Below are 260,978 nucleotides of genomic sequence, written 5' to 3'. Positions count from 1 at the left end.
TCCAGGAAACTTAACTAACACATTAACAATTACTAGTTCATTTTTATCCTTAAATTGCTTTATCCTTAACTTGCTTTATCCTAAAAAAGCCTTTGATATATACTTGCAGCCCTGAAAGATAATGAAAATCTGTCTCCAAGTCTGAAAGTTGTGGAGAAAGGGGAGTCTAAATTATGTACAGGCAGTCCTCTATTTATGACTACAACGGAGTCCAAAATGTCTGTTGTTAAGTAAGACTATTGTTAAGTGAATTTTGTCCCATTTTGCGACCTTTCTTGTACAGTTGTTAATTACTGCAGGTGTTAATTTAGTCACATGGTTGTTAAGTAAATCTGGCTTCCTCATTGTCTTTGCTTGTCAGTCTCAAAAAGTGACCACGTGACCCCAGAACACAGCAAATGTCATAAATATGAGTCCGTTGCCAAGCAGCTGAATTTTGATCACATGACCATTGGGATATTGCAATGGTTGGAAGTGTGGAAAACAGTCATCAGTCACTCTTTTCATTGCCATTGTAACTTTGAACAGTCACTAAATGAACTGTTGTAAGTCAAGGACTACCTGTATTTACACAACATGTAATTACTTAATGAATATTCCATCAACTCTAAGTGGTGTGCATAATGTTTCCACTTCTTAGGTTGGTGAGAGAAAAGTTGGCCCAAAGCTATCCAGTTGATGTCATACAATTATGTGAAAAAGTACAGCCCATTGAAATTTTTGCCTTTTTCAATATATTTCAACATAGATATTTGGTCATTTCATCAATACTGATAAATGGGAAATAGTATAGCAAATATAATACATTTTGTAGTTTATTATTTAATTTAAATAAACATAAATCTAAATGTCACATGTGGAAAAAGTAAGCACTGTCTACATTTTTACTTGCTTCAAATACCTAAAATTAGAATCAGGTGCACCAGATCAGTTGCAAATTATTAGAATATTATTAGAGAGGATCTGGGAGGAACCTATCTTATGGAAATCCTAGAAGTTTAGTTTGATGTGTTCATTGTTATTGAAGTATATAGTGTCACCATGCTTAGTTTCCTGAGGCTTTCTGAAAAAAGATTATAGATGTTATAAGTTTGAGAAGGATTAAAAAAGATACCAACCAGACAGCAATTATTCTACTTTCTGGAAGATTATCTAGGAGTGAAGATGTCAATCAATTTCCAACTTGCTGAGGCTGAGCCATCACAGCAAGTTCCGCTTCAGAAGAGAACTCAAGATGCTGAAAGAAATCTCTAAAAACCCAGAATTTCATCACATGACATACGAATAGCTCTCACCACTATTGATATTAAAGTGCACAAGTTTAACATCAGAAAAAAAAGTTACACAAATTAAATTTACATAGGTGTGCCTTTGCTATCCAGGAAGATCAGGGCAAGTCTAAAATTTGCTCATAAATCCTAGGGCCTCGGCAAAGACCAAGACTTCTGGAACAATGTACTCTTAACAGATGAGGCAAAGATAGAGTTGTAGCATTTGTCTACATAATACCAGAAAACATGTTTGGTAAAAAACCAAATACAGCATTTCACCTGATTCCATGGTGGTGGAAATGTTATGGTTCGGGGGGCTACTTTGCTGCATCAGGGCCTGGACCATCATATTATGCACTATTAATTCTTCACAGTGTCAGAGAGTGCTTGAGGATAATTTGAGTCCATCTGTCTGAAGACTGAAACTCAATCAAAAGTGGACCTTGCAACATGGCAATGACCCTCAACGTTCCAGTAGATTCACCAACGAATGGCTGAAAGAGAAAAAGATCCTTCCAGTCAATGTGAGACTGGTAGACAGTTATAATACCTACTTGACGGTGCTTCTGTCCAAGCAGGCAATACCAGGTGTTAGAGTCAAGGCTTACTTTTTCTACAGAAAGAAGTGGTGGCTGCTAATTTGTTGATCAAAGGATTGAAAAGAAATGCTCACTTTCTTTGTTCAATTGTATCATTCGTATATAATGTTTGAATTAAGATATAATACTGAAGTGTACACATGCTAGAAAAGAAACAACTTGACATGGGGCATACTTACTTTTTCACAAGACTGCACTTAACCGAAGACTACAACTTGGCATGACATCAATTTGATGCGAGAGCTTTCAGAAATACCCAGGGTCCATTTTATAACAGAGGTGAGTAAACCCAAAGGCAGAAATGTTGCATCACCGGGACACCCACCCAAGAGATCCAAGAGCACAAGAAGCCAACGCCTTCTTTACCAAAAATAGATGAAAAGCACGAAGCCTCCAGTCTATTGGATTGGGCGGGAGCAGGCGTGCGGCTCGGCTGACTGAATTTGCTTGTCAAGTCTGGAAGAAGAAGGCAGCGCATCGAAAGGGACAGCAAAGAAAATCCCTTCCGAAGTTTACTCGCCCGAATGCGATTTTGGAGGGAAAGAGTCATCTCAGCGGGGAATAAACATTAAGCGCTGGAGGCAGAAGAATTCCTCAGGGAATAAAAGAAGCACCTGAAAGACACCGGAGTTTCTCCCTAAAATATCTCCTATTCCTCTTCTACCTCCTACTGGCAAATTCCTAAATCAAAAGGAGCGCAGTACATCCCCTTATTGGAAAAGGGTGCCGAAAACTCTTTATTTAAATTGGCTGGGGCTGCCCATTCTCCCTCAAAGCATGATGGGAAATGAGTAAAAAGTCTGGAGTAAAAAGTCTGGAGAGCGGGCTGGAGTGAAATTTAGTCGATTCTTTACAGTTAAAGTATTATGATGGTCGAATTAGGACCTCTAAAAGCAGACAGTCCTCTCCAAAATGCCATCTAGAAGATGGCTAGAGTTGAACAACATGTTGAGTTAAAATTTCAATTTACGGAATACAAATTAAAGAACCCTTTTCCAACAGTGACCATAACATGATTGACTTTTGTCTCAACATACGTCCACACAAAAATCATCACAGTGACAAAATCCCCAATTATAACTTCAAAAAAGGCAACTATGATCGTATAATCAATGATCTCTCTTCCCTTGATTGGCAATTTCTATTCTCTGGATGCAATACTGTTGAAGACCATTACAACATATTTTTACTTGAAGTCAAAAGAGTCATCAAACTATATGTACCAATAACAACTCCCAAAACCAGGAAAAACAGATTACCCATAACAATAAGGAAGCTCCAATCCAAAAAGAAATCACTTTGGCGAAAAAACAAATCTGGTCACGTTGCCAACTTCAAAAGCCGATACAAAAATCTATGCCTCCAGATAAAAACTGAATGCACCAATTATCACATTAAACAAGAGGAAAACCTTCTACACACAAATTCCACCCGCGCTTTCTACAATTTTGTAAACAACAAACTAAAAGACTCAAGGTCCATCCCACCCCTGAAAGGACCTAATGATAAAGACTGCAACGACAACACCGTCAAAACAAAACTCTTTAACACATTCTTTGGCTCAGTATTTGTAAACAGCAATGGATCATGCCCAGTATTTCCTAGTCGAACTACAGACAACTACAATGATCTAATACATATCGATTTTACAGAAGACATTGTTGAAAAAGCACTGCGCAATCTAAAACCATCTTTATCTATTGGACCGGACAGAATATGTGCCTACTTCTTAAAAAAGCTACCCACTGCCATAGCTGAACCTCTAAGCATAATCTTTGAAAAATCTTTCAGGACCAGCTCCTTGCCAAAATTATGGTCACAAGCCACGGTCATTCCCATCTTCAAAAAGGGAGACCCCAGCCTAGTTGAAAATTACAGACCAATCTCCTTATGCTGCGTCACCTGTAAAGTCATGGAATCAATTATTATCCAATCCATTATCCTCCACTTAGAGACAAACAACCTACTCTCTAATAAACAATTTGGTTTCAGAAAAAAAAGCTATCCTGTAATTTGCAACTCTTACACTGCAAAAACATATGGACTACACAACTCGATCCGGGCAAAACAATAGACGCAATCTACATAGACTGCTGTAAAGCCTTTTGTTATATTCTGAGCATGGGAGCAAGGAACGGAGACGAGGCAGAGAACTAGTGAACTTCAACTCTTTATTAACGATTAGGAACAGAGCAAAAACCCTGGGCAGCAGCAGCTCTTTTATAGAGCTGGCTGCTGACCTGTTAACCAATGATTTGTGTTCAAACGTTTAATTGTACCCAATGAGAGATGTTCAACTAATAGCCAATCAGGCTGCTCCGTAAGGACCAATCCCTGCTCGCTATCCATGGGCCAATCAAAGGTGCAGGATTACGAGCCTGCTTTTCTCGTAAGGTTGACAAGTTTTTATTAAATAGTTTTTATTAGTTCATAACACCCCTCCCCCCTAGGTTCCGTTTGAGGGGTGCGGTAACATACTCGTGTCGGTCGTTTTACCTGCCTTTGATTTTCGCTGCTCCACCGGTTTTTGTCTGCAGTCTGATTCCGATGGAGCGCTTTCAAGGTTTTCTGGTACGGCTAGTTCCGTTTCTGTGCGGGAGGACTCAGCGCAGCTATCGTTGTTGTTATCCCAGTCTCCTAGGCTTACTTCCGGGTCCCGTGGGCTTGCCTCCCTCGTGCTATTTCCCCGCGGTGATGCCACCCCGCTTCCTGATTCTTCTTCAGGTTGCACGTTTCTTTGGTTGGGTTGCTGGGTCCCCTTGATTACGTCGTCATCTAGTTCGATTTCGGCCTCCTCGATATCCCCTCCCCCCTTAGTTTGCGAATTAGGGGAGTCACGGGAGGTGGGTGGCAATCTGGATCGAAGCCGATCTATATGGCGTTTCCATGCTCTGCCATCATTAGTCTGTAGGCGGTAGGATCTGGGGCCGGTGGGTTGGGTAATGGTTGCAGGGACCCATAATTGGTCGCCAGAAAAGTTTTTAGCAAACACCAAGTCACCTACCTTGAATTCGCGGCACTTCCCGCTAGATCCGAAAGGTTTTTCTGGTGAATAAGAAGGATGGAGACGGTCGAGGTGGGAGCGAAGTCTCTGCCCCATTAGCAGTTTGGCAGGCGTCTTATTCGTGATGCTGTGTGGGGTGATGTGTTGAAGCAGGAGTATTCGGTTGAGCTTGTCGTCGATGTCCCCATAGTCCATTTTATGTAGGTTTTTTTTTGATGAATTGTACCATTCGTTCCGCCCTTCCGTTGGCCGCAGGGTGCGCTGGTGAGGTTAGCGCATGGCGGATGCCCCGGTCTGCTAGGTACTGTTCAAATGCCCAGGCAGTGAACTGGGGCCCATTATCAGAAACTAAAACGTCTGGTAACCCATGCGTTGCAAATAATTTATTCAGTTTATTAATGACTGACTCCGTTTTGGTTGTCTTCATCTTCTGGATTTCTAGCCAGTTTGAATAGGCGTCAACTGTTAATAAAAACGTGTGTCCTTTGGTGGGTCCTGCAAAATCAACGTGGATGCGGGACCACGGACCCCGAGGGGTTTCCCACTCGGTTGGCGTCGCTTTCGGTGGGCCGTTGCTAACGTCTTGGCACTTCTGGCACGTGGTTACCCAGGCTGCGATCTGCTTATCGATGCCCGGCCACCACGCGTAGCTTTGTGCGAGCGCCTTCATGCGCACGATGCCCGGATGTCCATCGTGTAATACTTTTAGAACAGTCTGTTGTAGCCTCTCTGGGACGACGACTCTATCCCCCAGAGAACGCAGCCTCTCTGGGAGAAAAGTTCTATTTGCCTATTCTTGAATGGCGCGAAATCATTGTGGAGTTGGTCGGCTGGCCATCCTCGTTCGACCCAGCTGAGAACTCGTGCCAGGACAGGATCCCGTTTTGTCTCGATGGCGATGTCTCTCGCTGTTAGTGGCGGCGAGTGCAGCGTTTCGATTTGGAGCATCATGAGGGTTGGAGCTGGGTCGTTGACGGTTTCCGGAAGTGGGGAACGGCTCAAAGCGTCAGCGTGGGGAATGGCTTTCCCCGGGCGATGTTGCAACAGGTAATTGTAGGCAGCTAGGAACTCAGACCAGCGAGTCATTCTTGGCGATAATATATAGGGGGTTGGCTTGTCTCCCGCTATAATACCAAGCAATGGTTTGTGATCCGTGATTATCGTAAATGCTCATCCATACACGTATTCTGTGGTAACATATTTTATTGATCATTTTCTGTAAGTCCTTTGTACAACTATTAGCATAGATCTAGGGATATGCAGGCATTCTTGGTGGGGGTAGGAGTACCTTTGCAATGAGTGTCTCATCCTGTTATGATCTGCAAGTTTAGAAGGAACAGGAAAATAGGTAAAAGTTCAAGGTACACAGTTGTGTTTTCTCATGGGACTTTCCAGACTTTCCCATGGGACTTTTCGTATCTGTATGTTCTCATGCTGTTGAGGTAATATCCTGTTGAGGTCATTGTTTTCTGAATGCATACTGTGCTTTTGCTTGTTTTACTTTTTTCTCAATAAATACTGCTACCTGAGTTCACTCAGGGCTGGCATTTGCTCAGACATTTTCCCTGTGTCTCATTTCGAATGTCAGACCACCACAAATGGTGACCCCGACGTGATAGCTTGGAAGGCTATACGTTTCCCGCATCCTATACTCATCGTCGTGGACGTCGACTGGGCCCTCATCTTCTTCGCTGGACGAAGATAGATTCTTTTCGTGAGTATGGGGGAGATCTCTCGAAGGCTCAGAAAGAGCACATCAGGGAATTGAGAGGGATCATTGGGAATAGTTTTGGGTTTGGAGTTGGCAGTAGGGGTTGTGCTGTAGGAAAGAAAGAAATTGAGGACTTATTACAGTATGTTTGGAAAAATATTAAGTCATATCCGGAGGGAGGTAGTATTAAAGTAGAGTCCTGGAAAAGATAGGGAAATTTTGCACGAGGAACCTCGTGCCCCTTCTTCAATTTTGTTAACCTGGAGGGTGATTATGGATGCGTTAGCTACTTATGAACAACCGCTCCTAGCACCCCCGAAGAAGGTTTGCCGCCTTACCATGCGGTACGTTTGTTGCCGCCGACGGCACCTCCAGATAAAGCTGGGGGACTGTCCGGCGCTAGAAATACTTTTGTCAGAGGATAAGAGTTTACCTTTAAGGGTTCAGGTGGATGCAGTTACTGCAGCTATTCAAGAAGCAAAGAATAGAGGGGAATTATCAGGAGATGATTTGGTGGAGTTTGGAGTAGAAGTTCAACTTAATCCAGTAGAAATTGTCATGGACGCTGCGTTGAATCTGCAGCGGCAGTGGAAGCCTTTACCTCTCAGGGTTTTGAAGGAAGTTAAGCAAGCAGCAAAAAGAATATGGTGTTACATCGCCATATACTCAGGCATTGTTAGAAGCAGTCGGTTGTGGAAATAAAATGATTCTGGCTGACTGGAAAGCTCTGTTGAATATGATTTTAACTCCAGCTCAATATTTGGTGTTAGATCAGAAATGGAGACAGCTGGCAGTTCAGAGGGGAACAGCAAATATTACCCCAGATCAGCTTTACGGAGCTGGTAATTATACAACAGTGGAACAACAGAGAGATGGTATGCCTGAGGAGGGGTTCGTTCTTCTCCCACAATTAATTTTTTCAAGCCGTAGGGGCTCTCCCTGACGGCGAAGGTGGTGAGAAGACCTTTACTAACATCAAACAAGGGAACAATGAACCCTATGAAAATTTCATTAGCAGACTGAAATTGGCTATTGAAAGACAAATTAATAATCAATTCGCCCAGAAAGAGTTGCTTTTGAAGTTAGCAGTAGAACAAGCTAACACAGATTGCAGAAAGATCTTAAATCCACTTGTAGCAAGTGGAGAGCGAGAAATCGCGGATTTGATTAATGCATGTAGGAAGGTTGGGTGTCAGTCTTTTAACATGGAAACTTTAGCTCTGGCTTTACAAACAGGACATGCTCAAAAGGGGAATTGTTTCAATTGTGGGAAGCCTGGACATTTTAAAGCGCAATGTCGGGCTCCTGGAGGAGGTCAAAGTCAGCAAAATAAGAGACCAATGGGACAGGGTGTTCGTCCTAAATCAGTGTGCCCAAAATGTAAGAAAGGATACCATTGGGCAAATCAGTGCAGACTTCATTCTGAGGGAAAAAACTAGGAAGCAGGGATCAGGGCATGTCCGAAGGGTTGGAGCCACCAGAGAGAGGTAGGGATAAGATATGGTTGCCAGCTACTAAAGGTTCAGCAGGAATTGATCTTCCATTAGCCGAGGATTTGGAATTGGGGTATCCGCATGTGGTTTTTTTAGGGTCAACGGATTTCTATGGACCGTTGCCTCCGGCTTCTGTGGGTCTTCTTCTTCCTAGATCATCGGCTCATAGGCGTCAATTGTTTGTGGTTCCTGGGGTTATTGATTCAGATTATGAGGGTCAGATCAAAATTCAGGTTCATTCACCTGTTCCTCAATCTTTGAAAAAAGGGGATTGTTTTGCACAGCTTATAGTTTTGCCATCTATGTCTTTGGGAGAGTCAGATAGAATTCGTCAGGGTGGATTTGGATCTACAGATATGTTTAATGAGTCTAGTGTGTTTTCCATCATGCAAAATGTCAAAGCTGATCAGAAACCAAAATTAACTCTTTTGGTTGAAGGTAGAAAGTTCATTGGGATGCTGGACACTGGAGCAGATGTCTCGGTGATTAGCGAAAGTGAGTGGCCTAGGGAGTGGCCGACGGATCCTACACCGTCCGTTCGAGGAGTCGGAGGACTTCAGGGACGCACGGGTTAGTAGGAGGATTCTTTCTGTTAAAACAGAGCAGGGAGGTGCTATTGCACATTTCCAACCGATTGTTCTGCGCCTTCACGTTAACTTGTGGGGCAGAGATTTGATGCAACAGTTTGATACAAAGGTTGTCATTCATGATGACTGAACACCCACCTGTGGAGTTATTAAAATTACAACTACTCCAACAGGAGCCAGTGTGGATAGACCAATGGCCTTTGACTAGTGAGAAATTAGTTCATTTACATGAATTGGTTCAACAACAATTAGAAAAAGGACATATAGTGCCTACCACTAGTCCTTATAATTCTCCAGTTTTTGTTATCAAAAAAAATCTGGAAAATACAGATTTTTACCTGATTTGAGAGGCATAAATTCTATATTAAAGCCAATGGGTCCACTACAGTGTGGAACGCCTAATCCTAATTTAATACCTGATGGATGGAATATAAGAGTGTTAGATTTGCAAGATGCTTTCTTCTCCATTCCTTTGCACCCTGAAGATGTAGATTTGTTTGCTTTTACTATTTTGAGTATAAATCAGGGGCAGCCCGCTAAGCGATACGCATGGACTGTCCTTCCGCAGGGAATGTTAAATAGTCCTACCATGTGTCAAATGTTTGTGGATTGGGCTTTACAACCTTTCCGGAGTAAATTCCCGGATTGGAAGGTTTATCATTATATGGATGATATTTTGATAGCTGCTAATATTTCTGATGCTGCCATGAATTCTGCTGTCATTCTTTTAACTGCTATACTAAAGGAGAAAGGCCTAATAGTTAGTCCTGAAAATTGCAAAAAGAATATCCTTTTGCCTATTTAGGTCATAAATTATTCCTGAGTCACATTACACCCCTGAAATTGGAATTTGTTCTTCCTAATCCTTTAACCTTAGTGGGTTTACAACAATTTTTGGGTCATATAAATTGGATCAGGCCGTATTTGGGTTTAACTACCCTTCAATTAAGTCCTTTGTTTCAAGCTTTGGCTAGTGTCAAGCAAGCATCTGACATAATAACTCTGAATGAAGAACAAAAGGGGATTTTGTCATTGATTGAACAAGTTTTAAGCCATAGATGGACAGATAGATGCTTGCTAGATTGTCCATTATCAGTGATTTTAATCTCAGAACGAAGGGCTACTGCATTGATAGTTCAGGTAAAAGAAAAAACTGCTTTAAGGATTCTGGAATGGATTCATTTGTCTCATACAGCATCGAAATCCATAAATTGTATCACAGAACAGCTCGCTGATATTTTTAATCGTGCTCGTCAGCGCTGCAAGGCTATTGCTGGTATGGAACCAGTAACATGTTATGTTCCTTTTGCTTTAGCTACCTGGGAACAGATGATTTGCAATAGTGAGTTTTTGCAGGTTTTGGTACATTCCTGGCCAGGGAAGTTTTCTTGTCATCCTCCAGCCGATCCTAGGCTATCTTTGTATAAATCAGTTAGAATAAATTTAGCAAATCTTTTTGTAACTCAGCCTATATCAGATGCTCCTACAGTTTTTACCGATGGAGGGAAAGTTTTTGGTGCTTGTGTTTGGAAAGATAAATCTGGAATTTGGCATACAAAAGTGACATCAGAGCAGAAGTCTGCCCAGCAGGCAGAACTTGCTGCTGTAGTTTTGGCTTTTCAAAATTTTCACAATCAGGATTTTAATTTAATAGTGGATTCATTGTATGTGTATAATTTGTTACCCTTTGTAGCAGGTTCTTATTTGTCTCCTGGAATATCACCTGATATTTTAAGATTGCTTTTGCTGTTACAAGGATGTTTGGAGCAGCGTGTGAATGTGTGTTTTGTTGCTCACATTCGTAGTCATAGTAATTTGCCTGGAATTTTATCACAAGGTAATGCCAAAGCTGACAGTGCTGTAACTTCAGTCCTCACTGTCCAGCCATGGGACAGTCATAGTTATTTTCATCAAAACGCTAAAGCATTGGCACAGCAATTCAAACTTACTACTGCAGAAGCTGCTGCCATAATTCAACAATGTCCAACTTGTTCAAAGCAGGGCACGACTATCCCTATGGGAGTTAACCCCAGAGGGTTGAAACCCTCAATGATTTGGCAAATGGATGTTACTCAATATCCGTCATTTGCACCCTGGAAGTATATACATGTAACTGTGGATACTTACTCAGGATTTTTAATGGCTACCCCTCAAAGAGGTGAGGCAGTTAAACATGTCATCAATCATTGCATTAAGACTTTTTCAGTTGCTGGTACGCCTAAAACTTTAAAAACTGATAATGGTGCGGCTTATCGGAGCACCGTTTTTGATCAGTTTTGCAAACAATGGTCCGTGGAACATAAATTTGGAATTCCATATAATTCTACAGGGCAAGCTATTGTAGAACGTCATAATGCCACGCTCAAGACCATGTTAACTAAATTAAATAAAAAAGGAGGGAAGCTCTTGGGGCTTCCGGCGATTCAAGATCAATTAAATCTAGCTTTATATACTTTAATTTTTTTAAATTTGTCTGGTAACCCCCTGCGAGTGCGGCCAGCAGGCATTTTCTTCTCCTTCTACAGATGTGATGAGACCTCGGGTGTTGGTGCGGTTCCTTCCGGATCCAGCATGGGTTCCTGCTGAGCTGATAACGTGGGGACGTGGTTATGCAGCAGTTGAACATCTTGGTCAAATTCGTTGGGTTCCTGGTCGGTGTGTTCGACCTGATCATTCGCAGAGCACCTGTGAAGGAAGTTTCGGAGGAGCAGGATGGTGTACCTGTGGTTCCTGATTCTCTTGATGCCGATGGCTCGGACGCGGCGATGTGAAGACTGGGAAAAGATGACTGCTTATCTGAGATTACCAACTTGTATGCAGCAGGTTTCTTTGGGGAACCGGACTAAATTAATCTGCAAACAGCGGTATCCTTTGGTTTTTCCAGCATATTGGTCCTGGCATAAGGATCAAGTCATTCTTTACTCGGGACCTGATAAGGATATTATATCTTCAGCCTGTGCAACAACTCTGATCCTGTTTAATGTTTCTGTTTCAGACTATGGACAATATCAGTGTCAATTGGAGTTGCCTAAGTTACATTATACAGACTCTCTTGCTATGAACTATAGGGATATTCATATTTTAAATAATTTTACTGTTGCTATGTTTAATGATACTATAAAGAATATTAAGATGATTAATGCAGAAATGTCTGAAATTCGTAAAGTTACTTTGCAAAATCAATATGCTTTAGATATTATGTTAGCTGCCAAAGGAGGAGTTTGTGCTTTAATTCATTCGCATTGCTGTGTTTTTATACATAATTATGAGCCAAACATTACAAAGACTGTTCAGGACATGGAAGCTCGTATTGCTCAGCATCAATCTGGAGCCGATGGGTTTAATGCATCATTCTGGGACAGTCTGTGGTCCTGGCTTCCTGATGGGTCATGGTTTCGCTCCTTATTGCAAGGGGTTGTTATTATTATTGCTATATGTATCTTATTATGTTGTTTTATTCAATGTATTCCTAATCTATTACAAATGTGTACCTCAGTCTTCCGGCATGCGGGACCAGGTCGTGAGGGAACTGTGTACTATGCCACTAAAACACCCCCTATCTTTGAATAAATAAAAAAGGAGGGAATGTGGTAACATATTTTATTGATCATTTTCTGTAAGTCCTTTGTACAACTATTAGCATAGATCTAGGGATATGCAGGCATTCTTGGTGGGGGTAGGAGTACCTCTGCAATGAGTGTCTCATCCTGTTATGATCTGCAAGTTTAGAAGGAACAGGAAAATAGGTAAAAGTTCAAGGTACACAGTTGTGTTTTCTCATGGGACTTTCCAGACTTTCCCATGGGACTTTTCGTATCTGTACGTTCTCATGCTGTTGAGGTAATATCCTGTTGAGGTCATTGTTTTCTGAATGCATACTGTGCTTTTGCTTGTTTTACTTTTTTCTCAATAAATACTGCTACCTGAGTTCACTCAGGGCTGGCATTTGCTCAGACATTTTCCCTGTGTCTCATTTCGAATGTCAGACCACCACAGTATTCGTGAAAGCGCTTCACAGCAGATACAACAGCAAGGGCCTCTTTATCGAGTTGGCTATAGTTCCTTTCAGTCCTTGATAATGTTCGTGAGAAAAACGCAATAGGTGCTTCATTTCCATTTGGTAGTACATGGCTTAATATTGCTCCCACTCCAAACGGTGAAGCGTCGCATGTAATAGTTAAGGGTAAAGTCTCGTTGTACTGCATCAAAACAGCGTCGGAGGTTAGTAAGTCTTTCACTTGTTGGAAGGCGCGTTCCTCTCGATGTCCCCAGACCCAGGTTGCTCTTTTATCGAGAAGTCTGTGTAGGGGCTCCGCTACGGTCGCCTTCTGGGGCAAGAAAATGTTCTAGAAGTTAATGAGCCCCAGGAAGGCTTGGAGGTCTGTTCTATTTTTAGGCGTTGGGGCGTTTTTAATTGCTTTTAGCTTATTATCAGTGGGATGGATTCCTTGACTATCGAGAAGGTATCCCAGGAACTCCACCCTCTCAGTACACAGTTGACATTTATTTTTTTTAACCTTCAGGCCGGCGTCTTTAAATTTCCGTAGAACCATTCTGAGACGCTTTTCTAAGATGTCTCTATTAGGGGCGGCGATTAAAACACCATCAAAATATGGCACGGCCCCTTTCATGCCTTGTAAAAGTCTCTCCATCAAACTTTGAAAAATTCCCGGAGCTACGCTCACTCCGAATTGGAGTCTTTTGCACTTAAAAGCGCCTCTATGCGTAACGATAGTTTGTGCTTCCGCAGTTTCCGCATCTACGGGCAACTGTTGGTACGCTTGTGCTAAATCCAATTTAGCGAATATCTTCCCACCACCCAGGGAGTGGAGAAGGTGTTGAACCACCGGTACCGGGTAAGCACTCTGCTGAAGTGCGTGGTTCAAGGTGGCCCGATAATCCCCACAAATTCTTAACGATCCATCTGGTTTAATGGGTGTTACAATTGGGGTTTCCCAACGGGTGTGGTCGGTTGGTTCTAAAACACCCTGGGCTATTAATTTATCGAGCTGCTCGTCAATCTTTGGTTTTAATGCAAAAGGCACCCGACGAGGCTTAAGGCGGATGGGAGCTATTTCAGGATTAAGGTTAAACGATATTGGGGTCCCCTTGTACTTGCCTAGCTCTTCTGAAAAAACGTCCTGGAATTCTTGGACGAGGGACTCCTCCCAGTCGTTGCTCTCGGCTTGGTGGACGCCGGCTACCTTGATCCCGAGCGGGGCGAACCATTGTAGGCCTAATAAGCTAAGCCGGTCACGGTCGACGACAGTCAGCGGTAGTGATGCAATACGATTTTTGAAGGAGACTTGGACTTGGCTGGAACCGACGACTGGGATTCTGTTGCCCTGGTAATCCTTGAGTATGATTCTTTGGGGGCTGAGGTCCTGACGACGGATGGCCGGGATTAGTTGTTTGAAGGTCTTCCAGGAAACCATCGAGAGAGACGACCCCGAGTCGACTTCCATCACGCAAGGTTGGTTCTCGATGGCGACCTTCACTCGGATCTTTCTTGCATCTAAGGATGTAGCGTGGCCGATGGTAATGGTTTGGTGTGCCTCTTCTCGTCTCGTTGAAGTGGCAGGTGCTTTGTTTCTGTAGGAGTGGTTGTCCCATTGGTGGTTCTGGCGATTTCGATTCGCAGGAGGATATCCTGAAGACTGGCTGCAGTTATTCTCCCTGCGCTTTGGGCTGGATCCTCGCTTGCTTCTACAGACCTTTGCAATGTGGCCTCTTTTTCCACAGGAACGGCAGAGCGCGTCGAGGAATTTGCAATCGGATCGTGAGTGGTTTGCCCCACAACCCACGCATTGTCGCGGGAATCGTTGGTTTTGTTGGTCTCGTTCGGACCGGAGTCGGTTGACCTCTTCCTCATCACTTTCTGATGGGGATTCCAGGTCCTCATGGTGCGCCGTTGTTGAGTGCCTCTCGGGGCGAGGCGAGGTGTCATTCGCGAGTTGATGGAGCGGTGCGTTGGTGCGGCACATTCGAGCGGCCGACTTCCTGGTTGCTTCTGCTGCGGTAGCGTCTGCGATGGCATCGGCAAGATCGATGTCCCCTTTGGCCATGATCTTGCTCTGCACCGCGTGGTCATCTAATCCCAGAACTATGCGGTCTCGCAAGGCTTCTTCGAGGTTGGAAAACCCACAGAGGCCACCCAAGTTCCGGAGGTCAGCGATGAAGTCTGCAAGACTTTCACTTTTCCGTTCGTCCCTCTGGTAAAATTCGTGCCTACGGACAAGTGTTGGCTCTGCGGGTGCATAGTGGGCCCGTAGAAGGGGCGCGAGGGTGTCCCAATCCATCGATTTCACCTCAGCCGGTTTTGCAAGTGATTTCGCCATCTTAAATACGGCAGGCCCGCAATGGGTCAGGAATATTGCTCGCTTCTTGCCGGTCGTAGCGTCCTTTAAGTTATTGGTCTCCAGAAACATCTGGAACCGATCCATATACGAGTCCCAGTCTTCGTTTGCCGGGTCAAATGGAGCGGGTGGTATAGCACCGCTGGCCATATTGCCATTGTTGGTGCGTGTTCAGCCACGTGCTCTGTTTGGCGCTCTGTAGTGTTCAGTCAGCTCTATCGTCTCCGCATCCCACCTTCGTCGCCAGTGTTATATTCTGAGCATGGGCGCAAGGAACGGAGACGAGGCAGAGAACTAGTGAACTTCAACTCTTTATTAACGATTAGGAACAGAGCAAAAACCCTGGGCAGCAGCAGCCCTTTTATAGAGCTGGCTGCTGACCTGTTAACCAATGATTTGTGTTCAAACTTTTAATTGTACCCAATGAGAGATGTTCAACTAATAGCCAATCAGGCTGCTCCGTAAGGACCAATCCCTGCTTGCTATCCATGGGCCAATCAAAGGTGCAGGATTACGAGCCTGCTTTTCTCGTAAGGTTGACAAGTTTTTTTTTTTTTTTAAACAAGTTTTATTAATTTTTAAAACACACAAATTATCATTATTCATTACATGTTTAAACCTTTTTTCATTGTAAATTTAACAAGTCAGATAAATTATGATTCTGTTTTAAACCATTTCCATATAACATACCAAAACCTCTTATTCAATTTCTCTTTACTTCTCTTTACTCTTATTCAATATCATTATTATTATTTCATCTGTTTCTTTCTGACTTAGTTACCATTATTCTCATTCTATATTTCTACAAGTTTTTACTAATTCTCCCCCCAAAAAGACATATACACACAACACACAAAACATAAAAAAAATCTTTTTGGAAAGTAACTTGGACCCAGGTGTCTCTCTCTTCATGGACTTCAATTATATTCATGCTCATCTTACATATCATTACTTATTTTATTTACCATTCTAAGCCTTCTATATTAACTTCTCCACATATTTCACACTTCTTAATTCTATCTTAATTAATCATCTTAGTTTGAATCATTATATTTATATCTTTTGTCCATTTTTTATCATCCCTTTGTCTCATTCCTTATAAAAAAAAAAGAAAATAAGTTTCTCCTGAAATCACTAATCAGAGTATGATGCCTTTCTATCTCCCCCCTAAGTTAATCAAATTAATCTTTAAAATAATATCTAATACCCAATCCGATTTTGCTTGGTACATTCTATCTAACTAATACATCCAACATAATTAAGTACATAATTAGACAATAAATCCAAATATTAAAAAAAGATACTATAATAAAAATTTTATAATAACATCAATACCATAATCTTATTAAACTCTTTAATTAAAACAATATTCTAAACCTCCCCTATTATTAAATTTTAAAGCCAATCATTTTTAAACATTTTAACATTTTAATCTCTTATCAACTCTTAAACCATTACAATACTACCATCTCATCTTATGTACCTTGCAAAATCTTTTTTTTAAAAAAATTATACTTTATCCATTATCCATAAAAAATTCCTTTTTTCATTTAATTTCAAAACATTGTAGCTTTTCTCCACCTTTTCCCTTTCTTTCTTCTCCCAACAAACCTTTCTACCCCCCCTTCTTCTAGCCTCTGCCTTACCGGCTTCCCTTCTCTGTCGTATTCCTTTTCCCTTTGTTTACTATCATCATATTGGTTTTGCACCTTATTTTTCCCTTTCTTAAATGTTTTTTTAGATCTTAAGTCCTTAAGTCCTTTAGTTTTCTTCTTTTCTCTTCTTTTCTTTTCTTTCTCTCTTCCTTCTTTCTGGATCAAATTCTGAGATTCATTAAAAATGGCTCCTTCCTTTCTTTCTTGTTCCTCTGCTGTCTTCATCTGTTGTAATGTTTGTTGATAATTAGTAAGCGCCATTTCTAAAAAAAGGAAAGCTTCTTCCACACCATCTTTACCATTTTTTTTGCTTGTTCATATTCTTTTCTTAGTTCCTCAACAGAAAGAGCCATTATAAATCTTTTCTTTTCTTTTCCCCTTCTTTCTACTTACAACAACCAGAATATTCAAAAGAAAATAAAAAAAACAAAACAGTCCCAAAGTTATCAGTCAGTCCAAACCAAGGCAGAGTTCTCACTTTCTCCTTCTGGGGTAATATCAATCAAAGAGAAAGAAAGTCCAAATCTGTTTAAAATCTTATTACAATATATTCTAGTCTTCAAATCCTTAAGGCATCTGCTCCAACAAAGTCTTAGCATACAAATATTTTCTTTTTAATCCTCTCTCTTCCCACTCATCGCTTAAAACCAATTTTCACCTAAAAGAAATAGGTTTCTTAATATCCAGTTATTTATTCCGTAGGAAAAGAGGGAAAGCTATCCTTTCAGCACCTTCAAACAGCCGCTTTTTTCCTCTTCTGGCAGGTATTATTCAGAAAGTCATACTTTTCAGGAATTTTATTAAATATGTCTTAGAGTCCTAGGAGCCAAGAAAAACTTTCTCCTCTCAAGCACTTTCTCCACTTCCTCCTGCGCATTCTTACCCGGCTGCCAGCTTCTTTGTGGCGGCCATTACAGACTGCCGCTGCACGTCCTGGGAAAAGGGGTTCTGCCGGCCAGGGAGGGGTCTGCAACACCCCCAAACCCTTCTCCGGATCCCCCCTACCTTCAGCTGCCCCTGCAGGGCAGCCTAGCTCCGTACCCGTCTGGGTCGGAGCCCCAAAAACGGCTAGCGCGGCAGGGATCGCGCAGCCGCAAATCCTGCCGCTCGCGAAGCCGACAAACCGGAACCCAAGGTTGACAAGTTTTTATTAAATAGTTTTTATTAGTTCATAACACCTTTGATTCATTGGTACACGATAAACTACTCCTAAAACTAAGGTCTTATGGTATCTCTGGACACCTGCATAACTGGATAGAAGCTTTCCTGTCAAACAGACAACAAATGGTCAAAATTGGGAGCATCCTATCAAATTCTGCACCTGTCAACAGTGGTGTCCCCCAAGGCAGTGTTTTAGGACCAGCTCTCCTCATACTCTACCTAAATGACCTCTGTGATCTTATTAAGAGCAACTGCGTTCTCTTCACTGATGACGTAAAGCTATTCAATACCACAGACAATACTACTACCCTCCAAAAAGACCTTGACTATGTATCAGAATGGTCAAACAAATGGCAACTCCAAATCTCAACAAATAAATGCTCTGTCTTACATATTGGCAAAAAAATCAGAAAATAAAACACAAGCTAAATAATCAAGACCTTGTTGAGGATCCAAACTTTGTCAAGGACCTTGGAGTACTCATCTCTAATGATCTAAGTGCTAGAGCCCACTGTAACTACATAGCCAAAAAGGCATTAAGAGTTGTTAACCTAATCCTACATAGCTTCTTCTCTGGTAATATCACACTACTAACTAGAGCATACAAAACATTTGCTAGACCTATACTTGAATACAGTTCATAAGTCTGGAACCCATATCATGTATCTGATATTAACACAATTGAAAAAGTCCAGAAATATTTCGCAAGAAGAGTTCTCCACTCCTCTACTCATTGCAGAATACCTTATGCCACCAGACTTGAAACTCTAGACCTAGAAAACCTAGAACTATGCCGCCTCCGGTCCGATCTAAATATAGTATATAAAATCATACATTACAATGTCTTACCTGCAAATGAATACTTCAGCTTCAATCATAACAATACAAGAGCACACAATAGATACAAACTCAAGATTAACCGCACCATATTTGACTGCAGAAAATACGACTTCAGCAACAGAGTGGTCAATGTTTGGAATACTCTACCTGACTCTGTGGTTTCTTCCCCAAACCCCAAAAACTTTAACCTTAGACTGTCTACTATTGACCTTACCCCCTTCCTAAGAGGCCTATAGGAGGCGTGCATAAGCGCACCAATCGTGCCTACCGTCCCTATCCTATTGTTTCTTTTTATTTTTCTTATAAGTATCTATCTCATGTATTCAAAACTATGTTTATTCTTATATCTGTATCTTGTAAGCGACTGACAAATCAAATAAACACTAAAATACTAAAAAAAAAATTAGGCTCAGAGATTTGTACTATATCTACTGATAGAGTGGATCCATGTTTACTGAATCGTTTGAATAATATAAAGCAACCCTTAAACTAGATTCAGAAAAGCATTTTGCCTATTGCACATCCCTTCCCTGTTGGATTAGTTAACACTTAATTGTACAATGAGAAGTTGGGCAACTGGGTTAAATCAATAAACAATGACAAAGCATATTGTGCAAAAACAGAGGCCAACCCAACAGTGGAGAAACTGGCAAGAAGCAACTGCTTGAGCTGTGGTGACGCAGTGGCTAGAATGCAGTACTACAGTACTGCCTGCAATTTGGCAGTTTGATTCTTATTTGAAATGTATATTTATATTTTTTATATTTTTATTTATTTTATTCTCCCCCCTTATGTGTGAATTCATTGAAAATTCTGTAATAGAGAAATGTAGTCTAATGAGATGCTTTTATTTCTCTTTTAATTTTTCATTTTATTTGTTGAAAAGTATGAGAAAGAATTTTTACAGAAGGTACAAAACTGAATAAAGCCTGATCCAGGTGGAATTCTTCCAATTCCTTTTTAAAAAATTAGTTGAACTAAATTAGATATGGTCCATGTATGAAAGATGGCATAAGCATTTAATTAAAAATTGTTAAAGCACGGTATTACCGAATAGAGTTGCCTATGCCATATGAAATTTAATGAGTTATCCTCCCAATCTGTGGTGAAAAATATTCTCACTTAGACACGCAAAAACACATACATACACACACATACACACACAGAGTCAAACATCAATATTTGTTAGCAATTAGCAGCACATCCAGTTTTTGAATGTAAATAAGAAAATCCAATCATGATCTTCTATGAATTTTCAAATAATGGATCAGAAAAATACAAATAATATAGGGGTATCCTTCAGAGGACAGGTATGAGAATGTAAGCCACTGTTCCAATATCTGAATACTAATAAAATAGATTGAATTAAAAAGTAACAAGTTTATATTCTTTTTTTAATGATATTGTGACATAAACTAAATTAGTCTCCTAGGAAGAATTGGTTGCCTGTAACATATTTCTGTGACATTTCTGGCGTTTAGCCTTAATAGCTTTTAGCATAATTTGATTGCTTAAAGCAAGGCAATTTGGCTGCTTTTTACATTTTTAGATTTATTTTAGTTTTTTTTTCTTTTTTAGACTTTAGATTTTTTAAAATCCTGCTTTCATTATTTATTTTATTATTAAATTTATATGTTGTTCATCTCTTTGTCCAGTGCAACTCTTAGAAATAATTCAAGGAAGTGAGCATAACATTCCTTCCTCCTATTTTCTCCACAACAACAACCCTGCGAGGTGAGTTGAGCTCAGAGAGTGTCTCACCCAAGTCAACCAGCTGGTTTAAATTTAAAATTAGCTGTTTTATAAAGAGACTATTCAGATGTTTTAATTAATAAACATTTAAAAATAATACAAATGGAGAGTTAATAAGAATGTGTAATTATAAATCTAAATAATATTCGGTAACATGTTTAAAGTAACAGCAATCATTCCATAATTTATCACTTAGGAAGAGTTCCCTAATTCCCTTTATATTATTTGACAACTAGTTGTTCTTGTTCTGCGCATAGGTATGCATCAAACCTACGAAAGGTAATAGGATAAAGATAATGGGGGGAGAGGGGTGGTTTTTATCGCAGAAGGGGAGGATAATATTAAACTTTACAGCGCATAGACAACCCAAATGTTAGTTCCGTCCTTCCAGCAAATTTCAGAGATTTGGGAACGCTGTTACAAGATCGCTCTACGCGTGTTTGCACGTTGTCTTTCTCTAAGAAGAAAGTAGTGCTATATAAAATGGGGTCCCATAAAATTTTACAACGGTGTCTCCCATCTCTCAAAGCCATTCGCTATAAATTTAATTCCTAGACACAGGTAGCGCTTCTTTTCCACATCTACAAGCCTCCGGCCAGGCTGACTCTTTTCCCCAGTCCAGCAGAGCAGAGCAATTGCGTCGCGCGATTGCCATGGGTACGAGCAACACTGAAGCGGACGGATACAGCCCAGTCTCCTTTGGAAGGAAAAATGCATAGGGACAATAAGCCTCCATTTTCATTATGTTTTTAATTTGGCAAAAGTGCTTCCTTCTGACGTTTTGGATCACCAAAGCTCTAGTGGGAGCCTTCAGACAAGAAATCTGGAAGGAACTATTTTTTTTTTTGCCCCTGGCGGAGGGAACTGAGTACGCGGCTTTGGCGTACCACTGTCTGTGAATTTGGGCCGTGGCCGGGCAACGAAGCAGACTCTGCCCCCGGGACGGGGATGGGTAGGGGGTATGGAAGTGGCGGGGAACGGCGAGGGTCCTTTCCATCTGGGACCGTTAACATCTACGCCTATAGAGTCAACTACCTCGAGCCTCCCCACACGGGTGAGTGGAGTTGTAAGCTGAGTAGTTGGAAACTGCAGGGCGAAGGGAATCGCCCAGCGCGCTAATGTTTTAGGAGTTGAACAGAGATCTTCGGAATGAACCTCGTGTGCCAAGGTTCCTGCCCCCTCCCCAGAAAGGCGGACTATAAATGGAGTGACCTCCCAAAATTAAGTAGCATCGGGCTTGGTGAGAGACTTCTAGGGCTTGGTGCATCCCTTTACTTCAGTGGTTAAGGGTATGGTCCCCGACAAAACTGCATGGATGTTGCCACAACCTTAATAAGAGTCGGCTTTAGCTTCAGAGAGACGTTACGTTTTAGTTGTAGTAACACACGGAATACCACACTAAGCTCCACTGGTTCTAGTTTGTCAGAAATGGTGTCCATTTGTCAGAGATGGTGTAGGGTCTCCCGCTTGGGGGGGGAGGGGTGTTGGACTAGATGACCTACAAGGTCCCTTCCAACTCTGATTATCTGTTATCCATTTGTCATTAGTTCATCCAAGACTGTTGCCAGCCACAAACTATCCAATTTTTTTTAATATAGTTTAGGATATAGTGCCAGTCTGTGGTGATGCCTGCTTAATTCAGCAGTTAGTCCATTATATAAAGACAGCTTGAGATTAAATTTAACATCTGGTCATCCCAGAATGTGTGTGCGATGACTATTAGAGTGTGATAGAATTTGACATACCTAAAACCACTAGCGTCAGTGAATTCAAGAACATAAGAGTTTGTTAGTTCACTGCATTTTTAGTGAAATCAATACAGTGTATTCTTGAGAAATTTGTAGTCAGTTGGGTGTTACACATGCTAATTCAGAAATAAACAAGCAGTTATGTACTAGTTCTGTTCTTAAAGTTTATGGATTATCCTGGCTATGGTTTATTCAGTAAAACATAATTTATACCTTTAATTTATACATAATATACATTATACATAATTTAATATTATGTATAAGACTGCTAACTTTTGCTAGGAAAATTAATGGAGAGAGGGACTTTTTCCCCATAAAGTTAGAATGCCAGATTAATTTCAAATAGCTCTTCATTTGCCTTAAGGTTCCAGGTACTTTGTGTCTAATCTCAAAACAAAACAAAACAACCTAATAAAAAACACATACTCCCCAACAAAGCCACCCACCAAGACGCTTCATTGTCCTTGAGCTCTTTCATTGGTAGCATATCTCCAAAAGCCATAAGAGCCATGGTGGCACAGTGGTTAGAATGCAATATTGCAGGCTGATTCTGCTGACTACTGGTTGCCATCAGTTCGGCAGTTCGATTCTCATCAGCTCAAGGTTCCTTTCATCCTTCCAAGGTTGGTAAAATGAGGACTCAGATTGTTGGGGCAATACTCTAACTGCTTAGAGAGGGCTGTGAAGCACTGTGAAGCGGTATGTAAGTCTAAATGCTATTGCTATTACAAACCACAATGACTAATCCAAACTCAGGCAAATCACATAACTACCTTCACTGGACATGCTTATCTAGCTAATTTGACTGATTTATGGCATTTATTCAGATTTTGGGGGTTCTTATGAAACATTGAAATATGAACTACGCATGATATCCTCAGGACATTAATTGGCAGATTTGTTGTTCATTGTGTTGTGAACAAAGCATAAACCTGAGAATGATACTATGTTAAATTAATGTTTCATTTTGACATAATTTGAACACAGATGTAGTGTGTTAATAAGTTATATTGTTTAGCATATAAATATTACTGAATGTATCCAGGCACATTCAACAAGTATATATAATCATATTAGGTGAATTTTAAATAAAATATTTTAATTCAAGGTCTCTGAACAACATCTCAAGATTATGTATTATTTTTCTTTTCGCTATTGTAATGTTTAGTTTTTCTGGAGTTTTTTGTGTTTTTCTACCAAGTCTTTAGTTTATTCAAGTAAATGTACAAATACAATACTTGTCTCTCTGTCTGTGTGTATCCTTTAATAATTTAAATAAAATTTGTAAGTTTTAATATATTGTTTTATAAACTCAACAAAATTATTTTTTAAAATGGCCTGTGCTTCAGCAATAATATTGCACTGAGAGGCAAGCAAAATCTGTTTACCAAACATACTGTATGTACAATTAAGAGGTGTTGATAGCCACATTTTAGCCTAGTGCAGAGGTTCTCAAACTTAACGACCTCAAAAATGATAAATGAAAATGTATATTTCCTACCACAAAGCTTTAGTAATGAAAATAAAGGCACACAGTGAAAAAAGGAACTTAAATATACAGAAAATTAAATTAATGACAAGTACAGTAACTAGTGTTCCAGTATTTGAGGAGCTGCCACAAAGAAGGGGGGGGGTCAAATTATTATCTTTTTAAATTATTATTATATAGAAAATTGTATTGAATAAACATTAAAACAGTTGAACACAATGCGACTTTCCTGGCAGTTATTTTGCCATACATGCTATAACATAAAACCACATATAACAATTGATCTCTTCCTTATTCTACTTTCTAAGTTGGTGCTATTTACATATATATTTTCCTATTTACCACATAATTTCCTTGCACGTTCTGTTACTCACCTGGAGGTTTTTAAGAAGAGACTAGACCGTTACTTATCTGAAATAGTATAGGTTCTCCTGCTTGAGCAGGGGTTTGGACTAGAAACCTCCAAGGTCCCTTCCAGATTCTGTTCTATTCTATTCTATTCTATTCTATTCTATTCTATTCTATTCTATTCTATTCTATTCAGGGGTGGGATTCTCCAGTTCACACCTATTCTCTAGAATCGGTTGTTAACATTCTAAGCAGTTTGGAGAACCGGTTGTTAGAAGAAATTACTGACCTAATCCTGTAAGGAAGGCAGGAAGGAAACATTCTGGTGTTGCTTACAGAAACTGCCTCTCCGTTGATTCTTATTACATTCTTGGCAGGACTAGATTTCCTGTCTCAGGAACTTCTCTGGAGTGTTTTTCCCCTCCTTTGCTGGTACTTTGCTTGTGTGGAGTGACCATTCAAAGTTACAATTCACTGAAAAAAGTGACTTATGACCATTTTTCATACTTACGACTACTGCAGAATCTCCACAGTCATGAGAGGCCAGGCGAGGAGATGTGTGCCTCATTGTGACTGATATTGAGTTGGCCACACCCAGCCAATAACATGACCATCAAGCCATGTCCACCCAGTCACATGACCACCAAGCCACGCCCACCAACTAAGCCATGCCCACAGAACCTGTTAAAAAATTTGAATCCCACCCCTGATTCTATTCTATTCTATTCTATTCTATTCTATTCTATTCTATTCTATTCTATTCTATTCTATTCTATTCTATTCTACTCTACTCTACTCTACTCTACTCTACTCTACTCTACTCTCTAGTGTTAGAACTGATACAATAATCAAGATATTGATGGACGCCTTCTTCTTTAGATTCTACTGTCAACAGTAAAAGAAACAGCAGTTATGTATAAAGACAAAAAAAGAATATTGTTGGTTTTAAACTTGTTGGAAAAGACTCCTGAAATACCCGGGATAGCCAAGCAAATAAGTGGATTATCAAATAAATCAGTCCAGAGTTCTCAGTTGAGGAATAAATTATCAATCTCAAATGATAATAATCGGGTTACATGTGAAGATATAGCTCACTTGAGAGATCTACGTATAATACTGAGAAAGGTTAAAAGAAAAAGGGGGGAAAGGACATCAACAAAGTGGATGGACTCAATTTTAGTGCAAATGGGTGCATCATTGGAAGAGTCATCTGGAAGGAGCACTGAATAGCTCATAATCATCATTGCATGTTCCCAGCATTTTTAGTTTACCAGAAGTGAAGTTATTGCAGATTGGCTTCAAACAGTTAAAGCTGAGATACACCTTTACAAAAATTTACTTGGTTGTTTTCCAGCCATAGCAGAGATCAGTTTATTCCATTTCTGCTTAGATCTTTTAGACGAGCAGGAACTAAGAAAATAGTTAAGTGCCTTTTTCTTTTCTTCTGATAAAGTCTTTTGTGTTTAGTTCTTTTATATGTACTTTGCATTCTTCACATTGCATAATTTAGAAAGTTGCTGAACAGTTTTGAAATTTTCATTGATATTTGGAGATGAGAAAAGTGGATGGAAGTAATTGCAGTGTAGAAGTATTTGCCGCAGGTTGGTTTGTAAAATGCCTCTTGTACCATTCACTTTTTAAAAACACTTTCGTTGTTTCATTGTTTTGTTTTTCAGGCTGATTCCTTGTCATCTGAAAATAGTGACAGCTCAGGAGAAGACTGGCTCATAAAAGTTCGTTGCCCAGGAGCAAGGCATCGATACAGTAAACAAGCTCATGAAAAAAAGGTTAATATTACAATATTATTAATTTAATTAATCAATTAAACATGGCTAAAGATTGTTAAGAGAATAGTGACCCTTTTGAATGCTGGGTGATACAGTAGTTTTAATGTGAAACCTATATATCCAGCTATTTAGTTGATCCAGGAAAGAATTTTGTGGCTCTATTTATTTTATTTCTGTTTTTCACTTCCCACTTCACGTAAATTAGTCATATGGCAAGAATACTCAACACGTAGAGAAGATTTCCAGCTATATTTTTGTATTTTGCTTGTGACACCAGTTCAGGATGAATATAATATGCAATGGTGCGTATTTATGCAAACCCAAAAAGTATTACACAGCATCTAAAAACTTTTAGGGACCTAGCTCTAAAATTTTGCTTAACAAAAATTTAAAAAATGAAAAAGACTTTTTCCCATTTAAATTGCAGGACTAAAACATGAGGGTATGGTTAGAATTTCTTAAACAAAAAATGACTTAATTTACTAAAATTATTTGACTGTTATGCATACATATGGTAATTATTCAATGAACTCTGGGCATAATAGAAGTAAAATTGGATAAAATTAGCTCCATTTTATTTTATATGGTGTATAAAAGCTTGGACAACTTTGTCTTGCTCATATCCTCCATATGTTAAATTAGCATATGGATTATGTTAGTTTTTAAATCAACATCACTTTTCAAAGTTGAATCTTTCCTTCTGTCAAGGGACTATAGTTACCCATTTTATGTGCAATCAGTTCCTAGAAACAGCCGTCCTTCTTTATATCATGATAAAATTACCTTCTTTGTAATTCAGCAAATTTTCTTTTTAAACAATTATTTATGGTCAGACCGACTTTTAATTAAGTCATGTAATATTTAAGCTCTCCCCCCAGTTATTGGAAAATATCAGAGGCAAATGATCACATTAGTGACAATGGCAAATGCCTCGATTCATACTGCATGGGACAAGGCAGTGGTAACCCACTTCTCTATTTTTATGAACAAAGTCATATGTACAGAAAATATGAAATGATTGAGAATATAGTACCAGATAAGGAGTCCCTCCGATTGGATGACACTTAATATTTTATTTATTTGTTCAACTTTTATAGTTGCCCATCTCTACCAACTGACTCGGGTGGTTTATAGTTCTAAAACTACAAATTGGTTAAAACAATGAAAGCAATAAACAATAAAAACATCCAAATAATAAGTACATCTACTGTAGCTGCCAAGATAGTTAAGCAACTAACAGTAAAGTCAAGAAATGGCACCTTTAACACATTCTGAGCCCAAAGCCCAAGTATGTAGCCAGGTGTTTAAGGCCTTATGAGGCCAATAGGGTTGGGGAAAATTCTAATCTCTGAGGGGAGAGTATTCCACAAAGCAGGAGCAGGAGCAGAGACAGCCCATCTTCTAGTTCCTGCCAGTCGACAATTTAGCTGATGGGTTGGTTGTACAACATGCATAATCTGATGGAATGAAAAAGATGGTCCCTCAGGTAGCCTTCTAATGGAAAAGAACAAGAAACTAAGGTGGTTATTATATGGCTAGATTAAAACTTTTGGGACATCTAGTAGATGATGTTGCCATACTGGAAAAGAAAATATGGAGCTGTAAATGCAGAATTATAGTAGGAACTTAAGAATCAGGAACAAAGAAAAGCTCAACATAATAAAAGATGAAAGGAAACAACTGCAAATTGACCTCTTAGGCGTCAGCAAACTGAGGTGGAATAGGATTGGGCATTTTTTTGTTGTTGGAAGATCACACTTTTTAGTACTGAGGACATGAAAAACGAAGAAGGAATGGAATTCCTTTTACAGTTAGGAAGAATGTAGCAAGAATAGTACTTGGCTGCAATGCAATCAGTGAGCAAATAATGCTGATTAGATTTTATGGACAATCCTTAATATGATGACCACTTAAGTTTATGCCACTACCATCAATGCAGAAGAAGAGGGAGTTGATGAGTTCTAAATCAAGTTCAAGTTCAATTTGAACTTTACAGAACATGCAAGCAAGATATGCTGCTTGTGATTTGAGACTGGAAAGAAGAAAATATAGTTGGTTTAGGAAACTGCAATAAAGCAGGAGATGGACTTACCCATTTCAGCCACTTTAATGATTTTTTTCATAGCTAACACTGTCGTCAGACAAACAAAACCATGCATGGACATCAGATGGAGTATATAGAAATCAATTTGACCACATTATTGCTAAAAGCAGGTGGAGGAGCTCAGTTGTAGCATTAGAGACATAGCAAGATGCTGACTGGAATAGATCATGTGCAAGTTCTGAATTAAGCAAAAGAAGAAAAATAAAGCCAATTAATTTCTACAACATGATTTGAACATTTGCCCGCCATTTTCAAGGAGAACATCAGGAACCATTCTGAAGTCCTCAACCTCACTGAAAGAGAATCAGAGGAATTATGGAATGAACTTAATGAAATTGTTAAAGATAAATGTGAAAAGAGACTGTCAAAAATGAAGAAAGAGAAGAAAGCCTGTTCTGAACAAATTGGTAATTACTAAAAAGGACAGAAGCCAAAACCAAGAAAGACAAAAATCTCAGGAATTTTATAAAGAGTTTCAGTTCCAAAAAGCAGGATAGAAAGAATATGCTTTTGGACTTCGATGTTGGACAGGACCCCTGGGATTACTGTTGATAGCCAAGAAAGCAAACTAATGGATCATCAAATAAATCAATCCCAATTCTCACATGAGTCACAAATGACCAAGCTCAAAGTATCCTATTTAGGACACAGTATGTGAACACCTAACTGTAATACTAGAAAAGATGAATATTAGAGTGTATTAATAAAAAGTGAGATTTTTATATAAAATTATTTGGCATATAGAAGAAGAGACACATTTTACTGAAGAAGAGTCAATATTGTTTATGCAAGCATAACTAATGGACTTGATTGCTTTTTCCTTAAAAAAGTTTTGCTTCTCATCCAAGAATCTTCGTCAATTCTGAACTACCATGACCTGATGATTGAGAATTTTCATAGACATAAAGTAATGTCAGAAAATACCTCATAAAACATTTTGAACTTTTATAAGCTGTCCATTTATTATTGGATTTTGCTATTTTTTTTCCAAAATAGGAGTCAAATAAAATTTTATTGGCTCTTATAGGTGTTCTTTTGGAGATAAACAATACAAACTTCAAGTGCATACCAATCTTATTTAATAAAAAAGTTTATATTTACATTCCCTTGTGAAAATAAATTATTTGTAAATAACATATTTGATGAAAATTGTTATTTACATTTAATATGAAAAAATAACTTGAGTATATAAATGATTTATGCAGTGTACATTTTTAAATACAGATAGTCCTCAACTTATGGCCACAACTGGGATTGGCAAATTCATCATTAAGCAGAGAGTTGTTAAGTGACATCATGTGATTGCATCCAATTTATGACTTTTTTTGCCATGGTTGTTAAATGAATCACCATGGTTTTAACAATTAGAATTTAGAATCAATATAGCTAATCTTGATCTAATCTTGATCTTGGGTTGTATTGTTTTAGTCAGATTGATGCTAACGAGATATATTTCCATAGACACTTGATCTTGTGACTTACCCTGCTATATTCCCCATTGACTTTGCTTGTCATAAACTAGCTGGAAAGGTTGCAAATAGAGACCATGTGACCCTAGGATGCTGCAACTATTGTACATGCAGGCCAGTTGGCAAGCACCTGGATCATGATCACACGACTGCAAGGAAGCTGTGGCCATTTTAAATATGAGGACTGGTCATAAATAACTTGTTTTAGTCCCATTGTAATTTTCAATGGTTGCTAAATGAATAGTTGTAAGCCAAGGATTATCTATCATCTTCCAAATAGAACCCTTGTACAAATATAAAAAGCAGGCTATGATTTTCAGACCATTGCTTTACAGGCAGAGGATAAGGATGAGTATTTTTTAAACTCTGTAGTACAGGTATTGATTTCGTCACAACTATGAAAACATTCAAATATGCATTATCTATCCGTTAATTTGTAAAATAAGAATATGTAATTAAAGAGGAATTAGGAAGCTGCCAATTTTGTATCTTTTTATCATCTATGTTTGGAATGCATTTCTTAGTATAACTGTAGTTCTTCCAACATACAAAACTCCACTATGAAAATCTTATACAGTAACATTTTACTGTCTTTAATGCTAATAATTATATAGTTATGATAAAGAAAGATAGAAAAAAGGCAGTCAGGTAAGTTATCTTAACTGGAAAAATTATTAAAATATGGTTTATATATAAGGATCCTTTAATTAAGAAAATAGAAAATTAGAATTTAGAATCAATATAGCTAATCTTGATCTAATCTTGATCTTGGGTTATATTGTTTTAGTCAGATTGATGCTAATGAGATATATCTCCATATAAGTGTAGAATTAATAGTTTTCCCTAATTTAATAGAGCATATCATCACGGTCCACAAAAACTGAAACCTCAAGCATTCTAGATAAAAAAGATGATGACTTCACAGAGAAAACAGAATCGACACCTACTACACCTTTCCAGGTATATGGATTAAACATTTTATTTCAGATCTCTAAGTAAGTATCTTGGCAGAAAAAAACCTAGTACAATGAAGTGAAACATTGCTTAACTCACATAAATCAAATGTTTCAGGCTATCTCAATGGATTTTTGACACATTACAATATAGGTAGACATTGGGTTACTGCCATTTGTTCAGCAGCTATTCAAAGTTACAATTGTGGTGACTGGATGTTATTTACTATGGGTCTCATAGTTCTGGCAACTGCATTGTCACCATGGCTATGTGACATCACAGTTCATAACAATGTCATTTGGTGATTGGCACTTCTGATCCCAATTGCCATTATAAGCCTATAGTTACGGTAATTGTTGAGGTTCTTACAATCTATCTCATGTAACTGCCTCTAACGTATAACCAACCATTTTTAAACACTCATTTGCAGGGATTAAAAAAAACATGATCTCTTTCAATAATATCTGCTGTTTTAATCATAGCATGCTGTTTAAATATCATCTGCCCCATCTAGGAAAAAAGATGGCCACCTCCAAATACACTTCAAAAATACCTATTTTATAGAAAAATGCCTTTTCCTGTTGAATAAATTTCATTTGTGTAGTTAACTTTTTCTGATTTCTTAGCTTGGTGTTAATAGCTGTTGTATTAGCTTTCAACATAGCCCCTCTGCCCCCCATTTGTTTTTAGTAGGCCACATCATTTAACAATATATCACAATACTAGTTATGACATAACACTGGAAAAGTTCTTTCTGTGCATATCAACATTCTGGTAACCCTCACCATTAATTTGCTTTAGAGCTTCATTTTAACAGTGAATTACTGAAAGTTGATAGTTTGATAAGTTGTGTGTGAAAATATAGAGAGCACAGATTCTTTTCTAAGAACACAAAGCAACAAACACAACCTATTTTAACATTCTAATATTAGGATTATACAAGAGTGCCAAGGCAGGAAAGTACAGACTTGGAGTGGCTGTTAAGACTTCGTTGCCCAAGAACTCAAATGGAACAGTTGATGCCAGATCTGAAGCAAGTAGGTTTAGTTGTGAATATATCAACATTTTCCACTACAACATCATCAGATAAATATTTTAATGGTAGAAATTTACAACAGTAAAAGCGGAGTTTCATCTTAGAGATATTTTTTAAAAATCTAGTTAATAATCATAAAAGTTCTAATCTAATACATACTTTTTAAATTTAAGTGAAATACATTTTCATTTTTAAATGTTCTTAATGGGGAAAAGTATGACTAAGGATACAAACTTAACTTTATCTTGCATTAAGGCCCATTGATATTACATCCAAATAGTTTTCTAGGTTACTAACTAATTTGACTCTGACTCCGACAAGCAGATCAGATGGCCTTAGAAAAGCCATTATGTGTCAGGTCTCAATCTGTAACATAAGGCTTGCCATACTGTCATACCTTTAAAGGTATGTGAAGTTTTGAAATCTTCAAATGTTCAGCTCCATCCGCTGCTAAATTTATTGATTTTTTTTTATGTGGATAACAATAGCTCATCAAGTCCAGAAGAAAAGCATTTTAAAATAAATATGCTGCATTTTCTTTATCTGCATTGTATGGTCAGTTTGGTCTTGTTTTGTGTTATTTTATGCGAAAGAAAGATCACATAGGTTACTATTAAAATGCGGATTGAAGCCAAATGTGGTGCCCAAATTTCAGGACAGTACATATATATAGCTATGATGTATTTCTTTTGAAGGTAATCATAATTATTCAATGTGCAGTAAAAGAACAAAATGTAGTGACCTAAAGGAAAGGAAGAGATGAGACAAAACAAAAGCTGAGTTTTTACACTAGCTTCATTTATTATATTTTATCCTTTTTTATCCATTGCAAATTACCTTTGCTTTCTCCACATTCCTTAGAGTTCTCTCTGTTTTTGAAGATCTCATGAACTCAGTGCAACCATGACTTTTTTTTGGTCTTCCGCTTCCTAATCCATTTATTCATATTTGTGTTTTGCAATTTGATCCTCATTCATTCTCTCTATGACCAAATTATGTCAACATATAGTAAATACTTCTTTCAGTCCTGTCCTTTGCTTTTTTATTCAGTCAACATTCATTCAGCATCCTTTTTCAAATTATTCCTATTATATTCTATTTACTTTTATCTCTCCTTGATATATTGACTCTCACTTCCTTAAAACAAAGTGGGCACAAGCTTCTTTGACAAACATTCATTCCTTATTGCAAAGCATGTATTATCTACTACAATCTTTCTATTTGTATTTAAACATCCATTTTCTCCTTTTCTTTCTGTTAAGATATACATATTCATTTACTTCCCATAATTTTTCACATTCTATTATAATTTGCAGTTGTTAATTCATTGTTCTTTGATATAATAATTTTCAGATCTGTGTTTTCAGTGTATATTACTGTTTATCTGACATTCGCTGCAAAACATTTGGTTCTTAACCAATAAAATAGCATTTTCTGCATAATAAAAATATGTGCATGTTCACATCCCCCCAACCAAAATAACCTTTAACACCACCACAAACATTTTTATACATTTGTCCATAAATATATTAAGCAACTAAGAAGACCCCACCTATCTGTCTTACTCCTTGCTCAATATTCAATTACATGCTGAGTATTTCATTTATTTTTATGCTTGCTTTCCTTCCATTATGAGCAGAGATTCTTTGATTATCCACATATGCTGCTTTTCATTTTAAGGACTTTTTAAAAAGACCTATGATAAAAATTAAATGGAACCCACAATATATTGTAGTTTCCTAATTTGAACTAATATTTGAAAGTAAAATACATACATACATAGTATGGTATTCTTTGTATGGGTATGCTTGATTTTTGATTGCTAAAAATTTCATTCATTCACTTGGATTTTTTTCATTTTTCAAATAAGTCTTTTCCAGGAACTACTACTAAATTTCTGAGTAAATCACAGAGCAAAGTTTGCGGAAGAAGTCAATCTGAAAAGACAAAAATTTCAGAGAGTTGGCTAACACAGAAGCATCTGTCCATTGCACAGGTACCAATGTATTGGGGGCACCGAATAGAGACAAAAATCAATAACTGGTGATGTTTTGTTACCTCATAGCAAAGTGCATATTTCAAAAGGCCTTAGAAGGCAAACAGTCCATTCTTTGAGTTCCATGCAGTTTATTGAATGTATTTGCTGGCGATTAGAAGAAATTGAATTCCTGTCTGCTCTTACTACAAAAGGGTTGTAACATAATCAAAATGCAAACCACAGTCTCTTTCTCATATTGTGGTTGCATTTTACAATACTTTTTAAATTACATAATTGATTTGAATATATATATATATGGAAGTAAGATTTAACAGATTAATTCTAGCATGCAGAGCCACAGATGGTAAGGGGGTGGACATGGCCTATGTCTCTACAGAAAAGAGCTTTGCTTGTGATGGGACATGTCTTTCGCAGAGATGCCAGTGGAATGCTTCATCATCTTTTCCTAATATGGGTTTTCCCCAGCAACAGATCCCCAACTGAAGATGTTCTTCTTCTTTTCATATATAATAATAAAAGACTCAGTAATGGGCTCCTCCCACTCCATAACCTTTCATAGCCACTTGGTTAACTTGGTTCCAATAATTATTTGCTCTGAATATGATTAACAATAGCCATCAAGCTCCTATTCACCCTTTCTAGTTTCTTCAATACTGCCCTCAATCTATCAATTACTCATGATCAACACTAAGATTGCTTCATTTGGCTTTTTGAAGAAAAGTGAAGATGATTTTTCTCAATTTGATCTTTAGAGTTGTAGACTTGTTTTCATGTTGTTTTCATATTTAAATATTGTTTTAAATATTTAATTTAAGCATTTTAATATACATATTATTTAATTTATCAAATCTAATATCTTATTGGTAATACATATAGAAAATGGTGTATTATTATGGTAATAAAGAGTAAGAAAAACAGCTATATTGAGGCAGATTTTTTAATTGTTACCTTCTTATCATTACATATATAAAGCATCATAGAGTATTTAATTGTACTCTGGAGAATTATACTGAATTTGCCCTAAGTGTAGGGCAACAGATTATTAAAATGTTTATTGCAAAATTTATAAATACTCTATTCCAAATTACTTCGGGGATTTTAAAGCATTTTAAATTGACATTTCTAATAATCAAAATCAAATCTTCTTTTAAACTTTGCTATAGTTCAGGTAATATTAATAATGGCTTCTGTCATGATTTTTATTATGCTGAAATTTAAAATCTATGTAGGGATCCGGTCCATCTGTGCTTCTTCAGATATTTATTTTTAGTTAGATTTCAATTCCACCTTTCCTTCAGGAGTTCAAGGCAGTATGTATCATTTTTTCCCCTGTAGCAACAACCATATGAGGTTGGTTGGGCTGAAAGACAATTCTAGCGAGCTGTTCTGGTTGAAGGTAGATTTGAATCTGGGACTCATGTTCCCAATCTAATATCTTAATCACTAAACCACACTGGATTTCTGAAAAATTAGCCTGGTCAGGGTGTTGGTTCTTGGGACTTTTGGTCGATCAACATCTGAAGAAACACAGTTTGCCATCCTAATGATATAGTAGCATCATTGATGCACCAACTCAAATTTCAAATAAGGCTTTTAATGTAATTTTATTTTGCATTTCTTCTCAGTGGCATGGAATTCATTGTATCGTATAAAGCTGATCTGTTTATAAAATTATTTTTAATAAGTATGTTTAATATAGTAGTTCACATTCACAGATTTTACTGATATTTTATTAGGCTTTAGTTAATGAAAGCCAAGATGTTATTGGTCCCATTCAGTTGCTGCTGGAAAGAGAAAGCTGCTTTATAAGGGTAAGAAATAAACATTGCTCGCAATATAACTTTCTGATGATTGAGGAAGACATAAAAATGCTTGGACCAGAAATCCATACTTGTAACCGTCATGTAAGAAGAGAAGACCTTGTTTTTTGATTGTTGAAAATTTTACTGTGAAATAGCAATTTTCTATAAAAATAAGGAATAAAAACATCAGTGTTAAGTCTTCTCCCTCCCCCAATATCCATACTTTCTTGACAAAAATGAAATTCTTGAAATTCTTCTTTCTTCACCCAAATGAAAAAGTTTGTAAAATATTTTGTTCCTGGTCATTTAGAAAAAAGTTGTTACAAGCTTAAATTGTCATTACTGAAGTGTCTTTTATATCTAATCCTTTAATTTTCAGCTGTAGGTCTAATAGCTTTTCCAAGGAGTAGTGGCCTGCTGTTGGTCATTATGGCTTGCAGTGCTGATAGCTGGAGGCAGGGGTGTCAAACAGGTGGGCCAGATACGTCACGCACAGGACACGCCCAGCTCCACAAAGGGGAAACGTTGCAAAATGTCACATGACGGCAACGTGACGCTGCAAGTTTGACACTCGTGCTGTAGGGCATCACATCTGGAGGGTTTTAAATAGGGGAAGGGTGATGTAGACTTTATAACTATTAGGTTAGTATTTAGCTTAATTGAAGCTTGTGAGCTTGTTTCGAAAGGAAAAAAGGAGGAGAAAATGGATAGATAAAAATTGGATTTAAAAAAAAAGAGATGGGTATTGGAGTTATCCATGTCTCCCTCCTTGCTCCAGTGCCAAGATACCCTCTTTATTGTTAGTCAAGAACATTTTTCTCCCAACAGAATCTCTTCCTCAGTTCTTATTTATTTCTGAGTCAGGGTAAAGGTGGATCAAGGTTATGTAGCGGGAAAGTGGGGTTTTCCATTGGAAAACAATATAGTGCAAACATCCTGATTCTTATGGAGGAAGAGCCAGAAGGAGGTCTGTGATCTTCAAGGTTTATGCAGGACTTCCCCCTCCCAGCTAGGCATGGGGCTTGGCGTTTCTCTGGTTGGTGTATTGATATTAGAGAAAACAAAATTTGCCTGAGCATCAAAGGGAATGTTTTGTCCATGAAATACCAATTTCATAGAAGATGTTGCATGAGGTTGATATTCCTATTTCTATCCAAAAGGGCCTCATTGTTCATCTTAATTCTGGGCCTCACATTTGTATCCTGTTATCAATGTGCAACAGTATTTTTGTCACTTCTCCAAACAGCTTCTCTAATCCATTAAGGAAAACACATCACTAGTGGTAAGGGGAAAAGCCCAATTTCATGTTTGAGATCTATCATAAAATTGATATATTCTTATGACACTTTTATCTAGGAAACTTTTATCTGTATTGTCCTCTCTGTATTATTTATTTGCATCCTGCCTTTATTAGTAATTTTGTCAAATATCTCAAGGCAGTGAACATACCTGATACCTTTCCTCCTCCTGTTTTCTATACAACAACAGCCCTGTGAGTTGAGTTAGGCTGTGAGAGAGTGATTGGTCTGTTTGCTTTCATAGCTGCTTTCTTAATTAGGTGCCTTAACACTAGTTTATGTTTTTATTTATTATTTTGATTCATTCCCTTTGTGACAGATTAGTCTTAGCTTTTCCAAATTTGCCTTGACATAGCTAATAGTGGTCATGTAAGTCTGTAGTATTAGAGATCATGAGAGCTAGTTTGGTGTAGAGATTAAAAGTTCCAGGCTACAAACCAGGAGATTGTGTGTTCTAGTCCTGCTTTAGGCATAAAGTCAACAGGGTGACCTTGGCCCAGTCACTTTTTCTCAGCCTTGAGAAGGAAGCAAAGTCAAATCATGTCTGAAACACCTTGCCAAGATAACTGCAGGGACCTATCCAGGCAGTCTTCAAAAGTTGGACATGATTGAACAAAGTAAAAAAGATACGATGTATTTCAAGTTTGATTTCATATTCAAACTATTGAAAAAACATGAAATGAGTTGTGGTTCTAGAGCTGTAGCCAGGGAATACAATGCATAATTTTGAGAAATCTATAGCCCTTCAGGTACTACTGAAATAGTAGTACCTGAACTCCCAGGAACAACAGCTTACATGCCAACCATACCTGTAGTGCTATAGATTACCCATCTCAAATAGCCCCAAGAATAATCTTATGTTTATTTGATCTTTTTTTCAATTATGATAAGGCAACCTTATCTAAAGGGAAAAAAAGGTTAGAAAAGTTAGATTCTCTTAGGTATATCAACAGCCATTAACACTAAATAGAATAGAGCTTTGACTGATAACCTGTATGTTTTATATCCCTTAAATAGTTTGATATTCTAGTCTTTCTTGTCAAGGCAAATATTACACAATTTTAGTTAAGAAGACTCAGGCCTGTATCTGGCTGCTATATATATTTGAAAAGTCCAACAGATAAATTATATATCTGTAGCAAATAAGATATATATATTCGAGTATCACATAATTGGTTTCCTGTAGCAATTGCATGTAATTGCAATGGTTTGTAGGCACCAGTGATACATATTTTATATATGCAAGTGTTGTCTTTGGAGGAATGTTATAATGTGTGAAATATATATTTATTACTAGTCTTTCTCAATTTCTATGGATTATTTATACTGTCAGATTTGTTTTAAATGTTCATTATTTATTCAAAAACTACATTTGTTAATAATAGTTTCTCTGTTAATTAGGAAGTAGACAGGTATTTGAAGCACAATGATTTCTTAGCTCTAAGGAGAAGGGAAATGCTGTACAAGAAATGGTTTGAAAGTGTTTCAAGACCTCTGCTTCAGAAAATTCAGGACAAAGTTGACAACCAGTCAAGCAAAGAAATAGAAGAGAGGAAGCGAAAACAGCTCTCCCTTTATCTAAACTATTGTAATGAGAAGGTATCAGAAAAGAAAAACTGTTATTACTACAAGACATTGGGAAGCTGTTTGCAAAACTATTGGATTTGTGATTTTGGATGAAAACTGAAATTATTACTAGCTCTATAGAAGTTATAATTATTTTAACAGTAATATCTGAGGAAAATGCGTTGTTTATTGTGCCAGTTTAGAATAACACGATTAGAATTTCATTTCATTATTTTTTAAAATTTCAATAGATAAAGCAGTGGTAGTAAACCTTTTTGGCCTTGGTATCAAAATTGGGAAAATACCTAACTTGACTCTTCTGGTGTGTCAATCAAAAAGAAACCATTTTCAATACAGCCCCCCCCCCATCTAGGCCACATTCAATAGTGGCACTCAGCATTGAGGCTGAGAAGCAGAAGCCTGGGCCTCACATTGAGCCCTTAATGAGAATCCAGATTGTTGGGGGCAATTGTTGGGGACTCTGTAAACCACTTAGAGAGGGCTATAAAGCACTATGAAGTGGCATATAAGTCTAAGTGCTATTGCTAATGCCACTACTGCCACTTCAAAAAAGCCACGTCGCGCCATTCCCAAAGGACATAAGCCTTGGCATAATTGCCCACACTATGCGGCACTCCCCAGGATCTGCTGCAGGGCGCTTATCTTCAAGTAGTGCTCTCTTTCTGTTGACAGGCCCCTGCCTGCAGTCTACCAGCTCCAGGTTGCACAAGGCCTTCATTCTTGAAGCAGTTTTGGAGAACGCTCTTCCATGGACTTTACAGCCTCTGGAAACTGGAGACCTCTCATTCTCATGCAATTTTCAGAGGCTCTGGGGACTCTATGAGGGCCCAGCCCTTTCGTATGACTTCTGGAGGGTTCAGAGAGCACACCACATTCTCATGCAGCCTCTGAAGCCTTAAATTCTTCAGGAATGGGGCATGCTTTCGAGAACATTTGTTGTTGATGAAGCCAAAAGGTCATGGTGTGTCACACATGTTGTAGATTAGCTATCACTGAAATGGGTCTAGGACAACTCAGCATGGCCAGCTCACCACTGCCAAGTTGCCTTTGCCAACTCACCATCACCAAGTCACCACAGGACAACTCCACATGGCCAACTTGCTGCAGGTGGACAGAGGGAGTGCTAGGTTGGCAGGTGAGCAACCGGGTGAGCAGAGCGGCTCCCACTGCCGCTTTCACCACACAGCTCCAGGCCGAAGAGGCTGGGGACAGCGGTGGCAGCAGGATGTGTGTGAAAATGGGATGCGCTGTGATGCCACCGCCTCTCTGCCACCCACCCTGCACATCACTGCCACCACCATCTCTGGTTTGTTTGGTCCAGAATGCAGTAGCAAAGCTGATGGTGTATGTGAAAATGGGAAACTCCTGCCCATTGCTCTGCTCTGCCTACCCACTCGCTCACCTGCCAACCTGGTTCTCCCTCCCTCCACCTGCAGTACTGTACTCTCCCTCTAGGTGACAACAGTGAGTTTGCCTGTGCAGCTGTCCTTTAGTGACTGTGGCGGTGAGTTGGAAGAGGTGACTTGGTGATGGTCAAATGGTCCTCCGAGCTGGCCGCACCAGGTTGTCCTATTCCACACTGAAACAGAGTAACTTGCTGCATGTTTAAAGTGAGGCAGAGATCATTGGAAATTGAGGAAATGAAGCCTGCTCAAACAGGTCATTATATATCATATATTGTGAGAATTCACTGAGCTCTGGTGATGCCTTCCTGTAAAAAACCTTCAGCATTACCTCGGTTGAATAGACAAGTGTGGGATTTCAACTAATCAAAAGCATGTTTTCTTGTGAACAGAAGATGATTTTATTTTATTTTGCACTTAGAGTGAAACAAGATGCCTGTGTGCAGGAATATAACAAGGCAGACACTAAAGTTTGGCAGCCTGTCCTCATATCTCACTTATAATAATGAAGATCCTGGCCCTTAGTAGTTGCTTATTTGCATGCACTGACATTTGCTGCACTTCAGGGTGAGCCTGGGACTCTCCGCTATGTTTGCTTTTTCTGTAGATGGGTGGAAAGTAAAATGGGGAAGGGAAAGTTATATTTTTAACTCTATAAGATCTGTTTTAGAGAAAAAAAATACTTTACATGATATATATAATGTATTTAGCAAGCTTATTAATTTCCTTTTGGGTTTATCAAGATGAATGGTTGAATTTTTTTCCTTGAAATAATTGAATCTGTGCCAAAGACTTTATATGGCAAGGAGCAAAAACGTAGTGGCATGATTAGTGTGGAGGCAGTCATCTATGGTATCTGTGAAAAGAAGACAAACTTCCTGCTTGTAAGAAAAGACAAGGGAGAATAACTTGCGGAGCAAACCAAGCGGAATTCTTCACTCTAATCTACAACATCAGTGAAGTGCATGGAACTCATAACTGAAGAATGGGGGGAAAAGACCAGTTATAAGACTTGAAAGAATATAGAAAGTTGGGTTTAAGTTGCCCTCATGGACTCATTGCACATGGACTCATTGCACAGCTTTGAACATATAGTATGGGTAGTCCTCAACTTACAACCCTTTGTTTAGTAATAGTTTGAAGTTATAATGGCATTGAAAAGAGTGACTTATGACTGTTATTCACACTTCCAACTTTGCATCATCCCCATGGTCATGGGATCAAAAGAATCCGGACGCTTGGCATGTGTTTATGGTGGTTGCCGTGTCTCGGGATCACCTGATCACCTTTGGCAACCTTCTGATGAGCGAAGTCAATGGGGAAGCCAGATTCTTTTAATAACTGAATGATACACTTGTGGCACTTGTGGCAAGAAAGGCTGTAAAATGGGGCAAAACTCACTTAACAACTGCTTTGCTTAGTAACAGAAATTTTGGGCTCATTGTGGTCATAATTTGGGGATTACCTATATAATCTCAGAAAGTCAAAACTAGTCAGGTTATTTTACTTATTACAGATTTTTCAGTTGGAGTACTGACATATTTTGAGCCTCCTAGTAAAATTCCCAGGGTCTGACTTGGGGGAGTAGAAACTCCTCGCTACCGTCAACATAAGTAACCATAGTTATTTCTATTCTTGGCTTATTTTGCTTCACTCAGAAAAATCCTCTTCCATTCCCCCAGACACGATAGTTACTGAAAAAATCACATATATACAAGTATGTGTGTACAATTGGCTAATCTCCATTTACGTATGCAGTGTATACAAATGCAGACCGCATATTAGACTTCTGTTTTATTTGGGTTCCTGATTTGCTATATTTATTGTCCCGAAATGTTTGAATAAATTTCTCTTTCTATCTATCACATATAGTCTCGGAGGCAATATCGATGAGTAATCCTCAAAAGGCAAAAATAGAGATTTGCAATTATGAAAAAATAAGATTTATAATAAATGATTAGAAAGGGTGTACCATTTCGATATATGTGCATCTTAATTAACACGAGATTGGATTTGTATATAAAACTGCATTCTGTCATTTCAAAGTTTATTATTTCAGTCTTACTTAATTGCCTTTGGCAGTAAGAAAGAATGAAACTTGTCCTTGACTTTCTACTATTATGTAGTATATTTTAACATTCTGTGCTTTTCTGCTCATATATTTGTTTTCTGCTTTCCTTGTATTTTTCCTTCTACCAGGCTTCTTCTGCTCCAGGATCCTCAGTCTCGTTATGTGTGCTCCTTCCTCCATTTCATCCACTTTTTGAGTCCCAGAGTCCTCCCTATAGTTCCTATTTCCCCTCTTTTCTTCCTCCGTTTCCCTTCTCTCTCCTTTCCATCTCCCCATCTGCCTCCCCTCCAATTATCGTTCTCCCCTCAGTCTTACTTCCTCCATCTGTTCCATCTCATTTCTTTCATTTGCTTCCTCCATTTCCCCCTTACCTCCATTCACCCTCTATTTTTTTCCCTTCACCTTTCCTACAGCTATCCCCCACAGAACTGGTCAGTTCTCCAAATGCTTTGTCATCTCTCCCACAATCAGTAGTCCCCCCTACCTCATCTCCTGTCCTTCAATCATCTGCTTCTTCAGCCATGGATCGTTCTTCAGCCTCACAAAATCCTCCAGATTCCGAACCAAAATACGGTTGTGACTTCAGTGCTTATCATTCCCATAACCCTTTCTTCCTCCCCGTACTTCCACCTATCCAGTCACAGAGGAGGTACCAAGCCCGGCAGAAGAATACTGACAGTGTTAAATATCCCTGAAGACAGAAGATGCTTTGGGTTTCCTTCAGTGCTCTGGCCCTTAAATAAAAGCCAGTTTTCTACGGTAGACCAGATTCAAGTGTTTATGGTTGCAATGCTTCCTAAATGTTCCTTGAAAATGACTGATGATTAGGGGACTCAGGATTCACTGCCAATTGTATTTTAAGCACCATGGAGTGAAAAAAAAAGAACCAAGAGATTGTGTAATTACGGATTTTATGTATTGTCTGCCCACATAATCTTGTTATTTTCCTTAATGTTTGTAAGGCTGTGGACTCTGAAGCAGGAATATATGCTATATTTTTTGTTTAGTGGGATATAGTTCTTGTAAATCTATATAAGGCATAACATAAAAATCTTACCTGGGATTATTTATTAAAGATATCCAGCTGTATGGGAAATTTCATCACTGCCAATGGATTTGGCTTCAAGGTCATTTATAATGTAAATATGCTGTATAACAGGCAAAAAAATTCATGAGGCTGCCTCATTTTTGTAATGGAGAATGCTAGAGCCCATCCCTAGAAGTGCAGTTTGCGAGGCTCCTTAGTTCAGATATTGAAATATGTCTTAACAAATGAGCTTAGAACAAATAAAAATTCGTTTGAAATGTGGCTTACATCTCATTCTAAAACTAAACCATCATTCTTCAACTTATGTGTTATATTTAAATTTATTTTAAAAGCTTGCTTAGTCATGGTAACTTTTTTCTTTTTCAGAAAAAGAAGTTAAGCTTTGCCTTATTAATATCAGAACTATGGCATATATAAAGGGAATGATTAAACATTTCCTTCACAATTTTTATCTGCTGAAAATATCCCTAAACATGCGTACATATATATTTTTCTATGAAATTATCATTTTCTGCAGTGTGGCAGGAAGAAAGAATGGAGAGGAAATAGTTAACCTCCCTCCCCGTTGGTCCCCATACATGTTAGAATAGAATTAGAATTAGAATATAGAATAGAATAGAATAGAATAGAATAGAATAGAATAGAATAGAATTCCTTATTGGCCGGATATGATTAGACCCAAGCTCCTTTTTCAGGAGGGGAAAGGTCTCTAGTGATTAAAATAAAGCCCTCCAAAAATATGCTTTGTGGAAAGTGTAATTTGGTCCTTTCTGTCTCAAATAACTAAAATTTCTTCTAAAAGGATCCATTGATTTATAGGTAAAGGGCAATTGCCCTCTGAAAACGTCAACCTCGGTAATGCTGAAAAGGTGTTGGGGCTTCATTTAATACAGTTTGTGTAGTAACTAAAATACTTGGTTTTTGTATTGCCTTGAATGAATCCTTTCCTATAAAATGGATAAAAGTATCATGATTCAGTGTTGTTGATTCACACTGCTGATAAAAATAAACTCGTATGTTATGAAAAGATGTTTCATAAGATGTGAAAATTGGGACTATAAGAGTAATTTGTGGAAGATATTTGTATTAGTTGTTATTTAAGCTATCAAACAGGAAACACTAATTCTCTACTCTGAAGTAATAATATGTGATGGCCACAGGTTCACCAAGTGCTCTTTCTACTCACTCAGGGAGGTGCATTTTTAGAAAGTTATAGTCCATCATCTTATGATCCTTTCTTCCTGAAGACTACTCCAGACTTGTGGAAGGTGAGAGAGGCTGTGCATTCCCATTTTCCTGGTGAGCTCTTGTTGACTTCTTTTTCTTAGCCTTTTGGACTGGACTTGTGAAGGACAGGCTTGGGTTAGATATTTTAAAAAAAGAGGTGGAAAATACCTCACAGGTAAATGGGTAGTTCTGGGATTATCCTCCTTGCTACCAGAATTTAAATAAGGACACATCATTGTAGAGCTGGTCTTGCCTTTCCTGCGAAGATTCTCACCTTTCCCCCTTCCCACATTTAGAGCATATGCAGTTCTTCCCAGTTTCTGGCTGCTTAAATAAAATTGACTTGTAATTTCTAAGAGCATAGGAGGGAAGAACCATAAAGACAAAGACAGTATTTTACATACTTGAAATGGATATAGCTTGTAACTGCTAAAGTATAATTTACATAGTTTACATGGTCTAACAGAGCAATTGGAGAATAACACATCACACTAGTTCACCTTGTTTGCCTCTCTTTGTGTAAGTCTTTTAAACAATGGTGAAAAGAGAATGATAAAGTATTCAAGTTTTCCTAGAGTAAGAATATGTGCACAAGTTCTTCATAGAATGATTATGACCCGTAATGCTCACATCTTACATAAAAGATGCATTGGTGTAGTTACTCTTATAGATTAGGGAATGAAATTTGAAAATGTTGGCTTACTGAATGTTTCTGGTTGAGCCGAAGATGGAGCAGGCAATCAGAAGGTTTATCCAGTACCTGACTCAGCTGCGTTGCCCAGAAACCAGATCTTTTTCAGGGACCCTATCATTTGGCAATGCACAAGAAAAAAAAGAAGGGGCCAACTTTACCTTCAACCTTAATCCTTGCTTGGCAGTTGGGTCCAGCTAAAAAGAATCTAAAGTTGAATTGTGGGATTAAAGAATTGGTTAGGCCCAAGAATAGTTAGGACAGAAGTTCAGTATCTATACTTTAACACCAGTTGTGAACAAAGTATGTTTGGTATCTTCTTGCAGGGTGACATCAGGGGGTGGGTTTCTACCAGTTCTGTCCACCTCTGTAGAACTGGTAGCTCTGAAGAGCAGCAGACATAGAACTGGTTCTATGTCTGCTGCTGTTTTTGCCCTCCCACCCACCTGGGCTCTTACCTGATCTTTATTTCCTGATTTTTCAACTTCAGCTGCCGAACGAGGCACAGCTGCAGTTAGAAAAGCAAGAAAAGAGGGCTGTTTCAAAGGCTGCTTCTCTGCAGGCAGCTGCTGCTGCTGATTTACAGGTGCGTGGCTCGCAGCCTGCAGGGAAGCTCGTAAATCCGGAACCAGTAGTTAACCCTGTCGTATCCCACCCCTGGGTGACATGATTGCCATTTTCTTTCAAGGTTCAGTGTTCAGGCTTCTAAATGCTCCTTGATGCATATAGCAACTGAACTACAGGTAGTCCTCAACTTACAAACAGTTCATTTAGTGACCATTCAAAGTTATAATGGCACTGAAAAAAGGGACTTATAATTGCTTTTTACACTTACAACCACTGCATTATTCCCATGGTCAATGTGATCAAAATTCAGACACTTGGCAACTGGTTCATATTTATGATGGTTGCAGTGTCCCAGAGTCATGTGTTCACCTTTTTGTGACTTTCTGACAAGCAAAGTTAGTGGGGAAGCCAGAGTACAACCATGTTACTAACTTAACAACTGCAGTGATTCACTTAACAACTGTGGCAAGAAAGGTTGTAAAGATTGTAAAATAGGGCAAAACTCACTTAAGTGCCTTGGCAACAGAAATTTGGGGCTTAACTGTGTTCATAAGTCAAGGACTATCTGTATAGGTCTGAATAATTTGATGTCATGAAGTATTGAAATATGAATAGAAGCTGTTTTCCCCCCCTCTAGGCATCAGTTCCTCCTTTACATGATCCCTTGTTAAAGGAAATAGAAGGAAGATACATTGAAGCCAGCATTATGCAGCAGTGTGAAACAGGTTCTTTTTCCTTTTTTTTTCTTTTTCCTTTTCTTTTTCCTGTTTGCTTCTGATCATCTTCAGGTTTAATGTCTGAGACTTTAAAGACCCTAGACCAGATTTTTGAATGGTTCTCTCTGTTTCTCTTTTGCATTAAATAGTATGGCCAATTTGAAAATATTGGAAATGGTTTGCACAATGTGATATATACACTGCTCAAAAAAATAAAGGGAAAACAAAAATAAGACATCCTAGATCTGAATGAATGAAATATTCTTAGTAAATACTTTGTTCATTACGTAGTTGAATGTGCTGACAATGAAATCACACAAAAATTATCAATGGAAATAAAATTTAGCAACCTATGGAGGTCTGGATTTCGAGTTACACTCAAAATTAAAGTGGAAAAAAACACTACAGGCTGATCCAGCTTTGATGTAATGTCCTTAAAACAAGTCAAAATGAGGCTCAGTAGTGTGTGTGGCCTCCACGTGCCTGTATGACCTCCCTACAACACCTGGACATGCTCCTGATGAGGTGACGGATGGTCTCCTGAGGGATCTCCTCCCACACCTGGACTAAAGCATCCCCCAACTCCTGGACAGTCTGTGGCGTTGGTGGATGGAGTGAGACATGATGTCCCAGATGTGCTCAATTGGATTCAGGTCTGGGGAATGGGCGGGCCAGTCCATAGCATCAGTGCCTTCGTCTTTCAGGAACTGCTGACACACTCCAGCCACATGAGGTCTAGCATTGTCTTGCATTAGGAGGAACCCATGGCCAACTGCACCAACATATGGTCTCACAAGGGGTCTGAGGATCTCATCTTGGTACCTAATGGCAGTCAGGCTACCTCTGGCAAGCACATGAAGGGCTGTGCAGCCCCCTAAAGAAAAGCCACCCCACACCATTACTGACCCACTGTCAAACCGGTCATGCTGGAGGATGTTGCAGGCAGAGAATGTTCTCCACGGCGTCTCCAGACCCTGTCACATGTGCTCAGTGTCACCTGCTTTCATCTGTGAAGAGCACAGGGTGCCAGTGGCGAATTTGCCAATCTTGGTGTTCTGACCATTTGAGCAGCCACATGCACATTTGTGGCCCTCTGGAGGTCATTTTGCAGGGCTCTGGCAGTGCACCTCCTGTCCCTCCTTGCACAAAGGCAGAGGTAGCGGTCCTGATGCTGGGTTGTTGCCCTCCTACGGCCTCCTCCATGTCTCCTGATGTATTGGCCTGTCTCCTGGTAGCGCCTCCATGTTCTGGACACTACGCTGACAGACACAGCAAACCTTCTTGCCACAGCTCGCATTGATGTGCCATCCTGGATGAGCTGCACTACCTGAGCCACTTGTGTGGGTTGTAGACTCCGTCTCATGCTGCCACTAGAGTGACAGCACCGCCAGCATTCAAAAGTGACCAAACCATCAGCCAGAAAGCATAGGAACTGAGGAGTGGTCTGTGGTCACCACCTGCAGAACCACTCCTTTATTGGGGATGTCATGCTAACTGCCTATGCTTTCCACCTGTTGTCTATTCCATTTGCACAACAGCATGTGAAATTGATTGTCAATCAGTGTTGCTACCTAAGTGGACAGTTTGATTTCACAGAAGTGTGGTTGACTTGGAGTTACATTGTGTTGTTTAAGTGTTCCCTTTATTTATTTTTTTGAGCAGTGTACATCAAATGGTATGTTTGTAATTTAGGGCTGGGATGTGGAGATTGGAGTCGTCTCAATATTGTACAGGGTTTTTTTTTAATCAGAAAGTTTGCTTAATGAGGAAGAAAAAGCCTTTCTTCTATATGCCTTGCAACTTTCCACAGGAAAAGTATATTCCTCTAAAGATATTCATGAACTACACAAGACTGAGTTACCACCACTTCCTTTGGGTCGGCAGCTTATAAATCCCACAGAGTGGCTGAAAATCCCATTCCAGTATATGGAAAGTGATGTCCGTAAAAAATGCAGGTAAAGTTTGAGAAACTTACATTTTTAAAATTTATTTTCTGTTGAATAACAATCATATATAAAAGTTGATTATGAAGCTAGCAAAGGCACTGCGGGCTGGTCCTTCACTGTTTCCAGGGCAACCCCGCAGGCCAGATCTAAGCACCCCACAGGCCAGATCTGGCCCATGGGCCTTGAGTTTGACATCCCTGAAATAATAGAATCTCTTCTTGTGATGAGGCTCAGTTCTTGTTCTTCTGAATGTTGCTTCGTTTCACTTTGTCAGAACCAAATGTAGTTCTTCGTGATAGCCTGTATATCCACCTGCAGCTAGCCACAAAGCTATCAAGATGACATTTGCTCTTTTATACTAGTACTTCACCATGCAAGGTCAAAAGGGTTTGTTGATTGTTGAGATGTATATTTTGCTGCTTCTCTGTATCCATGGATGGATGAGTATATATTTTAAGGGGAGGAGTCTTGGGAGTCAGATGCCTGCTTGGTTGCTTCTAGAAATATATATGTCCCATTTTGTTTTAAATTACATGTATCATTTAAAACAAAAACACTAACAAAAGAAGGCCCATTTAATCGGTCCCTTTAGTGTGGATGCTATTCCCTGTTTGGAAATGAGTAGTTATTTGAAAATACATATGATGGCTTATAAAATAGCTGAAGACTATTATAAAAATACTTCTAGTTATAATTGGCCTTTGGTGAATTTAACAGGATAACAAAGTTGGAAGGGAACTTGGAGGCATTCTAATCCAAGCCCCTGCTCAAGCAGGAGACCCTATACTAGTGATGGCGAGCCTACGGCACACATGCTGGAAGTGAGCCGTCGCCCCAGATCAGGTGCACTTGGCATGCGCCTCCCGCCAGCCGATTGTCAGGTATCTACTGCTCATGTGCGGGGGGCACACAGGAGATGCGCACACATGGGGGGGGTCGCGCGCACATGCGCAGGGGGTTAGGGCTGCATGCAGTGCATTGTGGGTGCAGGCATGCGTGCGCATGTGTGCACTTTCGGCACGCAAAGATGAAAAGGTTAGCCATCATTGCCCTGTACCAGTGGTGGCTAACCTTTTTGGGCTCCTGTGCCAAAATTGTGTGCGCTTGCATGCATGCACTCAAGTGCCAGCACCCAGAAGGCAATGCGCGCCCCTCCCCACGTCCCCTATGCATGCATGCACAATTCCCCACCTCCCCACTGCCCCCTTACCTGCACTGCGCCTCACAGCTGATTTTCAGCCGGTTTGAGGCCTTTTTTGGCCTCCCAAAGGCTTGAGGAAGGCTTCTGCAGGCTTCTACAAGCTTTGTAGGCCGAAACCTAGCCCAATTTCCTGTTTTTCCGAAAATACCAGAAGTGATGAAATGGGGCTAGATTTCGGCCTACAAAGCTTGTAGAAGCCTGCAGAAGCATTCCTCAAGCCTTTGGGAGGCCAAAAAAAGGCCTCAAACCGGCCGAAAATCAGCTGTGAGGCGCACACATGCGCAGTGAGGCAAGTTTGCCTGCAGCTTGCGTGCCAGCATAAATGGCTCTGCGTGCCACCTGTGGCATGCGTGCCATAGGTTCGCCATCACGGCCCTATACCATTCCAGACAAATGGCTGCCCATTCTCTTCTAAAAACCTCCAGTGATGGAGCACCCATAACTTCTGAAGACAAGCTGTTCCACTGGTTCATTGTTCTCACTGTCAAGAAATGTCTCCTTAATTCTAGGCTGGATCTCTCTTTGGTAAGCCTCCATCGATTTACTCCTTGTCTTACCCTCAGGTGCTTTGGAGAATAGGTCAACCCCCACTTCTGCATGACAGCCCCTCAGATATTGGAATGTTGCTATCATGTCACCTCTAGTTATTTCTCTTCATAAAGCTACACATATCCAGTTCCTGCAACTTCATTGAAGCTTGCAAATTTGCTTACAAAATGTGTTTGCAAATTTGTTGAAGTTTGTGTATTTAATAGATACATGGTAAACTGAAATTCTTATTGTTATCTACACACTAACAGCCTCACAATATGACACTTCTTTCTTTGTGTCCAGCACCGGCGTCTCAACCTTGGCGGCTTTGAGATCAATTGGGAGCCAAAGTTCTCATATCTCCAAGTTGCTAAGGTTGTGAATTACTGATTTAACACAATTGCCATTTTGGTGTATCTCCTCGATAGGCCATTTTGTGGTCTATGTACACATAAAGTGGGAGGCCTACTCAGCCTAAATTATGCTTTAAAGAAAGTCATGTTTTTGGGGACTTTTGCTATTAGTAATTTGAAAGAGAAATCCTGTCAGAAGTTTATTGAAAACTGTTTAGGAAAATTTAAAAATCGACCTGAAGTGTGAAATCACATCCTTAGATATAAGGCTAGTTTTTATTTGTTTAAAGAACTGTGACTTTTGAGGAACAGTTGTGAAATTTCCCCCCCAAATAAGATAAGTGAGGAGAAATTAAATTCAGATTTGCCAGAAAAAGAATTATATGAAACTGTAGAGGGAAGGAAACATTTTATCCAAGCTAAGATAAAGTGGTTTCTTGGAGGAGGAATTTAATGAACTATCAGTGAACATAGTAAAGATCTCTGTGTATTGCACAGAATAGAATTGAGAATATTGTGTGCAGGACAGCATGCCAGATAATGATATTGGTGTATTATAATAAAAACATTGATTAAAAATCCCAGGATGTTTTTTAGATATTAATATTAAACAGTAACCACATGTATGAAGTTCTTAAACCAGACAAGTGCTTTCTTTTCATTAGTCACAGAGTAATCCTTTTGTCCAATCTATTTTCATAAAAGAATATCAATGTTATTAATTTTACCTTGGAAGAAGTCTGTGGGATAGACATCTGTAGCTGCTTTTTAAGGCAATGTATTGTTTGGCATAAAGAACTCTTGATAGTGTTTCAGAAGGGATCAAAATATATTTTCTGAAAAGTTATATGATGCTGTATTTTGATGCAAAAATGGTAGATTGTGATGGGTAACCACTATGGGCAAATTGCTGTCTTTTATTATTTGAAGATTGTTAGGGGCAGTTCAGTATAAAATGTTATCTCTTTTATTTTATTTTTTTCTAGTTGTATATCTGCCACCTCTTATTTGTGACTTTGGCCAGTTCATGCTGTATTTTTAAAAAACCCAAATACAGTAACACAATCAATAAACAAACACAGGAAAACAGTAAAAACACAATAGCTAAATAAATACCTAATTGAAACCAACATTCAAAAAAAGCTGGAAAGTACAAGTCTTGGATCAATAAGTATTGTCCCGTCAGATGAGACTCCTTCATGGACAGGACTCTTACCATACCCTTTCTGTTGGACCTGAGAGGGAGTGGTCCCTCTTCTCTAATAGAGGAAAGCCATTCTTATACTCACTTGAGACTTCCCCCAATCTGTATTCAATTATACACAAAGAAGACTGTTCATGGTACATCAGGCTGAAATTCTGATCCCCAATTTAAAACCGAATTCAGTCATACTCTTCTTTAGTTCTTCTTCAATTTTCACTTTCATTGGTTCCGGCCTAGGCTGTGTGAGATAATTAAGTGATTTGTAGAAAGATAACCTCTTCTGTGAAGTGGAACTCAGGATCGCATTTCTAGGGATCCTTCAATAAGGCCCACCTTCGTAAGAATTACAAATGGAATGATGATGAATGCAACTGACAGTCTAACATATCACTAACCACCTCTTTTCCAAATGTACTGAAGTTATTTAGCAAAACAACTAAACTTTCTTTTTACTGTTTTTCACTTTAGTTACCCCGTTCCTTCCTTATTAAAGGTCAGTTTTAGAATAAAAGAAAACCAACCCCCTCATCTGATCCACTTAAAACACAATGGCTTGCTTAAACAGTAAACATTCACAATCTGACCTATATTTTGGAGGAACAGTGGAATTAGGTAGGCAACGTTACAGTAATTAAATCCAATAGTGACCTTGAAATTTCATTTCCAGAAAACAAGAGGAATTGGCAGGAACAAATCCTTGTAATTTACCTCTAGGGAAGTGTGTGGTTCCTGTTCTTATTCTTATTCTTTTTTGTAGGAAGGCACATATGAGAGCTAGGAAAGGTAAAGAGCAAGAGAAAGCAAGAAAGAAGGAAATAAACTTTCTCCCTAGGGGCTCACCAGCCAGAAAAGCCAGGAACCTGCTCTCCGGTTCAAAACAGGAAATGATCTGGGCCTAGCCCCAGGCCTTCTGCCAACATTTAACAGTCTGCCTTTTTAAAGCCAAGGGGAGGAGATTTCCACTGAAGATGATTTGTCCTCTCCCTCACAGAATGTAATTCCATGTTGCTCATTCACTGTGCATTTTATATTGTCCACAGCTCCACCACCATCAACAGTAACAAGGTTTGGTTTTATGTATCACTGAAATCAAAAGGTAATGTTTGAAAATTGGCCACCTTTTTGAGTGTCAAGCAGCATCAGTGTAGCACAGCATACAACTGGTTCAGCAGAGGTAAACACTGGTGCTTAGCAATAACAGGCAGCGTTAACCATCCTAATTTCATTCTGTTAAAAGGCAAAAAATGAGCACAACTAGAAACCAGAGTTCTATGGAATTCAACAGCTGGGGTGACTCGGCCTGGCCTCCACTGGAGAAGAGATTCCCCTCTATCAGGAAATCAGAGTTCACTCAAATGGCCAGTCTTTGGTCAAAACAAATATTTACTGGCACACCAGTTCGGAAACCCAAAATAAAATTTGCTTCCTATTGATCTTTCTTTGAAACTGATTCCTTGTAAAGGGATAATGCCAAAATTTGGTGTATAAAAGGGTGATCCAATTACTTAGAAGGAATGATTAGAAGCTTTTTCCGCATCAGGGACTACTGAGAAGAGTAAAACACAGGCTACAGGGATTTTATGCTTAAACGCTTAAAATTGTGACTGCATATGACTGCTTTCAAACGTATTGCTAAACAGCTACTTCATATTTTCTTATAGGGGGAAAATCACAGAACTTGCTACATAAGTACACTTTATTTCAGAAGCGTAAGTGGAATACGGGTAGACAGTGCTTCAGATACAGAGATAAAAAGATGTTTTGGGGCACACAGGAATATGCTCTTAAAAGCAGCTGTGGTTTTTTTTGTGCAAGTGTGTGTGCTTGCTTTAGCTGCTGGGAAAAATGCATTTGGCTTAAGAAGTTGCAATCAGATGCTAGGTGAGTGCCTTCCATGCTCCAAAGCATCTTTTGGTCTTTAGATCCAAGGCTCTGCTGACCTGAGTTGAATTGTTCCAAAAGACTGAACAACAGACTTTCATAAATTTAGCAGGAATATGGCTTTTCCTGTTTCCATAAGATATTTTCCTATTCAGTTACAAAGCAAATTTAACAGCCTGTCCATAAAACAGCTAAAAAATATTCAGTTACTTCATTTCTAAAGGCTCATTGAGAGATTAGTGATTCTGCTCCTGGTGCAATATAGACTTTTTACATATTTAAAATAAGGAATCTTCTTTGATAGAGTTAAGAGTTAATTCAAGAGTTTATCTTTTAAAGCTCAGAGCTGGCATTTTCTTTCATAAAATCCTGCTCTATCACATAAATGTTTTTTTTAATCCATTTAACTTACTGTCTTTTAACTTCATTTGATTCAGTTTTACGGTATTGTCTTTTTGGTATAAGTACTGAAGTTGTAAAACCTAAATAATGTGCAGGAACAAGGATAGAATTAGTGTTGCAGCTTACAGGAAAATACATATTTTTTCAAATAAAAGCATTACTTTTCCATGTTTCAATTTTGGAGACTAAAGTGGAAGTAATTTCAAGCCAGTTGCCTAATCCTACATTGCTTCATGGTTGTGAACTATTAAAATATACCTGATTATAAAAAGTATAGTCTTCTGCTAAACATAATCTTTTAAGGTAAAGTGAAAAGTCTCATTGCATAGTAGTATGATTGAGGCCCAATTATTCAATAACAAATAAAGTAATGTGCACTTTTGTTGTTCAGGATACACATACATCCACCGTGCACATTTGAAAAAAAGTAGAAAAGAACCAGAAATGTATTGATGAATAAGAGTGGTTGTATACTGTTAGCAGACAAATTATTTCTCCTGATGTGTTCTGGGAAGGAATGGATGTTAGGGACAATTGAATGGGAATTTCTGCTTGGAAGATCTTTTTAATATTGAAAATTTCTTTTTTTCTGTTGGCCTGAAACATATCAGTTGCAAATAAAAAAGGAACCAAAAATTCAAATGGTCTAAAATTGTGAGAAAATTAGCTTTGTAGCACTCTAAAGATCTGTTTTGCTTTCTCTGTACCCAAGAAATATGCTTGTGTGTATGAATACATGAATTTCAAGATAAATTGTTATCTCCTGACAGAACCACCAGAATTATTTCTTTTCAAATGTTTTTAATTGTTTTAAATGTAATTGTTTTCTTATGGCATAAACTTTGACTTTTTTCCTCTTCTTCAATATATGGGAGTTTCTAAACTGCAATTTGGCTTATGTAAACTTCAATAGTGCTTGTTTCTTTTCCACTTGCCCAGAAATGACTGTATCATACAGACAATGTGTTTAACTTCAGTTAATTGAATATATACTTTTGGGAACATAGGTTTTTATTTCATATTAATAAAAATGCATTTCAGAAAACTGTTTCTCAGGTTTGCAATTCACTTAGCTATATGGAAAGGCAGCACTTAAGGCATACAACTTCACTCATTGTTTTAAATTAAAAGTAATACATATATCCGAGATGCATATTCAAAATACACAGCTTTTGCTCAACCCTTACATTCTATAAAGAGGAATCCTTCCCAATAAAGAGCATGGTTCAATTGCAGCACATTTTTAAAAATGGCAAATAAATAAACACCAGCTGTGCTCAAGCTCTATTAATAAAGCCATATCAGAGGAGTTTGGACGAACACTCTTGACTTGAATATTGAATTCCACAAAATCCTATATCGTAATTCCAGTAGTAAATGTAACTGGTTTTAAAACGTTGATAATTTTGCACGGTTTCATTCCTAGAATCTTTCTTACTCATTTACATTCCAGAATACAATACAGTTGGCTTAAGAAAAGTAATATGCCACATATTAATATATAGAGAAATTACAATATATTCACCAGCTTATTTTATTTACCATAGAGCCCAAGGTAACATTAACCTCCTTGGAATCTTTGACTTGGACATGTTTTAGCTGCATGTTTTATTGAGATCTGCAAGACACTCCACTTTTCAAAACATTATTAGGCCACTTGAATCATTTGGAGGTGTTCTCTGAAGCCATGGCTTGAGCATCAGGGTGGCTTGGCATGGCTGCTTCAAAGACTGCTCCCTATTGTCTGCACACACTTACCTGGGATTGCTGCTGATGGGCCACCTTAAAGAGGATATGGTCTCCTGATGCCTTAAGCAGTGGCTTTAGAGAGTGCTTTGGTTGTTTGCATCCAAATCATTATGTCCCACATTATATAAAAGGGTTTATCTTATTTACTACCAAAAAACCTTGGTAAATTTGCAAAATTATTGAGAGAGAGATTTTATTTCCTTTTTATAAGAGAAGCAAGTTTTTAAAGGCTGCACTTTGTGTCAATATATAATTTTGAAAGGATCCTGAAGTGCTGAAACTTCTTCCACAAATATATCCTGAGATACCTGAGATAAGGGTCAATCAGACTCCATTTTCTGAACCTGAAGAAGGATTTTAGCTCAGAACTAAAATATCCTATGGTTCATTGAAACCTAAGTGGAGATATTTCAAACATTTTAAATTGCCAGATTCCTTGATAACACTTTAAAGGAATCTGAAATAAACACTGGCATTTGCTTTAAAAATATTTACTTTCAATAAAGAAAGGCACTGTCTTATATTATCTCACATACAGTATATTGCATAGATTGCCACCAACATAGGAGAGTGCAAAGCACAGAACTAAATAATATATACAAGGAGAAATAATGTCCATGTGACCAGGCAAAATGATTTTGCAGCAATATTTATACACCGCTTGTAAAACATGCCAGTAAGAGCAGTTCAATGATCTATGCTGGTCCTGGCTGTTATAAATAAAACATATTTTCTCTCTTTAAACAAGTGTTTTCTGGTCAAATAACTGTAAATCAAAGCGTACCCAAACTTCCCCTGTTGGTACTTCATGCAGTAGTAAACGTTTAGTTGTAGGTCCTTTGTTTTCTTGCTCTGTCCTGATTTTGGCTACAGGAACTTCAGTGCGACCCAAAAACTCTGCACAACAACAACAAAATCCTTAAGTCAGATCACCAATGTGAAACACAATCATGAACAGACAACGAAGAGAGATCTTAGAGAAATAAAGAAAATTAAGCATTATCACAGCGTATTCTGGACCAGGGGTCTACAACCTTAAACACTCAAAAGAGCCATTTAGACCGGTTTCCAACAGAAAACACCAGGAACCAATAATTTAACAACCGGTGTGACTGGGTGGATGTGGTCAATGTGACATCACTCACTCCCACCCAGTCACCTGACCCTCCAGCCATGCCTCTCCAGCTGGTCATTAAGGCAGAGAACCGGTTGTTAAATTATTTGCATCTCCGGCCTCACCCCACCCCTTGCCACATCCGGCTTTGGGTGTGTTGTTCACCTTCTCCTTCTCTCTCTGTCTCTGTCTCTCCCTCCCTCCCTCTCTCTCATTGTGGCTGTGCATTGTAATGGGTTCCAGGAGGAGGAGGGGACCCTGTCTCCCCCATTTGTAAAGTGCGCTAAATTTCACTGTGCTGCGCAAGGCGCTGCAAGAGCAAAGGCCAGGCCATGGAGGTGGCAACAGCAGCGGCGTTGGCCGCTTCTCTCCGCAGCAGAGGGATGAAAGGAGGGAGTTGCAACAGAGGGCTAAAAGAGCCCTGTTCTGGACAATTGCAATCAGTAGGGGTCTGGCAGCTTTTTGAACCTACGGTTTTGTTTTCTATTCACTACAATTGGGAGGAAATTTTTAAATATTTGAAACACAGAATTCCACACATACCATCAGGTGAAAACTGATCCCTGTCAAACATGGTGATACACAATACATCTTGATAAAGGTCTTTGATGAAGAATTGACAGTTAAAGTTCCATTTGGGATTCAAGGTATCTGGTAGTGTCCTGGTAGTGTAGCTTTGAGATCCCATGCTAACTTCGCAATATGGGTTGCTTTTTCCTTAATTCAAAACAGAAGTGTTACCTGTGTTTATATTATTAAATTCATATGCTACCCACCTCACTCTGCAAAGCAACTCTGCGGGTTACAATTAAAATAACAAATAATAAGAATCTTCAATAAGGAAATAAACCAAAGACAAGATTGATATACCAGTGGCATCACACAGGTAGTCCTCGACTTATAACAGTTCATTTAATGGCTGTTCAAAGCACTGAAAAAAAGTGACATGACCGTTTTTCATACTTAACGACCATTGTAGCATCTCCATGGTCAGGTTGATCAAAATTCAGCCATTTGGCAACTGACTCATGACGGTTGCAGTGTCTCGGGGTCATGTGATCACCTTTGGTGACCTTCTGACAAGCAAAGTCAATGGGGAAGCCAGATTCACTTTACAACCAGGTTACTAAGTTAACAACTACAATGATTCACTTAACAACTGTGGCAAGAAGGGGGGGGGAAACTTACTTAACAATTAATTCACTTAGCAACAGAAATTTTGGGCTCAACTGGGGTTGTAAGTTGAGGACTACTTGTTCGTATTAGTCCACCAGCCTCCTCCAACACAGACCACCAAGCCAACTGGCACAGCCAGGTTTTAACACCTTCCAGAAGGTCAAAAGGGTGCATTCACAACAGTTTCTCCAAAGAATATGGTTTTCATATTTGGTTATAAATGTCTGCGATGATCTTCAGCATGTTTGTTTATTTAATGTCTGCAATTATCTTTGGCATGTTTATTTAATTTATAGCCCACCTTTACTGTGGGCTTGAAAATAAGCACTTGGGTATTTTTGAGGAGTTTTTTTTTTTATAAACTGCAGGAGGCGGCGAATGCGGGGGCCAACGGGAGAGGGAACGCAGCTACTGCTGGTCCTGTTCTCTGTATCCCACTGTTTGCTTGCCTGCAACTGCAACGGACCAAGCTCTCGGGATGCCTTGGCCTCCACCACCCTGCCTGCTGGCCCAACTGCTGCTGGGACACTTCTCGGCTGTGGTGGGTGCCATGCTAGCCGCCCATGCTACTGCTGGCCTTGTGGGGGATCTTGGCCCTCCTGGCAGGGCAGGTAGAGGCCGCAGGCAAGCAGACAGTGGAACAGAGAAGGTGGGGCAAAGCGTCCTCCTTGCAAGCAGATGAAGCTTTGTCTCCCTCTGGGGGAAAAGTGTGCAGGAGAGCCAGGCAGAGGCAATTCCAATGTGCTACCCACTCTGTCCCACTGTGTCTTGGGCTTGCCTGCGGCCGCGCCGACCAAATACCCCCACAGGGTGTCAGGATCACTGCCTCCCCCAATCCCCATGCTTCTGCCTCCGCCCGCTGCTGCTGTGTGAGTCTCCCACAAGCCTCCCATGAGTCGGGCAGCTGCACAGTCCAGATCGCCTGTCTTCTCTATCCCCCGCCTCTGCGTCCATGCTCAGACTTAACGGTATTTGTGCTGTGCCAAGGGGCCGGCAGGCTGGATACCATCAGCCCCTGCACGCTCGCCACCTGTCATGCTGGCCACGTCCATCCCCCGCCCGGCCTTATTTTTGGGATACGGCTTATATTAGGTCCACCCCCCAAAAAGTCAGGCTAGGGCTTATTTTTGGGGTGGGTCTTATTTTCAGGGAAACACAGTATTTATTCATATCTTCACCATACTACGCAGGAAAAAAGATCTCCCCTGCAAGGCTGCATATTGTATTCTGGAAATACATGCTTGGCAACCTCTACTTCTAACAGCAAATCCCCCTTCAATTAGTTTAAACTATATGGTCAGATAGTTGACAATCCATCCCTAAATTATTACCATTAGGTTTACAGGCTTTTAATTCTGTTGCTTCAATCACATGCACCATCAAGCGTCCTATTCCTGAACTTTTCTGTGATCGAGCTGAAAAAGAAATAAAAATGAGATGAGAAAAAAAGATTTCAGAACATACTATCTATTGGCAGATTTGCACAAAAGCTATTTCTGCAGTTTGCAAGTGGATCAATTTGTTCTGGGATTGTTTCATGAATACTAGGTACTACAGCAACCAGGTTGTCTATTGGTATTTATACAGATCAGTCAGTGTTTTTCTGTTAACACATCTACACCTAAATAAAAAGGAATCTAGTATATCTTTAGAGATGGTACTATTCAACTTATTTTAAAACCCAAAGTATCTTTATGAATCCTGTTCTCTTAGAATTTTTGAAAATGTCATCTGGCTAACAAAATATATCACTTGACATACATGCCAAATCCTTCCAATCTCACAAAAACACAAAAATAGCTGCTACTAAAAGTTGCAGTCAGTCGCAGATCAGCACCTTGGTAAGCCTTTTCATGTTTCTTTTTTTCAGTTTCAATATATTGTTCTGAGGCGCCTTTAATTTTCTGGACCCAGGCAGTTCTACAAGAATAAATAATTTTGTTAAAGGATAATAATATAGACAAATTCCTTGTGAGTCTAATCACATGTGGCCAATAAAGCTATTCTATTCTATTCTATTCTATTCTATTCTATTCTATTCTATTCTATTCTATTCTGTTCTGTTCATAACAAAAATAACATAAGAGATTTGACTTCATCTGAACACAAATTTGTGAATGTTACATTCTAATTTCATTTCTAATTATTGACTCCTGAAAACATACAACATATAAGAAATTTTAAATATGAAATCTATAGTAGATGTATAGATGTACTGATCAATATGTTTGTAGCCATATAACAAAACAGAGCAAATTTCTCTATTCTCAGTATCATTTATTATAGAATGTTAAAGCTGCAACAGACTATTTAAGGGATTTTGTATGCCAGTTTCCCTTAAGGTAATTAGTATTCTCTTTACTTTCATTATATTTGGTTACAGAGAAAATGAATCCTGGAATTTCTGCAATTCGTGAAATTACCAATCTATTTTTTAAGTATTAAGATACAAAGTCAAAGTATGCAGCCAATTTGTGATACACCCTTGTGTTTGAACATTTTGTTTTCAATTGTTTTATCATGCCTTTTGGATACAAATAAAAGTTTTACTACAGTCAAAGAATCCAGGAACAAGCATAAAAACAAAAAAGACAACAGCATACATTTTGACATTTCATGGGAAAGAAATTCAGAAAATGTTTCATTCCTTTTTTTAGACATGAATTTGGAGGCTCACCTTTCATTTATATTGTCTGTTTTCAGTGTGTAGACTCGGTCAATATGGGAGATGTGGAAAATTGGCTCATCACTAGAAGGGTCAGTTGGCAATTTCACTAGGACTTCATTAAGAAAAATAGGCTGGAAGAAACAGATTTTGATTCAGTTAGTTCAAACATTTCAGCAAAAAGTGACAGGCTGATTAGCAAAAAGGGATTGAAAAACTTGCTAATCTGAAGAGGCTTGTTTTGAATAAAAGTTTGTATCTGAAATTAGGAATGATTTTGAAAGAAGCCAACTATTCATGCAAATAACATTTAATTCAGTGCATCAACCTTTTCTTAAAAAAAAAAACAAGTTGAAGGAATTTGATAACCATAATCACTTCACTTATTATTTTCTTTTTAAACCTGGCATTCTTTCTGAAGAACCTATTGTGCCCATAAATTACGTTTTATTTTGTTTAAAAATAAAAGTGTTGAATGTAGCTCTATACATCTTAAGCAAGGAGAATAAGTTTAATCTTCACATCAAGTATTCTCTTGGAACTCCTTCCCAAGTATATATTTGTTGTTTCATCTCTTGCAAGGAATGATGACTTTCATATTTAGATGAGCCAAAGGGATAGGCTTCTCCAGAAAGCTTGACACAGTTGAATAGCCACAGCACACAGCATCCATGTGCTCATAGCCAAGAAAAAACATGCCGTTAGAAACCCAAATTTGAATGCATAAAAATAAATTTAACAACATAAAAATAAAACTCAGCAAGACTTCCATAACTGGTATGGCTCTTTAGCTTTTCTTATGAAGGAAAGAAAAGTGTTAAGCGCACCAACGTGCCTACCATCCCTGTCCTATTGTTTCTTTTATATTTTTTTATTTTTCTTATATGTATCTATGTATTCATAACTATGTTTTTACTTATACCTATTATCTTGTAAGCAATTGACAAATAAAAAAAATAAAATAAATAAAATAAGTATGCTGCTGAAATTAGGCTAAATAATGATATTGAATAGAGCAACCTTGTTCTTAAAAAAAAGCCCACAAATAGGTTGCATTGTGCCTCTAACCAATGTTTAGGCAGTTTAGAAAAAATAAGTCCCATTGATACAGATAATGACTTTATCTACAATCTGACTTTTGGTTAGTAAATTCAAAACTATTATTGCTAATTAGAAGGTGTCATGATACAATTAACACAAGATGCATATTGGAAGAAGAAAATTACAGGTTAAAGAACAATGTATTTCTATTCCTAGAAATCCAATTTCCTCCCAGGTGAGATAACTTGAATTCACTCACCACTTTGTACATTTTAAACTGGGAATTTGATTTGGGACTGAACAGTTTCTCTGATCCTGTAGAGACGAACTGCTTCACCATGTAGGTGAGAAGGAGGAAGTCATTGAAGAGAAAACCATAGAGTTCTTTGTTGCTCTTTGTCTTATAAAGCTTGCCGCTGTGCAGAAGTTTCCGTGGTCCCAAACAGTTGGTCAGTGAGTTGAAAACCAGTTGCTGGGAGAGAAAAAAAATGATGCAAAGCACACTGATTTTCTTCACCATATAAATTATTCCACTTAAAAACCATTTTGCTTTGAAATTAGAGAACAAGAAGATAAACAATTTTATATGATATGGGACTTATTTTATCAACGGTTAGATAAAAAGACAAAGAAGTAGACTAGGAAATTTTGTAATAGAAGACTAATAGATTGATATAGAACATTATATAAAAATATATAACCATTGGACAAATGCATAATATAAATGTATAATAAAATCTAGAATATCTCATATAAAATGATGGAATAATAGTTTAGTCAAATGAATGATTAATAACTGATAAATATATAACCGTATATTAGATTGACAACGTGAGAATCTATACAACCTATGAGTAAGGACTATGAAAGGATAGCACAAAAGATTTGTACCCAACTGACACACTGTATGTATATAACTGGAAGATGGTTTTATGTTTTTTATGTTTTGTCTGTATGTTTGTCTTAAAAAAATTAAAAAAATATATTAAAAAACCCCATGTTGCTGATATCATGTCTTATTATAATTAGTCCTAGCAAATGGTTCAATTTTCTCAATTTGGAATATTACATTTTTACATATTTAGTATCTATGAAAGGCTTTTAATAGGCTTTGAATTTTGCTTTTGTGTTCTGACAGGCTTATAAAGGTATGATACAACATCCCTCTGAACATTTCTGGAACTTGAACTAATTATTTTAGAAGATGTAAAACATCTTTCTGTAGCCTTGGGGTTTTGTACTAAGAGAAGTCATTTCTTTTAATTTTCTTAAAAGGCATGCTTCTCATTCATCTAGAAACAAATCAATGTCTCAGAATGGATAACTATTTGCAGAAAGCATTATTATGGAGCTTGCGTATCCTGGGGCAGTGCATGGCTCCAGTATTTCTTTCATTGCCATTGTGACGTAGTTGTTCCAAGATTTCATTAAATCAGCGTCATTTCCTTTAAAAATAAAGAAAAATTCTTGTACATCTGGTAAATTCTTGTATATACATTGCCTATATAATGCATGGATGAATGTATTAGGTGTGTAATTCAGATACTATATCTAAGGATTTACGAGGTGTTGACTAGCATTTCTTCCATGCCATAGGAACTATGCAATAGCACATTTGAGTTGGATCTCTTGACACTGAGCCCCAATTACCTCAACAAGTCCTTCGCACTGGACATGGGACTGTATCCATTCAAGTCTGTCTGAATTCTCCTTCTCACGCACCCCCTCATTCACCTGGGAACACAATTCTTCAGCACGCTCAAGAGCCTGCTTCAGATTATTGTGATCGGGGTGAGTTTCGGGGGTATTCTCCAGAATCTGGTTGCAGAAAAAGACAAATTAAGTCATAGTTTAAGTAAAAGGCAATATTGAGAAGAAAAAAACCCCATTCTTATATTTCCATAAATATATTTGCCGTGCTGTACTCCCCCTTCTACAAGAGGCAACTTATTCAGAGATTCAGGAAAAGAGCAACCAGGTACTCACACTCTTGATGAGCAGAGGGTAGCGAGTAATTCTCTGCATTGGTTTCAAGAGAAAGCTGGAGAGGGGCATGCCTTTACAGCGGGAATCTGAGGCCAATTTCTACAAATTTAAACAAATTTGAAACAAAAACATACATTTTTATAGAAATATAGAACATCTCTAGCTTCTGAAAAGTTTATAACAGTTGATTTTAAGGGGCGTGCATAAGCGCACCAACGTGCCTACCGTCCCTGTCCTATTGTTTCTTATTCTTCTTTTATTTTTCTTATATGTACCCATTTCATGTATTCACAACTATGTATACACTTATACTTATTATCTTGTAAACAATTGGCAAATCAAATAAATAAAAATAAAAATAAATAAATAGATTTTCTATGTTTCATAGCCGCTTGTGCCTCTATTTTACAGAAGACAATATCTTAACTTTTGAAAACTACAATAAAGCTGCTTTTCATGAAATCTGAGAGTTGGGCAGAATACCAGCCTTATAGTTACCTAATATTGAGGTTTTTCATTTTAAATGTATCAAAGGGCTTTCATAATTCAGAAACTGCATGATTCCCCCCAGCAGACATATGCATACAAAAAGATAAAATAATAGGATAAGACTGGGAATCATGTCAATTGGTTCCTAGAATGACAAAAGCTGCAAATGCACAGAATAAAACTACATAACGAAATAATGTAACCTAACTGAAGGTGTCTCAGTTAATTTAATATTTCCTTCAATGTGCTAAGTACTTTTTTTATAAAGGAAATATTGAAAGAAGGCAGGCAGATAACTGTTTATTGATCTAAATCATGTCATCATCTTAGCACCATCCACAGGTTACTTGTATAGGTCAAACCTGTAACATGGCAGGTGTTTGTACATGCATCAACATGTACTTACAAATTTTGCCCTTTCAACCCTTCCACTAATCACTATGCACCATGCTTGTCAAACTGCTAACAGCTCTACATTTTTACAGTGAAAAAAAATGGCTTGAGTCAAATTAATGGATATCAGAGTAATTTAAAATATACCACTACAAGAAGTTTTACATGCTCTTGTAACTGTCAGAAGGGGCATCTTTGCTTTTTGGAGAGGGAGTCAAGGCTTGCTTCTATTCTTCAAGTAGAAAAAGTTACTGTTACACTTGCACAGGCAACCCAAGGGGAAAGGAAAGATAGTGAAGAGTTACTGAATAATAGCCTACTTTCAAAAATTCTTTGAACTCTGGCTCTTCATCTGTTTTTTGCTGTAACAAGGCAGCTCCATTAAGCTGGCAGCTGCAGAATCGAATATAGGCTTGCATATGGGATAACTGAGCAGCCAAGATGTCACCAATCATCTGTACTGGCATCTTTTCTCCCCCAGTCTTCTTACGTACCCGAAGGGCTCTGGGAAAAAAAAAAATCCATGGAAAAACAGATTGATTCCAGAAATTCCAGAAAGATGAAGCTATAAAAGGCCTTGCAAACAAGGCTTTCTGTTTCACAAGACACTGTGGGAAATAGGAGGGATGTGGATCTGGCAGGCACACCAAATAGATAAAAATGCGGTCTCTCAGAACTTGCCAACTTGGAATTTGAATACTTTGCAAAATGGCTGTCTTGGTGGGCTTGACAAGATACAAAGCTTTTATTTAGCAAGAGGAACACTGACAATCAATCCCATCACTCAGTCCATCTAATTTACAACCAAAAGGCCCAAAAGCAAATTACAAATATAAACTTAGCATTAGATGTCAATGACTCATCTTAATGTCCAAACAAAACATTGGATTATAGTCCTCTGTCATTTTTATCTTATAATAATGCCTCTGGAATCTGTGCGAGTCCCAGAAAAATTCTTAGAAAATTATGCTTGAGGCTCACACACTTATTTTATTTAAAAAAAAAAAAAATCTAAATCAGAAAGAGAAAATCAGGGCATGAAGCCTGGAATGTGCCAAAGGAGGTATCTATGAGCACCCTGGAATTCCCACTGTCTCATTAGGTGCACAGGTTGTAGTTTACCCTACATATAATAATCATCTCTTCCTAGTTTAGGACCTTTCAAATAATGGAAAAGAGTGAGCAGAGGCGATCAAAAGGAGGGTCCAGTAAGTGGAATCCTGGAACTGCAATGAAATAAGACTGTGAATGCCAAACTAAGAACCTTCTCCCTTCAAACTCGTATCAGATCAGGCAATAGATGGCAGAAAAAAAACAAAACAGAATAACATTAAGGAAGAAAGCAGAGATATATGCTCTTTATATTTTGGAGAAAATTTAAAAACTGAGGCAAGAGGTACGCATAGATAACTTGTGCCTCCATTCAACAATATAGGGGTGGATAGGGATTAACTTAATGATATGATTGCTGTTTTGGGTTGAGGCATTTAGCAGGACAAAAATTACCAAAACAGTAGTAGTACTTACTTCAATAACTTTGTATTACACAATATGAGCTCTTTCCAGTTGACGAAGATTAATCCCATTTCGGGTTCCGTGAGACAGCCTGCTTCAATCATTTGTTTCTGGAAAACCTACAGAGAGGAAGAACAATATTAATGATAGTTGTGACTCAAATCACAATTGGCTCAATAAGTAATAATTTATGAAATATTTTATTTATTCTTTCTAGTGCACTCAAGCTGTTTGTCTGATAATTTTTTTTTCCAAAATATTTGACATTGTTGAATTAGAGTAATCAGATGCAAAGAGGATTGTCGTCTTGCTCTTCAGTTTATCAATTTTTGAGGAAAAAAACACAACTGCAGATTCTTTCTCTCCTGTAACACTGTGATAATAGATACTAAACTCCTTTCTGGAAATTCTGGAACTCCATTTTCCATTTCACCTGATGAAAAAAAAAATGATTCTTTCAAATCTGTATATTTTTCCTGTGGAAGATGAACTGATTTTAGCCATTCTTCTACCAAGGGGATCAAATATTCTTCCTTGATCTGACGGAATTATTATAATTCCAACAGTATTCAGAAAATAAATTATACATTTTAGCAATCAGACTTATAGTAATATGCCAGCAAATAAAACACATTACATTAATTTTCTCCAAGTGTGGTATATAAATTTGATCCTCCTTCCACTGAAATTCCCTTTCTTGCATATCTATCATTATAGCTAATTTTGCATTCATATAATTGTAGTCTTTAACTTGTTCAATTTCTGAGTCATATTTCATCAATCATCTAAAGACACAGCATTGTTTCAAATTTCATATTGTAAGGCTTTCAAATTTAATCAAATCTCTAAGTATTCCTTTTGTTTCTGCAGTTCTTTTTAATACATTGCTCAAAAAAATAAAGGGAACACAAAAATAAGACATCCTAGATCTTAATGAATGAAATATTCTTATTAAATACTTTGTTCATTACATACTTGAATGTTCTGACAACAAACTCACACAAAAATTATCAATGGAAATCAAATTTAGCAACCCATGGAGGTCTGGATTTGGAGTTACACTCAAAATTAAAGTGGAAAAAAACACTACAGGCTGATCCAACTTTGATGTAATGTCCTTAAAACAAGTCAAAATGAGGCTCAGTAGTGTGTGTGGCCTCCACATGCCTGTATGACCTCCCGACAACGCCTGGGCATGCTCCTGATGAGGTGGTGGATGGTCTCCTGAGGGATCTCATTCCACACCTGGACTAAAGCATCCCTCAACTCTTGGACAGTCTGTGGTGCAACGTGGTGTTGGTGGATGGAGCGAGACATGATGTCCCAGATGTGCTCAATTGGATTCAGGTCTGGGGAACGGGAGGGCCAGTTGATAGCATCAATGCCTTCGTCTTTCAGGAACTGCTGACACACTCCAGCCACATGAGGTCTAGCATTGTCTTGCATTCGGAGGAATCCAGGGCCAACCGCACCAGCATATGGTCTCACAAGGGGTCTGAGGATTCTATCTCGGTACCTGATGGCAGTCAGGCTACCTCTGGTGAGCACATGGAGGGCTGTGCGGCCCCCTAAAGAAATGCCACCCCACACCATTACTGACCCACTGCCAAACCAGTCATGCTGGAGGATGTTGCAGGCAGTAGAACATTCTCCACAGCATCTCCAGACCCTGTCACGTCTGTCACATGTGCTCAGTGTGAACCTGCTTTCATGTGTGAAGATCACAGGGCGCCAGTGGTGAATGTGCCAATCTTGGTGTTCTCTGGCAAATGCCAAACGTCCTGCACGGTGTTGGGCTGTAAGCACAATCCCCACCTGTGGACGTCAGGCCTTCATACCACCCTCATAGAGTCTGTTTCTGGCGTTTTGAGCAGCCACATGCACATTTGTGGCCTGCTGGAGGTCATTTTGCAGGGCTCTGGCCCTGCACCTCCTGTCCCTCCTTGCACAAAGGCGGAGGTAGAAGTTCTGATGCTGGGTTGTTGCCTCCTACGGCCTCCTCCACATCTCCTGATGTACTGGCCTGTCTCCTGGTAGCGCCTCCATGCTCTGGACACAACGCTGACAGACACAGCAAACCTTCTTGCCACAGCTCGCATTGATGTGCCATCCTGGATGAGCTGCACTACCTGAGCCACTTGTGTGGGTTGTAGACTCCATCTCATGCTACCACTAGAGTGACAGCACCGCCAGCATTCAAAAGTGACCAAACCATCAGCCAAAAAGCATAGGAACTGAGAAGTGGTCTGTGGTCACCACCTGCAGAACCACTCCTTTATTGGGGATGTCTTGCTACCTGCCTATGCTTTCCACCTGTTGTCTATTCCATTTGCACAATAGCATGTGAAATTGATTGTCAATCAGTGTTGCTACCTAAGTGGACAGTTTGATTTCACAGAAGTGTGATTGACTTGGAGTTACATTGTGTTGTGTAAGTGTTCCCTTTATTTTTTTGAGCAGTGTACAATATAATTCATTTGCAATATTAAAATCAATGTGGAAGAAGAGGTCGTTATAAAAATAAAAGTATTAAGAAACTGTCTTATTAATAAAATCTTTAGTTATATAAATGATTTCTTTCCTCTGTGCTTTCTTTCTGCTTTCCTTTTCATAAAAATAAACAAAGTATAATAAAGATAATAAAAATCTGGAAGAATTCTTTTTTTTTTTTTTTTGTATTTATCTCAAACACTGTGTTGCTCTTTATTATTTCTTGTAAACTGCTTGTTTCTATTTCAATCAATTCAGATATATTTGTGCATGCCATCTAAAAGTCCAGCTTCCTCCACAGAGATGTCTAGCCCATAACAAGTTACAGTTCAGTCTGTAATCTTCCTTAGGCAACTATCTTGATAATAAAATTAAAGTTTGGAGTTGCCAGTTTTCCTTTCATTTCATATATAATGTTGAATTTAATCCTTGCCTTGTTTTTAAAATCCATATACCATTTGATAGTTTATTTATTTATTTAGTCAAACAATTATTAGATAACAGGTATAAGTATAAACATGGTTATAAATACATGAAATGGATACGAATAAGAAAAAAAAGAAACAATAAGACAGTGACGGTAGGCACATTTTGGTGCGCTTATGCACACCCCCTACAGACCTCTTAGGAAAGGGGTGAGGTCAATAGTAGACAGTCTAATGTTGAAGATTTTGGGGTTTGGGGAAGAAACTACAGAGTCAGGTAGAGTATTCCAAACATTGACCACTCTGTTGCTGAAGTCGTATTTTCTGCAATCAAGTATGGTGCGGTTTATCTTTACTTTGTATCTATTTTGTGCTCTTGTATTGTTATGGTTGAACCTCAAGTATTCATTGAGAGATAGGACATTGCAATATATAATTTTATATACTATACTTAGATCGAACCGAAGGCGGCATAGTTCTAGGTTGTCTAGGTCTAAAATTTCAAGTCTGGTGGCATAAGGTATTCTGCTACGAGTAGAGGAGTGGAGAACTCTTCTTGTGAAATATTTCTGGACTTTCTCAATTGTATTAATATCAGATATGTAATGCGGGTTCCAGACTGATGAGCTGTATTCAAGTATTGGTCTAGCAAATGTTTTATATGCTCTAGTTAGTAGAGTGATATTACCGGAGAAAAAGCTATGCAGGATTAGGTTAACAACTCTTAATGCCTTTTTGGCTATGTAGTTTTACAGTGGGCTCTAGCACTTAGATCTTTTGAGATGAGTACTCCAAGGTTCTTGACGAAGTTTTTGTCATCAACAAGATCTTGACTATTCAGGTTGTATTTTAGTTTTTGAATTTATTTTACCAATATGTAAGATTTATTTGTTGAGATTTGAAGTTGCCATTTGTTTGATCATTCTGATACATAGTCGAGGTCTTTTTGAAGGGTAGCAGCATTGTCAGTGATGTTGAATAGCTTTACATCGTCAGAGAAAAGAACACAGTTGTTCTTAATATAATCACAGAGGTCATTAATATAGAGTATGAAGAGAGTTGGCCCTAGAACACTGCCTTGGGGGACCCCACTGTTGACAGGTACAGGATTTGATAGGATGTTCCCAATTTTGACCATTTGTTGCCTGTTTGACAGAAATGCTTCAATCCAGTTATGCAGGTGTCCAGAGATACCATAAGACCTTAGTTTTAGGAGTAGTTTGTCGTGTACCGCTGAATCAAAGGCTTGTAAATTGCGTCAATTGCTTTGCCCTGATCAAGTTGTGTAGTCCATATGTTTTTACAGTGCAAGAGTTACAGGTTACAGGACAGTTTCCTTCTGAAACCAAACTGTTTGTTAGAAAGTAGGTTGTTTGTCTCTAAGTGGAGGATAATGGATTGGATAATAATTGATTCCATGACTTTACAGGTGACGCAGCATAAGGAGATTGGTCTGTAATTTTCAACTAGGCTGGGGTCTCCCTTTTTGAAGATGGGAATGACTGTGGCTAGTGACCATAGATTTGGCAAGGAGCTGGTCCTGAAAGATTTTTCAAAGATTATGCTTAGAGGTTCGGCTATGGCAGTGGATAGCTTTTTAAAGAAGTAGGCACAAACTCCGTCCGGTCCAATAGATAAAGATGGTTTTAGATTGCATAGTGCTTTTCCAACATTGACTTCTGTAAAATCGATATGTATTAGATTGTTTATGCCAGTCATTTAATGTCTTGTTTTCAATATTTATTTAAATCATTCCAATGATTTCAAAGGAGACATCATATGATAACTAAAACAATCACATTTTGAACAAGAGATAATTCTCTCTGGAGTCCTTGGTGCTCTTTGACTTGGTATTTGCAGATGTTTCATTACCAGACTAAGTAACATCATCAAGGCTAGTAAGTGTGGTTTTGCTCCCTGTTTATATATAGTAGTTTGTCCTGCCAGTGATGCAGGGAGTTTGGCTTTCTTCTTGACAGTTCTTTGTTTAGACTATTGTTTTCTGCTAGATTGATTGCCTGCTTATCTGAGTGTTGGCTGGAGGATGCATTATGGTCTTTTTTTCCTTCTTACCTTTTTATTGTCTCTTTTGAATGGTGTGTAAATGTGGTTTGTTATCTATGTATTCGTTGATGGTTGATTTGTCTGAAAGCCAAACAAAGTATTACACTGCATATTCAAAAGATTAATATGTGTTTTTACTGTATAAAGTATGGAAATCCTCAGGGCCAATGATTCTTACAGTACAGCACTGAATGAGGTATGCATGCTGTTTTATTTATACTGGGTGGTCAGTTCTCACCAGACCTTCCAATTTAATTAAAAGCAATGAAAACATTTTTATACAGTCACAACTTTTCTTTCCAAGCAGATCTTACCTCCAAGACAAGTTGAAGGTCATCCATGTATTTTTCTTCTGTCTGGATCAACTCATGTATATAACCCTGCTTCTTCCTTTCCGTGGGTTGCATTGTGTCAAGACTCTGGAGATCAGCACACCCTATAAAATTAAGCATTCTTAATCATTTTGAGCTTATTTGTTCAATACCACATAGGCAATGAAAATTCTCAGTGACTCTTTTAATGAATAAAAAAACCCAAAACTGACTCTGATACAGGTGTATAGAGCACGCAAAACACATACACACACACACTTTCTGATGTCTGCATGGTTCTCATCAAGGGTATAATTTCCAGTTTTCATAATTAGGAGTTTTGCTAAGTTTATTTTATGGTCTGCTTCTGAGCTGTCCATGTTACATCACAATTTTATGTTTGTAGTATATTCTGTTCTATCCAACATCACTGACTTAGAAACTTGGCACCAGCGGCTGACTCTTGCTTCCCTTGGCCTGCAAAAGGTTTCTCTCCCCTCCCCCTAATTTTTTTTTATTTAAATAATGTATCTGAAGCAATATAAATCGTATATTCAAAAAATCAATTTTTTTAAAAAAAATTATAATATTCTAGAATTTTATCTAAAAAAACCTCAAAAATTACAATTACAAATTCTTAGAAGTGATTAATGGCAGTTTTATGCCAATACGGAGGCTCATCAAATACAAAAATATCAGAAAAATATGCCAGAAAAAAACAATGATGGTCTGTACTGGATAAAGGATATACATCTATATATCTATAGATGAATAGATATACAGGATCTCTCTCTCTCTCTCTCTGTCTATTGTACACGCATACAAATCAATGGAAAAAAAAAAGACTTATGACCTTTTTTCACAGTTACACCCATTCCTATGATCCCCATGATCATGTGATCAAAATTCAGTTGCTTGGCAACTGGTTCAACTTTATGACAATTGCAGTGTCCCAGGTTCATGTGATCACCTTTTGCAACCTTCCGACAAGCAAAGTCAGTGGGGAAGCCAGATTCACTTAGCAACCAGGTTACTAACTTAGTAACTGCAGTGATTCACTGAACAAATGTGGCATGAAAAGTCTTAAAACGGGACAAAATTCAATTAACAAATTTCTCACTTGGCAACATAAATTCTGGGCTCAATTGTAGTCATAAGTTGAGGATTCTCTCTCTCTGTCTCTTTCTCTTTCTCTCTCTCTCTCTGTGTGTGTGTGTGAGAGAGAGATGAAAAATACCAGCTTACATGGTTCTCCCCCACTTTTATATTCACAACAAAGCTATGAGAAATTCAGGTGAATTAGGGTCAGACAGTGAGCTTCGTGGTAAAGCGTGAATTCAAACCTACCCATTCTAAATCCAGGATAAAATGTAATGTTAATTTTGCTGAGCAATTTAAAGGTTTAGATTATTTCCTAAGCTTTTTTTTTTTAAGTAACCATAAAGACCTTTAAAACAGGTATTTCTTTAACCATAGAATTCCACAACAGCATCATTAGCCACAACATTAGACTGTCTGGCTGAGAATTATGGAATACCACCATCAATCCAAGTGAGTAGAGAAATCTCTGTGAATTAACAAATGGGCAAAAGGATGTGGGCAGGTCCTTGTAACCTATGCCACTGGTCTCCCTAATAACATGATTACTTGAGAAAGTAGCACTTAGAAGTGAGAAATGAAACAATTTAAGAAGGAAGTTGACAATCTGTACCATCTGCTAGGAAAGCAAAAATCAGCAATGCATACTGTGTTAAAAGACTTGGCTTTGCAGAGATATATGTTTATATCTTAAATTTAAAACTAGTCTTGATTTTGTTTAGAGATCAATTTTTACAAGTTTGATCCCAGTTTAATAATAATAACTTCCTTCTTACATTCTGGGAATTCTCTTTTGATGAGAAATGAAATCCTGTGCTGAATGAACATGTTTAAATTGATGTTAGGAATGACTTCTCCTCTATCACACACCAACTAACTATTGATTAAAGTATAGTTTAGCTATGTGATCATCTTCCAGAAGATTTGAGTGATTGGTTGGTTATATAATGAAGGAACAACACAAATGAATAATTTATGGAAATGTATCATCAAACCTGAGAATGGTTAACTGTGCTGAAAAGAAATCACACATCATAAAGGTATTCTCTGTGTGTCTCTTTAATAAAATATTTTTGCATAGTTATTTCCAGTGTTCAAAAAACAATGCTCATGCACAGCATAGGGCATAGGCTGTGTTTGTATAGCAAAACACTGATCATTATTCCACTGCTTTAATACTAGAAAGCCTCAAAATACAAATATCAAAACAGCACACAGCATAGTGATATTTAGGAAACAAACAATAATGACAAGAAAGCAGCATTTTGTGGTAACAGCCTAAAACACCACTACAACTGGAAGTCTGTCAGCACTGATTGACTTTAATAGAAAAATAATACAAGTCATAGGACATATTTTAGCAAATACTGGTTTGTGCGTTTCTGGTAAATCACACATTGGGTAGTACAATTCATTTGTAAAAATAAAAATCAAGAATTCTAGAACTTTTACATTCTTTTTGCAAACAGAAAAAATAGCATTGTCCCAGCTATCCATTCAAAATGTCAAGAAATCACAAGCTTTTCTCTAAAAACTTTAAGAAAGGTGAATATTAATTTCTAAGTTAGGAAATCCCTCATTAGTTCCATTTCTGGAATGGGGACAAATAATATGTTGTAGCAAGTTGCCTCATATGCTTTAATACTGTTATCTATTTTTGATCATATTAAAAAACCTTAGCCATCCAAATGAAACAAAAGAAAGCTATTCATCTCCAAAGCTAAAAACCACAATTTATACAACAATCTCTGAATGCTTAAAGACGTGGACTCTATCATAATAGTCTCCTTTTTATTTTGAAAATCCATGTGGCAAAGAAAACTATTTTGCAACTTTTGTACATTGGGATGTTGGTGTTAGGAGAAGAAAATTTCCCCTATTTTATGTGACTTTTGTTTTGGGTTAGTTTCTCAGAATCCTAATTTGGAACCCTACTCAAATAATTCGTTGCATAATACATTTTAAAAACTATTCCTTTCTGAAATTTTAGTAGGTATAACTCACTATAACCATACACAAATGTTATGTATGTTTCTGAATTATTATTTAGTTATGCCATGATCTGCTTGGGCCTAGCTTTGTTAAGATATTAATATACTAAAAATAAAATTATAAATACAGAATGAATTCTCAACAAAACAGATGACTATTAATAAATAATAGCAAAATACTTAGTAGCAAAAGTCTAAGCATATCAAACATTTTTATTAATGTCAATTAATATTTTGTACCTCTTTTGAGCTATATTTTGTACCTCTTTTGAGCTATATTGTTACCACTTGCGTTAAAATATATTTTATCTCTGAAGATTCTTAACTGACAAAAACATCTTTTTTTAAACTCACCCTACTGGTACACTAACCATTTGTTCATTCTAACAGTAATAAACATTGATAAATTAAGTCCAAGTAACCAAAGCCAACACCCTTTACTCTTACTAGGAAATCAACCAGACATTATTTGAACTATAAAATATGGTTAAATTCATTTCTGCAACTGATAAGCCAAGGATGAAAAACCTGCAGTCCCCAGTACCCTTAGATTACAAGGTAGTCCTCACAACAGTTCACTTAGTGACTATTCAAAGTTACAACAGCAGTGAAACTTATGATCATTTTTCACACTTACAACCGTTGCAGTGTCCCAGGGTCATGTGATAATCTTTTGCGACTTTCTGACAAGCCAAGTCAATGGGGAAGCCAGATTTACTTAACAACTGCGTTACTAACTTAACAATTGCTGTGATTCACTTAACAACTTTGGCAAAAAAGGTCATAAAATGGGGCAAGCCTCACTTAACAACCATCGCACTTAGCAAAAGAAATTTTGGGTTCGATTGTGGTCGTAAGTCAAGGACTACCAGTGTATCCAACTAAAATTTAATGGCAAAATAGTTCAGCTGCACAATTTCTACTCCCACTCCCCTTCCCATAAGCACAGAAAGCACAATGCTTCCATTTTCTGCCATTTAAACTCCTCAGGCCTCAGAAACAGCCTGAAATTGTACCAAGTTTAGCTTAATGACTTTTTAAAAGTAGAAATGAGCAATAAGCCCCTTGGAGGCTTTCTGCTCACATTCTCATCCTTAAAAACTGATGTAACCAACCAACAACCAAAACTACAAAAACTCTCTGTTCCTGTATTTATTGGCAGAGAGGTCTTGCCTAGAAGCAAGGAGAAATTTTCTGACAGTGAGAACAATTAAACAATGGAATAACTTGCCTTCTGGGGTTGTGGATGTTCTATCACTTGAGGTTTTCAAAAATAGACTGGACAACCATTTGATCAGTATGGTATATAACCACTGAGCAAGGAGCTGGGCCTCTGAGATCTCTTCCAAGCATATGATTCCATGTTCTACAATTTTGGGAGTTCTTACACAGCAGAAACCTGAGGTCTACCAGGAGAAAGATATACTCCTTTTGTTGTTTTTGTTGCCATTTTGGTAAACCCAAAAAAGTGGGTAAGCACTCGTCTTGCTACTATAAATGGCTGGTGAACTATAGCTTGGCAAGAATTAATGAAGAGAATTTAATATTTGGTTTTTTTCTTAATTTGGAATTAAGAATTGTAAGAGTTCTTCTGGTTGGCAGCTGCTAAACTACAACTGTGCTTTTCAAGAAAAGACCATCATGTACCTTGACTAATGTATTAGGTCATATGATAAACATTAGTATGGGCAGAAAAAGAGAATCATCAACTTAATCTTGAGCTATTTGCAGATCTTCTATTGTTAATAATAATATAGAGATAAAATAAATATTTATTTTGTAACTTGATTCGGGTACCTAACTGTTCTATTTGGTATGAAAGACCCTCCTCCTACAATCCATTACTTCATACTAGTAATAAAGGCATCAGTGATTTGACAAGCCTGTTATATTCATTTAAATAGAAATTCTAAATACGTTTATCAGAGATTAAGCACCATTGAACACAATAGCTTATTTCGAACTAAGTATGCAGTGACTGCACTGTGAGGCAATGGCACTAAAATGTAGAAAATAAACCACTCATTAAAGGATTACGGGATTTTAGGAATATTGAAAAAAAATGGATATGGACTCCAAATTAAATATCTAATCTTGTACAGAAGAAATTGGGAACTTCTTTGAATCTAAGGACTGAACTAACTTTCATACTGGTGTCTGTAAACCAACAGGATGGGGGTTGGGTCACTCCACACAGTCCCAAATCCCACCTAACATATGCTCACATGCAAATACACCTCCTGGAAACAGGGCAACTAACTCTGACTGCAACACAGCATAACTATCCAAGACATCTAGAACTGTTTAACAGGCAAGACAAGGCTATCTTTACAAATGGATATGAACTACATCAGTGGGGAGAAAAAAAGCTTGATTGTCTGGCCAAAAAGGCACCATGAAGTGAGGTGATAATTGTGATTGTTAGCCAATGCTAATGAGAGTGAAAAAAAAAAAGAAATTAACCAAAACCTTTGGTTAAAAGTAAAAAATTCTTAACTAAGAAATTCCCAGAAAGCAATACAGTAGTAAAAAAAAAACATTTAGTAAAGTTGCTGGGAATTTAAAAAAACGCTTTAGGTTTTTTTTTTTTAAATGTATCTGTAAAAATGGGGCAATGGAGGGCAACTGTAGAATCTATTTAGCTACTTGGTCTTTTCAATACTATTTGTTGGTAGCAAATATCCAATTTTCAGTGGTGTTTTTTCTTCTTCTTCAAAATAAATCAAAAACATATATTTAATTTGCATTTAAAATCCATATAATGGGCAAGGGGAGCCAAAAATGTCAGCCTTGCCCACTACATTATTACCGGTATTATCCTATCATAATATAGTGTTCTTTCGAAGATTTTTAAAAGAAAATTCAGCCCTAGGCACAAACAACTAGAATGTGATAATATGCTGTTTCTAAAGGTCTTAAGGTATCTGGTCTCCAAAAGGCTTCTTTTAATGTTGAAAGACCCACAATGCCATGTCATGCTCCTCTCTTGCAACAAGCTCTTTCCCTTCACAACCAGGATCTGAAATGCTCTTAGAAGGCTGATAATGCCAGGAGCATTGAGATGCTTCCCTTAAGTCTCCCAGAGTTGAAAAGGTTCTTTTTTGCTGCTCCATCTATCCCACAACCACATGAACTATCAGGACCAATGAGAGGGAAGGGAGGGTGGGCAGAAGGAAGAAGCACCCTCAGGAGTGTTACAGTTTTGGGAATTCAAGAAAGAGAGGTTTCTCAGACTTTCAGCAAGGCTCCAAAAGAAATTTCTCTCAAAAAAACAAACACCTGTGTCTAGCTTTTTAAAAAATTGTTACTCTCTCCTTTAAGAAGTGTATAGTATTTAGGGAAGAATCTTTCCAACTTCTGTAGCAAAAGCCATTTTTTATATATGTGTTTTAGGTGAAACTAAAGAGCTCTAGTATATAACATATATAGACATAACAGTGGTATAAAGTGCCTTTAAAACAACACATTTTATTCTATCTCTGCTCTGTTTTCCCATAATAGCATTGTCATTGTGTACAGGATCATACATGAAGTGCATAGTGAGAGATCAACATAGGAAACATATGATGCTAATCATGAGAACACAATTTCCCACGTGACAGTACAAATAGTAGGTCTTTGTGTGCCTAAAGTTGCATTGTGCCAAGAGATAGCTTGGACTAGCATTCTAATAATTCATTATTGTTCCTAAATAAAGAGAGTAGAGAAAACCAGATTCGAGAGTGCAGAAAGCCACACAAAGACCCACTAATCAGTTTGCATAAATGAATTGTAATTGTACAGCATAGAACAAAACGTGAAGTCTTGAGTGGATTTAATACTGAAGCGAAGCAAAGAAATCGTTTCAGAGATCTGAGCAGGCTGTCCACCCTGCCGCCATGCTATAGTCAAACTTGTATAGTGGGTCTCTGAGGTGCTTTCATACTGGAAGACAACAGTGGGTCCTTGAAAAAGAAAAGAAAACAAAATTAGGGATAAATGACTATAGTAGAACATAAGAAGCAGTACTGTCTTAATAACCAATATTCTAAAGACAGAATTAATATGTTTTTTTAAATATTTCTGATAATTTAAAACTATTTGGAAACAGGACACTGTGTTTAAAACTGCCAGATGTTGTAACAGTTAATTTTAAAAATTAAACTAACATAAGGGAAAATAAAATCAAGCAGCAAGGTAATTTCTTAGAATATTCACTGAACTTGTGATAGGTAAATTTTAAAGTTTCAATATTTACACCTGATCTTAATCAAAAGCTCAGAAGCAATGCTTATTTGTCAAACCTTCTATCCCACCAGGACTGACGTATCTTCCCAGATTGCCTGATTCTGTGCTTCTATTTCTTTTATTCATCCCACCTACCACTGAACATTGATATTAATTTTGGTGATCTTCACTATGACCTGCATTATATTTATATTATTGTCATGTTATCATTGTATTTTATGCTTTTTTTCAGATATCTGTAATTTTATATGTATATGTTTCTATGTAGTGATTTCTGGCCTAAAAGCATGATAAAGGTTTGTTTTTGTGGATTTAAATGCTATTTACATTCAAAATCTGGGTTATATATGTTCAAATTACATAGTACCACTTATCAAGAGCATAATTAAACAATTATCAACAGACATTGCCTCATTCATCTATTTCTAAGGGCCAATGAGTTCAACACTAACTTCAAGGGATAAAATGGGCATCAAAATGACTTAATGAACATTGGTGAAGGTAAAAATGGTGTTTAACCCTTTATGACTACATGTCCATGTAATTTCCGGAGTAACAGTATGGAAGTGGTTGGCCATACTGCCGTTTCTTTAAAAATGTTTTTTTCAGTTTCCCCATCAGCTTGCAAGTACTAATCGTATCTGATTAGATGGTACCATTTGTTGTTGAGAAGCACATAATTAAGGTATGTGCTAATATTATATTAAGTTATCGATAAAATTTGGGAGAGAAGACAGATTCCAGGAAGATATTTTGGCACCTCAGTATTAAATTAAGGTTTTTTTTCACGGACACAAACTTTTATGGGTAGAATGAACAGACCTAGAAATATTGTTTCCATATGGTGCTATGTTCAGATTTTACTTAATGAGCTATAATGGATAAAATGAAATGTAATATTCATATAATATACGGAATGGAAGAAAAACTACACTTTTTAAAGATGTATATGGATATGTATATTTACATGTATGTATGTGTGTTTATAGGCATGTCAATACATGTCAGCACTCAGACCTTTGCTGCATTAAATATGCTACCAACTCTTTCCATGTTCATATCAGAATATGGAGAGAGGTGGAAAATACCAGCAGTCTAGGGTTAAAACCTTAGTCTACCTGGAGTGTGTGTGTGGGATAGTGCTGAAATCTTTTCTAGAGTAACTACATATTTCTAAAAAACAGGTTTTCATTTTGAAGTAATGTGACGTAAAGCCAACACTGAAGTTCATACAAGCCAAATTATTAGGGTAGAATATAAGTAATTTCTGACTGTGCATAATATATACAAACCAGAGACATTTTGTTTACAGCAACTTCCTTCTTGGTATATGCATAAAAGAACAAACCAAAAACCCAATATTATGATATGGTGATGACTTTATTTATCTAGAAAGTGTCCCTATGTAAACAAATGACAAATTTGCAATTGCTGTAAAACAGGGGTATCAAACTCGCGGCCCACAGGCCGGATGCATCACACATTGGCCACGCCCACCCCCATTTTAGCAAAGGGGAAAAAAATCACGATATGTCATATGATGACAATGTGACGCCGCGAGTTTGACACCCCTGCTCTAAAGGAAAACAATCTGGTCCACCCACAAATATGAGACTGGCCTTCTAGAAGAAGATTAAAAATGCCAGGAAACCTTATCTTGCCATTATCTCAACATAGAAACATTGGCTTATCCAATTACTATGGTGCAGCCCAATTTGTTAAATATGTTAAATCTAAAAGTATGAACTACATTGTTAACTGTGTTAAAAGCTAGAAACATCATTCTAACCATGTAGGAAATAATCCAAATTTCATATCAAGGAAATATTTCAATTAGGCCAAATCACAATCACAAAACAGAAAATGAGCATTCATGTTTTATTGATCAAATGGTAAACAAAGCAAAAATTAGAGGAAAGATACAAACAGTGAATGCTGAAGCCAACACTATTCCAGTTATTCATAAGCTGAGACATAAGAGTATATGTATACACATTAGATTCTACCAAGCATTTTAATTATATTAGGCTACATATGGAATTATATCTAGAACAATTCTTGATCTCCCATTTAAAAAACAAAAGATAAAATCCTGCTTCAAAACTATCTCCATCCCTTGACAAAACACAGATCTCTTAATAATTGGAAACCAGAGTAATAAAAAGTTGATAACCTCCATATTAATAAGACTGATGTCAAGAAATATTATGTAAATGAAGGCGCTGTATACTCTGAATGTCAGAGCTTTAACTTCAGTACGGAGATAACTCCAAATAACCTCACTTTGACTCTCTTTGGTACTAGGTGGGTAGAAAGAAACTTTGACAAGTTTTCAGGATTGTTATTTTGTTGTTCAGTCTGGTATATTGGTTAAGGCACCAGGCTAGAAACCAGGAGATTGAGAGTTTTATTTCCATCTTAGGCATGAAGTCAATCAGGTGACCTTACGCCAGACACACTCCCTCAGTCTTGGGAAGCAGATTAGTGCAAACATTGCCAAAAATGTTGTTAAGAAAACTGCAGTAAAGTTGCCAGGAAACAAAAAGCTAACTTGATGGCACAAAAAAACCCCCAAGCCTACAACAATAAGGTAGCATTCCTGGAAGCTTTGTAGGGTTTGTTTTCTGACTTGGTCTATCTCAAAGATCTGATGGATCAGATCTGTGAGGTTGGAAGTTATGAAGCCTATATTATAAAACTTCTTTGATGCTTTCTTTTTAAAAAAGGAAAGAAGGCAATAATCAGGGGTGGGATTCTACTGGTTCTGTCCACCTCTTGACAGAGCAGCAGACAGACAGCATACATAGAAGCAGTTCTATGTCTGCTGCTGTTTTGGCCCACCCACCCGCCTGGGCTCTTACCTGACCTTTATTTCCTGCTTTTTCAACTGCAGCTGCTTTGCGCGACACAGCTGCGGTTGAAAAAGCAGGAAAACAGGGCTTTCCCAACCGCTGCCCACTTGCACGCAGCGCTGCTCAGCTGTCCGGGCAGCTCACCAGGTCATAAATTGCACGCGCGCGACGCAGAGCAACAGAACCGGTAGTTATATCGGTCAGATCCCATTCCTGGCAAAAATCCATACTTAACTCTGAGGAAAATTGGACTAGGATATATTATGTTATCTGTGCAGTATGCCCATTTTATTATGTTACTTATGTTGTTATTTTGATTTTATTATATTGTTTGTAGAGGTATGAACCACTGAGAATTTTTTTGACTGCAGCAGACATAAATTAAACTGGTCTATTGCTTTCTTACTCAAATAGCTCACGCCTCACAGGAAGAGTTCAGCATAACATAATTGGAACCAGGTGGTAAAAAAATTGATGGATACTTAACTGAGCTTTCCAAACAATTTCCTTAAAAACTACTGCCATGTTTAAAAAGGCACAAGATCCACAGCAATATATCGCAATGACTAAACTATTTTAGTCATTATTTTTAACCCTGCATTCTAAATAACTCAGCATTTTCCTGTTGAAGAAATATATGTGACCGTGCAAATGTACACCTATATTGAATGAGGTATCTGAATTTATTTCATACAAAAGCATGAATACAGAGAAATTCAATAACTACTTAAGCAAGTTTTACTTACACTGTTGACTTGGATCAGAGTCTACAGTCATCTTCACATAGTTTGAAGGAAAGAGGCCATAAACTCCATTGATTTCCCCTTGCCACCAATCCATATCTTCTTTGTTCATTACATTTATAAGGTGCCCCTTAGAAAAAGTGAGCTCATCTTCATTGTTTGCTGTGTAGTCATACATTGCTATCACTTGACACACTAACAGAAACAAAAGAAATGACAAAGGTTCTTCAGGAGCACCAACAATAACTATTCCACTACTCGCAACAATCACCATCCTTTCTTAGAAATTTACAAAACAAACTATTTAAATTTGTGCATGTTAAATATTTACATTTTACAATTTAAAATTGTTCTAATTCATAAATAGCAATCTTATTTTCAATGGCTCAATTCTGTTTCTGAGTTGAAAAGTTTCGACTTCTGGATTGACTTATCTCAGCAATTGCGGATCTGACCATTCTACACTCAATTTTTAAAAGAAGCCATCAAGTATAGAACTGTAAAAAGAAACCAGTTGAAATAAAGGGTGTCTTCTTTTTTATAGTGAAGTATTGGTGAAAATCATTCATGAATACACTTCCAATTTTCAAATAACGGCGATTGCAGTCATAATTTGCGAAGGTAAGCTTTGCTAATTATAAATTGCTAAAATTTACAAATGTAGCTTTCTCTTGACCACTTATTTATTACTCATCTTAATAAATAGTACAAATGCTTAGAACATTTAATATGGAAAAATGCCAGATTTTTTTCCAATTAATTCTTAAAAGAAAATAAATTATTTTATTTAAATAAATTTGATTTAATTCAGAAATGTAATTTATTTTCCTAAATGTACTTGCTTACTTGTATACTGTTTCCTCCAAAGATTCTATTATATTAATTATAATAAATTCAGTAAATATACATTCCACATTCTAATGCAACTAAATTCAAACATGTACAAATAGAACACATACTTCCTAGTCTAATCCTCTCTTTATTTTGCTTTACTTTCATTCTCAAACTGCCCTCAGAATAAAATTTTGTTTTTTTCTTCTTCATAATGTACAAAGCCCAAAACTTTATAAAATTCAAATAATTTGGCTATAATGCTTAAGTATTTTATGATTTTATCATAACTCTACATATCGATGGTTTTATGTAAAATCTGAATATAGATAGATAGATAGATAGATAGATAGATAGACAGAGACACAGAGAGAGAGAGAGAGTCAAAGAAATCAAAGTAACACAATAAACAACTACATTGAAATGTTGTACCAAGAACAAAATATAACCACAAACAAAAGAATAAAACTGAAAATAATACCCAAGTTATATGGCTTGCACCTAAAACTATGAGAACCTATAGTTTATTGAATATATCACAATTGCATGGGTTCCCACATGAGTCTAAGTCATAAAGCATAAGTTACAAATTACAATGGATGAAGTCACACAGTATGCTAAGCTAAAAAGAAACACTTTGGTTTTACCATAAGGTAGGAACTCTTCCCTCAATCGGAAACAAGTTTTAATTGCTCACCTGGATGAACAGCTGGCATAGTCTTTTCATTGCTGGGACCCAACAGCTTCACATGAGTAGCAGGAAACCATCCTTTTTGTCTTTTTTTTCCTCTTGCCTGAAAAACACAATTGGAAATCCAAAATCTAATGTCCTTTTACTTGCATACTTTTAACTTTGCTGAGATTGGCAGTAAGAGTCAGTCTTTTATGTTTTCTTGCTCTGCCCTATGTACGAACCATGGTCTCAGATTTAATACCTTTATTATTCATACATTTTGGGACAGCTGGATTAACAAAATGTGTTCTTTTTCTACTAGTGGATTGATTTGCGCCAGTAAGGCAGAAGAGTGCTAAATTCCTCTCAACAGCAGATGATGCAAGAGGGATACAGATCTAGTTTTTGATAGATAAGTGCTTGACATGTCTATTTGCTTATCCCATCTTGTTTTCATTTATTTTTAACTACTATGTATTGCTTTTGGTTTCAATCAATCAACCAATGAGATCTCCTTTTTTCATAAATTTTTTCTTCTTGAAATAAATGCAGTTTTGCACGCTCTCTCTCTCTCCCTCTCCCCCCCTCTCTCTATATATGTTTTCTTAAGTTTTCGCGGGTACTTACATGTATGGTATTCAGCTTTGTTCGGGTATTTTCCCACATCATTGTAGTTGTGCTTTTAAAGTTGTAGCAATTGTAGATTCTGCCGAAACGTTGCTACAACTTTAAATGCACAACTACAATGACGTGGGAAAATACCCGAACAAAGCTGAATACCATACATACATACATACATACATATATAATTACAGACATAATTTGCTCATCTAGATAAGAAACATGATATCGGGTCGAGAAACTGGCTGCTCTATTACCTGTAGTTCTCCTTGCCACCATCCAGTAGAATTTTTCTGCAAAATCACAATCAACTGTCCAGGAGCGAGACTCAGCTGTTCCGTTCCTGATGCAGTGTAGGCTGTTGTAACTTGAGCAATTTCTAAAGAGAAATATGTATCAGTGTAAAATGTATGATTATAATAGATAAACACACAAAAAAAACAGTAATACTCACCAGGTTTTTTATTTAATGTTCCTGTTTTGCTAGCCGTAGGAGAAATCTACAAAAAAGAACAAACAATTGGGAGCCCAAGTTTAATTTCAGTTCTCCCCCTTTTTTATTGCAAGTACCCATTTTTGAAGCATAGCACAACCTTAGAAAATCTAAAATCAGTCCTTTCTGCAACAAATTCTGCCTCCCTCCTCCCTCTCTTTTATCCCCTGGCCAAAAGTGCCATAAGAATGGGCAATATTTATTCTCTGAGACAAAGCTGAATTCTTCCCTATTACATTTTTCTTGGGCTTGTACATGTATCCCTGAAACTGTCTTGGTTTTATTCTTGAAACCCTGCATCTCTAATTGGGAAAAAAGAAATTCTAAAAGCAGAACAGTTAGATGAAGTCTTACATCATGATCCTTTGGTTTGACATAGTTTGAAGGAAAGATTCCACTTCTATCACCAATTCTTCCAGTCCACCATTCCCCATCTTTCTGACTCACTACTATTTCTTCACCTTCAGTGAAAGTTAAATCACCAGGCTCGGAACTTGAATATGGATATAGTGCTACATATTCTGAAAAGGTAGAGAAAAATTCAGTCATGTAGTAAAGCTATGTATGACTAAAGATTGTAAAACACTGATTCATATAATCCTTTCTACCTCAAAATCTGTGACTAATGCTCAGGTAACATCAGGCAACAAAGGAAATTATAGATACCTTTTTTTAATGACAGAAAAATTCAAAGTCAAAATGTAATACTTCAATAGCCTAATCACACATGAACATATTCCTCTCGCATTCAACCATCTTACACCATTCTTTGGCAATATGTAATGTCCCTTCATGTATCCAGGTCTAGCATGGCAGACAATTACAAATATGGTGCTATCTTCTACTGTGTTTATAGTGTTGCTTACTAACAGAGGAAAAGATACCCTCATCACATACATATACACAGCACATTTTTGCAAGTATACCATCGCTTTTGCAAAGCAAATTTATTCTTCACTTAAGTTAATGACGATTAGTAGATGAGAGTTGGAATGCTGTGCTTAGGCTAACTTCTTTGAATCCAGCATGCTGATTTCTTATCATGTGTCACCAATTTATCCTGCATTTAACAATTTTAATGAAATTATTTTATTAAAGTATTCAGAGGAAAAGTATACTCCTCAGGTAAAATATATGGAGACCAGAATAAAAGGCTTTTCTATCTTTGTTATTACAAATATTTATCTCAGAACATTTATAGCGTTGGATAGATAAACATATGTTAGTGTTCTAGCATGGGTGTCTGAAACACTGTGCAGTACTATGCATGTTCTTTATTCCTTGAGACATATACACTCATTCAAAGACTTAAGAATCAGAGTGCTTACATGGAGTTCTTGCTCTCACCTGAAACACCAATTGATGTGGAAGGATTCTTATTTATAACTGCATAAACAGCTTCTGGTCTGCAGAAGAAATAATTAATTAAGTTATAGTTATTTTTTCATATTTAACTATTCAAACTTACGAGATATTTGGAAATAAGGGAAAGTATAGATTCCTCAAGTCATTCTGAATATGATGAGATGAAGTCTCATCTTTTTCTTTCTCACATAGCCCTCCCCATCCTACCCTTGGGGTGGACTTGAAGTGAAGCTTCTTCATCACACTAGCCATACTTAGGTGTGCTATGGTTAATATTAATTTTTTAAAATAAGCCACTATTGGAATCCATGGTTTAAAGTTAGGTGACTTCCTACAAACCCATCAGCAGAAGGCATTTAATAAGAACACAAAGGAAGGGAGATGAGAAGTTCTGTATGAAGATGGTACTTGTTAAGGTAAAATCACTGATCTGCTAAAAGGTTTCTTCCAAATATATTCCTCAATTTCAAACTTCATTTTAAAAATTCTGAATTTATCCAAAAATTTGGGAATGTAATGTATGAATTGTTAAAAAGAGAATAAAAATTATCTCTGCAATTGTTCTTAATTCTAAAACTAATATTCAAAGCCAGCAAAGTTTAAGGACAGACATGCTAAAATATCATCTGTGGGGAAACAGAGATTGTCCATATGAATCCCTCCAAATCTCAACCAGTCTTCTATTCATCTTCTACACAAACCACACTTATTTTGCCAACAGTTTCAGTTGAAGTATTCTGACAGCCTTACTTACTCCTCTCTTTGGGATTCATTTCCAGGTAAAATCTTCACATAGGATTTGGGAAACCATCCTCTTCCTTTACCAGCTTCTCCATACCACCAATTTTCTTGCTGCTCCAGCACAGTAATTATGTCGTTTTTTGAAAAGTTTAAGTGATTATCTTTTTTTGCAGTCCAAGAGCAAAGTGCCTGTGCTTTTATGTTTTCTACCACTTGTCCCTGTCGAAGATAGTATGTTAATGTCAGCCATGCAAGTTTCAAAGACACAAAATATATACTAAAAATATGTTCACTCCAAAAACATTTAAAACAAACTAGCAGCTCTACTTTGGAAGAAGCCAAACATATTTGGAATATACTGCAAATTGATTTGGGATAGTATAGAGAAAATGAATAACTCCACCATGTAAATGGGAATAGTTATATTTACAACTACCTTTTAAAGCGCCCAGTAAAATAGATTAAAAATGTGTTTTAAGGATAATGTAGTTTGTTAACTGCCCATAAATAAGTCAGAGTCAGAGCTGAAAAAGATTCTTGGATGAGAAGTAAAACATCTTCAAAAGAAAAACCGAGAAAGTCAGTTGCCTCTTGAAAAAGCACCTTTGGGACAACAATGACTTGGATGACTGAGAATCTCCATACACATTTGCCCATAAATAATTTTTTTAAAAAAAACTATTGTCTTGCCTACAAATTCCAACTGAATTATGGAAAAAATTCAATAAAATAGAATCAAGCAAGACAAGATCTGATGAACTACCTTGAAAATCTGTGATAGATAGGGTATCCTTTCATAAACCAACAATTAGCCAATTATGTAGATTACCACTATGTATTTTTTGTATATAATGTAGTATTATGAAAGAGAATACAGAGTACTTTTCATAGAATATACATTTTTCTAAATGAACGCTACAAATTAGACGGTTACAACAATTTCGTATTTTATTTATTTACATATTTATGTGTTTCATTTGTAGATTGTGCATTCCCAAAGACTCTGGGCTGTTAACAACAGCATCATAAAATAAAATGAGCTCCCCTCAAAAAGGCCAACCCCAAATATACATTTCATAACAAAATCAAAAATATAAAATACCTAAAGTACAAAACCTATGTGCTTCGGTGTCCTTGGCATATCGATGCTCCCAACCCTGTGCCAACAGTTTCATTCTGTACTAAGAACATACCTGTCCATGGATGGGAGAAACAGATCCTGGGGAAACAGTACGAGTAAAGGCAGACTTTTTCTGCCATGAGCTAGCATTTAAGTTTGTGAAAGATACATTTTGGTACTCTGCTTCGTCTGCTGGTTTACTGGGTGAATGTACTCTGCAAGATCAAAACATATACATAAGGGAATTACTTTCAATAAAACCCAATAGGTGAAACCATTGTAGCAAAGTAGCCAAAAAACTTTCAGTTTCCCAGAAAGGACATCTTAGGGATGTCTTTATAATTTATAGCTTCTGCAACTGCTAAGGCATCGTTACTGTGCAGAAAGAGAGAAATTATTGAAAGCAACTTGGAAACCTTTTGCATGCAGATGGATCCTCCAGTTACAGCTATCATTTTTAATTCAAGAAGCACACATTAAAAACACAGTACAGATACTTTTACATTTTTAAACTGGAACAGAGATCAGCTGCTCTCATATTATGTTAAATTAAAAATTTGTGATGTTGGTGCATTCACCGTGAATTAGTTTTATTGAAATATTTGTACTGTATTATTCTTTAACCTCAGCTGCTGATTACCTATTTGTGTGTGTATGTGTATGCGTGTGTTGGATTATTATTCTTAGCCAGCTGGTCACTAAATAAATTGAATACATAAATTTATATTTACTCTAGAGGAACTGCTGGTACGGTGACTGTAGGAGGAAGTAAGGCTTTCTTGGGAGGTGAAACAGCTTTTTCATTTTCAGATATTTTCTCTACATAATTGCATGGAAACCAGCCAAAATGTCCTTGAAAATTTCCATATAACCAGCCAGGTTCTCCTTCAGTTTTCTCAGCAACCTGGAAAGGAAAAGGAAAAGAAAAAAAATAATCAAATGTAATGTTAATTTTTTAAATTTGTTTACAAATATGTTTTAATTCTGCTACATGTCAGGAAGCATTCTGTAACGAAAAAAATAAAATAAAATAATTTGGGATTAAGTAAATTAAGTTTTTATTTATTATTCAGAAATGATAATTTACCTCAATAATATCTCCAGAATGGAAGCTTATCTCATCTTGATTCCTGGCTTCAAATGGGTATAAAGCTCTATAATTCACAAAGCCGACTGATGTCTTAGAATCAGCAGCACTAACTGTGTGGCCTAAAAAGTAAAGGAGAAACTATTAATTGATCGCTAGTTCCTGACAAATGCCTTTTCAAGTCTATTTCTAGGAAGGTCAGGATTTCAACAAGCGCCCCACCTTATCCTCCTATTTAAATCTTGGGAAGAGCCAACTATACAGGAATCATTACTACTGAAAAGTTGCCATCCCTTTAAGCTCCTACTTCCTCACAAATCAGGAACAGCAAAAGACACTGTAGACAGCTATCAGAGGTCATGGTAGATCTTATCTAAATGTCTGTGCATAACAAAAGCCTTTCAATTAATGCACAGGAATCTTCTTCTGTGGTAACCACCACCATTCCATAAAAGTCCCATCCTCGGTAGCAAAGCAAAGCAAAGCAAAGCAAAGAGAAGGAGAAATCAGTAAAACCTGCATCTGCTATCTGACTGGAGCTCCATGAGAGGAACTCTTCTGGAGACAGTCCTATCTCAAGGGTGGACGCCATCTCAGGATTCTAAATGTTGTTTCAAACTACAGACAAATCCAAACCAAACCACTCACATCTAAAAAAGAATAGTTACCTTCACTTTTCACGACAGACTTAAGATTTCCCTTTGTTTGTTTAAGAACATTTACGTTTTTCTCATTTAAGTGAGAAACAGATTTCTCAGAATCTTGCAAATTAAAAATATCTTTTCTTTTCTTCCCTTCTTCAAATCGTTTAAGTTTCTCCTCAGCTTCTTTTGCAATTTTCTCCTGTCTTTTTTTTTCTTCTGCCTTTTGTTTCTGCCTTTGCTGCTCAGGTTCTCTTAGAATTCCTACTTTTTTATTTTGTCTTTTCTCTTCAAATTTCTCCTCTGCCAGTTTTTGGTTCTGGATCTCCCTCTCTCGTGCAATGACCTCCTCAGCTCTTTGTTTTTCCTCATGGATCTTTTCCTGCATTCGATCTTCTTTCAGACGCTTTTTTCTTTCTTCTTCTTCCTTCCTGACGGTTTCTTGCCACAAGTTCTCCTTTTCCTGTTTTGCTTTTCTTTTGAAAGATAGAAAAGAAATAAACATAATTATTCTGATATTAGTATTTGAAAAGCAAGAATGACTGGCAAACACTTGATGTGAACCTTATACCAGCTTCCTTTTCATTGCCTTTTGAAGGTTTTAGGTTCACCTGTATGATGCAATGTCTTGGTTATAGCAATATTAATGTATACTATTCACTGAAATGCATGTATGTTGATGCAGAATGTTCGAAATAAACTTAAGCCTAATTTTAATTTTGTCACAGCAATGTAATCAGTAAAGAGTGGTAAATGCTAGCATGCATAAGGACTCTCAAAATGCAGTTTCTGCATTAATTGTTGCTTATTCATCAGAAACAAAGAATAAAATGAAGGGGCTAGAGGAAAAAATAGGAACACTTTAAACACATTACCGTGTAGTTTCATCTTCTATTCTTTTTTTCAAAGCAAGTTCGGTTCTTTTTCTTTCCAGTTCTTGAATTTTTTCATATTTGATTTTGTGGAGCTGTTCAAGTGCTTTCTGCTGTGTGCAGTAAGTTTCTCTTAGCTCCTATTAAGAAAGCACAAAATTAAGTAAGCAAAAAGGCAAGCAGATTTTAGAGAAGTGATTCCATTTAATATTCTGAATCCAAATGTTCCTGCAAGTTTCCAACCAATCATATAGATCAAGACAAAATTATTTTAGTTTATTTTTTGCTTTTGAGGCCAGTGGTGGGATTCAATTTTTTTTTTACTACTGGTTCTGTGGGCATGGCTTGGTGGGTGTCGCAGGGGAAGGATACTGTAAAACCTCCATTGAGAGGTGGTATTTGCCAGTTCTCCAAACTACTCAAAATTTCTGCTACCGGTTCTCCAGAACTGGTCAGAACCTGCTGAATACCACCTCTGCTCCATACCATTTGAATTGCCTTTAAAAAACATTTAAAGTCATTCTTTATGGTTTTGCAAATGTGCAGAAAAACTGCTGCCGTGAACATAGTTTTCTAATCACTTATTATGTGCATATCCAAATTTACGAGTTAGATCCATATTTTTTGTAATGACGATGGCAAAAAGTTACATTTCTTCACCCCTGCTACAGCCTTGTAGCGATGTCTACAGCATGGCAAGAGGCCATCTCAGTCTACCTGACATGATATCACAGATACCTGCCAACACTTTGGAGACTGTATGATTCTATTCTAATCCCTAAACTGTGAGACGATTTTCAATTGCTGAGGCATGAATATTTTGTTATTTCTCTACTAGATTACTTCAGAACTTCGTTTGAAAAGAATCACACAAAAATATTCAAAAATGTTAAATAACAAACAGCAATATGAAGAGGAGAAAAATTCAAGGTGTTAGTTATGACCTATACTGCCCTACATGGCATGGAGCAAGCTACCTACAGAACTGGCTTCATTCCATTACATCAGGGCATCCTGCCCGATCAGGCAGGGAAGGTATGTTGCAGCCTCCTTCCAGGTCTAGCAAGAGAACCTTCTCTGATATTGCCCTCACTCTATGGAATATTCTTTCCCAGAGGTGAGGCAGGCCCCCCTGGCCTTCCAAAAAGGAGTTAGAACATGGCTCTGCAGGCTTTCGTGGGGAGCCCAGAAGACCAGACAGTCATGGGATTTGTTAGTGCCCTCTCTATGCCTTTGTCAACCAATTTTCAAAATTTGAATTATTCTTGCCGCCTTAAAATTTGCATAATTTTTCATTTTTTTTTAAACTTAAAATTTTATTTCTAAAAATTTAACTTTTATATACTGTAATGTTTTACTGTACACTCCCGGAGACCATCTTTGGGAGAGATGGGTGGCTCAAAAATGTGAAATAAAAATAAATAATCTAAAATCTATGAACACCGCCTCAGCCTCCCAACTAAAACGAATAGAGCCTTGTATGAGCTTCAAGACCACATAAGGATCTACTTAATCTGGGAAGAAATGGTAATTAGAATATATGTAAACTGTTGCATGTTTATTTTATCATTTTACTACATGTTTATTGGTACAGGCATCGAGTAATTATTATTTTTATTCAATCATGTTCTGCAAAGACCTTATATTAACCTTAATTATTAAGGTCAACATGCCCATCTTGTGGATAACATATAGATTGTTGTGATTACTGTACTACTGAATCAACTGAGGGTGCTTAGCATCATCTTTACAGAGTTTTTACCCTGCAGTATACATGTAATTCGTGACATTTACACATTTAAGCTATCTAAAGATTGCACCCATTTCCAAAACCTCAAGACATAGATGTTTCATTTCCAATCTCATACAATGAAGGGGCTAAGGATGAATGTATGACAGAGTTATTGATATTCTGAGTTTTTTTTTATCATTTCCAATACGACAAACATAACTCACAAAGTCTCTGAACAGAAATCAGTAGCTGAACTGTTCATATCTATTTCCCACTACATTTCTAACCTGCCATCACGTTCTTCAATGAACTATTCAAATGCTTCTTTTCAGTCCCTCACTTTTCTCTAGTAATTAGTGAAGAAAAAATAAATGAATACTTTCATGCTTGGGTTACATGCTTTGCTGAAATCTGCTAATCTTCAAATCAGGCTTGCTTTAGTTATGTAATATGTTTCATACTCAGCCCCATTAAGTAGGCCAGACCAAGAAATCGCCTCTAGTTGTCTATTCATTGAACTTGCATATCTCAGTCCAGGTCATTTACTTTGCTCACTACATTCAATAACAATATGTATTTTGTTGGGTGTATTTCTCAACCCCATTTTTTTCTGATTCAATTAGACCACTATTAATTCTATTTATATTTAAGTAGTTTTCCATATGGTGATGGGAAATTTTCCAAACAAAGCTTCCCCATCAACAAAGAGTGAAAAAAAAACTTTAATAATTATTGTATCTGCATATTCTTCGTACGATAATACCCATAAATTGTAAACTATAGCACTATATGTAGTTGGGGATGGAATTACTGGAAGGAATCATAAAAACATTGATGCGTAGAAGGCTCCTCAAAGATTCTCAAGATCTTTTGGTATGTTACATCCTGTCTGAATAATGAGAGACTCTTTGCAAATAATCTTATTTAATTCAGTGTTAGAAGGTTGTGTGCCAATTACTTGAGTTGGGTTAAATGTTTCTGCCAGTTCTGGCTAAGTCTCTTTGTTGCAATCACCCTTTATACTGAATAACAATGCCATTGTTAAATTGAGTACAGAATATTGGACTGTTCTAGTACACTCTCAGCCATATGATTATCAAGTAACTGTATTATACTATTAGACATTGTCAGCAAATGTCAAACCAACCGTTAAATGATCAAGATGAATTACAAAATCTGAGAGTTACTCTGGTATAGTGGCTAAGATGCTGGACTAGAAACTAAGACATTGGAGGGACCTTCCTTAAGCACAGAAGTCCTTCCTTAAGCACAGAAACTGGCTGAATGACTTTGAGTCAGTGTCTGTCTCTCAGCCCAATCCACCTGACTGGGTTGTTGTGAGCAAAATGGGAAGAAAACACATTATGAATGTTATTTTGAATTGTACAAAATAAAACAACCTTGCTCTTACTTTCATTCCATTGCTTAATACTTTCAAATGGGAGTATTTGGTCCAAATCAAGTGCCAGGTCAAGTCTTCAAAAATTGTGCTTGCACATACACAGAAGAACATTCCTTGCATATCTAGCATGTACCTGCCAGTCTTTCTCCATCATGCATGTAGGAAAAGATAGATTGCTCCCCACCTTCCAAAACTGCTTTGCTGCAGAAACAGCGGAAACTGTAAGATCCCCCTTTTTTCAAAAATGCGTCTTTTCATATTACCAATGGCCCAAGAAAAAAAGGACCTGTGTGGCTTAATATAGCCTGGCAAAATTCCCATCCCATTCTAAATAAACGCACCTCAAGCAGGACACCCTTTCCACAGGGCTATAGGCTAGCACAATCCTATCTTATACTTGTTGTATGGAGTTATCATCCTGAGCCTTCTGGATGTGCTTTGATACTAAATAGAGGGATATAATATTTTTTTCACATGCCCAAAGACAGGTGATGCTTCTTAATGATCTTGTACCCAAACTAGGTAACATCATCAATGCTAGTGAAGCATTGAAACACTAGCACTGATGATGTTACCTAGTTTGGGTAATGAAATGCCAGGGAGTACCAAAAACATGCATTTTCTGAAAGCAGCCACAAAACTTTAAAACAAACTGGACAGGAAACAAATCCTGTGATGGAAGCAAATGCCAACTTTATTCACTCATTATATTGACAATATGAGGAATTCATATATTTGTTCATCTTCTTATATAATCTATTTATCAGAAATTCTATGCAACATTCCAAAAACAATAAGTTGATCAGTTACTCTGTGAATAGATATAGAGTATGAATATTGGTACGTCCCAGGATACTCTGTGACTGTTCTCAAAGGGGTTATTTATGAACAATGGTGACACAAAGACCAGTTTCATAATGAAAAATGAAAGTCAGAATTCACAATGATGTTCAACTGCATAATCTATGATTTTAAGCAGATACCGAAAGATGTTTTTAATAAAACAATTATTAACATAGAAAAGTTGCATAGCTAATACAATTATCACTGTTGTATGTCCTGCATTTCAATTCTCCTTGACTTCTCTGTTTTATAATTCCCTTTGTTCTTTTTCAGAGTAATATTCAGTGCATGTGTTGAAGCAATAATTTATAAAATCTCATATCACACTATTGTTTTGCTACAAAAGACCAATACTGTTACACTTCCATGTCAACAGCTCTGGAAATGCTTTCTTCTCTTTGATCTAAGGGGAAACTGGGAAAAGATGAAGGCAATATATGGCAGCCTATATGCAAATTATCAGAGCAATTGTCACATTGTTATAATGGAAAAGCCAAACAAAGATGATCCTATATATAGCATGTTCAGCAGCAGTTGTTGTGGTGGGATGGAACTTGGGTGCAAAGAGGTAATCAAATGGGTTTCTGAAAATAGTCTAAAGATATAATCCATGAGGGAACAAAGATCTTAAATTTTTTACTCTCAACATATAAAGCTTGCCTTAGTGATAGTCTACTTGGCAATTAGTTTATTATAAAAAGCAAAACCCATGGGAGAGCAAGTCAACATGTAATGGGCTTTGCAATTTCACAAGGTTTTTCTCCCAGGAATATGTAGTCTTGAGATTTTATGATCTTAATCCAACACCCTCTGATTCTGTAACTACCTAAAAAGAAAGTTTCTGTCAATGTTCTTGAGGCAAAATAAAGCATATCTCTATCTCTATCTATCTATCTATCAGTGGATTTTTGTTGGTCTGGGGAGAAGCAGAGACTGTTTTTCACAAAGTATTTTTTTTTTACTTATTCTGGGAATTCTGGCCTTATACTTTTCCTTTGTTATGCATATAATAGACAACCATTTTTCTATGGTTAAAATAGACAAAATAATAACAATCTTGATTACAGATAGGACTTCGCTTCAGATAAACTGGTAATGAGTAGTAATCCATCCATCACACACTATGAGAGTTTTAAGGATTTTGCTTAAAAGCAGTGACATGAGGATTATTCCTACCCTTTCCCACAATTGAAAATATTTAGTTAGTAGACAGAGTTTAAAAGCAAGCAGAAGGCAAATAAAATCTGTTCCTGCAATAGAGCACCAAATAGGAAAATATTTTAAGTGCTACAGAAATGCAAATTATTTTTTTAAAACACACACACGCACACACAGAAAACATGGAAATTATTAGAAGCAAAAAAAGGCCAAAGATTAGAAAATAACCTTAAGTAAGAGGAAGAGGTTGTTGAGACAGCTTAGCAGATACAAAAGGCACTGAAGAATAGAAGCATCCATAGTCTCACACTGTAAGATAAGGCAGATAAAAAGCAGTTAAACTTTTCACTGGGATTGGTGTGAAGGTGGAGAATGTAAGGGTTATGACAAGGTATTGGAATAATTAACCTAGCAATCAAAGTTCTGATTCTGAGACAGAGTCTTCTATAGCCAAAATTAGTAACATTAATGATTCACAAATAGGATCAGCAATAAACTCTTGTCCTCTGCAATGTTCCTATTCAGCCATCATTTCTTCTGCTGCATATGCCATTCCATTTCTATTCTCATTTTCTACAATAAGTCAAGCATGCCATAGAATGCATAAACGTAACTGGGTAGAGTTTGGGAAATGGGCATTCCTTCAACTGTTGATCCCTTTGATGCTTCCTGCTTGAGATGAAGTGGTGCTATTTTATAAGGATTGGGGTGGGCATCTTTCTACGGTAATATAAGGATTGGGGTGGGCATCTTTCTACAGTATTTGCATGTAAGCTCTACAGTGAAAACAGGCACTACAATGGAATTGGCCTCATGGAAGCAGTCTATCAAAAAAAAAAACTTTTATATTTGTTGCTCTACTCCTTGACATAGACAGAACAGACAGGTCAGGAACTGTGGTCCAATCCTCTTGATGATAGCATTTAATGAAACAGATCACATAGCTGCTCCTTTACAATCTCCTTTCACTTGCCCAGTTCTACAGCATATATGATTCACAGGTAGACCTTTCTTAATGATTGCCATGTTTAATAATCATTCGAAGCTAAAACTGAGCTGACAAAGTAGTTTTACAATCAGTGTTTCCACTTACAGCCCTCATAGCATCCCCGCAGTCACAAAATTGCCATTTTGTCACTTTTACATCAGACAAGTGTTTACGACTGCTGCAGCATCCCAAAGTTATGGGATCACCATTCCAAAAAGCAGAGTCAATGGAAAGCAGTAAAATCACAAGTCACATTCATGTGTTGTCTCATTTAACAACTGTGGCAGGAGTGAGGTTAGTCTACTTCAGTCACATGATTACTTGTTTAATGATTTGGTTGCTTACTGATAGAACTGGTCGTCCTAATTGTAATAATTAAGCAAGGACTGTATATGTAGTTGGCTAGGCTAATTTTCCAAACTTAATCAGTCACAAGAGTGCTCAGTTATGTAACTGAGAAGAGAAAGCTGCTTCTTCCATATCACCTGCCTATGCTGTCCACTTAGAGAAGGGAAAAAAACAAGAAAGTAAAGAATGGAAAGTGATGGCAGCACTGACTTTTCCCTTTATTGCATTTACAGGCATACTCTGTTATCTATCAGCTACATGGAAAGGTTTCAGACACATATTGTTAATAGGAAATTACTAATCACCGCGCTCCCAAGATTCTCTTAAACAAAAAACATAGCTTTACCAGCTCTCCATATTCCAATTAATATGCATGTATATGTATCTAATTATGTTTTATAATTTAAACACAAGTATGTTGTAATGTAGCAGGGAATACTGTCACTAAACAACTTATTCATCTCATCTGATGCCTAGGATTTGACAGCTGAAGGACAATTTCAAGTCCTCCATTCATAATCTTTGGCTCTGAAAGAGATTTGAATCATGCTCTCTGTCATGCTGCAATCACGGCTTTTGGGAGGAGATGACAGAAAGCAAGAAAGAAAAGAAGACATTACTACTAAGTATGCCAGGTAAGGAAGATTTCAGGTGTAGCTTAAGCCCTTGCTTCTCTATTTCGAAAGCACACTTTTATTTTAGGAAAGAGGTTGAGTAGAAAACCTAACCGCTAATAAAAAGAACATGGAGTAGAGTAAGCTTAGTAACTGCAGTTTGTACACATTTTTGGCTTTCTCACTCTTTTCAAGCTTTTTGTTTTCTCCATATTTCCCCTTATCTGCATATTCCCAATTCTCACTGTGGTGACATACATTCTGTAGCTGAATGGAAGGAGAATAGAACGTTGTAGTATTAACTTCATTTGCACCAAGAATTTGCTTAGGTGTATCTCAAACAATGAACATATTGAATGAAACAGCTGGCCTTTTGTTTTTATTACACTTTATATATAAGCTTTTATTAATTAAGGAAAACAGTATTTGCAAATCTTATTTTCATCTATGTCCCTATGCCAAGGTTCACATTCAATATTTTAGTGGATGTTACTTTGAGTATTAACCCTACAATATGAAAAATAGTACACGTGTGAATCTTGGTGTAAATGGGCCAAACTGCAAAACGCTGATAGTAATTCTTTTTAAAATCAAGTTGGAGATTTAATGGGCAAGCATTTGAGTATCATCAACGAAATGCATTTTTATGTGATCTCATGAACAGAAGATACCACACAAGGCTTGATTGGTTGATGGAATAAATTGGAAAGAACATTTTGCTAAATGAACAATCCTAGATACTTAAATAAAAGGCTACAACCAAAATGTACCTTGAGCTGCTTATTAAACATATCAATTTCTGACAGCTTGGAAGTGGTTTCTTTTTCTAATGTATCTAGTTGTTCCTGAAGTTTTTGGCATAATACTTCTTTTTCAGATGATTTCTTCTGCAGTGAATTTAGAGGTGTATCTGCAAAAAAAAGATCAAATATTTAATATTTACTTACAAATTTTTAATTTTTTGTCCCTATGTGTGTGTGTGTGTGTGCATGTGTGTGTGATATATATATATATATATATATATATATATATATATATATATATATATATATATATATATATATATATATATATATATATATATATATATATGTATATGTATATGTATGTGTATGTGTGTGTGTGTGTGGCTCGGAGGTTTGAGCCTGCTTTGTCATATATGTCGAGGACTTGGACAATGAGGAAGAGGAGGATTTGGCTCTGAGGTTTGAGCCTGCATTGTCAGAGGTCGAGGACTTGGACAATGAGGAAGAGGAGGATTTGGCTCTGAGGTTTGAGCCTGCTTTGTTAGAGGATTTGGAATTGCCTTCCTCCCCAGGACTTTCCTCCTCGGCAGGACCTTCCTCCCTGATTGTGCCTCAGGTGTCGGCAGATAATCAGGAGAGCGTATCAGAGCCTCTGACTGAGGATCAAGCTGAGGAATGCTGGCTTGATGCGAGGCAACGGCGCAAGCAAAAGTGTAAGTTGCAACGTAAAAAGAAAGGACGAATCAGAGACTGAGATGAGGGACTGACACACCCCACAGAGAATAAAAGTGGGTGTGTTCGCTCTGAGAACTTGTTCGGGACAATGTGTTAATTTGTGAGAGAAGCTTCGAAAGATTCTGTGTGTGGCGATAGCTTGTGATTTATGTTCTTGCTTTATTATCGGACTTGGCAGACAGCTTGTGTGAGACTGCCAAGAACTTTCCCGGCTCAAGGAATTTAACCCTGTCATTACTGGACTTGTTTGCTTGTTTATATTCATTTGGAAATTTGGACTTCTCACCTCGTTGGCACAGGTGAGACATAACATATATGTATAGTATTTATATAGTATTTACTTAATTTACTAATACTTTAGTCTTTGACTAACTATAGGGGAGAGCTGCCCTAAACAGTCAAATTGCTATGCAGTGATGTTACTCACAGTACAAAAAGGAATGGGAAGATTTTGTGTGTGTCTGAAAAGGGGATCTCAGAACTCCTTTTCAGACATATCTCATGTGAGGAAGGAAAAAACTCTTGAATGAATGCACTCTCACAAACATGTACACATAAGACCAATGATACTTACCAAAAGAGTTAGTAATCTTGTGATTTATTTTCTCACTTAACTGTTGTTTCTCAGGAACAAGAGCAATCAGCTTATTCTGATATTCCTGTAGAGTTGAGGGTGGTATATTTTAGAAAAGTATTACCAGCATAATGTGTTTGACATAATCTGATAACACAAATGAAAGCATATAGGTAAGGAAAAACACTCCTGCACCCATTTAGTGGCTTCTAAAGTACCCTCCAAGTGACTATGGCCCAAATTTTCAATGTTTCTTGAGAAATTAACAGGGTAAAATTATTTTAAGTATCAGACTCAGATATCAATTTTGCACCTTAAAATCCCCAGTCGGAGAAATGGCCAGTTCCTAAGTGTGAATTCTTTTTTTTTTTTTTGAAAATTTTATTTGGGTTTTCACAAAAAACAAAATACAAATAAAACATCTTTTTTTGAAAATAGCATGGTCCCAGTTTATCACTTCTTCATACAGACACAAAACTCAATTTCATGCTCATTTTTATATTCTATTCCATATCTTATTACCATTTTATATTTTCTACATAGTTTTTCCCCTCTTTTAATTTTCTCAACTTTATTTGAATTATCTCATCTCAATTCAAATCATTATATTTATACTTTTGTCTGTCCTGTTTCAATTTCATATTATCTTTTCTTATTAAACAAATTTTTCCCTGTAGTTACCAATTGGAGTATAACACCTTTATATCTTTTAATTTTATCCATTCAAACTCTTATTTAAGCTTCAATGTATACCTTTAAGATTATAGCATTCAATATAATACATAACTTCCAATCAAATTCTGCTTGGTGCATTCTTAAAATACACACTATATTCTTAAAAACAAAAAATTATATATATATGTAAATAAAACACACATTCCATTCCAATTCAATTCTATCATTAATATTCATTAAAATCTTAACATCTTTAACATTTCTTTTCAATTAAATATCATACTTCCTTGGGAACACTTTTTACCCCCTCGTCTCTCTACTTCTAACTCTCTCATCTGTAATCCCCTCTTCTGTTGCTTTCTAATATTATACTTATCTTTCAAATTGTTCTTCTCCTTTTTGGTTGTTTTTTCTAGTCTTAAACCTTTCACTCTCTTTCCCCCCTTTTCTTTTTTCCCCTCACTTAAAATTATTTGATCATTAAAGATGGCTTCTTCTTTGTCCCAATCTTCTTGTTCTGCAAGCGTTTCTTGTTGTTTCTCATAGTTCCAGATCTCCATTTCTAAGAATTGAAATACGAAGCCAAAAGAACCTCTCCCTTCTTGTGCATCTTCTTTCCATTTTTTAAGTTCCATTTTCAGTTCTTCTAAGAGTGATACCATTTTAAAGACTTTTAAACAACCACCCGGTTAATTTTAGTCATCTAGATGCAAAAACCAAAAATCACCAAGTAATCCAAATATTCCAAGGCTGTTTCTTCTTCTTTTTTCCACTTTCTCTTCCTGGGGTTCTATTATCTTGTTACCAAGTTTCAGTTAAAATGTATCTTTGAGGAATTAAGATTTCACTGTAAGTTCCTTTTAGTTACAGTTCCATTCCTTAGTTCCAGGCAGTCTCCTCCATTTTTCCAGATCCTGCCCTTTTATTCTTTTTTTTTCTCCTTTCCTACTTTTAAAAACTTTTAAATATCCAGAAATCTTTATTATCCCTTTGACTTTTATTTTCAGCTTAGATGCCTATTAATGTCAAAGTGGATTTTTTTCAATTTCTTGCTTAAGTCTCTTAGCTGTCAAGTATAAGGAAGGGAAGAAAAAAAAACCTAATCTCTCTCCTTCGTAGCTTCAAAATCTTCTTTGGGAACAATGTTATTTAATTTAAATTCCAGGGTACCTTACGTTGTTGCTTTTTTGGTTTAACCCGGTCAACCAAAACTTTATCTTCTTATCTTCCTCCTGCACGTTCTTTTCCGGCTCAGTTCTTCTTTGAGGTGGCCATTTCTGATCACTGCTGCAACCGCCTTCGGGAAAGGGAGTAATGGCCAGCTGGGGAAGAGAGATGCGGCTCTCCTCGACCCTGCTGGCAGTCTCCCCCTTCTTCACCACCTCTACGGGGTGGCTTAGCCCTGAAACCAGCCGGCTCGGGGCGCTCTGGCGGCAAGCACAGATCGAAACCACGCACGATCGTGGATCTGTCGCCGAAGAGACTCAAACCAGAAGCCCCTAAGTGTGAATTCTTAAAGTCCTCATATACCTACTATAACGATTTCATTTTAGTCATCCCATGAACCCTGAAGCCAAAACATTTCCAAAATTATGTGTCCTTTGGATGAAACAAAACAAAACCTATTTTTGATGTAGGCAGATATATTCTGATACAGAGAATATATCTCCAATAATAAAAAAGTGGGAAAAGAGGAATAATGCAGCTCAAGGATCAATTATCCTTATATAAAGAATGTATCATTTATAAAATTTTGCATCATGAATGGATAAATAAAATCACCATCATTTCATGACACCCTGTCAAACACCCTGCTTTGTGATGTTGGTCAGATAAAGGACATTATGTCTTCCACTACCCCATTTACAACACAATCAGGACCAAATTATTTATGTTAAGTGAACTCAAGGGCTCAAATTTTGAAAACTCTTCTTGCAGATTGGTTCTCAACTATCAACAACCAAGTTGCTACCCAATGGTGATGTCACCAGCAAATCCTTTCACCATGGAAGCACTTTGGTGCTTATGACATGGAAGTATTAGCATTACCCCAAAAGAGAGCAGCATTATAGATAAGCGTGGGTGCACTCACACACTTGTCTATATATATCTCTCATATGCTATAACAGCTCCCCACCCTTCACCTTAGGAATTATATATTTTATCTATCTCTCTATTCAGTTCCAACTAAAATCATTTATGTGATTTCTGTTGATTGCCTGCAGTAGTCCCTGCAGTTTTCTTCATGTGATTTTACAGAGTGGTTTGCCATTGCCTACTTCCTAGGACTGGCCCAAGATTACCAGCTGGTTTTGTACCTAAGGCTGGATTAAAACTCACTGTCTTCTGGTTTCTGGTGCTTTACTATATCAAAATGGCTCTAAAACTTTATAACATTTTTTTAAAATTAATCGTTATGTTACATCAGAGGATACTCAGAAGATTATAGCCTTAATAGACAAGTAAGTGCAATATTCTCCACCACCTCTGCATTGTGGGAATGAATCCCAGACTTAATAAAACATCACATACTTGAAGCTGTTGTTCCAATTGCTTGATTTCAGTAATTCCCATATCACATTTCTTTTCTAGATTGGCAAACTCATTTTTATACTTTTGTTTTCTGTTACGGACATCTTCTAGTCTTCCAGAGATCTGTTGTTGTTTGTCATTCTGCATTAATAAACATTTTAAACATTACATCAATAAAATACACAAATTTATTGACATATAATTATGCATTACTTTTAACAGATTAACAGAGTTGGAAGAGACCTTGTAGATCTTCTAGTCCAACCCCCGGTACTTCTTTAACATTTAATACAAACTCTGGCATCTATGATTGAGACCTGCCAAAGTAAAAGTTAACTCTCTTAGAGTTCTGTCTACCAGGTTCCTCCACTGAGTAGCAAGTAAAGACTAGATGCTGGGGGGAGAAGGCGGAGCCTAGTTTCGGCGATACAGCTGTAATCTCGGGGCTCCGAGATCACAGCTGATATTTTCGCCCCCGGTCGGTTCTAACGGACCTAAACCGTCCCGTAGAGACGGTGACTGTGTAGGGCACATTCCCTGGATCCCAGGGACATCGCAAAGTCCCTGGTTCGATCCGGAAGAAGTCCTATTGCTGGCGGCGGAGAGGCAGCCTCCATAGCTGCTGAAGTCGGGACAGCTCCGGTAAGGAAGAGCTGAGAGTGAAAGTGTGTCGGCTGGGTGAGAAACTTTTTTTTTTTTTTTGCTAATTAGCTGAGTTTTGAAAGGACACTCTGGATATAAGAAGAAATCTGTGAGATTTTTTTTTGACAAAAACTGTATGAGCGGCGTTTTTTAAAGAGATGTCAAATTGAGGCTTGGATTTTTTTTTCTATTTCTTACTTTTTTTTTTTTGGAATTTCAGCGCGACTTTATAGTTAACCGGACTGAATTTTTTGCTTAATTTTAAAAAAAAAAAAGTCTTTTTGGCTGGTGGGGGGGGAGTGGATTAAGAAACTCTGTAACACTGCCAACTTGAGGCTTGAAAATATTTCATTTGAATTGGAAAAGAACTATGAAAAGACTACTTCTCAAGGACATTTCAATTTGATAAGATAGAGGGAGAGCGTAGCAAAATATTATTACAGGTGTTCTCCTGGACTCTTATCAATATTTCAACATTTGAGGCTTGGCCTTGAAGCTTGTCGAGAAGAGAGTCATAATAAGAGCCTTGGACAAATAAATAGAGTGCAGTGTGTTGTTGTTTTTTTTGTTATCTTTTTTCAGTCGTGTACCCTTACTCACCAGCCTCTCTGTAAACTTTAATTTTAGTAATATTCTTATTTTTGCTTTTTATTTTAAAGGGAAAGCCTCAGAATTTTTTTTCTTTATTTTTCTTTTCTTCTCCTTTTTTTTTTACTGGGATTCTTTCTGCTTTTTTCATTTATATTTTTGAACCACTCTGCCTTTTCTTTTTTATTATTGAGACTTCCCAATTGGATTGAAGATTATTATTTTTTGGGGGTTGTTTTTTTTTTCTTCCTTCTATTTTTCATTTTTACTTTGGACTACTTCATAATTGGATTAGGGTCTAGAAGAACCTGAAGATTTTCTTCTTCTTTTTCTCTTTTTTTTTGTTATTGGGCTTTTTATTATTGGATTTTTCCATTTTGGATTATAATTGGCTATTCTACCAGTTGGATTAAAAGCTAAAAAGAATTTGAAGGTCTTGAAGCATCAAAATGAGCAGAAAACCCATATCTTCTGGCGTTTCTACTTCTACCTCTGCCTCCCCCACCAGCTGGACAACGCTTGATTCAGACAATGTTGAAGCAAGATAAAGAACAAGAAAAAGTGACTTTACAGATGATTATGCAAGGAATCCAAGATCTCAAGATAAAATCAGACGCCATTGAACAAAGAATAGAGAATATTGAACAAAGAACAGGGAAGACTGATGAAAAAATTGAAAATATTCAACAAATGATGACGAAGTATGATGAGAGATTCCAAAAATTGAGGAAGAAGGTGCACAAAGAGAGGAGAAGATTGGAAATATTGATAGCAGATTAACAGTGGTTGAACAAGATAAAAGTGGGATGTTGAGGTGGGAGATGGAGAGGTCAGAATTCTATCTCAGATTTCAAAATATAGAAGAAGAAAAAGGAGAAAACTTGGCTGCGATAATGATAGAAATTTTGGCGGATGCGTTGGAAATTACAGAGGAAAAGATGATGGATGGAATAGATGAGGTATACCGAGTCTTTACAAGATATGCGATGAGAAATAAACTACCAAGGGAAGTTCATATTAGATTTACCAAAAAATCCATCAAAACACAAATACTACAAGTTGTAAGAGAGAAGATATTGAAATACAAAGGCAAAGAGATTGTGGTTTTAAAACAAATACCCAGAAGAGTGAGAGAGATGAGAAGAGAATATCAATTCCTGACCAAAATGTTATTGGATAAAGAAGTGAATTATAGATGGCTGATTCCAGAAGGATTAATGTTTACGTGGCAAGAACAGAGACATAGAATTGATTCAATTGAGAAAGCAAAACTTTTCTACGCAGAATTTTTGGAAGGAGAGAAGCAGAGGCAGAGAAAGAGGTCTCATTAATTGAGTTTCAAGAGGAACAATTGGAGATTGAAGAAGAGGAAGGTGCAGTAGGTGGACAGGTGGATAGTAAAGAACAGCGTGAAGTGAGATCCACGAGAGCTGTTAGACCTAAATATAAAGCATAATCATGGAAGAAAAAAAATTGATTACAATGAATATAAATGGACTTAATTCAGCTGTTAAAAGAAGGAAAACTTTTCATAAATTAGAGAAATTAAAATTTGATATAATTTGTTTACAAGAAGTACATATTAAAAAGCAACATGAACAATTGTTAGTACAACCAAAATTAGGGAAAATATTTACTTCTTTGACTCAATGTAAGAAAAGAGGAGTGGTTCTATACATTAAAGAGGTCATCCCAGCAAAATTGATTTATACGGATGAAGACGGAAGAGTATTAATGGTGGAAATAATGGACAATAATATAAAAATACTCTTGATTGCAATTTATGCTCCGAATGATAAACAAGAAGAATTTTATAAAAAATTACACATGAAAATAACTGGACTGGACTATGTTAATATAATTATGATGGGAGACTTTAATGGAATTGTGGACAATAAACTGGATTATATAGCAACAACAACAAAGCAAAATAGAAAGACTCTCCCTAAATCTTTTTTTAAAATGACAGATGAATTAACCTTAAAAGATATTTGGAGAGAAAGAAATGTTAAAGCTAAACAATATACTTTTTATTCAAATAGACATTTATCATGGTCCAGATTGGATATGATTTGGATCTCATCAGAATTAATATCTAATATTCAAGAAACAAATATTGAAACAAGTACTTGGGCAGATCATAGCCCAATGACAATTAAATGGAAGGGACAAAAAAAAGATCGAGATGGACGTTAAACAATACTATTTTAAAGGAAAAAGATTTTACACAATGGATGGAGAAAGAATTGGTTTTTTTCTTTAGGGAAAATAAAAAAGAAGATACTTCATTGCAGAATGTTTGGGATACAATGAAGGCATATGTTAGAGGTTTGATAATAGATTATATAAGAAGAAAGAACATTAGGAAAAGGCAAGCCACTAAGATCTTGGAAGATGAATATAAAAGACTTGAAAAAGAATTACAGAAAATGCCACAGAAAAAGGAAATTAAATTGAAGTTGGATATAACTAAACATAAAATGGAATTAATAGAGAAAGAAGAATTGGCGCAGAAAATTAGAAATGCTAAACAGAATTATTTTGAAGATGCAAACAAACCAGGTAGATGGCTAGCATATAAATTGAGAAAAGAGAAAGAATCAAGAAAAATATTGAAGTTAATAGATGATCAAGGCCAAGTTTGTTATGGTAACAAGGAGAAAAAGGAAATTGTTCGAGATTTTTATGGGCAACTATATAAACAAGAGAATATTGATGAAGAAAAAGTTAAACAGTATTTACAGAATGCTAACCTACCGAAGATGCCTAAAGAGATTGAAGAAATGCTAGAAAGCAACATAACAATGATGGAATTAACTGAAGCACTTAAGAAACAAAATAATGGGAAAGCACCGGGTCCAGATGGGCTTCCGGCAGAATTCTATAAAACATTTCAAGAATCATTGAGCATTCCATTGCTTGAAGTTATGAATGAAGCTATGTCAAAGAAGATGATACCTAAAACATGGTCAGAGGCTTATATTACACTTATTCCAAAAGAAGAGGCTGATCCACTGCAAATTAAGAACTATAGACCTATTTCTCTATTAAATGCAGACTATAAAATTTTTGCTTCAATTTTAGCAGAAAGACTTAAAAAATACTTAAATAATTTTATTCACCCAGATCAAAATGGATTTCTGCCAAAGAGACAAATTAGAGATAATATGAGAGTAATCTTGGATACTTTGGAATATTATGAGGCACATCCTGAAAAGCAAATGGCTTTGATATTTCTAGATGCTCAAAAGGCATTTGACAACGTGAACTGGAGATTTATGTTATTACTATTGGAACAGATGGGTTTTGCCAGAAAATTTGTCCAAGCAATAGAAGCCATATACAATAAACAGACAGCAAAGGTAATGATGGAGGGAGAACTTACAGATTTTATTAATATAAGAAAAGGCACAAGACAAGGATGTCCCCTATCTCCTTTGCTATTTGTATTGACTTTGGAAGTGTTGAATAGAAATATTAGAGATGATAAAAGCATAAAAGGAATGAAAATTAAAAAGGAAGAATTTAAACTGCAAGCTTTTGCTGACGACTTAGTCTTTATTTTGGAAGATCCGTTAGAAACAGCTCCAAAGTTATTGGAAAAGATAGAGATATATGGTGAGGTGGCTGGTTTGAAAATAAATAAAGACAAAACAAAGATTTTGACAAAGAACATGCTACTGAGACAAAGAGAAGAACTGGCAGACCTGCTGAAAATCCAAGTTACGAATAAGGTTAAGTATCTGGGGATACATTTGACAGCAAGATGTAGCACATTAAAAGAGAATAATTATATTAAACTTAAACAACAGATAGCTATAGACTTGAAGAAATGGGAAAACTTGCAATTGTCATTAATAGGGAGAATTTCAACAATTAAGATGAATATTTTACCTAGAATCCTATTTCTCTTTCAAACAATACCAATTAGGCTCGGAAAAGACTATTTTGATGATTTAAATAAAATTATGTTGAAGTATATATGGCAAGGTAAGAAAGCGAGAATAAAGCTAAAGCTTTTGCAAGATGCTAGAATTAGAGGAGGTTTTGGTCTGCCCAATTGGGAATTGTACTATCAAGCTGCAAGTTTGATGTGGGTTAAGGAATGGATAACATTAAGAAAGACTAGATTGTTGACATTAGAAGGTCATGACTTGCTGTTGGGTTGGCATGCTTTTTATGGTATAAGGGAACTAAAACACAGGGTTATTTTAGAAGACATTATATACGGGAGTCTTTGTGGTTAAACTGGGAGAAGATAAAAAGACAATGTTATTTGAAAATTCCAGTTTGGTTATCGACTATTGAAGCATTTTCCTATCCTATAATTTATAAGAAGGAACAAACAGTTAGATATGGGGAACTATTGGATGAAAAGGGTGAACTTAAATCAATACAAAGTTTAGAGGAACAAGGTATAAAAGATGAATTGGTTTTCATATGCGCAAATACATTCAAGGTATGATGAAGATTCTAAAACAGAGGGATTCTATGATAAACAGACTGATCTAGATAAGATTTTGATGGGTACTGATGAGAAGGTGATTAAAAAATTATATGGTTATTTACTGGGAATTAAATTAGAAGAAGAACAAGTTAAAGAAACTATGATTGTTTGGGGGAAGAATTTTGGATATGGGATTGATTTAGAGAAATGGCAAAAATTGTGGTCTCAAAATTATAAAATGACAATGTCAACAGCATATAAGGAAAATTTGTATAAGATGTTTTACAGGTGGCACTTTCCCCGACAAGAATAGCAAGAATGTTCAAGAACAAATCTGAAAAATGCTGGAAATGTCATCAGATACCTGGCTCATATTACCATATGTGGTGGACTTGTGAGGACGCTAAAAAATATTGGACTAAAATTCGCATGTGGTTGGAAAAAATGACAAAAAAACGTGTAGATTTGAAACCGGAGTTCTTTTTATTGGGAATCTTACCAGATACATATAGTAAAGATTTGAAATACCTGATTGTAAATGTGTTAACAGCGGCTAGGATTGTATTTGCTAAAAACTGGAAGAATGAGAAAATACCATCACAGGAAGAAATTATTAAGAAAATATTGGAATGTGCTGAGATGAGTAGATTGACATTTGAAATTAGAGAGCAAGAGGATAAACAATTTTATGAAATTTGGGATCTTTTTATCAGTGGCTAGATGACAAAATACGATAATAGAATATTTAGAAAGTTAGATAGCAAGGAATACTTTTATTTTTTCTTTTGCCTATGTTATTTGACATTATATCTATAAAGTGTTTTTAGGATAGATTTGGTATGATTATATGATTTGTTATAGAATAAACTGTTTAGAGTATTGTTCTCTCATAAAACATGAATGATTAAAAGTATAGTCAAATGATTTATTAATAGCGATATTAGGATATATAAATTTGGATTGACAATATGAGTTGTTATGTAATATAACTGCAATTGAGACTACGAAATGAATGCACAAAATCGATGAACCAACCGACACACTGTACGTACATAAGAGAGTTGATGTTTTAATGTTTTGTTTGTCTTGTTTGTTTGTAGAAAATCAATAAAATTGTTTTCGGAAAAAAAAATACTAGATGCTGGGCAACTTGGGTAGGTAATAGAATGGATATGCTACACATGAATGCAATGACCAGATACTCTGTTTAGCAATTCATTAATTCTTAATATGTTAGCTACTTACTGGGACAATGCAGGGATTCTGTTGGTATACTATCAACTCTTTTTAACAATATTGCTCTTTTTAGCAAGGTAAACTCAGGGACGTTTTGGACTATCTTTTTTGAGTAATTTCAAGATCCTCATGGAGGATGGCTCAATATTTTATATCCCCAATTCAGCTACACAATTATCCCAATTAGTATTTGGATTGCAGGGAACTGGATCATCTATTAAGATGATCTATTGTAAGCACCTGACAAATCAATATTTAGTGAATTACTTAAAACAGATTTCTACCACTTCTTATAGGCAAAACTGTAAATCTCTGACCAATCTAAGGTGAACTGACAATTTCAGGTGCTTTTAAGTGGATTTTAAAAACTATTTTATATTATTATATTTTATATGTATTTTCCTATCTATTAACCCCTTTAGTGCTCTAGAAATGAAAAGGAGAGGATGTGAATCAAAATAACACAAGAAATAACATCACAACAGTTCAAAGATAAATGTTATTGAAATGAATAAAACATAGTTGAAGAAATACAAACCAAGGTTTTCCCCTTCTATACAGCTACTACCCATGTTTCCCCGAAAATAAGACCGGGTCTTACATTACTTTTTTACTCCAAAAGATGCATTAGGGCTTATTTTGGGGGAAATTCAGTACAAAATGTGTTTGTCTGGTTGCCAATCTTAACTGGGCTTATTTTTGGGATAGGGCTTGCTTCAATTACGAGCATCCTGAAAAATCATGCTAGGGCTTATTTTCCGGTTGAGTCTTATTTTCAGGGAAACTGTGTATATATACCCGAAAGCTTCTTAAAATCTTCTGATGCTGTCCTTTATTTGCTTTGTCTCTACAAATAACTATTCTTAACTTCAATATGAAAAAATGACACCATAGAAGCAAAAAAAAAAAAATATCTACAATTTGTTTACAATTAAAGCAATTAGACAAAAGATATGTAGAAGTCACGGGAAAACAACTGAGTCGAAAGAGAATGTTCAGTTGCAATGCTATGATTTTGTGCAGTGTGTGACTCACCAGTGCATCTAGTTCAAGATTAAGACTCTTTTTTTTAGAAGATAACTTCACAATTTCCTCCTGTTCTCTATTACGTTGATTAAGAAGGTCTTGACGACGAATCCTCTCCCATTCAAGTCGTCTTTGACGCTCGAGTTCTTGTTTAGCTGCCTGAAAATAAAATACCTAAACTATCAGCCTCAATGTTCATGTAACAACAGAATAATTAATAATATTGTATTCATTTATTGTTTTCATTATCTTCAGAAAAAAAGTTTAGATAAAAATAATGCCTATTAAAAAAAACCTAGAATGTAACATTCTGTATATAATTTTCAAAAAAGCTTCCATGTATATCTTTTGCAGCAAAATCAATGCAACGTTCTTTGACCTTATGAAGAATAATGGAGGCATGATAATGGAATACTATCAATTTCTTAAATTTAAAATTGAAAGTATTTGTTATTCATCAGATGCAACTTTTTTATTTATTCCAGTCAATGCTCAGGTTCACAAAGTGCACCCCAAGAAATTTATACTATCATTTACTTTAAGGACCACTTATTTCAATCCAGATAAAACTAGCTGCTTAAATTAGAATTCGGAATAAAAGCTAAAATATAAAATAATTCCTTAATAAGGAAAAAGTTTCTAAAGGAGAACATTTAAAGGGCCCCAAACTCTCACAGGAATAGTTTTACTGAACTGACAAACTGAAACAAATTTTCCAAAGATTAAATCCCAAAACAATTAGAAAAACAACCTCTCGTTTTTCAATCTCTTTTTTCCGTTCTTCCTCCCTTTGTTTCTCCATCTCTTGCTGTTTTTCCAAGCGCCTTTCTAGCTCAAGTTGTTTCTTCTGCTCCAGTTCCTTCCGTTCCCTTTCTCTTCGCTCCTTTTCTTCTCTTTCTTTCTGTGCTTTACGTTCCATCTCTCTCTGCTGCTGCTCAAGGAGCACTTGGCGTCGTTTCTCCAGTTCCAGGTTGCCCCTTTCATAGTTTGCCTTCCTCTTATCCTCAAAGGTACCTAGATTAAAGAACAGTGAACGGCACTGAACTGTAAACACTGATCAGGTCATACTCTTCTCAATTACTTTAAAGAGATGGATTATGGCAGAAACCATCCAATAACCAAAGGAAGACAAATGGAGATGCATTTAATTTTATTTTGGAGGCTTTTCAAATCTTAAGGTCTCTATGTACCCCGCTGTTGCTGTGAGTGTTCTATCCAGGTTCATCTGTCTTTACTGCTGTTTCTCATCTTTTTTATTGTTGAAAATGCATGGCTCTAATTAGAATGGAACAGGGCCGCACATGAAATCCTTAGGGTTGTAATTCAGAAAGCAGCTTCAAAAGTAAGGTAAGCCAGATGCATCTCAAATAAGAGAAATAACTAACATAATTAAACTACCAACATTTCCCCCAAAAAATTTTTTTACCCCCCTATTGCAATGCAGAAACAGAGGATCCTAGTTACCTGGAAGTTTCTGGGGAGGTTCCTCTTCTTGTTGATAATTTGGCAGAGCACAGTTAATATTTTCCAAATGCTTTCCATTTCTAGGAGAAAAAGAGAGCATAGTCGTTTTTTAAAAATTTCAGTTCATTTAGCATTTTTCTGTAATTTTAATTACATGTCACCTTGTGTTAAGCACCTCAAAGAAGGGGGCACAAACTCAGGCGGCAAACTTAGTGGGAGTGGGTGCCCAGCTTTGGCCATATCAGTTAAATGCATAGCTAAGATGAACTCCTCTGCTTTCAGCTGTCCATCACCATCAATGTCAGACAGAGACCTAGGAAAGAGAAATCTGTGTTAAAGGGACCCAGGGAAGTGAGGAGAGCTACTTTGCTCTTTGCATACAATGTCTCCAGGATATCGATGATGAAGCAAGGGCCAGCTTTGAAAAATGAGATACAGAAACAATACTTAAAGGTACTGTTAGGCAGGAAGAGGTAGGAAATCTGCAACTATAATATGTAAGCTGCTAAGAGCCACCTTGCAGGGGAGATTGGAAGAATAGAAATTTAATAAATAAAATATCAAAATGTTCCTGAGATCCAGACAGGCTGGTGCTGATGTGAGTTGACATTCATTATCATCCACAAGACAATGGTCTCCCTATTCTCTATAATTCATGTATTCACACATACCAATTTGGAGGACTTCAGATATAGTCCAGCTAGGTTATGTGGTTGTGTGCTATTGATTTTTTTAACAGCAAAAAGTCAACATTTGCTTAATTCTCTTATTAGTATGATAATAACTATTGTCTTCAACCTACATTGAGATGTATATCTATAAAGCCCTACAAGCCTGAGCTCCAAGGTAACTTTAGCAGCAACTCCTCTAGTGAAACACAGCTTGTTCTCCATGCTCATCCCAACACATTTCCTAAACACGAGAGGTGAAAAGAATGGAAGTCTGGAAATCCATCTGGGAATCAATTTGTATTCCCTGTGGCATGATTTGGTAAGGCTGCTAAGGTGTAATGCTTTTGTTATGATTATGTACTGTGGTAATTATAATTGCAAATATTAATTTTATGGCTTATTTCCAGTATCATGCAAAATGAATTGTTTTAGATTAAAGTAGCATACAAGCTATATGAATAAATGAACGATCCAGGGGAAAAAAAATCAATACTCTCCTTTTGCAATCTAGGAATAATCGTACAATATTAAATGCATAATGACCTAGTCTGCACATAATGCTGAATACAAGCTACTACATGTATCATGTACAGAAATAAAAAAGTCACATGCAGCAACAAAAAAGTAAACAGATTAGCAACCACATCCATAAGCAAGCATCCATCTAAGGCCATATCCATAAACACAAAAGCAAAGAACACAGAATATAATGATGTTGTACACGTACAAAACAATTCCATTCTTCATCGCTACAAGTTATTTGAAACACCAGCTACTACTAAAGAAATACAGGGAAATCATATCAGGAGTTGGTCAAGCAATCCCTGATTATTCTATCTGGAAAACTAAATCTGAGCTATTCAATAAACTTTAGTTAAAACAATGCTTGATTTAGCATTATTTGTGGTTGTCGTGAAAGTAGATAGGTACAGCCATAGTACTTTTCAAGAATTTGAAATAAAAATGTCAATCTATTAAAAAAATTACAAACATGTATTCGTGAACAAACTTACCATATAGTGGCTAACTGTGTCTGAGATAAGTTTGATTGTAGAAGAGCATTTCTTGCCTGAAATCCTTAATAAATCAAATGTAACAATTTATTACACACATTAACATGTAAACCAGTTGGAGCTATGAACTAATGATTTGTATTTTAAAACATTATAGAACTAATTTCATTTAAAATTTCATCCCCAAAAGCAGTCTTACAAAAAATCATTCCAAACATAATCAGTACCATAGCTCTCAACTTATGAGCAAAATTAGGACCAAAATTTCTGTTGCAGTCATAAACTGAGTTGGACAGAGTTTTTATGATAATTTTTATGGCAGTCAGGTGAATCACACTGTTAAGTGAATCATGCAATTTGTTAAGCGAATCTAGCTTTTCAAATGGGTAGGTTTTGCTAGAAATCAGCAACAAAAGACCCAAATCATGATCATGGTACCACAGGATGCTGCAAACAGTTGTAAATGTGAGATGACTGCCAAGAGCCCTGACTGCAATCAGGACTGTAGGCTTATTGGGAATCGAAACATATTCCTGAAAGCATTTCAAACTATATTCATTCTATTACCAACTATAGAGATAATCCATGAAGTCTCCAAATATTTTTCCTTGACTTGAAGGAGATTCTACCTTATTTATTTCACAATACAGAAAAAAGTCTTTTCAAAGTACCGTATTTGCCGGCGTATAAGACGACTTTTTGCCCTGAAAAACATGCCTCCAAGTGGGGGTCGTCTTATACGCCGGAGGACTCCGACTCCCACTTCGAGCTTGAGTTGCAGCCGGGAGGAGGCTGGGGGAGCGTGTGTGTGTGTGTGTGTGTGGCGGGTGTCACTCGCCACGCGCTGCGCAACCTTTCCCCCTCTTCCTTCCTTAGCGGTGTGGGGAGGAGAGGATTCCAAGATCCTCACGTGCGGCGTACTTTTCTTTTTTTTTTTTTCTTTTTGCACGCAGGTTTTGCATGCGGGCGGCTGTAGGTTAAGGATGGGAGCCCCGGGTGGGTTATCAGGTTTTACTGTGCTTCCAACATGTGCGAACGGTGGGAGAGCGGAGAAGAGAAGCGAGCGAGCGCCCTGCTGTGTGAAATCCTGCCGTCAAAGCAACACTGGGGGAGGCAGGGTATAAATTTACCAGGTTAATGTAGCAATGGTGATTAATGCCCAGAACATTGTTTGCGGGTATTGGGGTGTGTGTGTGTGTGTGTGGTGGTGGTGAGGAGAGGTTGTCCTTTGAATGCGGAAAAGTAGGTGTGACCTTGTGTAGGAAAATAAAGAGATCCTTTTTAGCGTGTTTGGCTTCTTTGCCTCCCCTCGTTCGTTTGACGTGGAGATAATGGCCTTCAGGGCGGGAGGGGAAGAAAACGGTAGCTGGATCATTTCAAATTTCACTTACTCTCCTGCCTCACTTCAATATGTCTGAGCGACTCCAGATACTGGAAGACTTTTTGAATGAAAGTGTTACCTCCATTTTTTTTTAAAGAGGGCCACTTGGGGAAAAAAAAGATTCTAAGGAATTCCTTGTTTCTTGATTAAAGAGAAGGCATTGAATATACTGTTCCTTGGCAGCCTTTTCAGTGTCCGGGTTTTTGGTGTGTGTGTGTGTGTGTGTGTGTGTGTGTGTGTGTGAGAGAGAGAGAGAGAGAGAGAGAGAGAGAGAGAGAGAGAGAGAGAGAGAGAGAGAGATCAGCTGTATTGAGAAGAGAACGTTTCCTGTGTTCTCATTTTATTTACAACATATTTTACGCTTAATGGTAAGCAATGAAAAATATTTTTAAAACTCATTTCTAAACTCCATAGCTATTTGCATATTCTTGGTTCAAAATTGGATTAGCTCATTTCAAAATTGTCCAAAGCAGAAAAGTGCGTCAAAAACAAAAAAAGTGCAAAAGTGGAAGGTGTGTGGAAGAGGGGTAGTCTTATACGGCGAGTATATAACAAACTCTATATTTTGAGTGGAAATGTTGGGGGGTCGTCTTATACGCCCAGTCGTCTTATACGCCGGCAAATACGGTAATTCCCTTTGAAATGCTATCCATTTTAATCTGTATTGCAAAAATACAGAAAAAACATTTTGTTAATTAAAACTGGGACAATATGATGTGATGTGTAGGCGCTTTCAAAACCAGAAAAATAGTTAAATATTCTCTAATAGTTAGAGAGTATTAATTTTAAAATAAATCTTGTGTATTTTTATTGCTGAGAGCCAGTCTGGTCTAGTGGTGAAGGCACCAGGCTAGAAAGAGACTGAGTTCTAGTCCCACCTTAGCCATGAAAGCCAGCTGGGTAACCTTGAGCCTGTCACTCTCTTTCAGACCAGTCCACTTCACAGGGTTGCTTCTTGGAGGAAAACAGGAGGAGGAAGATGTGTTGGATATGTTATTTGATATTAAGTTATTCGTAAAACAATAAAGAGGGAGATATAAACAAATATAAACAAACTCATCTTTAAATCCAGCACTAACCTGAAAGATATCCAGTCATTCCTTTATCAAGGTAATTAAATTTTTGCCTATATTTTAATCTTGAAGCCTGAGGAACTGCCCAATCTGAAGATCCTGCCTTTGGTGAATTGCCAGTTAATGAGGTAGTAGAAGAAGAATTTGAACTGTAATATAAACCAGAGTCGATTAAAAAAAACCCTGTGATATTCAAAATTAACATTCTTCTTGAATTTTTCTGCAGATTACTATTTTTTTCCCAACCAATCTTCCCAAATACTGAGATTATACTTCAGGTGCAAATATAATCAAAAGAAATGGTTTTGTTGGGGGGGAAAAAAGAAAGAAATTATCTATCAATCGAGGCTTAATATTTCAAGTCTGAAGGTCCATACCTACTAGATCCTAAATCTATTAAGGACTGAGTTTTCTGGATGTTGGAACCACCAAATCCTCCTATCACGGGAGTGTATGAATTAGAATGAGGCAAAGCTGAAATAAGAGAAATGTTGAAATGGGTTAATAATTAGCTGAGTCCTGGAAAGAAACATCATCATCTTTACTTGAAAAAAAAAGACTTACCCTTGTTGCTGAACCCTGACTGCCAGTATTGAGAAAGACAGAGGAGGTGTCCAACCTTGGCAACTTTAAGACATGCTTGGCTGTAGAATTCTGGGAGTTGAAGTCCACAAGTTTTTAAAGTTGCCAAGATTGGACATCCTGATATATAAAAACAGTTGAATGTATGCTTAAGTGCATTTCTTTTAGGTACGTAGATCTGATTTTATAAAAACGTTTGGACTAACTTTCAGAATCTCTCTGATTCCAATGCCTATTAGCCAAAACCTGAGGGAGGAACCTGGAAGGGGTGGGTGGGTTTCTAAGCAAAATTATCGGCCTTTTGAGGGGACAGGAGTTAGAATAAAATACTGTAACTAATTTAAGCATCTGCAAAGCCAATCAAGCTGCCTCCTGGGTCAAAGCAACATGCTCGGAGAACAAACCACCACCAACATCAAGCTGTCAAAACTGGAGTCTTTCTGGCATGAAGGTACTCACTGGAAGAATAGGACATAGCTAATGGCTGAAGAAGGCCGGGGGTTCCATTTGGCAATGATGAAGGGCTGGCAGAAGGCAATAACGGGGTTGAAATCATCATGGGAGAAATGGAAGGTACAGATGTCAGATTGGACATGGGAGCCAAAGGTGCTATTGTAGACAGATTTGGCATACTGCCCATACCTGGAAAAATTCAAGGGTCAATATAAATACACCAGTCCAAGACTATTGAATCAACCCCCCTTGTTATATATAGAAAGAGCAACAGTTTCAAGGACACAGTATGATGTCTGGTTACAGTTAGTTTGAGAAATCATCATCATAAAATTCATTAGTAGTAGTCATATAATAACTGTGTTTTCTCATAATTCTTGTTAATTATTGATACTTATTAACATTAATAATAAATATATCATAATAAGTCCTTATAGTAAAGTTAATCCTTCTCTGATAATTTTAAAACATTCTAACTTTTGACACTTAGTTAACCATTGATGAAACAAATCCCATATTTCAAAATATTCCGTGCCTTCTCTTTAATTTCAAGTGTTAATCAATCAATTTCTGCATATTCTAGTATTTTTTTATTATCTTCTCTTTTGTAGGGATCTCCACACTTTTCCAATGCTGTGTAAATACAATTCTAGCTGCTGTTAGCACATGTAGTATTAAATATAGTCCCTTTATTATATGAACATGATTTTTATGAAACTGGCTGTTGACAGAGAATTCAAAGGACTAGACTAAACATTTCTTACTTTGATGGGATTTTTATGACATGTCTTTAATATTAAATTGTTTTAATAAATTACTGTCCCTTTATATATTTGAATTCCACTAATGTGGATATTTGTATCTAACACCAGGACAGATATTGTAAAAACCAGTTTTAGTTCAGCAGCTTACATTTGCACAAAGTATTATTTCATTTGTTCCACCAAATGGCCAGAATTTTCCTCTTCTGGCTGGGAAAATTAGCATAAGTCCAAATATTGGAAAGCAGCAGAATGAAAATAATATAATTAAGTGCTTGTTTTTACTGTACCCAATCGCTATCAAAATATTTAACTATATTTTCTTCATATAGTTTTAACAAATGTAATGCTTATACAAATTTGCAGAGAATCCTCCATCATTATCACCCGCATATTTGCATGTTTACCAAAACGAGCAGAAATCAAGGGAGAAAACGCTGGAGTCTGTTTCATGATTGGAGGAAGCACCATAGGCAAGGACTGGCCTTGCAGTTTTAGTTTGATGAGTTTCATAGCTATGGAGAACTCCAGTTGATCCATTTTCCCATCTTTATTCAGGTCACTAAGAGCCCTTTAAAACAAACAAAATGCATACAAATTGAGTGTATGGATATATGTTCAGTTGTTAGTGACCGGTATTACTGTGTCAATTACTCACACCTAACACAGCATGAAGTTTTTTCCACTATTTCTAGCAATATCTGTTTCTCATCCCTTATCTCGAAACAAGTCTCACAAACATTTTTTTTTAGCAAGCCTGTTATGTTGCCCTCTCCCCTCTTTGGAAGAACTTTATAGCTCCCACTGCCTTAAGTAAGTTCAAAACATTCTCAAAGATCCATCTCATCCTGGAAACCCTTTTTTTTTTTAACTATTACCATGTGGCAGAGGGTACAGAATAATAAAAACAAGGACAAATAGGCTGAAAAACAGCTTCTATCCCAGGGCAGTTGCTCTTTTGAATTCTGCTGTATAGTGCAGTGTCGGGGGTTTTTGGTTCAATGTGTGGTGGGTGAAGGATGTGTGTTTGTGTTTATTTTCATGGTCATGGTCATGATGTGCACTGAAGATGGTGTTTGGTTTTGTTGTATGAGGTGCAATGACAATAAAGTAAACTGAAACAGCCAATGGGCAAGGGTGAGAATTGAGCACACTGAAAACCACGAATCCAAGGGCTATATTTGGCCATAGTCACCAAGTGCTATAACTATTAGGAAAAGGATACAAAAGTACATCCACATTCCTGACATCAAAACTCTTTCATTCAAAGTATGCTTGGTAGAAAACTTACCAACCTGATAAACACTTTGTCAATTAGCACCCATTCAAATGTGCTCTAGTTAATAAACTTAAAAGAAGAAAATGTTTTAAAAAATCCCTCTTAAAGGATGGATTTTCCAATCAGATTCTCAAATTATTTTCAGAGATGATACTAATGATGATCCATTTTAAGAGTTCTGCCACAATAGGACTGCTTTACAGTATAAATTTAAATTTAGATGTAAATATGCTATTTTTAAGATAATGCCAATCAGTTGAGGATCTGTATATTACATGGTTCAGAAAGAGGCCTGAGAAAATATCTACAGACCACTCCCATCATGGACATAAACTGTTTCAACTCCTCCCCTCAGGTTGCTGCTACAAGACCTTGCATGCTAAACAACTAGACACAAACAGAGTTTTTTCCCCTCATGCCATCACTGAATACCTAATCCCACAGTACTCTTACGTCTTAGGATATTTACCCATTTACCCATGTAATACAGCTTTAATATTATTATTATCATCCTTCTCATCTTTTCCACAACCATCTATTATTGGTATCATTATTATTACTTTGTGGTTTTGCAGGTACACTGAGACTTTATATAGTGAAGACAAATTCATTGTGTCTAATCACACTTGGCCAATAAAGAATTCTATTCTATTCTATTCTATTCTATTCTATTCTATTCTATTCTATTCTATTCTATTCTATTCTATTCTATTCTATTCTATTCTATTCTATTCTATTCTTAGTATTTATTTGATTTGTCAATTGCTTACAAGACACAGGTATAAGAATAAATATAGTTTTGAATACATGAGATAGATACTTATAAGAAAAATAAAAAACAATAGGACAGGGACGGTAGGCACGATTGGTGCGCTTATGCACGCCCCCTACAGGCCTCTTAGGAAGGGGGTGAGATCAATAGTAGACAGTCTAAGGTTAAAGTTTTTGGGGTTTGGGGAAGATACCACAGAATTAGGTAGAGTATTCCAAACATTGACCACTTTGTTGCTGAAGTGAAGAAATTCTATGCTACACAAGTATTTGAGAAAAATTATTCAGAACAATATTTAAACAATATTCTATTCTATGCTATGCTACTCTATGTTACACTACACAAGTATTTGAGAAAAATTATTAAAGAATAATATTTAAAGAATGAATTCAGGATATATTCCTAAATGCAATTGTGTGAAAATAAAGTCCACTGAACACAGAATCTACATTAATGATTGAATGGTAAGGACACTTCCTAGTCTTTCATCTTCTAATCTTCCCAATTCCAGTATAAAATACACCAAAGATTGAGCCAGCCTGTCTTGATCCCTGTGAATTCAGTCTCTGTCTTCCCTTCCTGGCAACTCTTCCAACCCATATATACGTGGCCCTTGAGTTATGACCATTTGTCCAGTGGCCCTGCAAAGTTACAGTGGTGCTGCACAAATGGTACTTAAGTGGTCATGTGATCTAAATTCAGGTGCTTGGCAGTTTGTCCAAACTTACAACCTCAGGAGCATTTAAACTCCCCTCACCTGCCTATTTTCACTCCCACCTCTGCCCTTTTGGACGCCCTGAACAGCAGCATACCTCAATAACAGCACTGGGGCCTTTTGGCAAATGCCATGATTTTGGTTGCTGATAGTTGAGCCCTAGCTGGTCTTCCTTTCAATACTGTGCTAATGCTCTCAATTTCTTTCAAGACTAGTAGATATTCTTGAGAGTATTGCTGCATTGTCTGCATAGAATAAAATAGAGTTGTCTTCCAACGAGTATGGGAAGTGAAAGTTTGTGTTGAGGAAATGGCCCACCATGGAACTGATATAAAAGTTGAATAGAAATTGAGCCAATATACAGCCTTGTTTTACCCTTTTCGATTAATAGTGGCAACAGGGAGTGCCAGGATTGCCATTGTTAAGCAATGCAGTCATGTGATGTTGTGGTTTACAACTGCATTGCTCAGCAGGCTGTGTAGTTTTTATGAGGAAAGGGGGTCAGTTCTGGAGAGCGCATCAACAGTTCTGAAATAGAAATTCCCATATACAGAAACAATAAGAGTCTATAAAAAAGTCATAGAATTTGCAAGTTCCTGGTCATGACATTATTCAATGATTAAGGAGGTTTATCGCATGCAATCATTAGAACAGCATCTTTCTACACTAAATCTCTTAATATAATGAATTCACAGTTAGATGCTCACCATATTTCAGCCAAAACAGGATTTGACAAACCTGACTGTAAAAAAAACATTCGTGCTTGATCACCTGTATGAAGAAAAGAAAGGGGACAGAAAAGGACATAATAATGCATTTCTCAGTTGGCAATTTTGTTCTAAAGGACACACATTTTTAAAAGAATTCTTTTAAGATTCTAATGCACTTAGTTATAGGATAGGATATAAAATCTGCCTGGACTGAACAATTACACTGTTATTACTGAAAAGGCAATCCATAACTTTAATTTGCTCTCCTTATCAGACCGAGTGTATGAGAGAGAGACAGAGAGATAAAAGGCAAAGGAAGTAAAATGGGAAGCATACTGGACTGGGTAGGAGTTCCAAAGCCTTCGAACAAAATTGAGCCTTTCAGAAAGGATACCAGTTTACTTTGGAGAGTCATAGTCAACCAGAGGGAGAGCACGGATAAGGGATCAATAGGATGACTGCTATTCAATGGGCATTTCTCTTCAGCAGGTGTCTGTTCCCTTATACAGAAAAAATAAATGGTCCCTGCTTGCTATTTCACTCAAGAGACAGAATCTGAATAAATTAGAAGGGTCATATACACTTCCTTCCATTCCATTCCATTCCATGAGAATGTATGGATACTATGATACTTGACTCCACTTCCTAACTTTCTTCTCCTCTCCCTTTGAAAAATGATGAAAGAACTGAACTAACAGCAGAAAATGAAAATTGAAAACACCAAAGCCATATGGGTCAAATCTCCCATGAACCAGAAGCAACTTAAAGTTAAAGCTCCTTTGAGCCAGGTTTGACTATTGGTGTTATCATAGATATGTCCATGAAGTTTTCTTTGAAACACTATGGAAGTGGATTTCCACTGCCTCCTTCTCAGAAGCTCTCCCATCCTTCATTTTCTAGCCCATCTACAACCCTGGGTTTTCCTAATTTCCCTATTATTCCCATCCAAATGCTAATCAAATCCATCTTTGCCTTTTCTGAAATCAGACAAGATTGGTGAGGTGGGGCTATCTGCTGTGATGCCTCCTGGAAGCAGATCCATTATCTTCTTGTGTAAAATTAGGACAGCGAAGAGTACCTCTAATTCAAAAAAACATTGCTTATATCATGAATTGTTGTCTAATAAACTGTGATACAATCATTAGACAAACACAAACATATGTCCATTACTTCCAAAAAGTTGAGTCAACTATAATTTTATACGTGGCTTATAGCACTACCAATTTTGGGGTATTGACAGTTACAATAATTTCTTTTTCAATTAATATTTTTAACCAGATAGCAATTCAATGAACTAAATCTTCAAATCATATAACAGAAAACCACACTAACCTGTAATGTAACCCCCAACTGGCTTAAGGCTGTCAAACTGTTTATCATATTTCTTTCTTTCTTCAGAAGTGATGGCCCACATATTTGGGCCTCCTGAAAGACAAAAAATAATACTTTTTTAAAATTATGTTCAATAGGGGAAAATAACTTTTGTCTTAGTAATAATATTAAACCCAAAACCTTTATGACCCATCTTGCTCCTACCAATTTGACAGGAATGTGGTTTTTCTTCTTGGCAGTCATCCATTCTTCCTTCAAGTTTTTTACTTTATTATCTTGTTTTTAATATTTCAGATTGCTTTTTCACATATTTTTACAAACTCCCTCTTAGAAAATCAACATTGCCCAAATTCCAGATTTTTAGAAAGCAAAGATTTCTAAAAAGATTTCAAACTCAAGGCCTGTTGAATCATGTATTTTGCAATGCCTGTATGTTTTTCATGAGCATATCTGCATATTTGATCCTTCATATTTACTGGATCATCAGCACATATATGGACATATATAGATAGGTATGCATACATGGGTACTATTATGAATAATTAATTTTTAAATATAAAAACCAAGAGCAAAGTGGTACATTTTGATGTGTAAATAAAATGACCAAATATAATGGTGTGTAAATAACAATAGAATCAAAAGTACAATGCTTTTAAATGAAAAGCCCAATATTAACCAGCTAACTTATCAGTACATAAGATTCTTAAAAAGTATTACCTAAGCAGAGTGAAAGAGCCTTATTCGGTATTGGAAGAATAAATACTTTAAAGAAGCTATTTACCATTTATAGCAGTAGGAAGCTGAGCCAACATAGTCTTGAACATAACTTGCTAGTTCTTAGCCATCTGCAAGAAAACATCATGAATAAAGTATTATTAATAACACAGAAGTACTAGAGGAAGCACATCTTTCCGTAAAGGGCAAGGAAAATGCATCTCCAGCTTCTACATTAGAACTTCTGATCTACTGGTATATTGAGAGTACCCCCAAAAAAGGGTTGGGAGAAAGCTTACAAAGTATAACATGCAGCTGGAAACAATACTTTGTTAATTAACAATATTTTTTAAATTAAAAGTGATATCAATTGTTGAGCAAATTCAAAATGATTAATAAAGATGAATTGGCTTTTTTGACATTGCTTTTTCCAGCACCATTTTAAATTTCGTCAATCTAGCATTCATAGATCTGGCACTAACTGTTGGTCTCTCATCCAAGTATTATTTTAGAATTCTTTATTGGCCAAGTGTGGTTGTACACACAAAGAATTTGTCTTGGTACAAATACTCTCAGTATACATAAAAGAAAAGATACATTCATCAAGAATCATAAGGTACAACACTTAATGGTAGTCATAGGGTACAATAAACAATCAAATCATACTAGCAAACAGTCAATATAAATCGTAAGGATACACGTCACAGTCATACAGTTATCTTTGTTTATTTTTTTTTGAGATAGTTATTAGATTCTGCCACTTGCTTTGGCTTGGGCTAAAAAAAAGGATGCTCTTAGAAGAGACTCAATACATCTCCACACCAAAAATTGTAAAATCTCAATTAAAGGATCTCAAAGGTATGAAAAAGATATGAAAAGGATGTGGAAAAAATAGAAATTAAATACAATAAAGAAAGAGAAAGGATACAGGTATCCTCAACTTATTAATTGAACCCTGAACTACAGTTCTAAGTTGTTGTGGTCATTATATGAATCACCATGAAACCAGACCCAATTGTATGACATGTTTTGGGTGCTCATTAGCAATTCAGAAATCTTTAAGAAATACTGTAGTTGTTAAGCAAATGCTGCAGTTGTCAAGCAAATCCATTTTACTCAAGGGGTGCTTTTTATTAAAAACTGGAAATAAATGCTGGAAACTGTAAAAAAAAGTGTCAAAAATCATGGTGATGTGACCATGGAATACTGAAAACAGCCATTAAGGTGAGCCAATTGCCAAGGGCCCAAAATGTGATCATGTAACTGTGCGAGGATGGTGCAACCATTGTAATTTAGAAATTCCATTGCAAACAGCTTTTGGGTGTCTATCATAATTTAGAACTGTTGCTAAGTAACTGTTCATAAATTGAGGACTACCTGCAGAGATCTAGTTATTGACTAGATTAAATAACTTTAGTTAATTATTAGGACTGTAATTTCCAGAAAGATTTTCCATCCAATTCAGGGAATGTGTACAGTTGTTATGTAGCTAGGGGTAGCCAAGAATTGGAGTAGTAATCAATATAAAATGTGTTTTCCCCTTATTACTCCAACACATCAGTAATTCCTGTGCAAGGGTTGTAATGCATAATGCAAGAACAGCCTTCCCAGTAGATAGTCCCACCAGCAAAGTTGGCAGTGTCAATATGAAGCTACTGGTATATCTCAGGTTGGTGAGGGTACTTCCCCTCTTTTTTAAAAAAAATCTGCATATGTACAAAATACTGGAGAAGTGCAAGGCTTCAGGTTAAATGTAACTTGATTTTTTTTTTACATTCTGGATGTAAAAGTGACAGACATATGCTTAATACATTCTTCACAAATGTAACTAAACAAGTTAAAATATTCATCTGCTAGTAGAAAGAACAAAGCTATTGAATCTATCTATGCTGTTGATATCCAGGTATGATAAACATGTTTGTGAGGAGATACATAGATCAGGCATGTGTTAATTTGGTCAAAAGCTGACTTCTCAGAAAATAAGTCAATCAAGCTGTGATCATTTAAGTTCTGAATAATTATTCTTTTTTTATTTTCCACCCATTGACATCATTGGCCTGAGATAATCAAAACAAGAGGCACCCTGGAACAATTTCTAAAGATCAGCAATTTATTATTCAGTGATTAACTTTGTCTGGACAAGCTTCTTAACCAATTAAAAATTATTATCCCACAGAGTAAGAGTTCCTTGCCCACCCCTCAAATATTGCCAGAAAATCCCAGAGAAAACACAAGCCTAGAGGACTCAAAACTGTTTGCAGAAGCTTTGGTGGTTTGAGCAAGCCAAATTTCCCAAAAGAACAATGTTCCTGCTTTTTCCAGATAGTAGTTTTATCCTCTAGTGTCTGAATGGTGTCATGAACTTCGCTGTAATAGTTTTTGTTTTATACCATGCCCTCATTGTGTTGCCTTTGTGTCATCATCAGTTGCACTTAGCTATTAAAGTGATCCAATTTTAAAGTTCTATTTTAAACTATCTTCTCCAAATAAAAGCTTTGCCCTGGCCATGCTCTTGCAGTAGAGAGCGCCCAGACTAGTTAGATGTGTGTGTGTCCAATTAAGCAAAGAAAGTCTGGAGCATGATCTGGGAGGGCTCTGGTTCTGTATATAGGTCCAAAGCTGGCTCACTCTCAGAATTCACTTCTGTTCTGCCTGAGTAAATCAACAAAGTTAGGATTTTCTAAATGGCTTCTATAAAGAACGAATAGAACTCCAAAATACATATGGTTCAAAAAAAAAAAAAAAGAGTACCAGAGTCAAAAATAAAACCTAGATTGCAAGAATTATGCAAAACTAAGTTAGTCCACCTTTTTCATTAAAAAAATAAATAATAAAATTTATTTTTGAATGTGAAGAGAGTTTATTTCATAAAGTTGTAAGGTAAGTGACACAAGAACAGTTTTCCCCCGAAAGCCATCACTCTGCTAAGCAAATAATTCCCTCAACACTGTTCAACTATTTACAAAGTGTACACTACTATTACTGTGAATCTTCTCACCACTCCTTATCACCCATCCCCTCCCACTTGACTGTTTCCTAGTATGATTTGATTGTTGATTGTACCCTATGACTATCATTAAGTGTTGTACGTTAATGATTCTTGATTCTTAACGAATGTACCTTTTCTTTATGTATACTGAGAATATTTACACCAAGACAAATTCCTTATGTATCCAATCACACTTGGCCAATAAAGTATTCTATTCTATTCTATTCTATTCTATTCTATTCTATTCTATTCTATTCTATTCTATTCTATTCATTTCTTGTTCAACTTCAACCCTTGCCCTAATGAAATAATTACTTCAGAAACACATGTGAAAAAAATGCAATACGAATTAAAGGTAGGAGAAAAAAAGAGTTGAGACTAATACGGTAGAAAGGAAAAATAGAACTAAGTAATCCACATGATCAAGATTTAATCCCTATTGAAAAAAAGGATTGGAAGATTCCATTGAAGCAAAAATATTTTAAGCTTCCAGTGCAAGGAGTTATTTTTTTTCACAAGTAGTGGAAAACTGGTAAAGTTTAAACAGTTTGACTACGTATTAAATATATACTTGAATATATTAGTTATGAGAGCTGCCATGGGAGCCCCTTAACTTTCTTGTACCTTTATTTATTGTTTTGATTTGTACTGGCACTGTTCTGCTGCAGTTTTCCTTCCTTCTCCACTGCTGGTTTCAGTTTGTGTTGGGAGATCCCATCCCACTAGAGGGATAAGAAATTATATGTTTCCAGCATGTGTTTTTTGTAATACCAGCATTTCCTGAGTCAAGTTCTTCCTGAAAATTGTGTTCACGATTAAACTGAAAAGACCTTCTCTGTCAACAAGACTTGTGCCTCAAATGTTCCCCATTTACTGTTAGAGCCATTCAAAACCTTTTAGATTTAAACATAAATAAATTAGCTCACTTACTGAGAAGTTGAAATGGTGCTTCATTTAAATACTGTTTCTTTAAAGAAAGAGATGCTTGAACAATGTCGATTTACTCATTGGGTGACAAGCTGGGTGGAGTCAGAAGTTTCCTGCTAGCTTATATTTGTGAGACAATACACTTCGTGTCTGGTTTCCTGTAACTAGCCCAGTCTTTCTTCCCTACTATATCTAGAACTTCAGTGGATATAGGAAGTCTACATACCCCTGTTAAAATACCAGGTTTTTGAAATGTAAAAAATAATCAGACCAAGATAAATAATTTCAGATTCCCTCCCCCATTATGGTTTGTCACATAGTCAGCTAGACTTTCAGACTGGATTTGGCACTTTTATCTACCTATCGAGTCCTTACCAAGGCCCTGGGATAGGCAGATGTGGATGTTTGATGGTGTTATAGATATTGTTACAGAATGTAAGCTTTTCCAAGGAAAGCTGCCTTTTGCAATTGACTGATGAATTTATCAATACCAATTGTGTTCAAGTGATACTTCAGTTGTTTGGGATTGCACCAAAGGAACCTATTATTATTACTAGCTTTGCTTTTCCCACAGTTGTGCTATTTCTATTTGCACATCTTTGTATTTTTCTTCTTCTTCTCCAGTTCCTTCTCTTCTCTTCTGCTGTCTCCAGCTATTGCCACGTCCACTATCCAGGCTTTTTTCTTATAGACAATTGTTAACTCTAATGTAAGCAGCAGGTGCCTGGCTGTTTGAATTCTATGGTCCCAGAGCACTTTAGTTTCTTATTATTATTGAAGTTGGCTTAATGTTCAGACTGGATTTGGCATATTTGTCCATCTATTTATTGGTATCCTGTTTTTATGATGTTTACAAATAACTCAAGGCAGTGAACATGTCTACCAAACTTTCCTCCTATTTTCCACACAACCACCCTGTGAGGTGGGTTGGGCTGAGAGAGAGTGACTGGTCCAACTGGCTTTCATGGCTAATATGGGGGGGCGGGGGGACTCACAATCTCCTGTTTTCTAGCCTGATGCCATAACCACTGGACCAAACTTGCTCTCTCTCACCCCTTTCCCAAGTTTTATTAGATTTTTATTTTTAAGTATACATCAATATCAATACATGAACAGTGTGGTTCCTGGGTATAATTCGTTTTGAGACAAACATCACTAATGATAATCATAATAGTTGTTATATGAATCAAACTTATATAATTCTAGAATTAATATACATGGTTTTTAGAGTAGTTGTTCAATATTTCAATGTTCCATTTTAATACCAATATATTATAAACATACATGATAATATCATCTTTCAATCTCTGATCTTTTCCATCAAATTATTTAAAAGGTGGCATTCCTCTTCATCTTTAGCATTTTAGCACAGGCCTGAAGGATTTGTGTCAAAATTGACCAATATTTGGAACTGTTCATCTTTCCCTCCTTCCCCCCTTCCAACCCCTCCTTGACTAAAGCCTCAGTTCCAGCTGAAGAAAAGCAGCTCAAAACAAATAGGGTTTAGGAAGAGTGCTATTTCTGTTCCTGCTCCTGCACTGTGGAACATCTTGCCCTCAGAGATGAGGAAAGCCCTCAATCTTTTGTCCTGCTATGCAGCCTTGCTTGGGAAACACAGGGGTCCACACAACCATGGGGTTGGTTGGCTACACAAGGAATTCCCCCCACCCCCCTGTATTAATAACTGCTAATCTCATCTTGGAATTCTCCATCTTTTGTAATTTTACAGTATTTTTTAATGTATATATTTTAAATTTTCATCGTTTTTAATGCTTAATTTTGTTGATTAAATTGTACCTTTCCCAGAGGTAAGAAGAAGTGTGCAAATAAATAAATAATGCTGCCACCACCATCTTCACCTTGGTGATGCATAGTGTTGTTTTTGAACCAAAATACATTTTAGAATTATGGCCAAAAATCCAGTCTTAGTTTCATCAGACCATAACACATTTTCTCATACTGTCAGACTTGATCTAGGTTTTTGCAACTGGGCTTGGATGCTTTTCTTTGCATGAAAAGATTTCTGTCTTGCCCCCTTACCACACAGCCTGGACATATGAAGAATATGGGGGATTGTTGTCATATGTAGTACACAACCAGTACTTGCCAGAAATTTCTGCAACTCCTTTAATTTTGCCGTAGGCCTCTTGGCAGCCTCTTGGACTTGTTTTCTTCTTCTTTCATCAATTTTGAAGAGACATCCACTTTTTGGTAATGTCACTGTTGTGCCATATTTTGTCTATTTGTTGATGACTGTCTTCACTGTGTTCCATGTATATCCAATACCCTGGAAATTTTATTGTAGTTGTACCTTTCTCCAGACTGATAACTTCAAACAATGAGATCCCTTTGATGCTTTGTAAGCTCTTTGCAGACCATGGCTTTTGCTGTAAGAGGCAACTAAGTAAATGACAGAAAAACCCAACTAGAACAGCTGACCCTTATATGGACTTGATCAGTCATTTTAATTGATGGCTGGTGTGAAATGGCTGCTGTTCAATATCAGTCTGAATGTGATTGGTTAATTCTGAACATGGTCACATCTAAGAGGATGTGAACCGGAGCCACATTCTAGTTTCTTACTGTACACAGCCACATTCTAGTTTCTTACTGTTATCCCCCCTCCGCCAATTTCAGTTAGTTTTTCAATTGAATTGTGCAGCTTATATGTTATATTAAAGGTGTGGAAAAAAATCTGAAGTGATTTATCTTGTATGATTTTTTTTTAAATCACAAAAACTTGGCATTTTAATAGGTACCAGTAAAGGAGAATACAGCATTTGCAGCTCAGGGTTGAAATGAGAGGTCCTTGGTGCTCTCTAAGCTTAGTTGTTTTCTTGCAGATGTTTCATTACCCAAACTAGATAACATCACTAGCACTGAATGATGTTAACTAGTAATGAATGTAATGGAATATTTGCAAAAAAGCAACCAAGCTCAGAAAGCACCAAGGAAAGAATTCACTTCCCCCTTAATAACAAAAGTTTAGGCTGAACAACCAGTACCAGATAAAAACGATTCTTAGTATCTGGTACGGGTTGTTCAGCTTAAACTACTTTCTATGGAAATTACCCAACTCCCACAAAAATATTTTTTGTTGAAATCATTCTTTGTCACTGACATTAAGACTTTGCCATGCTGATGAATTTCTCTGTGATTTGATTTGGAAAAATATTAAGAATTAAAGTTACTGAAAAAGCGTATTACCTTCTAGTTTACTTTAAAAGCTACTGACCACTTCTGAGCTTTTCTCTGAATATGGCCTTGTCAGCCTGAAGATAGTGATGCTTATGTCCTAGACATTTATGTTTACCTAAAGTTTAAAATGATTAAAGACATCATGTCAAACAAGTTGGGTTGCAAAAAGAGCCAATTGTTCTCCATATGCATAATCTTGAATTCCTGTATATCCAGGGGAAAAAATCTTCTCAGGCCCACAATTAGTTCTGAAAGACACAGTAAGTGCACAGCAACTAGTTCAACCTGTTCTACCTGGCAGGGTTGACAGTTCAGGTACCCAGTGCCACCTTTCCTGCTTGATCTGCTCTCTAGTCTAAATCTTTCAGTATACTTTCAACACATATATTAACTTCAAAGGCAAAAAATCCACCTCTACCTTTTAAACATCTGACCAGATGTGCTATAGTCTCCCTATTTATAGTACTCTTGCCAATCCTCAAATCTATCAGAAAACTGCATCAACATGAAGTTTGTTATCTTCATTGTTAATCTCTATCCTGCTACTATTGTCTCTATCCCTAGTCACTTCAAGTCACCTGACTTCCCTCCAACATAATAGGTGGCATAGACTTAATAGATTTTACACATTTTGAGGCTGTCCTTACTATAAAAGGAAAATGCTACCTTTCAGCAGATATCTATATGTAAGAGGAAAGACTCTTTTTTTAAAGACGGCATTCAAATTATATAGACAAACGTTTCTCAACCTTGGCAGCTTTGAGATGTGTGGACTTCAACTTCTCATAACTCCTCACAACTCAAAAGCTGTCAAGGGTGAGAAACACTGGTCTGTATAGAGAATATACTCGCATTGATAATACCGGATTACCTTTAAGTGAATTAAGGGCCTATCTCACAATAAACTTTGAGTCACTTAAAACAACCCACCTACATTTTTACAAATATCTGCTCTATAAGCAATAACATTATGTTTAGTTTGACACTTCCTTTCAGCAATGAAGACACTTTTTTATATTGCAAGACTGATATGGGGTAAGTTAAAACTACTTTGGAGGTGAATAATATACAAAGCTAAAGGCATAATTAAGCTTGACTGAGCTCCATTTCATTTTTTTGCTCAAATAAAATATTTGGAACAAGTGACAAACTTCAACATCCTATGAGTGTCACAATCCTGATTGCATGATAGCATTTGCAAATGGGAAGAATCTATTTTCTATTTGGCTGCCTTATTGCTCAATACATGTAGAAATAGGTTCACCCCTACTGTGCTTTGATATCTTGGCAATAACACAGGCATATATTGTGTACTATAGCTCTACTTTATAATGTATCTGTAGCAATGAGTTTATTAGTAGCTTGGCAGTAATAGAATGTGAACTCACAGATAAATCTCCCACTCTTCCTAGGACACTCTAGATGATTATTTTTTGGAAAATCCTACTATTCCAGAGATTAGAATACTAATCTCAAGAATTTTAGTGTCAAAAATTAATTACTAACTCAAATATTTTCTTTAGTTTTTCATAAAGTTCTCATGCGAAAGTATTTTATACAAAGAATTTAATTCTATTTTTATATAAAAATTCACAAACAGCACATATTGAGGTTCACAATATTCCTAGTAATTCAAAAGACGCTAAGCCTAACAAGTCAGCCTCTCAGAACACAGCAGAACTGGTTCCTCAACAAACATTCACATGATTACTATGTACTCTAAATAGCTTCTTTCAATGTCATGTATGTTTCCTAAGATGTCCTTTAAATAGTTTTACTCTTCAAAAATATTTTAATCCAACTGAACTTCTTAGAGTACGAGAAATAAAATACTGAAAAAAATATGACAAAGTTAAAATAAAAATAATGATCTTGAAAGATATTTTCATTTCATCTTATGTTAAAAAATTTTTTTCAAGTCATCCCCATTATTAATTATTCTTTCATTATAAATATTGATAGGATATGAAGAAAATGTGTGTTCTGTATTGATTACTTTAAACAAGATAGAGAAAACATGGATTTCACTCATCTTATGCTCTTTCAATTTTTGTCAAAAAACAGTCATGATTAATATTAGTTAGTCCAAAGGAGGAACTTTTTTATTTTAATAACAGAATATAGGCCAGATTGACAGTAGTACAAATACTTTTGCTAATCTTGAATATAAAACATTATATCCTGGTAATTAAGAGTTATAAGTCTTGTCTATCTATAGTACACACATATTTATACACTGGCATATTAACTCTTATTCCTCAGTTATTCATATGAATATATATAGCATTCTTTGGTGAGCCATAGAAATACGTTCACCTATTTAATATCATCCAAGTTATCACACTACTACTGGTATGAAAAGCATGGTTTCTATAGAAACACAAATAAGTATTTAAAGTGTATGCATTTGTACATGTATATAATTTACATATGGCTAAATTCACAAAGAAATGTCATTTTTACAGATTTTAAGAATGAAAGCAATAAATGCTAATTATGAGAACACTGCAAAAACCACATTAAGAAAGGTGATAGATATCCAAAAGCTTCAAAACATACAAACGTAAAAAAAGCATTGCTATTTACCAATGAACTGTTAAAAATAAGCTAGATACAGTTCTAGCTTTACTTTTGTTTTTTAAAGCCCTGGCGGCTTTAACTATTTGTATCCCCAAGGCAAGGCAACGCACGTAGCTTTATTTTGCCTTTCACCTTCTGCAACAAGAGCACTCACCCAAAACGAAGTCGTTAGCAAAAAGTGTGTACGTGCAAAGCCGAAGCCCTTTGGAGCAAAAGCAGCCGGAGGCCCCAGGGGGACCAACGGCAGGAGCCCCGGGATGCATTTGGCTCCAAGCTTGACAGATGCAGCGGAAAGGGAGCCGTCTGGTTGTGCTTAATGGCGACTTCCAATGGCCTGGCGCTCTCGCTCTCCCGAGTCCCGGGCACAAGTCCCGCCCCGGACTCTTCGCCGCAGTTGGCAAGACTCTCTTGCCTTTGCCCACCGATCCTCTCTCAGCCCGCCGGCCGCCCCTTCCTCTCCGATGCGTCTTCCCTGAACCCGCAACCGCAACCAGCCTCCCCCGCCGCAGCGCTTCAGAGCCCAACCCGCCTTCTCCCCGATGTTACCACCAACCACACTTCCCATGAATGCAACGAGCAAAGCGCCTGCCTATCTCCACCCCCTCAAGCCAAAGGGATTCAAGGCAGCATTCTCCGAATAACTCCCGACCTCGGTCGCCTGCCTGACTGCGGGTCGCCCTGCCGCAGCCCTCGCCCCTCCGGCAGACTTTGGCGATAGGCCTGGAGCAAAAGCACCTGCGCCTACCTGTTGCGCCGCTTGTCAGCACTTTCCTCTTCCGAGAGAGCTGGTGGACTGCCTCCTTCCTCTGGCTTGCACTTCCTCCTCCTCCTCCTCTTGGGGCTGCGGCTGTTACCACCGTTGCGTCAAAACCGGAACATGGCGTCAGAACCAGCTGCTATATATGTATGTATATATATAGGAGGGAACAAGCGGGAGTAGGAGTTCCATGCGCGCCTGGGCTTGGGCACCCCCGCGTAATTTCAGGGAGCCAGCAGACCGCCAGTTGAATACCTCATTCCGGAATTCTTGAATCGTTTGCCGAAAGGATATCCTTGCAACCCAGTAGGCTTTTTTGTTTGTTGTTGTTGTTACCGGTTTAGTTTGCCACAAGTGGGCAAAAATGGCCGAAAGCGCACGTTCTCTGGGTGCGCCAAAACAACGTGTGAGATAACGCTCTTCTCCCCCTTTCTGTGGGTGGAAAACGGAGGTTTAGCCCCTTTTCTGGCCAACCACCATTATGTAGCTAAACTCTCCCGTCGCTCCACTCAGCTGTGACCCTTTTAATCACAACGCACTGGCTGGGAAAAGATAGAGGGAATGGTACTTTTTTGTTCACAGTTATATTTGTTTACCAATACTGAGTTCTTGCTTGATGCTCGTGGATTTTGCCTCGTAGGCTTGATTGCTCCTTAACTGCCCCGGAAGAACCGAAGAAAACCCTCTGCATTATAGGGTCCCTGCCAGGGGTGGGATTCAAAAATCCCAGACTCCCTGCCTACCATGATCAACTTGATATTTAAATTTAATGGGGAATATGTTTCCAATAAAGTTTTCTTTTCCTTGGGATTAAATGCCTTTGGATTTCCAAGATTAATTTCAGAAATGTGAAGGAGATAGGTATATGTTTAGTTCTCTAGAGTCTAAAAAGCAATATGTTTAAAAAGTAGAATTGCTTGCAATGATGAAAATATTGTAAGGGGGAAGCTGTATTAATTTACAATTTATGCTGTTTAATAAAGTTGTTAGAAAATGTGCTACAGATTCTTTTTTCCAAGGTCTGGTTGTCAGGAGGAGAGGCATAAGCTGTTCAGCATGCAAAAATTGAGCATTCTTTAACATGGAGTTGCATCCTTGACTTGTTTATTTATCATGATCAAATGAATAGGCTGTTATTTGACTGCCACACATCCTATAGCACAGCAATTTGTCATCAAGCCTCTCCCTCATACAAGCACAATAGCAACAAAGAATCAAAGAAAAAACAAAGCTAAATGAAGAGCAATAATCTCATAACCACTTCTTTCACAACACTGGAATGACTCCATTTGACAAGGCTCCTAGACCTAATGACTGCACCTATCTTAACCTTAAGTTAGGGCAAGCAAAACCTGAGCAAGAATGCAGTATTGTAGCTGCATCTGATACAGTGACTTGAAATTCAAAAGATTCTGCATTACAATTGAAAGAATGATTAAGAGGAAACTGAACCAGAGGCTCCAAAGATGCCAAGTCTGGTAAGATTATCATACAACATACAACTTATTTACAGAACTCACTAGTTAACCCATTTCAACCTATTGCTACATTGTCTGAATGCACATTATATAGGCTACATTGTCAGAATGCAGATTATATATAGTAGTTAATGTTTCAAATTCTGCAAATGCAGAAAAATTATTAGCTGAATATCCTTAACATGTCATGTGAACATGAGCATTCACTATTTAGTGATCGAGCTATACTCACATAAGGTAAAGTCTTCTTTGAGTCAAGCTCAACTCCCTATGATTTCAAAGCCTTATTCAAGGCAAATCCAAATCGCTTTTGGATTTTTTTTAACTTCTTAATATACCCAATAGCCCGGAATTCTGTTTCCCACCCCAATAGTACCATACTGCTTTTAAAAACTTTTTATTGAAATGAACTGAGATCAAAAGCCAATTTCATTTCTCAACAGTCAATTAAGTTTCTGAAATTAACATGGCAACACTTTATTTGACACTATGCCTCAAATTAGCAATGTTAATGTTAACTGTATTTCTGAATAGAAATTTTATAATGCATATTATAATCTTGGTCAGTAAGTACTTGTTTTATCCAATTAAATATCATTAAAATTCATTTTTATACAATACATAAGCATGAATAAACTTGAATTTCTCAGTATGGTTTCTAACAATACTATGCTGCAGTTAAAGGTTTATTATAATGGATGAGTTATATCCTAAAAGTACATGTCATTGTCGAGTAACAAATTGGAAGTTATGATAGTATTTTTGTTTCAAATAGCTAAATATTGGTATTGAGGTTGCAATTATTACAACAGTTAACTATTCTTCTTGGGATATTTACCTTTCTTTACCAATGGACAGGAGCAATACATGTAACATTACTACTTTGTTGTTACTGCTGCTAAACAAACAATATTGCCTTTATAAGAGATTAAACACTGGCACAACAGAAAATGAATTGGAGAATATAATCAATGCTTTTATTGAAGATATACTACTTCAATTTCCTGTTACTCAGCATGCCCTACAAGTTCAAAGTCAATCCTACTTATCTTTTTATTTGCCTTATCTCATACAAAAAGAACTTCTGGAATGGACCACCTTCAATTTCATAGTCTTTTTGGCAACAAATTAAGGGGTTACTTTTGAAATGTGCTGATTTATACATGAAAAAACTCTTAAGCTACTTCCCATTGCAAAAACAGTCAAAACTTTGGGGACCAAACCCTTCTAAAGATGTCACCAACATGTTTCTTGTGGCCTTCATATTTTCCTCAGTTATCCCAAATGTTACCTGCTTATTTAGAAAGTTTTATATATGTAAAGACTGCTGAACACAAAAAAACGAAGTATGAATACCTTTCATCTACATGCTTTTTTAAGAGTCACTATTAAAGATATAAACTAAAATTCCTCGAACGATGGTCTTTCCAAGTAATAGACCCTTAGCTTTTATTCAGCTCTTCATTTACTTCTTTCTGAATTTCCTTTTCAAATTTTGATGTGTCATACTCTAGCATCATATCAAATTGTCTCCAAGGCATTTCCCATTTTTTAATTCTTTCTTTGTCTTTTTCTGTAAGATAATCGTCAAAGTTGATGCCCTGGATATTGTATTTTGGATGTTCCCAGCGTTTTGACCACGGTTTAGGCTTCATTTTGACCTTCATCTAATATAATTCAAAATAAAATGTTAGCATGTGAATATCATATTTCAGCAAAATACTTTCAAAAATTATATTTTGTACTCATAGAAGTCCCTCATTCATATATAATGATTTTTAGCAATGCTGACAGATCGGATGTTTCCCAATTATTCTTGGAATAGGTGAACTTGTGCCAATCACTATCTGCTGACTGAAACTCTCGGGGATTATACTCCTTAGATGAAATAACAGCAGCAACAAAAATAGGTGGGCTGTACTTCATACTTCAAGAACCTTATTGGTCAAATACAATGCTGTGCTGGAACCTAAAATTATTTGAAAACCTTTGGAATTTGGCACATTTTGTAGAGATCTTCATGCTCGTAATAAGAAAATGTTTTTCTTTGTTAACTCAAAAGCATGTATATAGAGTGTGTGGAATGCTGACAATAATAAAAACAGGCTATATCCCTATACAAGTTAGTCCTTGACTTAAGAATGCTTGCTTAGCAATTATTAAAAGTTATGATGGACCTCCCTGGGGATATTTACAACAGTTCCAAAGATTTGATGGCCAGGCCCCCTCTGCAGACACCGTGTCTGCGTGTTGTGTGCTTGGCAACTGGCCCACATTTATGATCCTTTGCAGCATCCCACAGTCTTGTGATCTCCTTTTACAACAGTTTAACCAAAAACTACCATTTATTTCTGGTTTTCAGCAAATCTGGTTTCTGACCTGCCTCCCAGAAATGATAAGCACGCTGGTTCTTTTTTTTTTTTTTACTAACGTTCCCATTATTAGGAGTGCCAGCAAACCTGGCAAAGAGTCTCTCTCTCTCTCTCTCTCTCACACACACACAGAGCAGCCTAACGAAGACTCTAAGTGCCTGTGGAAATTGAAGCTCGCTCCCTTTCCCCCTGAAATCGCTTCAACCCACCAGGAGTCTTTCTCTCTCACCACACTTGTAACGGACATCCTGAAAGGTGCGCTCGCTCTTTTCCCAGCAGCGGACACCCACACATATGCTCCGAAGGCGCGCCTGACTCTCAGTGCTTCAGAATCAAAGAAAGAATTCCAATAGTTCCAAACAGGATCCAGAATTCAGACTATCGGTGGCTGACTGATAGGGAAATGAATAGTTGCCTGCCACATCTATTCGTCTCCACACCCTTCTATCCCCAGAGCTAGGGTGGAGCTTAGCTAGCAACAGTGGCTCTTCTGTCCCGAGGATCAGCCCATAGCTTCCCGTTGCTCTCCTCTGCCTTTGTGCATCAGGCATGGGACCCAGTTGTTCCTCCTCCTCATCAGCCACCTCCACACCTGGACGCTGTTGACTCTCCATCTGGGGGCTGATAGACAGCCCAGGCTCTGACTCTGTCTCTATCTCTGACAGCACCATTCCATTCGGAGCTCTCAGATTGTCTTGATGCTGGCTCTGACTACCAGTCCACCTCATTTGATTTGGCTGTCCAGGGGGTGGGCGGTGGCCTACAAGCCACAACTGGCCCATAGTGAACCATTGGTTCACTTATCAACTGCAGTTTTGCTTAATGATTGCCACAAAAAAAGTCATTAAAAAGTTGGTAATATGGGTGACCTGATTTATGACCATCATGATTGTGAGGGGCAGGTTCCAATAGTCATAAATCAAGGATTATCTGTAACCTGACAGGAAACCTCTACTGGAAGAACATTCTCCAAGCAAGTAGAATTCTGTGCAATAACGCAAAATTATTTTCAAGAACAAATTGTTAGCTGCATGCAGCAATTACCCCTTTAGATTACCTTATTGACAGGAACTTCGTCATAAAGTATGTAAGACACTGGCTTCATGTTTACATCAACAGTGCTGAACTCTGGCAGAGCATCTCGTAAATACATCAAGTTATCATCTGGCCTCTTCTCCAACTTCAAAACCTTGATCTCATGGATTAGGGGATTATATAATTCATAGCAGATTTCAACACCTTAAAATGAACATTATTTCTTTAATTGATATAGCAAATGCTTACCACACTTAGCTAACAAATAAGGGTTTTCTTAGAATGGACCCATAATGCACCAAGTTTTAAAAATATGAAAGCTGAATTTTCCTTGTGTGATATGATCAATTTTTAACCTTTCTGTTTGAAGCCGATACTGCTTCCTTTCGTGAATGCCCTGACTACATCCTTAAAAGGCATAACAAACTCTGTGTACTCACCTTGTCCATTTATTACATTTCTAAGTTTGAAAGTTGCACCAAGTCCCTTTCCTGATCGCTGAATACAAATTCCTACAAAAGTGTTGCATTTTCCATTGGAATATGGATCCATTGCAGAAACAGCAAGTATACTTCCTGGGAGAAAAATAAAATAATTCAACATTCAGAGAAACTAAGTAAAATCAGACCATGGATTAATATAGAGTAAATACAATAAAAATCAACAATTTTCTGATATAGTTTTGTTGCATCTTGCATACTTTCAACATTCTGGAAATCACATGGGCAAATACTGCATATTGGACTAGGGTTTTTGCATGTGATTCATTCCAAATTTAATAAGAAGTCAGGTTCACCAGCCAAGCAATTGATCAAATATATACATGACCACTCTATTGTACTATTTATTCATATTGATATAAATATAAATATTTTTATACTCTAAAGTGCTCAAGGTGTCTCAGATCTAGAGGGGCCCAAGTCACAGCTAACTTTTGGGATTTGCCACTATGGTTATAAGAAATATGTACCATAACTAAGCCTTCATTTCTCCTTACCTAAAATATTTATATTCTACAATAGAAATTTATTAGGTTAACTGTTTCTGCGAATATGTTAATTATAAGTAACAATTCAAAAAATAACATCTTTTAAATATCACAGCTACTAAATTCAGATTATATTTTTCATAACAAAAAATTAACCCACCTTCTAATGATTTGCTTTTTCAATTTATAAGGCTCTAACTCACTAGGTATATCTGTGTCTCTTATGAAAAAAATATTTTAAAACTATTTTAAAATTTACTCACATATTTTGTTAAACTTCCCTTAAAATATAAAAGTATTTAACTCTGTAACATTTAAAATGGAACTTCTGTCTAAACTGAGTATTGTATTTGGTTATTTATAACAGCTGGATAGTTGTACGGACAACATTTACATTAATTTGTAGGCAAAACTTTTTTCAGGTTTCCAAATAGTTTTGGAAAAAGAATATCACAGCTTGGAAGTACATACTCATTAAAGTTAATCCAAACCTTATGCAGAATTCCCAAAAAAGCCAGGCAACTTGAACAAATAGTAGAATTCACTATGTTCACGTAATGTTTAAAGCAGTTTTGGATCATTTCAACATATAGAGTCCTACTAAATTGAACATTATATATAAAAACTTTTTTTTTTACATTACAGTACAATTATTTATGATGTAAGCAATGCCACATTATGAAGTTAACATTCTAAAAATAGTACTGACCGGCATAAAATTCTGGAATATTGATTACTTTTCTTCTTTTTATCATATGTTGTCTTTCAAGGAAGAATTTTAAATGATTTGTTCTCTGCCGTGGAGGGATGAATTCAGGACTCAAGAACCTATAGACATATAAAAACTTCAAAACAGAAGAAAATTTAACTTGTTTAACATTTAAAGATCAAATATAACTAGTGTTATTTTTACCGTTTCCCTGTTGCTTGTTGTTTCAATTCATCAATAATAATTGGCTTGGGAGGTGGTTTAAATTGTTCTGATTCTCCATCTTTACTGCTGAATCGAGCTGATAAAGAAAGGCACCCTTTGGAAGAATAATATTAAATTAATTAACTGCTATGTTTTAACAACTTCTACACTACTAGCCTTGTGTACTGTACAACCAAACATCCTTGCATTTCAGGTCTGTATAAAAAATTACGAAGGCGCTTAAGAAATATAATCAGATGCATATTGGCTTCTAACTGTGATCCACCTTAGACACTAATATCTATACACGTAAAGGCTGGGTTGTTGAAAATGCAGTTCTTGCAATAGAAGAACTGATATCTAATACGTTTATAACGGCATAAATTTTTGCGGTCTAGGATTCATTCCATCAACCCATAAAGTGCTAACGCAGTTGACAAATGCAACTTTTTAAAAAAACAAAACAAAACCCGAAGATAGGCTTGATTCACACACAAGGCGCAAAAAGCATAAAATACAACTATTATATACCGAACCCCCACCCCCCCACACCCCGTAAGCTTGGGGAGCCTGAGATTCTCACTATCTTCCGTTACGGGGTTCTTGCACTCCGGGATATACAAAAGCAGAACCAACTGAAACGGCAATCCCTATTTCCATAGCCTCTTGTGCGGAGAATAACGACAAAAGCATGCACAAGGACAAAAGTCAACAGTTTCACACTCAACAAAGGCCTTTCTTTTTAGGAATATGTCTCCTCGGAAGGCAAAACGTTCGTTCAGAACGAAAACTTACTACAGCGCCCAGCAAGCGGCGACCAAAACTTCCTCGTAAGAGCGGCCATGGCCTTTTAGGACAATTCTTTCCAAAGAGAAAAAAAAGCGCATGCGCCTGAGGCGCAACGAACGCTACGGCAGCCTCGGGGAGACAAAATTAGTTCTCGCAAGGAAAATGATACCCGAGCGGGAACGTTCCCTAATTATCAGAGAAATGCAACGTTTGGATTTCGGGTTTTAGTAGCACTTTTCAACCTGCTTTGCACCGGCTAAAAGTGACAATTGTCCAAATTAGGAACGCTTTTCTGCGCCAAATTGCCCCTCATATATTGATGTTAAAAATAAAATTTTTAAATTCTCAACCAGTTTTCCTGGTGATGTGAAGCCTTGTTTTCATTTACATTAAATATACATAACAATCACGGGTAAGGAAAAATCTGTTTCCACTCTCTAGAACAGCGGTCCCCAAACTTGGCAAAAACTTGTGGACTTCAACTCCCAGAATTCCTCAGCCAGCTCTCTGGAGAGCTCTGCTTTAGACATTCGGAGCCTTAGTGTCAAATTCCAAGTCTATATTGTGTTTGTCTAATGTTAACAATAGTTGTCTATGCCTTGGAATGTCCTTAATATAACAAATTAATTTAATATATATTAAGCATTAAGTTTGTACTCAGTTTCATAAATGATGTTGAGCAATTATAATGCACAAATATAACACATCTCTGCAACTCTTTAAAGCAGAGGTGGCCAACCTGTGGGTGGGCCGCAGAGAAATGTCACCCCCAGAGCACCCCCCCCAAAGCAATTAATCCAGGCTGCATGGGAACAAGGCTGCACCGCCCACATGGCCCACTGGAACACAAGGCTTGTGTTGCTTGCATTGCGAACAACATGAGGTAATGAGGGGAGGAGGGGAAGGGCGGAGGGAGAGAACGTGCCCCACTCACCCTATGCACCTCGCCTGGCCACCAGGCTGCTTCTTTCTGCTTTTAGCTGCATGCAAGGAAAGCAGCAAAAGTCTTTCTCTTCCCCAAACTCCGCCAGAAGAGAAAGAAAGACTTCTGCTGCTTCTGCTGCTTTCCTTGCATGAAGCCAAAAGTGTCTCTCTCCCTCCCTCCCCCTGAAAACAGAGCTGGAAACGGTATCCTGCGATCCCAAATAAAGAATGATCGATCAGTAGGAAAATGGGGTGGGGGATTATCCTGCAGACTTTTCCCAGGTCTCTGAAAATCCTAAAGAAAGCATGCAGGAAAATCCCCCACCCCGTTTTCCTACCGATTGCAGAATACCGTCTCTCTCTCTCTCTTTCCTCTCCCCCCCTGAGAACGGAGCTGAAAAGCAGGTTAGGAATGCCTTGGAGGGGGTGGGGGTGTATGAGGACCTGTGTGTGTGTGTGTGTGTGAGAGAGAGAGAGAGAGAGAGAGGATATTCTTGGATCGGTAGGAAAACGGGGTGGGGAATTTTCCTGCAGACTTTTTGGGATTTTCCCAAGGTCTCTGTCTGCAGAGACCCTGGGAAATCCCCCAAAAAGTCTGCAGGAAAATCCCCAACCCTGTTTTCCTACTGATCACAGAATACCCACTCTCCCTCTCCCTCCCCCTCCCTCCCTCCCCCCCTCCCCTCTCTCTCTCTGAGAATGAGTGGCCCTCAGGATTTAAAATTATGAGTTTGGTGGTCCCTGAGGTCCAAAAGGTTGGCGACCCCTGCTTTAAAGCAGCATAGTCTTTGCCTGGAATAACGGCAAGCAGTTGTATGATCTTTAAAAAATGTGCAGCTACTTCGAAAGTGGCTGATTGGGGCTATATTCATGTTTCTTTTTTAAAAAAAAAAACAAATTTTATTAATTTTCAAAGACAATACACAAACAAACAAAACATAAGACATAAAAACATAAAACATCTTTTCTGAAAGCTGCTTATTAAGTTTTAACAAAGCTTCCGGTTTGCAAGGCTTCGGTGGCAGGAATCCGCGATCGTGTGCGGTTCCTGCTGCGCTCGCTGCTGGAGTGCCCCCGATCCAGTTGGATTTGGAGGCTATAGTTATCCTGTAGAGATAACTGAAGATAGGGGAGATCCGGGCAGGGGTCCGGGGGAATCGCAACCCCCCTCCTCAGCTGGCTTAACTCCCTTTTCCAAAGGCGGTGGAGCGGCGGTCAGCAATGGCCGCCACAAAGAAGCTTTCAGCCGGACAAGAATGTGCAGGAGGAAGCTGAGAAAGTGAAAGTTTTTGGCTGAACCCGGACAACAAGTAACATCTAAATACCCTGGAAATTCAACTTTCTTAAAGATACATTGTTCCCTAAGAAGATCGTAAAAAGCGGCGGATGAAAGGGAAAAGGGAAAGTTTGTTTTTTCTCACTCTCCTTCCCTACGGAGATAGCAGATGGAAATCGGAAAAATCCGCTTTGGCAACAGAAGGTAATTAAATTTGAAAATTAAAGCCAAGGGGACATTAAAGATTTCTGAACATTGGAATTAAAAATCAAAATCTTTTTGCTATAAGTGGGAAGGGAGAGGTAAAGAATTTATATTAAGACTTTGCTGGAGGAGACTGCTTGGGACTGCTATGGAAATTCTGTTGAAGAATTGAAAATGGAATTCAAAAAGCTAAAAGAAGAGGAATAAGAAGGCAAGGGCTCTTCTGGATCTGTTTTTCACTTCTTAGAAATGGCGATTTTTACCTACCAGGAATTACAACAACAAGAAGGCTGGGATGAAGAAGAAGAAGCCATCTTTAATGAACAAACAATTTTAGTTGAGGAAGAAAAGGGAAAGAGGGGAAAGAGAATTGAGAATTCAAGATTTAAAAAAACAACCAAGAAAGGGAAAAATAAGGTGAAAAATCGATACAATGTCAGAAAGCAACAGAAAAGAGGAATACAACAGAGAGGGGAGACTAAGAGGGCGGAGATTAAGAGAGGGGTGGTGGTAAAAAGGCTAGATTCGACAAGAAAGGAAGGGAAAAAGGGAAGAGAAGTTATAAAGGCTTGAAACAAGATATTAAAAAACAGGTATTTTTCAGAGACAAAGGGTAAAATACAATTAAAAAAGAGATTCTGCAAAAGTACATAAGATTGTATTGTAATTATAAACTTATTATTTTCTTATTTTAAAATGTAGTACATAGAATGTACTAAGCAGAATCAGAATGGAAATTATATATTATTTTAAGTGTTAAATTTAGGGGAAAGATAGAAAGGCGTCACACTTCAACCAGTGATTACAGGAGAAATTTTGTATTAAAGAGAAAAGATAAATAGATAATTGAAAAAGAATGGACAAAAGATACAAGTATAATGATTTAAATTGAGATGAAATAAATAAAATAGAATTAAGAGAGTGAAAAGAGGGGAGAAGACATATGGAAAATATAGAATGTTAAATAAGATATGAAATGGTATATAAGGTGAGCATGAATTTGATTTATGTCTGTACTAAAAGATGTAACCCGGGGCTAAGCCGCTTTCCAAAAGGAAGTTTTATGTTTTCATGTTTTGTGTTTTGTTTGTCTATGTTTGTTTATTGAAAATTAATAAAATTTTGGAAGAATGTTGGAAGAGAATATATGAAATTGTAAACAAGACAGACAAAAGTATATTCATGTTTCTAAATATCCTGAAACACCTTTTTCATAATTATTTCCAAAATACTATACAACTGAACTGAAAATATGACTACCCTTGAAAAACTGAAAATTTAGTTGGTGCAAAAAGATTGGATCCTGCCTGTTCTGAAATTTCTATACCAGCTTTCTTCACATTTTAGCACATTTCATATTAGAGCATTTGTAATTGTGTAATGACATGTTATTACAATATTAGTCTGTGGTTTTATCTTGTTTCTATTGTTAACAGTGTTTTTAATTAATTTAATCTGTGCTTACTTTTTATCAGTAGACTGGCAAAGCCATCAGATCTGGGTTGTAAAAAGAGGAATGACCACTAGATGGCTGTAAAGAAATATTAATACGCTAAATCTTGGCGGCCAACCTGTCAGCATCTAGATTTTAGTTCAGTGGAAAGGTAACATTCAAAATTATTAAAAAAATAGGTTAATTAGAGGCAGAGCAAATGACCAACAGTTCCTGTATAAAATTACTGGGGATCAAATAATATGCACACTTTTGAACAACAGGTAACTTTCATATAGGGATTAGTATTGCATATATTTCAGATTTCTGAGCATCTTCTTTATTCTTAGCTAAGTATGAATAAACATTTAAGCAAAATCCAACATTGCTATAATATTTGGTTGTGGCTGTTATAAGTAATTGGAGAATAATAAATAGTAAATGGTATTCTGATAGTCTACTGTTTCTCCAAGGTTGTGTTCTATAATTAACATTGAGAGAAAAAAGGTTTCTAAAATCAACACTGAAAGCATTAAACCATCCTAATTTCCAAAGACCCCTGAGAATTACTGTTTTGCAATACATTCAATTCTCCATTACAAATCTTAATTACCCTTTACAGTACAGGCCATTTAACACTCCCAAGAGCAGACAGGTTGAAAGATCACATTATGAAGTCTTTTCCAATATGGAAAAATGCACGGTATCTACATATAAAGTAAAATATGCAAATTCTATGCTGAATTGAAGTATTAATTGTTCTTCTTTTGTAAACTAATTTTCCCTATTACTGCATCTTTAGAGAGAAATTTAATTTGCAATCTAGTCTAGCAGTGTTACTGTTTACCATACATTACACTGCAATGCTAAGCTAAACTAAACTGTTTTTTTAAATGAGGATTTTTAAAAAAAGATGTAAAATTGGTTGTCCATTAGCTATTTGTTGTTATTTATTTTGAAATGAATACTGATGCCCAGATAAGCTATGATAACACTGGGATTTCTCCATTATTGGAATTTTCCACTTGGATCCAGGGAATGTTTTAAAAATAGTTTTCTTGTGAATCTGTATATACTGTATATAAAAGCTGTATATAAAAGATTATATAATATATTAACTCACAGTCTCTTGCTTTCTAGGCTACAGTACTTGCCCGCACCATTACATGAAACTCACTATACAATCGTCAGACCTAGCTAAGCTTTACTGGTGCCCATGTTGGGGGAGGGCTCATTTGTTATTACAGTTGCCTTTTATAACTTTGATTTATTCTGTTGTTTTTATTTTAAGTTGTTATAACTTGCCCAGAGTCTTTTGAGTTGGGTTGATCATAAAAAATGTAAAATATATAAAAGCATGGGCCTGAGGCAGCCAAGCAAGCAATATTTTTCCTATTTCTTCTTTCAAGTCCTTGTCACCATGTGTTTTCACCCAAAATTTTGAAAGTGTTTCTTTTAGTGCTCTGTGTTGTCTGTATGCGTGCTTCGGGTATTTTTTACTAGTTCTTGCAGCACAGGAATTGCAGCGTTGTTTCAGGTTTTATAATGCGATTTTAAATGCTGATGTTCAGAGTTTTAGGAAACTTGTATGCCTGCTTTTCCTAATCCATTTTAATTTTCTGCTCTGTTTTACAAATAGGCTGGAAAACTGCAGAATTATTTCTGTCCCCTGCCTTTTTGTATATCCTGTAGGAGGAGCTCAAAAGATTCCTCAGAACTAACACTACTTTGGATAATGAAATGTCTGCAACAAAACAGCCAAGCTCATACCGTAGAACACCAAGGACTCTTCAGATTCTACAGAACAGAATAACAGAGTTGGAAGGGACCTTGTAGGTCATCTAGTCCAACCGCCAGGCTAAGCAGGAGACCTTACACATTTCTTTCTTTCTTTTATTTTTTTTATTTTTACAACAAAAACAACAAATAAAAACCATCTTTCAGTTGTACAGTGTGTCATCTGAGTACATATATCGTGCACATAATAATCTTTGTATATTTTTTTATAAAGTTTACATTCATATTATATTCTAGTCAACATTATATATCATATTTTATAATTATTACAGTATCATTAAGTTTTTTATTTCAATTGCCATCTATCTTTAATAGCAAATCCCAACTCTTACTAAAATATATTCATATCATGACTTATTCAAAATAATCAATTACAATATATCATTGTTACTATATCCTTTAATTTCTTACTCTACTTTCTAACCATCCATAAAATAAGTCCCAAATCTTATCACACTCCTTCTCTTCTTGCTCTCTAATTGCCAGAGACCCTACACGATTTTTGACAGATGGCAGTCCAGTTTTTTTTTTGAAAGCTTCCAATAGTGAAGCTCCCAAAACTTCTGAAGGCAAGTTGTTCCACTGGTTGATTGTTTTCACTGTCAGAAAATTTCTCCTTATTTCTAGGTTGAATCTTTCCTTGATCACTTTCCATCCATTGTTCCTGGTCTGGCCTTCGGGTACCTTAGGAAGTAGCTTGACCCCTTCCTCTCTGTGACAGCCCCTCAAATATTGGAACACTATCATGTCTCCTCTTGTCCTCTTCACTAGACTTGTTATATATTTGCATACTTACTTATGATGGGTTGGTCCGTGGCGGCAGGAGATTTGAAGAGCTGTCATTGGCCACGAGCTGCGAGTAGCCAGCTACAAAAAAGGCTGCTGCGGTTTCTCCGCACTCAGATCCTAGAGGAAAATAAAGAGTAGAAAAAGTCAACTGGGTCCCGTGTCTCTTTTCCCGCGATGCAACACTGGCGACGAGGATGGGATACTGAGACAAAGGAGCCCAGTTGAGCACGTGGCAATGAAGACCTAGTGAGACGAAATGGCCGGGAATAACGCGCCACCCACACCGTTCAACCCAACAACCAAGGACTGGGAATCATACGTCGACCGATTCCTCATGTTCCTAGAAGGGAGCGACCTCCATGAAATATCCGAAAATAGAAAAAGAGCCGTTTTCCTCACCCATTGTGGTCCCGCACTGTTCAAAATGGCAAAGGCATTAGCGGCACCCACCGATGTAAAGATAATGGTGTAGACGGACCTAGAGAAATTATTGCGAGCTCACTACACACCAACTGTTTCATGCCTCATCAAAAGACATGAATTTTATTGGCACGATCAAAAGGAAGATGAGAGTATTGGAGATTTTGTTGCAGCACTAAGAGACATTGGCGGAGCATGCGAATTTCTAAACATGGATGAAGCCATGAGGGAACAAGTGTTCCTGGGATTAAAGGACCTTACACTACAGGGTCGAATACTAACAAGACCTAAGATAACACTGAAGGAGGTGATAGAAGAAGCCACCACAGCTGAAGCCACACAGAAATCGGTGGCCACCATGCGACAATAAAATACCAAAGGAAACCCAAAAAGCCACCAATCAAATGCACAATAAGACACCAGAGGAAGCTCAAAAAACCACCACCACAACATACCACAAGGACATCGAATTCCCATCAGGTGACGAAGTGGAAGAAGAGGTAAATCAACTCCGGTTGGAAAAGGGTAGACGGGAGCGAAATGGAAAAAGGTCAGAATTTTGTTGTGCCAGGTGTGGAGGAAACCATCCATATTCCGAATGCCGTTTCTTTGATGCTATTTGCAGATATTGTGAACGGCGGGGACATATAGCTAGGGCATGCTGAACAAGAAATAACTATGGCCCTAGACAAAGATGGAACACCCCCCCCCCCAGGGAGAGGGAAAGGCATACAGGGAGCCATTGGAGTTGAGAACAGGAACAAGCGAGGAAAAGAAGTAAACAGAAAAGAGGAAACACATCAAACAGTAACCATTGGGCACTCAAACTCAACCAATGCAAAGAAGGTACATGTACAAGTCACCATAGAAGGCCAGCCATGCAAGATGGAGGTGGACTCAGGCTCATATTTATCAATGATATTAAGGAAACAAATACTTGAATTATTGCATGAGGGTCACCCAGGTATTGTCAGAATGAAATCCCTGGCTAGAAGTTATGTATGGTGGCCAGGGATGGATAAAGACATAAGAGACTGGGTAGCAATGTGCAAATGATGCCAGGAATCTAGACCTACACCCCCCTCTGCACCTATACATGAATGGGAAACACCGAGGGGACCATGGTCTAGAATACACATTGATTTTGCAGGACCAACTAAAGGACACACATTCTTAATAGTCATAGATGCTTACTCAAATTGGCTAGAGGTAAGCATCATGCACTCAACCACAATAGAAGCTGTTATTAGACAACTAAGGAAACTTTTTGCAACACATGGATTGCTGGATTTAGTTGTATTCGACAATGGACCACAATTCACGGCAATAACATTCGAAGGGTTCCTGGCAGAACAAGGGATAAGGCATGCACTAACAGCGCCGGGACATCTGGCTATGAACGGACGGGTGGAACGCATGGTCAGTTACACAAAGGAAACACTACACAAATTGGAACTTGGAGATATACAAGAAAAAATAGACAAACTACTAAGTATACAACACATGACACCCAACACCACAACAAATAAAAGCCCAGCAGAATTATTAATGGGAAGGAAACTAAGATCAAACCTAGACAGATTACACCCCACATATAGCCCAGAAAAGCCAGCAGACTCCTCCAGTAAGTGCCGCACATTCAAAACAGGGGACCTAGTATATGCAAAGAACCTCACAGGGGAACCATTGTGGATACTGGCAAAAATAACCCAAATAACGGGGCCCCGGTCATACAGGGTAAACACAGAAGATGGGAGGAAGTGGAGGAGACACATAGACCAAATCAGATTGAGAACCACACTGAGAAACACAAACAATCAGGAAGAAGAAGGAGAACCCTCAGATACAAACAGAAGGGGAGGGGGAGACCCTCCGCAAACCTCTAGCAAAAACAACCCAACCAGAGAGGGGGGAGACCCCTCAAACACAAACAGAAGGGGAGAGGGAGACCCTCCACAAATAAGAGAATTGCCGCAAACCTCAAGCAAAAATAACCCAACCATAGAGGGGGGAGACCCCTCAAACACAAACAGGAGGGGAGGGGGAGACCCTCCACAAATAAAAGAATTGACAAAACAAACCCTAACAACTACACAACAACCTAACAACTACAATACTAACATTAGCCCCGATTGGAATTTGCAAACACGTACCTGAGACCATAGAAGAAAACAACTTGGGAAGACTGGAGCAGGCTTCGAAGAACCATCAGGAAGCCACTCCTGGCGGGAGCGGCCGAGCCGACTCAACCAGCCAGGAAAGTCCTGGCGGGAGCAGCATGGCCGACTCTACCTTCCAGGAGGTTCCATGGAAAAGGATGGGAGAAACAGCAACCCTGTCCAAACAGGTTAGAGACGAACTCATGAACTCATGACTGAGTTGCAAGGTCCAGTAGGAAGCATAAGAGCCCCGGCTACCTACGTGACTACGTAATATAGGCGGGGCACGGATTGGTTAGACTGGACCACATGGGGAGGGGTGTTATATATTTGCATACTTACTTATGATGGGTTGGTCCGTGGCAGTGGGAGATTTGAAGAGCCGTCATTGGCCATGAGCCGCGAGCAGCCGGCTACAAAAAAGGCTGCTGCGGTTTCTCCGCACTCGGATCCTAGAGGAAAATAAAGAGTATAAAAAGTCAACTGGGTCCCGAGTCTCTTTTCCTGCGACGCAACAAGACTATCCATGCTGTAACTATACTTCATACTGTGTGTTTTAGCCTCTAGTCCTCTAATCATCTTTCTTGCTGTTCTCTGCACTCTTTCTAGAGTTCAACATCATTTTTAAAGTGTGGTGACCAAAACTGGATGCAATATTCTAGGTGTGGTCTTACTAAGGCTTTATAGAGTGGTATTAGTACCTCCCTTGATTGAATCCCTCTGTTAATGAAATTAAGGATTGCATTGCCCTTTTTGGTTACCGCTTCACACTGTTGGCTCATATTTGATTGGATGTCCACTAAGACTCCAAGATCCCTTTCACAGTTCCTGCTATTAAGCCTGGTTTCTCCATGTGTACTTTTGGTGTACTTATGGTTTTTTTTGCCTAAGACTTTACTTTTCTCTACATTGAATTTCATTTTGTTAGTTAGGGCCCAACGTTCAAGTCTATCAAGATCCATCTGGATCTTGAGCCTATCATCTAGGATGCTACTCCTGCCAGTTTAATAATCATCTGCAAATTTGATAAGTTCCCCTTCTATTCCCTCATCTAAGTCACTTATGAAGATATTGAAGAGTCCTGGACCTAAGACGGAATCTTGTGATACCCCACTGCTTACTTCCCTCCATGTAGACCTAGTACTTTTAAGGACTACTCATTGAGTACAGTTTGTCAGCCAGTTACAAATTCATCTGATGGTGATGCCATCTATCCCACTTTATTCTAGCATAGCTTAGAAGTAGGCTGTGGTTTACTTTGTCAAATGCCAGTCTAAATATACTATGTCCACAGCATTTCACTGATCTACTAATGGTCACTATCTGGTCACTATGTCAAAGAATGAAATAAAATTGGTTTGGTATAATCTGTTTTTAACAAACCTGTGCTAACTTCTAGTTATTACTTTTACTGGTTTCTAGATGTTCACAGATCTATTTTTTTAATTATATTTCCAGTATCTTTCCCAGGTATTGATGTTAGGCTGATCAGTCTATAGTTTCCTGGGTCTGTTTTTCTCCCTTTTTTCCTTAAGACTCCTTAACTTACATATTTTCTTCAGCCCTCTTGGGAGAAATATGGAGGGGATTCCTGCTTTAGAAAATGCAATGTTGATACGGGCACAAAATCAAAAAGTAATTTTTAAAGAAGGTTGGGCAATTTCATTGAATTTTTATTTTTAAAATGTCATTGACATTTTAAAGTTCTCCTTCCTGGGCACTATCTAGTGCATGCTGGCTGGGAGAATTCTGGGAATTGAAGTCCACATAGCTTAAGGTTGCAGAAGTTCAGTGGTTGATTAATTGCCTTCAGACCAGCTTTCTTCAAGACTTTAAGAGGAGACATGTAGCATTCTGAATATCACATTGATTGGGGTACAGTAGCTTTTCCACATGCATTTTTTTAAAAAATGCTGAATATTCCACATGTTCTGTTGACAAAAGCACAGCATAGACATCAGGTTCATGAATAAGAATTTCTGTCTTTTAACATCAATTCTTGTCTCTCCAAAAATACTGAAAACTCTGATGTTGAGGCTCACAAGATGCTCTTCCTCCTGTTTCTTGCTTTTTTAAAAGAAGCAGTGTATTTAGAGCATCTTATTTCCTTTAGCTAAATGAGAGAGAGAGAGAGTAAGGTGGGTTGCACAGTCAGAACTTTGTAGGGATGCTTACTGTCTTTCTCCTCTGCTAAGCTACCTGCTTCTCCTTGAATTGGCAGAAAGCAATTCTAGCATATTTGCTGTTCCTATTGTGAATCCCAGTATTCCATCTAAGGCTTTGGTTTTGCCTTCTCCCAGGATAACGGAGTCTTGGTTTTGCATATGGGAGCATGTTAAAGAAAGATTCAATGAAGCAAATATAACCTTTGGGTTTTGCTGTCTTCCCACTTGGTGAACAACATCAACCAGTGAAAAACCATGTGCCAGTCAGGGTGAGTCTGGAAACAGAGAATCTTGAGAGATGGCTGACAGCACCTATTCTCCTTCACCACAGCTATCGAAGTCGGCATTGTCAAAACGGAGGTGCTGCATGATAAAGTGGGAAATCCAGTTTTCTCTAAACCTGTATCCTGCTGAAGAGCTCCTGCATCCTGAGAAAGCTGGTTCTCCCACTTTCCACTGCAGCTCACAGCTCACCAATCAGTAGGCTTGTTCTGAATCAGATTCATTGTTTGTCTTGAACAAATATTTTGTGAGCTAAGTGAGTTACACAGCAAGAACTTTGTAAGAAGGTTTACTATGCTTACCCCTTTGCTGAGATAGCCACTTCTTGAGTTGGCAGAAAGGAAGGAGAAGAAATAAGATGGCAATTCACTAATTAATCTCTCAACCAGGCAGATAACCTGTATGAGACGGGACTAGGTTAGCAAGCTATAGTGTTGGCTCAATAGAAAGAAGGGTGGGTGCCATAATTCTGTTTGTTTGTTTGTTTCCTCCTTTCTTCATCCCTCCTTCCCTCCCTTTCTCCCACTCTCCCTCCCTTGAATTGAAAAATTATAATAATGAAAAAGAAAACTCCATGGAGGATGGCAAGGGGCAAGAGAGGGAATGCTGTATAGCAGTGGTCCCCAACCTTTTTTATGCCGCGGCCTGGTACCGGCATCAGCTGGGTGCCGCCATCTTGTTTTGATGAAAAAGTGCTTCGGCTCACCGGGCACCAAAGCACTAGAAATGGCTTTCTACCCAGAAAAGCTCACCGGAAGCGCTGGGCGCCGCCATCTTGTTTTGATGAAAAAGTGCTTCCGGTGAGCTTTCTACCCGGAAAAGCTCACCGGAAGCACTTTTTCATCAAAACAAGATGGCGGCGCCCAGCAAACCAGCGGCCCGGTAGGATTTGTTCCACGGACCGGTACCGGTCCGCGGACCGGTGGTTGGGGACCCCTGCTGTATAGCAAAGTGAGAGAAATTAAGAACCTGACAGATTCCTTGCTTTAAAGTGCAGCTCCCCCATCTGCCTTTTACCTGTTTGTCTGGCTGCAAGGTACTGCCACGTACAGAAATGTGCAGCAGAGGCACCCAGCTCTTTCCGTGTAAAAGATAAAATAGGTTGGCAGCAAAGAAAATTGCCTAGGATCCAGAAATGATGATGGGCTTTCATCATTTCAGTGGGAAGAGGCCAACACTAAAGCTTGCTAGCCTAGTCCCATCTCATACAGGGTTGAGAGAATTAATTAGTGAAGCACAACAAATTTTAAACGTCTCAAAACTATTTTATAATTGCTGTTGACTTTGATGGAAAAACACCATTTAAACCAGATCAGCCAAAGATGACAAGCCCATCTCAATGATGGGGACATAATAGAACAAACAGTACTGCATGCCAGGACCTGTTTGATCTACAGTTAGATGTCATGAGAGAAGGGCACTTAGTTCTAACCAGAAAGATAGTGCATGCTGGTAGTGAATGTTAAAACAGCAGCTAAAAGAGCAGAGGCATTTAAAAGAAAACAACTATCTAAAATGTATTTAACCCATCACTAGCCAAAGACTGGAAGTAGAATTTAGGTCACAGCAAGTGACAAATCAGAAGCCCAGGAGAAAAAGAAGTGGTTAAGCCTTGGATCAATCATGTGGAAGTGTGGGTGGGAACAGAAGGAAGAAGGTTGACTCAAAATTCAGAGAATGAGAACTTAGAAAGGAACGAATGACAAGCAGAAACACTTCTGATATCTTCAGTTTCAAATCTCTGTCTAGGCTCAGTTATATTTTCTCTAAATAAATCTTTCTTGCTAGCATACTTCATACTGGAAGACTTATTTTACATAAATAAATAAAATGAGCACCAATTTGGACAACATCTGTTCACTCACTTATATGTTCTTTTATATATGGTGGATGGGACCCCCATGAAGCTGTAATGGCAAAGGTATGCAAAAATTCAGAAAATCCAAAAGGGAATGAATGATTTTTCACAAGGGGATACATAAAAGTTCCCAAGAATGCTTGCAGAAAAAGAAAGCTATTTTTCCAGATGCTAACTTACCATTGTAGAAAGAAGAGTTGCACGTATGCACTCTTGGCTACTTTCAGGAAAACTAATGAGACAGTTATATTATCAGATACCTTATTCTAGACCAGTGTAAAAGTTTAAAAGGACTGGTATCTGGAACAAAGATTTCTGATTGAAATATTTTGATTTTTGGTTCAAAAAGGCATCCTTATGTAATATTGCTTAACTTGCTGCTTGACTGATCAAAGGAACCAGACGTTCTGAAATATATTGGGGCTAAATCCAAGTAGAATTCTTGTAATTTGCAGACACACTCATTTTATAGATTCATTTTAAAATTAATTCTTAAATGATTAGATGGTGATTTATTAAAATGTATTTATCAGATTTTTATTACCTTTCTCTGATGATACACATATTTTCTTGCTCATATTCCAGACTGTGAAACAAGTAAAGTACTGTTACTTTAATAATTCCTCAAAATATTTGTGAGTAACTAACATCAAATTTGTGAGGTCTGTGACATGTTACAATCAATGAAAAGGCAATCTGTTTCTCATTGTCAGCTGACTTTAAAAGGTTTCCAAAGATATTTACTGGTTGAAAAATTGCAATACATTTCTGGAATCTCGTAGAACTATATGTGGTCCTTTCATCTATCACTTCCTGTGACATTAATCAAGTTTTGATGAAACTATTTTAAAAGCAGAATTTTAAAAATAAATGTGATTTATCCCATCAGTGATTTTTAACAAAAATATTGAAGAACTGAAAGCTCAATAGAGTGAGTATTGGAGGATGTAGATATAATTGTTCTCTAATTCCAGTAAGACATATATGGAGGAACAAAAATTCAGGAACATCTATTTTTTCTGTATATATTTATTCAAGGAAGTATACAAAATAATTGCAAATAGAATTTAAAGTCATGTAGAAATTGCATTCCTTTGCCTGCAGATGCAGTTTCCTGCTCCGACTTCTCCCCTTCCATTAACTCAGAGGCAGCAGGCAAACCAACCTCAGAGCTGCTTTGTCTACCTTGTTGCTACTTTGTGCATGAACTGAGGACAAGTGAGAAGCTCCTGGGAAGACCAACAGTATGTCTTCTTTTTTCTTCCCAAAGTTTTCCCTTGCTTTCTGGGGGTGGAGAAACCCTTCCTCTTGATACTCAGACAAGCCAAGAAGGGCCCTAAGGCTGCTATCCAGGTTGCAGCTGAGGCGGAAGGAAGGGTGAAACCTGTCCTCTTGCCATGAAGTGATCCGTCATTCCTCCACCCCTATAACTAATCAGATTGTTGTGACATCCCAGTATTTCAGTAGAACTTCACGTGGTTCCAGGAAAGGCTAAGGGAAAAACATGTTCAGTCAGATATAACCAGGTTTCTGTCACTAGAACGTGGCCTCCCAATCAGGGGTTCCATGGGTTCATTTTTTAATTAGCAGGTTCTTGGGGGGAAATGAAAATACCTGGTCCAGTGCAAGTAGCAACAGCAGCAGAGCAGAGCTACCTTAGACCGGCAAAAGAGGTGACGGCAATGGAAGATTGGGCCTGTGAAGCCTTTCAGTGTATGAGCTCCATTCTGCCTTCCTTTTCCCTGCCCCAACAGTTTTGCTCCTGCCGCCACTCTCCAATCCCTTCCTCTAGTATGACTGCTAGGCCGGTAAGCCAATGATTGCCATCAAAGCCCCAATTTCCTGTGTATCCAGCAGTTGCGTTGGAGAGACAGTGAGCAGCAAAGGAATTCCCTCAGCTAAGATTTCTTTCTTGGACACCTGCCTTGGAAGCCCTAACACAGCGGCCCTCAAATTATGGCCCTCAGGAGCCATTAATCCGGACCACCAGGTTGCCCCACCCACATCACCCTGTCCACCCACCAGCCCCCATCCTTCAGCAAAGCACAGGACTTATCTTCGTGAGCCCTGTGGGCTGATATTAAAAGGTAAGGCCAACATTTTTGGCCAGCAGAGTGCTACTGGAGGCAGGGGAGGTCAAAAACGGGCTGCGCGAACACCCTGGGAGGCCAAAAACGGGAGAAGATGGAGGGAAGTGATAGAAAGTACAGGTTGTGGATGGAGTCAGTGTAAATGAAAAAACACTGGGGCTGCATATAGTGCATCTATTGTGAAGGCACAAAAGACATTTGAGAGGACATGAGCACCTCTCTCAGAATCTCTCACCAGTCTGGTTCTCAGGAGGTATCCTGGACACCTGATTTGGGGTTTACAGCATAAACTGTAGGTCCTTTCTAAAATTACTATGTCGATCAGTTTGCAACTGGTTGGTTTCCTTACCAATGTGCTTGTGTTTGCATTTTCTGTCATCGTTTTAGCATCATACAATAATGCAACTGATGAAGGAATAAAACTCCATTGGGCATCTTTTGGCTTTTCTTTCAATTCTCATTGCAAAAGTGTTGGAGTCTTATTAGAGCATGCTGCAGCCAACTCAGTGGCAGAAAGGCTCTTCTACCAGAAGGGACCCAGAATCGCTTTGCTGCACATTTCCCAGTTTGCTGAGCTGGAAGTGATGCTGTCTCTTTCCGTGTGACTGCAGGTGACCCTGAGAGAGTCATGTGGCCTCCTCATAAAGTATGAATGACCAGGAGACCTCTTAAGATACTTTCTGTTGCTCAGCATGACAAAGGGGCAGTGGCCTGGATTTAACATTGTTTGCATGAAGAGATCCTGGGACATAAAGAATGCCCAACATTTCTTTCAGCCTTATTGCTCTTGTTACCCTTTTAGCAAAAAAGGCAGGGTAGGATGTACCAGCCAGTAGATTTTTTTTTCTCCTTTTAACCTACTTAATGAGAGAGGAGAAAACAAGTTATTTTCCATGATAATAATAAATAATATATATTGTACACTACCTTATTTATTTAAATAAAGAGAAGCCTATTTATTTATATGTCATGTATTTCATTGTATATAATATTTATTTAGGAATAAAGTACAGACTAAAACCCAAATATATATTTTTTTAAAGAAAGTGTCATTTCCTATTGCTACCTTCTTAATGCCAACTCAACCTCTATGCGCTCTACATAGCCCCTTACTTTTTTCAGTTTCCCACTGGCTCCCCCTGACTCATGGTCTGGGGCAGCTTTTGAGGGGGACAGGGTATTAAGCCAACTCTTGCTTCCTGTGGTCCTGCTGCATTCCATCTTGCACAACCCGTGACAATTTCTTTTTTTCTTGCAGCTTCTCAGGAAAATAAATAAATCCAGAGAGGTAAAAGGGGAGTTGAGGGAAAGTCCCATTTAAAAAGAACCAGAGATTTTCCTCTAATCTTGATGAGCTGATGTATGTATGTCTTTCAGGCTGAGCAAAAAAACAAACAAACCTGAAATTTGACCTTTCTTAGCTTGCTGCTTTTAAAGAAACAGAACCGCAGAGAATTGGTGAGGTGGTTGAGGAATGGATGGCAAAATATACAGTTGAGGCCACAATGAAAACCAGAAGGTGGATTTTCTGATCCTGCTTATGAAAGTGAGTGGTGTTTTAATCCTGTCCTGAACTGCTCTTAGCAGCCTTATCAGAATTAGGAGAGACTGGACGTAACCTTTCTCATTAGAAATATTTAGCCTTTTAGGGGAAATGTTGCAGCTTTGAATAATACTAACACATAGATTGGATTCTTTCCTCTTGGGCTATGAATGAAAGTAGTAAACTTGGGACCAGATAGAACTCAAAAATACCAATAAGGAGAACATAAAGAAACAAATTACTGCATTTTTGGTTTTCTAACCAATTTGAGCAGGGTATCTTGATTTACTGTAGTTTCCGCAGTATTATTGCAGCAGAGATGATGTATATTCCTAGCTGAGAACAAACAGTCAGCAGTTACAGTTAAATGAATTAGTTTGATCAAAATGTTCTCATGCTGGGAAATGGAGTTTGTGGCTTTGTTGTGCTGGCCAACTCTTTAACCATATTTGTATACAGTACTAGGCAAGTCAAGGTCTGCTCTTATAAGAGCTCAATTATGTTAAGATTCCTTGGGCAGGGCAGGCAGATGAGAATGCGGGGCAAACCGGAAAACTAAAAGGGAAATTCACAGTACAGTAGCTCCTGTATGACTGTAGAATTTATGGCCCTAGGGTCCACCTCCTGGCTCTCAAAAGGTTTTGAAGGTCCTTGCTGTGAAGGTCAGTCTTAGGGCCATCATACCAATCTTGGCTAGTCCTAGCTCTTGTAGGGTTCAACATCTGGGAGAAATTTTAGAAGGATACTCTCTGCCCTGCCATTAATGTATTTTCTATCTCTTTGCTGCCACATGGTGGCTAATAGCCCTAAGTCAGGGGTCTGCAACCTGCAGCTCTGGAGCCACATGCAGCTCTTTCAGCACTCTGCTGCGGCTCCCTGTAGGCTGATCCCACCATTGGCTGGCCCCACCCCACCCCTCCCCTCCCTGTAACTCCTCGCCTGGCCTGAGAAGGCCAGAGTGATGGCGAGATGGAGACTTGCTCCATATTCCAGAGCAGGAGGTGACTGGGTAGGAGTGAGTGCCATCGAGTTGGCCACGCTCACCCAGTCACACCGGTTGTTAAATTATTGGATCCCAGTGTTTTCTTTTCTGTGGGAAATGGGTCCAAATGGCTCTTTAAGTGTTTAAGGTTGCAGACCCCTGCCCTAAGTAATTCCACTGTTGCATGTAGCACTTCAAAGATGGTGGTGACATGTTCAAAATCCCTCGGAAGACAGCAAGCAGGCCATCTGTAGAACGCAAGGATACTTCTAAACAGATGGCTCCCAGACTACCCTTGCTGGACAGGCAGATATTGCAGCTCTTTGGCCTTATGTGTGCATTTGTGTTTGAAGAAGATACTGTATTATGGAAATGGTGGGGAAAATGCATAGGAGGGTTACAAAGTGAAAAATACCTTACTAGGTTCCTCAGCCCCTACCCCTCTGTCCCCCAGGAAAATTCTGTGAGACAGGAGAATTGTACAGTACAATAAAACCCTTTGTGCAATCAGTTTCATGCTGACTGTAAAGAGTGTTTTTCTTTTCAAGTCCATTGGTGAGTGCTAACACACCAACATTCTTTCTGTGTCAGCACCATCTCTTGTATATTTTGCTGGGAGGAGAAGCAGTGAAAGGCAGGGGGAGAGAGTTGAAGGAAACGAGAGAAGGACTTTTTTTGCTCCAGCTCCTCTTAAATATTTTCACGTTTTAGAAAACCTGTGGGTCTGTGTCCAGAGGCCACGGAATCAATTAACATTAATTCAGCTGGTATCAATTTGCTCTAGGCTGTATGGTGTTTTTTTTTAGGGGGAAAAAAAGTACTTCACCTAGGAAGTCTGCTGTTCAGAGAACATTGAGTCCATTGTCTTCTTGGAATCTTCTGTTGAGAAAACAGGTGTAGCATTTGTGGAGCATTTGTTAGTGGCTACAGCCCTTTGTTTCCCACTTTGCGAAACCGGCTGTAATTGGCTGCACAACTATCCCTTTGGCCTACACAGCAGAGACGGGCGGAATTGCTTACGTTGTACAGAGCCAACTTGAACGAATCTCTGCCTAGCCCAAGTTATGTTTTTGGTAAGCTCTCGTCCGTCTTGAGGATTGGAAGGTAAGATCTGGACCTTCAGCTATGGGCATTATGGGGTGTATTTTCCTCTGATCTGTGGTTTAGTAAGCGGTCTCTTTCATTTCATTTGTTTTTAAAAGTCTCCTTGAAGGTACTGTGAGAAGTGGAATGAAATTGCAAGGGAAATGAATAAAGTTTGCAGGCAAAGGGAAATGAAGCATTGCTCTTTTAGGTGTAGCAAGTACAGAAAGAAAAGGGAGTCTTAGAGGAAGGTCAGAGGTTTCCTTAATTGTGGCTGAAGTTTCTTTTTTTGCTTTGTAGACTTTGGCCTTCACTTTCTTAAAGTCTCTCTTGTTTTACCTTACTGTAAAATGGTCCCTTTGGATGATTGCATCCTACTTCTGTTTTCAGCAGCAGGTAGTTTCTTTCAGGTTTAATATTTACTACATTTTTGATTAGGATTTTTTCTCCTTGGATAATAGAGTATTTTGAAAAAATAAAATCTCCCCAAACCATCATTTTCCCCCACATGACAGCTGGTAAGTTAAACCTTGCTGAAATCCAGATTGCCAGACTAAATTAATTTGAGAGAGTTCTGTGCAGAGTGCAGAGAAGAGCAACCAGGATGATGAGGGGACTGGAGGCTAAAACATACAACAAATGGTTGCAGGAACTGGGCATGGCTAGTCTAGTAAAGAGAAGGACCAGGGGAGACATGATAGCAGTCTCCCAATATTTGAGGGGCTGCCACAGGGAGGAAGGGGTCAAGCTATTTTCTAAAGCTCCTGTAGGCCAGACAAAGGAATAATGGATGGAAACTGAACAAGGAGAGATTTAACCTGGAAATAAGGAGAAACTTTCTGACCGTGAGAATAATCAACCAATGGAACAGCTTGCCCTCGGAAGTTGTGGGAGCACCATCACTTAAGACTTTCAAGAAGAGATTGGACTGCCATTTGTTAGAAATGGTGTAGGGTCTCCCGCTTGGGTGGGGGTTGGACTAGATGACCTACAAGGTCCCTTCCAACTCTGATTATCTGTTAAATCTGTTGAATCTGTTTTTGACCCAAATAACTGAATCTATTAGCAGCATATCATCATGCCTTCCTTTAGCAGAGTTTAGCCTGTTTCATCAGCCATTTCTCCAGAGGTCTGAGCTAAGAGTTTCTTTGAAATAAACAGGATCTTTTTCAAGATGAATTTGTCTTTTAGATGAGCTAGTTCCTAAGTAACACAACAGCAAAAGCCAGGACTGGCTGGTTCACACTGTAGGAGTAGATCCCCAGGGAATTAGTACATACATGAGGAAGTCAAAGAGCCCTACCCTTGTATCCTATGGCAATGGCCTAAGCAGCAGTTCCTGAGGGGGAAACATTTTCTTGGTCAACCCTCTTCAGCCAGCATGGGAAATTAGTATGTTTTCACAAAGTTCCTTCATCTGTGGAGGAGTCTGATTTGGAACTCTGCTGGTACTTTGTAAGCCAATAGGCAGATGAGTTCTCTTCCCTCAGAGAGGGAGAGACCTTGCAGTTGCTGATTACAGCAGAATAAAGGGATGGCTAAGAGGAGCAAATGTCTGCAGGCAGTTGGCTGAGGAGGAGCTGTTTGTAAAGTGAAATGAACCCTTTTAATGCACCTGAACAAGGCTTCTCTTCCACCCACCCACTTTCTCTGCTCAGTTACCTCTTCCCTCACCACATCTCTGTACATGTTTGTCTGTGGAGAGTAACTGCATAAAAAAACGATATATGGCACCAAGCTGTCTCTACCTAAAGCTTTAAGGTAATGTAATTGGGGAAGGGGGGGTGGGAAGGTCTTCGTATTTATGACAGCGAACCTAATTCGCTTGTTTTTTACTTTGTATTGTGATTGCAAGACATCTACAAAAAGTCTATAAAGGATAGGTGCAGGGACCAGAGTACGTTGAATTATAACAAGTCAAGAAAGGGTTATGATTTGTTTAGTTATTACCAGGGCAATAAAGTAGAAATGGAGATAGTAGATATCTAGACACCTAATATAAACCCTTTGAGGCTGGGGTGTCTGCAAGGGGACTTGGGGCTTTTATTGCCTGGTGATGGATGCCATCTTGTATCTTTTGACTACCATTTCCCCCCTCCTCAGGTTTTATCGATTTCCTTTAACCTTGTGCCTAAAATAATTTATTCGCAGGTGGCCCTGACTGGAATACACCAGCAATACTGTACATTAATTGAACAAGGGGAATATCCCTTCTCTAGAAGGCCTGCAGTTGTAAACCTTTGGCAAAACCTTTTTCTGGGAATGGAAGCAGGAGCTGCTAGTTAAAGAACTGCATCTCTTCTCTTTCCAATCTGGGAGGGTTTCCCCACCCCCCTCCTATGGAGGCACCAAGAAGAAATGTATCTATTGTTTTTATCCCTGCGGCCTTTTCAATCCTGAGCTGGTTAAAAAAAAAAAATCTTCTGAAAATTTCAGATTTAGGCTTCTTCAGAGGCATCTTGCATTGAACCAAACAGCCCAATTTGGGAATCCTCCCAATCTAATGTATATAATATTACGGTATTATATAGCATAGTTGGAATTGGGTAGGTTTCCAGATTGCAAAATAAATTATGCAGATTGCAAAATAAATTATGCAGTATCATTGCAGTATTGACATCAGGACTGAGCAACTAGAATAGAATAGAATAGAATAGAATAGAATAGAATAGAATAGAATTCTTTATTGGCCAAGTGTGGTTGGAATCTCCCCAGTTTCAGCCATTAAGGTAGTATAGCTTGTCTTAGGCTGCTCTGAGCTCCTCCATGATGATGAGGTTTAGAATAGATTTTTTAAAATATTATGAGCATCGAGTTACGACAATCAAATAAATGGCCGGTGTTGGGAAACTAAATTTGCTTTGGTCTTTCTCGGATTCATTCTGAGTAGCCACAGAGCAATTATTCATAGCAATTTTTTTGGGGTGTGTTTAATTCTTTTAGAATTTGATAAACTAACACGAAACAAAAGGCAGCCTGTTGAGTGCTTTGGTTTAGGATGAACTAATTTTTATTATTTGTATCCTTTGTGCAAGGGAAAATCCTAATAAGCCTCATCTTCCTTTGCATTTCTATCAGGTGGAAAAGGCACTTTATTAGGAAGTTGGAGTTAGGATATGTTTTCCTGCTTTCTGTCAAGAGTATAGCAGTTTTTGAGTTTCAGTGGTTTGTTATGGGGTAGGTCAGTATATTATGAGAGGGTAAATGACTGTAATTTCCATAATTTCTGATTCTGACAGAATATTGGTATTGTAACAATTTGTGCAAACAAGAAACATTTTTCTTTCCCCCAAAATATCTCTGTTCTCTAAGACCACCCCTGATCTAGTAATAACTGAAGATTTCATAAAAACCAGTTTGCGGGTCAGGTTTTAGGCACAGCTAGATTTGTAGAAGGTTCATGCTTTCTTTCTTTTTTTCTACTTTGGATTTGATCAAGACTTTGGAATGCTGTCTTACAGAGAAATCTGTTTTCTCCTACTGAACTCTACAATATATATACCAATGTAACCTGCCATATACAATCACTGGTTACCACTGGGTTGCCAAAAGAATGCAAAAAGCATCTGGGTTGCAAAAGCATGGATGTTCACCAGAAGGCGATAGAGAGCTAAATTCGTATCTCTTTGTTTCCATGTAGGGTTTGTCTGATTTTTGCAACCCAAATATGATAGCTGTGTTTGGAAGAGTATGGTTGCATGGCTTAGCCTGTTATATATAAAATCACTAGAGCATTAGAAATTGCATTATATGTTTCTGTCTTTGCTCTCCCTTTTCATATATGTAATTATATTTTTAAAAAAATCTGTTTATATTTACATACCGTCTCCTATGAGCAGCATATATTTAGAAAGAAGCATCTCAAAGCCTCTTCAATTACTGTATGTAAAACATTCAAATTGAAGCAAAAAGCAAGAGAAAGCAAAATGGTGCTGAGAAGCTTGGAGCCTTCTGAAGGGCAGATTTATTCTCCATGTTATAATAGATTAGAGGCTGCTGAACTGATCTGGCAGATTCAGTCATGCCCATCAGAGCCTCTTGCCCTGGTTTGACCGCTTTGTGGAGAGATAGCCTTATTAGCTATAAGCGTTTCCCAGTCAGGCAGATTATTCCCCAAAATAATTATCTTCTGCCTCTCCTTCAAGGAAACACATTGCAACAGCCTTTTGTTTTATCTCAAATTAATTTTTGCTGATTGGTGACATGTAACCACTAAAAATGGTTACTGAGTAGTTTATGTGATTTTAAGAACAAGCAATTGCCTTTTTTATTAATAGATACACCAATCAGAAAGAGAGGCTTCTCCAGCACCAACTTCATAATACCCCAGCTTCCCACTACACAACACTTAACAATCTCAAATACACACATGCACATAAACACAGGCTAGTGTATTCAGAAATGCACTTACATCCTTTAAGAAATAACAACTACCTGATGAATTTTAAACGAGTCTAAGATATTGTGCAAACCCACATTATCTGTTCATTGTTGAGATTTGTATAATATAGTACAGTAGATTAAAGTGGAGTAAAGTTAGTATGATTCAGAGTGTTTGGGGAACTCAGCCTTCTCTTAGATTTGGTTTACTGCTTGAACAGGATCACCAGGATATGTTTGTCTGGGTTAGCATATTATGTAAACATAACATTTTGCCATTTTAAATTAGGCTTAAAGTATGATGTTTGAACCCTTGTTCATTGTTTTTCATATAATGCCTGATACATAGTTCTTGCATTCCTCTGATCACTCTGCTATATTTACATCTATAGGAGAAAACAAAATACATCTCATTGCCAAGTGTTTTTATTACATGCTTATGTATGAACCAAAATTGAAAATTTATTCCACTTTTATGATTGCAAATATAAACATGGTTATGAAGATTTCAAGAATGCAATCTCACCCCAGGGCGTTTTATCTCCTCCTCGGTTCTTCAGCTTTCATGCTATTTTAAAAGGAGATCCATTTTTATTATAGACATGTGAAGAATTATACGTGGACCATTCTGTCAAATTATTCAGTAAATATTAAACATGGATATATTTTTGGTTCATTTTTCGTGCCATTGCAAATACAATGTAAAAGGTGATAGGATGACTGACAAACATTAATGTTACAAAATATATATTACATAACATTATTTGGAGCATCTTGAACTCCTGCTACTAGACTTTAGCAGATATCTAATGAAGCAAGCAGCCTAGGACAATCAGGCAGAATAGCCACAGATCTTGCTGAACTCAGTAGTCAGAAGCCATGTCCCACAAAAACAGTCATGAAAGATGATCAAGTTATAGTCCAGCAACTTCTGGGGAGCTACACATTCCCTCCATCTGGTATATGTGACAATTAGCAATAGCACTTAAACTTAAATGCCATCCTGTAATCACAGTGCTTTACATCACTCTGTGGGTGGTTTACAATGTCAGTGTATTGCCCCCAACTGTTCTATATTAACATATTCCAAAAGGTGAAATCTGATTGGTCCACACAGGCCGTTTCCCGATTGGTCTACTGAACAGCCATGATTGGCTTCCTAAGAATCAACCGTGATTGGCCGAGCCGATCGCGGGAGATTCAAAGCCCTGTCATTGGCCGGCGAGCCGTGAGCAGTCCCTATATGAAGGGCTGCCGCGGCTCCAAGATCCTGAACAGAACTATACAATAAAATAAGAGCTTTGAAGTACACTGGTCTCGCGTCTCTCATTGGGACCGATGTACCCAATCTAACATCAACAATCTGGGTCCTCATTTTACCGACCTCAGAAGAATGAAAAGCTGAGTCCACTTTGAGCCAGTCAGGATTGAACTGCTGGCAGTCAGCAAGCTTAGCTTGTATTACTGCATTTAATTATTGCGCCACCGGAGATCTTAAATTTAAAACTAGCAGTAGCTTTTTTTTGGCAAATGTATTCAATGACCCATTTATGCAAATTATTAAACACATACATAAGAAAGAAACAAGCGATCATACTGGAAATTCACTTCTAAACAGCACTGGAGAATATAATTAGTTCAACGAACGTGCTTGTAGGCAATAGCAATGGAGTAGCAATTATTTTAGAGAGGAGAGTTGTGTGGTTAGCAATCCCACCTCTGGCTCATAGACAGAAATATGATGTCTAATCTCAGACATTAAAAACAGATGTGGGAAGAACAGTTTTCTGCTATGGTAAAAAGGTATGTATACACACACACACACACACACACACACACAAATGCAATAACTGTGATTGGGTGGGTTTGTGCATCAAAGCCAAAAAAGAGAGACCAAGAGGATGTGGCCAAAAGGATCTTTATCCAGCTTTGATTGATATGTAAGTTATCAATCTTGGTTGTGGAGAAGTTGGAAATAGTAACTTATGTCCCTTCCCTTGTATGGTTAGGTTACTGCAGTGTGCTGAATATGGAGCTGCTTTTGAAGATGACTGGTATGGAATGTTGGCAGTTAGACATCATCATTGCAGAATTAGCCTTTTTTTTATGGTGGCTGTGTTGATTACCAAATGGGCTTCCAGGCCCAGTTGAATGTTTTAGAGCAGGAGTGTCAAACTTAAGGCTGCCCTCCCAAGCTCCGTTTTTGTTGGCAGAGGGTTGCAGGAGGCCGTTGCAGCTGAAAACAGAGCTCGGGAGCCCATTTTCATGGGCAGAGCGCTCAAGTCATCACAGGTGCCCCTGACACAAGTGACATCGAGCTGGCCATGCCCCCCCAATCTCCCCAGAGGTCAAACACAACCCTGATGCGGCCCTCAATGAAGTCGAGTTTGACACTCCTGCTTTAGAGGTTAATGGGAACGAGGATGGCATTGTTGAATTTATTTGTTATTGTTTTATTGCTGTGATTATATTTTAAAACTGCTCTTGAGATTCTTGTATATTGAGACGGAATGGTATTAAACTATAAATTAAATACATAAATAAATGCCCTACTGTTGCAATTTGCAAGGTTTTGTTTTTTAACAGGATGCTTCTGAGACCTGACATTGTAGATAGTATATCAGGGAAGAGAACCAGTTTGGTGTAGTAAGGCACCAGGCTTGAAGCCAGGGGACTGAGTTCTACTCCTGCCTTAGACAGGAAGTCAGATGGTTGATTTTGAGCTAGTCACTTTCTCTTAGTTCTAGAAAGGATAACAGATAACAGATAATCAGAGTTGGAAGGGACCTTGTCATCTAGTCCAACTCCCGCCCAAGCGGGAGACTCTACACCATTTCTGACAAATGGCAGTCCAATCTCTTCTTGAAAGTCTCAAGTGATGGCGCTCCCACAACTTCCGAGGGCAAGCTGTTCCATTGGTTGATTATTCTCACTGTCAGAAAGTTTCTCCTTATTTCCAGGTTAAATCTCTCCTTGTTCAGTTTCCATCCATTATTCCTTGTCTGGCCTACAGGCGCTTTAGAAAATAGCTTGACCCCCTCCTCCCTGTGGCAGCCCCTCAAATATTGAAAGACCGCTATTATGTATCCCCTGGTCTTTTTCTTTACTAGACTAGCCAAGCCCAGTTCCTGCAACCGTTCGTTATTTGTTTTAGCCTTCAATCATCCTGGTTGCTTTTCTCTGTACTTTTTCTAGAATCTCAACATCTGTTTTAGGATGCAATACTCTAGGTGTGGTCTTACTAAGGCTTTATAGAGTGGTATTAATACTTCCCTTGATCTTGACTGTATCCCTCTGTTAATACAATTTAGGATTGCATTAGCTTCTTTGGCTGCTGCTGCACACTGCTGGCTCAGATTTAGCTGGTTGTCCACTAAGACTGCAAGATCCCTCTCACAGTTACTGCTATTGAGCCTGGTTTCATCCAGTCTATATGTGTACTTTTGATTTTTCTTGCCTAAGTGTAGGAGGCAAAGACAAACCACTTCTGAAAAACCTTGTCAAGATAAGTGCATGGTCTACTGCAGGGGTCTTCAAACTTGACAGCTTGAAGACTTGTGGACTTCAACTCCCAGAATTCCTCCTCCAGTCATGTTAGCTCAGGAATTCTGGGAGTTGAAGTCCATAAGTCTTAAAGTTGCCAAGTTTGGAGACCTCTGGCGTACTGCATGCCAGAAGTCAAGGTTGAATTAAAGACACACATACACCCCAAAAAATCTGGGAGACAAAAGACATATTTCTGGCATTAAATAGGAAGTTTCCTTATGACAAACATAGCCTATTGCTTTACCTTTGAAGCCAACTTCAAAGAAGCCCATTCAGGGCATAGAAAGAGAGAGGAACTAAGTCTGTATAAGTAGGAAGATGATTGTGGTAAGAAGCAGCGGGAACAGCAGTGCTGTCTTTCAGACATACATTCCCTATTTTGCTCGCTATGTTTTGGGTACCAATTAAAATATTTATTGGCTATAAATCTAGTACATTCAAGGGATGTAAATAAGAGATAAATTAGTTTTGGTCAAAACAACAACAGGCCCATGCAGCAACCATACTGCTTCCAGTCATAATCATGCTTTGAAGGTATTATTATTGCATATATTATTAACCAAAAAGGAAGAAAGAATGTGCAGTGGCAAGTTGCAGATGGCCCTGCCTCTTAGGTGCTCTTGTACTTTGTGGGGTGGGAAGGGCGAAGAGGCAGAGGTGCCCCATTTCTCTTAAGAGTTTGCATGGCAGAACCTGGCACCATTAGCAGGCTCAGAGCAGGACTCGACATGTTCATGGAGCGTAATGACGAACACAGTCAAGGGGGAAATGGGGTTTAAAAAGGAAAGAGCATCGAGGCAGTTTCTGAGACCTGCTGAATCTGTCCCTGGAGCTTCTTCCGGTAAGCTTTATTAGTTTTCTTCTGCCTCACTTATGCTGTGCTGAAATATTATCTCTTCTGCTTATCTCTTCTCTCCCCCCTCAGGAACTGAGATGCAATCGTAGTTGCATTCCTGTTTATAAATTACTAAACTTAAACTTTATGAGTTTAATGTTTAATTTCTGCCTGCAGCTCCCACTGTACTGTCAGTAAAGGTGGCAATCAGACCACCTTCCTTCATTTTCTATGCCTCTTGGATACTTCGTGTGTCAACCTGGAAGGTTTCCTTTTTTAACCCAGGGGTTAAAATATACAGGTATCTGTTTTAGTTACTCCAGAGTGTTTTTTCTTGTACTTATTCTATCTTCAGCACATAACTATGTATTAAAACAGCAATGTCTTCAGCAGGAGAGCACAAATAACTTTTGCTCAAAGATCTGTGGAAAGAGTTTTGTTGACCTCACCTGGATCTACAGAATTAAATGCTAATCTGAATCCAGGAAGGAAGGAAGGAAGGAAGGAAGATGGGGCCTTATGTACTCTTTCCTACAGTCATTTAGCAGAGAAAGCAATAAGAGGAACTCCTTGCTGTATATATTTACTGCTCTCTTGCTTCTGAACCTTGATTAACTATATTTAGCTAAGGTTTATTGGTTGCTTTGGGGGGAGGCAGGTAATGCTCCATACACACACAATATACATGTACACGTACACACATATTGTGTGTGTGTGTGTGTGTGTGTCTTTTGTGTAAGGATGTCTTTTTGTTCAATTGGCATCATTTGCCTTGTTTGGGTAATGATACTATTATCATGCAAAGAACAGAAAACACAACAGAGGGTTTGGCCCACGCAATGCAATGTCTATTGTGTTGAAGTCCAATAAAATGAACCTTCACTGTGTGGCTGTGCTGTCTTGCTGCATGAAAATGAGTACTGCGTAAAACTCAGATGTGGTATTCAGCAGGTTCTGACCAGTTCTGGAGAACTGGTAACAAAAATTTTGAGTAGTTTGGAGAACCAGCAAATACCACCTCTGACTGGAGATTTTACAGTATCCTTCTCCTGCTACGCCCACCAAGCCACGCCCACAGAACCAGTACTAAAATTTTTTGAATCCCACCACTGATAAAACTCACAAAGAACCCAGCAGGACAAACAATATTTTGCACAGGTGTGAAAGAAATTAATCAAAAAGAGTACAGTATTTGCTGACATTATTTACATCTATGTCCCTCTGGCAAAAAATCAGAGTCGTTAAAACCAAATTACCTCTTCACATTCCAATATCATAAAATTGGCGCACCCAGCGGTGATTTCGCCAACTCTGTGAGATAAATTGGACTGGGAGGTGGTTACTGGCTGAAAGTCAGTAAACTTCTGTGAGGGATCAAGATTGAATGGGGTCTTCAGAGATGAATAATCCATGGAAATGTTGGCCCCGTGCACACAACCGATTTTTAAAATGTAAATAATTTTGAAGACCATTGGGATCAAACATTTTGATTCTTCCAGCTGCATTCAGCTTCTTTGTAATGTAATTTGATTAGACACTAGATTTGATGGCTGTAAAGATTTCTTGCTGTTAATAAGAAAACTACTTTCTATCTAATTTTATTATTTTACATTGCTCGTGCTATATTTTAGTAGAGCTGCCCCAAGAATTGGGGTTATGTCAGATGTGATCCTGGAAAGTAACATGCGCTATAGGAGGCCTAGTATGGAGCCTATATTTGAATGTATAAGATGCCCATCTCCAATGGACTATTAAGCAGCATTAAGATGGAGAAGGAGCAGGAGCCATTTTCTCAATCTGCCACTATTCTCCTCTTGTTTCCTCCCATCTGGGACATCCTGATCAGTGGTGGGATTCAAATTTTTTAATTACCGGCTCTGTGGGCGTGGCTTGGTGGGCGTGGCAGGAGAAAGATACTGTAAAATCTCCAGTCAGAGGTTGTATTTGCCATTTCTCCGAACTACTCAACATTTCTGCTACTGGTTCTCCAGAACTGGTCAGAACCTGCTGAATACCACCTCTGATCCTGATGTTGCACTCCTGAGTTATTATTGCAGTCCTGCCAGCTGTTATCCAAGCACCACCATCTTTCATCTGGCCCAAAGCCATCATTGCAGCTCCTTACATCTCTTTTTTGATCTGGTAGTTGAAAATATCAATAATAATAATAACAATAATAATAATAACAACAACAACAACAATAATAATAATAATAATAATAATAATAATAATAATAATAATAATAATAATAATAATAATAATAATAATATATTCAATAATTAGTAGGCTATTTCATCCTGGGAAGAGAAATGCCAATATCTGAAATGAAACAAAATTATGCAAGCATTTGAAGAAAAAAAATGCTTGTTTCTTTTTTGCAAATTCCCTTGCCTAGAAATGTTCCTGGCCAAAGGAGCAATTCTGCGCAGTTAGTGACAATCTGATTCTCTGATGTGCCCAATGCACTTCTTCCACCGCTTTTAGTAGTGCAGTTCAACCATGCATAACTGCAGTTGGCACTGCAATTACAGAGCATGGTGACACAAATACTTTCTGACAGATCCAAGTAGAGCATTACAGTTTCTTGAACAGCTTAACTAAATAAACTTGCTAGGTGGAGATAAAATGATGTAGTTTGGATCCAGCATTGCTCTTAAATTAACTTTTCTAGACTTTTTATAGAATTAAACTATTCATTTGGCAATAAATACAGATGACAGAGGTCGAGGTTGTTTATGTTGGAGAAAAATAAAGGTCCTTCAGATAATCACCTCCAAACAAAAAACAACAAAATGGAAAGAAAAACATTGAAGTTTAGTTACATGAAGTGCAGGGGTGGGATTCTACCAGTTCACACCTATACACTAGAACCGGTTGTTAACATTCTAAGCAGTTTGGAGAACCAGTTGTTAGAAGAAATTACTGGCCTAATCCTGTAAGGAAGGCAGGAAGGAAACATTCTGGTGTTGCTTACAAAAAATGCCTCTCCGTTAAACCTTATTACATTCTTGGCAGGACTAGACTTCCTGTCTCAGGAACGTCTCTGGAGTTTTTCCCCCCTCCTTTGCTGGTACTTTGCTTGTGTGGAGTGACCATTCAAAGTTATAATGGCACTGAAAAAAGTGACTTATGACCATTTTTCACTCTTACGACTGTTGCAGCATCTCCACAGTCACGAGACACCAGGCGAGGAGATGCGTGCCTCGATGTGAGTGATGTTGAGTTGATCATACCCACCAACTAAGCCATGCCCACAGAACTGGTTGTTAAAAAATTTGAATCCCACCCCTGATGGAGTGGTACAATTCTCTTCCTGCTTGGTCAGGAATACCCCTGCCCCTTCTGTCTACCAATGTGCTTATTCACACTCCAGCACAATAAACGGATCTCCACCCAGTTTGCCAGCGTGAACTTGCCTGATGTTGCCATCACTAGCAAGTTGGCTTCCTAGCCCTTCCAGAAGTTGTTGCTGTTATTTTGCAGACGCGTTGTTTGCAGGTTGACAGGCATAGCAGGAGGTGACACTGGTGATAATCCGGGAAGCAGGGAAGGTGTTTGCAGTAGATGGGTTACAGTAACCAATCCAGCTTTGGTGCCAGAACTCTAACAGGTTTGCTTATGAAGTCTTAATAGATTTTTCACCACACCCCTAACAACATGATATGAATAACTGACTTATTTATTTGTTACCATGCCAAATCACACTGAGCTTTCCCCCCCCACTTTTGTTTGTTTTCTGTGGTTGATTTAATTGTGTGTGTGTATGTGTGTGTGTGTGTAAATGGTGTAAGCAGCTTTTACTACTGTATTTCCGAAGCTATAAGCATAGGCATTCCCCAGAAACTCCATTTGGGCATTTCACACAACTCACAGCCCATTAATACATTTTTTCTGGGTGGAAAAATGTATAAATTTCTGAAATTGCAACCTACCACATGAATTTTTCTCTTCTATTTCACACAGGCTGAGAATAGAAGACGTTTGTGCTACATTTTGTCAAGTAACCCTCTATACTAGGGAAATATTGGTTCAGATCAAATCAAATCAAATAGCTTTATTATTATTATATTATATTATAGTTTTACTATTTATTATATAGTCTTTGACCAGCTTTTACAGTAAAAAAGAGAAATAGTTTGATACAACAATTCACTGTTGGATAAAAAAGACAACAAAACAATAAAAGGGTTATTAAAAGGGTTGATCTTATTAAAAGGGTTGATTCAGATCTCCTTAGTTGATACTAAAGTTCAGTTACCTTTTCTCCACACATTCTGTCTCCCAATATACTAATGAGAATATAATATAATGTATGTCCAAGGGAGTGTACTTTGAATCAGTTGGAAGAGCTAAAAAGCTGAATAAATTAATACATAAATCTACATAAATAAACACAAATAGTAAGAGGTATTGATTCTTAATTTAAATTCTTTTTAATTTATTCGAAGAATACATTCCTGAAAGCACTAAATTATTATAGAGGGAGGTGCATTTCAGCAGTACAGAAATTGTTTTTTTTTTTAAGTTTTGATTTTTAGTGACATCTCTCTTTGCATCACCATGCTTGCTTGAATTACAAAAATCCAGACAACCACAAGATGACAACAGAGAGTTTAAGTTTGCAGTATTATTTGGAACAGGGTTTGCCAATCTTTTGGACCTGAGGGACCACCAAACTCATAATTTTAAATCGCGCGGACCACTAATATGAATTTTGACTGACGGTGGCTTGCTGACGTTGGTGGGAAAGTCGGTCTCATATTCCAGAGCTGCAGTAGGGCCAGTCCTGTGACTACTGCAGCTCTGGAACATGGGCCAACTTTCCCACCAATGTCAGCAAGCCACCCCGGGTGGATTTCCCTCCCCCACCATTGGTCTTACCTTCTACCGTGTTTCTTAGAAAATAAGGCAGGGCCGTATTTTCTTTTGACCCTCAAAAAAATGGCTAGGCCGTCTTTTCGAGGGGTGTCCTACTTTTTTCCCCACATGCCTTGTCTGACTCTTGGGCCTTTCATGGCCAAAAAGAGTGAGCAGTGCATCTCGCCTGGCTCCCCCAATGGTCAAGCACTGAAACTCCACCACTGCTGCTGGGGAGGGGGGAGGGGAGGGGGGGAGGGAGGGAGAGAGAGAGAGAGAGAGAGAGAGAGAGAGAGAAATCCGATCTAACCTTGGAGGGCTGGGGCTGATGTTCTCTCTCTCTCTCTCTCTCTCTCACACACACACAGAGGTCCCCAGGGGTGGGATTCTACTGGTTCTGACCAGTTCTATAGAACCCCCTGTTAACTTTCTAAGCAGTTAGAAGAAGTCTCCTTTTGTTTTTTTCCACCCTTATTATATTCTTGGCAGCATGCCTAGACTTACTGTCTCGGAAGGAGGTTTTTTTCCTTTCTTTCCTGATACTTTCTTACAGGGGAAGGGTAGTTTTAAGCTTTTTACACTACTGTGGGAGGAAATACTCCCCTGGAAATATTTCCAGCTGGCATGCAATGATCAGCACTTTGAAGAAAAAATTGAATAATGAAGCAGAGCTGAGGAAATAAGCTTTTTAATGACCAGGAACCAGGATGAGTGACATTCAGCAAGGCTTCTTAGCTAGCTAGAAAGATTGACATTCAAATGTGAGTTTATATACCTTTTCTGAGTTTTGGTCTAAAATTGGTTTTTTGGTGAAGTTTAATCAGAGATGGGATCCGACCAGTGTAACTACCATTTCAGTGATTTTACATTTTGCTGCACGCACATGTATATCGTCATTATGTAGTTGCCTGGACAGCTGAGCAGTGCTGCATGCGGCTGTGCAGCAGTTGAAAAAGCACTTTTTCCCTGCTTTTTCAACTGCAGCTGTGTCGCGTAAAGCAGCTGCGGTTGAAAACACAGGAAATAAAAGTCAGGTAAGAGCCCGAGCAGGCGGGTGGGCCAAAACAGCAGCAGACATAGAACCAGTTCTATGTATGCTCTCTGTTTGCTGCTTTTCAGAGCAACCAGTTCTACAGAAGTGGACAGAATCCCACCCCTGAGTTTAATTCTGTCCTTGGTGACATTTAATCCTGTGTTTATTGATGGGATAATTTTCCCTATTCAGCTTTGTTTGGAAGGAAAAAGATTAATCTCTGTTCCTGAAAAGAAATTGAGTTGAGAAATCTGGCTAGTTCCTGTGTCTATTTGTTCTGATAATTGGTTTAACAAGCAACAGCTACTGTTGTGATTTAATTATTTGTATTGTGTTTGAATTTTTTTCTGCCTCATGGTTTCTTTTTCTAACTGGGGAAGGGGGTCTTCCTTCACTGCTTTAGTGATATCTGGCACTGCCCTTTTGGGGTGTACTTCCAAGAGGCAGGCTGTAAGCTTGGCACTGATTTTTTTTACTGCCTTTCTGGGGGGCATGTGACCTTCCCTTCAATCTGGATGATTTCCTTAGGATATCTTGTGAGATGAGTGAGACCAGCTGGTATCTTTAAGTGGTACAAATGGATCTAAGGATTGCTTTTCCTGTGTGTGCTCTTTCTGGAGAGTTTCAATGATTTCTCTGCTAAAGGGTTTTACTTTATGGGCAAGAGTTGGCTGCTGATAGTTATCATTGCATTTTAACTATTTTTAATTCCTCAAGGTGCTCTGGCATCCTGCCTGATTTGTAACTCCAGCTTGCAGGCATTTTTAATCTAATGATTGGTATTTAGGGCCGCTTTTTGCAAGCAAAGAAGCTTTTTGTATTTTTGTACAGGTAATCCTTGACTTACAACAGTTCATTTAGTGACCATTCAAAGTTACAATGGCACTGAAAAAAGTGACTTTTGACCATTTTCACACTTACGACCGTTGCAGCATCCCCACTGTCATGACAGGCTAGGCAAGGAGAAGTGCCCCTTGATGTGAGTGATGTTGAATTGGTCCCACCCACCCAGTCACATGACCACTAAGCCACACCCACCAACTAAGCCATGCCCACAGAACTGGTTGTTAAAAAATTTGAATCCCACCCCTGGAGGTCCCTCATTCACCCACACCCCCTTCAAGGCAGCCACATTCCTTCACTAACCTGCTTTTCAGCTCTGTTCTCAGTGAGAGAGAGAGAGAGGGGAGGGTATCCTGGGATCTCAAATAAAGACTGATTGATTGGTAGGAAAATGAGGTGGGGGATTTTCCTGCAGACTTTTTTTGGGATTTTCCCAGAGTCTCTGCTGCTTTTTCTGCAGAGACCCTGGGTAAATCCCCAAAAAAGTCTGCAGGAAAATTCCCGACCCCGTTTTCCTACCAATTGACCCTTCTTTATTTGGGATTGCAGGATACTGTCTCCAACTCTGTTCTCAGGGGGACATAGAGAAAGAGAGACTTTTGGCTTCATGCAAGGAAAGCAGCAGAAGCAGCAGAAGTCTTTCTTTCTCTCACCCAAACTCCGCCAGAAATGAATCTTTGTGAGACTTGTTGCGCTGGCACAGCCTCTTGGAACAGGATGCCTTGCAGGGTCCCAAAGACTCATTTCTGGTGGAGTTGGGGGGAGAGAAAGAAAGACTTTTGCTGCTTTCCTTGTGTGCAGCCAAAAGCAGAAGAAGAGAGAAGCGGAAAGAAGCAGCCCGGTGGCCAGGCAGGGCGTGTGGGGCAAGTGGGGCAAGTTCCCCTCCTCCACCCTTTCCCCACTCCCCTCACTATCTCGTATTGTTCGCAATGCAAGCGACGCAAGCCTTGTGTTCCCACAGGCCATGTGGGCAGAGCAGCCTTGTGTTCTCATGCAGCCTGTATTAATTGCTTTGGGGGGTGACATTTCTCTGCGGACCACCAAAATTTTCTTGTGGACCACCAGTGGTCTGCGGCCCACCAGTTGGCAACCACTGATTTGGAGGATTTGCAGCCCAGATTTAGTAAGTGCACTATGAGATCATATTAATGTTACCTCTATTAATATTATGAGCACAAGAAGTGCAGCCTCTGATGTGCAAAAATAAAAAATAAAAAAAATCTGGCTAAGAAACTGGCCTGGAGCCCGTTTATTGTAATGCAACGGTTTGAGATTGTTGATTGTGTGTTTTTCTTTGCAAAAGCTCCATGCTGCATGCTGATGTTGTCTTATGCCGTTTAGCTCCTCCCACTTTGCTTTGCTTGAGACAAGAAGGAACAAAAACTCCTTGGAGGAGGAGGGGAGGGGAGCCAAAAGGCAGGAGAGGAAACAACCAGACAAAGCTGTGATTTAATTTTGTGGAAAACCATACTGAAGCAAGGGCAGGTCAGACTGCAGAAGAAATTGGCTCGGCTGACCCTGTCGTCCTTAATATTGAAAAAGGATACGAGTCGAAAGCGGAATGTCACAAATAAAAAGCTGCCTTATTCTCTGGGGAGATAAGAGAGTTGCAGCCATGATGGAAGCTGTGGACAGGAAGGCAAGAACAGGAGCCGATTTACTTCTAAACAGAGGAGACTAAATCACACCTGAGCTAGGGCCAGTGCCTGCAGACAGCAGTGGGCAGTTGTGAGTCACTTGGCACATGCTCAGAAGAAACTCAGCTCTGGCATGCAAGGACTCAGGACTGGAATTAAAACATCTAGACTGATTCTGAACAGAAACGAATTCCACTGTGGAGGTCAAATAATGAAAAGGTGGCCTCTAGAAGAAAAATGTCTAAGGAGAAGCAGAGTAATGTTAAAGAATGCTGCTTTTGTCAAGGATTGTTGTTAGCCTATTTTTTTAATGTTACTCTTAATTCTGCTTCAGAATTCTTTAGTTTGCATCACTTACTCTTTGGAACTGCTTCTGATTTGTTGCTAGATGATCTTTTTAATGAATTCTTTTTTAATGGAGTGCACTTTGTAGCACGTATACAAACTCAAGGTAAACTGCACCAAACTTGATTGCAGGAAATACAACTTCAGCAACAGAGTGGTCAATGTCTGGAATACTCTACCTGACTCTGTGGTTTCTTCCTCAAACCCCCAAAACTTTAATCTTATGCTGTCTACTGTTGACGTCACCCCTTTCCTAAGAGGTCTGTGGGGGGCATGCATAAGCGCACCAATGTGCCAACTGTCCTTGTTCTAATGTTCCCTTTTATTCGTATCCATTTCATGTATTCATAATCATGTTTACACTTATATCTATTATGTAATACGTGCTTGACAAAATAAATAAATAAATAAAGTATGTGGTTTATATTTGTCTTGTGCACGGATTGTCTTACTGCTCATCTGAGACGATCTGGATATAAATATGTTTTCCTCTTCATTTTCTATATGTGGTACAGACAATTTTTGTGTGCTTTAAACCATCAGACTGAGCTATTGGGTGGTGAAACACCTCTCTGGCCCATCTAGCAATTTCCCCTACTTTCAAATATGAAATACTGGTAGCGGAATGTCTGTGACCCAGTTGGTTGAATGAATTGAATTAAGAACTTGGCACACTTTATTTGTGCAGGAAATGAAACAAGCTCAGTAGTTTAAGCCTGATCAGGACTGTTTTGAAGCAGAAAGGAAGTAGCAATGTGTGTATGAGGCTTATAATATAAGTATATTCTGGAAGAGAAGTTGCTTGGCCAAGAATCAGGCACATGCGTATGTACCACCTGGTGATACTCAGTTCCAGCTCCTATCGGGTATAGGTGAGATGATCTTAGATGCAGCCCAACAGTTTTGGAGACCACACATTGTAACTCAAAAGCTAAACACCATTGCTCTACCTCCTTGCTTGGCTCAATGGAAGTAGTGCTCTTTATTAGATCTGCACACTGATTAACATGCAAATGTAAAGCTTTTAAGGACAAATTGATCCTTAGTTTTCACTTTTTTTGTTAGATCTTCTATTCCAATGAAGGCAATCATTAAGCTTGGTGCAAACAGAAAACAACAGAAAAAGTAGAACATAGAAATGTGCTAATATCTAGCTAGGCAATACAATTATTAACAAATACTTCATTTTCAGATCAATTATTTCTCAACACTAATATCAGAATTTGTGGGCCTAAGTGAGCTTTACAGAGATTTCTTATAACCTGATTTTGATATAAAATGTAATACAACATCTCTGTAACATTATGCCTTATATTTATTCTCATAGGAATAAATCTTAGGGGAAGTTCTTTAAAACATAAGATTTCCTGTTTTCTCCGACTCTGTATTACTTTTGTTTTTCCCTTTGCCTATTCTTTCATTTGCATTCAGAACCTCCTTCCCCCTAGCCATTTACTTCCTCCTTTACAAGAGGTTATGGCAAAAACTCCACTGCTTTTTCCATTGATCGGTGGCACTCCTGCAACTAATTATGACATTGCAGAAAGACTGCACAATGCAGGTCCAGTACTCAAATAATAGAGAATTGACTGACCTTATTTGGACTTTCAAGGGAATCAAAAATATAGTAGTTCCTCTTATTATTCAAATTTTGCAGTCTAGGCTCTTACAATGCTGAATTTCATTCTCCCTTCTCTGGTCATTAAACTATGTTTATACTACAGGTAGTCCTCGACTTACAACAGTTCATTTAGTGACCGTTTAAAGTTACAACAGGATTGAAAAAAAGTGACTTATGATGGTTTTTCACACTTATGACCATTGCAGCATCCCGATAGTGAGGTGATCAAAATTCAAATTATTGGGAACTGACTCATATTTATGACAGTTGTGGTATCCTGAGGTCACATGACCACTTTCTATGACGTTCTGACAAGCAAACTCAGTGGGGAAGCTAGATTCAACTTAACAACCATGTTACTAACTTCATTGATTCACTTAATTCTGCAAGAAAAATCATAAAAAGGGACAAAACTCACTTAACAAATGTTTCATTTAACAACAGGAATGTTGGGCTCAGTTGTGGTTGTAAGTCAAGGACTACCTATTCCCCAAATAGGCGTTTGATGTGGCCTTCATGCACTGGCATCCTACTGCAATTTTAAATACTATGAAAGTGAGTCATGGTGTAATGGTTAAGATGCTGGCCTACAACCCAGAAGATTGTGAGTTCTAGTCCCACCTAGTCCCACATAAAGCTGGCTGAATAACCTGGGGCCAGTCACACTCTCTCAGTCCAAATCATCTCACAGGGTTGTTGTTGTGGGGAAAATATGAGAAGAAGTATTATATGTGTTCACCACCTTAAGTTATTAAAGGCAGGTTATGGCTGTGAAAGTTGGACCATAAGAAAGGCCGAGCGCCAAAGTATTGAGGCCTTTGAACTATGGTGCTGGAAAAGACTCCTGCAAGTCCCTTGGACTGCAAGCTGATCAAACCGGTCAGTCCTAGAGGAGATCAACCCTGACTGCTTTTTAGAAGGCCAGATCCTGAAGATGAAACTCAAATACTTTGACTATCTTTGATTGCTTATTGTACCTTATGACTATTATTAAGTGTCATACCTGATGATTCTTGACACTTGACGAATGTATCTTTTCTTTTATGTACACTGAGAGTATTTGCACCAAGACAAATTCCTTGTGTGTCCAATCACACTTGGCCAATAAAGTATTGTATTGTATTGTATTGTATTGTATTGTATTGTATTGTATTGTATTGTATTGTATTGTATTGTATTGTATTCTATTCTATTCTATTCTATCCTATCCTATCCTATCCTATCCTATCCTATCCTATCCTATCCTATCCTATTGAGAAGGAAGGACTCACTGGAAAAGAGCCTAATGCTGGCAACAATTGAGGGCAAAAGAAGAAGGGGACAGCAGAGATGGCTGGACAGAGTCACTGAAGCAGTCAGCGTGAGCTTAAATGGACTCCGAGGGGTAAGGACAGGAAGGCCTGTAGGAACATTGTCCATGGGGTCGTGATGGGTCAGACATGACTTCGCAACTAACAACAACAAAATAAAAAAATCAGCCATGCAAAAACCCAAGTGGATTATATTCAGTAAGTGGCATGTTACCCATCCCAACATTTCAGAGATCAGTAACAAATTGAGATGGTAAGGTTGACACAAGGCTTGATTACAACTCTGCAGATTGGTGTTCTTGCTTAAACTTATTTGGGAAGACTAATCTCTAGCCCAGCTAATTTAGACAGACAGATACTAGTCTTCTTGGAAAGAAAGAAATAATGGATGACCTGATTCAGTGTAGGCTCACCTGCCAGTCTGTATTTGTAGTGGAATGTATGAATGACCTTGGGGAAAGAAAGGAGGAGATGCTGCCAAGGAAACAATCAGACAAGGGAGGCAGAAACCCTCCCCTTAAGGGTCAGAGAAAGATGCTTAGGAAAGGCTGGTCCTAATGGATAAAGTTGCTAAAAGTGGAGGCGGGACACTTGTGCCTTCAGACTTGCAAGATTATTTTAAGTGGCCTTTCAATAAAGTGTAAATTAGTTAATCTTCTTGTGTTTCTTGTCTGGTATGGAGAATTTTAGATCTTGATTTACAAAAGTCACAGAACGGACACCTCCCATCTCTTTGAGCTCATGCACCCTCCTTTGACAATTTCTCAATATCTACAGTATATCATTTATTAATTCTATCTCATGGGAGGGCTTCTTGTTTAACATGTCTCGATGATGCTCTCCCCTTAATGGGTAGATATTGTAGTATTTCTTCTTAAGAGCATTTATGCATTTGCTCAAACATTAACATTAAGGCAGTAGCACAGATACTCTTTGACATGTCCTATCTATCACTTCTGGAAGACATTTAATATCCCTTTCAATTACAGCTCTTCACACTACTCTCACATGGCCCCATTTTTAAAAGTCTTTTCAACTGCCTATATATAAAACATCTTTGATCTCCATCTTCAGTCTAAACTGATGACATAATCCAGCTTTTCAGTCATTCAGTAGGAAGTACTTCTATGTATATTTAAATATACAACACACCAGGACAAGAAACAGCGGTGGCAACCAACTTAGATGATTTAATGAGCCTCGGTGGTGCAGTGGTTAGAGTGCAGTACTGCAGGCCACTTCTGCCGCCTGCTGCCTGCCTGCAATTTGGCAGTTCAAATTTGACTAGCTCATGATTGACTCAGCCTTCCATCCTTCCAAATGAGGACCCAGATTGTTGGGAGCAATGTGTGGACTCCGTAAAACTGCTTAGAAAGGTCTATAAAGACTATGGAGCAGTATATAAGTCTAAGTGCTATTGCTATTTAAATTGATTAGATTAATTCTTAGGGTATCAATGACTATTAGTTATGATAAGTGTGTGTTACTTCCTATATTAGAGTCAATATGCCTGTAATACCAGCCACTGGAGAGTTAGGAGAGGATTATTAAATTCATGTCTTGCTTATAAACCTCCCATAAGCACATTTGGAATCAGTATGTTCCTAATATCCAGATGATTTTGAAATGCAATACCCAAGTTTTCACATCTCAGAAATCTTGCTTTCATCAAGGAAGAAGCCAATACATTCCTTTGATATTTTTGTGCAGTTCATCCAGGGAGTCTTTGATATTCTTTATTGTTATACAAATCCATACAGATCCATGTTGATTATCAAGGGGCATTTGAATTAGTTCTACAAATAGTTATATTCTCATGTCTAAACTTGTTCCCAAAATGTTAGCTGATCAAACTTTTTTTTATTACCAACTGTTACCCACATGAATACACAGTCATATAGGCCATTTCTTTTAATGCTAGCTTGAAGTCAGATTAGGTGAGAAGTATTTTATTCAAGGTTAGCATGTTTGGTGAACTTTGGCTGTCTATAACAGTTTCAACCTCATTTTTCATCAGTTCTGATGCCGTGGTGGGATTCAATTTTTTTTACTACCAGTTCTGTGGGCATGGCTTGGTGGGCATGGCGTGGCTTGGTAGGCATGGCGTGGCTTGGTGGGTGTGGCTTGGTGGGCATGGCAGGGGAAGGATACTGTAAAATCTCCATCCTTTTCCCACTCTTGGAGGAAGATACTGCAAAATCCCATTCCCTCCCATTCACCCCACTAACCTGATTTCCAGCTCCGTTCTCCTGTGCAGGGCAACAAAAAAAGATCCAGCCAATCAGCTGGAACTCAGGAGGCAGAGAATAGATGGGGGCAGGGCCAGTCAGAGATGGTATTTGCCGCTTCTCCAAACTACTCAAAATTTCTGCTGCTGGTTCTTCAGAACTGGTCAGAACCTGCTGAATACCACCTCTGATCTGATGTCTACATCTTTCAAGTGTAGCTTTTGGACCAATCATGTATTAGTATAGTACACTAATCAAGAATGACTAAAATTTATTAACAATTATGTCTGGAATATCGAATCTTGGCAACTGGATTTATTTTCTTGTTAGATTAAGATATTTTGCTGTGTTAATGAAACGAATGTTTTGTTAATTTGACTGAGAATCTTTATCAACACATATTGCTACACACTTTGGGGGAGTTTGAAGCGGGCTGCAGCCCAGGGGTGGGGGGACCCCTGGACTAGAAGGATTCCAAGGTCTCCAACTCTGTTGTTCTGTTAAACATATTTTAATACTATTGCTGATAATTGTACATGTATCATTCTGGTACCTAGTGTAAGAAACAGTATCATTGCTGATGCTGAATCAGATATATTCCTGTTTCTTTTGTGCTTTTATGTTCATGGCTATTACTGCTCCTCCTCTAATAACCTGAAGAACATTCTAGTTCTTCAAAACAGGCAGTTTGTGAATGCATTTGTTAGGAATTTGTAACGTTCATATTTGCATAGTGAATGTCTTGCTTTTAAACACGAATGTTAACCTGTTTTGCAGCCAGGGGCTACCCTTTTTTTCCTTTTTTTTAAAAAGCTTTTCATCCTTCCTGACACCTACTTGGAATTTGCACTAGATCCTGACAAGTGTGTGTGTGTGTGTGTGTGTGTGTGTGTGTGCATGTGTGTGTGTGTGTAGAAAACTATGCATTGGGAATGAGCAAATATGCTTCATGTTTCTCTCATAACTTAAAGACTAGTTCTATACAGTGCTATCATAGACTACCATTGTTTTCCTCACAAATACACAGAGAGGAAAACTTATCAGAAACTTTTCTAACATTTTGAAAAATAACACCCAGTTTGTGTGTGTGTGTCTGTGTGAGTGTGTGAACTTCAAAACGCCCATTGATTTAGTCTTATTGTGTCTGTGTTCTTCTAATGTTTGTGGGTGCCTGGTATTTCTACTTCCATTTTTGCCAGGTTATTTGAGCATATATGAGGGGCCTCTCCTGGGTTGCTTGCCAAACCATTAAGGATAATCTGAGTGACTATCATTGGGCAATGGCTGTGCAGAGTTGTTTTCACCATCTACTTGCCTTCTATACCCCCTGCACTTCCCCAAATCTGCTCTGCATAGTTCCATAACCTCCTAGAGTAGATTTAGAGAGACTCCATTCTGCTTAAAAAAAAGATTTTCTGGTAAAGGGGTACCACCAATTTTCCCCTAAAATTCTGATGAGCATTACAAACTTAATGATACCACTTTCCAGTTCTCAGTCTCCTAAAAGCTGATGTGGCAATTGCCTTCCAGCTTGGATGCCTATCAAGGAACTTGGTGGACACATGTTTTATAGCAGCTAAGAAAATGCAGAAGAATAAGTGATGAAATTTGTGCTTCTGATGATTCCTCATCATCTAACACTAACTTATTCTGTTAAGTAGCAATTCTTAGAAACAATCATAATGAAAAAGATGCTTCAGTATCAGGTATTGTTCATTCATATAACAGACAGCAAATATTTCTTAATCAGGAATGCCTGTGATTGATAAGTTATCACCATGACCCCAAAATAGTACAAAATTTTCCCACGTCATTATTGTTGTGCTTTTAAAGTTGTAGCAACGTTTCAGCAGAATCTCATCTTCCATCATCAGGCTTCTGTATTGTGTTGATCTCTCTCTATATATATATATACTCACATAATAATGTTTTTATTATTGTGAACCAAGGAACATTCCTGGGAACACTTTTCCTGGGATTTATTTCTTTTATTCAACACGCAATTACCCTTTGTTCAGAAAGGTGATGTGTTTCTTTCCCTTTTCATGCTCCAAATAATATCGCAAAATGGTTTAGTTTCAGAGCATCTATGCTTGATCCAAGGTCACAGAGCAAATATTATGGTTATATAGTGATTGTATCACTTAGCATTGGCAATCCTAGGGTGATGGAGTGCAGAGTGGCCAAAAGGGCAGAGATGTGGGGGGGAGATATTGGGGGTGGGAGGAACTGAATTGTATGAAGGCAAATATACATGTCCCAGGATAATGATACAAGACCATTATTTTAAGGGAGTTTAAATGCCCTTATGGTTGTGGGCAGGCTACCAAGTGCCCAAATTTTGATCACATACCATGGTGCACTGCAATAGCCATAACTTCAGGGACTGAGTCTAATTGAGTAATGTCAAATGGCTGCCAAACAAATGGTCATTATCCCAAGACTACCTGTATTCAAATGAGGTTCTACCACCATCTGGGAAAGTCTAGTGGAGGGGCCATTTTTGGTACTAGTCCCTAGAACTGGAATTTATTACACCAGCAAATGCATCTTCAATATTTGTTGTTGGATTTTAAATAATAATACAAGATGCTTCCAAATGAATATTTGACTTGAGCAGTAACCAATTAACCTAAACAATATTTGTCTTATTGCTGTTCACATTTGTTATTTAATGCTTCTTCTTTTTATAGATTATGCCATCAATTTGTTTTGATTAACTAGTTCTTATTAATAGTTATTCATTGTGCTAATTTGTCTGCACTGTAAGAGGTATTGGAAGTGACTTGAGAAATGGACATAGGGTGAAAATAGTCTAATAATAAATAATGCCAAACGGTGCTCCCTAAGAACTGGAAATACTAATTCTTCCACTGTTAGCTGCATTTCACTGTTTCATCTCTATAGTGTTGATATATTCTACTTTCAGTAGGCCCCCTCCTCTTTACCACCACCATCTGTATACTATTAAATCTCTTGATGTTATGTATTAACATACTTACCTGTAATTGGTCGGTCCGTGGTGGCGGGAAATTTGAAGAGCTGTCATTGGCCACAGCTGCGAGCAGCCCAACTATAAAAAGGGCTGCCACGGTTTCTCCAGCGCTCAGTCCTAGAAGGAAATAAAACAATTGACAGTCATGCTGGTGTCCTGAGTCTCATTCCCGCGACTTAACACTGGCGATGAGGATGGGATACTGAGGCAAAGGGAACCAGCGAGCCCGTGGCGACCAATGAACACCGGCAATGCATCGAGACGACATGGCCGGAAATAACATGCCACCCAAAGACTGGGAATCATACATCGACCGATTCCTCATGTTCCTCAAAGGGAGTGACCTCCATAATATATCCACTCACAGGAAGAGAGCCATCTTCCTCACCCATTGTGGGCCCACTGTATTCAAGATGGCCAAAGTGTTAGCGGCACCAAGATAAATTCCTTGTGTGTCCAATCATGAGGCGGGTTCCTTTGGCACTAAAACCATAAATCAATGAGCAATTGGATAAGCTCATCGCACAAGGGGTTTTAGAACCAATTGACCACGCAAAGTGGGAAACCCCAATTGTGACACCAATTAAATCAGATGGGTCGGTACGCATCTGCGGGGACTACAAAGCCACCCTTAACCATGCTCTCCAACAAAGCGCGTACTAAGTTCCAGTGCTACAGCATCTATTACATTCCTTTGGGGGAATCTTCAGAAAACTAGACCTCGCACAGGTGTACCAACAGTTGCCCGTTGACCCCTAAACAGTAGAAGCCCAGACAATCGTGATGCACAGCGGGGCATTCAAATGCAACAGACTACAATTTGGTGTCAGCGTCGCTCCAGGGATGTTCCAGAGCTTAATGGAACGCCTATTGCAAGGGATAAAAGGGGTGGTACCATACTTTGACGATGTCCTGGTATCAGCCAAGGACAAAGAACAACTATGAGACCACCTAAGGGAAGTCCTAAGTAAATTCAAGGAGGCGGGACTAAAAGTAAAAAAAAAGAAGTGCCAGTTAGCCGCCGGCAAAGTTGAATTCCTAGGATATCTGATAGACAGTGAAGGGATCCACCCCACAGAAAATAAAGTCAGAACAATCAAAGAAGCCCCCAGACCCACAAATAAAACTGATCTGCAAGCTGTCTTAGGATTCATTAACTTTTACAATATATTCCTACCACAGAAAGCAACTATTGCGGAACCACTACACAGTTTGCTTGACAAGAAAGCAATCTGGGCCTGGGGGCGATGGGAAGAAATGGCATTCCAAGAAATAAAAAACTTAATCACATCAGACCGCGTACTAATATAATACAACGAAACACTTCCAATAACACTAATTTGCGATGCACCACCTTTCGGCATTGGCACGATACTCAGCCACGTATTGCCAGATGGAAAAGAAGCACCCATAGCTTTCTATTCAAAGACTCTGTCAAAGCCAGAGAGGAACTACAGCCAACTAGACAAGGAGGTATTGGCTGCTGTCAGCGGAATAAAACTTTTCTACGAATATATCTATGGGAGAACTTTCACACTAGTCACAGACCACAAGCCACTCCTAGGTATCATCGCAGGAAAAAAAGCTACACCTAACATACTGTCACCACGAATGACGTGGTGGTCGGAATTTTTGGCTGCCTATAACTACAATCTAACCTACCGACCCGGAAAGGACATAAATCATGCTGACGCGCTTAGCCATTGCACTCTACCTGACATAGAAGATAACCCAGCACCAACCACATCAACCCTTCAAATAGAGACATTAGAAAACCTACCCATAACGGCAGCAGACATCACTGGGGAAACAGCTAAAGACAAAACCCTGGCTCGAATTTTAAATTGGGTAGGAAAAGGTTGGCCAGAAACTGAGAGTGATGAAACCGTCAAACCGTTCTGGAATAGACAAACAGAACTCTCAATGCTGAAGGGGTGCATACTATTTGGGGGATCGAGTGGTCATACCGAACGTTTTAAGGAAACACATATTACAATTGTTACATGAGGGACACCCGGGTATTGTAAAAATGAAATCCCTGGCAAGGAGTTATGTATGGTGGCCAGGGATAGATAAGGAAATAGGGGACCAGGTGGCAACATGTAAACGCTGCCAGGAATCTAGGCCAAAACCCCCCACAGCACCAAAACACGAATGGGAAACACCAAGGGGACCATGGTCAAGACTACACATTGATTTTGCAGGCCCAACCAAAGGACACACATTTTTAATAGTCATAGATGCTTATTCCAAATGGCTAGAAGTAAGCACTCCACCACAACAGAAGTCATCATTAGACAGCTAAGGAAACTTTTTGCAACACATGGCTTGCCGGATCTAATTGTATCCGACAATGGGCCACAATTCACAGCAACAACATTCGAGGGGTTTCTAGCACAACATGGGGTAAGGCATGCACTGACAGCCCCGGGACACCCAGCCACGAACGGACAGGCGGAGCGCATGGTACATTACACGAAGGAAACATTACAAAAGCTGGGGCCTGGGGACACACAGGAAAAGGTAGATAAGCTACTAAGCATTCAGCACATGACACCCAGTGCCACAACAAACAAAAGTCCAGCAGAGTTACTAATGGGGAGGAAACTAAGATCAAACCTAGACAGACTACACCCCACATATAGCCCAGAAAAACCAGCAGACTCCTGCAGCAATTGCCACACATTTCAAACAGGGGACCCAGTGTACGCAAAAAATCTCATGGGGATACCAGTAATAGTGATCCAGATAACTGGGCCCCATTCATACAGGGTAGACACCGAGGACAGGAGGAGCTGGAGGAGGCACATAGATCAGCTCAGATCTAGAGCCACGAAGGGAGACCCAAACAGACCCACAGAAGAGGGGGGAGACCCCTCAAACAAACAAAACACAACCAGAGAAGAGGGGGGAGACCCCTCAAACAGACAAAACACAAGTAGAAAGGGAGGGGGAGACCCTCCACAAACCAGAGAAATAACAGAACAAACCCTGACAACTACGCAACAACCAATACTAACACTAGCCCCGGTCAGGAAACGGAAACATGTACCTGAGACCGGGGAAGAAGGCAGGTTGGGGAGAGAGGAACAGGTCCAGAAGGATAGCGGGAAAGCAATCCTTGGCAGGAATGGCCGGGCCGACTCAACCAGCCAGGAAATTCCTGGTGGTGGGACTCAACCTTCCAGGAGGTTCCAAGAAGACGGATGGGAGGAACAACAGACCCGTCTGAACAGTCCAGAGGCCAACCCGCGACTGAGTTGCGCAGGTCCAGTAGAAACCATAAAAGCCCCGCCTACCTACGTGACTACGTATGGTAAGTGAGGCTCAGATTGGTTGGACCGACCAGGTGGGGAGGGGTGTTATGTATTAACATACTTACCTGTAATTGGTCAGTCCATGGCGGCAGGAAATTTGAAGAGCTGTCACTGGCCACAGCCGCGAGCAGCCCAACTATAAAAAGGGCTGCCGCGGTTTCTCTGGCGCTCAGTCCTAGAAGGAAATAAAACAATTGACAGTCCTGCTGGTGTCCTGAGTCTCATTCCTGTGACTTAACACTTGCCATGCCTTTTAACTGGGCGAAACGGTGTATCACAGGGTCTGTGTCCAAAATCTAGGACTTATGATTCCCAAGGGAATGAAATTGGGAAAGATGTGGTTGCTTCAGTGCTATTGGCTGCCACTATGTTTGCAGGGCTGCTGCTGTGACCATGTGATCTTCATTTTCAACATTCCATACAGTTTCCCAGCCAGTCTTGCAATCCCTCACTCCTTCCCACCCCATTAAAGCAGTCACTTATCAGCCTGTTGGAAAGGGAAGGGAAGGGAGGGAGGGAGGGAGGAAGGAAGGAATCTCCACACATCTTTGCTGGCCCATGTCACTTCTCTGAACGTCGTCACCTATGCTGCCCTATCACATGCCTTCCCAGACCCACGCTTCATCCCCACATGCCCTCCTTGAACAGGGTCACACCGAAGTCTCACTCCTTTTCTGATCTGCAAGGCCCCTCTTTTGTAGCCCCGTTCGCTGTCCCCAAACTGCATCCCTCCCACACCTTTCTCAACCCATGCAGCATCTCTTGGGCACCCCCACATATCATTTCCAATATGCATCCCCACATGCTATCACTGATCTGCACAGCACTTCTTACACACTCCAAAGCACCATCAGATTCCCTTCCTAAGCAGGGTGTTGTAGTGTGACGTTTCCAATGCAATCTGCCTTTCAAAAAAGTTGCCTATGACAATATAATGCAACTATGAACAGATATGTGGCGATGTCATGATGTATGTTTGGTCATTTTGGCATAACCATGATTAGGAATGTACACCTATGGTTGCAGTGGTGGGCAATTACATTATCATTGTTGTGAACTAAAGAAATGTATTTAATAAAGATTCATTTGCATAGCAGGATCGTAATCCTGCACTTCCTATTGGCCCATATAATGGCAAGGTATGATTGGTTCATTCGAGCAATCTGATTGGCTGTTGGCGGGCGCGCAAGATTCAAACGCTATAACGCTATCCATTGGTTATCCGGATAGCAGCTTACTCTATAAAAGAGTGACTGCTAGCCGTTTTTTTTGTCTCTGTTATGCTTGTGAATAAAGAGCTGAAGTTCACGGTTTACAGTCTGGTCTCCGTTCATTAAACCCATGCCTCAAACTTAACACTGGCGACGAGGATGGGATGTGGAGACAAAAGAGCTGACTAAACCCTACAGAGCACCAACCGAAGCACGTGGCTGAGAGCGCATCTACATCGGCAGGATGTCAGGTGGCGCTATACCACCCGCTCCTTTTGACCCGGAAAAGGAAGACTGGGAGTCGATATGGATCAGTTTCAAATGTTTCTAGAAACCAACAATTTGAAAGACGCTACACCCGGAAAGAAGCGGGCGGTGTTCTTGACCCATTGTGGACCGGCCGTTTTTAAGATGGCGAAAGCGCTCACGAAACCGGCTGAGGTGAAATCAATGGATTGGGACAACCTCGAACCTATCCTACGGGCTCACTATGCCCCGCCATTACCAACGTTGGTCCGGAGACACGAATTTTATCAACGGGATCAGCGGAAGGGTGAAAGTATTGCAGACTTCATCGCTGACCTTAGAAACCTGGGAGACCTCTGTGGTTTTTCAGACCTAGAAGAAGCTTTGCGAGACCACATAGTTCTGGGATTAGATGACCACACAGTACAGAGCAAGATCATGGCAAAAGGGGACATCGGTCTTGCAGGTGCCATTGCAGGCGCTACTGCAGCAGAGGCAACCAAGAAGTCGCCGCTCGAATGCGCTGCACCAACGCACCGCTCCGTCAATTCGCCCGTGAAGCCTCGCCTCAACTAGAAAGACACTCAGCAACAGCGCACCATGAGGACCTCGAGTCCCAGTCCGAGAGTGATGAAGAAGAGGTTAACAGACTTCGGGCGAACGAGATCAACAAACTCTAAAATTTCAGCGCCCATGTGCGGGTTGTGGGGAAACCACCCGCGATCCGGTTGCAAATTCCTCGACGCAATCTGCCGTTCCTGTGGGAAGAGAGGCCACATCGCACGGGTCTGCAGAAGTAAGAGGGAATCCAACACAAACAGAAAGGAGAACAACCTCCGCCAAACCACAGGGAACCTCCCTGCAAATCGGGATCGTTTGAATAACCAATGGAACAACCATGCCTACAGCAGCAAAACATCTGCTCTTCCAGCAAGACGAAGAGGCACACCAGACTATTATTATCGGCACGCTTCGTCATTAGACAAACAAAAGATCCAGTGAAAGTTGCCATCGAGAACCAACCTTGCCTAATGGAAGACGCACTCTGGATCGTCCCTCTCGATGGTTTCCTGGAAGACCCTTAAACAGCTGATCCCTGCCATCCGTCGTCAAGACCTCAGGACACAGAAAATCATCCTCAGAGATTACCAAGGGAACATGATCCCAGTCGCGGAGTGAGTCAAGTCCAAGTATCTTTTTAAAAATCGTGCGTGTCACTCCCATTGACTGTTGTCGATGGTAACCGCCCAGCTTGCTAGGCCTACAATGGTTCGCCCCACTAGGGATTGAATTAGCCGGCATTCACCATGCCGAGAGCGACGATTGGGAAGAGGGCATCGTCCAAGAATTCCAGGGCGTGTTTTTGGACAACTTAGGCAAGTACAAGGGGACCCCTATATCATTTAGCCTCAATCCAGAAGTAGCCCCTATCCGCCTTAAGCCTCATCGGGTGCCGTTCGCCCTTAAACCCAAGATCGACGAGCAACTTGATAAGTTAATAGCCCAAGGGGTGTTGGAGCCTATTGACCCCAATCGTAACCCCATCAAACCGGATGGGTCAATTAGAATTTGTGGAGATTACCGCGCCACCTGAACCACGACTCCAACAGAGCGCTTATCCGGTGCCTGTGGTTCAACATCTTCTCCACTCCCTGGGCGGCGGGAAGATCTTCGCAAAGTTGGACTTAGCGCAAGCGTATCAACAACTACCTGTTGATGCGGAAACCGCAGAGGCACAGACTATTGTTACACACCGAGGTGCCTTTAAATGCAACAGACTCCAGTTTGGAGTGAGTGTAGCCCCAGGGATATTTCAGAGTCTAATGGAGAGACTTTTGCAAGGCATAAAAGGGGTTGTGCCGTATTTTGATGACGTTTTAATTGCTGCCCCTAATAGAGAAGAGCTCGAACGGCGTCTCAGACTAGTTCTGCATAGATTCAAAGACGCCGGCCTCAAGGTGAAAAAAAATAAGTGTCAACTGTGTACTGAGCGGGTGGAGTTTCTTGGGTATCTCCTCGATAAACAAGGGATTCACCCCACCGAGACCAAACTCAAAGCAATTAAAAACGCCCCAAGACCTAAAAGTAAGGCTGATCTCCAGGCCTTCTTGGGACTCATTAATTTTTACAACATCTTCTTGCCTCACAAGGCAACAGTAGCCGAACCCTTACATCGACTTCTCGACAAGAAAGCTATTTGGGTTTGGGGTCACAAAGAGGAGCGCTCTTTCAGAAAGGTGAAAGACTTATTAACCTCCGACGCTGTGCTAATGCAGTACAACGAGACTTTGCCATTAAATATTACGTCCGGACGTCACCGTTTGGGGTTGGAGCCATTTTGAGCCACGTGTTACCAAACGGGAATGAGGCTCCCATTGCGTACTTTTCCGCACATTATCAAAGGCTGAACGAAACTATAGCCAACTTGACAAAGAGGCTCTTGCTGTTGTATTGGCCGTGAAGCGATTTCACGAATATGTTTACAGGCGGCCTTTACTCTAGTTACAGACCACAAGCCTTTACTTGGCATTTTAGCAGGTGATAAACCAACGCCGCATATATTGTCACCTAGAATGACTCGCTGGTCAGAATTCCTAGCAGCCTACAACTACGTACTGCAGCATCGCCCGGGAAAGCCATTCCCCACGCTGACGCTTTGAGCCGTTCCCCACTTCCGGAAACCGTCAGCGACCCAGCTCCAACCCTCACTACACTGCAAATTGAAACTCTCAACTCGCCGCCACTAACGGCAAGGGATATCGCCGCCGACACAAAACGGGACTCTATCCTCGCAAGAGTTCTCAGTTGGGTCAAACACGGGTGGCCAGTCGAAGAAACCCCGCCACTTTTGCACCGTTCAAACACGGCAAACGGAACTATTTTCCCAGAAGGGCTGCATCCTATGGGGAGATAGAGTCGTCGTGCCAGAGAGACTACAGCGACTCGTGTTGCAAACCCTGCACGAAGGACTTCCGGGCATCGTCCGCATGAAGGCTCTCGCTCGAAGCTACGCCTGGTGGCCAGGCATTGATAAACAAATTGAAGCCTGGGTAACCACGTGTAGAAACTGCCAAGAGGTCAGCAACGCCCCACTGAGAGCAATTCCCACCGAATGGGAAACTCCTCGAGGCCCGTGGTCCCGCATCCACATTGATTTCGCGGGACCCACTAAAGGACACACCTTTCTTCTAACCGTGGATGCTTACTCCAACTGGCTCGAAATCCACAAGATGAAAAGCACGACTACTGACTCCATTATTAAAAACTAGATAGATTATTTGCAACACACGGTTTCCGGACGTTCTAGTTTCCGACAACGGACCCCAGTTCACGGCCCTCACCTTCGAACAATACCTGGCGGACGGGGCATCCGCCATGCCTTAACTCGCCGGCTCACCCTGCGGCAAACGGTAGGGGCGGAACGGATGGTCCAATTCGTTAAAAGACACTACAAAAATGGATCCTGGGGACATCGACACTAGATTGAACAAAATACTCTTACTACAGCACATTACCCCCACAGTGTCACCAACAAGACTCCAGCCGATTTTTAATGGGCGGAAACTTCGCTCCCACCTCGACCGATTACACCCGTCTTATTCGCCAGAGAAACCTTGTGGATCCAGCGGAACGTATCGCCAATTCAAGGTAGGCGACTTGGTCTATGCCAAAACCTTTCCGGCGAACCATTGTGGGTCCCAGCCACCGTAGTCTACCTCACTGGCCCTAGATCTTACCGCCTTAAAATGACAGACGGCAAGATATGGAAACGCCACATAGATCAACTTCGATCTCGTTTACAACCCAATATCTGCGACCCCGGACTTCCAAACTCAAGGAGGAGGGAATACCGAGAGGGACGAAGGCCGTATAGAAGACGACATAATCGAGGACAGACGGCCGCTAAACCGAATACTCGTGCCACCTGAAGAAGGTCCGGGATCGGGGCATCCTCCCCGCAGAGGAACACCGTAGTGGAAACATGCCCGCCCGATCCAGGAGTGGACTTAAGGGACCCTGATAGTATCGAGAACAGCACCGCGGAATCAACCCTGTGCGAAGACGAAGCCTTGCGTTCCACCGGAACCGAACTTTAAACAAAACCGGTGGAACAGCGAAAATCAAATAGGCAGGTAAACGACCTGCATACCTGCGTGATTACGTCACCACGGCCATCACACGGAACCCAGGGGAGGGGTGTTGTGAACTAAAGAAATGTATTTAATAAAGATTCATTTGCATAGCAGGATCATAATCCTGCACTTCCTATTGGCCCATATAATGGCAAGTTATGATTGGTTCATTCGAGCAATCTGATTGGCTGTTGGCGCGCCAAGATTCAAACGCTATAACGCTATCCATTGGTTATCCGGATAGCAGCTTACTCTATAAAAGAGTGACTGCTAGCCGGGGTTTTTTGTCTCTGTTATGCTTGTGAATAAAGAGCTGAAGTTCACGGTTTACAGTCTGGTCTCCGTTCATTAAACCCATGCCTCAAACTTAACAATCATAGTGTTGCTTAAAAGCAGAATTGTGTGTTCTTAGATGTTATTATGCTGCACATTATTATCTTTCTGTTATCCATTGAACTTTTCTAATAAGCCATGCCTACTTCCCTAAAGCTTCAAAATTTGGGTGCAGGGAGGCGCTTTAGTCGTGATAAAGCAGATGGAGTTTGGGATCTTTTGCTCTGACTCTTTGCCATAACAGATTGCGGTTATAGTTGAGTAGGCCACCATTCTTTGGAATGTTCTCCCCCTCCAATACATCTGACTGTGGTATGCTTCTGATATATCCCTAATATATCTCTTCATCCAGACCTTCAGGGTTAACACTACTCTTGATGTACCTTTCTATTTTGGGGGCATGATCAAATAAAGAGCGCACACATACATAAAATATATATTTTCGCACTCATTGGGTAAGCAGAGTTTTTCCTCGAAGCTAAACTAGTTGATATAAATGGAAGACTTTGTTTTGAAGTACGGCATTGTTAAGGGACACCGATCATTTAGATTGTTTATTGTTTTAAAACTATTGATGTTTTCACTACTGGCAAAGGAGTTAACAAACGGATCAAGGTTCAGTGAATTCTCAGTAATGATTCAGTAAGGTCGGAAAAGGTCTCTTTCAAGCTGAAAAAATGAACTGCCTATTAAGCTACAAAACTTCAGCAAATAAAATCCAATCATTAACTCGGGTCCATTGCAGCTGTTTTCTTTGTTATAAGGGGAGCATGAAAAAAGCGGCCTCTCTAGGAAGTCATAAAGGGAGTTAAATCCTCCCTCAATTTAATAAAGCTGGAGGGCAAGGCGTACTGTTTGCCATGGGTTTGTCACAAGCTATAGAATTACAGCCAGACCCATGCAGAAAGCTGCCTGTTGACTCTGATTTTTCTACAGCTCCCCAAAAGGCACTTCTGACTTCAAAATGGGCAGGAAAAGGGGAAAGTGCCTCTGATTGTGTATTTCTTTCAGTCCTCAGTATGGAGGAGTCTGACTGGTGACGTGAAAGTGATCAGGGGAGAAATTGTTTTAAATACATTCTGAGAAGTCAGCTGAAGTCAGACTGTCAAACCAGTGAACTTCATAGAAATGGTTGGAAGGCTTTGCTACGGTTTTCAAGGTAGGAAACAAGTTCTATTGCTTGAATGATGGACCCCACAGTCAAATGTGCTTCATCTCAAACCTATTTGTGTTCCAAAACAGAGGAGAAGAAATAGAAGCCTACTTTTTAACCCAGATCTTGCTACTCCAGTGAATGAAGCTCAGAGGAGAACATCAAAGAAGTATGAAGCCTGCAGGTACCACCACAGAGATTTCCTTGTTCAGCAATATCCTATCAGCATATTCCTTCATCACAGGTATTCTTCTTACCACTTACTGTATATCTGTTGAATGTTTTCCTGAAGGGAAATAGTCTTTGCAATAGTCCTCTCTATTTTTCATCACACGCCTCTTAGTTATATTTCTGGAGAGAATTAAAGGAAAGAAAAGATGCTTTGTACATATTTATTATTGTATGTAATTTCTAATGATCCGCTTTGGGGTATGAAATGATAGGAATGGTGATCCAAGTGTAATGCAAGAACTACATCAAAAAGAGGAAAACAATGTGGCACGGTTAGGCAATTTTGTTTTCTATTCCTGATCAAAATTAGCATATAGTGAGAAAATGTTAGAATAAAATTTGGTATTTGTGAAGTATTTTCAACAATTTCCCCAAATACATCTCCAGATACTCTTGTTTATCCCACATTGGAGGTAGTTTTTAGATACCTGAAATTCAGGTCCCGGGGAAATTTAAATTAAACTTCCCAATAAATCCTTTGCTATCCTAATTATGCATCTATTGTATCTATTAGCGTTTGGAATAGGACAATTTTATTTAAAGCTTTATTATGGTTCTATCAGACTGTTTGGTTTGCTATTATCACTAGAGATTTAGCTCCTCACAACTTTAGTATTTATTTTTATTTATTTTTTTCAAAAGATTACACAGAGAATATAAACTTTCTATTGTGTAATCTGAGGATTTAATGGCAACATGTACTGTATTTTCTCTGCTGGTTAGATTAGTTTTACTACAGTAGATGTTCTTTTTTAGAATAAACAATTCCTAGAGTCACTTAGTTTATATTTTTGTATACTTCTTGTGCTGTAACAAAACACAAGAAATCTTTTAATTCTCTTCCCAGGGTTTTTATTTTGAAAGCCTCTCCCAGTGTGGAAGCAAAATATTTTTTTCTGTACTCCTTCTGACCTTTGATTCTACCCTTAAGGAGAAAATAAAGTCATTTTTGGTCCTTTAGAATAGTGGTTAGTAATGGCTGTAATAATAATAATAATAATTTTAAACCCTCTTTTAAAAATTATGTTTATCTAAAATATTTGAGTGAAAAAGAGCAACTGTTATAATTCAGTATTAGCTAGTTCTTCAGCTGCAAGTGAAACTTTAACTTATATTAAGATATTTCTATCATATTTTAGTAAAAGTTTTTGTGCCTTTGAGTAAAATTTTTTACTCAATTTTTTACTCAATTTTTTTACTTTAGTAAAAAAATTTGTGCCTTTGAGTCAGTGTTGACTTTTGGTGACTGCCTTGGTATGTCCCTGAGGTTTTCTTGCCAATATTTTGGAAGTGGTTTTCCCTTGCCTCCAACACAGTGGTTCATTTTTATAGAAGATGTGAACCATGTATTCATACTAATCACTATATTTCAATCTTACAATATTCTTTAACTGGGGCTTCTCTTGAAGATTGGAAAGCAATTGGTATATAGTGGGTCTGCGCACATGCTTGTGCAAATAATTTCCAGCATTGTATTATTTTGCAGCAATACTTTAAAAAAAGTAAAGATATATAAACTATGTCTAAAAATATTTGTGACAATGAAATAAGACAGGCAGATGAGTGAAGATTTAAACTATTTTAATAATGAATAAGCAGCAACAGACCATTTAGGTGTCTCAATGGAAATTATAGAGAGAGGAGAACAGGGTAGCTTAAATATAAGACAACATTCTAGAACAGAGGTCTCATTCTCGCAGCCCGCAGGACGATATCCTGTGGTCCCCACCGTGATATGAAAGTATAATATTAGTGTGGCCCACAGTGGGAATGGACCTCTGAAGGAAGGTTATGCGGCCCAGCCTCACCCAGACTCTGCCTCCAGTGGCCCCCAGGTAAATTGTGTTTGAGACCCCTGTTCTAGAATGACAAACTAGTCACACCCCCTTTTTGTGCATGTGGCAATAATCCCCCCATTACCTAATATATGCTGCATATTTGCCACACGTATAATCCTCATTTTGAAATAGTTGTCTTGCTTTCCTCCTGGGCTGAATTCAAGGTGCTGGTTCTACACAATTTGGGGCCAGTATATATGAAGTAAGATCTCCATATGAGCTGCCTTACATCTGCAGGCTGAAGAGGCTTGTTTCATATCGCCAATAGTTGAAATACAGTGCAGGTTGACAGGAGATGGATGGATCTTTTCCATGGTGTCCTCCAAATATAAAGTGCTTATCCCAGGAGGTACACTAAGCACCCAGAAATGGATATTTCATCTGTTGCACCAAGCATTTATGAATGGGTGGCCAATGTAATGTAAGAGTTGTGACTGTATTTTATTTCCTTTTTTTCCCTAGTGTGCTTACCATTGACCTTTTAAAATTTGGTATTGCTATTCATTCACATATTCTATAAAATCTACATCATATTCTGCTATCTGTGAGACTAGATTTAATTTCCTTGGTTTTGCTTTTGAATACAAAGCTTCTTGGACAACTGCTTGGTGAAGGGGCTACAGCAGTTGCTTGGGGAGCCAGTCTAGGGCCTACAGCAGAGGTCCTCAGACTTGGCAACTTTAAGACTTGTGGACTTCAATTCAGGAAGTCCACAAGTCTTAAAGTTGCCAAGTTTGGGGACCCCTGGCCTACACGCACGGAGTTAACCAGATGTCTAAATAGACAAAGGCAGACCTGGAAAATTGGAATGGAGGACACTGTTTAACTTTCTTGGCATCCATGACAAAAATTATAGTGAAAACTGGGGGGAAATGTACTTAGGTCAATATGTATATGAAATTATTATTTTTTGCAGCATCAGAAAAACTAGTTTTTCAATCATAATATTTCTCCAACAAATCTTTATTTTTAAGACCATATTCTAGCTATAATATAGAATTGAGGATGTGCTTTTCAAATTTCACAATAGAAACGAATGACAAATAATGTGAGTATAGCAATCGTTGATTTGAAGGGGTGGATTGAAGACAATTGCTGGAATCAGAAAATAAATTAAATAGTATGAATCTAGGATGTTGATGGATGTTGATGGATGATGGATACAAAGAAGGGTTGTTTACAAGGTCATAAATACATGAAAGTTTAAATGACAACTGTTTGTGAAAACTGTTTTAAAAAGTTACTCAAAAAACTGGACAGTATTTGATGAAGGATTTGAAGACACAATAGAGGACATGTTCTCCTTTTGCTGGACAACCGGTAACCTTATACAGGCATTTTAAGGACATTAAGGTAATGGGAGCTGCTGCAGCCCTTTCACTAAGCAATTTTCTTATCAGGGTTAGGTGATCACTCCCCACCAAATTAAGGTCCTTTTGGAAAGAAAAATGCTGTTGACAGACACTTTTACTAGAAGTGTTCAAACATTCTGTTTTGAGCTCAATGTTCCAAAGCTATTTCAAACTTATTGGACATGTTTGGATCTTGAAACAGCCTCACAGAACTGGAATAGCTTTCCTTGAACTTGAAATGGTGGTTTCTAGCTCAAAATGGATATTTTGAGACCACCCCCATAAATACTAATAGTAAAAATCAGTTTATTTTTAAAAAGGCTAAAGAGAAGGAAAGGTAGTTCTCATTTTGTTCTGTTTATTATCATTTTAAGATTCATTTTCAAAGTCAACTCCATGGACAAAGTTCCCAAATAGCATATTTTTTTCCTGCTATTAATTTGGCAGTTGAACTTTCTTGTATTTATTTTCAATACTTGCTGCCACTTTCCTTTTCATTTTAGCTACTGAAGAATAATACAACATTTGTATGTGTTGGAAACTCATACTGTGGATATTGGTGAATCAATAAAGCAGCCATCTTATTAACTGTATAAATTTACCCATATATTGCCAAATTGCATTTCAAAATGCATTCAGATTTCTGAGATACATTCTCCACTGAGAATTAAATAAGCCATCAGCCAATGAATGAGCACAAATGTTTATTTTTGTTATTTCAGAGCCTGAATCTTTATATAATAATAGCTATTACTTGAAGGTACCTGAATATAGAAGACATAAGAAAAATATTTTGTTAGAGAATTGGGACTAGGAAAAGGATTATCTGACTTGATACTCCAAAGTATTTTCCCCCACAAAAAACATTTTCTTTTCGCAAATCTTATTCCAGTTATATTATTTTAATGCGCTAATTATATTATTTCTTTTTCTCACCTTTTCCCCAGTGATACTTGATGTGGCAAAAGCTAGTGTGTTATCACAATAATTAATAATTTGTTTTTGTAGTTTTCTCCCATGCTTGCTGGACTGCCTGCACACTCACTCCCAGAGAACCCCCAGATTTTGAAATTCATTTTGAAAGCCTCTGAAATTCAGTGGCATAATGGTCAATATTTAATAAATATGATGGTTAGCAATTTTCAGTAAAGCCCAAATGTTATTGGATCATTGTATTACTGGGAGGCTTTATGTATCAATTTTGACTCTTCAATCCTCCTCAAAGAGCCCAAGCCAAGCTAAACATTTGCGGCCTCTCCATTCTGTCTCCTCATTGTATCCTTGGACATACTGTATTCCCTGCTGAACTTAGAGAACCTTTTTCTTTAAAATATGTCCCACAAAGATGAAAAAAGAGCTGCTAGCTCTGGCTTGTTTGTTTTATTATTAATGTTTCAGAATACTCACATTTGTGTCTCATCTGTATTCTCTTAATACAGATGGTCTCTCTGCTTGCAGCCTAAGTTCTGTCAGATACTTTGATTTGTAAAAAAAAAAGAGCAAACGGTTAACACAGTTATTATCAATAGCAAGGTTTCTCTTTGTGAAAATATTTCCTGCACTTCTTATTTTTTTAAAAAATATCTTCCATCTTTCAGAAAACCCTGAACGAGCTGCCCTCTGTTTTGTGTCTGGGATTTGCATTGGACTTCTCTTGACCTTGTTGGCTTTAGTCGTCCAAATCTCCTGTCAAACTGATTGCAAACAGTCATCAACTCAAAGGCCATCATGCAGCAGTGACGGTAGCTGGAGTGACAGTGACTCAGATACCACCTCAGACCAGTCAGTGCGACGGCAACATCGATTTGAACGGACTTTGAACATGAATGTCTTTACCTCAGCTGAGGAGCTTGAGAGAGCACAGAGGCTGGAGGAAAGGGAGCGCATCATCCGAGAGATATGGATGAATGGCCAGCCAGATATTCCAGGAACCAGGAGCCTGAATCGCTACTATTGATGGCGGCAAATAGGACTGAACTCATAGGGGCTCTTAAGTCTACTGGGAAGAGGACTGAAGTCCTACTTTAGAAAGGCAATATTTTACCGTTACCTTTTCGGTCTAAGGACAACCTTTTTCAATATTTTGCTCAGGTTGCAAAGTTGGAGGAGGGGGTTGGTTTGTTTCTTCTCAATGCTTTGCTTGCTACAAATTGGAAGAGCTGATGAGTGATACATAAACATGCGCACAAATATTCTCTCCTTTTCTCCTTCTCTCCTCCCAAACTAATTATTCTAAAGTTAAGTAGGAAAGGGAAATATTTTAGCTTCTTCTTCTTTAGACTTCACTTTCAAATTTGGTCCCCAAAATGACCTCAGGAAACAACATTACTAAACTCCCTGCTCTACTTGATGTTACTGTTAAAAATGAATGGGAAACTGGCATGCTGCAAAACGAAAGAGTGATCTCCCAGATTTCCCAGGTAACTTATTCCCAACAAGACCTGGGGTCCTCCTATAGAAATCAGAGGGGTTCTTTGAAGATAAAATGGCGAGTGATTGCAGTTGGCTGTCTGCTTTGTGATCGGCCACGTTCACGATGGCATGACAGCCATTTCCTAAGAGTGTCTATCTCTTTTAAATTTCAAATGTTTACCCATTGGGACAAAAAGGTTGGGAACCATTGTTCCACCAGATCACTCCTTTCCTGCTGCTGTTTGTAGCAGGAATCAGAGTCCTGCACCTCCCTTTGCAGCTGGTGCCTTCTGGGGAAAGCAAGCAGGGCTGTGATCAACTGAAGGAGTGGGGTATGTCCCTCTCAGCTGTGCTCTATAAATCTTCCTCACCCTGCAGATTTGCTGAAATTAAGCTATCCATCTCTTTAATTCTGACAATCGCTGTCCTCCCCTGGTTAACCACCATCTCCACCAACAATTTTTCTTGAATTTTTATTGGAAATAAAGGGATATACTGTACAAGATGAAAGGCTCACTTTATATTTGATGAAAGGCTCACTTTATATTTTAGAAAATGTGAGATTTATGGTTGGAATCTTTCTCCAGGCACATGTCTAAAATATGAATTTTAACCTGCTTAATGCTTTAATAATAACAAACCTGCTAGATATGACTGTTCCTGCCAACCAGAAAAGCAGATCTAAAATAAAGTATACAGTTTCTGAGGTCCGTGAGGAGTTATGGGCAAAGAACATGAAAAGCCTGAAGCAGTGTCTGGCTACACTTTTCCATAGTTCAGGAGAAAGAAAATGTGGGGTAATGCTTGTAGGCATTCATACTTGCCCATAAGCTGTAATTAACAAAGCATCCACGTGTGCCTTAATAGAAAACAATACCTGACAAAAGAGGTATAGAAGAAAGGTGAACAACTATCTTGTGGCTTTGGAAAGTCATGGCATTGACCTAATTTTTCTTTTTCCCCCCACAGATGCTTCAAAACTGGGCATTTCCACATTATGAAATCAGCTTGCCAGTTGCACATTCACTAATACATTTTGTTATTTAAAACTATGTTTTAAATCTTGTTACAGTGGCAGCATTTCCCCCCCTGACAACTCAGGGATGTAAAATTCTCCTCTCAGCTCAAGTTCCCACATTCCCCTTTCTTGCTGTTGTTTTCTATTCAATCTTCCAATCAGGAATTTTTATATTATTATAGGAATCGTGTGAGTTTCAAATACATTGTTAACAACCTCAAAATGATTGTCAGGATTTTATGTGTTCCTATATGTGTGTACATATGCCATTTGAAAGTACTGATTAAAATTGTTTTCTTATAACTTGTGCTATAATATTTTATCTAATTTAGCCCTCGCAACAAAAAGAAAAAAGAAAAAGAAGCTGTAACTTTATAAATTCAGAATGGAATCAAGAAAGGTTAAGCTTCTGGCCTATGCAATAAAATCTGTCTGTCTGTCTGTCTGTCTGTCTGTCTGTCTGTCTGTCTGTCTGTCTGTCTGTCTCTGTCTCTCACTCTCTAATCTATCATCTATCTCTATCTCTATCTATCTATCTATCTATCTATCTATCTATCTATCTATCTATCTATCCATCCATCCATCCATCCATCCATCCATCCATCCATCCATCCATCCATCCATCTATCATCTATCATCTATCTATCTGTCTGTCTGAATTTAATCTGCATAGAGTAGTATCTTAATCTTTCTTGGTTCCATGGTAGGTACTTTGTTACCTACAAGAAATGCAAGTTATCTTCTCCATATTTAAAGTTGCCACAACTGAACAAACAACAAGATAGGATTATTAATTATTAAATCTAATAATAGATTAATGTGTGAGCATTATTAGTTGTCCAAGCAGCTCAAAGAAAGTGTGCTGCTAAATTTCAGAAGAATTAGAGCAGACTGTCTGTGCTTTAAGTGTATATATGACATATATAATTCAAACCATTGGAAATGTTCAATTGTATTTCACACACTCATCCAATATGTGATATTTTTGTTAAATTCCCTGATGTATCCCAGTGATAGTGTTTACTGTTTTCTGTCAGTCCTGGCGTGAATATTCCAGTGAGAATTCCAGTGAACTAATGAGGCGTGATTTCCCTTTCCTGAATCTACAATAATGTGCACACATGAGAAAAAACACTTTATGGGCTCTTTGGACTTCATAGGGTAGGATTATTCTGCATGTTGGAGAAATGTTCAACTATTTCTAGAAATTAGCCTTTTATTATTCCAATACACTTACTGTACTTTCTGTTTCAACAAGAATTTGGTAACTTGAGTTAGGTCTGGATATCAGTCAGAAACTGTGCAAACATATTTTGTTCAGTGACTGGTTGGAATAAGGACATAATACAACAATCCTTATCTCCCTATCTCAACAAGAAATTTATGGAAACAATATACTGTTTGTACAATGTTTTATTCTTATAAAGAATTCCATAATAGTTAACAACTCTATGCACAAAAGTGCTCTCTGTTTTCTTATTCTTGTAGGTAAGGAAAGAGCTTTGTTAAATAATAATAACATGAACCAATTTCCTTCCTATTAAAATACTATTTAACGCAATATGCACTTCTACATCCAATTTGCTAAAACAAGAAGTAGATAAGGATAAGAACATGCTATAAAGTTTCATGCCTACCAGAATTGTTAGAATATTTTTTTTTGCAGCTAAATAATGCAGATATTATTACCCAGTATTCATCAACAACAGTAGTGTAAATCATTTTTTTGGCCTAAGCTATTGTGTTTTATCTTTCTCTGGTTCATTCTAATTTTTCCATATAGACATTAGACAGGAAGAAATCTGGATTTCCTGCAGAGTACACTAACGATATAAATTCTCTCACAGTGAATTCCAGCTTTCTATGATTCTTAATAGCACACATAATGTAGTTTATATAACCTGGTTTTAATAGCTTTTATTTTTAGATTCAGACTTCGTGAGTGGCGTATGGGAGAAATGTTTTCCTATTTCTGTTTTTTGGAAACCAGGGGAACTTAAAAGAGCTTAGGCCTGCCCTAGTTCCAGTCAAAGATTTTTCTATAGGTAAGTATTAATGTCTCTATCTTCTTTTCTAAAAGTGAACTAGCTTAACCACCATTACTTATAAACTATGCCTTATGCAATCCCAAGGTCTGATACATAAACAAATGCCTAAATCCCAGAACAGAGCTCTTAGGAAGAGTTTCTTTTGTTTTGGAGTAAAAAAAATATTGAATAATAAGTTTAAAATAAGAGTATAAGATTACTTCAAACTCCACTGATGCTTTAAAATAAAGGAAAATGGAATATGAGATCAAGAAATTTCACAACACACAATCTGTAAATGTTGTGGTTACCTGGCAGCAGGTGTGGATGGCTGAGGAGAGCGAGGACTCAGATGAGGGGCCAGAACCATTAGAGAGTGGACTGCTGCTTTCAGAGATTGTGGGGTTCTGGCAGCAACGGTGAGGAGTTCCCGAGGAGCCTGTGGCAAGTGCGTGTGCGCGCAGGGCTGCTCATAGGAAAGAGCAGCTGCACGGGCGACTTGGGAGTAAGGCTGCAAGGTAGAAGATAAAAGCCAGCTGTAACTCAGACGTTCTTTGTAGGAAGCAAAAACGTTTTGAAACTCCAGCCTCGTGGACATTGCAGCATCTTAAGTTGGTATTTGAAGACTCTTGTGTTGTAAAATATTTCTTATCTGTTATTCTTGGCAGCCTCGCACAGTTTTGGCGAGGCTTGTGTTTATCAAAGTTAATTAGTTTGCAGCAGCCTTTTAACCAGGGATTCATAAGAATCATTGAAAGGTTTCTGTTCGCTTTGGTTCGTGTTTGTTTTATTGGAAAAGGGCTTGAGTCAGAACAGTAAAGACTTTTTTTCATCGGTAAAGAAGGCAAGTGACAAAATGTACATGACCACATCATGCAAATGCTGTGATATCTATGAAGACCTAAATATGTAATGGAGACATTTGTGCCATGACATCATGGCATGTTTCATCACTTTGATGCCAGCATGGCTTGGGGAATGCCACAGTTTAGGTCAATTTTGTAGCTAGGATGACTTTACAAGTGAGGTACATAGCACCACAATTTGCATTGGTCTTTCAAATCAAGCTTGCTGGAGAGGATGTGTTCGAGTCGATGATCCTCCAATCATTTCACAGAGAGGTCACTGATGAAAGTATGCTTAATTCATCTGTACAAGGGCTAGTGTTTCTGCCAAATTCCCCCTATTGTGATCATTTTCTAAAGCCAGAGCAAGAACATCTCAAAATCTGACAATCTAAACACTAGGTCAGCCTCACCATTAATATCACACTAGAATTGGAGATTCATTGATTTAAATCCCCATTTCCCATGGTTAGATGCCCCAGAAGAAGCAGACATTACCAAACATATAATATATATTCTATTCCCAGAGCCACTTCTCTGGGGAAAAATGTCCAAGATAAGAGTAATGCCTATTCTAGGAAATCCCAAGTGCCAAAGGAAATAGTTACTATGTTGAAGAGAGCTCAGGGCTGTTCCTGGCTAGGGAAGGTGTCTTCACTGCTTTTTTTGTGTTGAAAGAGGAAAGATAGAAGAAAGTATGTGGGCACACAGAAGATTACAAATGGAAAATTACCTACTCTGTCATATATAACTTTTATTAAGAGTTATAATAATAACATTTAATAGAAAGGATAAGAAAATAGAGAAAAGGAATAAAACATGCAAATAAAAAATTTAAAAAGAGAGGAGGAAAGTAAGAATATGATAAAAAAAGAAAAGAAATATATAAAAAACTGACCTCCAACCTTCATCACAAGATGCATAAAGACATTTAGTAATTCTTCATCTCCTCTAAGGTTACAAACTTCATCGCACATCCCATAAACAAATTCATTAAACATTAACTTTTCAAACCTTGGCAGAAAGTTCAAAAAAGATTGCCAGGAATAACAACATATCTTATTTTAACTTTGATCAAATAAACCAACTTAATGTTATGTCCTTTTACTTCTAAAAGTCTTAATTTTTAGTTTATTCAAATATTGTAGGATACGATTCACCTTAATTTCTTCTTTGTCCCATTGCATTGTTCTTCAAGACTTTAACAGGCCTCTTTTGTTAATCCAGTAGAAAAACATTATCCAGTCCATCTTTTTGGTGCTCCCAGAAAATAGTGATGATAATAGCAACTGCCAATCACTTACACCAAGGTAAGATGGTCCCAGAGAGTTTTTGGGAAAGATGTTTGAAATTTCAGTCTTCACTTTAAAGACCCGGCTGTGCTACTATGGCATTAAATCACATTTACGCGTTTCTTTTACTGTGCTATGAACAGCTATTTTTCTTGCCTCTCTCTTAAGCTGGGCACTCATCTGGGCAAGGTCAAGAAAGCAAGAACTAGATAGATTTCAAGAAAGTATCTATGCCAGCCTGGAATATCTTCAGAATCTTGAACATTGTAAGATAAATTTCTACCTTCATTTAGACTGAGCTAATCAAGGTGGAATCTATGAATGATTTCAATTTTTTTTCCAGGATTCTTGCCATTTACATTGGGAAATTACCATTGATAAGATAAGCTATCTATCTTAACTGTTTAAGCTTCCTTTCCTTTCCTAGCCTCCTCACAATGTTTCACAAAATGTATCAGCAAGCTTGCAAGGGCTGGAAAGACTTTAAGATTTCACCTGACGTTTGCTTATACTTTCCTCCGGTTCATTAAAGCCAAAAATAAATGATGACAGAATTCTTTCTGGAGATCATTTAGCTTTTTCCCAGAGAGTCCAATGCTGTCATATCCTGAAGCCGATGGTTTTAATTAAAGCCAAATATTCAACTAAACTAATCCTAATCCATCCTGATGCTGCTTGATGGATTGAGCGACGGGTCAAATCTGCAATCATGGAGGGAAAAAGAATTTTTGAATATATTAGAAATGTTTGGCAACAGTCAAATATATAATACTGCATATTCTTACTGCAGCCAGAATAACCTTTGCACAGTGTTGGAAACAAGCAGATATTCCAACAGAGGAAATGGTTATTCAGAAGATAACAGCCTATGCAGAGATGGATAAGTTAACCTTAGCACTTAAGGAAAAAGAAACATCAGAATATTATAGAAGCTGGGAATGCTGGTATGACTGGATAGAACAAAAATAGAAAATATATTAGTAAACAACATAAAATGTAAAAGAGGTAGTAATTATATATTCACAATAAGATGTATATTTCACAAGAAGAGTTCTCCACTCCTCTACTCGTTGTAGAATACCTTATGTCATCAGACTTGAAATTCTAGAACTAGAAAACCTTGAATTACGCCGTCTTCGGTCTGATTTAAGCATGGTATATAAAATCATACATTGCAATGTCCTACCTGTCAATGAATACTTCAGCTTCAACCATAACAACACAAGAGCACACAATAGATACAAACTCAAAGTTAACCGCACCAAACTTGATTGCAGGAAATACGACTTCAGCAATAGAGTGGTCAATGTCTGGAATACTCTACCCGACTCTGTAGTTTCTTCCCAAACCCCAAAAACTTTAACCTTAGACTGTCTACTATTGACCTCACCCCTTTCCTAAGAGGTCTGTAGGGGGCGTGCATAAAGCGCACCAACGTGCCTACCGTCCCTGTCCTATTGTTTCTCTTATTCTTTTATTTTTCTTATATGTACCCATTTCATGTATTCACAACTATGTATACACTTATACTTATTATCTTGTAAACAATTGGCAAATCAAATAAATAAATAAATAAATAAATAAATAATATTGATAATAAAGAAAAAAGAAATGTTTGGCAACAGTTTTGGGGGGATTAATAGGAAACTAATGTCTTTCCAAGCAAGCTAATTTCTGTTTTTCAGAAATTGCTGAATTGTGTGTAGTAATATGCTATATTCTCTGACAAAACCTCACAGGCAACATTTCTGTTTCCGTATGAAAAATGATGAGCTCAATATTTTTCTCATGATTGTCAGACTTGTTTGTATGTGGTATATGCTGGAGATATATTCTCTGGAAAACATTTTAAAAGAATTTCCAAGGTTTTTTTTTTTTAGAAGAAACTTGAAATTGTAATCTTCTTTCAGCAAACAAATCAGGTTGAAAGGCAAGCAGATCCCTCAGTAAGAGAAAGCTGTGTTAGGGATTTCCGAATAGAAGACTTTGTACCTGCCTTAAAGATCAAACCATCTGAAGTGCCCAACTCCAAACTTCAAAGCAATAATTTGCTCATGCAAATGGACATAAAAGCTAATGGCTGATATAAGAAGAAAGTTCAACCTGTTTTTTTCTTTCAAACATGATATTGTAAGGATTCTAGGCTTTACAAAATTTGGGCACACCAGAGCGTAGCAAATCTGTACACAGTGCTTTATTGCAATACACACCTTCCCCAACAATAGACTATTTTTCTCCACCCTCCTAGGATTTGCAAAGTTGTTGTGGCTCCGGGCTTGGATTCAGCTCCTGTGGCTGATGTGAGTTGAATGTAAGGAACAGAGGACGTCTAAGGAGGCAAACTCAGCTGGAACGAAGGAGGAGGGCGAGTCAGTAAATTAGCACGTTGCCTCAATGAGTATAAGAGGACACAGCTGGTTGGTAACATTTGCCAGGAACAAAGTGACTTATTGAGTGAGGACGTTACAGCAAGAAGCTCTGAGGCTTGAGATTATTTACCAGGACTGGTTTGCCGGACAGAGTAAAGATTTATTGCTGTGGACCGTGGATTAAAAGCAGCCGTTATCTTGTGAGACTTCATTCTGTTTGAATTCCTTTTGAAAGGGCTGCTTTCTGTTTTGTTCGCTTTAATTTGAAGGGGAGTCATAACACAAAGTGATGTTAATATGTCTTTTTTTCTCTCCCTTTAAACACTTAGTTCAAGCAAAAACCTAATGGTCTCTAAAGTGGCATACAACCTTTGCTTCCTTCCAAAAGATCTTACGCAAGTTGGGATGAGGTGCTCCTCTTCTAGTTGCTATTGAGCTCCTGGAAAACTCCAAGCAGGACTCCCATCAGGATATGCTGCTCACCATAACTTATGGTCCTGGCAGTTGACTTGCCTGCTTGAAATAGCTGCCAGTCTCCAAAGGTCACCTCCCATCCCCATCTGCCTGCTTTCTGCTGTCTCCTGCACTCTTCTCCTATCTGCCTTAGGTGTGCTTTTATAAGCTAAGGGCGTGGGTAGCGTGAAGCTGCCTTTGGATTTCAGCATAGTGCTTGAAAACATTACAGGCAGTTAGAACACTGGCTTGCATGCTTGTTAGTGAGATGTGAGCGAGTGAGCAATTAATTAATTAATTAATTAATTGATGTAGGTAATTAATGTAGGAAGCATTTCTGCTTGGCTGCAGCTACCCTTCCCAAGCACAAGCAGCAACCCCGACTTCATTTCCCAACAGTTATGAAAAAGCCCGCTTGAATATGTGGATCGAGAATAATGGCTTAGAGCAGGGGTGTTAAACTCATGTCGTCACAGCGTTGTAACGTGACATATCAGGACTTTCCCACCCTTCGCTAAACCAGGTGGGGGCATGGCCAGGGCGTGACGCATCTGGGCCGCAGGTCACGAGTTTGACAGCCCTGGCTTAAGAGTATTACAGGTCTTGTTTTCATTAGCCTTCCTTTCTCTGGGGTGACCTTGGTTCATGAGATGAAAAGCGTATGTTTGCTATAACAAAGGCGCCCTTCTTCAGTGGGGTTCCATTCAACTCCTAGGAAGGACAGCCCAGCCTCCAGCCCTTTCATGATCATTGGTTATTGGCATCCTTAACTCCTCAGCCAATAACCAATGAAAATGAAAGGGCCGGAGGCTGAGCTGTCCCTCCTGGGAGTTGAATGGGACACAACTGAAGCTAGATGAACAGAGGCAGACAAAGCTTCCCTTCCATTCCTCAAACAAGACATCATTGGAAGAGTAGATAGTTTCTCAATAGCTTGTCTTAGTTCTCAAGCACTAATTAAAAATGTACTGAAGCACTGAATAATGAAGCCAGGAATCCAATGTTTTACTGACATGCTTTTATCAAAATGCACAGAAAGAAAACCCCAGCAATGCAAAATCAATGGTGTGCTGCCAGGCAATACTGCATTTCACCAATAGAAGACCTTGACCAGAATTGCTGAGTCAAAGGATGCATATGACTGAGCAGAAGTTGGGATATATATAGAGTTGTTCAGTTTTCAGAAAAAAGTTGTTGATATACTATAATTTTGCAAAATGGTACATAGAACAAGGTCATAGTATACCGTCTGTTTTCTTAAACTTCAGGGATGGAGCAAAGATTGTACATCACAGGAAGACAGATTAATCACATTTGATTGATTGATTGATTGATTGATTTAGGAACAAATTGTAAACTGTTAAGGTTTGGCTATTGAATCAATCCCTTTTTGCTGCGTGTCACCAAAAACAAGATGGACAGAGACAGAATAAATTTGTACTGAGAGTTCTGTGACACCCAATTATTAGCTTTTGCCCATTTTGGGGCACCATTTTGAATGTGATCCTTGGTAGGCCACTCATCACAGAATGTGGCCCCAGTCCCCCAAAAGATACTCATTCTTTCAACTGTTAAGGGCCTTAAAGCTTATAATGTTTGAAGTGTTGAAGAAAGATCAGTAATCTCTCTAGTCTGATATTTAGGGTACAAAATACCTCCTCTCCTTCTCTGTCTGTCTGTCTGTCTGTCTGTCTGTCTGTCTCTCTCTCTCTCTCTCTCTCTCTCTGTGTATGTGTGTATTAGTGCTGATATTTGTAGGACTATAGTAGTAGTCAGTTTTGCAATTCAGGAGTTGGAAGAGCTCTTGCTGCCTCCAGCTGGTCAGCAGTTGAACATCTTTTGTATCAACTCTGAGTGCATTTGAACATTCCCATTAACAAATATTTCTACAATCCCCCTCCCATGAAACTAGGAGAAAATAACTTACAAACCTTGGTCATTCCCACTCTCCATGGCCTTGTATCCAGCTATATTTATCTGGCCATTTTCAAGGAGAAAAACCTATAACTTTGATGAGAGGGCCGCATGAGCAAAATAAAAATGTAAATGAAATTGGGGGATTAAATAACTTGGAGAATCGGTAGTAGCTCTGTAGGGACATTTCTTCCCATTTGCATTCAGGAAAATGCCCACAAAAAAAAGATATTTTTGGCAAGTGACTTGAGGAAGGGAGGGGGTGTTAACACATATTTTTGTCATATGTTTAATCATTGTTAATCAGATTTGAACACTGGGCCCTATCCAACAAAATACAATTCGATGGGGAGAAAAGGTTTTACACTTAGCAAGAAAATCAAATGTACAGGTATAGAACAGGCGATACCTTGCTCAAAGCAGTAATGGTGAGAAGGACCTAGGAATCCTAATGGTTAACCACATAAATATGAGCCAGCCCTGTGCTGCAGCTACCAAAAAAAGCCAATATAGCCCTAGTTGCATCAACAGAGGGATAGAACCAAGATCACATGAAGTGTTAGTATTGCTTTATACTGCACTAGTGAGGCCACACTTGGAATATTGCATCCAGTTTTGGTTACCAAGATACAAAAAATATGTGAGGACTCTAGATGAGCAACAAAGATTAGCAGACTGGAGGCTAAAACGTATGAAGAAAGGTTGCAGGAACTGGGTGTATGTCTAGCCCAGCAAACAGAATGTTGTGGTTCGCTGGCAACCGGTGCGACGGCAAAGGTATCAGACAATGAGGACGAAAGGGAACCAGTCAAGGAGTCTGGCGAGGACTTGGACGAGGGTCCTGCATCTGATGCAGGGATGGGGCCAGGACTATCTGAGAGTGGGTCCTGCCTTTGGAGCCATTGGAGTCTGGCAGCAGCGAAGCAGAGGACCCAGGGAGCCTGTTCCCAGTGCACGTGTACGCAGAGCTGCTAGAAGAAGAGAGCAGCTGAAGCAGCAGGGGCGACTTGGGAGTAAGGCTGGGAGGTGATTGCCCCTCCCATAAGGGCTAAAAGCCAGCCCTCGGCGATGTGCTCTTTGCAGGAAGCAAAGAAGTTCATTAGATTCTGATTCCTCATTGCAGCCCTGCGGACTCTGGTTTGTCTTTGCTGGAACTTCTGTTGGTATATCTGCTAATTAAGTGAACATCTGTTTCTTGGCAGCCTTTTACAATCCTGAAAGGCATACTCTTACCTCAGACAATTGTGTTTAATGAGTTTTGGCTGGGAATGCAAATGATTCCCAGCGTCATATTAAAAAATGTTTGCTTTTACATACGGCATGTGTTTTCTTAATTTGAATGAAGCCTGGGTTAGAATACAGAAAGACTAGGGATGACATGATAGCAGTCTTCTAATATTTAAGGGGCTGTCACAGAGAAGAGAGGTGAGCCTATTCTCCAAAGTTGCTGAGAACAGGACAAGAAGTAAAAGATGGAAACTTATCAAAGAGAGCTTCACCCTGACAGTGAGAACAATTAGTCAGTGGAACAATGTGCTTCCAGAAGTTGTAGATGTTTCAACACTAGATGTTTTCAAGAAGAAAACATATTTCATACCATTTGTCCAGAACAGTGTAGGGTCTCCTGATTGAATAGGGGGTTGGACCAGAGAAGAACTCCAAAAATCCTTTCCAATGCTAATATTCTGTTATTATTTTAACTGTTGTTTTTTTCTGTAAAGATGTTTAGTAAAATACTGCTAGTTTCCAATAGTTTCCAATAACTATTTGGGGTGATTGTCACTTTTTAGATTAATAAAGTTATTACTCTATATCTACATTGACTTGCCTTATGCATTTATTGGATTTGGGACAAAACATTGGGTCCCATGTGTTTACATATGAAGGCAAGAAGGAAGAAGGATTTTCTATTTTGTCTGGGCCAGAAGGAAAATAATTGTAAAATAAAACCAGAGGTGGGGGTCGCAGCATACTAACAAGGAAGGAAACTGTGGTTCTCGAAAGTGGCAGCCAGCCAGAGGGAAGAGTTGAAGCTGCCAGAAAAGCCAAGAAAGGAAGTCCGGTATGAACTGGAAAAATAGAGATCTTTTTTTTAAGGAGAAGGAGACGGGATATTTTACAGAAAGTCGTGCATTTTTTATATTTAATCCCATTCATTCAGTGAGGCACAGAATCTGTTTAAAAATCTACAAGTGGCCCAAGGCAGCCTCATCAGAATTCTCTTTTTCCTTATATTTGTTGTCTTCTGTTTCCTTGGTTTCCAACAGACCACAGAACTCTCGAACTGGAGGTGGTAAATCTGCACCACCACTGCCTGTTCATAAGGTTTAGGTACTTGCTTTTTGAGCAAGATTTTTTGAGTGCCACTTAGGCAATGATGAAAAGAAAGGAAACCCAGAGTGTGCCTCTTCTCAGGAGATTATGATTGGTAAGTTATCTTGGGGAACGCTCTCAAGGAATTACAAGAAAAGGAGAGATGGGGTGCTTCTAAGGGACCAGGAATGGAGTCCCAGTTGATGAAGATCACCAGTTGCTTAATTCTGCTTGTACATCTGCTTGTATTCAACAATGTTTGTTTTACTGGAATAGGTCCATTTCTTGCAGATAGGAAATGAATGACTGTGGCCCAGTCATTCATGGACTGAATGCTGTAAGCATGCTTAGCAGGAGCTTCAGAGGGATGTACCCTGCAAACAGTGTGTTCAGTAAATCTATTGCAGGAGATGGGTTTAGATTTATTCCAAAGGCTCAAGTCACAGGAACATAAATTCCACGGGAAAAAATATATATCCAGAAATGATTTTTCTTGCTCTCATGTATATTCTGTCTTTCTAGGTAAACATAAGTGAAGTGGTTTTCTTAATTTACCCAATAATAACAAAAAAAAGTGTTGACTAAATAGACTGCAGATCAATTCTAGCAAGACTGAGTGGCTTTAGAGCCTTCTAGATTTAGTGACCCTCCTGTCAGGATTCCAGCAGTTACTCCAGTTAAATCATGAGCCTCAAGCCACGCTCCCAAAACTTCAAAGGATTTATTAGAAGTTAACATTTTTAATTCTGGATAGGGTGGTGCAGAGGTGGTGTTCAGCCAGTTCTGACAGGTTCTGGAGAACCAGTAGCGAAAATGTTGAGTAGTTTGGAGAACCGGAAACACCACCCCTGACTGGCTTCACCCCCATCTATTCTCTGCTTCCTGACTCCCAGCTGATTGGCTGGGTCTTCTTTTGTTGCCCTGCACTGAAGAACGGAGCTGGAAAGCAGGTTAGTGGGGTGGGGAAGGAATGGGGATTTTACAGCATTCTTCCCCTGGAGTGGGGTGGAAATGGAGATTTTGTAGTCTCCTTCCCCCTGCCACACCTACAAAGCCACGCCCACCAAGCCACGCCACACCCAGCAAGGTACACCACACCATGCCCACCAAGCCATGCCCACACAACCGGCAGTAAACAAATTTGAATACCACCACTGTGATGCCACCTCAAACAGAACTGGTGCAGTGTAGGGAATCCCCTGGACCCATGGCTCCTTTAAAGGTGACAGTGAGGTCAACCGGTGAGTTGGAGCCTGTGAGTTGCTGTTATTTTATTATGGATTGTGTTTGCCTTCAGCTGCTCTGATAGGCTTTTATCCTAATGTGTGTTGATCTTTCTTTTTGTACTGGGTTTTTAGTTAGACACTCAGGGTTGTTATTGTGAGATGGTCAGCCATACAAACAAACAAACAAATAAACAAAGCTACAAAGACTCTTTACAACAGTATGAAGGACATTGAAAAGAACATTCATGAGAAGTGGCTTTCCAGCTTCTTCCGCCAACCTCTAAGACAATCCATAACCTCTGAAGTTGGACTGTTCCTCTATCGCACGGATGTCAAACTCACGCTGTCACGTTTCTGTCACGTGACATATTGTGACATTTCCCCCCCCTTTGCGGAGCTGGGATGGGCATAACCTGTGTGTGAGGCATCCAGCCCACGGGCTGCCAGTTTGATACCCTTGCTCTATTGCCAAGGCATTACTATTAGGAATCACTGTCAGTGGTCTTAGATGAAGATGCAGTTCTCTGAAACCAACCTCATTTGCAAACGAGCTTCTTGTTCTGCAGCAGCTTCCATCTTTTGGTTGACTGTCAGAAAAGGAGTTATCTCCTTTTGCCCTTCTTGTGCCCTAGGGACCTCTGCTGAAAGAGCTGGAGAAAATATCAGAAATGATTTTATATAAGCATAGCAGACTTCAGCATAACCACCATTACCACTCAAACAAATAAAAAGGGGCTGAATCTAGAAATATCTCCACGCTTCGTGTGCCTATTTTAGACTGATTACCATCCCATTTTAAATAGGCTATAAGCCTACTCCTGGAAAATAAATCACTCCAGCCAGCAATAATTGAACATCTACTCTTCATTTTATTCACCATCACCTGCTTGCAAACAATTCTTGTTCCTAATCTCTTGCTTTTCCAAAATCAATCAATGGAAAGGAGGCAAATTGAACTGGATGTCAGCTGCAGCCTGCATAGTGAGGAAACAAGAGTCACATGTTCTGAGGGTCCCATCAGAAGTGGTATTCAGCAGGTTCTGACCAGTTCTGGAGAACCGTAGCAGAAATTTTGAGTAGTTCAGAGAACTGGCAAATACCACCTCTGACTGGAGATTTTACAGTATCCTTCCTCTGCCAGGCCCACCAAGCCACGCCCACAGAACCGGTAGTAAAAAAAATTTGAATCCCACCACTGGTTCCCATGTCATATGGAAGCTAAACAACATGAGAGACACAACATCACTTTTCGAGACTATCCTGTAGTTATAGGAACAGTAATAGAACGGAGTTGCCTATCTTTAACAAAATGACACAGAAAACCCCCACAGCTAATAAAATCCAGAGTCCTTGAGAGATTATAGGTGGTGACGGCTCCTGTGGAGAATTGTAGAGTCTCAGGAGGGAAGGGCTACATGCCAGGAAGCAAAGAGGCAGCACAACTTGGAATGTTTGGTAGGCAGGAAGACAGCTCCTCCCTAACAGTTCACGGAATATATCCAGGTAATTGCTTTAGTCTGGCAAGATTTCTGTCTGTAGGTGAACAACAATAAATAACAACTTGGAAGTAACTCTATGTATTGTTCTTGGTTCTTGGGCTTGACATCTCCCATCATAAATAATCTAGTATGCAACTAAGAATTACATTTAAAAAATGTGAATTTTAAAATCCACAATCAGTTTTGGTAATAAGGAAATCACACCCGGTTAAAAGAAGCATGATCTGTAATGGTAAAGAGATTCTACAATGGGTAATTCATATTCCATGACAGAGTTGTTGCTGTTCTAATTCATTGGCCACATCTCCAGATATCCTCAGCATATCTAAATAAAGTTAATCACTTGTTTCATTCATTACCTTTCAGAGCCAAGCAAATCGTCAACAAAATCCACTGTAGACACCACATTGCCACCCTTGAAAAATAAAAATGAAGAATATCTAGAGACACCAAGACAAGCCTCCAGAGAACTTCATATTTCAGCGTATGTGCCAGGTGAACAAATATTTATTAAATGTTAATTTGTTTTTGTAATTAATAAGACCGATTTTTTAAAAAAAATCAGGCCTGGTGCTCTTTTGAACTCAAACTCTACTTTATCAACCTTTCCTGACCTTTCTGGTAGTTCTCCACAAGAACAATATTTTGTAGATGAAGCATGCCAAATAGATACGTTTGAACAACAGGATTCCTCACCAAGCAAGTAAAACTGCAGAAACACTCTGAAAGAAATAGTGTGTGATTATTTTTGTCTTATTGTTATTTATTATTCATATGTTTGAGTATGATCCCCCCCCCCCAGTTATATATACTAATAGCAGCTGCAAGTGGAAATGGTGAATTTGTTATTTTGTAGCCCGAATAACTCTGTTGAGAAATAGGATAGAGATAATAATATGCTTAGCAGAAATTTATAGACATTTACAGAAGGGAAGGATTCAGGAGGAAACTGCCCAAATTTGAATTATTTGGATATATAACTGTAGAAATAAATATCTACAGGTTTACAGATCATTCCTATTTTTCTTTCAGTCACTTCTATTTACATGTCAAGATTTTCATAACCTTCTCTTGTATATAAAAAAGGCTATATTTATTATTTGGTGCTTAGTTCTCCCAGTGCAAACCCGCTGTCCAGCCAACAGGGCAGGGCTATTACAATTGAAATGGAAGTGGTCTGTTGCAGTGGTAAGATTCTACTGATTCGAGCGAACTGGTAGTAAAAAAATGCTATCGTTTCGCCAAACCGGTAGTGTAGTGTATTCAAATAGAGACTTCTAAGTCGATGTTCCTATTGGTTAGTTAATGCAATGAAACGATTGGTTAATAACATCAGTATCGGATTGGCCGCCTAAAGTGGCGGGAAGTTTAAATAAATGCCATTGGTTGCGAGCCGCGAGCAGCCGCTATAAAAAGGGCTGCCGCGGCTCGACTGCAGTTGAAGTTACTGGTTATTATTAAAGAGCTGAATTCAACTCTGGTCTTCGAGTCTCTTTACTGGCGACAGAACAGGTAGTAAAAGAACTGCTACCCGTTCAGCTGAACTGGCATTTCTTTTTTTCTTTTTCCTCCTGGCAATCAGCTGTTCCGACTATCAGCTGTGCCAGAATCTCCCTCGCTGTCTTACTGCTTTGCCCAGGAGGCTTCCCTGAGGCCCAGGAGGCAAAAAGGGGCGGGCGGGGATGGTGATAGCGCTGCTGCACAGCCTCCCCATGCTCCATTTTTTGCCTTCCTAAGCATTCTGGGAGCAAAAACATCCCCGCTCCCCAGGAAGTTCCCCTGAGGCCCAGGTGGCCAATAAATGGAGCTCAGAGGGGGTGCTGCACAAAAGAAGAAGCGGAAGAAGAAACCACACCCACCCAGTCACATGGCTACTCCCACCTAGCCACTCCCACTTAGCAATGCCCACAGAACCAGTAGTAAAAATATTTGCATCCTACCCCTGGTCTGTTGGTTAAAAAACAACCGTGCTTCTCCAATTAGAATATTTTATTTATGTGTGTGCGTTTGCCCTTGAGCGTTCTCAGCTCCCTGCCCTCCCACACTAAACCTCAGCCGATTTCCTTTTGGGGGATTTTATGAGCTCGTAAGAGAGCCAAGTTGTAAACTGGCTGGGAGGCAGAAGGCTCTTTGATATCAGCTTATGGTTTTCAAAAACGGTGCCCTCAGAGTAAGAGGGAAGTGACATTTTGCCTAGCCACAGCATTCTGTCTCAAAAACTGTCTGATTAATCCCCAAGGTAGTGATTTATGCTCCATGGGAGGGTGGCTAAGGGTCAGAGGGTAATACAGAAGTGTTTCTCTGCCAGCAGAGAGGAAGGCCCACACACAGGATGGTTCCAATAGGCCTCCCAATCTTGGTAGCAGAAAGCTTCATGGTCACTGCCCTGTCAGTAGGAGGATCACAATAGGAAACATAATACCATGCGTTTCAGATTCAAGCTAACACTTGAGCTCTTCAAAGCCAGGGATATAAAATATTATAGCTCCTCAGCTGAAAAAACATTGAACTGCCATATTCTGTCAAATGCCAAGATCATTTGAGTCCAGTGGTGGGATTAATTTTTTTTTACTAACATTCTGTGGGTGTGGCTTGGTGGGTGTGGTGTGGTGGGCGTGGCTTGGTGGGCCTGGCAGGGGAAGGATACTACAAAATCCCCATTCCCTCCCCACCCCACTAACCTGCTTTCCAGTTCGCCTGTGCAGGGCAACAAAAGAAGACCCAGCCAATCAGCTGGGACTTGGGAGGCAGAGAATAGATGGGGGCGGGGCCAGTCAGAGGTGGTATTTGCCGGTTCTCCTAACTACTCACAATTTCCACTGCTGGTTCTCCAGAACTGGTCAGAACCTGCTGAATACCACCTCTGTTTGGGTCGATACATATTTATTGGGCCTCATAAGAGGCAACCTTCTCAAGGCACTCTAGTCTAGCAGAAAGTTTCTTTGGGCAAAGCATGAGCTAATTAGTTGTGGTCCATTTCTCCCATGTCAGCCATTAGGGCAATATTCTTTAAACATTTTGCTTCTCACTTTTAAACATTATGCAGGATCCCAAGTGCTTTTGTTTGCATGGGTTATATTGGTCAATATTTGCCACATTAAAAATTCATTCATAGAACATTTATTGAATCATATAAAAATAACAATCTCAAACCATTAGATATTAACATAAACTATTTTTCATAGAAAACAACCTATATTTTTTAATTTTTTTTAAAAAAAAACACTGTGAGTAACATTGTTTTAAATTTTTGAAAGCATTTTCAATATTTGCCCAATAATTTTGGTTTCACAGACCCCTAAGGCCATACTTTAAGAAACACTATGTTAGAGCTATGCAGTGCTCTCAAGTATGTAGAGACCCAAATCTCTTGCAGCTATTGAAAACCAGGTGCGTTATTTCCCAGGATCACCTGACAGGTAGCTATGAAATCCAAGAAAAGATGCAGTTGAGATTATTTGCAGACTGAGATTGTGTTCATTCCCCTATCTCATTCAAAGCACCTTGCTTGGATAATAGATCTCTTCAGCACTTTATATTCATGCGTCCCTTTAGTATGCCGAAAACAAAATGGTGAACAGAAATCTTATAATTAAAATTTGGGATTTCTCTGTGCGTTATTTCTGTGTGGTTAAAAAAAAAGAGCATTTCAATTTTTTTTTGACTATGTTACTTGATAGCATAAAAATAGACTGGGTGGATACTTCCGGTTTGCAGGTTTCGGCAGCGGCAGGGATTCGCGATCCCTGCGCGATCCTGCTGCGTTCGCCATCAAGGTTCCCCCGATCCGTTTGGATCTGGGGGATATAGCTGCTGAAGACAGGGGGATCCGGACAGGGTTTGGGGGCGTCGCAGACCCCCTCCCCAGCCGGCAAAACCCCCTTTTCCCAAGACGGACGAGCGGCGGTCAGTAATGGCCGCCATGAAGAAATCTACAGCCGGACAAGCAGGTGCAGGAGGGAGAAAGCTGGAAGAGTAATGAAAGTTGCTTTTAACCGGAACAAGGCAACAGAAAGTGCCCTGAATCTTGAAGGCTGCTAAGGATACATTGTTCCTAGTAAGAGTTACAAGCTGCGAACATTCTAAAAGGGAAAGTTTTTTTTTCTTTCGTTTCACTCTCCTTCCTAACGTGACAGTGGATGGAAAAAATATTTCTGGCTGTGAGTGGGAAGGGAGAGGGAAAAAAATTGGAGCAATTGAAAATAAGGAGAAGATTGCCTAGATTTTTAAAGAGTTACTAAACACCAATAAGACTTCTAAAAGAGATATTTTAAAGGGAATTTTGTGACTAAACTTTAACCTCAGAAAGAAAAAGTGAAGAAGGAGAAAGTATTTAAAAGAAACAGCCTGTTTGGATTGTTTGGTGATTTTGGAACTTCTGAGAACTATTTCTGATCAAAAGCACTTGGGTGGTTGTTTGGGAAAACTTTTTCTCTGCACAATGGCATCACTTGTGGATGGACTGAAACTTGTATATCAAAAATATGAAAAAAGAAAAGCAAGAAGGGAAAGATGTCCTTGGCACTCTTTTTCAATTTTAGAAATGGCGGTTTGTACTTATGTAAAGCTGAATGAGCAACAGGATGGTGGGGACAAAGAAGAAGCCATCTTTGATGAACAAATAACTTCGGTCGGAAAAGGGAAAAAGAAAGAGAAAAAGGAAAATAAGACTTTAAGATCTGGAAAAGCAACCCAAAAAGAGAAGAATAAGGTGAAAAGGGGACATTATGTTAGGAAACAACAGAAAGGGGAAAGCAGAATAAAAGGGAGGTGGAGAGACAAGGGGTAAAGAGGACAAGGAGAAGAAGAAGCAAGGGAGAAAGGAAGGGATGAGAAGCCTTAATGGTGGAGAGCAAGATGTAAAGAAGCAAAAGTTTTTTAGAGATAATGGATAAATTTTATTGAAAAAGGGATTCTAGAAAGGTACATAAGATTGCATTTTTATATTTGTATTTAGAAATAACCATAGAAAATTAGAAATAATGTGTAATTTAAAATGCGATAAAATATTTAGTATAATCTAGTGAAATTTTTGTTAAGAGAAGGGGAGTACTGTAATGGAACAATGATTTAAGATATGTGATGTGGGGGAAAATAATTTTGGAAAGCATAAGTGTTCCCACAAAGGCATGATATTTAACTGAAATGGGTAAAATGTTTGATATAAATGATTGTTAATATTAATGAATAGACTATGTAATTCTAGTGAAACTTTTTGTGAAATGAGAGATTTGAAGTAGGAGAAAAGGGAACATTGTAATGAAATAATGATTTATAATATGTGACGGGAAATAACTATGGAAAATTGGTGCTCCCATAAAAGTATGTGATTTAACTAAAAAATAATGTGCTAAATGTTTAAGACATAAATGAATATCAATATTAATGAATAGATTTGTATTGGTTTTGATAATACTGTATAATTTTAGAACGTACCAGACAGAATCCCAATGTAAGTTATGTGTTTTATATTAAGTATTATAAATATAGGGGGAAAGAGATAAAGGCATCATTTAGTGTACAGGAGAAGTTTTTCAAAGAAGAAAGATAAATGGATAGCTGGAAATAGAACAGACAAAGAATAATAAATATTATGATTCGAATTGAGAGGAGATAAATAAAATAAAATTGAGAAATTTTAAAAGAGAGGAGAAGTTATATAGAAAATTGATATGATATGGAATGGTATATAAAATGAATATGAATTTGAATTTGTGTCTGTATCAAGAGTTTTAACCGGGACTAAGCAACTTTCAGAAAAGAGATTTTTATGTTTTTATGTTTTGTGTTTTTGTGTATTTATGTTTTGTATGTCTTTAAAAATTAATAAAATTTGTTCAAAAAAAAAAAAAAAAAAAAAAGAAAGAAACACTATGTTAGAGCTATGCAGTGCTCTCAAGTATGTAGAGACCCAAATGTAGCCTCTCTTGCAGCTATTGAAAACCAGGTGCGTTATTTCCCAGGATCACCTGACAGGTAGCTATGAAATCCAAGAAAAGATGCAGTTGAGATTATTTGCAGACTGAGATTGTGTTCATTCCCCTATCTCATTCAAAGCACCTTGCTTGGATAATAGATCTCTTCAGCACTTTATATTCATGCGTCCCTTTAGTATGCCGAAAACAAAATGGTGAACAGAAATCTTATAATTAAAATTTGGGATTTCTCTGTGCGTTATTTCTGTGTGGTTAAAAAAAAAGAGCATTTCAATTTTTTTTTGACTATGTTACTTGATAGCATAAAAATAGACTGGGTGGATACTTCCGGTTTGCAGGTTTCGGCAGCGGCAGGGATTCGCGATCCCTGCGCGATCCCTGCTGCGTTCGCCATCAAGGTTCCCCCGATCCGTTTGGATCTGGGGGATATAGCTGCTGAAGACAGGGGGATCCGGACAGGGTTTGGGGCGTCGCAGACCCTCCCCAGCCGGCAAAACCCCTTTTCCCAAGACGGACGAGCGGCGGTCAGTAATGGCCGCCATGAAGAAATCTACAGCCGGACAAGCAGGTGCAGGAGGGAGAAAGCTGGAAGAGTAATGAAAGTTGCTTTTAACCGGAACAAGGCAACAGAAAGTGCCCTGAATCTTGAAGGCTGCTAAGGATACATTGTTCCTAGTAAGAGTTACAAGCTGCGAACATTCTAAAAGGGAAAGTTTTTTTTTCTTTCGTTTCACTCTCCTTCCTAACGTGACAGTGGATGGAAAAAATATTTCTGGCTGTGAGTGGGAAGGGAGAGGGGAAAAAAAATTGGAGCAATTGAAAATAAGGAGAAGATTGCCTAGATTTTTAAAGAGTTACTAAACACCAATAAGACTTCTAAAAGAGATATTTTAAAGGGAATTTTGTGACTAAACTTTAACCTCAGAAAGAAAAAGTGAAGAAGGAGAAAGTATTTAAAAGAAACAGCCTGTTTGGATTGTTTGGTGATTTTGGAACTTCTGAGAACTATTTCTGATCAAAAGCACTTGGGTGGTTGTTTGGGAAAACTTTTTCTCTGCACAATGGCATCACTTGTGGATGGACTGAAACTTGTATATCAAAAATATGAAAAAGAAAAGCAAGAAGGGAAAGATGTCCTTGGCACTCTTTTTCAATTTTAGAAATGGCGGTTTGTACTTATGTAAAGCTGAATGAGCAACAGGATGGTGGGGACAAAGAAGAAGCCATCTTTGATGAACAAATAACTTCGGTCGGAAAAGGGAAAAAGAAAGAGAAAAAGGAAAATAAGACTTTAAGATCTGGAAAAGCAACCCAAAAAGAGAGAAGAATAAGGTGAAAAGGGGACATTATGTTAGGAAACAACAGAAAGGGGAAAGCAGAATAAAAGGGAGGTGGAGAGACAAGGGGGTAAAGAGGACAAGGAGAAGAAGAAGCAAGGGAGAAAGGAAGGGATGAGAAGCCTTAATGGTGGAGAGCAAGATGTAAAGAAGCAAAAGTTTTTTTAGAGATAATGGATAAATTTTATTGAAAAAGGGATTCTAGAAAGGTACATAAGATTGCATTTTTATATTTGTATTTAGAAATAACCATAGAAAATTAGAAATAATGTGTAATTTAAAATGCGATAAAATATTTAGTATAATCTAGTGAAATTTTTGTTAAGAGAAGGGAGTACTGTAATGGAACAATGATTTAAGATATGTGATGTGGGGGAAAATAATTTTGGAAAGCATAAGTGTTCCCACAAAGGCATGATATTTAACTGAAATGGGTAAAATGTTTGATATAAATGATTGTTAATATTAATGAATAGACTATGTAATTCTAGTGAAACTTTTGTGAAATGAGAGATTTGAAGTAGGAGAAAAGGGAACATTGTAATGAAATAATGATTTATAATATGTGACGTGGGGGGAAATAACTATGGAAAATTGGTGCTCCCATAAAAGTATGTGATTTAACTAAAAAATAATGTGCTAAATGTTTAAGACATAAATGAATATCAATATTAATGAATAGATTTGTATTGGTTTTGATAATACTGTATAATTTTAGAACGTACCAGACAGAATCCCAATGTAAGTTATGTGTTTTATATTAAGTATTATAAATATAGGGGAAAGAGATAAAGGCATCATTTAGTGTACAGGAGAAGTTTTTTTCAAAGAAGAAAGATAAATGGATAGCTGGAAATAGAACAGACAAAGAATAATAAATATTATGATTCGAATTGAGAGGAGATAAATAAAATAAAATTGAGAAATTTTAAAAGAGAGGAGAAGTTATATAGAAAATTGATATGATATGGAATGGTATATAAAATGAATATGAATTTGAATTTGTGTCTGTATCAAGAGTTTTAACCGGGACTAAGCAACTTTCAGAAAAGAGATTTTTATGTTTTTATGTTTTGTGTTTTTGTGTATTTATGTTTTGTATGTCTTTAAAAATTAATAAAATTTGTTCAAAAAAAAAAAAAAAAAAAAGAAAGAAACACTATGTTAGAGCTATGCAGTGCTCTCAAGTATGTAGAGACCCAAATGTAGCCTCTCTTGCAGCTATTGAAAACCAGGTGCATTATTTCCCAGGATCACCTGACAGGTAGCTATGAAATCCAAGAAAAGATGCAGTTGAGATTATTTGCAGACTGAGATTGTGTTCATTCCCCTATCTCATTCAAAGCACCTTGTTTGGATAATAGATCTCTTCAGCACTTTATATTCATGCGTCCCTTTAGTATGCCGAAAACAAAATGGTGAACGGAAATCCTATAATTAAAATTTGGGATTTCTCTGTGCGTTATTTCTGTGTGGTTAAAAAAAAAGAGCATTTCAAATTTTTTTTGACTATGTTACTTGATAGCATAAAAATAGACTGGGTGGAGTTCTATGACTCCGACTTTCTCATGCTTTTATTATCTTCTTTTTCAGGAAAAAATGAAAACCCAGCTGAAGAATGGACATTTTACCCAAGCTCTGGCAATCACACTTACCATATAGGGAAAAGATGTTTGTTTTATGGTATCCACCTCCGAAATAAAGCTACATCTTCTGAGAGGACACTGGAAAAGTCTATAGGGAGGAAGAAATATGGTATAGCCTCAGAAACCTTCTATGTTTAGAATTCCAAGCATTAGAATTACAGACAACAAATAATCAGAGTTGGAAGGGACCTTGTAGGTCATCTAGTCCAAACCCCCACCCAAACGGGAGACCCTACACTATTTCTGACAAATGGCAGTCCAATCTCTTCTTGAAAGTCTCAAGTGATGACACTCCCACAACTTCTGAGGGCAAACTGTTCCATTGGTTGATTGTTCTCAATGTCAGAAAGCTTCTCCTTAAGTTTTCAAATATCGATATATAGGTTTTCCGTGGTGAAAAGTGATTGGTAGGATACAAGTTATGGATTATTGAGAACCACTGATGCAAACCTTTGGACTAATAAGATTGAGTTGTTTTTTGCAAACAAGCATCGAACTGTTATTAAAAACCTATGAGGCTAATGAACTTCATTCTGAATTATTGATGACATATTATGTTTCATTATTATTTAGCCAAAAGAAGAAATATATTTTCAATTAAATTCATGTGTTATAATATACACATACGGTATATACTTGTAAAAGAACAGCTTGCTAAATATAAATACAACCAAATTGTTCAAATGTCAGAAAATATGCTTGCAGCCAAATTGCCTTCTTCAATTTCTACTTTTGTTTTTAATACCAGTGGATGAAACTTCCTCCCGAAATGGCATCCCAATGAGGATGCTTGGTGACCATCCATTTGCTGCTCCTGAACAAAGTACAGATTTCCACAAAAAGGGATCAACAGTATCTCCAGTTGATTTTGGGAGGCAAGTTCTTGTCTGATAGCTTCTTTTTAAAAAACCAAGTCACTAACTTCCTTTGCTTATGGAGGAAGGGAAACAGTAGAGGGCAGGTCTTTGCAAGGAGAAAGAGGCAGATAAAGAAGCAGGCCTATAAAAATGGAAGTGACATAGGATTCTTCCAATTAATCCCAGCGAGTTAACAGATTAACAGAGTTGGAAGGGTCCCTGTTGGTCATCTAGTCCAACCCCCCTGCCCAAAAAGGAGACCCTACACCATTTCTGACAGATGGCAGTCCAGTCTCTTCTTGAAAGCCTGCAGTGATGAAGCTCCCACAACTTCTCAGGGCATGCTGTTCCATTGGTTGATTGTTCTCATTGTCAGAAAATTTCTCATTTCCAGGTTGAATCTCTCCTTGATCAGTTTCCACACATTATTCCTTGTCTGGTCTTTAGGTGCCTTGGAAAACAGCTTGACCCCCTCCTCTCTGTGGCAGCCCCTCAAATATTGGAACACTGCTATCAAGTCTCCCCTGGTCCTTCTTTTCACTAGACTAGCCATGCCCAATTCCTATAACCATTCTTCATATGTTTTAGTCTCCAGTCCCCTAGTCATCCTGGTTGCTCTTCTCTGCACTTTTTCTAGAGTCTCGACCTCATTTTTATAGTATGGTGACCAAAACTGGATGCAGTATTCTAGGTGTGGTCTTACTAAGGCTTTATAGAGTGGTATTAGTACCTCACTTGATCTTGATTGTATCCCTCTGTTAATGCAATTTAGAATTGCATTGGCTTTTTTGGCTGCCGCCACACACTTCTGACTCATATTTAACTGGTTGTCCACTAAGACTCTAATATCCCACTCACAGTTACCCCTAGTAAGCCTGGTTTCACCCACTCTATATGTGTGTTTTTGGTTTTTCTTGCCAAAGGGTAAGACTTTGCTTTTCTCTACATTGAATTTCATTCTGTTAGTTAGGGCCCAGTGTTCAAGTCTGTCAAGATCCATCTGGATTTTGAGTCTATCATCTAGGGTACTGGCTATTCCCACTAGCTTAGTATCATCCCCAAATTTGCTAAGTTCCCCTCCTATTCCCTCACCTAAGTCATATCTGAATATATTGAAGAGTACTGGGCCTAAGACAGAACCTTGTGGTACCCCACTGCTTACTTCCCTCCATGTAGACGTAGACTCATTAACGACTACTCGTTGAGTACGGTTTGTCAGCCAGTTACGAATCCATCTGATGGTGATGCTATCTATCCCACTTTTTACTAGCTTACTAAGTAGTAGTCTACTTTGTGGTCGACTTTGTCGAATGTTTTGCTGAAGTCTAAGTATATTATGTCCACAGTATTTCACTGGTCTACTAATTTAGTCACTATGTTGAAGTATGTGTCAATGAAATATTTGTTGTGACTATTTGTAGTTTTGTTACTTTTATGTGAAATATATTAATAGCTGGCATTACTATCCTCGAAGGGTGTTCCTACTGATGTGGAGCATATCTGTGACATTTTGGAGGTTCTCTATGTACATGTGAATATTCCCAAGAGTGCCAGAATTGAATGTGAGCAGGGATTTATCAAGCAGGTTTTATAATTATAACAATAAGAAGATTATTTATACAAAGTGCTTTATAGAGATAAGCAAAGCCTAGCACTTAGTTAACAACCTTCTCCCGGGAGGAAAACCCAAGAGCAAGGATTCTGTCCAAATGTGCCTGGGGACCAAATCAGAAGGAATTGACCTCTGATTAGTAATCTCTTACAGAAAGGACAGAGGCAGAGTAATAGACAAAGAGGGGATCTGGAGTATCTCACTGCATTGTTCCCTACTTATACTTCCAAAAGATATGTAAAGGTCAGTGATAGCAGAAGCTGAATAGGTCAAATGATCACTTTTGGAAGATACATTTTTTCTTAATCCTGAATGAAAGATCAGATCTGCAAGGATTTTTTCTTTCTTCAATAATAGGTAAAGGTGATGAAGAGCTACGGTGGGGCAGTGGTTAGAATGCGGTACTGCAGGCTACTTCTGCTGACTGCTGGCTGCCTGAAATTTGGCAGTTCGAATCTCACCAAGCTCAAGGTTGACTCAGCCTTCCATCCTTCTGAGGTCGGTAAAATGAGGACCCAAATTGTTGGGAACATGTGCTGACGGTAAACTGCTTAGAGACGGCTGTAAAGCACTGTGAATATAAGTCTAAATGCTATTGCTATTGCTATGTGAATACAGATTATCCTTCAGATTGCTATAAATTGTTGAAAAGATTTTACAGTTTTGGATGAGCTTTAGTAAAATGTCTAATGAGTCAAATGTCTGCATGTTATATTCCCCAAGCACTTTGACTGATCTTCGACAACAGATCGAAGTATTATTTTTACATAATGGTATTTCTGCAACACAATGAAATATTTGGGTTCTTCTGTGTCTCAATTCTCTCTTCCACATAATGTGATATACTGGGAAGAATATACATATGAAATATTATGCAGCTGCATATATTATGCAATCATCTGCATGGGTTTTCCACTGGAACTAAAGCAAAAACTGTAAGCATAACTATAAATAGAAAATGCTAGGCTTCCCAAACATTAGAAGCAAACTGGAAACTTCATCTTGCTGCCAATGTATATAAAAAGTAGCTCCTACTTTCCTACAATTAGCATGAAATGTGGATTTTATTTTTGTATGCCAGGGTTCTATGGTAGATTGCTTAGGAAATTGTGAACATTCCTAGTACAGGTATTGATTATATACCATAATTTAATTAAATTAAATACTCAAAGATCTTTCTACTCAAAATCTTTTGTTTCTTTTTAATAGCTCTAGCTATAAAAAAAGGTCAGATACCTTTATCCCTCTCCAGCGTTTGCCAGTAACTCCTAGGTATGTATCTCATCTCTTAAGCAACATTTATTTTCTTCTGTAGGCTTTTGTTGTTTATACTTGTATTACTTGTTTCTAGAAGATATCTGCTGTATTATTAATTAAAATAGATTATTTTGTACATTTTCTACAATATACTGTAATGTAACATATAGCAACTTATACATTATAAAACTTTAGTAACATCTCTATTTTTAAGCTTGCTTTGAGTATCTTCTTTGAAGTTCTTTCACAGTAAAGAAGTACAAAAGGAAGAAGGTATATGTGGGATTACCTTGTAATATTTACCAGATATAAAACTGGCTGAATACACATTGTTTTTAATATAGTTGGCCCTTGTTTAGTGACCATTCGTTCAATCACAGTTTCTAACTTACCATAGCACCAAACCAGTGGTAGTTACAATCCAACCTTGTACTTATAGCTATTGCAGTATCTTGTGGTAACGTGATTGCAATTTGTGATCATCTTTGCCAGCTTCCCACAAAGAAAGTCAGTGAGGAAGCTGGCTGGGAATCATGGTCATATGAGCTCTTCCCTTAAGGACCCCTGCAGTTCTTATTTAATGATGGCAACCAGAACTGCCATCGCTGAGCAGAGCAGTCACCCGGTTTTTCAACTTACAAGCACAATCACTTAATTATGGAGTTTCTGGCCCCAATTAATTTTGCAAAATGGGGACTACTTGTAGGCATACAGAGCTCCTAAGTACTGTTCTTTTTTTTTTTCCAAAAAACAAAACAAAACCATTTGTGCTTCTATGTAAAATCTGCATATTGTAAGATTTATTGTAAGGTTTACAGGATGAGTGTTATTCAGACTGATAGAAATCACTTGACATCTATGCGTTTATAGCTGAATTTTCATAGGCTACCATTCCCAATTGTTGAGGTTGTCCAATTGCACACAGTTCATAGTATAGTCTACTTCACTTATAACGTCACCATCATCAATCCATGATAAAAAGAGACAAGAGAGCATCTTAATCCCAACACGAGGGCTGATTTTTATCTTCATGTGAAGCAACACACGACATACAGGAACCATATGAGGGGCCCAAGGTCATCCCACTGAAAATCATGCTGCTGGCTGTATGTGTATTAAGCCTACAACAAGGCACATCTGTAAGATTAACCATACATGTTTTAGTTTGTAAGTTTAGTTCAGTTTGTTTAGTTTATAAGAGAACCAAAAATTCTAACTTTTCCCTCTCTAGTGCTATAGTCTTGGCTACTAATAATAGCAACATTACAAAATGATCTTCTTCTGTGCAAAAAAGCTTGCACATAATTAATAATCAATTTCTTATTTTCATATTTTATTTATAAATAAAATATTACTTTGACTCTATTGAAAAAGATTAATGTTACTGGAGATTAAACTTGAATTGCATATGCACACAATTTGTCAGTACACACAGGCCTAGACACACACACACACACACACACACACACACACACACACACACACAACAATATAATACCGTAGTAGTATAACATCAAAGCTAAAAAATACAGATGACCACTAAAAGGTAAAGCTAAAGGTTTCCCTCACACATACATGCTAGTAGTTTCCGGCTCTAAAATGGATGGCAGCAAATGGTCAAAGGTTTTGTCTATCTTTTAGATGACCACTAGTTGGCAGCAAAAACAGACAAAACCTTTGACTATTTGCTACCGTTCAGTGGTAATCCATATTTCAGCAGTCCAGATCCAACAGGCTTCCTTTAAGATTATCTAATTTATTTCCAAAAGTGCTTCAATCTATGAAACTGAAAGCAACAATTGATTTCTGCCTAGCAAAACTGTATTATATCTCACAGCTCTACACAGGTCTACTCAGAAGTACATTCCATTGGACTCAATTCAGCAACACTGTAGTCTGTATGTAAAATGTTACAGAATTGTTTTCTGAGTACTGTTTGTAGTTATAACCTTGACAGGGTCAGAAGATAAAAAAATCCACTGAACAATGGCAAATATTTATAATGTTAGTACTCTGAAAGTATGATACTCCCCATGTAATTTTCTCATAAAGTTAATATAATGAGGTTTCTTTACTAAGGTTTCTCTGAGGTTTCTTTACTAAGCATGTACAGGTATTTATATGTAAATAAAATAAACAACTAAAATTCATTTTATTATATGGTCAGATACACAGAATATAATGCCATTTTTTGTAAAGCCACATTCTTCAAAAATATCAAAACTGGCACAAGCACTTTTCTAGGCAATGTATAGTATTTGGTACATTTAGGGATTATTGATGGAAAGAACTAGCCTAATCAGATTTAAATTGGGTAGGAAGAATTAAAAAAAAAAATGATTTATTCCCAGTTCAGCCTTACTATATTCTTATTCTTCCATCATGCCACTAGAGGGCAACAGAGTTGGTTATCTCCCTCTATATCTAAATAAAAACGCAGCCATCTAAATTCTGTTGATTTTTGGTCCTAACAGTAGTAGCAGCCCCTCCTACTGCTAATTAGTTGGGGAAAATAGTTTGGGGGACGTATATCTAGGAGGGGTGATAATTTTAAAGGTCTTTCTTGTTTGCCCCTAATCACATCAACGTGCCAGGTAACAATTCCTGCCTTCTTCTACTGATATTGCTTTCATCCTGGCATCTCCAGCACCTCTGTGGGACAGCTTAAAACATAAATAGCATTTTCCCACTAAAAGTGTTTCTCTACTTAACTTGACATACTTTGCTGACAATTGGATTGCTGACCACTTTAGCCCTTCAGGCTGTTGTGAACATAGCCCCTGCCCTGCCTCTCTAGCCACGGGGCACTGCCCTCTGTAGCCATTTTTGACTGGTGGATGGATGGGACACCTGGCTTCTCCAAAACAGTATTTTCTATAGTTCTGTACAAAGTAGACCAGACTAAGAAATCAAAGCCATGTAGATTAGGACTATGGTTTATTGTAAAGCTATAGGAATAGAATATTGCAAATCTGAACGTGGTTCCCCCTCCCTCCCTTTATCTTTGTGTGAGCTAAGGAGGGGGCTTATGGAAGATGTTTTCTCAAATTAGTTTCCTGACCTAGGCTCAAGTCCTTCTTAACTGATTGTTGCTTTCGTAGCAGCTCTTCCTCCCTTGAGGTCATTCCTGTAAGTTGGGTTGTACTGAGTTGTCATTCCTGTAAGTTGGTTGTGAGTTGTAAGTTGGTTGTGAGTTGTCATTCCTGTAAGTTGGTTGTACTGACTGGCCCAAAGTGACTGGCTTTCATGGCTAAAATGAGACTGGAATTCAAGTTTCTTGTTTTCTAGCCAGCACCTTCAGCACTTCACCAACTGGCCATCTTTTTTGACCATACTCTGAAAATACTCTTTGGCCAGGTACTATTTTTCTATTTGCACTCTAGCTGATGGTGATTTTTATGAGTCAGTATGCGTCACTGCAATCACTATTTTGCAATTCTGGAAGATTGCTACAGTGTGTGTTCCGTGGTTACTGACAGTCGCAAGGTCAGAATTGGACTGGTTGTTACTTACTCCAAGCATTGCTGCTCCTTTGCAGTATTGTAGTAACCTTGCCTGGAGCTGACTTATTACCAATATTATTTATTATTTATTATCATTATTGACACAAAAAACAACAATGTACACAGCAAACGAGATAACTATGCTGGGTTTCGTATCACAAATCACTAGTCGAACACTTCCCAAGCATTTAGGACTGTGTGATGTATCAGCAGATTATGCGAGCAGATCCCAGTAAGGTGGCCTTCTGCAGCTGACCAATGGTGATCTTGTCAGCGCCAATTGTTTTTAAGTGCTTGCCTAGGTCTTTAGGCACAGGACCCAGTGTAACAAGTACCACTGGAACCACCTGCACTGGTTTATGCCAGAGTCTCTGCAGTTCGATCCTCAAGTCCTGATATCTGGTGATTTTTTTCAAGTTGTTTCTCGTCGATTCTGCTGTCACCAGGTATGGCAATGTTGACGATCCACACTATTTTCTTCTCCACAATCATGATATCCAGGGTGTTGTGTTCCAAAACTTTATCAGTCTGTATTCCGAAGTCCCACAGTAGTTTTGCATGCTCATTTTCGACCACTTTTTCAGGCTTATGATCTCACCAGTTCTTTGCTACAGGTGGCATCATCATCATCATCATCATCATTTCTTCTCCTCCGCCTCCTCAGCCCTTGGCTGCTACCAAGAGTCCAATAACCTGTTTCTGGCAAACTCAAGTTTGCAGCACTTTCAGAACTAGCTGGATAGATAACAGGCACGGAAGAGGAGTTATGTTGAATAGGATCATCCCCCTCCCACCTACAGTCACCCTTAGTGCCAGTCAGTTGCCATTCTCTGACTCCAACTATAAACTTCCCCTCCTCCGCCCATTAAGGAGAGTAATAGGTGATTGTTCTGCTAGCAAATGATTTATGCCTGATGATGGTGATGTTGGAGTTGGGGAACTGGCAGCATAAGTTATGCCAGCAGGCTTTTCTGTTGAGTCCATGATCTGAATCAGAAAAATATATGATAGCAAGGAACACCTGAGCAGAAGGGGAAAATAACAGAAAGGGATGCAGAAAAAGTAAATCCGTTTCTCTTCGGTTCATTGCTGACCAGTGCTGAAACTGGTTTATCACTTGCCTTGCCTTCTCCCACCTGCTTGCCCTTCTACTGTATCTTAATGCAAAAGGGATTTCCCTCAAGACGTGATCCTTCCCCTCAGTGGATTGGAAGTTACCTGCAGCCGCAGCCTCCCTGCTTGGCAACTCAGGGACAGGGGTGTTGCAGCTTGCGAAAAGTTAGACAACGGTGGTAGGTTGCCCACCTTGGAATTAGCTGCATCTATTGGAAAGCTTCCTTTGAGCCAATATAATGTCAAGCTGAGATGTGGTTTTGGCAGTTTAACTGAACTGATTGGGAAATTGATTTATTTTTTAAAAAAATGTTCCATCCATATGGCTGCTCATCTCAAATAAGTGAATCTGGGAAACTAACAGCGTTGTTTTTTTAGTGGAAAAAAGCAACAAAATAAGTTAGACAATTGGCAGGTGGGTTAGAAACAACAAGGATAAAAAGCAACCATCCATATAAATACAGCATTTTAAATTAAACTAATTCACAGGCTTTTTTTTTTTTTTTGACACTCTGGCTTCATGTGCTGATGCAAAGGTCTGTGTACTGTAATGGGCACATGTCTCTCTTTATGGGCACATTGTTTGTGCATTCTCTTAAAAGTATGGTGAATGCACCTAATTGCTAATGTTTTCCCCCCAATTATTTGCCATTTATTTATGTTTTCCCTGAACAAATATATTTAACTGATGTATTTAACTGAAGCCGATGTAGAGACATCCTGTTTGCTTCAGTGCTGAATCTACCTATTAAGATTGTGGTTATTGGGCTGCAATTACTCTGTGTTTTTCTCCTCTTGCTCTCAACAGTGTGCCTTTCCGTGTAAAAGAGAAAGAGCTAGAATTAGAGAGAGAAAAGATGGAAGTGAAGAACCTGGAAACCTGGAGACCTAGCCCAAGTTTGATGCAATCTTTACTTGAAAGTGGACAAGCCAGAAAACTAACTTTGTCATAATTGAAGAATGGAAGGCAAGCTTGGTCCAAAAGCTCTGATTTTGTATCTTGTAAGTTGTAGGACACATCTGTAAATACATCTCCTAGAAATTCTTGCCCAATAGAAATGACCACATTTTGAATAATTGCAGAAAGTTAGTTGTTTCTGTGCACTATGTAGTTGTTTTATATAGTTTCTGTGCACTAAATGGATGAATGAATAAATTAATGAATAGGAAGTTTAATAAAATGTATTTAGTTCATTTATTTCAATTATGATTTTATGAAAGAAGGAGAAAGTTAAATACCTTTTCTCAAGGTTCTTACACTGTAATTTCTTCACTGTGCCTGTTCAGGAAGCCCTAGAGATCAAGGAGTTATCAGGATTCTCTGTAGTTTTGCTTGTAGACTTGGTCATGCTAAGGAAGGTACCCATACATCACAAAGAAAGCAATAAGACAAAGCAATGAAGTTTATTATAACCTCTGGTTACACATAGGTTAATAATAAAAGAAGAGAGAACTTGGAAGAACTGGGCTTAAAACCTGCTGATAGTATTATTTATGTCTATTCTTTATAACCAGGCACTCTGGTAGAGATTAGAGTAGCAACCCACTGCACTAGTAAACGGAACTTGATTTCAAGACAAAATTTCAGACAGACCTTGCTGTGAATCAATGGACTGGAACAAAAAGCATTAAGGAACAATTAAAGAAAGGGAGGAAGAAAAGTGCAAAAACATATTAGGGTAGGCACCAAGTGTTGAGCTTAATGGGAAGAGAACTTTTTCCCCCCCCCTAAGCAGAAGGCCTGGAAAAGACAGGAAAGAAATGGTAGCTTGGTTTGGATGAAGACCAGAAGTAGTAAGGATTAAGCACTGACAAAGAGTTGCTCCCCATGCTCTTCATTCCTCTGCATGTGGCATTTGGCATTCCTCCTCTCAACACCCCCTAAAGCTTCAAATTCAGAAAAATAAATCTAAATTAGTATTTTTTTTCCTTTTTATAAATAAATGACCTAGCCCTGAACTTGGTCCCTTGCCAAGTTCAGATTGGTTAGAAAACTTCAAAAGCCCCCCTGTTTGGTCTTGTGGTCTTCTTCCCTCCCCCTACATACTTGCTGTCACTTTCTCTCTTGCTCCCTAAGCAGGGGTATCTATTGTCAAGTGTTGTTGGGTAGATTCATAATGAGTGCAAATTGTCTCACTCATGGCATTTATTTCCCATGTTTATCAGTTTTGCACAAGACTACTAGACTTATAGAAACCAGCATAAACACTGATTAGGCCTTGCATGGAAAGGTGACCAAGAGCTGATCAATCCTGGTAACCAAGTCAAAAGTAACTCTAGTGATTTTAGATGGCCATAGAAGCTAAAAAATAGCCAATCTCAACTGAACCGATCCCAACCCTGCCACATCATGACTACGGTTGCCACTGAAGGATCCCAATTCCTACATATTGTGGGCTTGCATCTGGAGGAGATGGTAAACACTTACTTAAAGATTTGACTAGTTCAGTATGAAATTAGCTGGCCTCAGCTGGTTGGAGAAGAAGGCATATCCTTAAGGAAAGTTAGTGAGGCATTTTTAAGCAACAGTGAGAGAATATGTGGATTCTTCACATCTTCCCAGAAAACATAAAGAACAAAATGAATGTGGAGTGTAGTCAAAGTATTGAAATGGCTTTGGCTAATGCAACACCAAGTTCAGATGGTACGTTTGGAAGTGTAATCAGAGGTGGTATTCAGCGGGTTTTGATCAGTTCTGGAGAATCAGTAGTGGAAATCTTGAGTAGTTCGGAGAACTGGCAAATACCACCTCTGGCCCCACCCCCATCTATTCTCTGCCTCCTAAGTCCCAGCTGATCAGCTGGGTCTTCTTTTGTTGCCCTGCACAGGAGAACTGGAAAGCAGGTTAGTGGGGTGGGGAGGGAATGAGGATTTTGCAGTATCCTTTCCCTGCCACGCCCACCAAACCAAGTCCACCAAGCTACGCCCACAGAACCAGTAGTAAAAAATTTTTGAATCCCACCACTGAGTGTAATGCTAGCTTACTTGCAGTTTAGTTGAGATTAATGGAATTGACCAATTTGTTTGAGCATTTTCATCCAACCCCCCAGTTCTCCTTACAAGGAGTTTTGCCATCTGGCAAATATGAATCACTTGACAAGTCTCCCCCCCTCCTTTTCCCAAACTGCTCGATAATTCATATCCTTGATTATTCTGAAGGCAAGATAGTATGTTGCTTCAAAACACCAGTGCTAGATTATTCAAGTCACCAGCATCCCAGGAGATCCCAGGTCTGGGTTTCATAAGCCTGCCAACTCTTGGAATTGAAGACATCTGGCAGCTTCTCAAGCCATCTTTTCCTTTTCGGTTTGATAAAATATTTCTTAAAACAGTGAGTGAAAAACTTTTTTGATTACGTATTGCTGAAAAGTCCTACAGTTGACATTCAAAACTAGTAATGTTTGTGCAGCAACATTATTGAACAATAGCTTCCAAGTTTTTACAGAGGCCTGTAAGGATGTGCCTCTAATTCCTCAGTTCTACTGTAATTCCAAGAAATACTATTCTATTCCAGTTTTATAGTCTTTCCACATATCCACGCTGATGAAGCAATCTGCTATGTTTCTTTACTTTGCTGCAAGTTTTGCCTGTGGGATCCCCCCCCCCATTCCCCCCTGTGATTAAAGTTACAACTGAGAAACATGATTTTCTCAATGTGCTTCTGAAGGGCCCCAGTGGTGTATGAGAAAATCGGTATGCCTTTCTGCTCATATACCCATGTAACCTTTTACCCCTTGTTTTGGTTTGAATTCACACTGAGAGAGGTGCGGGGGGGGGGAACCTTTCTTGGGGCTGAATTTCTGGATTGCTGCTTGCTGCTTCCATGTGTGCACTGGAGATAGGACAAAAACCAGCACTCGATCAAAGGAACGAACTGCAGTAAAAAAAAAAAAAATGCAGTTGAAGCTTTTTTATTCTCAGTGTTCTTTGGAGCAGAAAATGGGCAAAACTCTTCATGGACTGCAAGGATTGTTGGAAACTGAAAGTTGACGCAGGAAATGTCAAAAGCCCCAGAAATAACATTTTAATATGTGTTTTTTGTAATAAATTATTCATCGGAAAAGTCCAAGTGAGGCTCCCACTGAGTTTATAATGAACTCAATGTATTCCTGCCCCATCTCTATTACTATATATAGGTGAGTATGCCTGAAAAGAAAGACAGTTTCTAAGTGCCAAAGGGTTACATGATTTATTTTGTTTCATTGGCTTGACCTTTTTTTTTTTGTCTTTCTTGAAAGATAAAAATGTTCAGTTAATGACAAATGGATCATGAGCCTTAAACAATAGGTCTCTATGGGAATCACAAATTATATGTGAATGCTTTAGTGGGAAAATTTACATTTAATAGTAATAGCAGAAGTAAGAGCATTTATACTCATATGCCGTTCCATAGTGCTTTATAGCACTCTCTGAGCAGTTTACAAATGTCAGCATATTATCCCTAACATTCTGGGTCCTCATTTTCCCAACCTTCAGAGGATAGAAGGCTGAGTCAACTTTGAGCCACATCAGGATTGAACTCCTGACTGTGGACAGAGTTTGCCTGCAATACTGCTGTGATGACCCAGGAAGCAGCACACACATAATAAATTCCCAAACGTAAATACATTTCCCATAATGCCTCCAACTTGACCCCACTGTTTAATTGTTCACAGTTGGAGACTATTTCCAAAATAGTCTCCAAAAGAAAGAATTACAGTCCGAACTCAAAGAACAGATAATGGAGAAATAACAAACAAACAAACCACACTGAAGGAATTTTCACGACAGACCAGGATAATTAATTACAAACTTCAAGAAGATAAAAAAGCAACTCTGTGTTTTAAACGTCCCTCCTATATACTATTCCCACCAGCTGCAGCCAGCGAGGGGGATCATGGCCACTTCCTCTCCCGGAAGCCATGCTGTTCCCTTCTCTGTTCCTCCCTGCATGCCCTAGGATGAAGAGAGGATGGGCTTGGATCTTCCTCTGACTGCCCAGCTGGCCTCTGCCCTTCCCCACCCTCCCCAACAACCTCAGGAGCCACACTTCCACTCCCTGTCACCTGTTCCTCCTCTCCCTTGGAGTCAGTCTCCAACAGGGGCATGATAACTGCATTCTAACCATTGCACCACCACAGCTCATAATAGAAGCAAAGCCTACCTTGCCCCCACATGAATTAGTCAAGGATTTCGAAGATCTGTATTGTAGACACTGGATATAATGGCCTAATTGACTGTTTGCTATTGGGAGCTCCTTCTTAAGACGTTCTAAAATGACTCTCCAAAGTTGAGGACTGGCTAGAGATACCACAAATTGCTGGTGTAAGGTTGACCATGGGTCCACGCGAACCTGAATGTTGCATGTAAGAACAGTTTGCACACAACATTTATAACTTGCCCAATGCAGTACATAGGCAGGCCTTCAGCTGTAGGGGCAGAGCAATATTTTTTAACAACCGGTTCTATGGGCGTAGCTGTTGGTGGGTGTGGTTTGGTGGTCATGTTATTGGCTGGGCGTGGCCAACTCAATATTACTCATATCGAGGCACACACCTCCTTACCTATCCTCTCATGACTGTGGAGATGCTGCAACAGTTGTAAGTGTGAAAAATGGTCATAAGTCACTTTTTTCAGTGCCATTTTAACTTTGAATGGTCACTCCACACAAGCAAAGTATCAGCAAAGGAGGGATAAAAAACTCCAGAGACGTTCCTGAGACAGGAAGTCTAGTCCTGCCAAGAATGTAATAAGGGTTAACGGAGAGGCAGTTTCTGTAAGCAACACCAGAATGTTTCCTTCCTGCCTTCCTTACAGGATTAGGCCAGTAATTTCTTCTAACAACCGATTCTCTGAACTGCTTGGAATGTTAACAACCGGTTCTACTGAATAGGTGCAAACTGGTAGAATCCCATCCCTGGGGCAGAGCACTTCCTAGGGTGGTACCTCTGTCAAGGACAGTTGAGAACAGCAAAGTCCTCTCCTCTTGTGTTGTTACTTGGGCAGCAGATCTTTGGCCAGTGATGAGTCCAGCCTGTAGTGGAGGATTTCCTGTTGCAAGTTATTCCCCTGACATAATAATATAGAAGAAATAATAAATTTGCTGTTTTTAACACTATTAATTAAAAACATTGACAAAGGAAAAAGATACAACACAGTTTCTGTAAGAGAGATTAGAAAAACCACATATTATGACTTTGCAGCAATTTATAAAGGAAAATTCAGGATGTTTTATAAAACAAATAAATGAATCCGCTTTCTTAGACTCTAGTGAGGAATTTTCAGGGGGAAAAATGACATCCTTATGATAATATTGCTCAAATAAATAGAGGAACTAGAATCATAAGCAAACCCCTTGGGCCTCATCAGCTGTCATAAAAGTAGTTTAAATAGTTGCTGAATCTCTTTTGAAATTAATAACAACACTGAACAGATGTTTACCTCATCCCAGGTGCAATCCTGCTTGACCTGGAATCTTCCTAGTTCAAAGAAGTTGTCATCATTACACTATTGAATGTTTCTATCAATCTCTCATTCTCTCGACCTCTTTCAGTGGCTTCAAGTCATCACTTCATTTCCTGAGGGTCAAAAATTTGCTGCATCCTATAACATCTACGAAGGCAAACAGCTGTGGCACTAGCACAGTGCACTGAATAGCTTCAGCAATTTTGCTCTCTTTTTACATTAATGGGTAGTTTTTACTGGATTTGTTTATACCTTCTGTTATAATTAGCTTAGAAATTTAGGGAATAAATAAATAAGTAAAATTCTATTAACTGGCAGAATTAAAATAGTGTTGCTTTCTTAGCTGGTTATGGAGGTATATAACTCACATTTGTTTACTTTTTTGCCATGAACTTTTCTTCTCTCTAACCCCCACCGCCCCCAAAGTATATGGAGTACTTCCTGCTTGTGTGCTCATACTACTCTTCTTTGTGATTTTCTGGCCTATGTTCTTCTCCCTGGTTTCTCCTAGATTCTCTAGATAGGAGACTCTCTTTGGTTTCCCCTGACCAATTCCTCATAATATGACCAGTGAGGGGCTGAACGGCTACCAATGCTACCTCTTCTGTCCATTGTCATTCCTTAGCAAGCCCACTATATATATGACTGGGCAATAGTGAGACAGTAAATGTGTAAACAGTATAGAGTAGAAAGGACCTGAGCAAGGAGAAACTGAGTGTGGAGAAGTATAAGTGCCCCCTTGGTGTGATATTGTGAGTTCTTAATAAAAGTACGGTACAACAGGTCTTATATTAGTTGATTCCATGAAAAAAAAATATTGACGTTTGACTTTTGTCTTTCATATTTATTTCCTATACCTTCTAAGAAACAAAACTGAATTTCTAGAAGTTTACTATAATGCCAAGAACGCCATTTATTTGAAGTGTGTCTTTTTTCCACCTTTGTGTAAACCTGGCCTGGGGAAGCAAATGTTTGGAATAAGAACAATGCCTTGGGTGTCTTTGAATGGGGTAGGCAGCAGAAAGAGGGCAATTGTCAAAATTTGAGAAAATCCATACCTGCAGTGCAATGATTCTTACCCCTTTGTACTAGAACCCATTGGGATTTTCTCCTTAACAATTAAGCAATGAAGTAGTGAAAAGATAAACTGGTGAAAGATGAAAGTAGTATATTCAATGGTGGTGGTTGGTTAAAAAGGCAAGATGGCACATGTGCTGTCCTGATACAAACCCCACCCCTTTTGTATGTTGTTCAACTTTAGTGCATGCACAAGAGGGTTAGGGTTGCATCATAATACGGTCATAGCTTCATCATGCCTCTTTTCCTATAAACACATGGATGAAGCTGATATCACAATAATTGACTGGAAGTTTCCCTAGCCGAGAAGATCTGACGAAGATTAAAAAAATGTTTAACATAAAGACATTGAACATCTGGATTAAAAAAAAAGAATATTCTTCTAAATATTCAACTTACATTAATACATTAGCTTAACCTAAAATCAAATGGGATGACCTCAAGCAAAGAAGACTATAGATACAGTGTAGGAATGCTGGGAACTTTAATTGCTGTAATGGTTTCTCTAATATAAGAACAGAACCTTCAGGCAAAAAAGACTTTTGATATTACTTCAGTGACTCATCTTTGGTTATGAACTTTGGGAGCCTGGGCAGCTGAGGAGGTTCTTTTAAGCATGTTTTTTTCTTATCTAGGGATCTAAAAACTCATCCTTGAGTATATTTACTGGTTGGGCTAAAACTCTTAATTGGATATGCAAATACATGCTTCAGTTCCTGTGGAATTTACATAAATTTAATTAATAAAAAATATGCAGGCAACTTATTCCTTTAATTATCTTAGGATGACGTATTATCACGGTTCCTTTTGCTTTTTTTCAGATCCTTCAAAAGAGGATTCATTCCAGGATAAAACAAAGTTAAGTCAGTAATCGGAGTCTGTAGACAGTTCCAAATTATAGTTCTATCTACACATAACTGAATAAGAGAGTTGGAAGGGATCTTGGAGGTCTTCTAGTCCAACCCCCTGCTCAAGCAAGAAACCTTACACCATTTCAGACAGATGATTGCCCAATCTCTTCTCAAAAACCTCCAATGTTGGAGCACCCACGGACAATTGGGACTGGAATTTCAATCATCAGTAGCTGCGGTCATAAGTGATTGGCGTCCATGTGATTGGACCTACATTTCTATCACTTTTACAGTGGTCATTAAGCAAATCAGGTAGTCATGAGTCCAAATTACATGGTTGTTAACGCAAATCATATAGTCATTAAGTGTATCCATTCCCACCAAATGGGTAGTTTTTGACAGAAAAAAAGTCCAAATCACCAGTTATGTGACTATGGGATGCAGTAACTGGTGATAAATATGAGCAAGTTGCTGACTGCCCAAAATATGGTCATGTAACCACAGGGTGTGGAATTGACATTTTACAACAGCCAGAAATGCTTTATAGGTTGTAAAGTACCCTTTTTGAGGTCATATAACATCAAAGGGTCATTAAATGGCTGATCATAAGTCAAGAATACTCCCCCCAAGTGTGTGTTTGTGTGTGTATGTGTATTGCTGGTATGGCTGAACATCTTTACCAACACTATGCATCTAATAGTAGACCAAGATTTCACTTAGGTAACTTGTAATAAGTGCATATCTGGAACTAGGATATGGGTATTTTTTAATTTCCCTAACTTTTTAGAATAGAATAGAATAGAATAGAATAGAATAGAATAGAATAGAATAGAATAGAATAGAATTCTTTATTGACCAAGTGTGATTAGACACACTAGGAATTTGTCTTGGTGCAAATGCTCTAGGTGTACATAAAAAGAAAAGTTACATTCATCAAGAATCATAAGGTACAACACTTAATGATAGTCATAGGTTACAATAAGCAATCAAATCATACTAGGAAACAGTCAATATAAATCGTAAGGAAACAAGCGACAATGTTACCGTCAAACAGTCACAAGTGGGAGGGGATGGGTGATGAGGAGTGATGAGAAGATTAATAGTAATAGTAATGCAGACTTTGTAAATAGTTGGACCATGTTGAGGGAATTATTTATTTAGCAGAGTTGAATTGGTGATACCCTCTCTTTTACATGACCTTCATATTGTCCCTCAAATAAGCCCATTCTGTATGCTGTGAATAACAATAAACTCTCCTTCACATTTTTGAAATGTTAAATTTGGGGTTATAAGAAGTACATAATATGATTTTGAAAAGTCAGATTTTCTGTTTTTGAAATAAACTGATTTTATTTCCTCAAAATGGGAGGAAGGGATCCCGTTTATGGACTCGGGTGGCTTAATATCCTTGAGCGTTCATCATAGAAAGCTGCAGTGTAATTTGCTCTGCTGAGGCATCTTATCTCACACTTGGCAAGTAAAGTTTCCTTATGGACCTATCTATAGCATTGCAAGTAGAATTTAATTCTGTGCCAAAATCCTTTTTGGCTTACACTTGGTGTTCTCCAGGGCTGCACGTCCACTTTTATGTGTTGGCAGAAGGTGAGGGGCACGCAGCAAGACAATGTTCCCAGAACATTTGCATGGGGATTCCTAAATCCAGCCTCAGCCCTGCTTGGCTTACTGTACGTAGCAGGCAGGGTCCAAGGAAGGAGCGTATCTGCCTTCTCTGTTCCCTTCTGTCCTTGTGTGGCTAATGAGGCATCTTTGCTTGCTAGGAAAGAATGATAAAGGTGACACTTGTCAGTTTAGCACAACATTTTTGGTGCAGTCGCTCCTGCTTTGGCTACCACTGGAAAACACCTCTAACATGATCTGCTTCATTGGAGGGAAGATGAATTATAAGAATAGCCTCCCTCTAGGCATTGCTGCCGTGCCTGATTTTTCCTCAAAGGCACTTCATCACTCACAGCCAGTGAATTAAACCTCAATTGATTTCTGTCATCCGTTGCAAAATAGATGTTGATGCGGGATTAATTTCTGCAGTTCCTCAGTGTGTGTAACCAAGTGACCTTGAGATTGCCCAGAATTAAAGGCTATTATAGTTTATTGTGCTCACTGGCTGGTCAATGCATGTTCTCTTGGTCTAGCTTGATCTAGCTCCTGCTTTCAACCCCAGCTGCAATAGGAGAAGGTGGCCTTTCTCAGCCTGCTTTGACTATTCAGCACCACTGAATGACTGTGGAGGGAAGGCTGGCAACAAGGAAGCTGGCATCAGCACCTTAGTGATATGGGATTGGGAGAGAGGGAAGGGTCTTCCCTCCTCCTCCCTTTATAAACCTGGGAAAAGGAGATGAAATGCTGACATTTCTAAGGAGGCTACAACAGACATTCTAGGGCAAGGCTGTCAAACTCGATTTCATTGAGGGCCGCATCAAGGTTGTATTTGACCTTGGAGGGCTGGGGGCTGGGGGCATGGCCAGGGTAGGCATAGCCATGGTGGGCGTGATATGGGACTTGTGTCGGGGGCACCTGTGGCTGCCAAGTGCTAAGGCAGGACTTCCCTGAAACCCTCCCACACTCTCACTATAATCTTCCTTCCTTCCTTCCTTCCTTCCTTCCTTCCTTCCTTCCTTCCTTCCTTCCTTCCTTCCTTCCTCCTCCCTCCCTCCCTCCCTCCCCCACTTCTTCTTCTTCTTCCTTTCCTCTTCATTCTCCTTTCTGCTTTCTTCTTCTCTTTCCTTCTTTTTCCTTCCTTGCTCTCTTCCCATCTTTCCTTCTTTTTCTTTCCTCTTTCCCTTTCTCCTCTCCTATCCCTTCTTGCATGCTCAAATGCAAAAGGGGAAACATTTCTGCTTTTGTTTTGTTTTTAATTTGTTTTGATAATCCTGTGCCAGCAAAAACGGAGCCCGAGGGGTCTGCTTACACTCCCCCCGCACGCCATTCTCAGCCACAATGGCCTCCTGCAGCCCTCTGCCAGTGAAAATGGAGCTCTGCCAATGGAAACAGGGCTGCATGTGGCCCCCTGAGCTCTGTTTTTGCTGGCAGTCATTGCAGGCCGGTCCTTTGGTGTTTCCAGGCTGGCCCTGAGGGCCAGAGTAAGCACCCCATGGGCTGGATCCGGCCCGCAGGCCTAGGGTTCTGTAATATCCATTGGTTTGATTAGCAAGCAAATAGAAGACCATAGCTGGGAAAGACCATACATTTTCAGAAACATAGAACTACTAGTATTTATCAAATTCAGCAAGAGATGTGGACATCGTTGAGGATTTCTGGGAGTTGAAGTATGTACTTCTTAAAGTTGTTCAGTTTGATCAACATGCAGTAGTGGTTTTGAGTATATATGTGTGTGACAGGTAGTCCTTGACTTACAACCATTCATTTAGTGGCAGTTCAAAGTTACAACCCCACTGGAAAAAGTGACTCAAAATCAATTCTTGCACTTACTATTGATGTGGTGTCCCCACTATCACATGATCAAAATTTGGGTGCCAAATTTGCATGTATTTATGATGGTTGCAGTGTCTCGGAATCAGTGGTGGGATTCAAATTTTTTTACTACTGGTTCTGTGGGCTTGGTGGGCCTGGCAGGGGAAGGTTACTGCAAAATCCCATTCCCTCCCCACCCCACTGACCTGCTTTCCAGCTCCGTTGTCCTGTGCACGACAACAAAAGAAGACCCAGCCAATCAGCTGGGAGTCGGGAGGCAGAGAATAGATGGTGGCGGGGCCAGTCAAAGGTGGTATTTTCTGGTTCTCCGAACTACTCAAAGTGTCCGCTACCGGATCTCCAGAACTGGTCAGAACCTGCTGAATACCACCTTGGCTCAGAATGTTGCGATTGCCTTGTACAATAAGTCTTTATTGATTAGCCCTTGGGCCAGGGGTGGGATTCAAATTTTTAAACAACCAGTTCTGTGGGCTTGGCTTAGGTGGTGGGCATGGCTTAGGTGGTGGGTGTGGCCTGGTGGTCATGTGACTGGGTGGACATGGCTTGGTGGTCATGTTATTGGCTGGGTGTGGCCAACTCAATATCACTCACATCGAGGCAAGCATCTCCTCGCCTGGCCTCTCATGACTGTGGGGATGCTGCAACAGTCATAAGTGTGAAAAATGGTCATAAGTCACTTTTTTCAGTGCCATTGTAACTTTGAATGGTCACTCCACACAAGCAAAGTACCAGCAAAGGAGGGGAAAAAACTCCAGAGACTTTCCTGAGACAGGAAGTCTAGTCCTGCCAAGAATGTAATCAGGGTTAACGGAGGGGCAGTTTCTGTAAGCAACACCAGAATGTTTCCTTCCTGCCTTCCTTACAGGATTAGGCCAGTAATTTCTTCTAACAACCGGTTCTCTGAACTGCTTAGAATGTTAACAACCAGTTCTAGCAAATAGGTGCGAACTGGTAGAATCCCACCCCTGCCTTGGGCCATATCAAAGTGCAAAGTTCCAGCAACAATTTGTTACTAAAATTTAACAAAAGGAATTCAAAATGAAATTTAATAAAATACTATTTAAAATGGAACTTGATAAAATACTATTTAAAATGGAATCTAGACAAAATATGATTTAAGATGAAATAGTAATAAAATACAATCCAAAATAAAATTGTAACAATGTACAATAATTTAAGATATAGATAAAATATAATAATATTATATTTTGGAGTCACCCTTGCAATCTACCCCAATCAATCCCACATATGCAGATCTCAACCGAATCACTTTGTTTAAATACTGTGCTACTTTAAATGTTATTTTCAAGTTCTGGCCGGATGTAAGGTAAGTTATTTTGATATGGGTATCCCAATGGGTCATTCATCCGATATATAGACCAAGATACCTGTCTCTCATCCTCTTATACAGGCAACAGTCAAATAGGATGTAAGCCAGGTCCTCTACCTCTGCCGCTCCGCAAATGCAGAGACGTTCATTGTACGGTATTGCATGAAATCTCCCTTATCTAACCATTGTGTCAAGCTGTTTAAATCTCGCTCTCGTGAATACCTCCCTAAGATGTTTTGGGAGTTGTGACTTCAAGTAGCTATCTACTTGGAAAGTACATTTGTATTTACTCAACCATTTCAAGTTACCTACCTTACTAAGGATAGCTATATCAGTTTGTGCATCTATATCCTTAATTCTTTGGGCAACTCTTTTTTCAGATTGTTCTCCTGTTACACAAGAGAAAGGAAGACCACAGCTTTTTACAAAATTTGTTAGTTTAATGATCCAGGATATTTGTGATTGTAGTTTCAATTGCTCTAGTAGGCATAATTTGGGTAGTCTATCAGTCTCCATTTCATTAACTTTGCACCAGTAGTTATAAGCTCCAATTTTAGATAATGCCTGAATTGTATAAATTCCCAATTCACCTCTAACTGCTGCAGCAGATGTTCTTGGGTCTACACCTAAAATACATCTCAAATGCTGGGACTGTGTTTGTTTTAGGACTGTGGTTGAGTAAAGACCCCAAATTTCTGCTCCATACAAGAGCATTGTGGTAACCTTAGCCTTATAAACCTTGATTAATGGGACTAAGGACCCTGGATAACTATGGTTTTTTAGTTTGAGCAATAAATTCAAATGGGCTTTTGCTCTAAATGTACCCCATTGATGATGGCAGGCCCAAGATCCAGTCTTGGGAAAAGTTATGCCCAAATATACAAAGAAATTAACCTGTTCAATTGGTTCACCATCCAATTGCCACCTATGTCTCTGATGGTTTCTTCCAAACACCATTATTTTTGATTTATATTTACTAATGATGAAAGAGTTATCCTGGCAATAAGAGTTAAATCTTCTTAATAGCCTACATAAACCTACTTGTGTGTATGATAATAAAATCATATCATCAGCATAAAGCAAGCTGTTACAGGAAGTATTTAAGATCATTGGCATGTGTACCATGGGATCCTTCATTAACCCTGGCAAGTCTGATGTATAAGTTAAATCATAATGGGGCCAGGATACACCCTTGCCTTATCCCCTTATTTGTGCAAATTCTGTTAGTCAGGGCCCCGTTAACCCCATACCGCACCCTCAAACAGGTACTTGTGTAAAGGGCTTTAATCAAAACCAGGAGTCTGGGTTCTATTTTAAGAGATGTCAGTTTACTCCATAGTACGTCTCTATTTACCACATCAAATGCTGCTGTAAGGTCTATGAAAGCAGCAAACAGGGGTCTTCTCTTATAGGCGTATTTGGCAATTAGATGATTCAAGACAAAGCAGTTATCAGTAGTAGATCTGCCTTGTCTAAAACCTGCTTGTTCTTCTGTGAGGATGTTGTTTTCCTCTACCCAGATTTCAATTCTGTTCAAAAGGTACCTAGCATATATTTTTGCTACAATGTCAATCAGGCTGATGGCCGTATAATTACTAGGATCCTTTTTATTCCCTTTTTTTAATATGGGGACAACTATTGCCACCTTCCACCCATCTGGTATATGGCAGGTGCTATTTATGTGTGTAAAAAGGTCTGCTAATACAGGGCCCCACCAGTTGGGAAATTTCTTAAATAGTTCTGCTGGTAGAAAATCTTCTCCTGGGGCTTTATTGCTCTTTAAACTTTTAATGCTGGACTGTATCTCCTTTTCTGAGACTGGTGGCCAAGTGGGGGAAGTTCTAGGGTTTATTAAATCACTATTTAAAAATAATTTCTTTACCAGTTCAGTGGAGGCAAACAAGCACTGATAATTCTCCCAATCCTCAGCAGAGATTGGTATGTCAAATGCAAATCTCCGTTCCTTCAGGATACCTGCTACAGAATGCCAAAATAATACTGAGTTATTACTTCTGGCAGCCAACTCAAGTTCTGACCAGATTGAAATGGCAAAACTTTTTTTCTTTAATGTTATAGTATTTTTATATTCCCTTCTTGTGTGCAACATCTTAGCTTGTATATAGGCAGTAGGGTTCCTCTGGGCAATCCGAATCAAACCAGCGAGGTCTACCCACTTGGGCTCTTTTTGTAGCAGGTTTAGTTGTTAGATGTTTCTTCAGTATGTTACAAAGATTGGAGAATGCATTGTAAGCTGACATCCAGTCAGTAGTAGATGACTGGATTGTTCTAGCCCACTTAATAGCATTCTCTGTTTTAAGACATTCTAATATTGCCTTAGTATCAACCTTAGCCCAAATTAACCTTTTATTTTGAGTCACTTCTACCTTTTTAGTAAGCCATCTATCAGCCATGTTATATGGTCTTAAATCTGAATGGCCTTGCAATGTCACCCTTATAGGCTGATGGTCGCTATTATCGCTAAGGTGTACTGTGACCTCCGAGAAGAGGTCAGCCTTATCTCTAGACACACAAAAGGGATCCAGTACACTACTTGAATTAGTTGAGTGGTGTGTATAAGGGTATATATAATTCTTATCCTTACCTCCCAAAATTTGGAGATTACCCTTAAAAATTAAGGACACTAGGAGCAAACCAGCAGCATTACTTTTATAATCTCTCGAGAGCCACTGAGGATGGTTTTCAAAGAACTCCCCTGGGATTCCCTTCTTCTGGGCAAGCTCATACAAAGAGGGACCCAGTCTAGCGTTCAGATCTCCTAATAAAACCACTATGGACTGAGGATACAGTATTGCTATATCTTCTAGGATAACTTCCAAGCACATCCAATATTCGGAATTATAGTGCTGGGATGTGCTTGGGGGAATATACACATTTACCAATATTAACTCAAACTGGTTATATTCAAATTTGACAGCTAGAAAGTACAGATACTTACCTTCGTTATATAATTTCTCTCCCTGCCATTGCAACTCTTGCTTTTGTGATTGCCATTTGTGACTTTCCCAGTCAGCCTGTCCAGTCAACAAAGTCAATGAGGGAAGCTAGATTTTCTTAGCAGCCATGTGATCCACTTCATGACTGCAGGAAAAAGGTAGAAAAATGGGCATGATCACTTAACAGAGGTGGTATTCAGCAGGTTCTGACCAGTTCTGGAGAACCAGTAGCGGAAATTTTGAGTAGTTCGGAGAACTGGCAAATACCACCTCTGACTGGAGATTTTACAGTATCCTTCCCCTGCCATGTCCACCAAGCCACGCCCACAGAACCAGTAGTAAAAAAAATTGAATCCCACCACTGCCACTTAACAATCATCTCACTTAGCAACAGACGTTTGAGTCCCAGTTGTGATAGTAAATTGAGGACTACCTGTAATTAATTTTCCTTCCCCTTCTCTGTTTTTGGAGGTAAGTTTATGTGGAAATGATACATATCATAGTCATGTCGCTAGAAAAAAGAAATGTACAACTTTTTAGATTAATAGTTTCAGAAACTATGGAGTCAATTTTTCTAATGTGAGAGAAAGATTAGCACTTTGCAGGCTTCAAGACTGACCAAAGATTATAGTAACTTCTGTTTTATTTATGAGTGGCCCTATGAAATATATCTTCCCTTGTCCTTAAAAGCAATTTATCTAGATAATTTGATTTTGAGATAAGTCTAAAAATTCATATTTCATCTGTCATACAGCTAATGATGTATATATTTGAATTACAGAAAAGCAATTGAAGCATAATTAAAATGCATCTCTTGTACTTACATGAAAGTAAATGACTACTGTACTTTCCCTTTAATCCTTGGATTATCTTCTCCTGCTAGAAAATATCTGATCTCATTAGAGAGAATGCATTTATTTGTTGCTTATACAAATGTTGTTACTGTAGTAACTGTCAGTAACTTTTTCAGAGCTTTCTGCCAGTCTTCAAGTAGGTACAACTTTGGGAATTAGCACTGAATATAAGGAGAGATACTTCTGAGTAAATGACACTGCATTTATGCCATTAATTGCACAATCCTATAATTACTTTAGAAGAAAGTACTTCTAATCACAAGCCCTTCAAAATACAGTTTCCTAAGGAAGGAATAATCAATGCTACAAAACAGAAATATAAAAAGCCTTTGTGGAGCTTTGGTGACTTTGGGTAAAGGGATACTTATTTGGAAAATGTTGAATATCCACACCTGCTTGTGCTCTGCCAATAAACTATCTTGCCCTCTTGTAGCACCTTGTGTGACTGTGGTATCAATTTGAGTAGAAAGCAAGTTATTTATTTATTCTAGTAAGGATGAGGGTGAGGATTTCTTTATTTAAATGATTTATATTCTATCTTTATGCCCAAGCATGAGGATCAAGAAAACTAATACTTCTATGAGAGGGAGCTTTAATTCAGAAGAACTCATCTTGATCACTTATCATAAATAAATAATCAGGGCAAATACAATGAAGTATGGCTCCCATGTAATTAACACCTGTTCTACAGTCAGTCTCTTTGTTATTCTGTTTTATTTGTGTGCTTTTTATAATTCTAAAGTTTAAAATATTAATAATTATATTAATTTGCATATATTGTTCAATCTTATCTTTGCTGTATGCCATGCAGAATCACTTGATTAGTGAGATGGGTGGCTTTGCAAATATGATGAATAAATAAATAATGTTATGCTCTAATTCAGTATCTTCAAAACTAGTTTGGTAATTTGAGAAAAGGAAGAAACAAGCAGTTTGTCCCTAACAGTTTGGTTAGCACTGCAATCAAGGCTAAGAGAAATTTGTAGGTACATTATATTTTTATAGTACCAGGTGAATACCTTGCAAGTGACTATTCAATGTACAGTATATTATACTATTCAACTTCTATCTTCCAGTATAAGTGGTTGATTGCATAAAAAAAGAAAGCCAGAATAACTAAGAGGTACCAGCTGCTAGCAGCAGTAACTGGTAACTACTTTTTGGCACTTAGATCTTGCATGCTTTGATTCCCCTCTTTCTATAAAAAGGTGGGAGGATTTCCCCCCCCATGAGTTGAGAATGTTCAGCTCTCCTGCAAAGATTAATAATATTTCCATCTCTGCAAAGGATTTTAGACTTCTCCTGTATTGGCTGCAGGTCTTGCGAAATCAACCAGTTGATATTGGAAAGGCAACAGTAAAAGTCGATTAAAAAAACTGTGTAGAATATGAACTGTAATCCTGGGCTCACTATTATTAAAATTCAGAGGGACATCTGCTAGCAGATGAAGGTTCATATTACACTAGAGCATGGGTGTCAAACTCACCACGTCACATTGCTGTCACATAATGTTTTGCGATGTTTTTCCCATTCATGTAGCTGGGGTGGGCGTTGGTTATGCGTGACACATCCGGCCTGTGGGTTGCCAGTTTGACACCCCTGCTAGAGGAAGAGAGGGATGAAAGTGTTTCTAATTTGGTGTACTACCTGGTGTTGGTTTGCATTGGTGATGGTACTGTTGGAGGATAGTAGATACATGGATTTGTTACAGGGTCAGTTTCTCTTACTGTATTAGGACCATTGTCCTGTTGTTTCTTGCTGCTTGTGAGAATTTGCTTCAGATTCATTGGCTATCTGCAGGCAAGTATGGGTCTGCCATCCAATGCCAGAGAAAGTGCAGTGCCGTTGTCCAGTATGGGCCATGGCTTATTAATAAAAATAGTAAGATTAAGAGTTATCTTTCTATAATATTTATAACATGCATAAGAACACTTAAGTTGTAGCTTTCCAAGCCTTCCTACCAATAGAGTTGTCAAACAAGGCTCCCTTATTATTCATTTTTATATAAATTCTATCACAGATTGTCTGACAAAAGCAGAACACCATTCATCAAATATGGCAAGCTGGCAGATAGCAGTGCTACCGTAGGCAGTCAATGTGCTGATGGGACTGAAGAGGACCTTTCATTCCTTGTCCCTCTTCCGTATGGTTCATCACTTACAACTGAATTGTGACAAAGAAAGATTACAGTGTGCCCAAGAAGATGCAGATGTCTGAACCGGATTGTCAATGGGAAGAAATTTCAATTTACCTCAGGGTGACTTTCCTTTGAAATGGGAATCTGGAGACTTCTTGCACAGCACTTAAAGAAGCAGTGCAGCTATTCTACCCTTCTATCACCACATAAGCACAATACATCCCAGCTGCCATTAAGGCCTATCCTAACCTCTTCACAGAGTGGAGGCAGGGCTAGGAAGTTAGAAATCTTTGCTTGAATCCATATATTTAAGTCTGTATTTTAAAGTAAAGTTTTCCAAGTAGTCTGCATTTAGTGATCACTATCAGGGTTCCAACCAGTGCCCTAACGTAATTAAGAGTTTGGGACTGGCAACTTTATTTATTTAGGAGATTTATATTGCTGCCTATTCACATATGGCAACTCAAGGCAGCTTACAAGAATATAAAATCATCATATAAAAACAATAAAAGACAAGAGAGAGAGAATCATATATAATAAAATAACCCCCACCCCAGTGACAACACATCATATGAGCCATTTAATGGGCTCCATTCTGCTCTGCATTTCCCAGGCTCACTGACAGAACCAGGTCTTCAGCGCCTCCCGGAACTTGGTTGTTAAATGAGGCAAGCTAAGCAAAACTGTAATTGTGCTTACAATCTTATTTTACCTTTCCTATGCTTTATATACCTGTGAAGATTGTAATTTTGAGAATTGGTTGTAAAGTTTATTTATTTATCAAATTTATATGTCACTCATCTCACAATGCTTTTATGTTATTTTTTCATCACTGTCAAAACTGCAAGCAGTCTCTAAATGAAATAATTGCTAGCAAGGACTACCTGTGTACCCAATGCAGTGCTCTGCATGGAGGCAAATTTGCCCACAAGTGTTACTAGAGTTTATAATTTTGATTGTAACAGTACATGTACTACTGCTTGGTAATGGCAATAAAACAATTCATTCATTCATTCATTTGACAAGTGCTTTATTTAGTCCCCCAATGTATCATTTTCCTGACAGAAAATCAAATAGCAAAGGAAAGAAAAACAGTAATTAAAAAAGCCCTCTCAGGTTGCAAACTATGGACTTCTAATGCCAGCCAAGTATTAGAGCCACTAGGCCAGCAAGAAAGACCTCTTATACCAAAAAAGCTTGAAAAGACCCGAGGGTTATTCCTGCCTTTGGGAAATGACCAAAGTGGAAGAAAGTAAAGAACAACAGGTAAGCCAGACAAAGTAAGAAAACATTATTTTGAAAGGAAAATGTGCCCAAAGGTCACGGTCAAAAGTGGGTCTCTGCATGTGAATACAGGACAATGTCTGTAGCTGTTCTCCAAAAGTACCGTGTTTTCCCGAAAATATGACCTATCCTGAAAACAAGCCCTAGCCTGATTTTCATACCTGTACCTTTACCCCCAAAATAAGCCCTAGTCAAGCCCTGCCCACCATCTGGTTGTACGAAGTGGGGCTAGGCGCAGGTATAAAAATCAAGGGCAGGGGTTAGGGGATGGAGCTGCCCCACATGCCCTGCACACACTTATCTTAGGACTGTTGCAGCCAGGCCTCCCACACACTGACACTTGTCACTCCTCTGCCTGACTTCTTCTGCAGCCGCTCAAGGCCGCTCACAGCCAGACACCATGTGGCTTGTTGGCCAGTGCTGCCACTCGCAGCAGAACACTGTGAGCCTCGTCGTGCCAGTACCGGCACTTGTGTGTGCAATGGCATAACATGCCATGCAACAGCGGTGTAACGAGGGTTGCGACATTCTGCTGCGAATGGCGGCACCAGCACAACATGGCTGCCAGCAATTGTGAGCAGCCGCAGAAGTTGGGCAGTGGTGTTGGGATGTGGGAGGCATGGCTCCGGTGGTCCTAAGTTAAGTGGGTAAGACATCCCCCCAAAATAAGGCCTGGTGCTTATTTTGAGGTCAAAAATAAAATAAGATCAGGTCTTCACAGAATCATGACAGCTAATGCATGTAATTGTGCAAAAATGTTCTTTGCCACAGTTAATTCATAGGAATCCAGAGATAACTGAAGATCAAGGAGGACTCTCACATGCTTACCTGATTTTTCAGGGGAGCCCCAGAGGCCTCATGCACAATCCCCTGAATATAGTTCTTTTCTGGCCAAAATCTTTCTGGGTTGCTGGAATGTAATTTCAGTTTGTTCACATTCATCTGCTCTTTGTTGAATTTTCAAGGGTATCAACGCTTTCAGTTGAATTACATCATTATTTTCCTAGCCCCTGCAGGTATACCTTTGAAATTTTGCAGGTGTTTTGCATAGAGGCATACAACTTGTGTAGGTTATTTTTTCTAACTTATTAAGGAAATTACAGCAGAACTTAGCCCACTTTAGAAATGTAACACAGCTAGACTTGTAAAGAACTGTTTTACTCTTATGCCGATGGGAGAGTCAAATAACTATTGGCCTTTGTATTTAAAATTCAAATTCAGATTCTTTTTACCACTTTAATAGCTAGAATGATGCTTGAGAGACATCAAAAGCTCTATTCAGAAAGTAATATACAGAACCAATATCCGTATTAGTACTGTACTGAGCAATATTAATGTGAATACCAGTTCAGCATAATGGTTTAAGGCACCAGAGTAGATGCCAAGAGACTGTGAGTTCTAGCCCTGCCTTAAGCACAAAACCTGTGACTTTGACCCAGTATTTCTAACTCAGCCTTAGGAAGCAGGCAATGGCAAACAACTTCTGAAAATCTTGCCAAGAGAATTGCATGGACTTGTCCAGACAGTCTTTAGGCCTCAAGCCTGACAGATAATAAAATAATAAAAATCATGCAACAAATTGTTATATATTTGAATCTTTGAATGTTCCGTTCTGATTGGTTCGGCCGACGGGGGGGAAATTGAATAGCCGTCATTGGCCGAGAGCTGCAAGCAGCCGCTATAAAAGAGGCTGCCGCGGCTCCATTGTAGTTTAGTTACTGAGAAGAAAATTAAAAGCAACTAAAGATTAACTGGTGTTGAGTCGTCTTTCCCACAACTTAACACTGGCGACGAAGGTGGGATATTGAGACAAGGAGACCAGTTGAGCACGTGGCAACGAGAACTGAGCTAGACGAGATGGCCGGCAACAACTCGCCACCTGCACCGTTCAACCCAGCAATGGAAGACTGGGAATCGTACATCGACCAATTCCTCATGTTCCTAGAAGGGAACGAGCTCCAAGGAATCTCCGACAATAGGAAGAGAACCGTTTTCCTCACCCACTGTGGACCCACAATCTTCAAAATGGCAAAGGCATTAGCGTCACCCCACGATGTAAAGAAAATGACCTGGCCGGATTTAGACAAGTTACTATGAGCCCATTATACACCAACCGTCTCATGCCTTATCAAGCGACACGAATTTTACAAGCACGACCAAAAGGAAGACGAAAGCATCGGAGATTTTGTCGCAGCCCTAAGAGGCATTGGAGGAGCGTGTGAATTCCTAAACATGGACGAGGCTATGAGGGACCGCGTGGTTCTTGGATTAAGAGACCTTACATTACAGAGCCGATTACTGACCAGAACCAAAAATAACATTGACTGAGGCAATAGAAGAAGCTCATCGCAGCAGAAGCAGCACAAAGATCAGCAGCCACTATGCGACAGATGAATAAAGTAACACAGGAAACCCCGAAAGACACTAACCAAGCTCAAAACAAGAAGCAAGAGGAGACTCAAAAAACCACCACCACAACACACCATGAGGACATTGAATCTCTATCCAAAACTGATGAGGAAGAAGAACAAGTAAATCAACTTCAGTCGGAGAAAGGCAGACGGGAGCGCAGGGAAAGAAAGTCGGGGTTTCATTGTGCCGGGTGTGGAGGGGACCACCCACGTTCCCAATGTCGTTTCTTCGATGCTATTTGCAGGCATTGTGAACGGCGGGGACACATAGCTAGGGCATGTCGAAACAGAAATAAATATAGCCCTAGACGAAGAGGAAATCCCGCCCCCAGAACGAGAGAAAGACAGACAGGGGGCCGTTGGAGCCAAGACAGCAGAAACAAGCGGTGGAAAGAAGCCAATAGAAAAGAAGAAACACACCAGACAATCACTATTGGACACTCGAGCGCAGTCAATGCGAAGAAGGTACTGGTACAAGTCACCATAGAAGACCAACCATGTGAGATGGAGGTGGATTCCGGTTCGTATATGTCAATGGTATCATGGAACACTCTCAAAAGCCTGATACCCGACATGAAAAGAAAGGAACTAGAAAAACAAAAACTCACACTTAAAGACTACCAGGGAAACAGAATTCCTGTAGTTGGAACCGGACACTTCCAGATCAAATTTTAAAAATACACGAAACTCCTTCCATTGACCATAGTCGACTGGGATCGCCCCAGCTTACTGGGACTCGAATGGTTTGAACCGCTAGGAATCGGAGTGACCGGAATAAACAGCATCGCTGAGACAGACTGGGAAGAGAACCTGATGAGAGAATTCCAGGACGTCTTCAATGGAGAACTGGGCAAGTACCGAGGGTCCCCTATCTCATTTAATTTGGATCCTAAGATAGCCCCAATAAGGTTAAAGGAGAGAAGAGTCCCTTTTGCATTAAAACCAAAAATTGATGAACAATTAGATAAACTTATCGCACAAGGGGTATTAGAACCAATAGACCACGCAAGGTGGGAAACCCCAATTGTGACTCCTATCAAACCAGATGGGTCCGTACGCATCTCCGGAGACTACAAGGCCACCCTCAACCATGCGCTACAACAAACCGCATACCCTTCTATTGCTTGAATAAATTTGCTGGTGAAACCCATCTGTTCCAGTAATAATAACATAAATCTCCAATTCACATTATCAAATGCCTTTTGCGCATCTAAGAATATCAAAGCCATTTGCTTTTCAGGATGTGCCTCATAATATTCCAAAGTGTTCAAAATTACTCTCATATTGTCTTTAATTTGTCTCTTTGGCAGAAATCCATTTTGATCTGGGTGAATAAAGTTATCGAAATATTTTTTGAGTCTTTCTGCCAAAACTGAAGCAAAGATTTTATAGTCTGCATTTAATAGAGAAATAGGTCTATAATTCTTAATTTGCAATGGATCAGCCTCTTCTTTTGGAATAAGTGTAATGTTTGTGTTTGTCTTTAAAAACCAATAAAATTATTTTCAAAAAAACAACAAAGAGCATACCCAGTTCCGGTGGTACAGCACCTTTTACACTCTTTGGGGGGAGGTAGAATTTTTGTAAAATTAGACCTTGCACAAGCTTATCAACAGTTGCCAGTTGACTCAGAAACTGCTGAAGCACAAACAATAGTGACTCATAGAGGGGCATTCAAATGCAAAAGACTACAATTCGGAGTTAGCGTGGCCCCAGGGGTATTTCAGAGTCTAATGGAGCACCTACTGCAAGGAATTAAAGGGGTAGTGCCATATTTTGATGACGTGCTGGTATCAGCCAAGGACGAAAAACAACTTGAAGACCATTTGAGGGAGGTCTTACAAAATTTAAAGAGGCAGGACTTACAGTTAAAAGAGAGAAATGCCAATTAGCCACCGATAAGGTTGAATTCCTGGGATACCTTATAGATAAAGAAAGGATCCACCCCACTGAAAAGAAAATCAGAGCAATCAAGGGAGCTCCCAGACCCGAAAATAAAACAGATTTACAGGCCTTCTTGGGACTTATTAATTTTTACAATGTATTTTTGCCGCAGAAGGCAACGATAGCAGAACCGCTACACAGGTTGCTGGATAAGAAAGCTACCTGGACCTGGGGGCGACAAGAAGAAACCGCATTCCAGGGAATCAAAGACTTAATTACATCAGACTGTGTACTAATCCAATATAGCAAGACCTTGCCACTAATGTTAACCTGCGATGCATCACCCTTTGGCATCGGGGCCATACTCAGCCACATATTACCCGATGGAAGAGAAGCACCGATCGCATTCCATTCAAAAACTCTATCAAAAGCGGAGCGGAACTACAGCCAATTGGATAGAGAAGCGCTGGCCGCAATAACAGGAGTTAAAAAGTTCCACGAGTACATCTATGGCAGGAGATATTCACTGGTCACCAATCATAAACCTCTTTTAGGAATACTTGCAGGAAACAAACCCACACCCAACATATTGTCAATGCGAATGACGAGGTGGTCCGAATTCCTTGCTGCATACAACTACGAATTAATCTACCAGCCAGGAAAGAACATAACACATGCTGACGCCCTGAGCCATTCTCCCCTACCTGAGTTAGAGGATGATCCTGCACCAACCACATCAACAGTGCACATCGAGACACTGGAAAACTTACCCATAACAGCAACAGACATTGCGAAGGAAACCGCGAGAGACAGAATCCTGGTGCAGATTTTAAATTGGGTAGGTAAAGGGTGGCCAGAGACCGAAAGCAATGAGACCGTTAAACCATTTCGGCACAGACAAACTGAGCTGTCAATTTTAAAAGGATGTGTACTGTGGGGGGATAGAGTGATCATACCAGACAGATTGAGGGAACAAATACTTAAACTATTACATGAAGGTCACCCAGGTATTGTCCGAATGAAATCCCTGGCTAGGAGTTATGTATGGTGGCCAGGGATGGATTCGGATATAGGGAAATGGGTAGCAATGTGCAAATGATGCCAGGAATCTAGACCCGCACCCCCTTCTGCACCTGTACTTGACTGGGAAAAACCTAGGGGCCCATGGTCTAGAATACACATTGATTTTGCTGGACCAACAAAAGGGCATACATTCTTAATAGTAGTAGACGCTTACTCAAATTGGCTAGAGGTAAGCGTCATGCATTCAACCACAACAGAAGCTGTTATTAGACAACTAAGAAAGTTTTTTGCAACGCATGGATTGCCGGATTTAGTTGTATCTGACAATGGACTGCAATTCACTGCACTAACATTTGAGAGGTTCCTAGCCGAACTAGGTATAAGACATGCTTTAACAGAGCCGGGTTCCCCTGCTACAAATGGACGGGCGGAACGCATGGTCCGTTTTACCAAAGAAACATTACACAGGCTAGAAGCTGGAGATATCCAGGAAAAAATATATAAATTGCTAACGATACAGCACATCACGCCAAATGCCACGACTAACAAAAGCCCAGCAGAACTATTGATGGGAAGAAAACTAAGATCTAGTTTAGATAGACTACACCCCACATATAGCACAGAAAAACCAACAGACTCCTCCAGTAAGTGCCGTACATTTAAAACAGGGGACCTGGTCTATGCAAAAAACCTAATGGGGGAGCCATTATGGATACCAGCTAAAATAATCCAAGTAACAGGACCCCGGTCATACAGGGTAGAGACAGACAATGGAAAGAGCTGGAGGAGACATATAGACCAACTCAGATCAAGGGCCATATTAAGAAACACCAACAACCAAAGAGAAGAAGGGGAAGAGCCCACACAAACACAAGAACCAAATAAAACTTTAAACCAAAATAATAA

The 260,978-nt window shown here is 38.6% G+C and overlaps 5 protein-coding genes and 1 long non-coding RNA gene across 23 annotated transcripts; 3 read left to right on the top strand and 3 right to left on the bottom strand.

Annotated features, from left to right (window-relative positions):
• The first annotated feature begins 21,069 nt into the window (after positions 1–21,069).
• Positions 21,070–54,336, top strand: LOC113419537 (protein FAM228B). Of its 7 annotated transcripts, none has more exons than XM_087949215.1 (11): positions 21,070–21,483; positions 25,691–25,801; positions 30,230–30,334; positions 31,261–31,365; positions 33,235–33,360; positions 35,100–35,174; positions 37,865–38,062; positions 43,763–43,840; positions 45,695–45,782; positions 47,584–47,728; positions 51,766–54,336. In XM_087949215.1, exons 1-11 carry the CDS (start codon positions 21,391–21,393, stop codon positions 51,905–51,907), a joined length of 1,266 nt encoding a protein of 421 aa, XP_087805341.1. In that variant the 5' UTR covers positions 21,070–21,390; the 3' UTR covers positions 51,908–54,336. The 7 variants fall into 7 exon arrangements, with proteins under 7 accessions (XP_087805341.1, XP_087805343.1, XP_087805345.1 ...); XM_087949217.1 differs by lacking the exon at positions 51,766–54,336 and adding an exon at positions 49,484–49,604; XM_087949219.1 differs by lacking the exon at positions 37,865–38,062.
• On the bottom strand, positions 54,285–133,868 carry ITSN2 (intersectin 2). Of its 4 annotated transcripts, none has more exons than XM_087949211.1 (40): positions 133,710–133,821; positions 123,338–123,401; positions 122,557–122,649; positions 121,222–121,285; positions 118,156–118,319; positions 116,994–117,176; positions 116,330–116,426; positions 115,959–116,101; positions 113,499–113,562; positions 111,990–112,127; positions 111,815–111,894; positions 111,102–111,364; positions 110,360–110,509; positions 102,412–102,552; positions 99,205–99,289; positions 97,920–98,059; positions 95,428–95,508; positions 90,068–90,204; positions 89,220–89,668; positions 88,552–88,673; positions 88,196–88,368; positions 87,538–87,679; positions 86,358–86,563; positions 85,586–85,644; positions 84,593–84,759; positions 84,200–84,245; positions 84,003–84,124; positions 83,149–83,245; positions 81,624–81,815; positions 70,713–70,834; positions 65,432–65,538; positions 64,225–64,408; positions 63,023–63,121; positions 62,687–62,854; positions 61,296–61,508; positions 60,008–60,129; positions 59,168–59,250; positions 58,662–58,745; positions 56,698–56,871; positions 54,285–55,937 (listed from the first exon to the last, which is right to left on the bottom strand). In XM_087949211.1, exons 2-40 carry the CDS (start codon positions 123,378–123,380, stop codon positions 55,780–55,782), a joined length of 5,355 nt encoding a protein of 1,784 aa, XP_087805337.1. In that variant the 5' UTR covers positions 123,381–123,401; positions 133,710–133,821; the 3' UTR covers positions 54,285–55,779. The 4 variants fall into 4 exon arrangements, with proteins under 4 accessions (XP_087805337.1, XP_087805338.1, XP_087805339.1 ...); XM_087949212.1 differs by lacking the exon at positions 133,710–133,821 and adding an exon at positions 133,119–133,515; XM_087949213.1 differs by lacking the exon at positions 95,428–95,508 and having other exon boundaries at positions 133,710–133,868.
• Positions 133,869–136,150: 2,282 nt separating this feature from the next.
• On the bottom strand, positions 136,151–141,428 carry MRPL19 (mitochondrial ribosomal protein L19). Its single transcript, XM_026679079.2, has 6 exons — positions 141,303–141,428; positions 140,508–140,622; positions 140,304–140,422; positions 139,047–139,181; positions 138,629–138,810; positions 136,151–136,866 (listed from the first exon to the last, which is right to left on the bottom strand). The coding sequence occupies exons 1-6, from the start codon at positions 141,349–141,351 to the stop codon at positions 136,642–136,644; spliced, it is 825 nt and encodes a 274-aa protein (XP_026534864.1). The 5' UTR covers positions 141,352–141,428; the 3' UTR covers positions 136,151–136,641.
• A 5,614-nt stretch (positions 141,429–147,042) lies between these two features.
• Positions 147,043–152,806, bottom strand: LOC148133073 (uncharacterized). Its single transcript, XR_015746431.1, has 3 exons — positions 152,664–152,806; positions 150,640–150,749; positions 147,043–147,835 (listed from the first exon to the last, which is right to left on the bottom strand). It is a non-coding gene; the product is annotated as an uncharacterized LOC148133073 (long non-coding RNA).
• Positions 152,807–159,812: 7,006 nt separating this feature from the next.
• Positions 159,813–203,477, top strand: EVA1A (eva-1 homolog A, regulator of programmed cell death). Of its 9 annotated transcripts, XR_015746429.1 has the most exons (5): positions 159,850–160,321; positions 196,182–196,329; positions 196,413–196,567; positions 201,343–201,776; positions 203,126–203,477. XR_015746429.1 is itself a non-coding variant. In XM_087949223.1 (4 exons), exons 3-4 carry the CDS (start codon positions 196,465–196,467, stop codon positions 201,699–201,701), a joined length of 462 nt encoding a protein of 153 aa, XP_087805349.1. In that variant the 5' UTR covers positions 159,822–160,321; positions 196,182–196,329; positions 196,413–196,464; the 3' UTR covers positions 201,702–203,477. The 9 variants fall into 9 exon arrangements, 6 of the variants coding, with proteins under 6 accessions (XP_026534866.1, XP_087805349.1, XP_087805351.1 ...); XM_087949223.1 differs by having other exon boundaries at positions 159,822–160,321; positions 201,343–203,477; XR_015746430.1 differs by lacking the exon at positions 196,182–196,329 and having other exon boundaries at positions 159,847–160,321.
• Positions 203,478–214,341: 10,864 nt separating this feature from the next.
• Positions 214,342–235,547, top strand: SPATS1 (spermatogenesis associated serine rich 1). Its single transcript, XM_087949228.1, has 7 exons — positions 214,342–214,502; positions 217,479–217,596; positions 217,678–217,811; positions 225,979–226,026; positions 226,780–226,906; positions 229,710–229,772; positions 235,182–235,547. Exons 1-7 carry the CDS (start codon positions 214,496–214,498, stop codon positions 235,324–235,326), a joined length of 642 nt encoding a protein of 213 aa, XP_087805354.1. The 5' UTR covers positions 214,342–214,495; the 3' UTR covers positions 235,327–235,547.
• The last annotated feature ends 25,431 nt before the right edge of the window (positions 235,548–260,978 follow it).

The sequence above is a fragment of the Notechis scutatus genome, chromosome 1 (assembly GCF_049901735.1).
Source record: "Notechis scutatus isolate UNSWTSFEM ecotype Mainland chromosome 1, rNotScu1.2, whole genome shotgun sequence".
NCBI lineage: Eukaryota > Metazoa > Chordata > Lepidosauria > Squamata > Elapidae > Notechis > Notechis scutatus.
The sequence above is the reverse complement of the archived record's forward strand: the minus strand, read 5'-3'. Positions and strand labels throughout refer to the sequence as shown.

What these genes read in the sequence shown, in the direction of transcription:
- LOC113419537 (XM_087949215.1), top strand. Translation starts at nt 21,391, where the DNA reads ATGGAAGTGGCGGGGAACGGCGAGGGTCCTTTCCATCTGGGACCGTTA. An exon ending in AACAAGCTCATGAAAAAAAG is followed by an intron (nt 25,802 to 30,229) that starts GTTAATATTACA and finishes CTAATTTAATAG; the next exon opens with AGCATATCATCACGGTCCAC. An exon ending in GATGTCCGTAAAAAATGCAG is followed by an intron (nt 47,729 to 51,765) that starts GTAAAGTTTGAG and finishes TCTTTTTTGTAG; the next exon opens with GAAGGCACATATGAGAGCTA.
- ITSN2 (XM_087949211.1), bottom strand. Translation starts at nt 123,380, where the DNA reads ATGTTCAAGACTATGTTGGCTCAGCTTCCTACTGCTATAAATG. An exon ending in CCTGTTTTGGCTGAAATATG is followed by an intron (nt 118,320 to 121,221) that starts GTGAGCATCTAA and finishes TTTGTTTTAAAG; the next exon opens with GGCTCTTAGTGACCTGAATA. An exon ending in CACATCAATTGGTGTTTCAG is followed by an intron (nt 84,760 to 85,585) that starts GTGAGAGCAAGA and finishes CTACCTTTTCAG; the next exon opens with AATATGTAGCACTATATCCA.
- MRPL19 (XM_026679079.2), bottom strand. Translation starts at nt 141,351, where the DNA reads ATGGCCGCTCTTACGAGGAAGTTTTGGTCGCCGCTTGCTGGGCGCTGT. An exon ending in TATTCCAGAATTTTATGCCG is followed by an intron (nt 139,182 to 140,303) that starts GTCAGTACTATT and finishes TTTTTCTCCCAG; the next exon opens with GAAGTATACTTGCTGTTTCT. An exon ending in AAATGTAATAAATGGACAAG is followed by an intron (nt 138,811 to 139,046) that starts GTGAGTACACAG and finishes GTTCATTTTAAG; the next exon opens with GTGTTGAAATCTGCTATGAA.
- EVA1A (XM_026679081.2), top strand. Translation starts at nt 196,465, where the DNA reads ATGAAGCTCAGAGGAGAACATCAAAGAAGTATGAAGCCTGCAGGTACC. An exon ending in AGCATATTCCTTCATCACAG is followed by an intron (nt 196,568 to 201,342) that starts GTATTCTTCTTA and finishes TCCATCTTTCAG; the next exon opens with AAAACCCTGAACGAGCTGCC.
- SPATS1 (XM_087949228.1), top strand. An exon ending in ACAACAGGATTCCTCACCAA is followed by an intron (nt 217,812 to 225,978) that starts GCAAGTAAAACT and finishes CTTCTTTTTCAG; the next exon opens with GAAAAAATGAAAACCCAGCT. An exon ending in TCTCCAGTTGATTTTGGGAG is followed by an intron (nt 226,907 to 229,709) that starts GCAAGTTCTTGT and finishes TCTTTTTAATAG; the next exon opens with CTCTAGCTATAAAAAAAGGT.